Here is a 288,358-nt window from a genome sequence, read left to right as displayed (position 1 = left end):
ATATAAAAATACGTATATAAACTTAACATAAATCAAATTGAATGTCAATTGAACCATTAACTATCAATTAATAACAAGAGTTAGCAATTATTATAAAAAATTGCAATTATGACGCCAGAGGAAGTCAATGACAACAGAATATGTCATACGTAGAAAAACGCGACAAACTTGTACAAACTTGTACAACTTTACTTCAACAGTAGGGGAAGGAAACTTTGTCGATAGTAATAAAACATGTGATGTATTTCAGAGACAATGAATATAATCAAGTATCTCCTTTTGAAAAGCCAATTGATCCCTCAATACTTTTGTAATATGACAAGAAGTCAAAAAAGAAGCTCAAAAATGGTTAAATATGCAGAAGTCGGGAAATTTTATGAACACTTTGAGTGCCAGAGCCAAAACACCTTTTTATAAAAAATTATCTTGTATAAAACTATAATTGCCTTTAAAAGAAAGAGACAAAGACTATTTACTATTCTAAAAATTGGCAGAAATACAAATGAAAATGGCAAAGCTAAAAATTCATTGACTTTTTTACACCTAACATAATGAAAAACCAGAATCTGCAACTTATTCTATTTAACTTTTTTATGTATAACCATCCTAAGAAGCAAATTTTAACCCACAATCCCAAGACCAAGACTAGGTCAAGATGCTACAATTTTACAATGAATACATGCAGAATCAAATTTCAACAAACTGTTCCAAGAGAGCATAGTTGAAGTTACTAAAAACATGAGATATCAATAATATGACTGTTCAAATACGTCACTTTTAACATCAACAGGGCCTCATTTATGTGCTAATTTGCAAAAAAGAACACATAAAACAAACCGCAAGCAATGACCAGTTAAAAATTTTAAAATAGTTTCCGAGAAGACATGAAGTAAACGTCATGCAACCATTTGCTGCAACAGAAAAACATTAAAAAATAATCTTTTGCTGCGCAGAGAAGTGAATGGGACATGTTATCAATGAGACTAAGTTCCAAGTTACAAGATGAACAAAAAGGAGTCACAGTTGGAAAGGCCAAACAAAATTCTGTCAGTAATTGCAGAAATGTTTTCCTTCTCTTGAAGCAAAGAATCCTACGACGCCAGCTTAACAATAGGGTCGAGCAAATGCCTTTCAAGAGAAAAATTTTTTATTTAAGATTTTCAATATTTTTTGCACAAATAAATCGATTAGTCAAGCAATTTATATTGTCCTTCAGTGCCTTTTAATTTTAATTGATTGCCATTTTTCACAATAAACAGTACCATAGGAATTATGAGATAATAATTTTTTTATCTATAGGAACGAATGTTGGAGCGACGAAATTGTTTAAGATCGTTTAACCCGTCCCAATTGCGTTTCACAAAAAGAAATTAACACTCTGACTGTTGATGTGAGTTGAGCCATTGTCTTTCTGGAATTAATCGGTACCAATTAAGGTGGCTTCGTTTTGTCATCCAACTGTGGTGACCCAACAACTCCCATGCATTTTTCTTTTCTATTTTTTGAGTAAAGAGTGCTATTTCCAAAAAATATTTAGTATACACGATCAAGCACTTGTCTACTCGTGAGAAATTTTCAAGAATAAAGAGATGATGCATGCTCTCTGTCTTTATACAAAAGTTTGGGAACAGGCAGAAAATTACTGGCTTTGGTGGTTTGTGCATTGTAAAATGGCATTCACTCATTGGATAAGTAGATTTAAAGAGCGTCAAGAACACAAAAATGGGTCATTCATAAAAACGGATAGTCAGAGAGCAGCCACCAAGAAGTTTAATCTGAAAACAATTTCCAATGCCACAGTGGATACTACTAAACTAATGCAAAGAGCGTCGCTTTCAAATAGAGACTATTCGTTTCACACACAGCAGCGGCGTCAATGACGGGATTGATATTGCTCTCAGCACTAAAGAAACAAATGAAAAGGCAATCAAAAAAGGTTGGACTCCTATAAATGATCCAACAAATAGCAAATGGAAGTTTATACAAAAAGCGACACTGCAAATCCGAACATTGCAGATACTGAGTCTGGGACCGTTTTTGTAAAGTATTTGAATCTGCGACTAGATGCAAATAATTTGAAAAGTAGTTTTGCCATGCCGACAAAAGGAGAACTCGAATCCAATGAACAAGAAGAGACTCTGCCAAAATCTCAGCGAATGCCTGTAAGCAACGTCCGGAACTCGACTGCCGGATCGAGCAAACTTCCCACCAATGTTCTCCAAGAATGGTCTGGGCCGTGTAGCATCTTATTAACAATGGTGCCAGTGCAAATGGAATATTCGATAAGGAAAGTTTTGTAAATTTTTACTTTTCTAATTTCTTTCAAAAATGAACAGTTATTTTTCAATAGTTTACGGAGTTTTGCAATGGCCAAAGTGCGACAGGTAGATGACGAACTAGTTTAAGTTTAGCTGCCAGCATCTAGGCTAAAACTGGTTGAAGATTCCTACCACCAGAGAGAAAAGCTTCCCTGTTAGAGAGAGAAACCATAGTAATGACAACGCCTTCAGAGTACTTGCCTCTATTAAACAAGCAGTAGGCATCGCTACACGGCGGGAAAAACGATGTCAATCCCGAGAACTTTGTGTTTCAACACCAGACATCATACAGCTACTCGAGTTTTGGGGAGAAGCTATTAGCCAAGTAAGTTTTTCTTAACTATTCTTTTCAACCGTTTTCAACTGTTTTTTCAACCAATTTTTAAGACGGTTATGAATAACTAATTAATTATCGCTAGCGACGAGTGCTGAACGTGAGCCTAAATTATAACTCGATTTAAATTGAAAAAAGTGTCAACTTCTTAGGGTGAAAAGTACCACCCTTTAAGTCAAAAAGTACCATCCCCTCTTAGCCAGAAATTATCACACTATTATCACACTATTTCGGACAGGAGGGTAGTATTTTTCTGGCCCTAAATGTTGTTTTTCTCAGAATATAAAGGTATTATTTTTCTGACTTCAGTACCAGTCGCAATCTTACCGCCCAAGAAAATGCGACTAGTGGATAGTAGGTTTCTGGCCACTGAGGTTGGTACTTTTCAGTATTTTAGGCTAATGATTTTCTGATTTCATTACCAGTCAGAAATGCACCTCCCAAAAATATTGAAAAGTACTACCCTCTGTGTGGGGAAAATTTTAGCCTGATATTCCGAAATGCACCACCCCCTGAGTTAGCAAAGTACAATCCAGTTTTGTTGGCAGTGCACCACCCTATAATCAGAAAAATATCATCCTTCCAGTCAGAAAAGTTTTATCGAGTAAATAAGAAAACTAAGACCCATTAAATTCAAAATTTCTTTGTAGCTTCTAATTCATAAGACCTTAAGTGACTTAAAAAACGATATTAACAATTTTAACCATCATGTTTAACATTAAGTACGACATCGACCCCAAAGATACAGAGGAGTCAACGCAAATTTGGGGTTCAGTACTCGACGAGAATTAGGATCTGATTGCAGGCGAGAAAGGTCATTCAGATTTGGTCGTCAGAAATATTAAGTTCATTAAAAAATTCGTATACGTTTGAAATCTTGAAAGTTCATCTACAAGGCGTCCTCGGTGTCTATGCAAACGTTTCAGATAATCGCTAAGACATTGGGGAAAATAGTCGGGCTTTTGGTTCTGAGGTTTATACCAACACTAAAACACAGCAATTGCAAGATTCTGATGTTGAAAGATATAATCATCAGCACTTCAAACTCAATTACTCCCCGCCAAGGAGTTCTCACCAGATGATAATCGTCTTTATTGTCTGTGTTGTTTAATCATTCATCTTTTTACAATTAAATTGTGTGAAAATAATCCTTCTTGAAGTTAATATGAAAGCGCTATGCAATTAGTTAGCTGCTTATAGGATATCATCTACGATTGGAATAATGAGTGTAAGACAGATTTAATAGATTAAGGGATTATGTATTTAGAGTGATATCTCAAGATCTCGTCCAGCTGAAGCAAAAAGTGTTAAACTATTTAAACTGTTTCTTTATTTCGAGATAATACATACAACGGAATTTAATGGGGAACACAAACAGTTGTGGCAAAGTTCTGTATGACAGTCGTGTCCTCCACCGTCACTCTGCATGACTTGCGGGGGTCTGCAAATTACTGACATTAGCGTTAACAGTACACCTCGATTTGCAACACTTGTTTAAATGGTGTGTGAGTGTGAGTGTTTAAAAGCATAAACGTGTTTATGCAACTAGTGTAAACGACTAAAGAACACGCTTATTTTTTCCGTTTAATTTGTTTTATTGAATCCAAATGACGTTCTTATGGTATCTTATAATGTCAAATTGTGGCTTATTATGGGGAACCGCGAAGCTGCGTGATATGGCCTCCCCAAAAACAGCATAGCTCCCCGAAAACAACCTCTAACAGGGCTTGCAATAGTTAGGTTTCTGACGTTTAACTACACCATGCCGTTGTAAGAATCGGTGTTTTCACATGTTTTTTAGAATGTCATAGGAAATTGCTTACACCGAGAACAGATTTTCCTCGCTCATGTTTTGCATAGTAATGTCAATTCATTTGCTATTTTGTCAGCCAATTCTTTTAATTGAAGACAATCTTTAGTTAAGTGCAAAATAAATAAAGAATTTGTTAAGAAACTAGTTCTTGCTTCAAGCCACTCGTTAAATTTTTGACTACTTTTTGAACGTGAAAGTTTTTCTACAATTCATCTGCACATTTAAATCAAAGTTTAAAAGATGAAAATCTTTTTGCTTTAAGATCAGAATAGAGGCCCAGTATTACTTTTCGAAATCAATAGAATACTTAGTGAAACAAAATGGATTTCGATATCAATGAAATAAGTAGTATTAAAAGGACCACTACTTGAAATGAGATTTGAAGCACAAAATAGCCGATGATATCTCCCTTTAAAAAAATACGAGACAAGAAAAACAACAAAACAACAAACACATTAACTAAGGTCAATCTCATAACCTATTTTTATAAAAGAAAAATCCATAACGAAGTCAAGATACCATCACACATGAAAACGTGAAAATCTATATGGGCACATCTTTAATGATATTTGCTTAAAAGTGAAGAGAAAAATTTTAAATGAGAACAATCGTACAAGTCATCAGCTGTCAACTAAAAATACTATGTACAACTTTACGTATCTCCATGGCAGCCATAGCGAGCACTATTTAGTAAAACAAAAAAGCAACTAGTTGAATCTTGAAGAACCAATAGGACCAGCCATTGATAGGACTACAAAATAAGAAACAAAAGAGTTGTGCTGGACTAAAATAAACATTAATTACCACCAAAAGTCAACATCTACTTTATTGCAAACACGTAATAGTGAAGTCAAAATGGCATAAAACAATATCAGACAAAGGTTCAAGTATCATTAGTTAAAGCATAAGATAAAAGTGTAGTCGGCATTTGAGAAAAACATCTGCAGAAAATTTTAGGAAGGGTTGAGACTAGGTAACACGTCAACAATAAGAAAAGAGCATAAAATAAAAATACATTTAAAAAATAAACATAAAAAAGTTGAATGTCAATTGAACCATTTATTATCAGTTGAAAAGGAAAACTAGCAATCATTATAAATAATATCAATTATACCGCCAGAGGAAGCCATTGAGTACAGAGTATTTAATCCGTATATAAAAGCGACGAAATTATACAAAAATCAAAAGTTCATTTAAACCGTAGGGGAAGGACTTTCTGTCGAAAGCGATAAAAGACGTACTGTTCATCAGAGACGTTGTTTATAATCAAGTTTATCCATATTGAAAGCCAATGATTTTGTAGAAAGATACCGTCAATACTTTTGCAAATTGACCAGAAGTCAAAAAAGAATCTCAAAAGAGGTTAATTATACAGAAGCCAGGAGTTTCATGAAAAGTTTACAAAGTTTACGTAAATCAAACTGAAGTTCAATTAAGTATTAATTATCAAACAGAAACGAAAGTCAGCAAATTTTTAAATTAATTTCAATTATACCGCCAGAGGATGCCATTGAGTCCAGAATATGTTATGTGCTGTTTATCAGACATTGAATATAATCAGGTATCTCTATCTTCCAAGCCAATTGAACGTTCAAAGTTTTGCAATTTGACAAGAAGTCAAACGGAAGCTCAATAATGGTCAAAAATACAGAAGTTAGGAAATTTTATGGAAACTTGGAGTATTAGTGCCAAAAAAACCATTATATTAAAAATCGTTCGCTTCAAGAAAAAAAGCAACCTCTATTTACTAAGACTATGCTACAAATTGGCAGAATTTCAATGTAAAAGGGCAAAGTTAAAAATTTGACCAAATTGTTTACACCAAATATATAAGAAAACCAACCATGAAGTTGCCATTTATATTGACTAATTATTTTAACCAGAAACGTCTTAATAAATTAATTTAAACTCACAATAGCAGGACGAGGTACTGTTGCTATATTTTTACAAAGAGTACATGCAGAATCAATGTTAAACAAACCGTTTCATGAGCGCATAAATGAATTCAATAAAAACAAGAGCTATCAATATTATGACTGGTCAATTATGTCTCATTTAACATCAGCAGGGCTTCATTTAAGTGCAAATTTACAAAGAAGGACACATAAGGTAACCACAAGCAATGATCAACTAGTTGCAATTACTCAAAAAAATTATGAGAAGATATGAGGTCACCGTCATGCAGCCATCAGCTGCAACATAAAAACAATAAAAAAGTAGCGTTTGCTCAACAGAGAAATGAAGTAGACTTGTTATCAATGAGACTAAGTTACAAGTTAAAAGATGAACAAAAAGGAGTCACAGTTGAAAAGGCCAAACAAGTTTCTGTCAGAAATTGCAGTAATAATTTCCTTTTTTGAAGCGAAGAATGCCTCGACGTCAGTTTGACAAAAGGGTCGGGCGAACCCCTTTCAAGAGAAATATTTTTGTGTATAAGGTCTTCAAAATTTTTGCACAAATAAAACGATTAGTCAAGCAATTTATATTGTCCTTCAGTACCTTTTAATTTTAATTGATTGCCATTTTTCACAATGAACAGTACCATAAAAATGATGAGATAATATTTTTTTGATCTATAGGAACGAATGTTGGAGCGACGAAATTTTTCATGATAGTTTAACCCGTCCCAATTGTGTTTCACAAAAAGAAATTAACATTCTGACTTCTGATGTGAGTTGAGCCATTGCCTTTCTGAAATTAACCGGTACCAATTAAGGTGGCTTCGTTTTCTCATTCAACTGTTGAGACCCAACAACTCCCATGCACCTTTTTTTTATCGTTTCAGTAAAAATGCTATTTCCAAAAAAATATTGATTATACACGATCAAGCACTTGTCTACTTGTGTAACATTTTGTTTTACTGTTTTTCATTTGTTTCAATCAACATCGATTTGAAATCAATTGAGAGTAAATTGTCTCCAACAGCAATTTTCAAGAATGAGGAGACGATGCATGCTCTCTGTCTTGAAACAGAAGTTTGGGAAAAGGCAAAAAGTTACTGGCTTTGGTGGTTCATGGATTGTAAATGCGGCCTTCACTCATTAGAAAGGTAAATTTAAAGAGCGCCAATAGCCGCGAAAAGGGGTTATTCGGAAACCGATAGTCAGTGAGCTGCCACGAAAAACTGTTAGCAGAAAGCAATTTCCAATGCCACAACCGATACAATTGAAACTCTTGCAAAGAGCGTCGCTATCAATAAGAGACGATTGTTTTAATACAGAGCAGCGGACATATCTCTCAGCATTGATGACAAAAATGAAAAGGCTATCAAAAAAGATCGGATTCCTATAAACTATCCTTTTTAAAGCAAATGAAAGTTTATACAAAATGCGACACTGCAAACCCAAATATTGCAGATACTGAGTTGGGGACCATTATTGTAAGCTATTTGCATCTCCGAACAGACGCAAAAGATTTCAAATGTAGTATTGCCATGCCGACAAAAAAGAGAGCTCTGTCAAAACTTCAGCGATTGCCTGTAAGCAACGTCTGTAACACGAATGTTGGATCAAGGAAACTTCCCACAAAAAGAATATTAGAGAAAGGAAGTGTTGTCAATTTTAACTTTTCTAATTTCTTTCAAAATTGAACAGTTTTTTTTTCAATGGTTTACGGCGTTTAGTCGGAAAAGGGGTTATTCGGAAACCGATAGTCAGTGAGCTGCCACGAAAAACTGTTAACAGAAAGCAATTTCCAATGCCACAACCGATACAATTGAAACTCTTGCAAAGAGCGTCGCTATCAATAAGAGACGATTGTTTTAATACAGAGCAGCGGACATATCTCTCAGCATTGATGACAAAAATGAAAAGGCTATCAAAAAAGATCGGATTCCTATAAACTATCCTTTTTAAAGCAAATGAAAGTTTATACAAAATGCGACACTGCAAACCCAAATATTGCAGATACTGAGTTGGGGACCATTATTGTAAGCTATTTGCATCTCCGAACAGACGCAAAAGATTTCAAATGTAGTATTGCCATGCCGACAAAAAAGAGAGCTCAAATTCAATGATCAAGAAGAACCTCTGTCAAAACTTCAGCGATTGCCTGTAAGCTACCACCATACAAAAACACTTCCCCGTGAGACAGAAACCATAGTATTGACAACGCCTTCAGAAAAATTGCCTCTATTAAACAAGCAGTAGGCATGATTACACGGCGGGAAAATGACGGCAATTCCGAGAACTTTGTGTCTCAACACCAGACATCATACAGCTACTCGGGTTTCGGGGAGTAGCTAAAAGCTCAGTAAATTTTTCTTATTTTTTTTCAACCGCTTTCGATGTTTTTTCAACCAATTTTAAAGGCGGTTCTGAAAAACTAATTAACTGTCGATAGCGACGAGTGCTGAAAGTGTGCTTAAATTAAACTCCCTTTGAATAAGGAAATTGTCACCCTTTTAGCGTGAGAATTATCACCCTCTAATTAAAAAATGTACCATCTTCTCAAAAGCACCATCCCCCAGAAAATATCACACACTAATAATTCCGTCTGGAGGGTAGTAGTTTTCTGGCCCTGATGGTGTCACTTTTCAGTATATTAGTATATTAGAGTAATACTTTTCTGATAGCAGTACCAGTCAGAAATGTACCTTTCCAAAAAATTTAATACTACTGACCTCTGTTTTGGGAAAAGTATTAGCCTGCTGTTCGAAAACTACCACCCGCGTTTGCGAAACACCACCCCTTTATGTTGGCAATGTACAACCCTATAATCAAAAAAATATTAGCCTTCAAGTCAGAAAAAATTTAACCTCTAATTTAAAAAACTAAGACACATTAAAATCAAAATTTCTTTGGACCTTCCAAATCAGATAACTGGAAACCTTAAATAACCTGAAAACTGATTTTACAAACTTTGACAATCTTTTTTCAGGTTTAGCACAACATCAACCCCAAAGCCATAGAGAATTCAGCACAAATTTGAAATTTAGTACTCGGAGAGATTCGGATTTGATTGAAGGCGAAGAAGGTCATTCAAATTTCGTCATCAGAAAAATGAAATTCACTCAAAATAATTCGTATACGTTTGTATTCATAAAATTTCATCTACAAGGCGTCCTCTTTGTCTATGCAAACGTTCCAAATAATCGCCAAACCATTGGGGAAAATAGTAACGCTTCTGGTTTTGAGGATTTTACGAATACTAAAACTCAGCAGTCTCAAGATTCTGATATTGAAGAGATTAAATCATCAGTATTTCAAACTCAATTAGTCCCGCCAAGGAGTTGTCACTGATAGTCGTCTTTATCGTCTTTGTCGTATTACCATTCATCTATTTATAATTAGAACGGTTGAAGGTAATCATTTTTAGAGTTAATATGAAGGCACTACTAGTTTGATGCTTATAGAAAATCATCAACGATGTAAGTAAATTGAGTGTTAGGCAGATTTAACAAATTGAATGCTTACCTAAACAGTGTGATATCTATAGAGCATGCTCAGTTGAAACGAAGTTCGTTTAAACTGTTTCTTTTTTTTCCGATATCATACATACAACATAATTTAAAGAGCAACACAAACAGTTTTGGTAAAGTTCTGTATGACAGACGTGTCCTCCATCGTCATTCTGCATGACTTAGATGGTGTCCGCAAATTACCGACATTAGGGTCAACAGCACACCTGATTTTGCAGCATGTGTTTTAAAGATATTTCTGCGTGTGTTTAAAAGCATAAACGTTTTTTTGTAATTAGTGTAAACAAGTGAAAAAAGAACACACATTAAACATTCGTTTGATTTGTCATATTGAATGCAAATGACGGTCATATTGTATCCTAAACAGTCAGATTGTGGCTGATCTAGGGAAACCGCGAGACTGCGTCATATAGCCTCCACAAAAACATCATAAAACAGCCTCTAGCAGGTCTGGCGATGGTTGAATTTCTGCCTTTGAGGAAACCCCATGACATTGTAGGAATTGTCTTTTTGTCTTTATATTTGTTTTATAATTTTCATAGGAAATCACCTACAACGAGTGCAGATTTACCCTCGCTCGAGTTATGCCATACCTTTGCGTAATAATGACATAACAGTAGCTACTCTTTCAACGCATTTTTTGAAATACTGGCAGCTGTTAATATGGTGCGAAACTATTAAACAGTTTATTAATAAACTACTTCTTGCTTCGAGCCACTAAAAAAAGTTTGCCTACTTTTTGAACGTGATTTTTGAACAAAAACACATAGTGCTCCAACCACGCCCATCCACGTTGGTGGCTCTATAGTCTACCAAACGAGGAGATGAAAGAAAATTTTCAAGACAATTCCTTTCGAAATCAATTGGATAACTAAAAAAACATTTTAAACACAAGCCACTAGGTGAAGTGAGAACTGCATCACAAGATAGCCGATGGTATCTGCCTGTGAAAAACATCAACAAAACAAACACTATGACTAAGGTCGATCTCATTTTATTTTTTTAAATTAATAAAGAAGTCAAGATGCCATCAAATATGAAAAAGTAAAAATTTATTCAAAGGTTAAATTAAACGAATCAACTTCATGCAGATGTGCAATTCCTACATTTCAATTCAATGCAGATAGGCAAATCCTAAATGATATTTGGTTAGAGGTCAAGGGATAGATTTTAGATGAGCGAAATCATAAAGACTATCAGCTGTCAACTAAAAAACTGTATAGAATAATATATAACTCCTTGGGAGCCACAGCGAACATTCATTAGTAGGAAAGAGAACAAACTAGTTTAACCTCGGAGAACCTATAGGACCTTTCATTGATAAGATTACAAAATAGGATATAAAAGAGTTGTGTTTGACTAAAATAAACGTTAATTACCACCAAAAGTCAACATCTACTTTATTACAAACACGTAATAGCCAAGTCAAAATCGCATAATACAATATCAGACAAAGGTTCAAGTATCATTAGTTAAAGCATCAGATACAAGTGTAGTCGGCATTTGAGAAAAACATCTGCAGAAAACGTTGGGAAGGGTTGAGACTGAGTAACACGTCAACAATAAGAAAAGAGCATAAAATAAAAATACATTTAAAAAATAAACATAAAAAAGTTGAATGTCAATTGAACCATTTATTATCAGTTGAAAAGGAAATTTAGCAATCATTATAAATAATTTCAGTTATACCGCCAGAGGAAGCCATTGAGTACAGAGTATTTAATCCGTATATAAAAGCGAGGAAATTATACAAAAATCAAAAGTTCACTTAAACCGTAGGGGAAGGACCTTCGGTCGAAAGCGATAAAACACGTGCTGGTCATCAGATACGTTGATTATAATCAAGTAAATCCATATTGAAAGCCAATGATTTTGAAGAAAGAAACCGTCAATACTTTTGCAAATTGACCAGAAGTCAAAAAAGAATCTCAAAAAGGTTAAGTATAAAGAAGTCAGGAATTTCATGAAAACTTGGAGTACCAGAGCCAAAAAACAAACCATTACCTAAAAAAATTATGTAAATTTTTCTTTGATTTTGAAAGGAAGAGGAAAACTGTCTTTACCAAGACTATGCTACAAATTGACAGAAATACATTTAAAAAACGGCAAAATTCAAAAATTCATGGAATTTTTTTACACCAAATAGTTTCAAGGCAAACCATATTAATTCTACTTTTATTAAAAAATATTTTAACTAGCTTTTTCTTAGGAATGGAATTGTAACTCTCATAGCGAGACGAGGTCGTATTGCTACAATATAACATATAATACATGTAGAATCAAATTTCAACAAAAAGTTTTACGAGAGCGTAGTTGAAATCATTGAGATAACAATCGTATGACTGTTCAATAAATTCGACTTTAACATCAACAGGGCTTCATTTAAAAGCGAATATGCGAAAAAGGAACACAAAATATAACCACAAGCAATGACCAGTGCCAGAAAAACAAAAAGCTTTACGAGAAGACATGGTGTCAAAGTCAAGCAACCATCAGCTGCAACATAAAACAAAAAAAAACAGCATTTGCTCCACAGAGATGTTGAGGGGACTTTTTGTTGTCAATGAGACTAAGTTGCAATTAAAATATGAACAAAACTGGGTTACAGTTGAAAAAGCCGACCAATTTTTTCGAAAAACAATTTTATTGAAAGTAATTAATCTCAACTGAAATAGGAGAATCTTTTATGTTTTCATGTGAAGCTTTTGACGCCTGTCATCGGGTAAAGTATTTGATTTGACTTAACGAAAACGCTAAACGGAATTCAAAATTCTATTATTTTAAACGATTTTGAAGACGTTTAAAACATACGCAATTCACTACAATAGGAAGATTTTATACATTCAAGTGCACTTTGCCTTGGAGCTATTGGAATTGTTTTTTTCCGAAAAAATTGATTTTGCGGCAAGACAACAAAAAACAACCTGGAAAGTGGGCAAATTTCTCGAACTCAAAAATTTTTTGAAGACACTAATGAAAAAGTTTAACCTCTAGAGAGCTAAAACTTTCAACCTATAATAGGTAGGAGCCCCTGTTTTTACTGAGACTATAAGATTAAACAAGGAGGCTCGGTAATAAGCGTGTTCACACAAATTTCCGACCCCACTCATCCGCATTTTTGGCAAAAACGTCTTCCAAATAAGGAACAGGTAGAAAACCCCCAAAAAAATCAAGTTTTTTTTTCAAAAAATAAAAAATGTTTACGAACAAAAAGATTGCCTCCTACGCAAATAACTCAATTGAGTGTAAATTTTTGCGATAGTTTGATGAGATCAGCCATTAATTTGAACGCAAGTCAAGACGAACAACAAAATCAAACAACAATAACAAGAAACATTAGCTAATTTCAAATCTTTATGTCAATTTCTTTTGGAAAAACTGATTATCAAGGTAAAAATAGCGTCAAATAAAACAATAAGAAACAAAATAATTTATAATTCACTAAAAAAGATATAGGACCACTCCATATTAAGGCTCGGTAACAATTAGACGATGAGAACAAAAAAAGCAAAGTTAAAAAATTGCTCAAATTTTTGAAAACAATTTTTTTTAAAATAATGAACAAACTTAGATAGAATTGAGCACACCCAACATCTTAATGGTCACATACGTCTCTACAGGAGGGCATTAAAACCCGTCATTATTTAATTTTTAAGCTGCTACAAAAATAAGACAACAAATAGAGACAACAAGCTAAAATTCATTTAAAATTTGCGAGAAAACGCTGTCGAGGCCCCAAAGCTATCTTTTGCACCTCAAAATTAAAAATTTTTGATTGAACTTTAATCGAACGCCAATTTTTTGTTATGCAACCTCTCGTTTGAGATTATTTAATGCGGAGCAAAATTAAGTAATAGTTTTTTTTCAAAAACAATTGTTTTCAATGTCATGAAAGCCATCAGATGGAAAAATGAAATAATTAAATAGGTTCATTTATTAAATAGGTTCGAAAGAACGTCAAATAAGGACAAAAATAAAGAAATGATTTTCTTTTCATTGTGAAAAACCTGTGTCGAAGCCATTAATTTCATAACAAGTTCTTAAAAAATATTAAATTTTAAACACTTGCATCTTCCTTCGCCAACTTTTTTGTCACATGTGACCAATAGTTAAAAACATTAGGTTAAAAATATACAAAAAGTAGAAAAATGCCTTTAAAATGTCAATTTTATGGGCATTTAAAAATGTCAATTAAAATGTCTTTTTTTTTCTTTTTTGAAGTCAATTGTTTTCAAAGGTATGAAAGCCATCAGCTGTCTACCGAAATCAGAAAAAGAGCTCACTTATTCCTCCATTGAAAAGCAATGAGTTCTGTTCTTATACAGCAATTTTCATAAGACTAAAATTACAAACTAAAAAGGACAGTTAAAGACAAATGTAAAAAGAAAATTATTTTCTTCGAAAAGTTGTGGCGAAGCCGTTAAAAACATAATCTATGCCTTTAAAGAATTGAAGAATGTTTAATTGTGCCTTATTTTGAACGCCAAAAAGTTAATATGTGAACTGAAATTAATGTGCTTATGTGAGAAAACGGGAAAAAAACGTGAAAGTTGGCTAATGCCTAAAAAATTTTTTAAAAAGTGGTGAAATCTAGTAGTGTCAGAGCCAGAAAACCTTAGTTCAACGCGTAAAAAGGCCAAAAACATTAATCTTAAATTCAGTAGAAAAAAAGGATGAAGAAATTTCCTTTCTTTTTTGACGTTAAACCACATGTTTACCAAATTATGAAAAAATAGTGGCAAAATTCATTAGGCCCTTGTTTAATTAAAAAACAAAATTTTTAATAGTCAAATCGACCATAATGTTTCAAGCAGAGAAACTAGATACATTGATTTGGAACTGTTTATGAACCCAATTGGACCTATCAACATTCATCTTTGATACGAAGTGTTCTTCCAATAATTAAAACAAAAAATTCGACATATTTTTAAAAAGACCGAGTGATTTCAATCCAAAATTTCGGACCATAACAGTCCAAGACTGGATAAAAAGCAACTTTTCTATTGCTGTTGTTCCATTAAGAACTCTCAATTGTTTCGATTGTTATAGATCTGGATAATTTGTTACCTAAAGGATCAAAAATAAATGCTGCTTTTTGATAAATGTAGAGTAAAGTTAGCAGAAAACGACAAAATTTTCATCTCCAGACTACTCTCAATGGAAGTGGAAGTAGGACTAGCTCCCTTTGTAGTTTACAAAGATTCTGTTAGGTGTTTGTGGGGGTGTTTTTCTGGCAAATTGAATTAAACGGTACTAAAGAAATTTATTTCGGGCAATTTTTGAAGAAAAAAGAGGAATTTTGAAATATATAGCGAAAAGCTTTAGCCAAAAAATTTTAATGAAAATAGTCAACAAAACTTTTTTGTCTTTAGAAACAAAATCTTTGCAATATTGTTAATAATTTTTACATATTTTAGCAAAATTGACAAAACTTTAGGCAAAAATTCCGGATAATGTGAATAAAATAACGCAAATCGTTCTAATATTCACAAAAATCTGGAGGACGATAGAAAACAAGAATCTAGACGACGCTCTAGAAAACTAAATTCGAAAAAATTATTTGAATTCCATATTTTAAACTGGACGGGCTTTTTAATGATACCACTCACATTTCTTTAAAATGAATACATCGATCGGTCAAATTTGACTGAACAAAAAAACCCATTTGATTGTATAGTTCTTCCCCCCTCAAGAAAGGTCTGAACAAAGAACATAAGGGCCACTAAGTATCAATTGAAAGCAGTATATGGACTCAGTAATACCATTTACGGAAGCCAACGTTTGTGTTTTTTTCGAAAATTCGGCAAATTTTGAGCTATAACTGTCCGATCAAAAGAAAAACAACATTGTTTACCAATTTTATAATTTTCAGTAAAATTGACAAAATTTGAGGAAAAAATCCAAAAAACGTGAACAAAAACAACGGATATCAGTCTAATGTTCGTAAAGTTTAAACCTTGATAACTACCTCAAAAAAAAGAAGTTCAAAATAATCTTTTGAATTTTATGTTCTACGCTGTACAGCCTCTCTAATGATACCACACACAACTCTCTACGTTCAATATATCAATCGGCCGATTTTGACTAAAGAAAATAATTGAGTTAAGCATATTGTTCGTCAACTAAACTGAGTGGGAACATCGGTCTTTGGTTTGTTCAGCCTCTAGAATTTTATTTTGGCTGGAATGTTTCCCCAGGTTTAGGTGCGTGACCTTAAATTGCTCTGGTCAGACTATTTACCAAATCTTGCCCTTTTATCAGATCATCGTGCGACCCAAAGCCCTCTGGTCAGACCGTAGGGCGACCCAAGAAATTGCGAGACCACAGTGCGACCCAAAAGACCTCTAAGCAGACTATCGTGCGACTCAAATAATTCGTTCGACTCTGGTGGGACCCCAAATTTTGTGCGACTTTAGTGAAACCAACGCTCCCTCGGGTCAGACCATTTCTGAATACATGATATAATCCGTTGTTGTTTGTTTAAATTATTCAATTCAAACCTCTGTACTACTCAACTTAAAGTTCAATAAATTAGTATATCTTGTTAAGGTTAGGACAAAACTAATTGATAAAAATTTAAACAGAGAGTCGTTTTGAAGTGCCGATAACTTTTCTTTCGAGTCATCAAAAACAGCGATGAAAAACTACAGTCAAATAAATATCGTCAGTTAATGCTCTCTGGTCAGATTTTCTTGCAACTTGTGTCCAGACTTTGGTCTCTGATCAGACGGTAGTGCGACCATTGTCCAGATTTTTGTGCGACCAATGATCAGACTATAGCGCGACTTCGCCTTCTAATCAGTCCGTAGTGCTACCATTGTCCAGACTTTCGTGAGACCTATGATCAGACTATAGTGCGACATTGCCTTCTGATCAGACCGTAGCTCGACCATTGTCCGGACCATTTCCCAGACTTTGCCCTCTGCTCAGACCGTAGTGCAACCATTGTCCAGACCATCGTGCGACTCTAGCGTTTCCCAGACCATGTATTTGGGGTCGCACCACGCCACCATTGTGCGACCCAAATGGTCTGATCAGAGCAATCTTTGGTCGCCCACCTAAACCTGGGTTAGTATAGACCATAAACACAGCGAGAGAACGAAAGCCCAATTAATAATTAGGTATTTTTTCTGACATAAGTTAGCGCCTCCGAGACTTAGTGCCATGAAACGAGGGCGCTTGTCACTTATGCTGTGCTGTATAAGACCTGAGTTTGTTAACTTATTTAGAGAACCAAAGTCTAAAAATGTATCAAATTTTTAATTAAATTTTTAGTTTTGGAAAACTGAAATTCTTTTCGGGTGCTATTAAAGTGGAGGCAATGCAAATAAAAACTACCGCCACTTCTATATAGTTCTTTATGTATAATGCGTATTGCGTCCCAGGATGTGGTGCGCGACCCAAGCCAGCCCTGATCAGACCGACTTGGGTCGCGCATGGGGGGTAAAGCACGACCACTCTACAGAGTCTGGCATCACTGTCTACGGTCTGGGTACTCTGATAAGGGGCCCCATACAGAGTCTGCACGGTCATATCAGGGCACTACTTACGGTCTGGACAGTCTGATCAGAGCCCCAACCAGAGACTGGATAGTCTGATCAGAGCGTGGTCTAGGGTCTGGATAATTCTTGTGGTATGGTCTGGATAGTCTGAACAGAACTCTTTCCGGTGTCAGCACGGTCTGATCATAAACCTTTCCAGAGTTTGGAAAACCTGATCAGAACCAAGAGTTCCGGCCGAAAAAAAAGGCCAGTCCCCAAAAATGGAGATATAGTTAACCACCTTGGGATTCATTTTTGAAAAGCACTTCACAATTTTACTTGATGAATATCAAAGACCACGTCAAAGACAAAGTTTTGATAATAGTTGTTGAGCTGAAAACATTTTTTATTTCAAAATAATATTTTTTACTGAAAAACTCAAAAACCATATCCCTAAAATGACGTTTAAATTTCTGAAAAAAATATATTATACCAATGATTACTGCTACTTCAACAGTTGAAAGTGTCAGTCAGGGTACCGCCAATGCGCAACCGAAGTGGGTCTGGCACCTTGTGTGCGCAACTCAAGACGGTGTAGAACCCTCAGTTCGCGTATGAAAACAGTCTGTACCAGAGCTGATCAGAGTCTATTTTGGTTTGGAAAGTCTGACTAGATTTGGGTTGGGTCGCGCATCTCATCCTGAGTAGTAATCATATTTAAAGATCACGTGACTCCAATGAAGTCACCCCAAAGATTCTGGGATTTTTGTTGTGTAAGATCTGATAATATGCTGAACAAAAATCTTTATCTTGTAAGATCTTATCTGGTCTCATAAGATAAAAATTCTGCCCTACGTGAATTGTAATTGTGTAGGATCTGATAAAATACTTATCAGATCTTATAAGATAATAATTTAAATTCGCTGATACTAGTAAATATCTTATCAGATCTTACACGATAAAAGTTCACGTAAGGCAGAATTTTTATCATGTAAATTCTGATAAGAAATGTTTTATTGAGTCTCGAATAGGAACTATGGCTCAACTTAGCAGTTCAAGATTGTTTTGGTTTTGGAAAAAATTTCAGCTTAGTTTGCTGATCAAAGCTTCAAAAAAACTCCCTTATACTCGAATAATCGAATAATCTTTTTCACAATATCTTAAAAGTCTCAAATGACAATGCAAGATAATTTTTTTTGTTGCTCTGACACTTAAGTGTTGCCTGCTGTAGCTTTTTGGGGCTACTGCTTGAAAGCAACTCTAAATTGTCTTCAGTTTGAAGAACATGCCATACTGCGAGATTTTTATCGTATAATATCTGCTAAAAATTTTATCAAAAAGATGAGTCATAGATTTCCGAATGTTTATCTTAAAAGATTTTATAAGATTCTAATGAAATCTTACACAATAAGCATTTTTGTCAGGCAGTATTTTTGTCGTATAAGATCATTTAGGGCAGAATTTTAATCGTGTAAGATCTGACAAAGTGAACATTTATCGTGTAAGATCTTATCAGATCTGATAAACAAATTTTTATCGTGTAAGAACTGATAATTAATCTTCAAAAGTCTTAGTCAGGCGGCGCATAGTCTTATAAGTACTTGTAAGACAATTTGCAAAATATTTGTAAGATCTTACACAATAAAAGTTTTCAGATGTCTAGGACACTGATAAAATCTGGCATTAAGTTTGGAACTGCATGGTTTAACCTGAACGAGGAACACAGCTTTCCCAAAAGGTCATAGTTGTCTATCAGTTGAAATTGAATTGATTCCCATTCGCCCCCTTTGCATATACACGGCGACACTTAAAACAGACATTAACAAACTAAGGAAAAATTACTTATGAAATGTCCTGTGTCTAGTTGTCTTAGAATAATTATAATTTAAATTTACAACTATATATAAATATATAGTAATCAGGAGCTCAGAGTAAAGCTTGACGATTGTGTTTTCAAAAGGTAACAAAATTACATAACAGGCAACATATTCTCAGAAATTTTGCCCAATTGAACAGACGGAAATAATCTATTCCGCGAATTAAATTGAATTGACCAAATAGAGACCCGGGCCGAGGTTTCACCCCTAATCCACCCCTAATTAGCGGGGATTAGGGTGTAGTGCGTATTCCACTGCTATTTATAGGGGAAAAGAGGGTAAGAGTGTAATTTTAAAAAAATTACACTTTATTTACACTCTTTACAAAGAGTGTAATTTAGGGTAGATTGATAAAAAATTACACTCTTACACAATTACTAATATAACCAGATTGAAACATCTGATCCTAGTGTCAGTTGGTGCAATGATCAATGCAGACAATTGAAGTAACATGTTCGACAGGGGGAAGATGGGGGATCAATCCTCATTACCTCCTTCCACCTTTATTTTTTAAAGTTACACTCCTATAATTACACTCTTCCACCTTTAATTAAGCGGAGAAATAGGAGGGTAATTTTTTTATTTATACACTCTTTACACTCTTTTCCCCGTTATTTTTGGGGAAAATCCTCGGCCCGGGGACTCACTCTATTCTCTATTCGGTAATAAAAAGCTAATACTCAATATTAGTATTTCTTGTCTGACTTCGGAAAATTAGTTTGGTGTCGTTTTTATAATTAAAGTTATAGGCTGCAGTGCATAATTTGCCCCTCACCTACCGCGCATTGGAAATACAGCGCTAAAAATAGCCAAAACAGCATGTCTTTTGTGCGTAGCATTATTCTGATCAGGTCCCACTTCAAACTTTATAAAAATTAACGTAAATTTACCTGAAAAAAAAACACCTTAGCTTTCCTGAAACGTTAAAAGAACTTACCGAGGAGAGTCGATATTATTTTAAAATACTGCTGCCACAACATCTGACTGAGCTCGTTAAGGTTTTCTCCGAATATGAAGGATCAATAAGTAATTATAGTTTATTTAGAAAAATGTTCTGAAATGAAATTTGCTTTATGACATAATTAATACTTCATTTCATTAAAATAATCTTAAACTCAAACCAAAACTTCGAAGTATTATTGCTCAAATAATGTAATAAACTTGAACTTTCATGGACTATATGTTAGCAAACACAGTAATTAAGTCGAGTAAACAAAACCTTCGAACTTTAGTAGGAAAGATTCAGTGTATTGAGACATAAATGAACTTTTGCAAATTAGGATAGGTAATTTAGGATAATCTTTAAGAGATTTTTTCTACTATTATAGATCAACTGAGAGTAGATCGAGATAGGATAGACATCAGACCCACTTGAACGTTAACCTGGGCTTTCTACACTTGAAGTTAGGGGGTCTGGGCGATTGACCACTTCGGTCTTAGTTAACTGAGCCTGGGCTACTACCCCAGTCACTAACCGACCATTTTCATGCAAGATCATGCAATATTCTTGCAGGAATATGGCAACGTTATGCATCCTCTTGCAAGATTCTGGTAAGATCATGCAAGATAGCCGTCCATCTTGCAAGACTCGCAATAAGGCCCCTGTCGTCTTGTAGGAAACACCGTAAACATTCCTTGGCTGACGTGTGAGCCTCACTATCTTATCTGACGACTAGAATAGAATTGCACCTCTGTCTTCAGCCGACATAGAAAAACTGAGAGACAATAAAATATTGAAAGCTGGCATTTAACTGGGAACATCAGGAAAATGCGCAAAAAACGGGATAAAAAACGCGCAGCAGAGGGACTATAAGGTCATTTAATCAGGTACAAAATTTCAGGCATTTTCGAGTGTTGCTATTTACTTGAGATCTGATTAAGCATATGGAATATGGAACAAATAACAATAATTGAAGTAATTGGTCGTGCCGTAATTGAGGATTGTTGCTCATTTTTCTCTCAAACCGGTTTTCAGGTTTATTGGTATTATTTTCTATTTGGTATTATTTCAGAACTTTCAATCCTTACGCAACAAATAAAAAATTGCCCGTAATGTTGCCCCCCCCCCCCCCGAAAAGATGCCTCTTCAGAAACTTCGATTTCTATACAGTTTTCTAAATCTATAAATAAAATCAAGAAGAGAATTTTAAGCTAAATAATTGTTCACTGCTGTCAACCAAATGCTTCAAATGTACGTGTGCCGCAGAAGTGTGATTGTTGTTTTTAATGCGTAATAAAAGAAAACGGAAGCTAATTTTTTGAAGCAAAAGATTATTTCATAGTTTATAATTTGGTTGCTTCTCGGAACAATTATTAAATAGTATAGCAAATTTTAAAATAAAGCAGTGACATAAGAATAATTGAAAAAAATATTTATCCGGCGAACTATTGAATTAATAATCTTGGAAATCTTTGAAAATCTAAAATTATCAATTATGAACCCATTTGTTGTAACAAAGGCTCTGAAGTTGTTATGATATATCTGACAGTTATGATGTATTGATGACTTCCGTAATTTAACTCAATGATGTTATACCTCTATCTGAAAGGAGTTTATTCAACCTGTTCACATCACCCACTTTCATCACTTTTACTTAATTTCTTTCTTGTTTCATCAATCAAACTCAGTTGTTCTTCTAACAATCTAGTTTTGAGTCCAAAATATTTTACTAGCGAAACCCAGCAGCTTTCCAGGTTAGATTATCAGAGTGAAATTGTGTCAGATTTCTACTTCTCTGAAAATAATCTAATAACACAAGCCATATTTGACTAAAGATTTGTACCGCGATTCCAACTTAGGATTTCAGAAACGCATTCGCAACAGGATTGCTAGTTTATCGAGTGAGATATCACATGGCGCGCAGTCAGCACCTAATGAACCCGCTCTACTTGGAATTGAATTCTTCTGGAAGCGACCCACCTTGGAAACTCCATTAAGATACGAATGGTGGAGAATCTTTTTAAAATTAGCATTCGGGCAAAAGAGATATTTTCGATAGAAATTCTGCGCAAAGCACCTCCCGACAAAAAAAAACTTACTCCGGAACCAATCTACCAGAAAAACGTCGACAAAAGCACTGCTCTGAGCGAACGCGATCGTAGAATCACCACAATTAAAGTGAACAATTAAAGAATGCATGGCTCGACAAATTTTAAAATATTGAGGCTGCAGGAAATCTATATGGTGACAGAACTTGTAAATTCTGTGACAGCAAAACCGTCTCTCCTAACTATCTCAGTCTAGGCAGGGAAGACCGACAAATTTTTGGCTCACAAGAACCTACACGAACCTACCGATCATCAACTCCTCTGTGGAAAACATTCAGAAATCGTGGAACAATACATGGACAAAAACAAATAACTAGAAACCATCCCTCTGCCCAATCTGTGGTTGTACTTGTTCCACTAGCCATCGTCAAAACTACCAGCAAGAAGAAAAAAATGTAAGGAATGTGGTATAAATAATCATTTTGCAAAGGTTTGCTGTAAATCAAAGAACCTCAAGAAGCCAAAACCTAGAGTCAAAACTCTAGAAGACGTAACATTTGAAGCTGCTACAGTTGGGACATCATCGACAGTTGCTAAACAAGTTAACCAAATAGACAGCATGATGAATAAGCGTAAGTTTTACGACGCTAACTCCGACTCCAGCTGCGACGAGCTTGAAGATAACTGCGTTACAGTCATCACAAGCGATCAGATTTTTAGAGAGGTAGAGTCAGTCAATATGCAAGTACACTTCGGCAACATAGAGGCTAAGGCACTGGTGGAACCCCGCAGCGTCTGTTCAATCAAACACAAAAACCTACCAAGAGTCTTGAATGATTTAATCGAGAAAATTGGCGTCCTTTTTACTACAGAAAAATGCAATGAATAGTGAGCTAAAGATTTTAAAGTGACAGTCGTAAATGGTGGATACCGATCAATTATTGGACGTCATCTGTTGCCCTATCTCCGATTTTTTTAAACTCAATCGAGGCAAGTACTAAATGCTAAAATGCAGAGAAGAAGTAATTGTCAATTAACTCTTAAATTGATTAATAGAAACAAACATTATCGAACATTGCGTTCATTGTCAGGTTTAAAAATTAAATGAAGTCATTTACAAAGTATATAAACTCGTCCTTAACCTAATTCTAAAAAATAAGTTAAAATAACATTGAACTTTTGAATTTATTTACAGTTAAAATTACATTTACAACAAATTTCGAATTAACATATCAGAACAATTTTTGAAATTCAAAAGTCCAATTTTTTGTATATGAACAGATACTTCAAAGTCAATTCCCCCCATCGGTACTCATCGCGCGTATTTAATTTCGGAATCTAGTTTTTGATGTAGATTGCTTCTATCGTCATTATTTTTTCAACCCCGAGACATGCATCAAGAATCTCTCATTCAATATTATGCGCTTTACCAAAACATTCAACGAGGTGTTGCCCCACAGGGGAATCCTTCTTTTGATGCTCCGAAATATTTGTGGTAACATGTCGGCTGGTTTGACCAACATAGAAGGAGTTGCATCCATTACATGTAACTTTAAATACCACATGGGATTTCAGATTCTTATGAAAAGATGATTTCAGTGTGGGAAAGCAAGTTCTTAGCTTTCTTGTTGTGAAAATGATTTGAATATCACACAATTTTTTTAAGTCTACTTGCACAATTTTGAGTAATATTTCCTCTGCATTGAACAAAAAACCTAGGTTTAGGCTCCTTACTGTTAAGACATTTAACTATTTTAAGATGTCAGTCAAGATCTCTTGGTTTTTCTTAAGAGCTACATCATGGATCGCCAGTCACTGGTTGCTATAAAAATCCTGTGCACAGTCCTTTGAATCACATTTATCTTATGTTGTAACGGTGCACAGCTACGTAAATTTAGGATTATACCTGTATCTAAAGATTTTTGATATCAACGACAGCTAATTTTCCTATCTTCGTTTACGTTTATGTTTAGATCTAGGAAAGCCAGGTCTCTACTACCTTTTGGTGTATCAAAATCCAAGTATAACTTCTTGTGAAATGAATTTGCATACTCAAGGTAATCTAGAGGGTTCTCCTTGAAAGTGCACAGTATGTCATCCACATAGCTCTTGAAAAATTTTAATTCCTGTGTGTCCTCTTTTGTACCTTTTTCCGCACAATAGGAAAAGATCCAATTCATTTCCTGTATGGTTTTATACTGTGTGTCATTGATGCCTTCGCATTTGCATGAAACCAGTTTTTGCATGATTTACACTCAACCCCTTTCCCTCGGTAAGTAACGCATCGGTTAGAGTCAATGCATATCACCTTTGTGTCAAGAGTTTTGTCCTCCCTTCCCTCTTTTGTTTCTACAAAGAGTTTTAAAAGATTTCATTCAAAAATTTTCCAAAAAAAAACCTGCGAAGCACCTATTGCTAAACCGTCCGATTGAGTGTACCACATTTTATAACACTTAAAGTTAACATTAGTTAAGGCTAGTCTCAAAAGGTTCTTCATAGCTGACCTCGGAATCTCAGGTACATGAAACTTAAATTGATTAAAAAAACGAACATTGTCGAATCATGCGTTCAACCTCAGATTTAAAAATTAAATGAAATCGTTTACAAAGTAAATGAACTTGGCTTTGGCACTTATTTCAAGAAATGAATTAAAATAACCTGGAATTTTTGAAATTTTTTACAGTTAAAATCACATTTATAGCATTTTGTTTACAACTACTACACTAAAATCAATTCATTTTTTCCGGAGTTTTTGAAAATCCCCGGTATAAAGTTTTCTATCCCTGAAAAGGGATTTTTACTTTTATTCCTATCTGTCAACTTTTTCAGTCTACATGCAAGATTCTGAGTGATATTTTTACTCTGTATTAAACAAAGAACCTCGGTTTAGGCTCCTTATTGATAAGACTTTTTAAGATGTCAATCCAGATCTCTTGATTTTTCTTAAGAGCCGCATCAAAGAATTGCCAGTCAATGGTCGCAATAAAAATCCTATGCACAGTCCTTTAAATCACAATTATCTTATGTTGTGACGGTGCACAGCTACGGAAAATGAAGATTATGCGGGTATCTTTTGCTTTTTGATACCAACGACATCCAATTTTCCTATATTCGTTTATGTTTGAGTTTAATTCTGTGAAATCCAGGTCTCTACTACCGTTTGGTGTCTCAAGAGTGAATTGTAAGTTCTTGTGACGAGAATTTGCATACTCAAGGTAATCTAGAGGGTTCCCCATGAAAGTGCACAGTATGTCATCCATATAGCTCTTGAAAAATTTCAATCCCTGTGTGTCCTCTTTTGCACCTTTTTCCGCACAAAAGGAATAGATCCAGATTATTTCCTGCGTGGTCGTATACTCCGTGTCAGTGATACCGCGTCACTGAAGTACAAATAACTGTATAATCAACAGTTGATAAAAGTTTCACTCCAACTCATCTGAAAGGAAGACGAGTACCATTCAACCTTCAACAATTAGTAAATGCAGAAATTCAAAACTTAATAGATTGAAAACATATTATAAAAATGAATATTTGTCCAGATTAAGTTTCTATATCTCCTTCGTAATTACAGTTAAACGATATCCCAGTGCGTCGGATCCCGGAAATCTTATTACGATCCCGGTTTTTTTCCCGACAAGATCCGGGAAATACACGGGGAAGATCCGGGGATCTTACCGGGAAAATTACCGGGAATTTCAAGATGTGCCAAGATAGAACAAGATCCCGCATTTCCCGCCGGGAAATCCGGGACATTTAAGAACCCTGACAGGAAAACCGGGAAAAAATTAAATCTCGGCGGGATTTCCGGGATTCACCAGTGGGATCTTACCGGGAAACTCGGGAACTTTAAGATTCCCGCCAATTTTTCCGGGATTTCTCCGCCGGGATCTTACCGGGAAAATCGGGAAATTTAAGATTCCCGCCAGTATTTCCGGGATTTACCGGCCGGGATTTTACCGGGGAAACTGGGAAACTTAAAATTCCCGCAAGTATTTCCGGGAATGAGATGCTGGTCTTACCGGGAAAACCGGTAAAATAATGATTGTTCTGAGTGAAATCAAAAACGGTCGCCAAGTTTTTTTCTTGGAGACAGATAAGAAACGTTTTTTTCTCCGCAAAACAGACAAAACTGCTTTTGATATTCGACGAGCGCAGTATTTGATCACCCAAAATTGGAGCACAACACATACGGCACAAACAAAACAGACACACACAAAATTGAGGCAAAAATTATGGCCTTCACATAAATTCATTTTTTAGACAAGTTATTCCAAATCTGGGCAAAAATTTTTATTAGCGCAAAATAACGATCTAGATAGCCCTTTGTTTGTAGGTGTCAAAAAAAAGGCGGGCATTAGGGTACATCTCCTCAAAATCCAAATTCCAATGTTTGCAAACATGCAAACATTGAAATTTGGATTTTGAGCAGATGTACCCCATGGCCCGCCGTGTTTTTTATCTCAAATAGTTACGATATTCCTAACCAAAAGCACAAGAAAAATTATTCAGGGAAACTGTTTTTGTCACCGGGTCACCTAACCAACCGACTTTGTCGCACTTAACATCTTACGACCCGAAAAACCAAAGTAAGAAGTATCGAAAACTTTTTTCTTTAAAAATTTTATTTTTTTTCTGGACTTAATTAAACGTTCAATACTGTCATAAAGCATTAGCAGACGCTAAATTGTAGGGAAAACTAGCACAACTAACACACAACTGCATAACTTATTGCCGAGCACGTTAGAATGACACTAGGTTTCCTCGGAAGAGCACCAGAACGCTTGTACGAAATCACCCCACCAACACAAGTTGAACGAATTTTTCTCCGTTAATAAAACGCGGACGTAAAAAAAAGCTGCCTTAATTCATCTGTCACAACAGAGGGTCCTTAGCTAAACTCTACTCAGTGTCTGAGTTAAAAAAGAACATTGTTCTGAGTGAAATCAAAAACGGTCGCCAAGTTTTTTTCTTGGAGACAGATATGAAACGTTTTTTTTCTCCGCAAAACAGACAAAACTGCTTTTGATTTTCGACGAGCGCAGTATTTGATCACCCAAAATTGGAGCACAACACATACGGCACAAACAAAACAGACACACACAAAATTGAGGCAAAAATTATGGCCTTCACATAAATTCATTTTTTAGACAAGTTATTCCAAATCTGGGCAAAAATTTTTATTAGCGCAAAATAACGATCTAGATAGCCCTTTGTTTGTAGGTGTCAAAAAAAAGGCGGGCATTAGGGTACATCTCCTCAAAATCCAAATTCCAATGTTTGCAAACATGCAAACATTGAAATTTGGATTTTGAGCAGATGTACCCCATGGCCCGCCGTGTTTTTTTTATCTCAAACAGTTACGATATTCCTAACCAAAAGCACAAGAAAAATTATTCAGGAAAACTGTTTTTGTCACCGGGTCACCTAACCAACCGACTTCGTCGCACTTAACATCTTACGACCCGAAAAACCAAAGTAAGAAGTATCGAAAACTTTTTTCATTAAAAATTTCATTTTTTTCTGAACTTAATTAAACGTTCAATACTGTCATAAAGCATTAGCAGACGCTAAATTGTAGGGAAAACTAGCACAACTAACACACAACTGCATAACTTATTGCCGAGCACGTTAGAATGACACTAGGTTTCCTCGGAAGAGCACCAGAACGCTTGTACGAAATCACCCCACCAACACAAGTTGAACGGAATTTTCTCCAATAATAAAACGCACACGTAAAAAAAAGCTGTCTTAATTCATCTGTCACAGCAGAGGATCCTTAGCTAAACTCTACTCAGTGTCTGAGTTAAAAAAGAACATTGTTCTGAGTGAAATCAAAAACGGTCGCAAAGTTTTTTTCTTGGAGACAGATAAGAAACGTTTTTTTTCTCCGCAAAACAGACAAAACTGCTTTTGATATTCGACGAGCGCAGTATTTGATCACCCAAAATTGGAGCACAACACATACGGCACAAACAAAACAGACACACACAAAATTGAGGCAAAAATTATGGCCTTCACATAAATTCATTTTTTAGACAAGTTATTCCAAATCTGGGCAAAAATTTTTATTAGCGCAAAATAACGATCTAGATAGCCCTTTGTTTGTAGGTGTCAAAAAAAATGCGGGCATTAGGGTACATCTCATCAAAATCCAAATTCCAATGTTTGCAAACATGCAAACATTGAAATTTGGATTTTGAGCAGATGTACCCCATAGCCCGCCGTGTTTTTTTATCTCAAATAGTTACGATATTCCTAACCAAAAGCACAAGAAAAATTATTCAGGGAAACTGTTTTTGTCACCGGGTCACCTAACCAACCGACTTCGTCGCACTTAACATCTTACGACCCGAAAAACCAAAGTAAGAAGTATCGAAAACTTTTTTCTTTAAAAATTTTATTTTTTTTCTGGACTTAATTAAACGTTCAATACTGTCATAAAGCATTAGCAGACGCTAAATTGTAGGGAAAACTAGCACAACTAACACACAACTGCATAACTTATTGCCGAGCACGTTAGAATGACACTAGGTTTCCTCGGAAGAGCACCAGAACGCTTGTACGAAATCACCCCACCAACACAAGTTGAACGGATTTTTCTCCATTAATAAAACTCGCACTTAAAAAAAAGCTGCCTTAATTCATCTGTCACAACAGAGGGTCCTTAGCTAAACTCTACTCAGTGTCTGAGTTAAAAAAGAACATTGTTCTGAGTGAAATCAAAAACGGTCGCCAAGTTTTTTTCTTGGAGACAGATAAGAAACGTTTTTTTTCTCCGCAAAACAGACAAAACTGCTTTTGATATTCGACGAGCGCAGTATTTGATCACCCAAAATTGGAGCACAACACACACGGCACAAACAAAACAGACACACACAAAATTGAGGCAAAAATTATGGCCTTCACATAAATTCATTTTTTAGACAAGTTATTCCAAATCTGGGCAAAAATTTTTATTAGCGCAAAATAACGATCTAGATAGCCCTTTGTTTGTAGGTGTCAAAAAAAGGCGGGCATTAGGGTACATCTCCTCAAAATCCAAATTCCAATGTTTGCAAACATGCAAACATTGAAATTTGGATTTTGAGCAGATGTACCCCATGGCCCGCCGTGTTTTTTTTTATCTCAAACAGTTACGATATTCCTAACCAAAAGCACAAGGAAAATTATTCAGGAAAACTGTTTTTGTCACCGGGTCACCTAACCAACCGACTTCGTCGTACTTAACATCTTACGACCCGAAAAACCAAAGTAAGAAGTATCGAAAACTTTTTTCATTAAAAATTTCATTTTTTTCTGGACTTAATTAAACGTTCAATACTGTCATAAAGCATTAGCAGACGCTAAATTGTAGGGAAAACTAGCAAAACTAACACACAACTGCATAACTTATTGCCGAGCACGTTAGAATGACACTAGGTTTCCTCGGAAGAGCACCAGAACGCTTGTACGAAATCACCCCACCAACACAAGTTGAACGGAATTTTCTCCAATAATAAAACGCACACGTAAAAAAAGCTGTCTTAATTCATCTGTCACAGCAGAGGATCCTTAGCTAAACTCTACTCAGTGTCTGAGTTAAAAAAGAACATTGTTCTGAGTGAAATCAAAAACGGTCGCCAAGTTTTTTTCTTGGAGACAGATAAGAAACGTTTTTTTTTCTCCACAAAACAGACAAAACTGCTTTTGATATTCGACGAGCGCAGTATTTGATCACCCAAAATTGGAGCACAACACATACGGCACAAACAAAACAGACACACACAAAATTGAGGCAAAAATTATGGCCTTCACATAAATTCATTTTTTAGACAAGTTATTCCAAATCTGGGCAAAAATTTTTATTAGCGCAAAATAACGATCTAAATAGCCCTTTGTTTGTAGGTGTCAAAAAAAAAAATGCGGGCATTAGGGTACATCTCCTCAAAATCCAAATTCTAATGTTTGCAAACATGCAAACATTGAAATTTGGATTTTGAGCAGATGTACCCCATGGCCCGCCGTGTTTTTTTTATCTCAAACAGTTACGATATTCCTAACCAAAAGCACAAGAAAAATTATTCAGGGAAACCGTTTTTGTCACCGGGTCACCTAACCAACCGACTTCGTCGCACTTAACATCTTACGACCCGAAAAACCAAAGTAAGAAGTATCGAAAACTTTTTCTTTAAAAATTTCATTTTTTTTCTTGACTTAATTAAACGTTCAATACTGTCCTAAAGCATTAGCAGACGCTAAATTGTAGGGAAAACTAGCACAACTAACACACAACTGCATAACTTATTGCCGAGCACGTTAGAATGACACTAGGTTTCCTCGGAAGAGCACCAGAACGCTTGTACGAAATCACCCCACCAACACAAGTTGAACGGAATTTTCTCCAATAATAAAACGCGCACGTAAAAAAATCTGTCTTAATTCATCTGTCACAACAGAGGATCCTTAGCTAAACTCTACTCAGTGTCTGAGTTAAAAAAGAACATTGTTCTGAGTGAAATCAAAAACGGTCGCCAAGTTTTTTTCTTGGAGACAGATAAGAAACGTTTTTTTTTCTCCGCAAAACAGACAAAACTGCTTTCGATATTCGACGAGCGCAGTATTTGATCACCCAAAATTGGAGCACAACACATACGGCACAAACAAAACAGACACACACAAAATTGAGGCAAAAATTATGGCCTTCACATAAATTCATTTTTTAGACAAGTTATTCCAAATCTGGGCAAAAATTTTTATTAGCGCAAAATAACGATCTAGATAGCCCTTTGTTTGTAGGTGTCAAAAAAAGGCGGGCATTAGGGTACATCTCCTCAAAATCCAAATTCCAATGTTTGCAAACATGCAAACATTGAAATTTGGATTTTGAGCAGATGTACCCCATGGCCCGCCGTGTTTTTTTTATCTCAAACAGTTACGATATTCCTAATCAAAAGCACAAGGAAAATTATTCAGGGAAACTGTTTTGTCACCGGGTCACCTAACCAACCGACTTCGTCGCACTTAACATCTTACGACCCGAAAAACTAAAGTAAGAAGTATCGAAAACTTTTTTCTTTAAAAATTTCATTTTTTTTCTGGACTTAATTAAACGTTCAATACTGTCATAAAGCATTAGCAGACGCTAAATTGTATGGAAAACTAGCACAACTAACACACAACTGCATAACTTATTGCCGAGCACGTTTGAATGACACTAGGTTTCCTCGGAAGAGCACCAGAACGCTTGTACGAAATCACCCCACCAACACAATTTGAACGGAATTTTCTCCAATAATAAAACGCACACGTAAAAAAAAGCTGTCATAATTCAGCTGTCACAGCAGATGATCCTTAGCTAAACTCTACTCAGTGTCTGAGTTAAAAAAGAACATTGTTCTGAGTGAAATCAAAAACGGTCGCCAAGTTTTTTTCTTGGAGACAGATAAGAAACGTTTTTTTTTCTCCGCAAAACAGACAAAACTGCTTTTGATATTCGACGAGCGCAGTATTTGATCACCCAAAATTGGAGCACAACACATACGGCACAAACAAAACAGACACACACAAAATTGAGGAAAAAATTATGGCCTTCACATAAATTCATTTTTTAGACAAGTTATTCCAAATCTGGGCAAAAATTTTTATTAGCGCAAAATAACGATCTAGATAGCCCTTTGTTTGTAGGTGTCAAAAAAAAATGCGGGCATTAGGGTACATCTCCTCAAAATCCAAATTCCAATGTTTGCAAACATGCAAACATTGAAATTTGGATTTTGAGCAGATGTACCCCATGGCCCGCCGTGTTTTTTTTTATCTCAAACAGTTACGATATTCCTAACCAAAAGCACAAGAAAAATTATTCAGGGAAACTGTTTTTGTCACCGGGTCACCTAACCAACCGACTTCGTCGCACTTAACATCTTACGACCCGAAAAACCAAAGTAAGAAGTATCGAAAACTTTTTTCTTTAAAAATTTCATTTTTTTTCTGGACTTAATTAAACGTTCAATACTGTCATAAAGCATTAGCAGACGCTAAATTGTAGGGAAAACTAGCACAACTAACACACAACTGCATAACTTATTGCCGAGCACGTTAGAATGACACTAGGTTTCCTCGGAAGAGCACCAGAACGCTTGTACGAAATCACCCCACCAACACAAGTTGAACGGAATTTTCTCCAATAATAAAACGCACACGTAAAAAGAGCTGTCTTAATTCGTCTGTCACAGCAGAGGATCCTTAGCTAAACTCTACTCAGTGTCTGAGTTAAAAAAGAACATTGTTCTGAGTGAAATCAAAAACGGTCGCCAAGTTTTTTTCTTGGAGACAGATAAGAAACGTTTTTTTTCTCCGCAAAACAGACAAAACTGCTTTTGATATTCGACGAGCGCAGTATTTGATCAGCCAAAATTGGAGCACAACACATACGGCACAAACAAAACAGACACACACAAAATTGAGGCAAAAATTATGGCCTTCACATAAATTCATTTTTTAGACAAGTTATTCTAAATCTGGGCAAAAATTTTTATTAGCGCAAAATAACGATCTAGATAGCCCTTTGTTTGTAGGTGTCAAAAAAAGGCGGGCATTAGGGTACATCTCCTCAAAATCCAAATTCCAATGTTTGCAAACATGCAAACATTGAAATTTGGATTTTGAGCAGATGTACCCCATGGCCCGCCGTGTTTTTTTTATCTCAAACAGTTACGATATTCCTAACCAAAAGCACAAGAAAAATTATTCAGGGAAACTGTTTTTGTCACCGGGTCACCTAACCAACCGACTTCGTCGCACTTAACATCTTACGACCCGAAAAACCAAAGTAAGAAGTATCGAAAACTTTTTTCTTTAAAAATTTCATTTTTTTTCTGGACTTAATTAAACGTTCAATACTGTCATAAAGCATTAGCAGACGCTAAATTGTAGGGAAAACTAGCACAACTAACACACAACTGCATAACTTATTGCCGAGCACGTTAGAATGACACTAGGTTTCCTCGGAAGAGCACCAGAACGCTTGTACGAAATCACCGCACCAACACAAGTTGAACGGAATTTTCTCCAATAATAAAAAGCGCACGTAAAAAAAGCTGTCTTATTTCATCTGTCACAACAGAGGATCCTTAGCTAAACTCTACTCAGTGTCTGAGTTAAAAAAGAACATTGTTCTGAGTGAAATCAAAAACGGTCGCCAAGTTTTTTTCTTGGAGACAGATATGAAACGTTTTTTTTTCTCCGCAAAACAGACAAAATGCTTTTGATATTCGACGAGCGCAGTATTTGATCACCCAAAATTGGAGCACAACACATACGGCACAAACAAAACAGACACACACAAAATTGAGGCAAAAATTATGGCCTTCACATAAATTCATTTTTTAGACAAGTTATTCCAAATCTGGGCAAAAATTTTTATTAGCGCAAAATAACGATCTAGATAGCCCTTTGTTTGTAGGTGTCAAAAAAAGGCGGGCATTAGGGTACATCTCCTCAAAATCCAAATTCCAATGTTTGCAAACATGCAAACATTGAAATTTGGATTTTGAGCAGATGTACCCCATGGCCCGCCGTGTTTTTTTATCTCAAACAGTTACGATATTCCTAACCAAAAGCACAAGAAAAATTATTCAGGGAAACTGTTTTTGTCACCGGGTCACCTAACCAACCGACTTCGTGGCACTTAACATCTTACGACCCGAAAAACCAAAGTAAGAAGTATCAAAAACTTTTTTCTTTAAAAATTTCATTTTTTTCTGGACTTAATTAAACGTTCAATACTGTCATAAAGCATTAGCAGACGCTAAATTGTAGGGAAAACTAGCACAACTAACACACAACTGCATAACTTATTGCCGAGCTCGTTAGAATGACACTAGGTTTCCTCGGAAGAGCACCAGAACGCTTGTACGAAATCACCCCACCAACACAAGTTGAACGGAATTTTCTCCAACAATAAAACGCGCACGTAAAAAAGCTGTCTTAATTCATCTGTCACAACAGATGATCCTTAGCTAAACTCTACTCAGTGTCTGAGTTAAAAAAGAAAATTGTTCTGAGTGAAATCAAAAACGGTCGCCAAGTTTTTTTCTTGGAGACAGATATGAAACGTTTTTTTTTCTCCGCAAAACAGACAAAACTGCTTTTGATATTCGACGAGCGCAGTATTTGATCACCCAAAATTGGAGCACAACACATACGGCACAAACAAAACAGACACACACAAAATTGAGGCAAAAATTATGGCCTTCACATAAATTCATTTTTTAGACAAGTTATTCCAAATCTGGGCAAAAATTTTTATTAGCGCAAAATAACGATCTAGATAGCCCTTTGTTTGTAGGTGTCAAAAAAAAGGCGGGCATTAGGGTACATCTCCTCAAAATCCAAATTCCAATGTTTGCAAACATGCAAACATTGAAATTTGGATTTTGAGCAGATGTACCCCATGGCCCGCCGTGTTTTTTTATCCCAAACAGTTACGATATTCCTAACCAAAAGCACAAGAAAAATTATTCAGGGAAACTGTTTTTGTCCCGGGTCACCTAACCAATCGACTTCGTCGCACTTAACATCTTACGACCCGAAAAACCAAAGTAAGAAGTATCGAAAATTTTTTTCTTTAAAAATTTCATTTTTTTTCTGGACTTAATTAAACGTTCAATACTGTCATAAAGCAATAGCAGACGCTAAATTGTAGGGAAAACTAGCACAACTAACACACAACTGCATAACTTATTGCCGAGCACGTTAGAATGACACTAGGTCTCCTCGGAAGAGCACCAGAACGCTTGTACGAAATCACCCCACCAACACAAGTTGAACGGAATTTTCTCCAATATTAAAACGCGCACGTAAAAAAAGCTGTCTTAATTCATCTGTCACAACAGAGGATCCTTAGCTAAACTCTACTCAGTGTCTGAGTTAAAAAAGAACATTGTTCTGAGTGAAATCAAAAACGGTCGCCAAGTTTTTTCCTTGGAGACAGATATGAAACGTTTTTTTTCTAGGCAAAACAGACAAAACTGCTTTTGATATTCGACGAGCGCAGTATTTGATCACCCAAAATTGGAGCACAACACATACGGCACAAACAAAACAGACACACACAAAATTGAGGCAAAAATTATGGCCTTCACATAAATTCATTTTTTAGACAAGTTATTCCAAATCTGGGCAAAAATTTTTATTAGCGCAAAATAACGATCTAGATAGCCCTTTGTTTGTAGGTGTCAAAAAAAAGGCGGGCATTAGGGTACATCTCCTCAAAATCCAAATTCGAATGTTTGCAAACATGCAAACATTGAAATTTGGATTTTGAGCAGATGTACCCCATGGCCCGCCGTGTTTTTTTTATCTCAAACAGTTACGATATTCCTAACCAAAAGCACAAGAAAAATTATTCAGGGAAACTGTTTTTGTCACCGGGTCACCTAACCAACCGACTTCGTCGCACCTAACATCTTACGACCCGAAAAACCAAAGTAAGAAGTATCGAAAACTTTTTTCTTTAAAAATTTCATTTTTTTTCTGGACTTAATTAAACGTTCAATACTGTCATAAAGCATTAGCAGACGCTAAATTGTAGTGAAAACTAGCACAACTAACACACAACTGCATAACTTATTGCCGAGCACGTTAGAATGACACTAGGTTTCCTCGGAAGAGCACCAGAACGCTTGTACGAAATCACCCCACCAACACAAGTTGAACGGAATTCTCTCCAATAATAAAACGCGCACGTAAAAAAGCTGTCTTAATTCATCTGTCACAACAGAGGATCCTTAGCTAAACTCTACTCAGTGTCTGAGTTAAAAAAGAACATTGTTCTGAGTGAAATCAAAAACGGTCGCCAAGTTTTTTTCTTGGAGACAGATATGAGACGTTTTTTTTCTCCGCAAAACAGACAAAACTGCTTTTGATATTCGACGAGCGCAGTATTTGATCACCCAAAATTGGAGCACAACACATACGGCACAAACAAAACAGACACAGACAAAATTGAGGCAAAAATTATGGCCTTCACATAAATTCATTTTTTAGACAAGTTATTCCAAATCTGGGCAAAAAATTTTATTAGCGCAAAATAACGATCTAGATAGCCCTTTGTTTGTAGGTGTCAAAAAAAAGGCGGGCATTAGGGTACATCTCCTCGAAATCCAAATTCCAATGTTTGCAAACATGCAAACATTGAAATTTGGATTTTGAGCAGATGTACCCCATGGCCCGCCGTGTTTTTTTTAATCTCAAACAGTTACGATATTCCTAACCAAAAGCACAAGAAAAATTATTCAGGGAAACTGTTTTTGTCACAGGGTCACCTAACCAACCGACTTCGTCGCACTTAACATCTTACGACCCGAAAAACCAAAGTAAGAAGTATCGAAAACTTTTTTCATTAAAAATTTCATTTTTTTCTGAACTTAATTAAACGTTCAATACTGTCATAAAGCATTAGCAGACGCTAAATTGTAGGGAAAACTAGCAAAACTAACACACAACTGCATAACTTATTGCCGAGCACGTTAGAATGACACTAGGTTTCCTCGGAAGAGCACCAGAACGCTTGTACGAAATCACCCCACCAACACAAGTTGAACGGAATTTTCTCCAATAATAAAACGCGCACGTAAAAAAAGCTGTCTTAATTCATCTGTCACAACAGAGGATCCTTAGCTAAACTCTACTCAGTGTCTGAGTTAAAAAAGAACATTGTTCTGAGTGAAATCAAAAACGGTCGCCAAGTTTTTTTCTTGGAGACAGATAAGAAACGTTTTTTTTCTCCGCAAAACAGACAAAAATGCTTTTGATGTTCGACGAGCGCAGTATTTGATCAGCCAAAATTGGAGCACAACACATACGGCACAAACAAAACAGACACACACAAAATTGAGGCAAAAATTATGGCCTTCACATAAATTCATTTTTTAGACAAGTTATTCCAAATCTGGGCAAAAACTTTTATTGGCGCAAAATAACGATCTAGATAGCCCTTTGTTTGTAGGTGTCAAAAAAAAGGCGGGCATTAGGGTACATCTCCTCAAAATCCAAATTCCAATGTTTGCAAACATGCAAACATTGAAATTTGGATTTTGAGCAGATGTACCCCATGGCCCGCCGTGTTTTTTTTATCTCAAACAGTTACGATATTCCTAACCAAAAGCACAAGAAAAATTATTCAGGGAAACTGTTTTTGTCACCGGGTCACCTAACCAACCGACTTCGTCGCACTTAACATCTTACGACCCGAAAAACCAAAGTAAGAAGTATCGAAAACTTTTTTCATTAAAAATTTCATTTTTTTCTGGACTTAATTAAACGTTCAATACTGTCATAAAGCATTAGCAGACGCTAAATTGTAGGTAAAACTAGCACAACTAACACACAACTGCATAACTTATTGCCGAGCACGTTAGAATGACACTAGGTTTCCTCGGAAGAGCACCAGAACGCTTGTACGAAATCACCCCACCAACACAAGTTGAACGGAATTTTCTCCAATAATAAAACGCGCACGTAAAAAAAGCTGTCTTAATTCATCTGTCGCAACAGAGGATCCTTAGCTAAACTCTACTCAGTGTCTGAGTTAAAAAAGAACATTGTTCTGAGTGAAATCAAAAACGGTTGCCAAGTTTTTTTCTTGGAGACAGATAAGAAACGTTTTTTTTTCTCCGCAAAACAGACAAAACTGCTTTTGATATTCGACGAGCGCAGTATTTGATCACCCAAAATTGGAGCACAACACATACGGCACAAACAAAACAGACACACACAAAATTGAGGCAAAAATTATGGCCTTCACATAAATTCATTTTTTAGACAAGTTATTCCAAATCTGGGCAAAAATTTTTATTAGCGCAAAATAACGATCTAGATAGCCCTTTGTTTGTAGGTGTCAAAAAAAAGGCGGGCATTAGGGTACATCTCCTCAAAATCCAAATTCCAATGTTTGCAAACATGCAAACATTGAAATTTGGATTTTGAGCAGATGTACCCCATGGCCCGCCGTGTTTTTTTTATCTCAAACAGTTACGATATTCCTAACCAAAAGCACAAGAAAAAATATTCAGGGAAACTGTTTTTGTCACCGGATCACCTAACCAACCGACTTCGTCGCACTTAACATCTTACGACCCGAAAAACCAAAGTAAGAAGTATCGAAAACTTTTTTCATTAAAAATTTGATTTTTTTCTGGACTTAATTAAACGTTCAATACTGTCATAAAGCATTAGCAGACGCTAAATTGTAGGTAAAACTAGCACAACTAACACACAACTGCATAACTTATTGCCGAGCACGTTAGAATGACACTAGGTTTCCTCGGAAGAGCACCAGAACGCTTGTACGAAATCACCCCACCAACATAAGTTGAACGGAATTTTCTCCAATAATAAAACGCGCACGTAAAAAAAGCTGTCTTAATTCATCTCTCACAACAGAGGATCCTTAGCTAAACTCTACTCAGTGTCTGAGTTAAAAAAGAACATTGTTGTGAGTGAAATCAAAAACGGTCGCCAAGTTCTTTTCTTGGAGACAGATAAGAAACGTTTTTTTTTCTCCGCAAAACAGACAAAACTGCTTTTGATATTCGATGAGCGCAGTATTTGATCACCCAAAATTGGAGCACAACAAATACGGCACAAACAAAACAGACACACACAAAATTGAGGCAAAAATTATGGCCTTCACATAAATTCATTTTTTAGACAAGTTATTCCAAATCTGGGCAAAAATTTTTATTAGCGCAAAATAACGATCTAGATAGCCCTTTGTTTGTAGGTGTCAAAAAAAGGCGGGAATTAGGGTACATCTCCTCAAAATCCAAATTCCAATGTTTGCAAACATGCAAACATTGAAATTTGGATTTTGAGCAGATGTACCCCATGGCCCGCCGTGTTTTTTTTTATCTCAAACGGTTACGATATTCCTAACCAAAAGTACAGGGAAATTTATTCAGGAAAACTGTTTTTGTCACCGGGTCACCTAACCAACCGACTTCGTCGCACTTAACATCTTACGACCCGAAAAACCAAAGTAAGAAGTATCGAAAATTTTTTTCATTAAAAATTTCATTTTTTTCTGGACTTAATTAAACGTTCAATACTGTCATAAAGCATTAGCAGACGCTAAATTGTAGGGAAAACTAGCACAACTAACACACAACTGCATAACTTATTGCCGAGCACGTTAGAATGACACTAGGTTTCCTCGGAAGAGCACCAGAACGCTTGTACGAAATCACCCCACCAACACAAGTTGAACGGAATTTTCTCCAATAATAAAACGCGCACGTAAAAAAAGCTGTCTTAATTCATCTCTCACAACAGAGGATCCTTAGCTAAACTCTACTCAGTGTCTGAGTTAAAAAAGAACATTGTTGTGAGTGAAATCAAAAACGGTCGCCAAGTTCTTTTCTTGGAGACAGATAAGAAACGTTTTTTTTCTCCGCAAAACAGACAAAACTGCTTTTGATATTCGATGAGCGCAGTATTTGATCACCCAAAATTGGAGCACAACAAATACGGCACAAACAAAACAGACACACACAAAATTGAGGCAAAAATTATGGCCTTCACATAAATTCATTTTTTAGACAAGTTATTCCAAATCTGGGCAAAAATTTTTATTAGCGCAAAATAACGATCTAGATAGCCCTTTGTTTGTAGGTGTCAAAAAAAGGCGGGAATTAGGGTACATCTCCTCAAAATCCAAATTCCAATGTTTGCAAACATGCAAACATTGAAATTTGGATTTTGAGCAGATGTACCCCATGGCCCGCCGTGTTTTTTTTATCTCAAACGGTTACGATATTCCTAACCAAAAGTACAGGGAAATTTATTCAGGAAAACTGTTTTTGTCACCGGGTCACCTAACCAACCGACTTCGTCGCACTTAACATCTTACGACCCGAAAAACCAAAGTAAGAAGTATCGAAAATTTTTTTCATTAAAAATTTCATTTTTTTCTGGACTTAATTAAACGTTCAATACTGTCATAAAGCATTAGCAGACGCTAAATTGTAGGGAAAACTAGCACAACTAACACACAACTGCATAACTTATTGCCGAGCACGTTAGAATGACACTAGGTTTCCTCGGAAGAGCACCAGAACGCTTGTACGAAATCACCCCACCAACACAAGTTGAACGGAATTTTCTCCAATAATAAAACGCGCAAGTAAAAAAGCTGTCTTAGTTCATCTGTCACAACAGAGGATCTTTAGCTATACTCTACTCAGTGTCTGAGTTAAAAAAGAACATTGTTCTGAGTGAAATCAAAAACGGTCGCCAAGTTTTTTTTTCTTGGAGACAGATAAGAAACGTTTTTTTCCTCCGCAAAACAGAGAAAATTGCTTTTGATATTCGACGAGCGCAGTATTTGATCACCCAAAATTGGAGCAAAACACATACGGCACAAACAAAACAGACACACACAAAATTGAGGCAAAAATTATGACCTTCACATAAATTCACTTTTTAGACAAGTTATTCCAAATCTGGGCAAAAATTTTTATTAGCGCAAAATAACGATCTAGATAGCCCTTTGTTTGTAGGTGTCAAAAAAAGGCGGGCATTAGGGTACATCTCCTCAAAATCCAAATTCCAATGTTTGCAAACATGCAAACATTGAAATTTGGATTTTGAGCAGATGTACCCCATGGCCCGCCGTGTTTTTTTTATCTCAAACAGTTACGATATTCCTAACCTAAAGTACAGGGAAATTTATTCAGGAAAACTGTTTTTGTCACCGGGTCACCTAACCAACCGACTTCGTCGCACTTAACATCTTACGACCCGAAAAACCAAAGTAAGAAGTATCGAAAACTTTTTTCATTAAAAATTTCATTTTTTTCTGGACTTAATTAAACGTTCAATACTGTCATAAAGCATTAGCAGACGCTGAATTGTAGGGAAAACTAGCACAACTAACACACAACTGCATAACTTATTGCCGAGCACGTTAGAATGACACTAGGTTTCCTCGGAAGAGCACCAGAACGCTTGTACGAAATCACCCCACCAACACAAGTTGAACGGAATTTTCTCCAATAATAAAACGCGCACGTAAAAAAGCTGTCTTAGTTCATCTGTCACAACAGAGGATCTTTAGCTATACTCTACTCAGTGTCTGAGTTAAAAAAGAACATTGTTCTGAGTGAAATCAAAAACGGTCGCCAAGTTTTTTTTTCTTGGAGACAGATAAGAAACGTTTTTTTCCTCCGCAAAACAGAGAAAATTGCTTTTGATATTCGACGAGCGCAGTATTTGATCACCCGAAATTGGAGCAAAACACATACGGCACAAACAAAACAGACACACACAAAATTGAGGCAAAAATTATGACCTTCACATAAATTCACTTTTTAGACAAGTTATTCCAAATCTGGGCAAAAATTTTTATTAGCGCAAAATACCGATCTAGATAGCCCTTTGTTTGAAGGTGTCAAAAAAAAGGCGGGCATTAGGGTACATCTCCTCAAAATCCAAATTCCAATGTTTGCAAACATGCAAACATTGAAATTTGGATTTTGAGCAGATGTACCCCATGGCCCGCCGTGTTTTTTTATCTCAAACAGTTACGGTATTCATAACCAAAAGTACAAGGAAAATTATTCAGGAAAACTGTTTTTGTCACCGGGTCACCTAACCAACCGACTTCGTCGCACTTAACATCTTACGACCCGAAAAACCAAAGTAAGAATTATCGAAAACTTTTTTCATTAAAAATTTCATTTTTTTCTGGACTTAATTAAACGTTCAATACGGTCATAAAGCATTAGCAGACGCTAAATTGTAGGGAAAACTAGCACAACTAACACACAACTGCATAACTTATTGCCGAGCACGTTAGAATGACACTAGGTTTCCTCGGAAGAGCACCAGAACGCTTGTACGAAATCACCCCACCAACACAAGTTGAACGGAATTTTCTCCAATAATAAAACGCGCACGTAAAAAAAGCTGTCTTAATTCATCTGTCACAACAGAGGATCCTTAGCTATACTCTACTCAGTGTCTGAGTTAAAAAAGAACATTGTTCTGAGTGAAATCAAAAACGGTCGCCAAGTTTTTTTTCTTGGAGACAGATAAGAAACGTTTTTTTTTCTCCGCAAAACAGAGAAAACTGCTTCTGATATTCGACGAGCGCAGTATTTGATCACCCGAAATCGGAGCAAAACACATACGGCACACACAAAACAGACACACACAAAATTGAGGCAAAAATTATGACCTTCACATAAATTCACTTTTTAGACAAGTTATTCCAAATCTGGGCAAAAATTTTTATTAGCGCAAAATAACGATCTAGATAGCCCTTTGTTTGTAGTTGTCAAAAAAAAGGCGGGCATTAGGGTACATCTTCTCAAAATCCAAATTCCAATGTTTGCAAACATGCAAACATTGAAATTTGGATTTTGAGCAGATGTACCCTATGGCCCGCCGTGTTTTTTTTATCTCAAACAGTTACGATATTCCTAACCAAAAGCACAAGAAAAATTATTCAAGGAAACTGTTTTTGTCACCGGGTCACCTAACCAACCGACTTCGTCGCACTTAACATCTCACGACCCGAAAAACCAAAGTAAGAAGTATCGAAAACTTTTTTCATTAAAAATTTCATTTTTTTTCTGGACTTAATTAAACGTTCAATACTGTCATAAAGCATTAGCAGACGCTAAATTGTAGGGAAAACTAGCACAACTAACACACAACTGCATAACTTATTGCCGAGCACGTTAGAATGACACTAGGTTTCCTCGGAAGAGCACCAGAACGCTTGTACGAAATCACCCCACCAACACAAGTTGAACGGAATTTTCTCCAATAATAAAACGCGCACGTAAAAAAGCTGCCTTAATTCATCTGTCACAACAAAGGATCCTTAGCTATACTCTAATCAGTGTCTGAGTTAAAAAAGAACATTGTTCTGAGTGAAATCAAGAACGGTCGCCAAGTTTTTTTTCTTGGAGACAGATAAGAAACGTTTTTTTTCTCCGCAAAACAGACAAAACTGCTTTTGATATTCGAAGAGCGCAGTATTTGATCACCCAAAATTGGAGCAAAACACATACGGCACAAACAAAACAGACACACACAAAATTAAAGCAAAAATTATTCACAAATTCATTTTTGAGACAAGTTATTCCAAATCTTAAATTTTCAAATATAAAATTGCGTACGAAGAGGCGTCAAATTTCATTTCTCACAACAGAAGGTATCTAAACACGCGCTGCTATGTGCCTGGCCGACTCATCTTGCTCAAAAACAAAAAACACATTTACCTATTTATTGACTGAAAGATGGAATCAGTGAACAAATTTGATAGGGTCTTCTGCGAATTAAACTGCGGCTTACGAAATTTTAGATATACACTGGGAGCAAGCCAAGTCTTCTCCGAAACAAATACTGCAGTTCCAGATCGAGCAATGTAGACACAAGAAGAAGTCGATGGAGAGTGGATTCCTCCCACAAGCACACTCACCGACAGGTGCAATTATTTGATCGGGAAGCCAGCTCGGCTTTTTGTCCGAAAGCAGCACATTCTTCCGTTTACGGAAACCAGAAAGCCAATCTTTCGATGCTTTGCCGTTTTTCTTCCAACTTTCGGGCACGCTATTCCTTCCCTTTATGACATAAATGAGTTGCAACAACTTCTCCCGTGCCACCTTCCAAGAATTTACAATTTCTACCTCCTGTATTTTAGAAAAAAATTTGCATAGGTCTTTCTCCGTCTGCTCGTCGAGGATATGCATCCGTGACCTGTCACGCTTCTTTTTTAAGTTGTCGTACAACGTTTGTCTGGGTATGCCGATATGCTTTGCAACATCAGCAACAGGATAACCATCTCGGACTAACGACAGAGCAACCTCCATGTCCTTCTCAGAATAATTGCGCTTCACTTTCCTCACGTAATTTCGAGGCATTTACAAACAATCTAAAAAACGAATAACTCGCTTAAACTTTTTCAGCTTTTTATGATGTGCTCCACCTCATAAAAAAAAATTGAAAACAAACATTAATGACAAAACAATAGCGTAAACAGTGCAAGAACATATAAGAAAACTTCAATCTCTTTCAAACACAGAGCAAATCTCGGAAATTACAACAAGGTCCCCAATTGATCGAACAATACACGGAGCTAGTAGTTTTGTTATATCTATTTCAAAAATTTCGCTGGTTAAAGATTCTACAACAAAATGCCTTTCTGCCGTAGAGTTTAGTAGCTCCAAGCTCTCATCTAAGTCAGAATCCATATCTATATTGTCGATGCTTGAAGCCTCGAGCTGTTGAAAACGTTCGCTGAGTAGTTCACGAAACGACTTGAATTCCTCAAAAAATTTTACATGTGCAACGCCGCAGCAATTTTCGATGTCAACATATATAGCCAAGAGTTGTCCAAAAGAAACGCATTTATCCTCGCGCTCAAATTTAACAATGTGCACGCAGGAACCATTCTCGAGGTAACGACATTTCGAATTGTGACAATAAAAATTTTTCTCGAGAAAAGAAAAAGCGGAAGAGCTTCGGAAGACAGCAAGCTCGTCCCCAACGTTAACTGCAACTTCATGACTGTTCCTCAAAACAACAGAGCCAATTGCCATTACATTTGTATGGAAGTCGCGCTTTCGACCAGCAAGCCGATTGTGTCGTTTGATCGCTAATCGCGTGAAAACAGATGTGGAAGTAGTTTCACTGATTCGTCTTTTCAACTGAAAGTGAGCGGCTTCGAAAGCAATGCTGGAACTTGTTGAAAGAGGACCACACCGCTTAACTTGGTCAGCCAAGTGACTCAAGGAATGAGCGTTATATGTTTCGGACTTGTCACCGTAGAACCTCACTAGTTGCTTGCGGAAAGTAGCAAGAGACTTTGCGGCAACATCAATGTCTTTTTCAGTATCAGGATCTAACAATAATCGAATAGAAGCGCTCAATAAAAAGAAATGCGTAAACATTTGATCAGAAAGGAGACCATAGAAAGAAATAAAGCCATACAGTAGAAAAAGTTTCAGCTCTGAGGCTTTCCACAACTTCACCGAATCAACGCCCCTTAACTGTCGATTGTAATCATTGCTAGGAAGCTTGCAATTCAGAAGACGCTTAGACGCTATTTCTTTGAGTATTTTGTTAAATCCTTTTTGGCACACAATACTGTATAATGATCGCTTCACAACACCGAGGAGAACCTGATGCATGTAGTCAATGACAACATCCTCAGGAATTGACACTAACTGCTCGATACACGAGATACCCTTCAATCCAAATCTTGGGGCCTTTTGCGAAGGATTGAAGGATAGGTCATTCTGACGTTCAGTATGAGTTCGAATATCTGATGGCGTCGGCTCATACTTATACAGCCAAGGTTTACCAGAAGGGTGACTGGCACCGGGTATATAGCAATTACTGCATCCGTACAAACCATTGAACTGAGTTTGATTTAAGAGTGGCGCTTTCATGATCGCATCAACTGCCACCAAACGGATGTTTACTAAAACGTTGTATGTATTTTTGCCAACAGTAAGCAGACGCCGTTTGTTGAATGCTTTCACAAATCCGACCAAATTCTTGACCAAAGAAGTACAATCAGGCTTTTTATCACCTCCGAATAGTGAAACAAGAATTAAGTTCCTGTAAGAGACACGTCGCTTCCGCGGCAAATTGAGCAGCATCAACCAGACAGGATAAAGGCTAAACCTCTTCGATTTCGCCGGCGAGACGCCGTCAGTGCTCATTACAAAGTGAAGCACTTCGCAATCGCTCTTTGTCTCTAATCTCACATCATTGTTTAGCTGCCAGTTTGGAGCCCTCAGTAAATCTAAATTCCGCTCAATCAAACCAACCAGCTGAGACTCAACGTTCAAATGGCAGATAACGCCACCGGGAACTTTTTCTTCCTCACAAGTGAAAGACGTGTTCTCAATTTGTTGAAGACGATAAAATGTCGGCAAATTGTTTTTCATTGGCAAACACTTATCCATCAGTGAAATCAGAGACTTCGCAAAGCGGTCACTAATGGCAAATTCATCAGACAGGCTTAAAAAAGTATCGGTAAATTCTGACACAGACATTTTCGAATTATCACAAATGAGACTATCAGAGTCACTGAGAGTTTCGTCGGTCTGAGTTTCGGATTCGCTCAAACTGGAAGAGTCGATCATGTTATCTACTCTACCCAGTGCACGCGGGGTTGATGACTCTACCGGAAAAGGATTCGCTAACACCGAACTTTCTGAAACTTGCTGAAGCGAATCTGTATTCTCTGGTACCTGACTAAGAGAGGGTTGCTCAATAAAACCGTTGCAACTGCTTGATTCGCTTTTTTCCGACTCCGAATCTGATATCAAAGTTTTAGCCTTTTTGCTAAGGTAACGGCGCTTTCGAATGCGTCTTGAATTATAACTAGAATTTGACCTTAGTTTGAATTGACGTTTCGATTGAGAATAAGGCGTGCTCGAAAGTGACGGAAACACAACGAGAGAAGACGCTGTTTCGTCAATTAACGATGAGGAGGTGGGAATTGCAACAACGGGCTTCACTCGTCCCGATCTCGTCCACGAATTTGTGACTGGTTGGTGACCGTGTAGGGATGCGTGGGGACACTCGCAGAACATACGGTTTGGTCCGAAATACTCTCCGCCATAATTGACAGTTATTTCTTCTCCCTTCTGAACACCTAGCACAGCAGTCACTCGAATCTGTATCATTGTCTTGCTTTTATTTGGCACGTAGATGCAGTTTTCCTTGCAACTGGAGTTAATGAAGGAAGCTCCGCCTAACATAAGCTTAGGACCAGATGCATGCTGTATAATGGAAACGTCGTTTAAACCGGGAACAATAGATGACTGAGGCATTGGTGCAAGAAAGCCAGTTAGGCCCTTCAAAATTTCGTTTTTCTTCAGGTTGATTTTAGAGAAAACGCCTAAGCTTGAATGCTGACTGTCTTTAGAAAAAGAATCAGTAAGGGGTCTCAGCTCAAAGAACTCGCTGAAAGATAAATAATCGGCTCGCATTTTATTTTCCCACTGTTTCTCTAACCCACTTGAATGATCAGTGTCATCTTCGATTGGAACTTTGTGAGTTCTTATCAATTCACCATCAAAAAATTCTGCTGTAAGTTTGGCATCAATTTGCGCTAAATCTTTCCAAGATAATTTATTACACATTCTCATCTGGAGAAAAAGTTTGGATTGAAACCCGAAACAAGCTGTTATCAGAAACTCGCCAGATTTCCTATCTTTTGTGGAAAAAGACTCGCATGACTTTAAAAAGCAGTGCTTAAAACTCAACACGCCGGTTGAAAAAAAAACAAGTTTGAAAGCAAGCTTTGTTTTTACTTAAAACAACTGGATAACTTCAAGTGTGAAAAATGAAATCGGACAAACAGATTTCACTTTCTTTTCACACAAAACAAAATAGGTGTAAGATGAGATAAACAAAGCAATATTTTATAAATTTGCATACGTAGATTGGCAATCAAATATATGCACAGGAACAGGAACATAAAAGAATTGCTCTCAAACGACTAACGGCTCCGCAAGGCGGTTACTATATGGAGGGGGGACTGGCGGGTGCCAGGGGGGTGTCAGACAAAAGAAACGGTCTAGCAAAAAATCGCACAAGGTAAGACCAGCAGCATTAATATAGTCGCTAGAAACTCCGTTTGAGAGCAATTAATAATTAAAGAACAGAGCATCAAATTAGCTTAAGAAAGAAACATAACTGAGACCTCATTAGGCAATATAAAGGCAATAACAGTCACATAAATATCACAAACAGACGTTTTAAATTCCCAGCTCAAATCATCAAGCTCATTCAGTGGACGATGTATCTTGCGACAACTCTGTTTGCGTTTTGGCAGTATCAGAATTTTTTTGCTGTCGAACCATCTTTTTCTTAATGTCCCTTCCGAGATCGTCAATGGCCTCATAAGCATCAGCCCATTGTCCAGGAAACCTTCCTTCAACTAAAACCCTTATCACCTCCAAATCATTGGGATCAAGGGAAGGTAGAGAGGTGCTCTTGCGGGGGTTCGATCGCTGATTTAGAATCTCTTCTTCGGTAAAAAATTTTCGTGCCAGATTTCTACCATACTTCTTTGGCGTTTTTCCCTGAACTTTAGTCATGTCTTCCCCATTTCTCAAAACAGGTGCTAACGAATTTCCAGTAACAGCTACAGAATGAGAAACACTTGGACATTCTTTTAGTTGACTTTCAAGAAACAAACGCAGTTGACGAGTTTCTCTACGTTGAGCATCCATCACTTTCTTCACACTTCTTACTGCCTTACAAACACTTTTCAAGATACCACTTGATCTGTCACTGTTCTGATCACCAAGATCACCGACCTCATTATCATCATATATATATATATTTATATATATATATATATATATATATATATATACATATACATACATACATATATATATATATATATATATATATATATATATATATATATATATATATATATATATATATATATATATATTGTTTAAGACACACAATCGGCTTTTCAGTCAGCCACACAATCGGCTGTTCAAACTATTTATTTACCTATTGTTTAAGCCACTCTTTCGGCTTTTCAACCAGCCACACAATCGGCTGTTCAAACACTATTTATCTATTTATTGTTTAAGCCACCCAATCGGCTTTTCGCTCAGCCACACAATCGGCTGTTCAAACTCTTTAATTACCTATTGTTTAAGCCAGGCTATCGGTTTTTCAACCAGCCACACAATCGGCTGATCAAACACTATTTATCTATTTATTGTTTAAGCCACCCAATCGGCTTTTCGGTCAGCCACACAATCGGCTGTTCAAACTATTTAATTACCTATTGTTTAAGCCAGGCTATCGGTTTTTCAACCAGCCACACAATCGGCTGATCAAATGCTATTAATCTACTTATTGTTTAAGACACACAATCGGCTTTTCAGTCAGCCACACAATCGGCTCTTCAAACTATATAATTACCTATTGTTTAAGCCACTCAATCGGCTTTTCAACCAGCCACACAATCAGCTGTTCAAATTTTATTTATCTACTTATTGTTTAAGCCACTCGATCGGCTTTTCAGTCAGCCATACAATCGGCTGTTCATACTATTGAATCACCAATTGTTTAAGCCACGCTATCGGCTTTTCAAGCAGCCACACAATCAGCTGTTCAAATTTTATTTATCTACTTGTTTAAGCCACACAATCGGCTTTTCATTCAGCCACACAATCGGCTGTTCATACTATTGAATTACCTATTGTTTAAGCCACGCTATCGGCTTTTCAACCAGCCACACAATCAACTGTTCAAATTCTATTTATCTACCTATTATTTAAGCCACACAATCGGCTTTTCAGTCAGCGACGCAATCGGCTCTTCAAACTATATAATTACCTATTGTTTAAGCCACTCAATCGACTTTTCAACCAGCCACACTATCAGCTGTTCAAATTTTATTTATCTACTTATTGTTTAAGCCACACGATCGGCTTTTCAGTCAGCCACACAATCGGCTGTTCATATTATTGAATCACCTATTGTTTAAGCCACGCTATCGGCTTTTCAAGCAGCCACAAAATCAGCTGTTCAAATTTTATTTATCTACTTGTTTAAGCCACACAATCGGCTTTTCAGTCAGCCACACAATCGGCTGTTCATACTATTGAATTACCTATTGTTTAAGCCACGCTATCGGCTTTTCAACCAGCCACACAATCAGCTGTTCAAATTCTATTTATCTACCTATTGTTTCAGCCACACAATCGGTTTTTCAGTCAGCCACACAATCGGCTGTTCATACTATTGAATTACCTATTGTTTAAGCCACTCAATCGGCTTTTCAACCAGCCACACAATCGGCTGTTCAAATTCTATTTATCTACTTATTGTTTAAGCCACACAATCGGCTTTTCAGTCAGCCACACAATCGGCTGTTCAAACTATCGAATTACCTATTGTTTAAGCCACACCGTCGGCTTTTCAGCCAGCCACGCGATCGGCTGTTCAAATGCTAGTTCTTTTTTAATGCTATTATTTAATGCTATTTCTTTATGTTTAAGCCAGTTTATTTATTGTTTAGGTTCATGCTATTCTTCCACCAGATACACAGAATACTCAAATGAGCAAAAATTCAAAAGTGTAATATAACAGCTCAGTCAAAACTATGTTCACGGAGAGAGTTTTTAATTACTTTGAATCAGACAAAAATGGCATAACAAAAGCAAGTGTCAAAAAACTCAAACTACAGCTCAAAACTTCAAAATTACGTAATTCACAAAACTGTGCAACAACAAAAGCACACGCGACAAAGTTACAAATTTCAGGCGAGTAAACCTTTAATTCACATTCTCAGCGAGTAGCTTGATCTTCTTTATAAGATATTGGCTCAGAAACTCATAAGAACTGAGGTGAACCCCATCAGAGAAATCGCGACCAATGGCTTCCGCTAATTCTATATGTTTTTTCTTGTATTTGTTCAGCAGCCTACTATTCATTTTGCGGATTCCGTCAGGATTGTTCAACCGCGGAATAATATCTGCCGTCAACACTACAGTATTGTTCTGCTGGCAGTAACTGAACAAATCGCGGATTTCCGCTGTTAACTCTTTCAGGGACATATCAGCGGGTGTAAAGATATCCCTGGGGCAAATATCATTTCCCCCAATCATGATGACTAATACATCGTAACCTCTCAGCTCATTTGTGTAATTCCTCCAATTGCGGGCTCTCTCTCCGCCTTTGCCCAGGGCAACAACATTTTCGGGTAATTGGAGCCTTTGAACATGGCTGCCCCCGAAAATTCCAATCTTTTTCTCTGTAAAAGTGCTCATTTTTAGCTGAAACAGAATTGAACTTTTTTCTAAATTTGTTTATGCCCAGCTTTTCTATATACATAATATCAAAACCTAAGACAAGACAAGATTGAATATCATGGAGCTTTCGATACAAACAACCTTTCAAACAACATGAGTTGAAAATTGAAAAGTTTGGGTGACCTGTAAAAATGGTCAATAAATTAGCCCTCTTAAAAAACGTAGCCCACTCGTACCCACTTTTTATTTATACATACACACATAATATCAACACCTAAGACAAGACAAGATTGAATGTCATGGAGCTTTCGATACAAACAACCTTTCAAACAACATGAGTTGAAAATTGAAAAGTTTGGGTGACCTGTAAAAATGGTCAATAAATTAGCCCTCTTAAAAAACGTAGCCCACTCGTACCCACTTTTTATTTATACATACACACATAATATCAAGACCTAAGACAAGACAAGATTGAATGTCATGGAGCTTTCGATACAAACAAAACAACCTTTCAAACAACAACAGTTGAAAATTAAAAAGTTTGGGTGACATGTAAAAATGGTCAATAAATAAGCCCTCTTAAAAAACGTAGCCCACTCGTACCCACTTTTTATTTATACATACACACATAATATCAACACCTAAGACGACAAGATTGAATATCATGGAGCTTTCGATACAAACAACCTTTCAAACAACATGAGTTGAAAATTAAAAAGTTTGGGTGACCTGTGAAGATGGTCAATAAATTAACCCTCTCGAAAAACGTAGCCCACTCGTACCCAGCTTTTATATGTACAAACACATATAGTATACATGCATACAGACATACATAACTTCGAGCCCGATAAATGACCTGATAAAAAACCTATTTTTAAAAATAGTTGTTCGCAAACTTGAATATGAAAACCCAACTTTTTGCCCAGCCCAGCTATACCACAAATCCTCAAGCAAAAAAAGTCCTTGACTAGGATGAACAATTCAATTGAACAAGTCTTTGACTGCAATGAAATTCACTTTTTATGAAAACGCACAAAAATAATTTTTGAGCTCGAAATCTGACAACGTATTAAGTACTTTTTACTCAGACCAGCAAGATCAACAATTAATCCTCTATCAGAAGCTACTAAGACTTTGACACTCCTACGTAGACCCTCAGTTCCATTGAATAAGTCTTTGACTGCAATGAAATTCACTTTTCATGAAAACGCACAAAAATAATTTTTGAGCTCGAAATCTCACAACGTATTAAGTACTTTTTACTCTGACCAGCTAGATCAACAATTGGCCCTGTATCAGAACCTACTAGGACTATGACACTCCTACGTAGACCCTCAGTTCAATTGAACAAGTCCTTGACTGCACTGAAATTCACTTTTCATGAAAACGCAAAATAATTTTTGAGTTCGAAATCTGACAATGTATTAAGTACTTTTTACTCAGAACAGCTAGATCAACAATTAGTCCTCTATCACAACCTACGAGGACTTTGACACTCCTACGTAGACCCTCAGTTCCATTGAACAAGTCTTTGACTGCAATGAAATTCACTTTTCATGAAAACGCACAAAAATAATTTTTGAGCTCGAAATCTGACAACGTATTAAGTACTTTTTACTCAGAACAGCTAGACCAACAATTAGACCTGTATCAGAACCTACTAGGACTATGACACTCCTACGTAGACCCTCAGTTCCATTGAATAAGTCTTTGACTGCAATGAAATTCACTTTTCATGAAAACGCACAAAAATATTTTTTGAGCTCGAAATCTCACAACGTATTAAGTACTTGTTACTCAGACCAGCTAGATCAACAATTGGCCCTGTATCAGAACCTACTAGGACTATGACACTCCTACGTAGACCCTCAGTTCCATTGAACAAGTCTTTGACTGCAATGAAATTCACTTTTCATGAAAACGCACAAAAATAATTTTTGAGCTCGAAATCTGACAACGTATTAAGTACTTTTTACTCAGAACAGCTAGATCAACAATTAGCCCTCTATCAGAACCTACTAGGACTATGACACTCCTAGGTAGACCCTCAGTTCAATTGAACAAGTCCTTGACTGCACTGAAATTCACTTTTTAAGAAAACGCACAAAAATAATTTTTGAACTCGAAATCTGACAACGTATGAAGAACTTTTTACTCAGACCAGCTAGATCAACAATTAGCCCTCTATCAGAACCTACTAGGACTGTGAAACTCCTAAGTAGACCCTCAATTCAATTGAACAAGTCCTTGACTGCACTGAAATTCACTTTTTATGAAAACGTACAAAAATAATTTTTGAGCTCGAAATCTGACAACGTATTAAGTACTTTTTACTCAGACCAGCTAGATCAACAATTAGCCCTCTATCAGAACCTACAAGGACTATGACACTCTTACGTATAACCTCAATTGAATTGAACAAGTCCTTGACTGCACTGAAATTCACTTTTTATGAAATCGCACAAAAATAATTTTTGAGCTCAAAATCTGACAACGTATTAAGTACTTTTTACTCAGACCAGCTAGATCAACAATTAGCCCACTATCAGAACCTACTAGGACCATGACACTCCTAGGTAGACCCTCATTTCAATTGAACAAGTCCTTGACTGCACTGAAATTCAGTTTTCATGAAAACGCACAAAAATAATTTTTCAGCTCGAAATCTGACAACGTATCAATCACTTTTTTCTCAGACCAGCTAGACCAGCAATTAGCTCTTTTTCAGAAACTACTAGGACTATAACACTCTTAGGTAGAATGTCAAATTTTTAGAATAAGTCCTTAGCTGTAAAAACTGAAACTGTGCGCTGCACAGAAAACCAGACCAAAAAAAGCGGAAGCAAACAAAAAAAAGCGCAAAATTGAAAAACCAAGAAGAGCGCAAAGCTTCGGCGAACCTTCTTGCTTTGCAAGAACACATTCCCGCGATGTGGGAACACGGACCAAAAAACCGGTCCGAAAACCGCAGCTCTGCGGTGCAGAGCAAACCAGACCGAAAGAAAGCGACAGCTAGCCAAGCTAGCAAGCAAAGAAGCGGGAAGAACTCACCTGGCAGCAGAGACGACAGCAGAGAGAAGAGAAGACAAGACAAGCAAACAAACTCTGAAAAAATACTTTGTTAATATACATAAAAGAACATCAAAGACAACACACGAGACGCACGGCTACCCCACGCACCGACCACCCCCCCCCCCGGCGCCAAACCGCCACCCCCCCCAAAGGACCCCCCAAAACACAAACCGACCAACGCCAAATTTTGGCATGAGTTCTGGATCAATGCCATGGAACTCGGACAACTCTAAAAGTGAGATCTACATGTCAGTAAAATGGTCATCAATGTAGTGTTTCCCCTCCTCAGGGGTCAATTTGGGGTCAACTTTCCCGGTCAATTTCTCAAAAACGGCTGAACAAAAACAAACGCCCTTAATACTGTTTGTAGCACGGCTTGAGATACGCATCATATTAAAAAATGAGCCCAATTGGTGCACTCTAGAAGAAGTTATAGCAAAAAGAAGGTACCGTACCAAACAACCTTGGAGGAGAGGTACACCACCTCCAGAGCTAAAATTGAACATCTAAACATCATAAAACGCTATATAAAGTATACATATTCAGAATCTACGTTAGACGGGCTATTCAAAACAGTATTTTTTTCAATACAGTTCAAAGCTTCAAGGTGTCAACGGTGTCAACGGTGTCAACCGCTGGTGTCAAACGCTTCTAGAGGTAAAATCGAGGGCAAGTTCACTGGCCAATTTCTCTAAAACGGCCAAACAAAAATAAACGCCCTTAGTACAGTTTGTAGCACTGCTTGAGATACGCATCATATTAAAAAATGAGCCCGATCGGTACATTCTTCGAGGAGTTATAGCAATTATAAGGTACCGTACCAAATGACCGAAAAGCGTGGTGACCTGACTGCAGAGCTAAAATTTGACATGAAAATGTGTCAAACAAATTACAAATAATAGCTAGAAAGCTTTGTCATAATATAAGGAAGCTAACGAACCAATAAACAAGCTTTAAATTGATTTGTGACAGAGCTTCAAGGTGGTGTCGGATGGTGTCAACCGCTTCTGGGGCTAAAATCGAGGTCAAGTTTACTGGCCAATTTCTCTAAAACGGCCGAACAAAAACAAACCCCCTTAGTACAGTTTGTAGCACTGCTTGAGATACGCATCATATTAAAAAATGAGCCCAATCGGTGCACTCTAGTAGAAGTTATAGCAAAAATTAGGTACCCTGACAAATGACCAAAAAAGCGAGGTGACCTGCTTTCAGAGCCAAATTTGACTATCACCATTCAGTAAAACGCTATGGAAAATATATATGGGGATACTCCCCACTAACTGAGGATTCTAAAACACTAACATTTGTTGGGTAAATCGCGCGTTTTGTTGTACCGAAATTTGGGTCACCCAGAATAGCCCGAAAATTCGGCCTATTTCAAATTTGAACATTTATAACTTTTTGATTAGGCCGATTTGGGAAACCAACCAAACACTGCAACCAAGAGGGGTTCAGTGCCAAACAAATGGGACCACTCCCGTTGAATTTGGTTCAGTACTTTAGCAGATATTAACAAAATACTGTTCTGTACCCCAGTTTTTGGGCTAAAATCGAAGCCCAAGATCTCCGGAACCGACGTAAAACAACGTGCAACAGCGTTCCCGGCGTATTTGTGGGTGTAATTCTGGTCAACTTCCACGTTCTAGGTCACGGCAAACCTTCATGGTGAGGTGGGAAAAAATTTCCCACCTCACCATGAAGGTTATGATGTTTTGTGTGTTTTGACATAAAACAACATCAACAAAAATTTGATGAAATCGTGAAAAAAGAAAAATTGTTGAATTAATGCCATTGTTTGATACAATTAGCTTCAGCAACCTAAACAGTGCCTAGAAAACACAAAACGCACGCCCAAAAACTTGTTCAATTGCAAACAACACCACTTCACTCATTCATTTGGTCAAATGACCTATTTTGACTACCAAATATCAAGTTTCGCTAAAATAAACCTTCAAAACTAGTAAAAAAAGATACAATCTGTTTATAGTGATACTCCCCATTAACTGAGCAATCTAAAACACTATAATTTGTAATCTTGAATCAAAAAAATTCAACATTATGTCACCGCCGAATTGGCCGAAATTGGCCGAAAGTCGAGGTTCGGCGCCTACAGAGCAAAAAATGACCCACTCAACTCCATAAAACCAGATAAAAATGTGTATGAGGTTACTCCCCACTACAATACAAATCCAACAAACCAATACATGTAGGAATACTATGGTATTTTGAGGTACGCATATTTGGTGAACACCAATATCACCTGAAATGGTGACTTTTTTTTCAAATTTAGCAATCAATAATTTTTTTACCAGGCCGAATTAGGGTAGTACAATATAGGACCAATCAGACGATTACAATGCCAATACAATTAGACTATGTTGGTAGAATTCTGCTAAGCACTTGACTACTTATCATTAAAACAACAAATTGTACCTCTATAAATCTAAATCTGCAAGACTTCAAGAAATGGAAGCTACTTGAGGACCGTATGTCGTTACCGCTTCTATATTACTGTAATCCAAATTTCCAGTGATCTATTTTTTTGGTAGAGTACTTTGGGTGTTATTAGCAAATTGCTGAATTACACCCAACTTTTTTAGCTATTTTAAAAGCCCAAAATTGTCGAAAAACACGCTTGACGGCGTTTAATGGCACAACTGTCGTGTTTCTGGGGCTAATTCCAGTCTATCTTTGCGTTCCTGGTTGAGTCAAACCTTCTTGATGAGGTGGGAAAAAAATTCGCACCTCGCCATGAAGGCTATGATGTTTTGTGTGTTTGACACAAAACAACAGTCTCCGAAATTTGCCGAAATCATGAAAAAAGTAAATTGTTGAATTAACAGCAATCACTGGTATAGTTTGTTTCATGGACTAGAATATTGTATGAAAAACGCAAATAGCACGCAGAAGATCCTTTTCATTTACCAAAACACAACACAATTTGAACAAATTTGAACAAATTTGAAGATAGACATGTTATTCAGGAATCAACCTTAAATAACCGTTCGACAACAAATTTTCAGGACAAACACATTACACTACATGCATCAACAGCTTGCATGCTCTGTGAGGAGCGGTTTAGTTGTTTCTGATCTATCTAGAAAAGAAAACAATCTTCTCCTTGTATATAAAGACGTTTCGGAAGGAGAAATTGTGTTTCAAATAAAAAAAAATCGCTCATGGACGGGTACGTTTTTCTACGATGCCCATTGGAAAAGATAGAGACGTTTCCAAAAATTATTGTGGAGATACTCATCACTGAATGGGGAAAAATTTATTACTTTATCTGAAGCATAGACTTGACAACTCTACTATATCACCTCCATCACGGACAAAATCGTGTAAGTCTGGAATTCGGGAATTGAATTATCATTCCTTAAAAATATTCTCCTCATCACAAATTGAGGAAATGTAAAGATTGGAAGCCTGCCAATCAGAAATGAAAGGCAGCTAGGTTGTTAGTTCAACTCGGGCTCCGTAGGTTACAACTCGGGCTTCGTATGTTGGTCAGACATGAACTCAATCATAATTATTTTTTTCGGCCTTAAAGCCTTTTTTTCGTTATCGTCAAACAAAAACTTTTTTCTCTGAGTTAAACTGGCACTGATAGGGCATCGTTATGACAAAAATAAGACAAATCGAAATCTTGAGAAATCACGCAAAATCTCGTCAAGATCCTGTCAAGATCTTGGAAATGCTGCTGTGAGCTCGAAAAAAAAATGTTTTTTTTTTCTAAGTTTTGACTGTTATGCAGGGCAATCGAACCAAAATTTTGTCTTTCTGAAAATTTCTGGGATGTAAAAGAAGCATTTGTAAACAAAAGTAAAACTTGGAAAACCACGAAAGTTCCTGCCAATTTCCTGGAAACCCTCGTGTGGTTATTGAAGAATCCAAGATCTTGCGTGGACTTGGAAATGGTATCGTGGAAATCCAAGATCTTGCGTGGACTTGGCGTGGATGTCGTGGGTTCGAGCACTGGGTTACCTCAGAAAGTCAAAGGGTCTAAGATTAGGGTTCAAGTAGCATTTTTGTGCGAAACCATATACGGTGCATAGTGTTGAATTTTTAAGAAAACTGTAGGAGTGTTTACGAGATAATGTTTCTTGTCTATTGGTTTTTGTTACTAATTGAATTGACAATCTCATGCTTGGCCGGAAAACGTCAACGTTAACGGGTTAAAACTAATTCATATTGTGTTGGTGGTAGACATTATAGTGGTACTAATGTAATAAGAGGAGCTATTACTTCAAAAGGTACTAAAATGTTAAAGGGTAATTGTGTTGAGTGTAAGAGGAATAAGTCAATGACAGTATCTGATGCGACAATAGAAGCCGAGGGATTGAAAGATTTCTTTAAAAGTGTTGGTAAAGTTACGGTCAACTTCGGAAAGAAAAATGCTAATAATCCGGTAAGAGCATTAGAAAGAGCAATTAAAATAGGAGGTGCGGCTGCAAGTAGAAACCCTAGAGCTGCTTTATCAGCCACACCTGATTTATTTAAATTTGCAACTACTGGTGAAGATATAAAAATAGTACAAAAAGGAAGAGGGCTATACTTAGGTACAAAGATAAGATAGTTTTATTATATTAGAGTTTAAAAATAATTACATTATAGTTTAATTATTAGAGTTTAAATATAACTATGGGTATAACTATGACTATGATTATGACTAGATATATATCTAGTGGTAAATATTAATACTAATATTAATATTACTAAAGACATTATTTTAACTAAACACCAATAACTTCAGTTTAAAAAGGCAGGCAGGGCAATCGAACCAAATTTTTGTCTTTCTGAAAATTTCTGGGATGTAAAAGAAGCATTTGTAAACAAAAGTAAAACTTGGAAAACCACGAAAGTTCCTGCCAATTTCCTGGAAACCCTCGTGTGGTTATTGAAGAATCCAAGATCTTGCGTGGACTTGGAAATGGTATCGTGGAAATCCAAGATCTTGCGTGGACTTGGCGTGGATGTCGTGGGTTCGAGCACTGGGTGAAAGTCAAAGGGCCTAAGGTTAGGGTTCAAGTAGCATTTTTGTGCGAAACCATATACGGTGCATAGTGTTGAATTTTTGTGTTGCATAGTGTAGAAAACTGTAGGAGCATAGTGGTGCATAGTGTTGCATAGTGTAGAAAACTGTAGGAGTGTTTACGAGATAATGTTTCTTGTCTATTGGTTTTTGTTACTAATTGAATCGACAATCTCATGCTTGGCCAGAAAACGTCAACGTTAACGGGTTTCCAGCTCAACTAATTAAAAAACTTACTATTCTCTTTCTTCCGGCTGAGATCATTGGAAAAGTTGACACTCCCCAGTTTCCTACCAAGATTACCGGGAAAAAAAGTTCCCGGGTTTCCCACAAAGAAAACCGGTCAAAAATTAAATCCCGGGTTTCCCACCAAGATTACAGAGAAATTATGGTATTCCCGGGTTTCCCGCCAAGATTACCGAGAAATTATAAGATTCCCGGGTTTCCCACCAAGATTGCCGAGAAATTATAAGATTCCCGGCTTTCCCCGCAGGGTTTCCGGGAATGGGATCACTGGGATATCATAAAAAAACTGGCGTCAGATTCTAAGATACTAAAAAAATAAACTCATAAAAATAAATATCAGTTGCTTGATACTGATAAATTATCAGATCAACAAAATGTTAACGAAACTGCATCAGATGAGACAGCATATCTTTCCCAACGGGATTCAATATACGCTTAAAGTCAATTAAACGTAGACCTGAAAACGGCGCGCCATTGCAATTTTAATATTATTAGTGGCGAATGCACAGGCACATGTGGCTTCAATACTGGGTTTCATGGCCTTACTGACATGCCAGCTTTATTCAAAAAAAGATGGACTAAACCCAAGTTAGACTTTAAACACATATTGTCTGAGAAAAAAAATATTGTCAGTCGAGGATTGCAACAGGATCATTTAAAACTAGTCCAACGAGTCTTGAAAAAACTCAATGACTAAAACGGTAGGATTAACTTAAGTAAATGTCACTTTGCCAAAACCGAAACAAAAATGTTGGCGTACAAAATCAGCCAATCCGGTATTTCCCACTAAAAGTCAAAAACGTCAAAAGCAATTCTAAATCTTCCAGCATCAAAAAATTTAATATAACTTCGTTCTTTCTTAGGATCAGTGCACTATTTTAGAGAAATCATATCAAATCTGTCACAATTATCCACTCTGCCCTATCTTTTAAAAGATCACAAATTTTGCTTGGAGGAATGAATGAAAAAACATTTCCAACACATTAAAACCGTTTAAATCGTTCCAACTCATTATAGTCCGCTCTTGGAAACCCGTATTAATTGCGATGCATCTCGCGCAGGTTTAGATGCTGCATTTGAACTATGATCACCAACAGGCTGATATAAAATAACGTACGCATCTCGTTTCAATAACACTAACGAGAGACGATATAGCGTCAACAATTCAGAAGTGATAGAAGTAATTTGATCTGCCGAATACTTTAATTATTATCTATTCTGAAAATCTTTCCATGTCATTAGTGATCAGAGAGCATTACTATCCATTATGAAAGAACGCAGATCTGATAAATTATATATTAGTCGTCTCACACGTTGGGTATATCGATTTTAACCTTTCGATTTTAACAATGAAGCCATACCAGGTGCTTAAATTTTACTGGTATATTACATTTCTCGCCAACCAAATCAAATAGCAAAACTTACAAATTGAAATTATTAGGAATTTGCGGTTGCAACAAATATCCTGATTCGTGACGCACTTGCAGCTATTTATATAAGTTACGCACAAACATTTTTCAATTAAAGCACAATAACGCGGTAAACACTACACATTCTATGCGTACCACTAATACCCAGCAAACACACAATTCCAAAATGCCTTACACTGTCGCACTACTCAGTTGCTCAATTCTCACTCTGCAAACGCATCCCGCAATTGCATCAGCCCGAACTCCATGTGGAAATGTAGGAGAGTGACTTTCCAATCTACACCGAAATCTGAAGTCAAAACAACCAGATCATCCAATTAAGGACCAGCGACACCTAATGTGGAACTGTTCTATAAAAAATAACCTCACGAAGCTGTTCAAAAAAGTTTTCTGGTAGTCCTTACAGCCGAGGACGCTGTACTAAAAGAGGTTCGAGACTCCATATTGCAGAATGACGGACAATAACGTAAGGACGTCAATGCTTAAATGCATTTGTACTGGCGCGATCTCCACGTTCGGCCAGGGTTAGTCTGTATTGACGAATGAGTGGCGATTCCAAACGCAATTCAAGATGCTGTACTGGAGTCCCCCGACCTCAGAAATCCTGGGAGTTGAGTTGAATCTCCCTTGGCCAATACGCCTTTTGGCCGTATATGCACAGAGAAATTCTCAAAAAATCGGCCAATTGAAAACCTTGTAATGATATAGGCAGCAACCTGAAATCAGTAATACAGGCATCTAAATGGGAAACTCAAAAGAGTTGTTCCAAACCAAATGGAGAAAACCAAATAGATTTTGACGGACCAATTACAACAGAAAAAGATCAAAATCGACCGCTTAGAATTACAGTAGAATTATTCTATAAAACAAACGGACCGAACGTTGTAATCTTTTTATATTAATATATCCAAACCCATAGGAAATAACGTTAAAAATATTTGCGACCAAAATGAATTTAACATAATAATAATAATATCTGCAAATGATCACCGAGCCATCGGATTAGTAGAGCGTTTCATACAAATTAATATCAGACGCTTAAGTTGTAAGAAAGCAGGTAGAAACAACAGACTTACTATAAAAGAATCAGTAAATAGAAAATCAATAGCGTATCAACTACGCTATTGTAAACAAAAGACAACAAACGTAACACCTTTCCAGGCACATTTCGGTAGAAAGCCAAAGAGACCACTTTTTATTGTAAATACAAATTCAAACTCAACAAATCTAACATTTGAACAAATATTAAATCACTACTTAGACGCCATCACTTTTCCAGTTGAAGACTACATAGACGATAACGGTTGGTGTTCGGGTGAAGGAAAAGACATAATGACCGAAAAAGCAAAGAAAAAAGCGCAGATTGATGCGGTCGACGATACAACAGCGACCAAATTAAATCAGTGTCACGATTCATCCTCACCCCAATTTTACGAATCTTATCCCTCTGTCCGAAAACTCACTTGAACTCAGATTTGCTAAAAAGGTGACCAAGCGCTCGAAGAAGGATCTTAGAGGTTTCTGAGACAGTATCGCAACCGACAGTTTAATACTCCGCACATCTCTCACTACAAAAGGGATACAAGGGCCCGGTGTTCCTAAAGATCACGTTAGCAACTACAATATTGCAATATTCGGCCTCAAAACCGAACGCAATCCACCACAACAGAAATTTGCATAACGTCGACCTCTTCCATATAAAAAGACTGCGGAAGAGAAAATTGCGGATCAATCAACAGAACTAAAGGTAAGGTATAGGGGGACAAAAAAGCCAGGCATCGAAACAATGACAAAATTTTGACCATGTCGTCAACAAAGAGCAACATTTCCAAAGCGATGACGTCAAAAACGCACACAGAATCGCACCCACTCGTCACCCGAGTGAGAAGTACAACAACTTCAAGTACATCTGCAGTTTCTTCGATCATTACACCGTCAATATGAACGGACAAACGAAAGAGAAGAGCAACAATCTACTATGTCGGTTTCATCGGTAAGCGGGTCAGATCAGTTCCAGCCCCAAAGAGACCACGCACCAAAAATCCGGTGATTGCGACAATAATACAAGATGAATCTACGCAACCATCACCCCAACAGTCTAACTTCGAACATCAAGTAGTTAGCCCACCTGACCCAGGAATACGCCCTCAACCAAATTCACCTCCGGAATAAGATTATTCGGAGTATGAGCGTAAAATCAGCATGTCCGTGTTTGATGCGGAAAATCAAATTTAATGAAACTCATATCCCACAAACAAATAAACGTTAAAATTAGTTCTTTAAGTAATCTTTCATTTCTGATGATACAATTTCAATTCATTTGTTATTTGTTGAAATTGTCACTCATTTCTGACACCTTTCCTGTCATTCGCTGTTCAAAAATTTTTTCAAGTTACACATGCGCTACTTGCCAACATAAACTAAGTATTTTGAAAACGGACTGCTGTTGAACACTACAACTGATTGTTTTCGTTTCTCGCGTTTGTTACCGTTTAATCAATTTCTCAACAATGTAATATCTTACCACAAGTTATATATGATAACCAGCAAAAATTTTGTTTAATATATAACATCTAGCTAAATTGTTTATATAGTTCTAATTTGAACTCAGCTCTTGCACTCAGTTTTGTCGAGGCAGTGGATATGTGATTTATATCAATTGAAATATGTACTGAGTCTATTGACTTCCATCTTGCAGTTATAATATATTGATGACTTCCATTATTTCGCTCAATGATATTTCACATCCGTCTAAAAGAAGTTTGTTCAACTTGTTCATCTCACCCACTTCCATCACTCTTAATTAATTTTGTTTTTATCATTTCATTATTCGAATTTAGTTGTTCTTTCAACCAGGTAGTTTTGATTTCGAAGTAATTTTACTAGTGGAAACCCAGCTGTTTTTCCATGCTATAAACTCAGATTGGAATTGTGTCAGACTGCCACTTCTCTTAATATAATCTAATAACTCAAGCCTCAGACTTAACTACGGATTTGTGCTGCGAATCCAACTTACTAATTCCAACAAGCATTTGCAATACAAGTGCTAATCTATCGAAAGATATATCACAAAGTGTTTTGCTACTCCACCTCATTGCTGTCGAAAAGGAAGCCAACGGAGATCCAACGTCAAAACATATTTATCAACTTCAGTGCTGTTACCCTTAAATTTTTATTGTTTTTATGAACAATGATCTGCTTCTTCTACATTTCTGTGGATATGAAGATACCGCGTATGCGAGAAGAGTTCTTATCTTTTTTTTCAATAACCTATTTACTAACCTAAATTTGCAAATCACGGAAAAATATTTGGACTGAGTAATGGAGAAATAAGTATGAAAAGATTAAGCTGTGTACGAAAATGTTCTTTGCTGTTACCAACCACACGTAATCGCTTTTCCTAAATATCTCCTATACAAAATGAGAGGGTATTTTCTTTTCCCTCAACCTTTCATCGTGTTCCCTCTCCAACGTGCGTTTCGGGGTGTAAAGTTATATTCCCGCGAAGCTGGGAGAGGGGAGCCTCAATAAAATCGATTTTTGTAATGAAACGCATCAGCTCTATAGCCAGTGTTGCAACGTCTTTCTTAACAAAAAAACATAGCAGCACAAATCTTGAATTACAATTCAAAGAACTGAGTGACAAACTTGAAAACATCTCAATTGACTAACGGGAGAATAGGAGAACACAAGCCAAACAAAAATTTAAATATTTTGAGAATGATCAAAACAAATTTGAATTTTAATTACTCTGGATGTTAAAATAATGAGAACCAATAATTAATTTACAGATAATCGAAAAACAAAACGTAAAAGTTTATTTCACAGTTGTTTTTCCGGACACAAACTACATACATAAACGAAAATATAAGCATGAGCAAAACAGGACAGAAACTCATCCGATCAGAGAAAAATCATGCAAAATTACAAAAAAGTTAGAAAAATCTTAGAATATTTTTTCAAAATAGTTTCTGTAAAGCTGACTGACCGCTATTCAGACTACAGCTTTAAACAATCCAAGTTTAACAAAGTTTTGTTGCCCCCTTAAACTAAAAGAAACTTAAAAAGAACAAAAATTTCCCAAAAATTTTGGTAAAATGTGTTAAGAAGTTGAAAATTGTGATGCTGGTATCCTTTAAAATGTCATCAAAAAGTTGTTCACAAGCCCAAAGTTTACCATAAAAAACTATTTACTTTTTCATTAACATTGGCAAAAAAAATTTTGTGTTGATAAAATTAATCCAGTAACCCCTTTTCAGACCTTAAAAATGTTTTTTTTTGCATATACAATTGAAAGCAAAGAAAAAAATGATTTAAAAAATGTTAGAAAAATTGTTTGACTCTCGTTCTAAAGTTGGCATGAACAGCAAACAGAAGCCAAAAACCTTAGCAAAAAATACATATCCTTTTATATAATAGCCATAGAAACTGTTATCGGCCTTTGAAATAACGAAATTATCAGCAGAAAAACAAATTTAATGTTCTTGATAAACAAATTATCTTTAAGAGCAAAACGGCCCTTTTCACCGCGAACAAAGACGTCACCAGCAACTTCCATACATCAAGCACCTAAAAGGCTACTATAGCTAGCTGAGGTCCTCTTTTGTAACCTAATGCCCGTCGAGTTTTACCTGTTTATCCTGTTTCAAAAGCTCATGAAAATGGTGGGAAAACATTGTCCAAGAGAAAGACAATGCAGCAATATAATCCAAATTCTTTGGGTTGTAGAAAAGAAAGAACACCAAAACAATCCAAATTTTTTAGATTGTATGAAACGGGCTAAATCAACATGAATAAACTAGCGCTAATGAAAGAATACCCCAGATTAAAACTAATGAATAAAATTATTATAACTAATGCAGAAGTGACAGAAAATGATGCATTTATAATTTGAAATTTATGTTTTTCAATTCAAACGACAAATTATCCATTATTTTGTTATTGGGGTAATCTTAAGCACATTGTGTTAAAGTGTGCCAATAGAAGGTGTTTTTCAGCTTTCAATTGCTGAAATTTTTTTACAACCTTCCGGAGCTGTCTTTGGACTAACACTGTACTCCGAGAGTCACAAATTTATTTTAAAAAATGTGATGACTTTATGAATTTAATGGAACTGCTGAATTTGATTAAGAAAGAAAATTTTTATTTATAAGATTTTTGCATAAAAACCCATTTCTTATTATAAAAACTGTCATTGCAACACTATGGTATTAGAGAGATGAGATCCCAAAAAATTCGGAGTGCATGTTTGATGAACTCGGACTTTCAATTATAGAAATTTATTCCCAAAGTAAACAGCAGGGAGTGAAAGCAGCACGTACTTATTATTATATTATTTTGTTTGAATGATTTGAATTATTTTTTGTTTCAGGTATATTTAACCGTATGGTTATAATTTTAATTTACTTGTTGCAAAAAAAAGAAGAAACTTTTTTGAATAAAAAGAATAGCTTCCTTTCTATTGCAAGGCTTCATTTTGATTTGATCTTGATGTCACAAGTATTCGTTTTATTTCAACAAGTTATGCGGATTCTTTACCCCCCCCCCCCCCCCCAATAAGTACGTCAAGCCCTGGTAGAGAATATATTCGCCCCTATATAGCAAATCGGATCTTTTGCGTTCTATTTTAAACCCCAGCTACAGAAGTATGGGCTACTTTGCTATGACGGTAGTCGTAGACGGCATCTAGTTGTATAAAACACTATTGAGGGGGGGGGGGATACAACAAAGGTATGCAACAAAACTGATGTTTTCCGCCTTCACAAATGGAGAGAAATTATACAAAACTTTCTCAAAGAAGTCACTTCATGCAAGACTCAGCGTGAAATAATTTCACGCCGAAAGTCACATTTTCCCAATTTTAAGCTGCGTGACTTTTGAATTTGTTCATCATTAACTTCTTTTTCAAGCAATATATCGGCAGCGAAAAGACAAGTGCTGTTGTCATTAGGAATAACTTCAATCTAACAGAACTACTTCAAGATGGTTAGTTTACAAATCTATCGGTGTTCAGATCTCCCTCCCGGCTCAAAAGTCGCGAGCTATTTGCCCCCCCCCCCAAAAAAAAAGGTGGTGAAGTTCGCAAAAAAGAATAGGGTCAACTTCTTTTTGACTCTTTTGAGGCATTGATCAAAAACAGTCCTTCCCATTACCGTTATACGACATGTTATAGGTGGGGGTAAAAATTAAAAGACCACCAATTAAGCTTTGGAGGGGGGAGGGGGTGGTGCTAAATGGGAAAGGACCAACGGATGGGTATAAGAGGAGTTTTGTGTTCAGCGTGAGTGTATTTCGATTCACATTGGGCAAGCCGGATGTCAGATTGGAAATGCATGCTGGGAACTGTACTGTCTGGAACACGGGATCCAACCAGATGGCCAGATGCCAAGTGACAAGACCATTGGGGGAGGGGACGATTCCTTCAACACCTTCTTCAGTGAGACAGGTGCTGGCAAGCATGTCCCTAGAGCTGTCTTCATCGATTTGGAGCCAACTGTGATAGGTATGCAAAACCTAATCAAAGATAGCAAGGTTTGTTACCTCCCGTAAATGAAATAAACATTTCCCCGACATTTGAACCAAATTTATTCCGAGTTTTTGTAAAAGTCAATAATTTTGGCGAACGTCTTGGGAGGACTTGTCAATACGACGCAGAGGTATACCCCAAAACTTCCGCCTTAGTAAAATTGGCTCGAAAATTAGATACATACAATGAACGAAATTAGGAGACACCCTTTGAATCTTACTTTTCGAAAAAAGGGTTCCGCCAATTTTGCGAAATAAAAGAACATTCGGTGCAAAAAGTAGGTAACAAATCTTGTAGCACGTTTCCGCTCAATTTAGGTATCTATTATTCGCGCGCATTTTAGGCATGCAATAGGCACTTTAATAAAGATTTAATTGAAGCTTTCAAAGCTTTAAAGTGCTTTAAATACATGCAACCACAAAAACTGATTTTTTTTCCCGAAAAATTCCTCGCACATCAAAGGCTTTGTATATCAATGTGTGACTGGCCAATTTTAATAAGTAGTAATAAATAGTACTAATAAGTAGTAATAAAGTACTATAAGTAGTAATAAAGTAGTAATAAAGTACTACTAGTAGTAATAAGTTAGGCTTAATTAAATAAGTAGTAATTAAGTTAGGCTTAATTGCGGATTATATGCGAAATCGAGCTACATTGCGTGCGAAAAATCGATACATAAATGGAGCAGATGCGTGATACAAGCCGTGCGAAAAATACGTTATAAAGTTTGTACTTGTACTTCGCGGCTAGGATTAGGACACTTTTGCGAACACGGGATTCTAATTTCCCTTCCATTTTGCCGGTTTCTTCTATAGTAGCTGTTTTCCGCAATATTGTTCCACTTTCAATGTATTAACATAGTAAAAACGAACACGAGATACACGCATCGGGCATATCCGCCCGTGATGATTTGGGTATACCTCTGCGTCGTAATGGTTGGGCAAACAAAAACAATAATGGAATTGCCCTTTTAATCTTGAGGCTCTTTTTCAACAATACCCGTAATTCAAACGTGCTCTAAACCAAAGTAGTTCCAAATTTTAAAAATATCCTATTGAGTGTTTGGGTCTTTCCAATATAGACACCCCATGAAATTTTAGCCCACCATGATGGTATGTTTATCATGATTGGGGAGAGGGGGCTTTTTGTTATCTGACCACTAAGCCTGGGTCTATAATCGGAAAGACCCGAGTGTTTTCGATAACAATGTTTATGTTTTATCGAGGAAATGTCTCAGAACCAGTTAGACTATACCTTTGTCACAAAAAGTCTGGTTCAAATTAGAAAAATGGGAAACGGCGAAAAGGATTCTTGCACCTCTACTTCTGTGATGAACTCGGTGTTACCCTCGCACTTCAGGGGCAACAGAATAGATCTCATTGTTAAATGAAAATATTTGTGCACCATCAAAAACTGTTAGACTGAAATACCCTGTCGGTGTAGCGTTTTTAATGCCCCAATTACAAATTGTGTTGTGATATAGCAAATTACTATGTAAAAAATAGCGCGTGCGCTTGCGGGCGGAAAAATTATATGCCCAATAACAGAATGAATCGGGACAGAAGAATAGATCTGGACTATAAACGTTAATTTTCCCATCTCTAACTTTAAGTTTAATAATTTCGGACAGAAAGCCCAACCCTAGCCTAAAAAGAGTGGCATTCAAAGGAAGAACTGATTGGAATGTGATAATCAGTTTTTGCACAAAAATTTTTCGCAAAAAAATTTGAAAAACCATCATTTTGGAAGTTTTTGATTGCTTTCGGGGGTCTTTCTCATTATAGCACCCCCCCATGAAATTATAGCCCCCCATTATGGTATAATTACCATGTTTTTTTTGGGGGGGGGCTATAGGTTATCTGACCACTAAGCTGGGGGGGCTATAATGGGAAAGACCCGCTTTCGGTAACCAATTATCATGTGAAAAATTATTGCTCGGGAAAATTACGCTAAAAAAAGAATGATTACTTAGATTCGTCAGGAAAAATGATTAGATTTGATAGAGTCACAAAGAAAGCTTTCCTTAGGTATTTAAATTTGGTATAACTTCTCTATTTTTTTTTTGGGGGGGGGGTGTCCAAGCGTCCAAGCATATAAGCTCATAAGTAATGTCTCAAAAATCGGACTGATCAAGTTGATTGACCTCCTCAACCAGCCGACCTAAGGTAGTGCTCACATTCTCAAGCTGGATGTATAAGCTGCTTTACTGACTTGCACTTGAAGAAGGAGATATACAGAGGACTGACATTTCCTGTGGAGAAAAAACAAATATGGAAAATTATTTTTGCAAAGAATTCAAAATGGAATTACTCAAATGCAAGCATGATTAGTCTAAGCTTGGAGTTATGAGTACCGTAGATCGATCAAATCACTTGACCAGTCATGAACATCCGTCTGATGCTGCTAAAAGGGCATGTCTGCTGAGTTTCTCTTTTCAAGCAGATTTCTGAAGGGGTCCTTTTTAATTGCTCTTGAACGAAGTTCATAGCAATTATTGTAAACGTGTGTGTTTTTTTTATGCAAATTTTTTGCTCGACAATTTTGCGCTTTTCTTCTAGAGCATTCTTTGACTTCTCAAGTGACTTTTTCACGCTTTCGTTCTTCATTTTTGAGTGATCTCTATTGCTCCGAAGTAAAGCGTGTTGCTAATATTAAATCGGTTGCAGAATAGCAGAATAGCAGCGTTAAGTGATGCGTAGCAGAGTTGTTAGTGCGTTTGGTTGTGTTTGCACTCATAAAGAAAAATTGTACCCATTGTTTGCACCGATAAAAAAAATTTTTGGATCTTTTCCGTTTGTGCCCCCCCAGTACGTTATGCTCCTCCCAGTTACAGAGCACGTGTCATTACATAGTAAATCATTATGTAAAAATATTGCACGTGCCTCTGGGGGTTGCAAATAATATGCACCCACTAAGCTGGGGGGGGGGCACAAACGGAAAAGATCCAAATTTTTCTTATAAAAAAATTGATCTAGGCTGTGATGCGTAGCGCAGAAAAGTAGAGTTGAGTTATCCAAAGCGCAGTGGTTCGAATCCCGTCAGTGGTTCGAATCCCGGCGGGGGGAAAGTTTGGTTGTGGTTCGAATCCCGGCGTTGGTTTTGGTTTGAATCCCTGCGGGGGAAAGGTTTTTTGCACCCATAGAGAAAAATTATTCTAGACTACAGCCTCTGAATTAAAATGCCCCACCTGTCGTTCAAGAGCAATTCTTCCGACATTTGGCTTATCTTTCAACTAAAACTGACGTCACCGACAATACCAAAATTGTAAACAATACCAAATCCGAAGACGATAACGTACTGTAGTTAGCATCTGCATACAAGTCAAGTTAGCATCTGCAAACAAGTCACGTCAAAAACCAAGTCTGATCCTATTCATTATTATAAACATAGTTCTTATCAGAGAATTTTGTTGATATTCGGATCTTTTCCGTTTGTGCCCCCCCCCCAGTACGTTATGCCCCCCCCCCGTTACAGAGCAATTGCCATTACAAAGTTACAAAGTATATCATTATGTAAAAAATATTGGCACCTGAGTCTGGGGGTTGCAAATAATATGCGCCCACTAAGCTGGGGGGGGGGGGGGCAGAAACGGAAAAGATCCGTGATATTCAATCTGCAATTTTTTTGTCTCATACTAGCTTATATAGCACTTATTGCAGCATTACTGATTTTTACGAGCTTCAAGAGGCCCAGCGTCTTCAAACAATTTTTTTGTACAGCCTTTCTGTGCCTAAAGGCAGAACCTTTTTAATAGCCACCGTCAGCCTCTCAGCGGCTATTATTTAGGCGCGTTCCTTTTCATAAATTCGCTTTGCTTTTGATCACGTTTTTGTTTTGGCAAAAATCTCGGTTTTTATGGTTATTTTGATCTACTTTACCTAATGTTTCGACTAAATAGATTTAAAATTTTTTCACGTATTGATTTACGTAATGTAGTAAATACGTCAAAGTCAAATGAGCAAAATTAAAAGAAACTCGATAAACATATGAAACCTGATCATTAAGTCTTAAATGCATTAAGTTATCAAAACTCATTGAAGCGATTGCTAGCTGGCATTAGTATATGCTTGAAGGCCTTCAGTTTAGAAGCTGAATTAATTGTAATTTTAGAATCTAAACAAGTACACAGAATTTACACACCTAACAAGAACACTTTGATACTTGGAAAAATAAGGTCAATTTCAATCTCTTATTTTTATTCATTTCTGTTTCAATTCTAATGTGCGTCAAGCGTGTCAACGGCAGCTATTTTCCCGCAATTTGACGGCTATGCTTAACAAATAACGGGTTGAAGAGAGCAATCGAATCGATCAAATAGTTGATGGAGGCAGCGTTTGGTGTTCGGTATCTTATTGTTCTGCATTGTATAACGAACCAGAGAGAGAGAGAGAGAGAGAGAGAGAGAGAGGGAGGGAGAGAGAGAGATAGATAGATAGATAGATAGATAGATAGATATATATAGAGAGAGAGAAAGAGAGAGAGAAAGAAAGAGAAAGAAAGAAATGGGCATCATCATCAACCAATTGTTTGTGTTGGAAGTGTACCGTTCGTGGACTGAAAGATTTTTAAATAGCCGCACAGCGATAGCTGGGGCTATTATTGGCCATCTCTTGTTTTTTTTACAATTCAAAGAATTTGAAATTGCATTGGGGCGCTGCCTTTTTTCAAAGATATGTTCACACATTTTCATAATTTTTTTGAAGTCAGATTAGAGTAGCCATTTTGGTCACGCCAAAACAAGAAGTGGAGCGACAAAGCGAGTGGTTTTGCAGTAAGAAATTTTTTCACTCTAATTTTTAAGTAGAGTGAGAAAACGGTGTTTGAACAAAAGTTCGCCTTCTCGCTAGTGGTTTTTTGTTCACATGCGGCAATTTGACTTAATTTTCACTATTTTTTTTTTCAATTTTTCGAATCGGATTTTTAAATGGTTTTCCCAATCCATTCATAGTCCATTCTAGGTCTAGTTTTCTGTTTATTCAATGAAATTTTTTGAATTGTACGTCAGGACTTGTTCCGCTATGTTTTTTTTATTTCGTCGACGCGATTTTTGTTACGACCATATGACGTCACAACCACTTCAGACCTGCTTTGTGTTCATTCATTCATGCAATTTCAACTAAAGTGCGTGCGTGACGTCATTTTTCGCTCTTAGTGGAGCGAGTTTTTTGTTCATTTGCGTGATTAAATTTTTGGTCACACTTGACTTACCTCACTCACAAAAATGACTTCCTCACTTTGAAATTGACTTTTATTTACTTTAGTTCAAGGAGACAAGGTAAAGTGGGTGTGTGTCACTCTAAATAAACTAAATAAAGGTTATTAGAGAGCAGCTAGTAGGAGCAGCAAAAACTTATACAGATTTTTAATCAAAATATAACATATCAGCCTTCAATAAAAAGACTGAGTTTTTGGGTCTTTCCCATTATAGCCGCCCCATGAAATTATACCCCCAATTTTTGTATAATTAGCATGTTTGGGTGGGGGGGGGGTGGGCTATAGGTTATCTGACCACTAAGCTGGGGAGGGAGGCTATAATCGGAAAGATCCGAATTTTTTGGTCTGTCTTTTTTTATTTTTTTGAGACTGCAGATCTACGAGGCTATTGCGGCTATTTTCTGGCAATCTGCCTGCTATGTTTAATGATATGGTTACTGTTTGTTTCCTGAGCTGGTTCTTCTGCCATGATCTGGTCAGGAAATGGTACAGAAATTGTTGGAGTAGAGAAGGAACTTCGTGGGACCATTAATATTCGACTAAATTTTTTAAAGCAGCTTAAACTTAACTAAATAAAAAAATACTAGGTAAACGCTCGACAAGACAAGTATGCCTCCAAAAGGGAGTAGATGGTGCGTAGGGTTAAGTTGTCTGATGTACAAGAAACCTGGTACAGGTCACTTTTTTGATATGTTGAATACTTTCTGTCTCGTGGAGTATGCGTTGCTTGTAAATTTTGATTCAACTCATTGTTTAAGGTAGTCACTACTGGTACTCTTTCAATTATTGACATGGACGAACTTGATCGTTGCAAGCTATCCGGCTATGCTGCATCAAGAATTATGAATCTAGGTGGAATATTACAGCAAAATGTTAATTGATTTCTGTGCAGAATTTTACACTTTCAATTCTATTTGGATTGCTGAAGAACTCTTATCAGCGATCGCAAAATGTAGCTACGGATGCGATAGGATTGCAAATTCACAAGTCGCTGCCGGTATAGCTCTTCGGTATTCCATCACCTCTCAGAATTCGATCTTCTATGCTCAATAACTTCATAATCCAGGCGCCATAATATTACCTTCCGTAAAAACAAAACATTTTGAACTCACTTTATTCACGTATATCCCAGTTTTCGGTAAATGTTAAGTACTTGATACCCTTTCGGCGAGACTTGCTGATTTTTTAGTTGTTTCTCTTCTTTCAATCCCAATCTTGGTTATGGCAATCAACGGAGGCTATTTTCCGGCAATCTGCCGGGTATTTTTTAACTGTTGATGTTTTGAGTAAGCCTGTTGCATTTTTCCTGTATTCCGTAGTGGCATTTAAAAATTCCGCCCTTGGTCTCGACAGCTCTTGGAGTACCTTTGCGCAATAACCAAAAACAAGGCGGCTCAGCAGTGTGCGATGGCACATAAGGTTCCGACCCCGCCCATCCAGAATTTTGGCATAATTGTCTACCAAATGAGGAACAGATAGAAAACCCAAAAATTATTTTTGGGAATCCCAAAAAACCCAGAAGAGCCCAAGTATTTTTCAAAAAAACTGTGTATGAACGATAAGATAGCCTCCAAAACAAATATCTTAGTGGAGTAAAAATTGAAGCATTAAATTGCTGTGATATGCCAATATTAAGAAAGCGAGTCAAGACGAACAGCAAAATCAAACAACAACAACAACAAACAATAATTACATCTAAAACTTTTTTTCTTTTTTAGAAAACAAAATTTAATAACAAAGTCAACATACCGTCAGATGAACCTATAAGTAAACAAAATACTTTATAAATCACCAGAAAAGATATGGACCAGTCCATAAAATTGTTTGGTAACAATTAGTCAAAAAAGAATAAAAACAGTAAAGATAAAAAAATTCGCCTTTTTTTTCAAAACAATTAACATCAAAGTAATTAAAACCATTAGAAATCAAGTAAAATATCCCAAAGGTTTACGATTACCAATAATTCTATAGAAGGGCATTAGGACCTGTCCCTATTCATTTCTTTAAGCGGCTAAAAAGAACAAACAAAAAACAACAAACAAAAATTCAATTGAAACTTGCCAGAAAACGCTGTCAAAACCGTCAATCCATATTTCGGTCCTCAGAATATATTCGTTTGCGCCTTATTCAACACCAATAATGTAGTATTTGGCCGTTTATTATTGAGACTAGGTAACAAGTAGGCAAAAAAGAAAGAAGAGCAAAACTATTAATAGTTTTGATTTTTTTCGAAATTCGTCCAAAGGAATTCTTTGAGGCCTGCAATTATCCAGAATAATTCATGCGTCTACAAAAAGAACGTCAAACATGACAAAAATGAAATTAATTTACTTTTGAAAAACCGGTGTCGAAGTCAGTAAGGTCATAACGCATTCTTTAAAATAATAGAATTTGGGACATCAATCCTATTTGACGACTTGCGAAGTTAAAAAGTTTTTTATTTTTTGTTTTGGAGAACGATTGTTTTCAAAGACATGAAAGCCATCAGCTATCTACTAATATCAGAATATCGGCTCGTCTATTTTTCCATAAAAAGTCAGTGAAACCAATCACTATACAGGAAATTTCATACAACTGAAATGACAAAGTAAAAATGACAGTTAAAGACAAAACTAAAAAATTCAATTAATTTCTTGAAGAAAGAAGTGTCGAGGCCGTTAAAACGATAATCTATATCTTTAAGGATTTCAATATGTTTAATTGTGTTTAATTTTGAACGCTAATAATGTGATATGAGAACTGTCAGTACTGTGATGATGTGACTAGAAACGTGAAAAACTGGCAAACTTCTAAAAACAAAGAAATCTGAAATCTAGTAGAATCAAAGCCAGAAAACAACACCTTCAGGCTAAAAAACGCAATCGAGACTAAATTTCAAATCAGTAGAATGAAGAAGCATTCTTTCTTTGCTGACACTAAGCTGCAAGTTGACCAAATTAAGAAAAAAAGGAGGAAAATTCTTTATGCCATTGTTTATTTAAAAATCAATTATTTTTAAAAGTCGGAACGATCATAAATTTTCAAGTAAAAAAACTAAATGCATTAACTTGGAGCTGCTTAGGAAGCCAATTGGACCTATCACTCCTGACCTTTCATTTGATATGTTCTGTTCTTTATTATTAAAAAAAGGTCTTTATTCAAAAAAAAGACCGACTGATTGCAATCCAAATTCTTTTTGATCGTAACAGTTCAAGATTGTAACAGTCCAAGATTGGCCCAAAACTAGCTTTGCTATTGCTTATTGTCCGTTACGAGCTATTGATTTTTCGAATATTGTAGATAAAGATAATTTGTTAGTTGAAAACTCAAAAAAAAATTCTGCATTTTTGATAAAAAACGAGTAAAGCTCGCAAAAAACGGCAAAGTTTTAATTTTTTAATACAGAGCACTCTCCGCTGAAGTTGATGTAGGAATAGCCCCCTCTGAGTCTACAAAAATTGTAATAGTGTTGTTTGGGGGTGTAGTGCCGGCAAATTTTATCAAGGTGGACTAAAGTAGCGTATTTCGTGCTGTTTTTGATGAAAAAAGCTGAATTTTGAAATATTTATCCAGAGTTTTTGACCAAAAAAGTTAAATCAGAGTAATCAATAAGGCTTGTTTGTCCTTAAAATAAAATCAACGACACTATTCTTAAAAATTTCAACAAATTTTAGCAAAATTGACAAAAAATTAGGCAAATATTTCGGAAAATGTGAATAAAACAATGTGAATTCACTCCTCTTTTTTCAGAAGTTTAAACCTCGATAACTCCCTATAGAAAACGAAAATTAAAAAATCTTTAAAAATTAAAAAATAATTCCATATTCTGCGCTGAACGAGCTTTCTAATGATACCAGTCTCAACTCTCTACGATGAATATATCGATCGGCGAAAATTGACTGAACAAAAAAAAACCATTTGAGTATATAGTTCCTCCCCCCTCTATTTTCAAATTGGGTGGATTAAAGATATGGTGTTTGCTTTTATAAACGTTTACAATGTGCTAGAAAGCGACAATCTGTATCCAGGGTGTGCTGGACTTCAAATTTATAGTGTTTTTCCGAAATGCGGTTCCTGAACTCGATAAACATGATCGAATCAATACATTTTAACTTTGAGAAAAGCACGTTTGTCCAACTTCGCGAACTGGAACAGGTTGAAATCTGCGATCTCTGGTTAAGTAATTTTCTGCAGACGTCATTTTACACATATCAATATAATCCTTCTGGATACTTGGGACCTTAATTTTACTGTCAGAAATAACTGGCTATTTTTGATTAAAAGGATTATTGGCAAATTTTTAGTATTCCTCTTTCTCTAATGATAGCCTATTCTTCGACAAATGTGCTAAATTTTATGATCCTCTTTTTCCTGTCAAGATCTTTTCCATGCTTCAGTAGTTTGAAGCTTTTGCGACAAAGTTTAACGTTGTAAATAGCGTGGTAATAAATTTTAGTGCATTTGCAAATTTTTGCCTCTCATCGCCTCCTGTCATAACCTAAACAAAAAAGCAGGTTCTAAGCCTGGGCAAACTGAAAAGAAGTCCACAGTCACGCGTTGTTTGTCCCTTCCAACTGTAAAAATTGTTGATTTTGCCAGTGTACTGTTAATATGTATGAGATGGATAAATAAATCTTCTTGGTTTTCTTCTTCTTTTTCTTGTTCTTCTTCTTCTTTTTTACCAATTTATGTGTATCTGTTTGAACGGAGCTACTGTAGCTTTGTTGATTGCATAATGAATTGATATTGTGTTGTCTTTTTTGGGCTAATAACGATAACTGTTGCTTTTGCAGCGCTTGAAGCATTGCAAAAAATGAGAATCAATTGCTTACTAACCGTTGAGAAAAGAAAGCTCTTTTATTAATAGCCGCACAGCGAAAGCTGGGGCTATTATTGGCCTTCTCTTGGTTTTTACTTTTCAAAAAATTTGAATTGTATCGGGGCGCTCTCTTTTGTTATTATTTTAAGATCTGTTCACACTTTTTCAAAATTCTTGAAGTCCCCAATTGGAGGAATGATTTTGGTCACGCCGAAACAGGAAGTGGCGCGAAAAAGCGAGTGGTTTCGCGGCGTGAAATTTTTTCGAGCTAATTTTAAAGTAGAGCGAGAAAACGGTGTTTGAACAAAAGTTCGCTTTCTTGTTCGTTGTTTTTTGTTCACATGCGGCAATTTCAATTTGTTTTTACTGTTTTATTTTTTTGAGCGCGATTTATCTAAATGGTTTTTCCAATCCAATCATAGTTCATTGTAGGCCTAATTTTTGTTTGAACCAAATTTCTCTTTCTCGCGAGTGGGTTTTTTTCACGTGACATCGATTTTGAAAGTTTGACATCGATCTTCATTTTTTTTTTCAAATGTTTTTTGATCTAATTTTTTTGAAATGGTTTTCCCATTTCACTCTTAGTCCGTTCAAGGTCAAGCTTTTCTTTATTCAATGAAAATTCTTTGAATTGTACGTCATGACTTGTCCTGCTGTGCTTTTTTAATTTCTTCGTCAAAATTTTGTTGCGACCATATGACGTCACAACCACTCCAAATATGCTTTTTGTTCATTAGTTCATGTAGTTACAACTGAAATTCGTGCTTTGCGTCATTTTTCGCTCTTAGTGGAGCGAGGTTTTTTTTGTTCATTGGCGTGATTAATTTTTTGGTCACAATATCAAAAATGACTTTTTTTTGGAAAATTACTTTTATTGACTTTAATTCAAAGAGATAAGGTAAAATGAGAGGGTGTCACTCTATGAAGGTTATTTGAGAGCAGCTAATAGAGGCAGCAAAAAGTTATAAGATTTTTAATCAAAATATGACATATCAGCCTTCAATGAAAAGACGATTTTTTGGTCTGTCTTTTGGTCTGTTTATGACTGCAGATCTACAAAGCTATTGCGGCTATTTTCTGGCAATGAGCGAGCTATGTGTTAATTGCTCTCAAACAAAGTTTGTAGCAATTTTTTTAGTCCTGTTGTCATTCGTTCATGCAATATTTTGTTTGACAGATTTTTCGTCTAATCTATTTGACTTTTTATTCTGAATAACTGGATAAACAGGTAGCGGGCGTTAGGTTCTCTTAGAGTTTTTCAGCCCATTAATCCCCAATTATGCGATTCACGGAAACTGTTTTGGAGACATGTTCTTATGGTGCCAAGGACGATTCTTGGAGGTTAATCCCAAACCCCCCCCCCCCCGCACACACACACAGACATACACATAACATACACATACACATACACACAAACACCACAACAACCACTTAAGTTTTTAATTGATGATGGTAAAGTGCTAGGTTGCAAACATTTGCGTTGAGAAAATCAAAGACAGTACCGCCACAAAACTCATGTTACTGAATACGCTAAAATATTGAACCTTAAAACGGTTACGTTTCATATTGGTAGTTTACACATTTAGGCACCTTTTTGTTGGTTTTTAGATGAATTTGCTGTCATTTGCTAAACAAATATATTTCACACATTTTTGAGTTTGACTGGTATTAAATAGATTGGTAAAGGCAAGGGCTCAATTTTTTTTGGCAATTTAAAGACGTGAGTTGTAAGCTGAGCCAATGTTTATCATTTTACTCTTTCAATTAGCCTTTCTGCTTGCTATTTCTTCTGCTATCTTGTTAACTGCTTTCTTTTTTATGTGAACCGGAAATCTTTAAATTTAGCTCACTGATTTCTGGAGTGGAATCCCTTGCATAATGAATGTTTTCCGCTTGTTGAATTTTTCTGCCTTGATCAGTGACAACTTTTGAAGAAAAGAAAAACGTATAACTCACTTAAGACTGGCATTCGATCAACAAAAACTTTAAGAGGTTCTAGTGCTTTTGGTGAAAAAAAATTCAGAAAATCTTGCGATTTTTGCTAGGCGGGCTGAGGGTTTGGATGAAATAATGTTAAAAGCAAAACTTTGTCACTGCTTGAATGGTGTTATTCAGTAGATTATCGCAATACTGATTTTCCATGTGCTGCTCTGGAATGCGAGTTGTGTCTGTTTTGAATTGTCTCCGGTAGAAAAGTTTGTTTTTCTGCAACAATTCTGCAGAAGTTAAACACAGTTTCTTCTTTCAGTTATCATAAAAATGCAAATCGTAATTAATAGCCGGTCCAGCTTCTCAACCGGCTATTATAGCGCGTCTAAATTTACAATTCAATTGATTTTAATTGTATTGGGGCGCTGTCTTTGGCTCGAAGAGGAGTATTGGAAAACTTTTTTTTACTCCAATTAATTTTATTGGAGTGAAATTTGAAGCAGGAAATGAACCACGTGAAAAAACGGAGTGATTTTGTTGCTGAACAAAATGAAGACTGCTGTGAAGAAAGAGTAATTTCTTGTTCATATGAATGTTTTGAGAAATTGAGGTGTGAAAAAAAGATTCTGTAAGAGCGAAATTTTTTGTTCTCGCGCGGCATTTTATTAAACAGTATTTTTTCAGTTTTTTGATTAAGTGGTTTATTTATGATTTTGACTTAATCTTAGGTTGGTTTTGGTAATGGTTTGAATGTTTCTGGAAATTCATAGGATTTTTCTGCTAATTGGAGGTTTTTCATTTTGATGATTTTTGGGTTAATTTTTACGATGTTTTGACGATTGTTTTGTTTTATTGACTCAAACGGGTATTAAAATGAACCCTATTAATTCAACGATTTTTCGATATCAAGTGGTTACAATTTTTGTATAAGAAGCATTTTTGTTGAGAAATATGACAAAAAACGTCAAAAATTGGAACTATTATTTTTCCTAAGTTTTTTTGCAATTTTATTGTTTATTTTCTGTTTTTTAGGCAACTTGCTTAGCCTATTATGACTTGCTTATTATTTTGGGAGCCTGTGGATACTTTATTGGCTGAAATGAACTTTTCTTTGGATTTGTGTTCTTTTGTAATATCAAAAGATTTATTAAGGTTTCCATTTTTTTAGTCCAGGTTGTTTGGTTTCAAGTGTTTATAAATACTCATAAGTTGTTTTCGTAGGTACTAGATGTTTTGATGAAGTACTTTTGACAGAACTAGTTATTTCGGGATCCCGATTTATGTCAAAATTTGATCAGATTTTTTATATTTCAAGACTTGATTTTCTTGTTTTTATTTTATTGTTTTATGGTTTTGTTTCAACATAATCATAAACTAGGGGAGGCACGTTTTGGCTGATGAGTAGTTTTATGGTGGTTATGAGGATTTCCACTTTGGAATTGTTTTCCGAATTCTTCCGTCTATGTCTTTTTAAGATCTGTTCACACATATTCGTGATTTTTGAATTCCCAAATCGGAGTAGTGATTTTGGACACGCCGAAACAGGAAGTGGAACAAAAAAGAAAAAAAGCGAGTGGTTTTGCGGCGGGAATATTTTTTGCTCTAATTTAAAAATAGAATGAGAAAGTGGTGTTTAAACAAAAATTCCTTTTCTCGCTTGTGGTTTTTTTGTTCTCATGCGGCAATTTCACTTTGATTTTTACTATTTTTTTTACTATTTTTCCCAATCGATTCATAGTTCATTCCACGCCTAGTTTTTTGTTTGAGTCCTTTCCTCGCTAGTTTCTGTTCATATGTACCATTATTCATTGCTCTCAAACGAAGTTTGTAGCAATTATATTAGTCCTCCTGGTCTTTTTTAATGCGATTTTTCGCTTGACCAACTTTTCGTCAGACGCTTTTGTCCTCAAAAACGCAATAAACAGATTGCACCCAGCGGGCATTAATTGTTTTTAGAGTTTTTCAGCTTTGTTTCAGCTCAAACTGTTTTGGAGATTTATTCTTATACTTACGGTGTGAAGGGCGGTTCTTAGAGGTTGAAGACACCCTCACTGTTGACCCCCCTCACTATTGTCCCCCAAACCCCCCCGCGCGCTATTGCCCCCACCCCATTGTTTTATATTGAGAATTTACACCTTTAGGCAGCTTTTTGTTGGGTTTTAGATGAAACAGCTGTCTTTTGCTAAATAAATATATTTCACACACTTCTGAGTTTCACTGGTATTAAATAGATTGGTAAAGGTAAGGGCTCATTTTTTTCGGCAATTTAAAAACGTGAGTTGTAAGCTGAGCCGATGTTTATCATTTTACTCTTTCATTTAGCCTTTCTGTTTGCTATTTCTTCTGCTATCTTGTTGACTGCTTTTTTTATGTTAACCGGAAACTTTTAATTTTAGGCCATTGATTTCTGTGAGATTTTTGGAGTGGAATCCCTTGCATAATGAATGTTTTCTCCACTTGTTTAATTTTTCTGCTTTGATCAGTGACAAACTTTGAAAAGAAAACATATAACTCATTTAAGACTGGTATTAGATGCACAAAAAACTTTTAGTGCTTTTGGTGAAACAGGAAATCTTGCGATTATTGCGAAGCGCATTGAAATTCCTTTAGGTTTTAATAATAGGTTACTGCCTTCTTTCTGGTTGTAATGGAATGATTTCATTAATTTAACACAACAAATTTAAGCTTTTTTTGACAAAATGTGCAATTTTTAAATTTTTGGACTTTTTTCCTTATTCAGGTCTTCCTAGTCCCAAGGGCCAGAAAACATCCTATGGGGTTTGACAATAAGTTACTGAAAAGTTTATATTGGCCAGGTAAAAGTTTTTCTTCAACTTTTTAATGTGACAAATCTTAGCAATTTTTTGATGAAAGTCGCTTTTTTCTAGTTTTTTTAAAAAAATTTTGTCGTTTTTTTAATTGGTTCAGCATTAAGAGCCCATTAGAAACCTCCTGCAAGAGCCCAGAAATGTCATGCAAGATTTTTAACATCACGAACATTAACATTTTTTACAAAATTTTTTTTCAAATTTTTGAAGTTTAATGTCATTATTCAGGTTTTTTGAGCCTCAAGAATCAGAAAAACTCCGTTAAGGTTTGGTTAAAAGTTACCGGAAAATTGGTGTTGGTCATGGATTAATTTTCAAATTTTTAATATTACAGTTTTTAGCATTTTCATAAAAATTGCAATTTTCAAGTTTTTGAATTTTTTTTTGTCAATTTCAGGTTTCTCTAGCCTCAAGAATCACGGAACTTCCTCGGGTTTGATAATATGTTACTGCTCAGTTTTTAGATGTAATGGAATGTTCTTCGAGATTTTAATATCAAAAATTTCAACAATGTTTCTAAAACATTTGCAATTTTTTCTTGTTTTTGAATATTTTCCGGGACCTCCTGCAAGGTTTGATAATAAGCTGCTGCATAGTTTCTAGAGTTAATGGGATGTGATCAACTGTTTTTATGACTCCAGTTTTTGTAGTTTTTCGATAAAAGTGAAATTTTTCAAATTTTTGGAAAATTTTTATGTTCCATGTGCATGGATCTTTATGAGCATGTGAAACTTTTTTAGGCTTGGAAAAGGGATACCAAAAAGTCTTTCAAGACAATGATAAGGTTCTTTAGATTTTAATATCCTAATTTTGCTTTTTTCGGGTTTTTTCTCTATGATTTATTTACTAACAAGGCTAGAAAATAAGAAGTTGCCGAGTCGAATCCCATCATGGAAAAAATTCCTGTCTCTGTTTTTCTCTGACAGTTAGGGTTTCTTTCGTTCTCTAACTCGTTCCCTTTTTATCTCTCTCTCTCTCTCTCTCTCTCTCTCTCTCTTTGTTGATGGCACACTTCAGCTGCTGTTATGTTGCATAATGTCAACATCTCTGATCCTCATTAACAGTGAGTTTTAGCAGAACTGGTTTTATCAGAAATGACCTATTAGTCAATGTTACAAAAATCATTATTAATTGCTCTCAAAATCAATTTGTAGTAGATATATTAATCCTGTTTGTCTCTTTTCTGCATTTTTTCGCTGGCCGTTTTTTTCTCTGACCCATTTGACTTTCATCCTCAGAATCGGTATGAAGAAGTAGCACCCAGAGGTCGCTAAACCGTGGATAGCTGCTGACGAAGGCAACCACCTGCTGGTCGTTTGAGAGCAATTCTCCTAACGCTAGTCGTTTATTTTTTTTTTAAATTTATCAGTTGTTTTATAAATGATTTTCCCAATTCATTGATAGTACGTTCTAGATCAAGTTTTTTGTTTAGTTAATGAAAACTTTGAATTGCCGGTCAGTATTTGTCCTGCTATGTTCTTTTTACTTCTTCCAATAAACATTTTTCGTTTTACCTTAGTTCGCAGCTTATTCAACATTTTGCGTGAAATCTGTGACTTCTCTAAGCTAGCTTCCAAAATACTTAGCTCTTTGAAAATTTTTGTGCACAAGACTCATTTTTTCATTAATTTTTTCCCTTCTTTCAATCCCAATCTTGGTTACGGGAATCAACGGAGGCTATTTTCCAGCAATCTGCCGGGTATGTTTTAACTGTTGATGTTATGAGTAAGCCTGTTACAGTTTTCCTGAATTCCTTAGTGGCATTTAAAAATTCCGCCCTTGGTCTCGGCAGCTCTTGAACTCTTGGAGTACCTTTGCGCAATAACCAAAAATTGTTCTTTTTTCAAATTGGGTGGATTAAAGATATGGTGTTTGCTTTTGTAAACGTTTACAATGTGCTAGAAAGCGACAATCTGTATCCAGGGTGTGCCGGACTTCAAATTTATTGCTCGTGTCACGAGGCTTTTGAAGATAAAAATATAGTTTTTTTCCGGATTGATCGAATCAATACATTTTAACTTTGAGAAAAGCACGTTTGTCCAAATTCGCCAACTGGAACAGGTTGAAATCTGCGATCTCTTGTTAAGTAAGCTTCTGCAGAGATCATTTTACACATATGAGTACAATCCTTCTGGAGATAGCTCGCAAAAATTGTTTTGAGCTGTTGACACTTGAGACCTTAGTTTTACTGTCAAAAATAACTGGCTATTTTTGATTAAAAGGATTATTGGCAAGTTTTGGTCTCCTTCTCTAATAATAGCCTTATCTTCGACAAATGTGCTAAATTTTATGATCCTCTTTTTCCAGTCAAGATCATTTCCATGCTTCAGTCGTTTGAAGATTTTGCGACAAGGGTTTAACGTTGTAAATAGAGTGGTAACAATTTTTTAGTCCACTTGCAATTTTTTGCCTCTCATTGCCTCCTGTCAATTAAATCTAACCAAAAAAGCAGATTCTAAGCCTGGGCAAACTGAAAGAAATCCAGTGACGCGTTGTTTGTCCCTTCCAACTGTAAATATTGTTGATTTTGCAAGTGTATCGTTAATATTTATGAAATGGATGAATAAATCTTCTTCTTCTTCTTCTTCTTCTTCCTTTTCTTCTTCTTCTTCTTCTTCTTCTTCTTCTTCTTCTTCTTCTACTACTTCTTCTTCTTCTTCTTCTTCTTCTTCTTCTTCTTCTTCTTTTTGTTTAACAATTTATGTGTATCTGTTTGAACGGGAGCTACTGTAGGTTTGTTGATTACAAATTGAATTGAATTTGTGTTGTCTTTTTTGGGCTAATAACGATAACTGTTGCTTTTACAGCGCTTGAAGGATTGCAAAAAATGAGAATCAATTGCTTACTTACCATTGAGAAAAGAAAGCTCTCTTTTTTTAATAGCCGCACAGCGAAAGCTATTATTGGCCTCCTCTTGGTTTTTACAATTCAAAAAATTTGAACTGTTTTGGGTCACTGTCTTTTGTTTTTAAGATCTGTTCACACATTTTCATGATTTTTGAAGTCAATTTGGGGTAGTGATTTTGGTCACGCCGAAACAGGAAGTGGAGCAAAAAAGCGAGTGCTTTTACGGCGTGAAATTTTTTTGCTCTAATTTTAAAGTAGAAAGAGAATACGGTGTTTGAACAAATATTCTTTTTCTCGCTAGAGATTTTTTGTCACATGCGGCAATTTCATTTGGATTTTTACTTTTTTTTCTAGTTTTTGGATGAGATTTTTTTTCTAATAGTTTTCCCGATCCATTCATAGTTCATTCTAGGCCTAGTTTTTTTGTTTTTACCAATTTTTTATTTCTCGCTAGTGGTTTTTTGTTCACAATCGGCATTTTGACATTGATATTTTTAAAAAAATTTTGATCTGATTTTTTAGAAATGGTTTTTCCAGTTCACTAATAAACCATTCTAGGTCTAATTTTTTGGTAAGTCAATGAAAATTCTTTGACTTGTCAGGACTTGTCCTGCTTTATTACAATTCAAAGAATTTGAATTGTATTGGAGCGGTCTTTTTTAAAGATTGTTCACACATTTTCATGATTTTTGAAGTCAAATTGGAGTAGAGATTTTGGTCACGCCAAAACAGGAAATGGAGCAAAAAAGCGAGTGGTTTTGCGGCGTGAAATTTTTTCGCTCTAATTTAAAGTAGAGTGATAAAACGGTGTTTGAACGAAAAATTCGCTTTCTCGCTAGTGGTTTTTTTGTTCACATGCGGCAATTCAACTTTGATTTTTACTGTTTTTTCGATTTTTTGGATCGGAGTTTTTTCTAAATGGTTTTTCCAATCCTTTCATAGTCCGTTTTAGTTCTAGTTTTTTTTAGTCAATGAAAATTGTTTGAATTGTACGTCAGGACTTGTCCTGCTATGTTTTTATTATTTCGTCGTCGCGATTTTTGTTACGACCATATGACGTCACAACCACTTCAGACCTGCTTTTTGTTCATTCGTTCATGCAATTTCAACTGAAGTGCGTGTGTGACGTCATTTTTTGCTCTTTGTGGAGCGAGTTTTTTTGTTATTTGCGTAATATTGAATTTTTGGTCACTCTTGACTTTCCTCACTCACAAAAAAGATTTGCTCTCTTTGAATTTGACTTTTATTTATTTTAATTCAAAGAGATAAGGTCAAATGGGTGTTTGTCACTCTGAATGAAGGTTATTAGAGAGCAGCTAATAGAGGCAGCAAAAACTTATACAGATTTTTAATCAAATTATAACAGATTTTTTTGGTCTGTCTTTTCTTTTTTTTAGGCTGCAGATCTACGAAACGTTTGCGGCTATTTTCTGGCAATCTGCCAGCTATGTTTTTTGTCATTTTAAATTTCATTAAACTCGTGGATGAATTGTTGTAACTTGGAATAGGACTCTAATGAAAACGGCTTGATTGTTCCGAGAGGTTTGAATAGTGGAGCAATTGTTGAAAGTAAATGACTTCGCTACGTGTTGTTGTTGATTCTCAAGTCCTGATTCCTAGAGGTAAGTTGCCTTCTATAGCGTTCCACGTTTGTTTCAGAATGCTTTGTTCAGTTGAAACAGCTCTTCTTTCGGTATATTTCAAATTTTGCAGGTCTGGTTGCAAAAAATTTTGATCAGAATGAAATCACTTTTTGCTGCGGGGTATTCGGGGCGATTGATACACCTGTTGCAGTTTCAGTTGTTGTCAATCATTGAATTTATCCCAAACAGCTGAATAGGCTCCTGGACTTACTGGATTTATAGTACTTACTGTTTTAAAGAATGTAGATTGCACAATCATATAGGTGAACCATCGTTTGAAGCCATATTCGCAACAAAAAACGCGCACTGCATCGTGGTCCTCTTTGAACCGCAACTTGAATTAACATCGTTTTATTATCATCGTAGACACCAAAATAAAGAAATCAAAAGGCGGGGCAGTTTTGTTTATCGATCATACCATAGGTAGATTTGGCTGCACTTTAGGTTTTTATAACTGGGCTTTTGGGGAATTGTTTGACAATTTAAGGTATGTTTCTCAGGCAAACCGATCTCATTGTGTTGTCCATTACAACGTGTTGCTTTTGTTTGTTCTAATGAACATCAAGAGCTCTCTGACTTCGGTTTTGATTTTATTTGTTTCTGGCTAAATGGTTTTGTGACCTTGTTTTCTGGGTAAAAGGTCATCTGTCTAACTAATTGCTCTCAAACAAAGTTTGTAGCAATTATATTAGTCTTGTCGGTCTTTTTTATGCGATTTTTCTCTTGACCGATTTTCGTCTGACGCATTTGACTTTTCGTCCTCAAAAACGGGATAAACAGGTAGCGCCCAGCGGACATTAAGTGCTCTTAGAGCCTTTCAGCTCTGTTTTAGCTCAAACTCCCTCCCCATCAGCCCCCGGTGCACCCCCCCCCCACGCCTTCCCCCATGGCTACTGACGAACAACCGATTGCTAAAAACCCGCAACTTTATACTAATTTTCACAATTTTTTTCAAGCTTTTAAAATTTTTTGTTTTTTTTGAGATTTTTAGGTTCTAGGTGTCAAGGAACCTCCTCTATAATTTTATAATAGGTCACTGCATAGCTTCTAGTGGTAGTGGAATGGTTTCAGCATTTTAACTTTACGAAATTTAGCATTTTTTTGACAAAAATTGCAAATTTTTTCAATTTTTTGACATTTATTTTTCATTGTTCGTCTTTCCAGACACAGGAGCCAGAAAACGTCCTTAAGGGTTTGATAATGTTATTGAAAAAGTTTTTGTTTGCCAGGTTTTAGTGTTCAATTTATGAATGACAAACTTTAGAAATTTTTTCGATAAAACTTGCATTTTGAAGTTTTTTGGAAAATTTTTGTCAGTTTTTAGATTTCTGTCCTCAAGGGCCGAGAAACCTCTTCTAGGGTTTGACAATTGGTTACTGTATAATTTCTGATTGTAATGGAATGCTTTTCAAGATTTCGACACCTTAAATTTCAGCATTTTTTTAAACAAAATATGCTATTTTTTCGATATTTTGACATTTATTGTCTTTATTCAGGTTTTTCAGCCTCTCAGAAAATCTACGTTTGGTTTCGATAATAAGTGACGGGAAAATCTTTTTTGTTCATGGATGAATTTTCAACTTTTATTATCGCAAATTTTAGAATAATTGCAAGTTGCATTAAAAAATGCTAAAATTTGCGATAATAAAAGTTAAAAACTAATCCATGACCAAAAAGGATTTTCCCGTAACTTATTATCAACTTGCAATTTTTTATGCAACTTGCAATTTTTCTCAAGTTTTTTGAAGTTTTTCGTCATTTTTAGGCTTTTGCAGCCTCAAGAGCCACATAATCTCCTCTAGGAATTGATTATAGGCTCCTTCATGGCTTCTAAATGTAATGGGATGTTTTTCAAGATTTTAATATCAATTTTTAGAAAATGTTTCCAAATTTTTTAAAATTTTTTGTATCTTTTTAAACTTTTGTCATTTCTTCTGGCACCAGGGTCCTAGGGATCTTCTCCAAGGCTTGATAATGAGCTCTCGCATAATTTCTAGAACTAATGGATTGGGAATCAATCTCTTAATGACTCCAGCTTTAGCAGTTTTTTGATAAATTTTATACTTTTTTCAAATTTTCAAAATTATTATCAGGTTCCAAGTTTATGGTTCTTTATGAACCAGTGAAACTATTAAAAGCTTGAAATAGGGATAATGGATAATCTCTTGAGACAATGAAATGGTTTTTAAGATTTTATTATCTTGAATTTTAGCAACATTTTAAAATTTGCAATTGTTTTCAAATTTTTTGACTTGTCCTTTTCCGAGTTCAATGATCATTACTGGCCAACGATGGCTTTTCAAGATTTTCAGATAGGTTACTTGACATAATTCCAGAGACAAAAAAATGTTTTGAACATTTTCACTGCAAAATCTAGAAGCTTTTTTAAAAATTTTTTCAATATTTTGCAAATTTTTAAAATATCAGTTATTTGATTTATTTACTAACAAGGCTAGAAAACTTAAAGTTTCAGAGTTGAATCAAGCTAGAGCCAGCCTCATTGAACCGTGGCTAGCTACTGACAAAGCCAACCGCTCGCCGGTCGTTAGAGAGCAATTCGCCCGACGTTAGTCGGTTATGTTTATGTTGTTTTCCTTGATCATCCAAAACGTTGGAAGCATATCATCCTCTGTGTCTCTGATCTCGTTTAACCCAATTGAAAACTGTCAGATGATTATTCGGTTGGTTCTTCTTGATATTGGCTTGCACTTCCTTGGCATTGGTACTGTCCAATCAAGATGCTTAGGAACGCTGAGTGTTGTTCTCGAAGGACTTGTTTTCAATTTGACTGGTACAGCAGCCTTGAAAGCATCTGCTCCAATCAAACTGTCAAACTGGTTGTTTCATACCCGAAGAAAACTGGTATCCCTAAGATGGTTGTAGCCAGAAAAAATGATCATCTGAACTGGAATTGAGGGAATTAGGAAATCAGTTGCTGAGGTTGCAAAAACTATGCCTATAAACCATGGATCTTGTCAAGTGTTGTCGCTTCTGTTCTTTCGAAGTGCAAATATTCAAACTGATACCTCATGTATGGCTTCAGTAACTGATTAAAGTAACTTGGAATTAAAGTGGCTTGGAGTTGAGCTGGGCTATAATTATTAGTGCGACAAAACTTAGCGTTGCGAAAAACTGAAAAACTGTAGCAGTAAAACCATTTAAAAGTGTCCGCTAAAAGATTTTACGCAATGTTGAGGCCAGGTGCTATCTGTTTCTGTATACATGTTATGTGGTGTGTTCAACTTTGGTTTCTATTGAAATTGTATGTTTAGCGGTTGAATGAAGCTTTGGTTGCTGTTTGTTTATCCTGTCAGACCGTGGTAGCTTCGTGCAACAAGAATTTAGGGGTTTTTTTTTACTGTAGTATCTCCTTTGACTGAAACTGTTTGCAGTTCTTCCATTTTATACAAATAGGCGTCCGGTTGTGAGTTGTTTGTTAATTTGCGTCCGCTTGTGAGTTGTTTGTTAATTTGCTATAGAGTTGCTTTGCTCATCTGGTTTTGGATCAAATTTCTATTGCATTGGATTGTAGCTTTTCATTTTTAACTTGACGAGAACCGACAGATTAACTTTTGTTGAGCGTGATTAAATTCTGTTCTGATACTTTAGATTTGTTTTAGTTGTTAATAGCCGACTCAGCTTTTCAGCCGGCTATTAAAGCACTTCTATGTTTTTTACATTTCAAAGAATTTGAATTGTGTTGGGGCATTGTCTTTTTATTACGATTCGAAGAGGAGTATTGGAGAAGTCCTTTTTTTAATAAATTTTATTCGAGCGAATTTTGAAGCAGGAAATGAAACACGTGAAAAAAATTGGAGTGATTTTGTTGCTGATCAAAATGCAGAGTGAAACGAAAAAAGAGAGGTTTTTTGTTCATATTGCTCTTTTCTAGAGAGCGAGAACTTGAGGTGTGAAAAAAGTTCTGTAAGCGAGCAAAACTTTTTTGTGCCGCATTTTAAAGCAGTTTTTTTCATTTTTTGTGTTAAGAGGTTTTGTGATTCTGTTTTAACTTTAGGCGGGTTGTGTTACTGGTTTGAAAGTTTCTGGAACTTCATATGAACTTTATGCTAATTCGGAGGTTTTTCATGTATTTTGATTATTTTTGGGCTAATTTTTCCGATTTTATGGCAATTTTTAGGTAACACGTCGTTACAGTTTTAAGGATATAAAGCATTTTTTGTTGAGAAAAATGGCGAAAATTGGAACTATTTTTATTAATTTTTTTGCAGTTTTCGTTTTTTTTCTATTCTTTAGACAAGTTCCTTAGCCTTCTTTTATTTGCCCATGTTTTTGCAAGCATCTGGATACCCCATTTGCTAAAAGGCTAAAAGGAACTTTTCTTTGGATTTATGTGCTGTTATTTTTAAAAAATTAATTAACTTTTACCAGTTTTAGGGTCCAAGCTTTTTTTCATGATTTGGCTTCATGTATTTTTGAAACATTTTCATAAAAGGTTTTAGTAGATACTAGTTGTTCTCATGAAGTAATTTTGGCAGAGATAGTTATTCCGGGCTCTCAATTTATGACAAAATTTGATCAGATTTTTTAATCATATTTTAGCAGATTGAATTTTCTTTTATTTGTTTTATGATTTTGTTTCAATATAATCATAAGTAGAAGCACGTTTCGTCTGATGAGTATGTGGATGGCGTTTAAGTGGATTTCCACTTCGAGTAGTTTTCGGAATACATCAGGCTATGTTTTTTATAAGATCTGTTCAAACAATATCATGAGTTAAAAAGCGAGTGGATATTTTGCGGCGCGAAATTTTTCCACTCTAATTTTAAAGTAGAGTGAGAAAACGCTGTTTGAACAAAAATTGGCTGTCTCGATAGTGGTTTTTTGTTCACATGCTTCAATTTCTTTGATTAATTCTAATTTTTTAATGATTGGATTTTTTCTAAATAGTTTTCCCAATCCATTCATATTTCCTTCCAGGCCTAGTGTTTTGTTTGAGCCAAATTTCTTCTCGCTAGTGTTTGTTTTGTTCACAAGACATTTTGACACCGAATTACTGTTTCTTTTTAAAAAATTTTTGATCTGTTTTTTTGGAAATAGTTATACCAATGCACTCATAGGCCGTTTTAGGTCTAGTTTTTTGTTTGTTAAAAATTCTTTGAATTGTACGTCAAAACTTGTCCTGCTATGTTTTTTTAACTCCGTCGAATATTTTTTCGCTTAACCTTAGTTCACAGCTTGTTCAAGATTGCGAGAAGTTTTTTGACTTCTCAATGCTAGTTTCACTCTTCTCTCTTTCTGCTAAAAGTGTTTTCGGACAGCAGTTGCTCAGCAAAGCAATTCAAAATGAACAGAGTCAGTATCAAGAAGTAAAATCAGAATTAGAAAAAGGATAAACCCATAGAGCCCAGATGTAGATGCTCGTTATCGAACTCGGTTCTATAAGTTTTAGTTACCATCTCTAATGCCTATTGGTATTGATACTAGCCCCTGTATTGTCTCACTATGAAACAAAAAAAATGTTCAATTACTTAATGACATCAAAATAATTCGCAATTAAAAATTATTCTGCTACAAATTTTTCATTATTTTCTCCTTTCAATCCCAGTCATGGCTATGGAACTCAACGTCGTCTATTTTCCGGCAACTTTCCGGGTATGTTTGTTAAATACTGCTCGTTAACTCTCTTCTTTAAAGATATAGAAAAGTTCTCCTAATTTGAACACATTGAATGATAAAGTGCGAACGTTTACATCAAAATAATTCGCAATTAAAAATTATTCTGCTACAAATTTTTATTTTTTTTCTTCTTTCAATCCCAGTCATGGCTATGGAACTCAACGTCGTCTATTTTCCGGCAATTTTCCGGGTATGTTTGTTAAATACTGCTCGTTAACTCTCTTCTATAAAGATATAGAAAAGTTCTCTTAATTTGAACACGTTGAATGATAAAGTGCCAACGTTTACTAAGAAAGATTCGTAACCATTTGGTGTCTTCGCAACATCAAAAGGATTCCGAAGGTATCGAGGACTTTCTATAACAGTGGCCCGAACTCAATGCTGCTTCTCGCAATTGCAGAAATAATTCAAGAATTTCACGTTTGGAAAATGTAAGAATATCGATCAAAATATAGCCTTAAACTCAGTGAGAATTAGAAAGCAAGCTTGATTTACAAGATTAGAAAGACAAAAGCCAATTGATTTTGATCAGAGAATTTTTATAAATCAATCGTCAAGAAATGGTGCTTAGAATCAAAAATAATTTTAAATTGTTGAATCCAGATAACTAATATTAGAGTGAGAGTATTTGTTGTAAGCTATTCCCAGCATGTATTGAACGATTATGTTATCACCGGAAATGTGAACGAAGTCATAGAAAAATGTAAATGCATACCCTCTAAGGTACCCCTTTCTGGGAAATTTGCAGAAGCACACCATATTGGGTTACCCTTGCGACCCCCACTGTAAATCATGGTGCTAAGATTAGTTTTGTATTTTGACTTTATCGCACTGATAATGGGTATATATACAGCTGATTTTTGAGCCTTTTTTCATCCCCAAAAGCAAATCACGGTCTTGATCTATTAGTCAGATCTCTCTTGTAAATCTGTAAATTCTACTGTGAAATATCATTCCTGCTCTTCTCTCATTTTGAGAAATTAATTTTTCTCCTTAGTTAAAAACGCAACGCTTTTCATTCTGCTTTCGAAAACTTATAACCCAACGATTATGGGCCAAGCAATTTTCTAAGTAATAAAACAGATTTCAAAAACAAAATTAATTTATTGCTGACAGTCATGATCCTTTTCTGTTTAGTACTTTCTCTTATCACAACTGTTTTGCCTGCTCCAACTACGATGGATCAACAGACAGTGAAGCTGCTTAGCTACACAGGAAAGGCACAGGACTTTCCAATCTGGAGCACAAGATTTGTGGCAATGAGGCAGTGCAGACGAACGAACTCTACAAACCACTACTTTGGACAGAGGAGCAACCCAATGAGCCTGCACCACTAGCCAAGGGCGCGAGCAATGATGAAAAGAAGAACCACAAGGTGCTGAAGGATGCATATGAGAAGGGAGTTGCAGACAGAAGAAACGGAGCAATATGTGATGCCATCTGGCATTTACTCTAGATGAAACAAACCTTATGCTGATGAGAAATGACTGTGTGGAAGATGAGGGCATCGGAGATGGAGCAAAGGCTTGGAAGCTTTTGCAAGAGAGATTTCAGAGTGTGGAGACGCCGACAGTGGTGACTTTGGTGGCGCAGCTTGTTCGACTGCAGCTCGAGGATGCTAAGGATTTGGATAGCTTCTTCATCAGAGGACAGTAGTTGCTCACAGGGCTACAAGAAGCAGGGGAAGCAGTCTCAGAGACCCTCTTCAACGCCTTGGTCCTCAATGGTCTGCCAATGAGGTATGAAGGTTTTGTTATACAGGAAAGCTTTAACCCGGCAACGAACTTCACAGAGTTAAGGAAACGGCAGCAGAACTTCCATGAGAGCACAACACAGAGGGACAAGAAACAAAAAGTTCAGTGCCACTGGCAGTGAAGCATAACTTCAAGAAGGGTCCCCAAGAAAAGAAACTGCTTTGTGTGTGAGATCCCTGGACACTTTGCCAAGGACCACAGGAAGAAGGAGACAGCACAATGCAGCAAGTAAGGTGAGAAAGGTCACCTAAACAGGGCATGCAAGAGACAGATGGAGGCAAACATGAGTCAGTGGCAATGGGTCCAACTTTGGCTTCAGCAGACGAGGAATACCGGGCATCTCTTATCCGGTGGAAGACAGCAGGCATGCTAGTGGACAGAATGTACAGATCACATAGTGACGAATATCGATGCGTTCCTGGACTTTGTGCCAGACTTTGTGGTCAGAAATCACAACGGAGAGGCTTCCGAAGTGGTGGGCAGAGGCTGTGTGAGGATCAGCATATCCTCAAACAAAGGAGAAGAACGAACCTTTCAGAGTAGAGTCACTGTCAGGGTTCCGGTTCTGCATTTGTGTTTGCAGACCAGTACACGAAGTTTTTGTTTGTGGACTTGCCTAAGGCAAAGTGAACTGGCTAGCCTGAAGAAGTTTGTTCACAGTTTGGGGACGCCCAAGAAGCTGAGACAAGACAATGCGAAGGAGTTTCTCTCAGAGCAGTTCAAGATGTACTGTTTAGATGCAGGCATTCTACAGGAGAAGAAAATAACCATAGAGATGCCAAAACAGAGCGGGTTAGCTGAGAGGTGCAACAGGACACTGCTGAATATTTCAAGATGCTTGCTCATTGACTCGGGTCTTCCCAAGATGATATGGGAGCAGCGAGGTATAAAACCTAAGATTTCAAGTAGTAAACTATCTATATTTGGTTGAACAGTCTTCATGAAGAAGCGGGACAGAGATGTCAGTAAACTTGAATCCAAGGCACTGGAAGGAAAGTTTGTGGGTTACACTGAAGGAGACAACGGATACCTAGTTTACGTACCCAACACGCAAGGTTATAGCAGTTCGAGATGTGATCATCAAGGAGTCCGAAGTGGGCTCAATCCCTGACAACACAGAGACGCCCGATCTACTAGATGAGGGGTCACAGTAACTGGGGATCTGTCACCAAGATGATGGTCATCAATGGAGCAGGGCACATCTACTGCAATAAACGAGGAGTGGCATGACGCAGAGAGCGTGAACATTCAAACAAACGACACTGAGACGAGATGCCTCAGTTGTTGAGGAAGCAGCACTGGATGAAGAATCTACTGCAACAAGAGGGAGTCCCAGAGACTCGGAGTCACTGGAAGACAGTGAAACGGAGGACTTCTCACAGTCAGAGACAGTTGGCGTCTTTGAAGATGCACTGGAGCAAGCGGACAGGGCGGAACCCAGACGAGGGAAACGAGCAAGGAATGTTCCGCAATTTTTTGGAGAAGTCTGGACCCATCTGGCTGTGACTAAGGGTGACTATGTAGAACCCAAAACAGTCTACGAAGCCAAACATGGTGACGATTGGGATCAGTGGCACCGGGCAATGAACGACGAGGTCAAGGAACTCCAAGACAACGAGACTTGGAACCTAGTGAGATCACTCGCAGACAGGGACCTCGTACAGGCAAATGGGTCAGTGAAATTGGAACACAGTGGTCAAGTGGACAAATGCAAAGCACGCTATGTGGCGAAAAGCTTCAAACAGGTGGAAGGACTGGACTATTTTGAGACTTTTGTGACTACCTGTAAGCCAGAGACATTCAGGATTCTACAACTATCAGCGAAGCAGGGCCATGTGATACACCAGTTTGATATCAAGACGATCATCTGGAACAGCCACAGGAAGTTGTAAAACAGGGATCAGATGGAGAGAAGTTAGTATGCAGACTCTGTAATTCAATTTATGGTTAGAAACAGGCAGCAAACAACTGGTATAAGGAACTGGCAAACTTCCTACTGAGACAGGGGTTAACCAGAAGCAGGTATGACCATTGTTTGTTCGAAAGAGCAGAGACAGAGGGTCACACCTTCATCTTGGTCTGGGTTGAGGACATCAAAGCGGCATCGAGAAGCATGACTGTTATCTCCGATGTCAAAAAGAAACTCGAAGAAACATTTCACATGGAAGACACAGGGAAAATACATTGGTTTCTGGGTCTAAGAATCAGACGAGAAGAGGGTAATGTCACAGTCAACCAAGAACACTACATAGAAACAATGCTTGAGCGGTTTCAAATGGATCAATGCAATCCCCCAAGAACTCCAGCTGATTTGAGTTTGAAACTTCAGACAGCACAGAACGGAGACGAAGAAGTGGACCAGAGGATCTACAGAAGCTTGGTTGGATCACTTCTGTATCTGGCCAAACAGACGAGGCCAGATCTCATGTTTACAGTCAACATTCTGTCCAGACACATGAATGCACCTACCAATCAACACTGGATGTGCGCAAAAAGACTTCTGCGATATCTTCAAGGTTCAGAAGTTTTAAAACTTAATTACACAAAAGAAGCTAGTTATGATTTAATGGGGGAAAATGATGCAGAATGGTCCGGTGACATGAACGACTTAAACTCAACGGCTGGCTACTATTTCAGGCTCAACGAACGTGGCGCAGCACTCAGCTGGGGTGTCAAGAAGCAGGCCACAGTTGCTCTTTCTTCACCAGAAGCAGAATATCAGGGGATGGCAGCAGCAGTTCAAGAAGCATTGTATCTGAAACGTTTTCTGGATTATTTCGGCATCCAACAGAAACATTCAATAGCAATTGGAGAGGACAACCACAGTTGTATTAAATTGTGCCAAAACCCGGTCATGCACAAGAGGAGCCAACACATTGAGACAAAATTTCAGTTCATTTGGGACAAGAAGGAAGATGGGACTGCTTCAATTCATTACGTTCGTACTGACAAAATGCAGCCGACATTTTCACAAAATGGTTACCCCTATTAAATTTGGAAACATTCAGAACTGTTATGATGCAATTTCACATTGATTTTTTCTGTTTGATCGGATTTTTTCTAAAGGGTTTTCCCAATCCATTCATAATTCATTCTAGGCCTAGTGTTTTGTTTGAGCCAAATTTGTTCAGTGTTTTTTTGTCCGAATGCACTCATAGTCCATTTTGCGGCTAGTTTTTTGTTTGTTAAGAAAGATTCTGCGCATTGTACGTCAGGACTTGTCCTTCTGTTTTTTTAACTTCGTCGAATAAATTTTTTTCGCCTAACCTTAGTTCACAGCTGGTTCAAGATTTTGCGTGAAGTCTTTTTGACTTCTCAATGGTAGTTTCACTCTTCTCTCCTTCTGCTAAAAGTGTTTTTGGACATAAGTTGCTCAGTAAGGCAATTCAAATTGAACAGAGTCAGTATCAAGAAATTAAATCAGTACTAGAAACGGGATAATACCATAGAGCCCAGATTTAGATGCTCGGTACTCGCACTCGGTTCTTAAAAGTCTTAGTTTCCATCTCTAATGCTTATTGGTAATGATAATAGCCCCTGTGTCGTCTCACCATGGAACAAGAAAATGTTCAACTACTTAATGGCATCAAAATAATTCGCAATTAAAAATAATTCTGCTAAAAATTTTTCCTTATTTTTTCTCTTCTTTCAATCCCAATTATGGCTATGGCATTCAATGGCGGCTATTTCCCGGCAATCTGCTGGGTATGTTTGTTAAATGCTCGTTAACTATATTCTTTAAAAAATAAAAAAAAAACGTTCGCTTCATTTGAACAAGATTAGTTTTGTATCTTGACTTTCTCGCACTGATAATGGATATATATACAGCTGATTTTTGAGCCTTTTTTCATGCCCTAAATAAAATTACCATCTTGATCTAATAATCAGAGCTCTCATTTAAATCTCTAAACTCTACTGTATAATATCATTCTTGTTATTCTCTCATTTTCAGAAATTATTTTTTCTACTTAGTTAAAAAGGCTTTTTATTCCGCTTGCGAAAACCCATAACCCAACAGAAAATACAGCAAGTAGTGTCAAATGTTTGATTTTTGTGGCATAAAACTGGCTGATAAGCAATAAAAAAATTTTGTTCCTTTTCCAATATTTTTGTTGCCAGTTTGCTGAACTTATCGCCTATCAAACGATATAGAGTAAGAGAAACGCAGTTGATAGCTGGAAACTGAGTTCTGCGAAGAGAGTTTCGGTTGAGGTCTTGAATATAACCTGGCTTTTTTCGCAAAGTTGTCTTATGCCACAACCGATATTATCCCGACTCTAATAATTCCTCGGTAACAGCCTCTAGTGATGGTGCTACGAAAAACTTCTATAGCAGAACGAAAACCTAAAACATAGTTGATCCTGTAGGATGTCTTGGAAAGTTTGTGTGGCTCTCAAAACACAAGCACTGTAGAATAAGACTGTCGTTTTTGTTAACGTGTTTGATCAAAAACTTTGATGCACTTTGACCCCAGGCTCTCCAGTCATGCTATCCAGAGCGTAGGAGTACCTGAACTCAAAATTAATATTTTCAATTTTTATCCAGTGTTTCTGGAATGCTTCTTGTTCTGCTTCCCTTTTACGAAAGACTTTCATTATCAATCGATCAGGCAATTGTTGCCAATCCATAGCCTAATTGTAGTGAGACGAAGTGATTTCTCTCAATCGTTTTCAGAACTTCCTGTCCGATGGGGTCTTCTATACGTAAAAATTCTTGCAAAAATTGGAATAGTAGAAGGAGCATGCATCAAATACGTTGTCCCGAAATATTGGGCAGCAGTTGACGAACAATGCCATTTGCGACATCCAGTACACCGCTAAAAGACGCATTTTTTACCTTCAGATTTTCAATATGGTGTCCATGTTTGAGCGCTGATGGAATTCACTTCTTCGACAAGTAGCACCTGCAGTTTTGGTTAAAAATGGTTTTCCGATTATTGTCGTGATTCAACCTAACAAGTGTTTTACTCACAAAACAATCTGAATCGAAAGTTTTTGTTAAAATTTTAATTGTACGGTGAATGTGCTCTTCGTAAAACTTACTGCTCTACGCGATGGTAGATAGGTGATATAGGAAAAAAGTCCATTACATAGAGCATGCGCTAAGATAACACCAGATGAACACCAGATAACACCAGATAACACCATTCTTTTACACATATCTGTTTGAGTTCTACTGACAAAATCATCGACTTCTGTTTGTAATTGAGAGTGCGTCTCACAAATGAGAAATACAGGAGAGCCAAAATTGTTTTAGAGTTTTGAACAATTTGGTGAATGCACTGTTTGCAGCGATCAACTTGGCAACGAGAGTTCATACTCCTCCAGGAAGAAATATCAGCTCCGCTAGAACATACTTGCGCAACAAACCATGTACCGCTTTTTCTGCATAGATTTCTCTACAAGTCAGTACGCCAGCATTAACAAAAAACATTCAAGTGAATCAGCAGAGTTAAATAGATCTAGCTCAGTATCAAATCCCCCATGACGAAGCTGAAATGATAGAAGAAATGCAAGGGTATCGCGGGGTGGAATAGATCTGAGCAATATTTCGGGAAAGGGCTCTTTCAATATTCAATGCAAAAACTAATCAATCGGGGTTTTCGATTAAACAACTTTTCACGAAGTGACTGCGCAAATTGTCTTCTTCACTGTGAGAGTGGCAACTAGAATCCAGATATCCAAGAAGAAGATCTAAAACTTTTAGATGGAATCTTACAACGCAGCCCAGGCCAATAACAGATCCATCAGAACTGTACATCTGTACTAGTTCTGAAGCAGTATTTTGATTAGAACTGTGTTGAACCTTTAGCAGTTTTGCTTTGCATGCTTTATACATATCAGATCCGGTGGTCTCAGGCTAAATTGCGACATTTTGTGTCAATAATTCTGTTTGACTCACAAGTGTCCGATACTAGTATTTGCTGGTTTGATGAAAGCTTTCTCCGGGGTTGCAAATTGCTGACAAATAGTCTGAAATTGAAAACTGACAGTTTACTGCTTTGTGGTTTTTTGATATCGGAACCAACCGTTTATCCACAGAAACATTTTGAATATGCTTGAATTTCTTATTTGTCAGAAAATAGGGCTCTCCAAGTATCCAAAATATGGGCTCCGTAAGTGCCAACAATTGGCATATAAAGTTCTCCACTGGACGACTACGTTCCTGTTTATGCTCTAGTGCAAATTTAGCAAAAGCTCGACTTTTATTTTCTATGCTGTCATTGCTCAACCGGAAACATTTACCCGGATTATAGCTCCTTATTGAGCCCTCTGTGTGATCCTCATTTTTTCAAGCGTAGCTGGAAAGGTAGCTGCTGGAGAAAAAAGGAGTGTTGCGTGACATGTTTACACTCGATTTTGTTTGCGCAAAAAATGTAATTGATGTGCGCAGAATCTGTTCCCCTTCAAACAGCAACAACGACCTGGAGTAATGATTATTTCAGTTTTGGTTTTCAATGACACTGCGTTTGTGGGTTTGGCCGTGTTGTGCAAATGACGTTCCTTTCAAACTCTTTTTGCTTTTGAAATGGGAAACCGCATTTCGCATAGCTGTGTGTGTGTGAACTTTATTAATTTTTGAAACATTTAATTTACTTTTGCGGCTTTACGATAGAGGCTTCATTTGCAAATTCCATCTAAGTAACAGGCATACTTGAAATGGCAAATGCAACCTGCCGGACTCAATGATCTGTGTAAATTGTGGTGGACAATAGTGTTCTGCTAAATGGTTTGGTTTTCTCTTCGTACAGTTTTTGTAATTGCAATCCGCTTTGAAAAGTTTTTTGAATATTTGTTAAGTTGCAAATTCACAGCAATTAAGAGAAAATTGAACGTATGAATAATTCGAGGAAGTGAGGAGGGTGATATCCGTTATTCGGGTGCTGAAATGCTCAAGCAATCCAGCAAAAGATTAGCTAGCGCAATTCGAGTCAGTTGAAAACAGAAAATGCGGTAGGGCTCAAGGGGAACTACCATCATCCAATTGCTTGAAAAAACGGAAAAATAGTGCTTCTAATTGCATAGGCGATATTGGCATACGCTTATTACGTGCCACAAGAGATTGCATGAATATTTGCAACCTCAAGTTACCTTTCAATGGTGTTTTGTTCCGTTTAAAGACGCCAAGTTTAAACAGATTGTTCCCAAAACTATTATTCTTTATCGCTGACATAGATGTTTTTATGCGAAAACAGGAAGGCTTTATAATTTTTGAAAAGCAAGCTATCCTATTAATTTGTAAACTCAAGGAAGTCTACTAAAGCAGTCCGTTTGTAATTGAAATTTATCTAGTTTTTTTTCCTCGATCATTCAGTTTTCGGCAATTTAAGATGAAATGCGTTTTTATAAATAATGGTAATAATTGTGAGGAGCGATTGGTGTGTCAAATTGATTTTACAAGTTAGCTCTTTTCGATATTTTAATTGATTCTTACTTACAAAAAATGAGCTAACAGAAAACAATGCAAAGCTGAGTCAAGAAGCTTAGGTACCAAAAATACAGGAAACGATCATTAGCGAATAAAAGACAATAGAAAATCCCCAACTAACAGAGTCAAATTTAAATTCACCTAAAAGAATAAGCAGTGAGCATAGAGAAGTGCAATCATGTAACTTTACGCTAAATTTATGATGATTGAACAATCTGTTTTTGACATGTAGACCAGATATGACAAACGCAACTGATTTATGGAATTCTTTTGTTGAAAAATTTTATGGACGAATTTGGAATGCGGAAAAAAGATGTTCATGTTATGAGGATGTACAACCTTGGATAGAAGGACTTTGAGAAAACGTGTGGACCTAGAAAGGATAATATTTGTGGTCTCAGATTGGGCACACAACAAACGCTACAGAAAATACAGTTGGTTACTGTTTTTAACCTAATGATATCCTATATTAACCTAATAAATTTTACAACGCAGCACTGACCATTAACAAAGGAGTTTATCCATGAGAACTGTACATCTACACTAGTTCGGAAGCAGTATTTTGTTTAGAACTGAGTTGAACCTTTGGCAGTTTTGCTTTGCATGCTTTATACATAGCAGTTCCGGTGGTCTCAGGCTAAATTGCAACATTTTGGATCAACGCTTTCCTTTGACTCACAGGTTTCCAATAATAGAAATTGTTGGTTTGATGCAAATTTTCTCCAGTGTTGCAAATTGATGACAAAAAGTCTGAAACATTTTGAATATGCTTGAATTTCTTATTTGTCAGAACATAGGGCTCTCCAAGTATCCAAACTGAGCTCTTTAATTGCCAAAAAGTGGCATAGAAAGTTCTCCACTGGACGACTACGTTCCTGCTCATGTTCTAGTGCAGATTTTATAAAAGCTAGACTTATTTTCTACGCCATCATTGCTCAACCAACTGGAAACATTTACCCGGATTATAGCTCCTTATTGAGACCTCTGTGTGCTTCTCGTTTTTTCCAGAGTACCTGAAAGTTAGCTGCTGGAGAAATGAAGAGTATTGAGTAACATGTTTACACTCCATTTTGTTTGCGCAAAAAACGTAATTGATGTGCGCCGAATGTGTTCCCCTTCAAACAGCAACAACGACCTGGAGATTTGATTATTTCAGTTTTGGTTTTCAGTGACACTGCGTTTGTGGGTTTGGACGTGTTGTACAAATGACTTTCCTTTAAAAGTCTTTTTGCTTTTGAAATCGGAAACCGTATTTCGCATAGTTGTGTGTGTGTGTGTGAACTTTATCAATTTTTGATACATCTAATTTACTTTTGCGGCTTTACGATAGAGGCTTCATTTGCAAATTTCATCTAAGTAACAGGCATATTTGAAATGACAAATGCAACCTGCCGGACTCACTGATCTGTGTTAATTGTGGTGGACAATAGTGTTCTGCTAAATGGTTTGGTTTTCTCTTCGTACAGTTTTTGTAATTGCAATCCGCTTTGAAAAGTTTTTTGAATATTTGTTGTTAAGTTGCAAATTCACAGCAATTAAGAGAAAATTGAACATATGAATTTTTCGAGGAAGTTAGGAGAGTGATATCCGTTATTCGGGTGCTGAAATGCTCCACCAACCCAGCAAAAGATTAGCTAACGGAATTCGAGTCAGTTGAAAACAGAAAATGCGGTAGGGCTCCAGGGGAACTACCATCATCCAATTGTTTGGAAAAACGGAAAAAGTGCTTCTAATTGCATAAGCGATATTGGAATACGCGTTTGGCATGCCACGAAAGATTGCATGAATCTTTTGAACCTCAGGTTACCTTTCAATGGTGTTTTGGTCCGTTTGAAGACACCGAGCTGAAACAAATGGTCACCAAAACGTGATACTTAATCGTCGATTTAGAGGATGTTTTTATGCAAAAACCAGAAGGCTTTGAAAGATTTGGAGAGCAAGCTATCCTAATAATTTGTAAACTCAGGGAGGTTTAGGTTTCACTAAAGCAGTCCGTTTGAAAATGAAATTTAACAATTAGGTTTTTCATTGATCATTTAGATTTCTCATTGGCAATTCAAGATGAATTCCTCTTCATAACTAATGGTAAAAAATGTGAGGAGCGAATGGTGTGTCAAACTGATTTCACAAACTTAGCTCTTTTGGATATTTTATTTGGTTCTTACTTACAAAAATTGAGTGAAGAGAAAACGATGCAATGCTGAGTCAAGAAGCTTATGTACTGAAACTACAAGAAACGAACAATCATTAGCGAATAAAAGACAATAGAAAAAAATCTAATTAACAGAGTCAAACTTAAATTTACCTAAAGAATCAGCAATGCGCGTAGAGAAGTGCAATCAAGTAACTATACGCCAAGATTATGATGCTTGAACTATCTGATATTGACAGGTAGACCAGATATGACAAATGCAACTAATTTATGGAATTCTTTTGATGAAAATTTTTCAGGACGATTTTGGAATGCGGAAAAAAGATGTTTATGTTATCCGGATGTACAAACTTGTTTAAAATGACTTTTAGAAAACGTGTGAATCTAGAACTGATAGGATTTGTAGACTCAGATGGGGCACACAACAAATGCTACAGAAAATAGAGGTGGTTAATGTTTTTAACCTAGTGATATTCGGTGAAATGATTTGGGCTTGAAAATTGCAATTTTGTTTATCTACTTCAGCAACTGAGCTGGACAATAGTGTTCTGCTAAATGGTTTGGTTTTCGTATTGTACAGTTTTTGTTATTGCAATCCGCTTCGAAAATTTTTTTGAACATTTGTTGTTTAGTTGCAAATTCACAGCAATTAACAGCAAATTGAATGTACGAATGGTTCGAGTACGTGAGCAGAGTGTTATCCGTTATTCGGGTGCTGAAATGCTCCAGCAATCCAGCAAATGATTTGCTGGCGCATTTCGATTCAGATGAAAACAGAAAACGCGATAGTGCTCCAGGGGAACTACCATCATCCAGTTGCTTGAGAAAACGGAAAAATAGTGCTTCTAATTGCAAAGGCGATATTGGCACACGCCTATTCCGTTCCACAAGAGATTGCATGAATATATGCAACATCAAATCACCTTTCAATGGTGTTTTGTTCCCTTTAAAGACGCCAAATTTAAACAGATGTTTACCAAAGCTTTATTCTTTATCGCTGACATAGATGTTTTTATGCAAAAACAAGAAGGCTTTATAATTTTTGAAGAGCAAGCTATCCTAATAATTTGTATACTCAAGGAAGTCGACTAAAGCAGTCCGTTTGTAATTGAAATTTATCTAATAATTTTTCCTCGATCATTCAGTTTTCGGCAATTTAAGATGAATGCGTTTTTATAAATAATGGTAATAATTGTGAGGAGCGATTGGTGTGTCAAATTGATGTTACAAGTTAGCTCTTTTCGATATTTTAATATATTCTTACTTACAAAAAATGAGCTAACAGAAAACAACGCAAGGCTGAGTCAAGAAGCTTAGGTACCAAAATTACAGGAAACGATCATTAGCGAATAAAAGACAATAGAAAAAACCCAAATAACAGAGTCAAATTTAAATTCACCTAAAAGAATAAGCAGTGAGCATAGAGAAGTGCAATCATGTAACTATACGCTAAATTTATGATGATTGAACAATCTATTTTTGACAGGTAGACCAGATATGACAAATGCAACTGATTTATGGAATTCTTTTGTTGAAAAATTTTATGGACGAATTTGGAATGCGGAAAAAAGATGTTCATGTTATGGGGATGTACAACCTTGGATAGAAGGACTTTGAGAAAACGTGTGAACCTAGAATGGATAATATTTGTAGACTCAGATTGGGCACACAGCAAACGCTACAGAAAATACAGTTGGTTAATGTTTTTAACCTAATGATATCCTATAATAATGTTAACCTAATAAATCTAACAACGCAGCACTGACCATTAACAAAGGAGTTTATCCATGAGAACTGTACATCTACACTAGTTCAGAAGCAGTATTTAGTTTAGAACTGAGTTGAGCCTTTGGCAGTTTTGCTTTGCATGCTTTATACATAGCAGTTCCGGTGGTCTCAGGCTAAATTGCAACATTTTGGATCAATGATTTCCTTTGACTCACAGGTTTCCATTACTAGAAATTGCTGGTTTGATGCAAGTTTTCTCCGGTGTTGCAAATTGATGACAAAAAGTTTGAAACATTTTGAATATGCTTGAATTTCTTATTTGTCAGAACATAGGACTCTCCAAGTATCCAAAATAAGCTCTCTGTAATTGCCAAAAATTGGCATAGAAATCTCTCCACTGGACAACTACGTTCCTGTTCATGTTCTAGTGCAGATTTTACAAAAGCTAGACTTGTTTTCTACGCCATCATTGCTCAACCAACTGGAAACATTTACCCGGATTATAACTCCTCATTGAGACCTCTGTGTGCTTCTCGTTTTTTCCGGAGCAGATGGAAAGTTAGCTGATGGAGAAATAAAGAGTATTGCGTAACATGTTTACACTCAATGTTTGCGCAAAAGTTTCAGACTTTTGTTTGCGCAAAAAATGTAATTGATGTGCGCAGAATGTGTTCCCCTTCAAACAGCAACAACGACCTGGAGTTTTGATTATTTCAGTTTTGGTTTTCAATGACACTGCGTTTGTGGGTTTGGCCGTGTTGTGCAAATGACGTTCCTTTCAAAGTCTTTTTGCTTTTGAAATTGGAAATCGCAATTCGCATAGCTGTGTGTGTGTGAACTTTATTAATTTTTGATATATCTAATTTACTTTTGCGGCTTTACAATAGAGGCTTCATTTGCAAATTTCATCTAAGTAACAGGCATACTTGAAATGGCAAATGCAACCTGCCGGACTCATTGATCTGTGTAAATTGTGGTGGACAATAGTGTTCTGCTAAATGGTTTGGTTTTCTCTTCGTACAGTTTTTGTAATTGCAATCCGCTTTGAATATTTGTTGTTAAGTTGCAAATTCACAGCAATTAAGAGAAAATTGAACGTATGAATAATTCGAGGAAGTGGTTTTTTATTTGGTTCTTACTTACAAAAACTGAGTGAAAAGAAAACGATGCAATGCTGAGTCAAGAAGCTTATGTACTGAAACTACAAGAAACGAACGATCATTAGCGAATAAAAGATAATAGAAAAAAATCTAATTACAGAGTCAAACTTAAATTTACCTAAAGAATTAGCCATGCGCATAGAGAAGTGCAATCAAGTAACTATACGCCAAGATTATGATGCTTGAACTATCTGAAATTGAGAGGTAGACCAGATATGACAAATGCAACTAATTTATGGAATTATTTTGTTGAAAATTTTTCAGCACGATTTTGGAATGCGGCAAAAGGTGTTTACCTTAATCAGGATGTGCAAACTTGACTAAAAGGACTTTTAGAAAACGTTTGAACCTAGAATTGATAAGATTTGTAGATTCAGATTTGGCACACAAACGCTACAGAAAATACCTGTAGTTAAGGTTTTTTAAACTAATGATGTACGGTGAAATGAGATTGACTTGAAAGTTTTAAAATCGTGTATCTACTTCAGCAACTGAGCTGAGCCTAACGCTGCAGTTGAGTCAAGTAAGGAGGAGATTAATTTTGCGGACCTTTCACAAGAAACTTAGAATTTCAGACCGTAATCTTCTTTTTAGACAATCGAGCTTGTTTTGCTCTTAGCAAAATTCTTTAAACCACGGAAAGACAAAATATTTTGCACTAAAAGTGCACTGCGTTCAGAGTTTAATTAAACTTCGCAAATTAGAGCTTATTTACTTGCCTACTCATCGCATGCCGAAGGACATTCCTAAAAAGCATTAAGATGTACCAGGCATCAATTTTCAGTCGTGTTATTTTCGGATCATTCACTGATCATGAAAGGAGGACTATTGAAAATTAATATTTTGTCGAGTTAATTTTTGTAGCAAAAAATTTATGCGCACCTCAATCCACGTGCTGATTTTTATCTTGGTTAATTGTGAAATGAGTGAATTTTGCAAGATGCCAATACGTGATATTTACACCAATTTTGTCACCCAACTATTCAATTAGTTCTGTCTGAATTGTCGAACGGTTATTTTTTGGGTTATGGAAGTTATCGCTATTAAAGAAGGGAAATCATGTGCAGCTCTGCAAATTGTAAATTAAAGGTGATCGTTATGAATCTAAACGTGCAATACTTAGGTTAAAAAATAAGGGCTGATTTTCATTGTTGTTGCCACTGTTGTCATTTCTCCACAAATTTTGGTCTGACTTCGATTCAAGAAGTGAATTTAATCTTATTGTTATAAAGAAAAAAAACTCCTTTTAGAGAAGAGGCAATGAAAATGTTTGGAAACTTTCTGTTTCGAACCCAAAATATATCAATGTATTATACGGAACTTTTTATAAAAGAAGTTTTCTATGAATTAAAGCAGTCCGTTTGAAAAAGAAATTCAACTTTTAAGATTTTCCCTTATCATTTAGATTTCTCATCGGCAATTCAAGATGAGTACCTCTTTATAACTAATGATAATAATAGTGAGGAGCGAATGGTGTGTCATACTGATGTTACAAATTTAGCTTTTTTGGATATTTTAATTGGTTTTTACTCACACAAAATGAGCGAACAGCTAATGCAATAATGAGTCAAAACCCTAACTAACTAACTAACTAACTAACTAACTAACTAACTAACTAACAGTCAAATTTAAATTCACCTGAAAGATTTAGCAATGCGCATAGAGAAGTGCAATCATTTAACTATACGCTAAGATATGGAATTTATGGAATTCTTTAGATGAAAATTTTCCAGGACGATTTTGAAATGCGGAAAAAAATTGTTTATGTTATCAGGCTGTACAATTTTGGATGAAAGGACTTTTAGAGAACGTGTGAACGTAGAACTGATAGGATTTGTAGACTCAGATGGGGCACACAACAAGTGCTACAGAAAATACAGGTGGTTAATGTTTTTAACCTAATGATGTTCGGTGAAATGATTTGGGCTTGAAAATTGCAATTTTGTTTATCTACTTCAGCAACTGAGCTGGACAATAGTGTTCTGCTAAACGGTTTGGTTTTCGTATTGTACAGTTTTTGTTATAGCAATCCGCCTTGAAAATTTTTTTGAACATTTGTTGTTTAGTTGCAAATTCACAGCAATTAACAGCAAATTGAATGTACGAATGGTTCGAGGACGTGAGGAGAGTGATATCCGTTATTCGGGTGCTGAAATGCTCCAGCAATCCAGCAAAAAATTTGCTGGCGCATTTCGATTCTGATGAAAACAGAGAATGCGGTAGGGCTCCAGGGGAACTACCATCATCCAATTGCTTGAAAAACGGAAAAATAGTGTTTCTAATTGCATAGGCCATATTGCCATAAGCGTAATACGTGCCACAAAAGATTGCATGAATCTTTTCAACCTCAAGTTACCTTTCAATGGTTTTCTGTTACGTTTAAAGACGCCAAGCTTAAACAGATGGTTACCCATTCCTTGTTCTTTATCGCTGACATAGATGTTTTTATGCAAAAACAAGAAGGCTTTATAATTTTTGAAGAGCAAGCTATCCTAGTAATTTGTAAACTCAAGGATTTTTTGTATGGACTAAAGCAGTCCGTTTGAAAGTGAAATTTATTTATTAATTTTTCCTCGATCATTCAGATTTCGGCAATTTAAGATGAATGCTTTTTTATAAATATTGGTAATAATTGTGAGGAGCGATTGGTGTGTCAAATTGATGTTACAAGTTAGCTCTTGTCGATATTTTAATTGATTCTTACTTACAAAAAATGAGCTAACAGAAAACAATGCAAAGCTGAGTCAAGAAGCTTACGTAGTTAAATTACAGGAAACGATCATTAGCGAAAAAAAGACAATAGAAAAACCCAACTAACAGAGTCAAATTTAAATTCATCTAAAAGAATAAGCAGTGACCATAGAGAAGTGCAATCAGGTAACAATACGCTAAATCTATGATGATTGAAATCTGTTTTTGACAAGTAGACCAGATATGACAATTGCAACTGATTTATGGAATTCATTTGTTGAAAAATTTTATGGACGAATTTGAAATGCGGAAAAAAGGTGTTTATGTTATGAGGATGTACAACCTTGGATAGAAGGACTTTTAGAAAACGTGTGAACCTAGAATAAAATTTGTAGGCTCAGATTGGGCACACAACAAACGCTACAGAAAATACAGTTGGATAATGTTTTTAACCTAATGATATCCTATAATAATGTTAACCTAACAAATTTTACAACGCAGCACTGACCATTAACAAAGAATTTTATCCATGAGAACTGTACATCTACACTAGTTCAGAAGCAGTATTTTGTTTAGAACTGAGTTGAACCTTTAGCATTTTTGCTTTGCATGCTTTATACATAGCAGTTCCGGTGGTCTCAGGCTAAATTGCAACATCTTGGATCAATGATTTCCTTTAACTCACAGGTTTCCAATACTAGAAATTGCTGGTTTGATGCAAGTTTTCTCCGGTGTTGCAAATTGATGACAAAATGTCTGAAACATTTTGAATATGCTTGAATTTCTTATTTGTCAGAACATAGGACTCTCCAAGTATCCAAAATAAGCTCTCTGTAATTGCCAAAAATTGGCATAGAAAGTTATCCACTGGACGACTACGTTCCTGTTCATGTTCCAGTGCAGATTTTACAAAAGCTAGACTTGTTTTCTACGCCATCATTGCTCAACCAACTGGAAACATTTACCGGGATTATAGCTCCTTATTGAGACCTCTGTGTGCTTCTCGTTTTTTCCGGAGTAGCTGGAAAGTTAGCTGCTGGAGAAATAAAGAGTATTGCGTAACATGTTTACACTCAATGTTTGCGCAAAAAATTCACACTTTTGTTTGCGCAAAAAATGTAATTGATGTGCGCAGAATGTGTTCCTCTTCAAACAGCAACAACGACCTGGAGTTTTGATTATTTCAGTTTTGGTTTTCAATGACTCTGCGTTTGTGGGTTTGGCCGTGTTGTGCAAATGACGTTCCTTTCAAAGTTTTTTGCTTTTGAAATCGGAAACCGCATTTCGCATAGCTGTGTCTGTGTGAACTTTATTATTAGTTTTTGATACATCTAATTTTCTTTTGCGGCTTTACGATAGAGGCTTCATTTGCAATTTTCATCTAAGTAACAGGCATACTTGAAATGGCAAATGCAACCTGCCGGACTTATTGATCTGTGTAAATTGTGGTGAACAATAGTGTTCTGCTAAATGGTTTCGTTTTCTCTTCGTACAGTTTTTGTAATTGCAATCTGCTTTGAAAAGTTTTTTGAATATTTGCAAATTCACAGCAATTAAGAGAAAATTGAACGTATGAATAATTCGAGGAAGTGAGGAGGGTGATATCCGTTATTCGGGTGCTGAAATGCTCAAGCAATCCATCAAAAGATTAGCTAGCGCAATTCGAGTCATTTGAAAACAGAAAACGCAATAGGGCTCCAGGGGAACTATCATCATCCAATTGTTTGGAAAAACGGAAAAAGTCCTTCTAATCGCATAGGCAATATTGACAAACGCGTGTTGCATGCCACGAAATATTGCATGAATCTTTCGAACCTCAGGTTACCTTTCAATGGTGTTTTGGTCCGTTTGAAGACACCGAGCTGAAACAAATTGTCACCAAAACGTGATACTTAATCGCCGATTTAGAGGATGTTTTTATGCAAAAACCAGAAGGCTTTGAAAGATTTGAAGAGCAAGCTATCCTAATAGGTTGTAAACTCAGGGAGGTTTAGGTTTCACTAAAGTAGTCCATTTGAAAATGAAATTTAACAATTAGGTTTTTCCTCGATCATTTAGATTTCCCATCGACAATTCAAGATGAATTCCTCTTCATAACTAATGGTAAAAATTGTGAGGAGCGAATGGTGTGTCAAACTGATTTCACAAATTTGGCTCAATTGGATATTTTATTCGGTTCTTACTTACAAAAATTGAGTGAAGAGAAAACGATGCAATGCTGAGTCAAGAAGCTTATGTAATGAAACTACAAGAAATGAACGATCAAAGGCGAATAAAAGACAATAGAAAAAAAAATCTAATTAACAGAGTCAAACTTAAAATTACCTAAAGAATTAGCAATGCGCATAGAGAAGTGCAATCACGTAACTATACGCCAAGATTATGATGCTTGAACTATCTGATATTGACAGGTAGACCAGATATGACAAATGCAACTAATTTATGGAATTATTTTGTTGAAAATTTTTCAGCACGATTTTGGAATGCGGCAAAAGGTGTTTACTTTATCCAGGATGTGCAAACTTGAATAGAAGGACTTTTAAAAAACGTCTGAACCTAGAATTGATAAGATTTGTAGATTCAGATTGGGCACACAAAAAATGCTACAGAAAATACATGTAGTTATGGTTTTTTAAACTAATGATATACGGTGAAATGAGTTTGACTTGAAAATTTTAAATTCGTTTATCTACTTCAGCATCTGAGCTGAGCCTAACGCTGCAGTTGAGTCAAGTAACGAAGAGATTTATTTTGCAGACCTCTCACAAAAAATTTAGAATTTCAGACCGGAAACTTCTTCTTAGACAATCAGGCTTGTATTGCTCTTAGTAAAATTCTATAATCCACGGAAAGACAAAATTTTTTGCACTTAAAGTGCTCTGCGTTCAGAGTTTATTTAAACTTTGCATATTAGAGCTTATTTACTTGCCTACTCATCCAATGCCAAAGGACATTCCTAAAAAAGCATTAGAATGTACCAGGCATCATTTTTCAGTCGTGTTATTTTCGGATCATTCACTGATCATGAAAGGAGGACTATCGAAAACAAATATTTTGTCGAGTTAATTTTTGTAGCGTGAAATTTATGCGCAACTCAATCCACGTGCTGATTTATATCTTGGTTAGTTGTGAAATGAGTGAATTTCGCAAGATGCCAATACGTGATATTTATACCAATTTTGTCACCAACTATTCATTTAGTTCTGTCTGAATTGTCGAACGGTTTTTTTTGGGTTATGGAAGTTATCGCTATTAAATATGGGAAATCATATGAAGCTATGCAAATTGTAAATCAAAGGTGATCGTTATGAATCTAAACGTGCAGTACTTAGGTTAAAAAATAAGGGCTGAATTTCGTTGTTGTTGCCACTGTTGTCATTTCTCCACAAATTTTGGTCTGGCTTTGATCCGAGAAGTGAATTTAATCTGATTGTTATAGAGAAAAAAATCTCTTTTAAAGAAGAGGCAATGAAAATGTTTGGAACCTTTCTGTTTCGAACCCAAAATATATTAATGTATTATACGGAATTTATTATAAAAGAAGTTTTCTATGGATTAAAGCAGGCCGTTTGAAAAAGAAATTCAATTGTTAAGATTTTCCCTGATCATTTAGATTTCTCATCGGCAATTCAAGATGAGTACCTCTTTATAACTAATGATAATAATTGTGAGGAGCGAATGGTGTGTCATACTGATGCTACAAACTTCGCTTTTTTGGATATTTTCATTGGTTTTTACTTACAAAAATTGAGCGAACAGATAATGCAATGATGAGTCAAAAGCCTATGTACCAAAACGACAAGAAACGATCATTAGCGAATAAAAGACACTAGAAACAACCCTATCCAGCTAACTAACAGTCAAATTTAAATTCACTTGAAAAAATTAGCATTGCGCATAGAGAAGTGCAATCATGTAACTATACGCTAAGATTATGATGCTTAAACTATCTGTTATTGACAGGTAGACCAGATATGACAAATGCGATTAATTTATGGAATTCTTTTGATGAAAATTTTTCAGGACCATTTTGGAATGCGGAAAAAAGGTGTTTATGTTATCAGGATGTACACACTTGGGTAAAAGGACTTTTAGAAAAGGTGTGAACCTAGAACTGATAGGATTTGTAGACTCAGAAGGGGCACACAACAAATGCTACAGAAAATACAGGTGGTTAATATTTTTAACCTAATGATATTCGGTGAAATGATTTGGCTTGCAATTTGCAAATTTGTTTATCTACTTCAGCAACTGAGCTGGACAATAGTGTTCTGCTAAATGGTTTGCTTTTCGTACTGTACTGTTTTTGTTATTGCAATCCACTTTGAAATTTTTTTGAACATTCGTTGTTTAGTTGCAAATTCACAGCAATTAACAGCAAATTGAATGTGCGAATGGTTCGAGGACGTGAGGAGAGTGATATCCGTTATTCGGGTGCTGAAATGCTCCAGCAATCCAGCAAGAGATTTGCTGGTGCATTTCGATTCTGATGAAAAAAGAAAATGCGGTAGTGCTCCACGGGAACTACCATCATCCAATTGCTTGAAAAACGGAAAAATAGTGTTTCTAATTGCATAGTCGATATTGGCGTACGCGTATTACGTGTCACAAAAGATTGCATGAATCTTTGCAACCTCAATTTACCTTTCATGGGTGTTTTGTTCCGTTTAAAGACGCCAAATTTAAACAGATGTTTACCAAAGCTTTATTCTTTAACGCTGACATAGATGTTTTTATTCAATAACCAGAAGGCTTTATAATTTTTGAAGAGCAAGCTATCCTAGTAATTTGTAAACTCAAGGAAGTTTTGTATGGACTAAAGCAGTCCATTTGAAATTGAAATTTAACTATTAATTTTTCCTCGATCATTCAGATTTCGGCAATTTAAGATGAATGCTTTTTCATAAATAATGGTAATAATGTGAGGAGCGATTGGGGTGTCAAATTGATGCTAAAATTTAGCTCTTTTTGATATTTTAATTGATTCTTACTTACAAAAAATGAGCTAACAGAAAACAATGCAAAGCTGACTCAAGAAGCTTACGTACTAAAACTACAGGAAACGATCATTAGCGAATAAAAGACAATAGAAAAACCCCAACAAACAGAGTCAAATTTAAATTCACCTAAAAGAATAAGCAGTGAGCATAGAGAAGTGCAATCATGTAACTATACGCTAAATTTATGATGATTGAACAATCTGTTTTTGACAGGTAGACCAGATATGACAAATGCAACTGATTTATGGAATTCTTTTGTTGAAAAATTTTATGGACGAATTTGGAATGTGGAAAAAAGGTGTTTATGTTATGAGGATGTACAACCTTGGATAGAAGGACTTTTAGAAAACGTGGGAAACTAGAATGGATAATATTTGTAGACTCAGATTTGGCACACAATAAACGCTACAGAAAATACAGTTGGTTAATGTTTGAAACCTAATGATATCCTATAAAAATGTTAACCCTATAAACTTTACAACGCAGCGCTGACCATTAACAAAGGAGTTTATCCATGAGAACTGTACATCTACACTAGTTCAGAAGCAGTATTTTGTATTAATCAAAGTTTTTTGAATATTTGTTAAGTTGCAAATTCACAGCAATTAAGAGAAAATTGAACGTATGATTAATTCGAGGAATTGAGGAGGGTGATATCCATTTTTCGGGTGCTGAAATGCTCAAGCAATCCAGCAAAAGATTAGCTAGCGCAATTTGAGTCAGTTGAAAACAAAAAATGCGGTAGGGCTCCAGGGGAACTACCATCATCTAATTGTTTGGAAAAACGGAAAAAGTCCTAATTGCATAGGCGATATTGACAAACGCGTGTTGCATGCCACGAAATATTGCATGAATCTTTCGAACCTCAGGTTACCTTTCAATGTTGTTTTGGTCCGTTTGAAGACACCGAGCTGAAACAAATGGTCACCAAAACGTGATACTTAATCGCCGATTTAGAGGATGTTTTTATGCAAAAAACAGAAGGCTTTGAAAGATTTGAAGAGCAAGCTATCCTAATAAGTTGTAAACTCAGGGAGGTTTAGGTTTCATTAAAGTAGTCCGTTTGAAAATGAAATTTAACAATTAGGTTTTTCCTTGATCCTTTAGATTTCCCATCGGCAATTCAAGATGAATTCCTCTTCATAACTAATGGTAAAAATTGTGAGGAGCGAATGGTGTGTCAAACTGATTTCACAATTTTGGCTCTATTGGATATTTTATTTGGTTCTTACCTACAAAAATTGAGTGAAGAGAAAACGATGCAGTCAAGAAGCTTATGTACTGAAACTAAAAGAAACGAACGATCAAAGGCTAATAAAAAACAATAGAAAAAAATCTAATTAACAGAGTCAAACTTAAATTTACCTAAAGAATTAACAATGCGCATAGAGAAGTGCAATCAAGTAAGTATACGCCAAGATTACGATCCTTGAACTATCTGATATTTACAGGTAGACCAGATATGACAAATGCAACTAATTTATGGAATTATTTTGTTGAAAATTTTTGAGTTTCTTTTTAGACAAGCTTGTTTTGCCCTTAGTAAAATTCTATAATCCACGGAAAGACAAAATAATTTGCACCAAAAGTGCGCTGCGTTCTAGAGTTTATTTAAAATTTGCATATTAGAGCTTATTTACTTGCCTACTCATCCCATGCCAAAGGACATTCCTAAAAAAGCATTAGGATGTACCAGGCATCATTTTTCAGTCGTGTTATTTTCGGATCATTCACTGATCATGAAAGGAGGACTATTGAAAATTAATATTTTGTCCAGTTAATTTTTGTAGCGTGAAACTTATGCGCATCTCAACCCACGTGCTGATTTATATCTTGGTTAGTTGTGAAATGAGTGATGCCAATGACTTTGCAAGATGCCAATACATGATATTTATACCAATTTTGTCACCAACTTTTCATTTAGTTCTGTCTGAATTATCGAACGGGTTTTTCTGGGTTATGGAAGTTATCGCTATTAAAGATGGGATATCATATGAAGCTATGCAAATTGTAAATCAAAGGTGATCGTTATCAATCTAAACGTGCAGTACTTAGGTTATAAAATAAGGGCTGAATTCGTTGTTGTTGCCACTGTTGTCATTTCTCCACAAATTTTGGTCTGACTTCGATCCGAGAAGTGAACTTAATCTGATTGTTATGGAGAAAAAAATCTCTTTTAAAGAAGAGTCCATGAAAATGTTTGGAACCTTTCTGTTTCGAACCCAAAATATATTAATATATTATACAGAATTTATTATAAAAGAAGTTTTCTATGGATTAAAGCAGTCCGTTTGATAAAGAAATTCAACTTTTAAGATTTTCCCTTATCATTTATATTTTTCATCGGCAATTCAAGATGAGTACCTCTTTATAACTAATGATAATAATTGTGAGGAGCGAATGGTGTGTCATTCTGATGCTACAAACTTCGCTTTTTTTGGATATTTTCATTGGTTTTCACTTACAAAAAATAAGCGAACAGATAATGCAATGATGAGTCAAAAGCCTATGTTACAAAACTACAAGAAACGATCATTAGCGAATAAAAGACACTAGAAACAACCCTATCCAGCTAACTAACAGTCAAATTTAAATTCACCTGAAAAAATTAGCAATGCGCATAGAGAAGTGCAATCATGTAACTATACGCTAAGATTATGATGCTTGAACTATCTGTTATTGACAGGTAGACAAGATATGACAAATGCAATTAATTTATGGAATTCTTTTGATGAAAACTTTTCAGGACGATTTTGGAATGCGGAAAAAAGGTGTTTATGTTATCAGGATGTACACACTTGGATAAAAGGACTTTTAGAAAAGGTTTGAACCTAGAACTGATAGGATTTGTAGACTCAGATGGGGCACACAACAAATGCTACAGAAAATACAGGTGGTTAATATTTTTAACCTAATGATATTCGGTGAAATGATTTGGGCTTGAAATTTGCAAATTTGTTTATCTACTTCAGCAACTGAGCTGGACAATAGTGTTCTGCTAAATGGTTTGGTTTTCTTACTGTACAGTTTTTGTTATTGCAATCCGCTTTAAAAATTTTTTTGAACATTTGTTGTTTAGTTGCAAATTCACAGCAATTAACAGCAAATTGAATGTACGAATGGTTCGAGGACGTGAGGAGAGTGATATCCGTTATTCGGGTGCTGAAATGCTCCAGCAATCCAGCAAAAGATTTGCTGGCGCATTTCGATTCTGATGAAAACAGAAAATGCGGTAGGGCTCCAGGGGAACTACCATCATCCAATTGCTTGAAAAACGGAAAAATAGTGTTTCTAATTGCATAGGCGATATTGGCGTACGCGTTTTACGTGTCACAAAAGATTGCGTGAATCTTTGCAACCTCAAGTTACCTTTCATGGGTGTTCTGTTCCGTTTAAAGGCGCCAAATTTAAACAGATGGTTACCAAAACTTTATTCTTTATCGCTGACATAGATGTTTTTATGCAAAAACAAGAAGGCTTTATAATTTAGCAAGCTATCCTAGTAATTTGTAAACTCAAGGAAGTTTTGTATGGACTAAAGCAGTCCATTTGAAATTTAAATTTAACTATTAATTTTTCCTCGATCATTCTGATTTCGGCAATTTATGATGAATGCTTTTTTATAAATAATGGTAATAATGTGAGGAGCGATTGGGGTGTCAAATTGATGCTAAAATTTAGCTCTTTTTGATATTTTAATTGATTCTTACTTACAAAAAATGAGCTAACAGAAAACAATGCAAAGCTGATTCAAGAAGCTTACGTACTAAAACTACAGGAAACGATCATTAGCAAATAAAAGACAATAGAAAAACCCCAACTAACAGAGTCAAATTTAAATTCACCTAAAAGAATAAGCAGTGAGCATAGAGAAGTGCAATCATGTAACTATACGCTAAATTTATGATGATTGAACAATCTGTTTTTTACAGGTAGACCAGATATGACAAATGCAACTGATTTATGGAATTCTCTTGTTGAAAATATTTATGGACGAATTTGGAATGCGGAAAAAAGGTCTTTATGTTATGAGGATGTACAACCGTGGATAGAAGAACTTTTAGAAAACGCGTGAACCTAGAATGGATAATATTTGTAGACTCAGATTTGGCACACATCAAACATTACAGAAAAAACAGTTGGTTATTGTTTTTAACCTAATGATAACCTATAATAATGTTAACCTAATAAATCTAACAACGCAGCACTGACCATTAACAAAGGAGTTTATCCATGAGAACTGTACATCTACACTAGTTCAGAAGAAGTATTTTGTTTAGAACTGAGTTGAACCTTTGGCAATTTTGCTTTGCATGCTTTATACATAGCAGTTCCGGTGGTCTCAGGCTAAATTGCAACATTTAGGATCAATGATTTCCTTTGACTCACAGGTTTCCAATACTAGAAATTGCTCTTTTGATGCAAGTTTTCTCCGGTGTTGCAAATTGATGACAAAAAGTCTGAAACATTTTGAATATGCTTGAATTTCTTATTTGTCTGAACATAGAGCTCTCCAAGTATCCAAACTAAGCTCTCTGTAATTGCCATAATTGCCAAAATTTGGCATAAAAAGTTCTCCACTGGACGACTACGTTCCTGTTCGTGTGCTAGTGCAAATTTTACAAAAGCTAGACTTATTTTCTACGCAACAATTGCTCAACTGGAAAAATTTACCCGGATTATAGCTCCTTATTGAGACCTCTTGTGTGCTTCTCGGTTTTTCCAGAGTAGCTGGAAAGTTAGCTGCTGGAGAAATAAAGAGTATTGCGTAACATGTTTACACTCGATTTTGTTTGCGCAAAAAATGTAATTGATGTGCGCAGAATGTGTTCCCCTTCAAACAGCAACAACGAATTGGAGTTTTGATTATTTCAGTTTTGGTTTTCAATGATACTGCGTTTGTGGGTTTGGCCGTGTTGTGCAATTGACGTTCCTTTCAAAGTGTTTTTGCTTTCGAAATGGCAAACCGCATTTCGCATAGCTGTGTCTGTGTGAACTTTATTATTAGTTTTTGATACATCTAATTTACTTTTGCGGCTTTACGATAGAGGCTTCATTTGCAAATTTCATCTAAGTAACAGGCATACTTGAAATGGCAAATGCAACCTGCCGGACTTATTGATCTGTGTAAATTGTGGTGAACAATAGTGTTCTGCTAAATGGTTTCGTTTTCTCTTCGTACAGTTTTTGTAATTGCAATCCGTTTTGAATATTTGTTGTTAAGTTGCAATTTCACAGCAATTAAGAGAAAATTGAACGTATGAATAATTCGGGGAACTGAGGAGGGTGATATTCGTTATTCGGGTGCTGAAATGTTCCAGCAACCCAGCAAAAGATTAGCTAGCGCAATTCGAGTCAGTTGAAAACAGAAAATGCGGTAGGGCTCCAGGGGAACTACCATCATCCAATTGTTTGGAAAAACGGAAAAATTGCTTCTAATTGCATAGGCGATATTGATATACGCGTGTTACATGCCACGAAAGATTGCATGGATCTTTCGAACCTCAGGTTATCTTTCAATGGTATTCTGGTCCGTTTGAAGACACCGAGTTGAAACAAATGTTCACCAAAACGTGATACTTAATCGCCGATTTAGAGGTTGTTTTTTTGCAAAAACCAGAAGGCTTTGAAAGTTTTGAAGAGCAAGCTATCCTAATAATTTGTAAACTCAGGAAGGTTTAGGTTTCACTAAAGTAGTCCGTTTGAAAAAGAAATTTAACAATTAGGTTTTTCCTCGATTATTTAGATTTCCCATCGGCAATTCAAGATGAATTCCTCGTCATAACTAATGGTAAAAATTGTGAGGAGCAAATGGTGAGAAGTCAAACTGATTTCACAAACTTAGCTATTTTGGATATTTTATTTGGTTCTTACTTACAAAAATTGAGTGAAGAGAAAACGATGCAATGCTGAGTCACGATGAAACGAACGATCATTAGCGAATAAAAGACAATAGAAAAAATCTAATTAACAGAATCAGACATAAATTTACCTAAAGTAAAGAATTAGAAATGCGCATAGAGAAGAGCAATCAAGTAACTATAGGCTAAATTATGATGCTTGAACTATCTGTTATTGACAGGTAGACCAGATATGACAAATGCAATTAATTTATGGAATTCTTTTGATGAAAATTTTTCTAGGACGATTTTGGAATGCGGAAAAAATTTGTTAGTTATCAGGATGTACCAACTTGGATAAAAGGACTTTTAGAAATTGTGTGCATCTAGAACTGATAGGATTTGTAGACTCAGATGGGGCACACAACAAATGCCACAGAAAATACAGGTGTTTAATGTTTTTAACCTAATATTGGGTGAAATGGTTTGGGCTTGAAAATTGCAATTTTGTTTATCTACTTCAGCAACTGAGCTGAGCCTAACACTGGAGTTGATTCAAGTAAGGAACAGGCATTTTTTGCAGACCTCTTACAATAAATTTAGAAACTCAGTAGAACGTAAACTTATTTTTAGACCATCAAGCTTAGAATTTCGAACAATTCTAAGCAGAAAAACAATTTAGAATTTCTGTAGACCGTGAGTTTCTTTTTAGACAAGCTTGTTTTGCTCTTAATAGAATTCTATGAACTACGGAATGACAAACAGTTTGCATTAATAGTGCACTGCGTTCAGAATTTAGTCAAACTTTGCCTGTTAGAGCTTATTTACTTGCCTACTCATCGCATACCGGAGGTAATTCCTACAGATCATTAAGACGTACCAGGCATCACTTTTCCGTCAGGTTATTGTCGGATCATTCACTGAAAATGAGAGGAGGACTATTAAATATTAATATTTTGTCAAGTTAATGTTTGCAGCGTGAAAGTTTATGCTCACCTCAGTCCACTCGCTGATTTATATCTTGGTTAATTGTGAAATGAGTGAAAGTAGCAAGATGTCAATACGTGCTATTTATATCAATTTTGTCAACAATTATTCTTTTAGTTCTGTCTGAAATGTCGATCCGTTATTGTTTTGGGTTATGGAAGTTATCGCTATTAAAGATGGGATATCAAGTGAAGCTATGCAATTTTTAAATCAAAAGTGATCTTCATGAATAAAAACGTGCAGTACTTAGGTTAAAAAATAAAGACTGAATTTTGTTGTCGTTGTTGCCACTGTTTTCATTTCTCCACAATCTTGGGTCTGACTTTGATCGGAGAAATGAAATTAATCTGATTGTTATAGAGCAAATAAAACTAATTTAAAGAAGGGGTAATTAAAATATTCGGAGCCTTTTTGTTTCGACCCCACAATGTATTTTTGTTTTTTACGACACCATGTTGGTCATGAACCCCTTCAGTTTAACTCCCCCAAATACAATGAACAAAATACATCAAATGAGCTACTTTAGTCAAAGATGGCTTTGTAGAACTCAACTATAACGAAAAAAATAGACTCAACAGGTTCGAATTTGTTTTTAAAACATACAACCTCAATTACAATTAACACAATTAACCGCCTAACATCACAAAGTGTTCAATTTTTTGTGTTTTTAGTGGATTCCAAAAGAGTTGACCGCATAAAAAAACTTATTTTGTCTCTCTGCAGTCACCACCAAAAACCAATTGTTATGGTAGCACTCAAACATTGTTTGATTTTTGATGCAAAAACATAATTTTGTCAATTTCCGCTACCATCCATCTCCGCTCGATTTTGATCCAAATATACTTTCCGCAAACCATGCAGAGACCTCTCGCATATAATTATTATAGTCCACTGCAGAGCAATGCCTCATACCAAGTTTATTTTTGCAGGAATTAAGAGTCGACATATCTAGTGGCCACGCATAAATAAACACAAGGACCTCAAGGCCCATTTTTGACCCATCTTACCACATTCAAATCCTAATGCCAATATCTTTTCTGCAGCTACGAGTTTTTTTATGGCTAATGGTTCCTCCTGGCTTTGTCAATGACTTCCATAAGTGCTTTTTAGAAGTGCAATCATGTGACAATATGCTATGATTATGATGCTTGAACTATCTGTTATCGACAGGTTGACAAGATACGACAAACGCAACTATTTATGGAGTTTTTTGTTGAAAAACTTTAAAGACAATTTTGGAATGCGGCAAAAAGGTGTTCACCTTATCCAGGATGTACAAACTTGGATAAAAAGACCCTTAGAAAACGTGTGAACTTAAAATTGGATAGAATAGGATTTGTAGACTCAGATTTGGTACACAACAAATGCTACAGAAAATACAGGTGGTTAATGTTTTTAATCTAATGATATACGGTGAAATGAGTTCGACTTGAAAGTTGTAAAATCGTATATCTGCTTCAGCAACTGAGCTGAGCCTAACACAGCAATTGAGTCAAGTAAGGAAGAGGTATATTTTGCAGACCTCTTACAAGAAATTTAGAAACTCCGTAGAACGTAAACTTCTTTTTAGACAAGCTTCTTTTGCTCTTAATAAAAAGTATAAACCACGGAAAGACAGAACAGTTTGCGCCAAAAGTGCACTGAGCTCAAAATTTAGTCAAAATTTGCTTATTAGAGCTTTTTTACTTGCTACTCATCGCATGCCGGCGGACTCTCTTACAAAAACATCAAGTAGTACCAGATATCACTTTTCCGAAATGTTATTGTCGGATCATTCACTGAACATTAGAGGAGGACTATTGAAAGTTATATTGTTGCGTTAATATTTGTAGCGTGAAAGTTTATGCGCATCTCAATCCACGTGCTGATTTAACTTATGGTTAATTGTGAAATGAGTGAATGTAGCAAGATGGTAATACCTGCTATTTATACCAATTTTGTCACCAACTGTTCTTTTGGTTCTGTCTGAATTAACGATCCGTTATTTTCGGGTTATGGAAGTTATTGCTATTGAAGATGGGATATCATGTGAAGCTATGCAAATTGTAAATCAAAAGTGATTTTTGTTAATGCAAACCTGCAGTAGGTTACAAAATAACGGCTGAATTTCGTTGTTGTTGCCACTGTTGTCATTTCTCCACAAATTTGGGACCGACTTTGATCCTCAAAAAGAATTTAACTGATTGTTATAGCGAAAATAAAACTAATTTAAAGAAGGGATAATGAAAATATTCGGAGCCTTTTTGTTTCGACCCCACAATATATTATTGTATTTTACGACCACATGCCGATCATGAACCCCTGCAGTTTAATTCCCCCAAAAACAATGAACAGGATAAATCAAATGAGATACTTTAGTCAAAGATAGCTTTGTAGAATTCAACTATACTGAAAATAATAGATTCAACAGGTTCGAACTTGTTTTATTTTAAACATACAACCTCAATAACATTTAACACATTTAACTGTCTAACATCACTCGCCATACGTTTTTTTATGCGTTTAGCTTCTCCCCGCATATATTCAACAGTCTGAATGTGGGTTCCACCAACAAGTTCAGCAAAGTTGTTATGGTTGACGGTCTTGTCTTCATAATGTTTGTCATCATCTCGAGCTTTGTATCCGTTCCAGCAGTCAGACATTATATCAAAGTGTTCAATTTTGTGTTCTTAGTGGATTCCAAAAGAATGTGGGTTCCATCGTCGATGCCAACAAAGTTGTAATGGTTGGCGGTCTTGCCTTCATATTGTTTGTCAACATCTAGAGCTTTGTATGCATTCCAGCAATCAGGCATTATATCAAATTGTTCAATTTTAAGTGTTTTTAATAAAATCCAAAAGTGTTGACAGTACAAAAAAAAGATTTCTTTTGTCTGTCAGCAGACACCACCAAAGACCTATTGTTGTTGAAGCACTCGACCTTTTTTGATTTTCTGCACAAAAACATAATTTTGTCATTTTCCACTACCATTCAATCTCCGCTCAATTTTGATATATTTTCCGCAAACCATGCACAGAGCTCTCGCATATAATTACTGCAGTCCACTGCAGAGCAAAGCCTCACACCAAGTTTAGTTTTGCAGAAATTAAGAGTCGACATATCTAGTGACCAAGCATAAATAAACATAAGGACCTACCTTCTCAAGGCCCAGTTTTGACCCCTCTAACCACATTCCAATCCTAATGCCAATATCTTTCCTGCAGCCACGAATTTTGTATCGCCAATGAATCTTCTTGGCTTTGTCATCAACTTCCATATACAGCTCATGACCATTGTCTCAAGTTTTACGCTGTGAAATAATGTTCGCCTCCTGCAGTAATTCTGTTTTTCCCAGTTAGATTTGGGTATCTATCGATTTTTTTCAAATTCAATTTCGATAAGGCCATTTTGAAACTTTTCAACAAGAGTTCAAAGGGAGTGCTATTGAGTGGTAAGGTGTAATAAAATAGTGTTTCTGCTTTCTATGCTATGACGTTTTCAACAAAAAAATTGACGACTTATCCATGGGGTCATAGAAGGTCACCAATGTTGTCATTGGGGGTTATAAAAAGCAACGGATGAGCAGTAAGTTTCCGGGGGTCAAAAATGATGTATCCCCACTAAGGTGAGGGGCCCAAACAGAATAGATCCAAATATTCATTCCACGAAGTTAAATTCGAGGAAATGTTTCGTGTTTAGATGAGGTCCGAACCGGGACTTATCGACAATTATTCCACCCAGAACAGCTGATCACCGGAAAAGAGGACGCTGCTAACAACTACGCCAGAGGTCACTACACTGTAGGCAAGGAGATAGTTGATTTAGTTTTGGACAGGATTCGGAAACTGGCCGACCAATGTACCGGACTTCAGGGATTCCTCGCATTCCACTCATTCGGGGGAGGAACCGGATCTGGTTTTGCATCGTTGCTATTGGAGCGTCTGACTGTTGATTACGGGAAGAAATCGAAGCTTGAGTTCTCGGTCTATCCTGCACCGCAGATCTCAACAGCGGTTGTTGAACCGTACAACTCCATATTGACTACTCACACCACCCTTGACCATTCTGATTGCGCATTTATGGTTGATAACGAGGCCATTTACGATATCTGTCGAAGGAATCTAGACATTGAGCGACCCACATACACCAACTTGAACAGGTTGATTGGTCAAATTGTGTCATCAATCACAGCCTCGCTACGGTTCGATGGTGCCTTGAACGTGGACTTGACCGAGTTCCAAACCAACTTGGTGCCCTACCCCAGGATTCACTTCCCATTGGCAACCTACGCACCTGTGATCTCGGCCGAGAAGGCCTACCACGAGCAGTTGACTGTGGCTGAGATCACCAACGCCTGTTTTGAGCCAGCCAATCAAATGGTGAAATGTGACCCTAGAACTGGGAAATACATGGCTTGCTGTCTGCTCTACCGAGGCGACGTTGTTCCCAAAGATGTGAATGCAGCCATTGCGACTATCAAGACCAAGAGGACAATCCAGTTTGTAGACTGGTGTCCAACTGGATTCAAGGTCGGCATCAACTACCAGCCCCCGACTGTGGTGCCCGGAGGAGATCTGGCTAAGGTCCAGAGAGCTGTCTGTATGCTGAACAACACTACGGCAATTGCAGGGATCTGTTTCCTTTGGAGAGTAACTTAAAAGCAAAAACAAAACAACTGGAAAGTTTTTGTCGAATCACGATGTACTCTGGTGTACTTAATTAAGGAGAAGTTACCATCTAAAATTTACGTGAAAAGAGGGTAATGCGATTGAACATGGCAACAAATTATTTAATATTCAAGTTTTCAACACTACTATGTCGGCGGTAGAGTGGGGGGGGGGTCTTTTGACTAAAAAATATTGGCTCTGACAGCTATGAACAGATTAGATTGAATATGATCGAGCATTCTCGGTTAAAAACATTCGGCTAAAAGATCTTTTCCGTTTGTGTCCTCAGCCTAGTGCATATTATTTGCGACACCCAGAAGCACGTGCCATCTTTTTACATAATGGTTTACCATGTAATGGTGCTTAACGTTTGGGGAGCACAAACGGAAAAGATCCCCGATAAATTACACTCACAAACAAACAAACAGAGTTCATCAAATTAACATGCAGTTGAACAAGGAAACAAAATCCCATTGTAGATGCTTGGGCCAGACTTGACCACAAGTTTGACTTAATGTATGCTAAGCGAGCATTCGTCCACTGGTACGTGGGAGAGGGAATGGAAGAGGGGGAGTTCTCCGAGGCCAGGGAAGATTTGGCTGCTCTTGAGAAGGACTACGAGGAAGTGGGAATGGACTCGAACGAACAAGAGGGCGAGGAGGAACAGGAAGAATATTAATAGTCAGCTCTAATTATGGATATGGAAAACCCCTAGAAAATAGCAGCAACCAAAGAAGCTTCAAATTGTAGAATAAAAAACAACTGAATTGAAAAAGAAACAAAATATTTATCTGATTGATACTGTTGTGACCAGAGCGTTTTGGTTTAAAATTTGAATGTATATAGTTTTGCGCAATAAATTTGGATACAATTAGTCTTCCATAAATAGATCTCAAGACAAATTAAGTCTTAGATCCCGAAAAGTTGCGCACCCGATATGTAAATATTGGGATTTTGGGATTTTGTTTGCCCCCCCCCCCCCCCCCACCGTAACATTCCCCAATTACAATTTGTGTTCATGTTGCACGTTTCCATGTAAAAAATAGCGCATGCGGCTTGGTGGCGTAAAAGCTTTATACGTAATCTGGTGGCGTAAGACACGTATAATGTGATGAGTAGTTCTTCGAGTTTGAGCACCCACTTTTCATTCCCTCACTCCACTTAAATCAATCCCCCTACCTTGCTTCGAACCCTTCACACCACCATCTTTATTCGTCTCACCTTCACTCCACCGCCACTTCATACCACTTCACCTCATTCAACCCATAATCCCGTACAGCACTCAACTTCCCAAAAGCCACCCCCTTGCTCCCCCTCCACGCTTGCCAACCCACTCCTATATTAATGGGTTATATTTTCTGTTTTCGGCGCAGTTTTTGAATATTTTATCAGTTTTCTGGTAAAAAGTTGTACTCGAAAGTTTGATGGGGCTGTGTTCATACTAAAGTGCATAAAATGCCTTTTGTTTTCATACAAATTTTGATTTTCCTTGCAATTGTTGTGTTTTTTTTTGTTTTATAGCAGTGTTGTTTGTCACAGCAAATTTAAGCAAGGTCTTTATCAAAAATAATTGTGATTTTCATCAGATTTCAATTATTTCACTACATTTTCTTTTTCCTTGTTTTCCATATTTTGATTTTGTCAATGATTTGGTGAAAAACTGTACTGCGGATCAAATCAGTTTTCGCATTGAGTTGTTTGCAGAATGTGCTGTAAAAGATTTTGTTCCATTATCTGACAATTTTTTCACACCGTCAAAAGAGTTTTTCGATTCCGAGTTCACTGGCTGCTTTTTGTGCTTGATCTCAGTTGTTACTCTTATTTGCATAGTTTTTAGCTAAAAAATGAATAAATGTTTTTCAACCAAAACTGCTTCATCCCTCGCTCTAAATGACTGAAAAGTGTTATTTCAGAGGACTCGAAATCCTTTCAACACGTTCATGTCTCTTCCACGGCGCACTGACGTTATAACTAATTTTAAGACGGTGGTTATGATCTGCGAAAAGTTGTTGAAATCCATCAAAATTCTGAGATAGATTTCTTTATGTATGAGAAGTCTAAAACGACAAAAAGTTTTGGAAGAGTTTGCACGAGAAAAAGTTAGCCTTTTCATTATGTTCATTTAATAATGAACGAATGAACATTTTTCAGGCAGTATGTTCCGATCGGATCAAGAAGTTATTTATATTCAAGCAAAATCAATTGGTGTGTTGATTTCCTTTTGCAAAGGAGTCAAAAACAACAAAGAGTTTTGCGTGTAGATTTTCTGGAATAGATTTCTATGTTTTTGTATTCATATAAGCAAATATTTTTCGAAAATAGTCGAATTTAATATTTTTCAACGCAGGGCAATTCGATATTCAAAGCAATTTTTGCATTATTTTTTTGGACGAAACCCGAACTAAACTATCTAATCATTCTGATTCAGTGAAGGAAAAATCAACTCTGCGAAAGCATCCATCAGACTAAGTATAAAGCTTTTTTGAAGCATATCTTCCCACGAAAATGTTGTCTTTTCTCCTAACACAAAAATCTCACATTTTAGAGAGAGACTGCGAACTGATATTACCGGCAGGTTGAGCTCATTATACTCACTCATAAGAATAAAACGAGACAGATTGTTCTAAAGTTTGAGCATAAAACAAAAATGGTACAGATGATTTCATTAAGCTGTACTCCGACATTAATGGGTTATGTTTTCTGTTTTTGGCGGCACTTTTTGAATATTTTATAACTTTTTTAATAAAAGGTTGTACTCGAAAGTTTGATGGGGCTGTGTTCATACTAAAATGCATAAAACGCCTTTTGTTTTTGTACAAATTTTAGTTTTCCTTGCAATTGTTGTTTTTTTGTTTGTTACTTATGCCGTGCTGTTTGTCACTGTGCAAATTGAAGCAATGTCTTTATCAATGATATTTGTTTTCTATATTTTGTTTTTCAATTTTTTTTTGTCAATGAATCGGTGAAAAACTGAATTAGGTTTGTTTCTGCGGATCAAATCAGTTTTCGCATTGAGTTGTTTGCAGAATGTGCCGTAAAATATTTTGTTCCATTATCTGACCATTTTTTCACACCATCAAAAGAGTATTTTCGATTTCCCGTTCATTGGCTGCTCTTTGTGCTTGATCTCATTTGTTACTCTTGTTTGAGCTAAAAAACGAATGAATATTTTTCAACCATAATTGCTTCTACTTCCCTCTAAATGACTAAAAAGTGTTATTTCAGAGGACTCGAAATCGTTTCAACACGTTCAAGTCTCTTCCACGGCGCATTGACGTTATAATTAATTCAAGACAGTGGTTAAAATCTGCCGAAGAGTTGTTCAAATCCATCCTCTAAGATAGAATTCCCTGTGTATGAGAAGTCTAAAACGCCAAAAAATTTTGGAAGAGTTTGCACGAGAAAAAGTTAGCCTTTTCATTGTGTTCATTTAATAATGAACGAATGAACATTTTTAAGGTAGTATGTTCCGATCGGATCAGGAAGTTATTTATATTCAAGCAAACTCAATTGGTATGTTGATTTCGTTTTGCAAGGGGAGTCTAAAACAACAGAGTTTTGCGTGTAGATTTTCTGGAATAGATTTCCATGTTTTTTATTCATATAAGCGAATATTTTTCGAAAATAGTCGATTTCAATGGGACTATTGAAAATATTTTTCAACGCAGGGGCCTTTCAGTATTCACCGCAATTCTCGCATCAATTTTTGGACGAAACCCGAACTCGGGCTAAATTAATTAACCATTCTGATTCAGCGAGGGAACATTCAACTCTGCGAAAGCATCCATCAGACGAAATCAAAAACTCTTTTGAAGCATATCTTTCCCACGAAAGCGGTTTATTGTCTGCTAACACAATTATCTCACGTTTTGGAGAGAGACTACGAACTGATATTACCGGCAGGCCAGTTGAGTTCATTAAACTCACTCATAATAATAAAACGAGACAAAATATTTTTAAAGTTTGAGCTTAAATTAAAAATGGTACAGATGATTTCAATAATCTGCATAATTTTCTTTTTTATTGTTGGGATATCTCAGCAGGGCAGTTGGGAATGGGGCATGCTACCCGACTGCGAACAATGCCGAACAGAGGTCGACAAGTACAAAGTGTTTTATGCCTTCAAACCAATCGACCAAGCTCAACCCAAAATTGACGAGTACTGTGAGGATCACCTTACGAACAACTCCAGTGGTGTTCATCTGCCACCAGATGAGTTTTTCTGCCATTATTTGAGCAGTCAGAACGAAACAGACGTCAGCGTTATTCAGCACAGATTGCAACAGATAATCACGAGTCATCAAACTTGTTCCGAAATTTGTGCTATTCTGAACAAAGAGTGCTAATTTGCGAAAGTTGCCGGAAATGATTTAATATATTGACACATGAGTCAAAATTTGTTTGTTTTAAATTATATTTGATTTGAATTTTTAGTTTTATTGTCTTATGTCTATGTTTGGGCAAAAAAGGAGACAAAAAAGTGACAATAAGTTTCCGAAGGTGATCATATTTTATGTAGCACGATCATTCAATTCACAATTGAAAAACCTTTCATTACAAACCAGCACCCCTACCAATAGATTTTGATTGACATTGCGCAATATTGTGGAATTTGGAGACTATGGCATTGAAAAGTATATTTTCATTATTTTATATTGAAATGTTTTATTTAGTCTAATTTACAATAATCTATTGTTTAATCGTTTAAATCAATTAGTATCCCACAATTTATGGCCTCTTTTTGCATGTGGTACTAAAAAGAGATAAAATGGACCAAATGGTGCAATTTTTTGGTAGGTGTGCTGGCTCTTGATGGCCACCAAAAAAATTTCACTGAAGCTCTTGCTTATATTATTTCACATGCAAATATCTCGAAGGAATTGAATAAATCGTTCGATGTAGAACTCAATTTGACATGATATTGTAGAACAAACTTTAGTTTAATGGGCTACGAATTAACTTTAGTTTATTGAGTTACCAGTTTCTTTAACCAGATGATGCAGATCAGTCAATATTGCTTGAGAAACTACCAAAATCGAGCTATGTACCTCCCTTCGCTTATGACGCAACCCCGTTCTCATTGCGCATAGGGGGGTAAACAGTTAATTTAAACCATAAACAAATTGTCAACATTTTTTTATAGGAAATTTCATGGCAATTTTACCAAATGTTTTGTGGCTCAACTTCACCGATGACCATTTAATCAACAGTGGCCTTATTTAATTATCCCATTAAAAACAATTTATTTGACCAAATGTTGTGTTACTGATTTTATTAAACAAATAAACAAACAAAAAATCAGAAACAAAGCATCGAGATCTTAATCTTTGTAATGAAACATATATTCTAGACTTTTGGTTGCTCTTATTTGGTTGCGACTTCTTGTCAGATGTTTTCGGGAAAGAGTAACTCTCAGGTTTTTGGCGGTAGTTTTAATCATCAGCAAAAAAGTCATGCTTTTCTTGAGTTTCCAAGGTCATTGGGAACATGCTCCAAGAAGGAGGGCAGGGGTTGAAGATCATCTTGATTGTCGTTTGATTCGATATCCTGAACTTATATAATTGGAAATCTAAATAATGTAAGGGTAATAATATCAAAGGGGGGTGGTTGTAGCTCATTTTGCCTGAGGCCGGAGCAAAAAATTTGAATTAAAAAAATTACGGAGAAAAAAACCCGTGCGAGGCCGGCGACCGGACGCACGAACGAGCCGTAAGCCGTTTTTACTTTGGCAACTCGTACTTCACCGTCTCGCCCAGGGGATGTTTCCACAACACTTCCAAGGGGCCAGATTCCTCTCGGCGTCAAGTCTTTGAGTACCCACACAACATCTCCAATTTTCAGAGGAGGCTAGTTGTTGGCTGTCCGTTTACGTCTCTTGAGTAATGTCGGCAGGTATTCCTTAATGAAGCATCGCCACACGTGGTTCATCAGCTGCTGCACGTGCTTCCAGTTCTTGAAACTAGCTGGCTGTTGGTCTCCAAAGTTTCCGGATGGCAGGGAACTGTACGGGCGTTGAAAGAGGAAATGGTTTGGAGTGAGTGGTTCTTCGTTTTCAGGATGATCAGCAACATTTGTCAAGGGTCTGGAATTCAGAATTGCTTCGACTTCAACCATTATTGTCTCAAAGATGTCGAAGGAGAGACGCTTAGATCCTAGAACGATCAGGAGTGTCCTCATGGCGCTCTGAATCAATCGCTCCCACACGCCACCAAAATGAGGGCCGTAGGGTGGGTTAAATTTCCAGCTAGGGCTTTATAAATCTTGTTTCTGTCTAAAGCTTTAACCGACTTCTTCAGCTCTTTGGAGGCCGACAAGTTTTTTTCCGTTATCGCTGTACAATACAATAGGTTGGCATCTTCGGCAGGTGAACCGTCGATATGCATTGAGGAAGGTGTCTGCATTTAAATCTGGACATGTTTCCAAATGGTCTGCTCGGGTAAAGAGGCATGTAAAAATAAGTCCATATTGTTTCTCGATATTGCCTTGTTTGTCTTCAATATAAAACGGGCCAAAAAAAACCAGTCCTGTGTTGGCAAACGGAAATTTGGTTTCTTCTGTGGGGAAGCGGAATGCAGGAAGTGGGGCCATTATTGATTGAATATTCTGGGTGTCAAAACGGCGACACAAAAAAACATCGGTATTTTATTGAAAGTAGTGTTTTTCGAAGTCCGATGACGTAGTAGCGTTGTTGTACGAATGCTTTGATCGGTTCTATTGCTTGATGAGCACAATTCTGTGCGCATGTTCAAGGTAGAGTCTCGCAATCTTTTCCTTTGCTTCCAATATTATTGGACGTTTCTCGAGCTCCAATTCTGTTGAATGAAATAGGAGACGGCCACTAGATCGTAGGAGTCCATTTCCGTCAATTATTGGATTTAAGTTTCTCAATTTGCTCTTGGCGTCTAACTTTTGTGTTCCTTTTAATGCGTTGATTGTTGATGAGAAAACATTGTTTTGAGCCAACTTTAGCGGACAATTTTGGGATGAACAAGCATCCCCTTTAGTTTATTGACTTTTGTTGGAACGATTCTTCTTAGCTCTGTAAATTAAATTGAAGACAGTTGCGAGGGTTAAAAGTAGCTTATTCCAAGTTGAAAAGCGGTTCAGGTCTAGAACAGGTTTGATTGGTGTTTTTGTATTTCTTGTTACGGCACCCACGGTTGAAATCTTTTTCATATCTTTCCAAGAACTTTCAGTGTCTTGCAAAAATTGTAGTGCTGTAAGCCATCTCGGGTGGATTTCTGATTGCTCAAGGCCACGCGTTCCATGGTCGGCTGGATTAATAATAGTTGGGACATGATTCCACTCATCAGTTTTAGTTGTTTTCTTAATTTCTTCGAGAGTCGATTCGAGACGAAAACGTTTTGTTTCTTAGTTGAGCTGATCCAATCTAAGACAACACGACTATCTGTCCACAAGTAGACTTTTTCAAATTTTAATGTCATTTTGGTTTGTATCAATGTGCGGAGGCGTGTATCTAAAACGGCTGCTTCAAATTCTAATTTTGGCACACTAATTTGTTTTATTGGTGCAACTTTAAATTTTCCAAGCAGAAAATTTGTTTGAAAGATTTCGTCCAGTTTTTTGGTGCGAATGTAAGCAACTGCTGCCAATGCAACAGTTGAGGCGTCAACATTGACATGGAGCTGGTGATTGTTTTCCTGATCCGTTGAAGAGTTACACCATCAGGGGATTTCGATATCAGGCATTGCAAAGTAACTATCGAGCAGTTTTTGTAGGTTGGAATGAAGTTCTATGGGAAGTGGTTCATCCCACTTTTTGATTAGCTTCCAGACTTGTTGTAAAAGCATTTTGATTCTAATTGTGAGCGGGGACAAAATTCCTAAGGGATCGAAAATGGTTGATACTAAACTGAACATTTTCCTTTGTGTATACCCACTTGCATTTCGGTGAAATTGTTCTATTGTCTTCATTAGAAAACAGTCAGTTCTGGTATTCAATTTCTGACCGAGGAATCTATTGATTTCTTTCAGTTCATCTCGATCTTCTTGCTGAATGAACCTTAGGGCTTCATGTTTGTTTGACACAAATTTTGTCAAGCGAAAGCCACCTTTATGAAGGCTACTTTAAGTCTAGTTAATGGTTTCATTTGCTTCTTCTATAGACAGCAAAGAATGGATATAGTCGTCCATACAAAAATGGTTTTTGACTGCAGAAACTGCATTTGGAAATTCAATTGCATTTTCTTCTGCGCAACAGTTCAGCAGAAAAATTGCACAAAAGGGGGAGAAGGGTCCTCCAAAAATTAATCTGGTAAACTGGTATTGGTTAACAATCTCTTCATTGGGCCAGAGAAAGCGTAGTGCAGATTGGTCCTCATGCCTTATTGCTATCTGCATAAACATGCCTTCAATATCAGAGAGAATGGCAACTGGGTTTCCACGAAGCCTCAGAAGGATTCCTACCAAGTCGTTCAGCAAATCTGGTCCTGTGATTAAATTGGAGTTCAAAGATTGGCCTTTAAACTTGGCCGCAGCATTTGTTACTCTGCGCTCTTGTCCGGGCTTGTTTGGATTAACCACCGGGTGATGAGGAAAATATCAAATTTTCTCGGGTTCTGGCTGTGGCATTTCAACTGGCTTGACATAAAATTTTTGAAGATCTGTTGTGAAAGTTGGCTCATACAACTCTTTCAATTGAATGTCATTACTGAGTCGCTTATGAAGACTTTTTGGCTGGCTGAGAGCTGCGAAATATTTGTTTTCTATTCTCAATGGCTTTCTCCAAGGGAGTCCAAGTTCGTACCTCTCACCATTGTAAGTGATTATCTTTTTCAATATGTCAAGGGCTTCCTTGTCAGTGGGATTTGAAGATTCACTCTCGGGTTGAGTTCCTTCGGCTTCAATTTTCCAGAATTGCTCAAGTAATTCATCGAGGGGCTGATCGCCGGAGCTTTGTCGTGATACGTGGTACACGTACTGTTTCTGCTGGTGATATCGTTGTTTGGGTTGCTTTTGCACTCTGTTGTACTCTAGAGCTAGGATTCATCCAAGCCTCGTCTTCACACCGAAAGGCTGGTTTTTAGTTGCTGGGATGACTTCAACAGGATGTGTGAAAGCAAAAAGTGTTTATTCCCAAAAGTGAATCAATTTTGCTTTCAGCTATTTCTGGGAAGTGAATGTGACGCAATTCCTTGAATGCATCGCAAAGCCGGTTGAGTTCAAATGTATTAGCTGGTGCTACATTTAAACAAGGAGTGCTATAAGTTGTTGTAATTTAAAACTTTTGATCCAAATTTTTGTAGGGTGCAACTGTCACTTGTTCAGAAATTTTTAAAAATGGCATATCATGCACTGTGTTAAGATACTGAAGCGTAGTGGCTTCTTGATTTTGGCATGAAAGAGCAAGGAACTCTGCGATTTTTTCAAGTATGAAAGTAAATTGGCTTCCTGGATCGATCAGAGCGTACGTATCGAAAGCTTTCTTGCCGTTTAGAAAAAATACTGGGATAAGTTGAAGTTGTTCAAACCATTTTTTTGGAGTAGACTGTAGATGATTCACGCTAAAATTTTGGTTGGCATTGTTCAAATTAGCGTGCTGAAATTGATTCTGATTTTTGTTTGCAAAAGACTGTCCGTAGCGGCTCTTTTGTGATTTGGATGAGACGCTTGCGTTGTTGTTACTTCCTGGTTCACATTGCTGTTTGACAAGCTGATTTGCTTGGTTGGTAACACTTGTACCTGTGGAATTGCTGGTGGCAAAAGCAGCTGGTGGACGCTTGATAATTTTACCAGGGTCATGCAGTGTTGTGTGGTGGTATCCGCTGCATCTTTGGCAGCGCTTTGTTGATGGGCAGTTTTGATTCTTGTGTTTATTGCTCAAACAGTTCGAGCAAAGATTGCTCATGCTTAGAATGTCATATCGCTGGCTTGGGCTACATTTTTGGTAATCGGGACAGGTGGCTAGTATATGGTTTCCACGACATTTCTCGCAAAAACAATCGCATGTGTTACGTTGTTTAGGGGTTGAAATGGCAGAGCGCTATGTGGTTTTACAGTACCGCTACTGCTTATTGTTGTTGACAGATTTCGGTTAGTCGGAGTTCCCAGAATTATTAAAATTGATTCTACGAAGATTATTTTGATGGTAGTTTTCGCGGTTTATCATATCGTACACATGAGCTTGAACTTCTAACCATTTCTGAAATTCAACTAAATTAGTTGGTTTTTCGGTTGATGTAACAGTGTGCTCTGTCCATTTAAGGAGGATGTTATGCGGGACTTTTTCTTTAGCTTTCTCCATAAGAGTTGGACTCTGTAGGTCCGCTGTGTATCCCAAGTATTGGAAAGCTTGTACTAAACGTTTCAAGAATAACGCAACGGCTACAAAGTTTTGTTTGTTATAGTCATTAGTTGATTTCCAGTTTTCCAATTGATTTATGAAGGCGTTCACCACTGTTGTAGGATCAGCAAAATATGACATGAGTTCGTTTAAAGCTGTGCTATAATAAGCAGGATCACATGAATTTGCTTAGATTACATCTTTTGCTTAGCCATTAACTGCATTTTGCAAGTATGTGATACAATGTGTGTCGGCAATACTGGTGTTGTTATGTACGAGGCAAAAGAACAGAATTGTTTATCCATTCGTTGTTTTTCAATGGGTTGCCATTAATGGTTTGAATCGTAAGAGGTGGTAACTTGATTGAGTGTTTACTTGTTGCATTCTGCCAATATGGAGCTGTGTTTGAGGTCCATGGTAAAAAATTGATTTCAAATGAAGGGTTTTGGGAACTTTCAATTGATATTGGATGTAATACGCTGGAAAACTGATGTGAATGTGGAAATTGTTGTTCGGGTTTTCGCTCTGCTGAAGGCAGCGCTTGTGGGAGAAACGTTTAGATTGACGGAGCAATGGGAATACTATCAGTTAATGGTTTTGAACAGGAGATTTGTTGAACACCAAATGGGTTGAGAAGCTCAATGCCAACGGTTTCGACGTGTGACTGCGGCTGGAATTGAGTAAAGCTTCCAGGCGAAATTTCAATCTCTGTGTTTTTGAATTCCTGTCCATTATGCAATGGTAAAGAAGTTATGCTAGACGTTTGAAAGTTGTTCGCGTTTTGGCAGGAACTTTCATAGAACTGATTAAAATTTGTCAATGTGTTACTCAGTTCAAATGTTTGTTTTGTCCGAGGCAGATCAAAATCTGAGTTCTGTGGGTTTAAATGACTGTAATATTTGACAGAAATGGGATTTATCAGGCGCGGATTATGTGTTCTTTTTTGTTTGGAACACCCCTTGCTCTTGGGTTCAAAAGTTTGCGTCTGAAACCGTTCTTCGGCGATATCTCGCAAAAAATCAGATATTATGTTTTTTGACTTAAATTGATTATTAAGGTTTTCATGAGGAAAATGGTTTTGAAACATATTTTGCGAGCTTACAAAACAAAGCGGCTAGATTGAATCATTGTCTGATTTAAGCTGCTGCTGGTTGACTGTAAAACTATCAACAGCAGATAATGTTGTATCACTGAGAGCAAAACGATCGGGAGTTTTTGCGACGGCGACGGTGGTCTCAGGTTTCGCAAAATTATTATCCGAGTGTTTTACTTCTGTTTTGGATTCAACTGCGTTATCGATGTTAATTGGTCTGAATGAACTAGATGTACTCATTCCAATAGAAAGGGGATTCTCGTTGTTGCCATTTAAAAACTTTGACAACATTGGTTTGGTCTTGTGGCATTCGGACAAAAACAGTGATAGTTTCTCCGGTCTCGGTGGCAAAGGTGGTGCTTTGTTGGAGAATGATGAACGTTCTGGGTTGCTTGCTTCTGGAATCGCGTTCATTGGTGTTCATGGTGAGCAGCTCCGTGGGGTTGGATATCTGGCAGTCGTATGAGTTGTTACACTGACATCATCGTGTATCCTAGTTGAAGATTGGCTGAGTAGTCCATCGTCATCTAAACTGTCAGTTTCGTGTTCAAATTTCTCTAGACGTGACAGAAAGTTTGAATATCGTTCCATGACAGATGAAGTGCTGCTGGAGTTCGGTCTTTCTTTTAACACGGCATCAAGTGTTGTTTTCAGCTCGTCAACATTTGATTTTGCTTTATTGATAAGCAGGTTGAGTGATCTGAAACTCTTTCGCTGATCGATAGCAGATTATAAGAGGTACAGCTTGATTTTCATACTGAGCTCTAAGATTTTGAATTTGTTTAACGCGTACTGACAACTTTGACTGTTCCTCTTTGTCATCTTGCTCTTGTTGGTCTTTTTTGTATTAACAGGTAATAAACGGCTTGCTTCGAAACCGGAGTGATGCAAATTTCAAAGTTGTAAAACAATGTTTATGGTACTGTGAGGCTAATCAACCCCAGGTTTTTTGTTGTTGAAAAATTTGACGCAACTTTTCTGAAAAAATAGAATCCTAGTCTTTTTTTTGTGCTAAATTTAGCTAGTTTTATCTCTGAAAAAGAGAAAAAAACCTTTTGCGCGCGCTTGTTTCGTTATTATAATAAACACGATCAAATAATTGCTCAACTCAAGAAAATCAAAATGTTCTCTTCAGTAGAATAAGTGTATGGCTTATGAATGGTTTTTATTACAAACTTATACAAGGACAAACCCTTTTTTTGAAAAGGAATAAATTTGCTTAGAGATTGCTACTGCTTAGACCCTGTGTTGAAAAGGATCGAAACGTTTTTTTTATGCGATGCGAATAGGCAAGAAGAGCTACAGACAAGCAGACAAGACAACTCGACTTGTGCTGAAGCTAATTTGAAATTCCTTCTCTTAAAGTTGAACTGCCTGCTTCTTGTTTTTTTCAAAACTTTTGAAATCTATACCTTGAAAATTCTTTCTGCTTTTGTAAGTGCTGACACTAAGTTTTGAAGATCATCTACAATGGTAACTAATGACACCAAAAAGCTCTCTTCTTCTATCTGGTGACTACTGAGACCGAAAAAGTGGCAAAGGGACTTCTTTCGGCAACTTCTGAGACCGCGGACAGAAAAGAAGGGACGTTTGAGATTTCCAACTCAAAGGATTGTTTGAGTGAGCGATTTTAAGAGGGGAATTATTTCGAGCTTTTGATTTTCTTGCTTTTGAGCTAAAGAAATGAGAGTTCTTAGCTTTACTTTTTTCCTTTTTCTTGAAGTTGTCTTCAATGCATACTACCCCATTAACTAGGCACGCAGCTAGTAGTATGCAATTAAGGTCTAAGAAAACACAAATTCCTTTATAGTTTTTTTTGAAGAAGCGTTTTAGGGACTTTTCTCTCCATTCTTTACGGTTTTGAAAGAAAACAGTTTAAAATAAAATTTTCGCAGCTTGTTTTGTAATGAAGTGAGGAGGTTGATTCAATAAGTTAAAGTTTTTTTTAACTCGATTGATATTTTAAATAAAAGTTAGAAAAAATGTGTTTTGGTTTCTGTAAGTCAGAGAAGCAATTTTGCCAATCTTAGGTTGCTTCTTTGTAGAATGCAAAATCAATGAAATGATTTTGAAGCGTGTTTTATAACAAACTGAGGGGGCTCAATGATTAGGTTTTCTTGGGTCTACTAAATGTTTATATCAAAACGTCAAGAAAACGTTTTTTGAGTTTTTTTAGTCAAAGATGCATTTTTGCTAAATTCAAGCTGCTTCTTTACTCAAATGAAAAATCGATAATATAATTTCAAGCTTGTCTCTTTATAATTTGAGAGAGCTCAATGGATAGGTTTTCTTAGATCTACCAATTGTTTATATCAAAACGTCAAGAAAACGTTTTTTTTTAGTTTTCAAAATCAAAGATGCAATTTTGCTAAATTCAAGTAGCTTCTTTTCTAAAATGTAAAATAATAAAAAAAACAACTTCAAACTTGTATTATAGCAAACTGAGGGGGCCCAATCAATAGGTTTTCTTGGATCTATTAATTGTTTATATCATAACGTCAAGAAAACGCTTTTTGAATTTTTAAAGTCAAAGATGCAATTTTTGTCAAATTCTAGTTGCCTCTTTGTTAAGTTGCAAACTCCGTAAACTAACTTTGAAACTTGTATTATAGCAAACTGAGGGGGTGGGCCCAATCAATAGGTTTTCCTGGATCTAATAATTGTTTATATCATAACGTCAAGAAAACGTCTTTTGAATTTTAAAAGTCAAAGATGCAATTCTAGTTGTCTCTTTGCTAAAAAGCATAGTCCATAAACTAACGTGAAAAACTGTATTATAGTAAACTGAGGGGGCCAATCAAAAGATGTTTTTGGATTTATTAAAAACTTTTCTTTAAAAGATTGGAATAACGTTTTTTTGATATTTGACGCTCAAAAAAGCACTTTTGCGACATTTTCGTTTTTTGAGCAAAAATTTCACATACACAACTCAACTAAAAAAGTCAATTTAAGGTCCAACTGAAGTGTTCTATTCAACAAGTAATTTTACTGTAATGTAGATTTTTTGCGATAAATCCAAAAAAAAGTTTTTGAATTTTTACGATGCAAAAACGCTATATCGTTTTTTCGTGCAATTTGTGTGTTTTTCTTTTGCTAAGTGCAACATTTAGTTTCTCATGGCTATTTCTTTCATGAATAATCCACAAAAACTCGTTGGGGACAATTTTCTGTTTTTTTAATTTTTTTGTCGCAAAAAACTTCAAGTTTTTTGGATACGTCTAACCGGGGAAGGGAATTCTGAGGTGACGTCTGGAACCTCGGGCAATCATCTCATGGTGACGTCTGCAACCAAAAAAAAGTCAGGTCTTCTTGATTGGGTGACGCCTAGAACCCTTGAAAAAAATCTCCTCGTCTTTGGTGACGTCTGAGACCAAAAAAATCGTCTTGGGGGGCTTTTCTTTGTACTGCTGATTGAGTGGGACTATGAAGTCTGTATATAGTTGTCCTCTCAAGCCAAAAGTTAGATCGCTAATCTGTTGCTGACTGCATCCGTCCAGGGGGAGAGGGGAGGGCAACTTGGCACTGTTTTTTTGTCTTTGGGGGGGTGCGAAAAATCCGTTTCAGAAGGTTGACTATGTTTCTTAATCACGGAGGTAGGTCTCCATTTTATGTAATGAAACATATATTCTAGACTTTTGGTTGCTCTTATTTGGTTGCGACTTCTTGTCAGATGTTTTCGGAAAGAGTAACTATCAGGTTTTTGGCGGTAGTTTTAATCATCAGCAAAAAAGTCATGCTTTTCTTGAGTTTCCAAGGTCATTGGGAAGAATCGTCATTGAGAGAAGTCAGTAATTCAAAGTGATCATCTTCGTCTTTGTTAAAATTTGGATTTTTTTTCAAGTTCAGAACTAATTTGCGTCTCAAAGTGAGCACTCAGTTGTAACTTAAATATATCTTCACTTTTTGTGTGTCTGCGATTTTGTCAAGGTTTCTCTGATGAACTGAACAAAATCTACAAAAAAAAGCTCTTTCTGAACATCACTCTTCAATAAAACAACTAATTAAAATGATTGAAGAACAATAACTTTTAATCAGAGCATTTAATTCATTTTTCACCATAATGCGTCAAAGTATGAGATTTGTTAAACTCGGGAGCAATTATTTACTAAATATCGATACTCAACTGGTTTTAAATTCTGCGTTGTAAGCAAGTTGTGCATCTTGAACTTGAACAAGCTCGAGTATGGATCGCCCGGGCCGGGGAATTTGGCCAAAATTATGTAAGATCAGCGGCAACTAGCGTTGACAAGTCGGAAAATTCACCGCAATTTTCTTACATAATTTTGCGTTGAATGCGTTGAATTTAAAGACAAAAATTCAACGCTTTCAGCGCAAAATTATGTAAGAAATGGCGGTGAATTTTCCGACTTGTCAACGCTAGTTGCCGCTGATCTTACATATTTAGCGTTGAATTTAGCGTAGATCTTACATATTTAGCGTTGATTTTAGCGTAGATCTTACATATTTTTGCGTTGAATTTAGCGTTGATCTTACAAAAAATCAACGCGTAGAACTCTGGGTACAGGACTCGAACCACTGACCTCCTGTTTACTTGTCGCCTCTTCTACCATTGCGCCACCGTACCTTGGTTTCCTTAAGAGCCGAAATCCTTATAAAGCGTAGATCTTACATATTTTGCGTTCAATTTAGCGTAGATCTTACATATTTTGCGTTGATTTTAGCGTAGACCTTACATATTTTGCATTGAATTTAGCGTAGAACTTGCATATATTTCGTTGAATTTAGCCTAGATTTTACATATTTTTCGTTGAATTTAGCCGAGATTTTACATAATTTCAACGTATTCAACGCATTTATCATGTGAGAAACACTGGGAAAAATTTAAAATTTTTTTTAAGTTTTGAAAAAAATTTGAATTCCTAAAATGGTCTGAAATGGTTTTTGCACCGTAAGAGAGCAAATGGTTATTTTTTGCTGACTTCATTTTTCTCAATTGTGCAGTATAGGTGTCGAAACAGTAAAAAAATTAATTTTTCGAAAAAAAAGTGGAAAAATTTGAAATCTTCAAATGGTCTGAATTGGATTTTGCACTATAAAAGAGCACTAAAAAAGATTTTTTCTGACTTCTTTTTACTCACCTTTGGAGTATAGGGTTTGAAATAGTGAAAAAATTAAATTCTCGAAAAAAAACTTGAAAAAGTTTTGAAATCGTAAAATGGACTGAAACGGATTTTGCACTAAAAAAGAGCACTAAAAAGTGATTTTAATCACCTGTGCAGTATAGGGTATTCAAAAAATTCAACCTTAAATCTGTAAGATCTAAGCCAAATTTCTACGCAAAATATGTAAGATTGGTGTTGAAAGCGTTGATTTTATGTAAGATCTACGCTAAATTCAACGCTAAATATGTAAGATCTACGCTAAAATTCAACGCTAAATATGTAAGATCTACGCCAAAATTCAACGCTAATTATGTAAGATCTACGCCAAATTTTAATGCAAAATATGTAAGATTGGCGTCGAATGCGTTGAATTTATGTAGGATCTACGCTAAATTCAACGCTAAATATGTAAGATCTACGCTAAAATTCAACGCTAATTATGTAAGATCTACGCCAAATTTTAATGAAAAATATGTAAGATTGGCGTCGAATGCGTTGAATTTATGTAAGATCTACGCTAAATTCAACGCTAAATACGTAAGATCTTCGCTAAAATTCAACGCTAAATATGTAAGATCTACGCCAAAATTCAACGGAAAATTATGTAAGATTGGCGTTGAATGCGTTGAATTTATGTAAGATCTACGCTAAATTCAACGCTAAATATGTAAGATCTACGCTAAAATTCAACGCAAAATATGTAAGATCTACGCCAAATTTCAACGCAAAATATGTAAGATTGGCGTTGAATGCGTTGAAATTATGTAAGATCTACGCTAAATTCAACGCTAAATATGTAAGATCTACGCTAAAATTCAACGCTAAATATGTAAGGTCTACGCCAAAATTCAACGCAAAATTATGTAAGATTGGCGTTGAATGCGTTGAATTTATGTAAGATCTACGCTCAAGCGTAGATCTTACATAAATTCAACGCATTCAACGCCAATCTTACATATTTTTGCGTTTTTTAGCGTTGACACCTCGGCCCGGGCGGTTTGGTCTTCCGAGGTCTTTTCATAAAATGAACGCGCTGAAGTCTGGATGATATACCATTTTAAGCTAGATAGGTGATTTTTGTTGCTCTGGGACTTCTCAACTGCAGAATTGACCAGGATGTGTTTTTTCATGTCACACTGAACAAGAACCTACACCCGGTTAGGTATTAGGCACTCATTGCGAATATAAATTTTATTTCTGCTCAAATTTTTAGATGCACTGTCCAACAATAGCCGCAAATTTTTAAGTAAAAATTTTGTTTTAACAATGTAAACAAAAAATATTTCCATAACGAAGATTCAACGTGTTAATGTTTTTAATGACGCATGTTAATAAATTGGCATTTAATCAAAAGTGAAGGAACAATATTTTATTGATAAATAAGTACTTCAGCGTACTTCTAAAATAGAAAATAAGCTGCAGTTTAGCTATCTTTTTTTCTGTTGGCGCTTAAAAAAATTTACAAGTAAATTTTTTAAATAGGTATACTACAAATCGAAGAAACATTTTAAAGACAAATTAGTTGTGCATTGAGAAAAATATTGTTGCTGTATTAAATTTTTTGGTAATTACATAGAGCAATGCCATTCTGCGACTTAGTTGAAGGTATTCTGGAAAAAAACTGTGTGATCAATTTCAGTACACCTGGTATTCAGTAAATTTTTCCGCTGTGTAGACTTTTCATTACGAGAAAGAAAAATAGATCAGTGTTCGAAGAATAAAAACAGAAACGCAAAATTTGGAAAGTTACAAAATGATGGATCATAGGGAACAATCAGTTCGATAGTAGCAGCACTGCGACAACTATTTAAAAAACAGGTTGACTTAAAAACAGATTTAATTTATAACTGTTACTATTTTTGAATGGTAAAGCCGGTCAAAAATGTGTTCAAAGAAATCTTTTTCAAACTTTTTGTTCATCTTTATGCTAACAAAAAAGTGTAAAATTGCTGTTAATATATATTTGAAACTAGTGTTTCAAAAAGTTCTTCAAAATATTCATTTTTTTAATAAGAAAAAAAAGAAAATAATTAGACTCTATCTGTTTAAATCTTTTTAAGGCTTTCAAATATCTCCGGCACACATTTTGGGGTTTAATAGAGAGTCACATTTCTGTTCTTAGTGTTATCACTTGGCTAATCATCGAAAACAGATAGCGACTACTCAACAAACATTTAACTAATACAAAAATTAGAACAATAAACCAACTATGTTACAAACAGTTGCACTAAACTGGATTGATGCTTGATTTTATCAATTTTTTCCTTTGATATCTCATCTTTCCAAAATGACTTTTAAACATATTTTTCTTCTCTAGTTCAGGAAAAATTTAACTCTGGGGTACAAGTAATTTTTTTCCACTGTGATCCTTTGTATAGATCGAGGACAACGATAACTATTGTTTTAAATTGAAATTGACATGGCACTCTATAATGCTTTTGAATCATAGTCTTCGATTGATTTTTGAAGCTAAATTTGAAAAAGTTGTCCGTCTTTTGGTGCAATTATTATCTAAATCAATAAGGATAAAATTATTTCTTGAAAGTTTTTTCTCGCAAACAATTGAAGTCACTAGAAAAAGCTTTTAGCCAATACTAGGATTTTTTGCCCCAGAATCCGGCGCATTACTAAAAACAGGTTTTCTAAATTGAACTGCGAGAAATTCTGACAACTATCGGAAGAAAGCAAACCAGATGTTGAACATATTTTGCTTTGCTTTTTAATAGTGAAGGGGTTAGAAAAAATTACGTTCTCAGAGTAGAAAAACATGACTTTTCATACGTATGGTGAAAATTACTCAATGAAATGTTAGAGATGATAAAATGCCTCACCAGTTATGGATCAGAACCATTATTTGTTACTTGACCACCCAATGTAATAAAGAGTATTTTACAATTTTCGTTAATCGGTTAATACAATAGCACTAAGTGCAAAAAAATTGGTCAGTAACACTGATTACTGCTTCAAAAATCCAATAACACTGCTTCCTGTCACTTCAACTGTCCGAAAATAGTTAGTATTATAAGAGGTAAACGAATTAAACAAAAACAATGTAAAATATATTAATCATAATAACTTGCAAAATTAAACGTCCTTATCCATCTATACAAAGCGTGCCTCTTATAAAGTTTTGTCGAAGTTATGTTTTATTCAAAACTATTTTTCGTCTTAGACCACAATTTTTGTCATTTTTAATGAGATCCCGATTGAATCCAGCCTTTTTGAGAACAATGCAAACAAAACGTCCGAATGGCCTAGTAATTTGAAAACTGCTGAATTTGTTTATTGTACTAAAAGTAGCACATTTTTAGATCTTTCTAGCAGCATTAGACTTGCACCACTTCAAAGACTTTAAAAAGTTGAATACAAAGTTTTGCGGTTGCCGGGACAAAGAGAACTCGGATTGTTGAAAAAAAAAATAAAAAAAACACAATGTTGTTTGAATTTTCCAGTTTTCGACGTTAACATAGTATTTATAATTCCTTTTCATCTGAAGTTTTTTAAAGTTAACCATCAAATTTTTGCCAATTATATATATATATATATATATATATATATATATATAAATATATTCCAAAATTTTACAGCTAACACGGGATGGTTGTCTTTTAAGCATTTACAAAATTCGTGCAAAAGATGGTTATTTTATATTTCGCAAATTTTGTGCAAGCGACGGCTACCTAAATGAATCTTGCAATATGATTGGCTACCTTGTGAGATTATCGCAAGTTCATTCGGATCGAGATGCACGCCTATAGGTTCGTTTGTGTGAAGTACTCTTCATTTATTCCATTAAAGACCTTATAGACTGTCGTACACAAACAATATTGTGGGCTTGATATGCCATCCAAATCATTTTTAGATTTTCTGTTGAGCTTTTTTGTGCGGCGAGTGCACTTAACAAAATTTTATCTTTGATTTCGCTTAGCGAAACGTCTATCTTTCTTTTTTCTGATTAACTAGGTAATAAATACGATTATCAGGAAATAAGTTAAATTGAGCAACTGGTCGTCGGGAGATGCAATACAAATTGAGTGAAACTAGTTAAGAAATGGATTCACAAAAATCACAACACATATGGACAATAGTTTCCCGATGAGTGAAACAGGGTAACAGACTAACACATGGAATGATATAAGGTATTTTATGAACTTAACGTGACTTTTTTCACATTTCATTCTGGATTCAGTACAATCAATAAATAAGTACATCATATAAAAATTTAGTGCACTAGATTAAATGATTATGTACAACATAGACAAAGACTCATATCTGGGTAACTTTTAATGCAATTTATTTAATTGAAAATTGATTTTATATTAAAATTGACAAATTAGCAAACTCAAATTTCCTGTCCTGATTACTAAATTTTAATTGATTACTTTGGTCCAGTGCTAGAAAAATCTAGCTCCAAACGCGCGAAACAAATTTCCTGGTTTATTTTTTTTTATTGTGCTGTTCTGCAGAACAGCACAATAAAAAATACAATTTAAACTAGAAAAATTGATTTCACTCGTTTGAAGCTGCATTTTTCTAGCACTGGACCCAAAGTAATCAGCTAAAATTTTGTGCTCAGGATAGGAAATTTAAGTTTGCTATATTGGTCAATTTTACTTTAAAATCAATTTTCAATTAAATAAATTGCGCATGCGCAAAACGATGAATTAAGAGTTTTAAATAAAGCAATTATTTCCTCACTTTTATCATTACTGGGTATTCATTTTTTGTCACCAAAATGGGTAGATTTTTGCTTTCAAGTTCTATGCTATTGATTATCAATCTTGCAAGATTCTTATTAACACGAATTATAAAAATCCTGCAAAGCCAGTGTTTTTTATGTAACAATCTTTTAAGACGAATGCTTGTTCTTTATGATTCTGTTAGAAAATCTTTTAAGACGATGCATGCTCTTGTATGATTCTGACAGAATCTTACAAGATCATAAAAGATAATTATCTTCAGTTTACTTGTAAATAATATCATGGTTTGCGTTTAAATACCATCTAATCATTCGAGTATTGTGGACGTCAACTGTCTACAAGCATCTACCGGTACTGCTTTAAACTCACTCTCAAATAAAGTGGCTACAACATGCAGACCAACTAAAATGTATAAGTAAGTCCTAAATCCACATTTATAACGTATTACAAGATATAAAAGTGATAACGGGCTTCAAAAGTAGTTAATTAACTCAAAATTGTCGTTCCGGTAGACGCTCGTAATGATGGCACTTTTTCAAATGCTCGTCGCAAATACGCTCTATAGCATTGAATTCTCAGATTCAAATGCAATTTAAAATCCAATGAGAGATGAGAAAAATGTCATAATGTGTAGCAATAAATGGGCTGTCACATAATTCTAATGTGAGATTGAATGGCTTCTATGCTTTGTTATATAGCGATATGTGACGTCAGATCAACTTATGATCCTTTTGACCCACCATGTGAAAAGCAAATCCCGATGATACCAGAGGGTTTGAAGAATAAAGAATAAAAGCCTCTCGCCAGCTAGACATTGAAGCAATGCAAATTCAAAATCATTTATTTCCTAGGTCAGTTCTGACAAATTGCCGAACTCGATTTAATTTTATAGAAAACAAATTCTTAAATTTTTATTTTGGACGAGCCAGTTCTACTTTCTAGCTTTGTTCTTGTCTGAATAAAATAGAAATTGAAAATGAGAATCGCCGCGAAAGTTTTGCTGTTAGCTGTTTCAATGCAAATTGCAATCCTTGTTTACGACGAAATAGGAGCCAGCGCAGAAAACAGCCATATTGATCAGCGACCAATTGGAGGTTGGGTTTGGAGTATTAAAAAAGACTGCAAGAAATGTCAAAAAGAAGCGAACGTGTTCAAACCATTTTTCAAACATGGCGTCTCGAAAGCCCAAAAGAAAGTAGATTCACATTGCAAAAATGTGGCGAATAATGTGAAAACTTTAAAAGTCCGAGCTGAAGTCTATTTCTGCAACGTTCTTCGATCTCGTTACGAGAAAGAGAACAAATCGAGCAGAAAACAGCTGCAGAGTCTTTTGAAGTCACGAAAATCAAGCAAAGCAATTTGTAAGAAATTAGGAGGATGTTAGAGGAATCGAAAATTGCGAAACGGAAACAAGAGCGGAATTTTAGAACATGCTCAAAATGAGAAATGAACCTATTATTTTATAATGAAGAATTTATAGGAGGGCAAATTTATACTGACCTATTTGTGTACTCACTATGTACAATTATATTAATAAAAATGTATAGAATACATAAGTAATATTTCGTTTTATTTTTTCAAAAAACAGTCCAATGGACGGCAAGTATGTTAAAGATTTTTTAAAACTTGAATTCAACCCGATTACACTTGTCCTGACGCTCGCATACTGTCTCCACAAATAAAAACGTTGGTTAATTTCTCAGAAGTCTACAAATGACCAAAAGCCAAAAATAATGTAATTTCATGACTGGGAGCCTAACATGATATAAAATGAATTAAGCGAGAAAATAATTACGAATAACATTTGTACATGAATTCCATAGGATTCCATTATGAAAAATGAAAAAAAAACAAACCAATGAAATACGGGATACCGTAGTTTCAGTGAGAACTAAAGTAGTTTCATCGCAAAAAGTTTTCGGAGACGAATCATGATTTTCTGAGTTTTGAATAGATATTGTGTCAAAGTCATTGTGCATGAATTTATGTTAATTGCTTCAGCTGTTTTAATTTAATAAGGATCAAACAAGAAGTATATATTTGGGTAGAAACTGAACTACGGTTTGAATAAAATCTGAGACAGTGACTCAGGCTCATAGATACCATTGGTATGATTGGCGGGGCATGAACTATATTGTAAACTGTTTTTTTTTGGTTCAGTCAACTTTGTCCGATCGATATACTCATCGTAGAGAGTTCTGAGTGTATAATTATAAAGCACGTCTGCCATTGAATATAAAATTGAGACAACTTTTTCGAATTTTGTTTTCCAATGAGTTACCGAGGTTTAAATTTAAATGAGCAATCAACAGATTTCAGTTGTGTATTTTCACGCGTTCCGTAATTTTGACCAATTTTGCTAAGATACGTTGAAGATGTTACCAATGGTGCTATTGGTTTTGGGCTTACCTTTAAAGCTAGAGGAGGGTTGCTGAATTGTTTTCTCCCGGCAAAATTTTTGATGACGTCCTTCAAAATACAACTTTTTTCATCAAAAATGGTGTTAAAAATGCTTCATTAGTCAACGCTTAAAATTGCCTGAAAGACAGATCTAAAAACTGCTTACATTTGCTCCGTAAATTCCATAAATGGCTAGTTTCACTTCCGTTTACTTCCACGAGATGCCCAGGCTATTTCAAGCCTCATTGTGTTTAAGCCAAGGCTAGTTTATTCCTCATCGTGGATTTTTGCCACCCAACATGTTTTTGGATTGTTTTGGGGTGCTGCATTCTTTTAGATAATTTAATACTTTAAGTTTAATAAGACAACAATAGTTTCAAATCTAGGCTCAAACCAGCCCGAAATGGACTGATGTTATCTTTTCAGAGGAACACTCATGGTTTTGACAGCTTCAATAATGTGATTTTGAAAATTTGTATGTGAAATCTTGATTTCAATGTTATCAAGGCCAAGCCCAATTGTCTTCTGAGGTAATTACTGGTTAATCTGTTTAAGTTCACAGGTGAAAATTTATGACTTTTGGACATGTTTTGACTTTATTTACTTTTGAAAATATATGAGCTTGGAAATTTTCTGATCTTATTTCCGTCAACTTGTTGCTCTGTCACACTAAAAACAGTCGCATCTGGTTTCTGAGGATGTAGATCTGAGTCTATTTTATGTTTTTATTTTATATAATAATTTTATGCATTCATACTACTGGTTTCCAAAAAAACACTTTTTGGAGGTTTGCCAAATTTTGAGATTCTTTTTGGTCTTTTCTCATTGCGAGATTGATGACAATTCAAATTGGTGTGGAGAGATGGTGCAATTGAACATCTATAAGCAATTTAGAGTTTAGTTTTAGCGCGGCTTCAAAAACCTTTTTCTGCAACATTTTCATTTTTCAACATTTTTATTCAACATTTTTCCCATTTGATTTTTGCCTTTTTCTCGTATTTCTAGCCATCAGAAATATTCTTGTCAATGGCCGGCTTTCTTGTAGAGGAGCAATTGAACTTCTGATTGTTTTCAATTGACAAGTACCGGTTTTCAAGACTTTGAAGTTATTTTTTTTTTCAAAACTATAAACGTGTTATTTTAATTTGGTGATTTTAGTCAGTTGTGTCGACTTTCTAACCAGTCATTTTCAAAAGAGGTCACATATCTGTTCTAGTGATGTTCTCATTACCTGATGTCCCATACCTGTTCTCAATAATTTCAGTCCTCATTGTTAATTCATTGTAATTTGAGATTGAAGCAAAAAATAAAATTTTAATCAGACACCAAATGTTTTTGAACATTATGATAGTTCTTGAAAGTTTTTTAAGCCTTCCTCAATTGGTAGAAAATTAAGTCTGAAAGGTTGATGAGTGGGACAGTACCTTACATGCAATGGCACATTACCTCGTCTCCTTAGTTAGCTAAGATTTTCAAAAACAATATGGAAAACTGTAAATTCTGTTCGCAAAAAATACAAAAATGAAAAATCTGTAACATATCTCACGATTCCTAAAACAATATCCGATAGTTCCGAAAACAGACAGAAAAAATGGAAAAACTATTAACATTCATTCGCCGTCGATCAATGAAAACGAAACAAAAACTAATTAATATTCTCAAAATTATGAAAAAAGCAGCAAAATTTACATTAACAACGCATTAAAAATTTTTTCTTACTTAAAATGGTCACAACGAACAGAACATAATAACAAAAAAACCAGTTCACTGCTATAGAAATCTCTGTTCATGTCTGGAGAAAAAAAACAATGAGCAAAAAGTTTTCAAGACACTTGATAACAAATTTTGGTGTTTTTTTGGTTTTGATAGAAATATATACGAATCGAAACAATTAAGTTTTAAATTAATTGAAACCACTATGGATTGTGTGCGCTTGAACTGTAAAGAAGACCAAATATACAGAAACTCAAGAAGAAAGCTGACAAATTTAACCAGTAGTAGCCATCGGGAAACAATGTAACTAACGGAAACCATTGACCTGATTAAATCCGGTAAGACTCTTTCTTTCTTCGGATCTACGACTTACTAGCAAATTACGTACAATGTAAAAGTTTAAGGCGTTGAAGTTGACTTAGAGACTGCGGCAAAAACATAGCTCCAAGATTTGACAGTTTTTCCTATTTTGAAATCTTAAGGTTTTCTGTAAACACAACTCAGAAAAAGGTAGAAGGACAGTGCGTGAGATGAATCGTAAAAAATGAACAAAAGAACTGAACAGCACCACATAAAAAAATATGCAGATTTTTTTGATCCGTTAAACCAAATTAGTAAACACTGAAAACATAATAATGTTATAAAAAGAAAATGAGAAAATATCATGAGAAAATATCTCCGAAACCATTTGTTAAGTTAAAAAAAAAGCACCGGCAAAACTTGGAACAAAAGAAGTTATCGATGTTGCTTCAAATGTTATAAAAACATGGAGAATAATTTATTTAAAATTTGGACAAAGGTATCAAATTCACTAATATTTGAGGAAAAATGTTGTCACCCTCACGTCAAATTGGGAGGGCTGTTCGTTACAGGATCACTGAAATGAAAAGATATGATGGGAGAAAGATGTTTCCAGTAATGCTCGATGAAACAATCTAGTCAAACTGTAAAAGTTGGGCTTGCTTACCTAATCCTATATGCGATTTTCAGCTAATGACGGATTTTTCTTAACTCCAAACAAACCAGAGTTATCGTTTTAAAAGACCTGAAACAATCTTACCATCGTAGAAGCAGTATTGCAGGTGAATGCGTTGTTAATTACCATTGTAGCCTCCCGTATTAGTTGGTATAAAACGTATACCACTCTCATCCTAAATAAACTACATTAGGGCTATAATTTTAGGGAAGATAGGTCTCAAATGGGAAAACCCTGAATGCGTTTAATGGTTAAATGCGACAGGTTCTTTGATTTATTAAAAGCAATATTTTTGGACCTACTCTATATACGGTCAGCATCTAACTTGCAGGCTCCCAGGTACATCGGCCATCTTAAACATAGTAAGTGTGGCCTGTTCTTCAACACTATTCTTTTAACCCCCTAGGATTTATAACACTATAATTTTAACCCCAATTTTTCAACCTCTCATTTAACGCCTGCTTTATGCACCTCAATTTTAAGATTTCTATAATTCCAGACAATTAGGTGCCGATCAATTTTCATTGGTCCCATTTAAGGAGATGAACAATCGGGGAGAAATGAATGAGGGATGAATAAAACATTTCCACACGTCAATCATTTCACCCGATTTAAATTTATAAATTAATGGATCATGATTCTCAGAATAATAAAACGAAAGGCTCAATTACTACAATTAAAGTATGAATATTAGCGCAAAAGTTATCTTATCTAGTACCTAAAACAACAATTGAAAGTAATTAAGAAGAAAATCGAACTCGAGAATACTTCTTGTATTATTGCATCTTGAAATGCACATAAAATTTCTCCATTTTTGTGTTTACCAAACAGAATAGCTCTAATGTTTTTTTAACCGTAGGTTTGAATGTTATGTTGTAATTTAGATCGTACCATGTCTGTGGTGGCTGAGCTTACAAACTCAACAACCAAAACGAATTGCACTTCAAGGGCGTTTCAAGCAGTGAAGTTAGAATAGCATTACAAGCAAAGTTTAATGCTACTTTCTACCGAAGTCATATGGATTTGTTCACTATGTTCAAACTTTATATTAGGTAACTAATATTAGTACGCAATCAATATACATGAAGTGAAACTCAGACCCGAACTATTTCAACACCAGCAAAACAGTTTTACGATTTAACAATATTGCATCAGATTCTTTGATATTGGTTTGCGTATCAACCTGTTTTTGATACAGACGATTCCACAAATTTTCTACATGGTTAATAGACTTGACACAACATCAAATTTTTTCTGAAAAAGTGAGGTAATGGAAGTCTGTTCACATTCTGTTGACAATTTTATCTCCAACCAATCAGAGATGCCATTTCGACATGTAAACTCACGTGACCCTAAGCATAAAAGAAGCTGGAAAAACTATCAAAACTCAGCAGAATCTCGCAGTTTTGGTTATTTTAAACTGACCTACATTCCGTAATGAAGCACGCTGCTTGAGCAGTATATTTTTTGTTACTCTGTCGTGTTTCCTTAGGTCAATTTTTGTGATTGTACAGCCTAACTTTACTTCGCCTTATTGAAAATAGAACTCACTTTGAAATTCTCAAAAATTTTCACGTTGCGGCATCAAGTTCTAATAAGTTGAGTTATAGAGCAGATAGACCGTCCGATCTTGTTTCATGCAATTACCAATTGCCTAGGCTGAACTTAGTTTCTTGATTGGTAAAATCTGAGATTTTGATTACAAAGAAAAGCAAAACTTTGTTTTGTACCTATGTTTTAAGATTGGGTATAAAATAAGAAAACCAGGCCCATCAAAAAATTTCAAGTTGTATGCACTATTGATTTATCAAAAAGTGGGCCTACCAAGCGTGTATATGATCACAGATTATTTTGTTCCTAGCATTTGCATTTTAGGTGATAACATTAGAAAATCATAATTTTGCAGCTAATCTGTAATTTGAAATTTTTAGTTATTTGATTGGGTCAAGCGAGATAACTTCTTATACAGCAAAGCTGAATGATTCGTTATTCAGACTAATTGAGCAACAAGTAATGCAACAGTGCAACGGTAACTTACAGTATAGTGGAAAAAGTGGTGCGCAAAAAGTAACTGCAAAAAGACAATATCGGGACAGATTTGAAACCGCTGAAACGAACTGGGCGTTGTAAAGTTTTCCTTGCTTTTGATAGGAGAGCAACCGTTGCATGTGATTCGACGAACATGACAGTGGAAGTTTAACTGCTGTCCAATCTTTTCCTTGCCTTTGATAGGAGAGCAGCCGTTGCTTTTGGTTTGCCCAACCGGACAGTGGAAGGCAAACTGCTGTCCAATCCGAAGACAGCGACCAAATAAAATCAAACAAATCAACAGCAAGAGGAGTGCAATTCAATACGAAAATTTGAAGTGAAAACACTGCTCAAAGGAAATAAGCAAAGCAAAACAAACAGCAACCAGGCAATTCAAGGACAACAAGCAGAGAAGAGCTTCATTCAACAACTCACAGACGCGACAAGAAGCTCCAAGAAAATATGGAAGAAGTTAACACCAAAAACAAGTCTTGGCTGCAAAATAATTGAAGATTCGGATCGACCCAACAAACTAAATATCCTCTACCAATAGACTGTTTTTCTTCTAGAGGGAGAAATACCCAAGCAACTGCAGCGTCAAAACAAGCTTGTGACCTGTCGAGCAAATTTTGTTGAAGAACATCTGACAGAAACAAGGTAGTGCACATCAAATTTGGACTATCAATGGCTTGCATATATGAACAAAAGCACGCAACCAGCAATGAATGCAGAGCAGAGCAACGCAACCCAAGCATTGGTGACAGCGAGAGTAACAAAAACTACCCAACAGAAAACCCAGTTGCTTAAACAGTACAAAATGGAGCAACGGCAAGCGGTCAAGGTACGGAGAATGTTTCGAAAACATTTTCAGCAAAGCAAAAAACGTGAAGAAAAGATGAAGATATTCGTTATCAATTTCGAAACAAAAATGCAACTAGAACAGCCACGGTTCGAACAGAGAAAGCTAGAACTGGAAATGCAGTTGAAAGAACTGGAAACCAAACACCTTCTACTACTGGAAACCAAGCGTGAGCTACCAAAGCAGAAGTTGAATAATTTCGATGGAAACCCTCTGGAAAGGCCGGAGTGGTCTAGTATGTTCATCGTCACAGTGTACCAAAGACCAATACCAGACTCGGAAAAGATGAGCCATCTGAAGATTCTACTGACAGGCAAGGCAAGGTCAGCAATCTCGGGAATAGGCTATTCAAGACAGTTCTATGGCAATGCCTGGAGCATTCTAGAAAGGAACTTTGGAAGGCCTCATGTGATCAATGATGCACAACTTGAGAGTCTTCGCAAAGCAAGTCAGCTGAAACCTCACGACTCATCAATTTTGATCAGTTTCTCAGCTATTGTTGCAAACTTTGTGAATAGGCTCAAGAAGTACAATCAAATTGGAAATCTGCAATCAAGCTCAAGACTGCATTTGGCAGTAGATAAACTACATCGAGTTCTCAAAGAGAAGTGGTGGTTCTACGTTAATGATAAAGATGAAGAATGGCATGATCTGATCTTTCAAAAAATGGCTTAGTAGGATGGCTTTTGTGCTTGAAGGGTTTCAGCTTTCAAGGGAGACTGAAGAGAAAAAGGCCGAAGAAGCACAAACAGAGATAAACGGTTCTCGAAAACATCGATCGTCAGTGCTGGTTCGAATGTGAAAGAGACGAAGCAAATATAAATTGATCACTGGCCGCTATTTGATGACACTTGTAAAATTTAGAATTGACCATTATTCAGGAACATGAGTGTGAATGATCGGTGCGCAGCAGTGAGTAAGCAACGCTTGTGTTTCGAACGTATATGCAAAGGACATGCAATCAAAAATTGCAACGTAAATGCGTGCGGCATCAATGGATGCATCAAGAAGCACAACTGATTGCTACAATCAGAAAACCAAATGGACAATGGCAACCACGCAGTCAACGTAAGCGCAGCAACAAGCAATCAGAGTAACAAAGTTACGAGTTTTCTTCAGTTAGCTCCTGTCTCAATACAGAGCGGTGGCATTAGGCTGAGCAGATTTGCTTTCCTCGATAGTTGATCAACGAATTCATTCATCGATCAAAATGTGCAACAGAAGTTACGAACCCAAGGCACCGATGTGACGCTCAACATAGCTGGCAGACACGGAACAAGGAACAAAGGATCTGAAGACAGAAAAGGTTGCTCTCAAAATAAATGAACTACATTCAAAGGTGCTTTTAATCGAAGCATTTGCCCACCCGTCAATCTTTCTGGGAAACACAAACTACAACTACAACAAACTGAGGCAGAGCATCAATCAATTAAGGGCTTCACCCCACAAAAGCTTCAATTTGATGAAAGTTGGCATCATTCGTGTCAAGATGCTTATGAACTACAACGCCCACTGGACTACAAGATAGGAAAAGGAAGTGAACCTCTTGCCGTTCTAACAGAGCTGGGATGGGTAGTCAGTGGACCGATGATGGGCAAAAGAAGACAATATGTTTGTCATTTCGCCACCACTGAAGATGTGAAAGTGTCTGAGAATATCTAAACATGGTCGGACTTAGAAACCTATGCTTCCAAAATCAACATTGTCTGTCAATCAAATAAGGCACTGCAGGCACAAAAAATGCTTGAATGTACAACAAAATTCAAGGGCGAGCGGTACGAAGTGGGAAATCTGTTGCCTCACTATCCAGTGCTAAACACGAACAAGCCGATCAAAATATGACGTGTTTGCAATGCTGCATGAAAATACAAAGAAGTAGGCTTAAACAATAAGCTATTAGCAGGACCTGATCTGCTACACGGGTTGATTGGAACAATATTCAGATTCCGTGAAGGACCAATAGCCCTGACAGCTGACATCGAATCGATGTCTCTACAAGTGCAAATCCCAAGCAGGATAGAAGTGGCTTGAGGTTTCTATGGCGTTCCAGGAATAACGAACCTGTTCAGATATATCAATATCAACGTCATGGATTTGGAGCTAAGTGTTCTCTAACTTGTGCAAACTATGACCTCAAGCAAGTCGGCCTGGACAACGAAGAAGAGTATCCAATTGCAGCAAATGCAATACAGAGCACGGACGATTTCTTCAAATCGGTAGAAACCCCTGAGGAAGCAATTGAAAACTTCAATCAATCACAGATTCTTTTCTCACAAAATGGAATTGAATTGAAGAAGTGATTAGACAACAACGATGGCGTTACCGGAGTACCCTGGAAGACTTGATATCAATCAGCAACACAAAGCAAGTCAAAATGGAACATCATACAGAAGGATCTTCGTAACTAGGACTGCATGGGACCGTAACTGATGATAGTCTCCAATTGTGCAGAAGTACAAATAAAAAACGTGAAACACCTATAACCCAGAGGAAGATTATGTCTCTGGTTTTTTCAGTATCTGTCCCAATCGAGTTGTTCGCTCCGTTCAATGTTAACGTGAGGCGACATCTGAAAGACCTCTGGGCTATGCTTGGGCAACATTGGGACAAAGAAGTGGAACCTGGTGAGGAAGCCAAATTCTTGAAATAAAAGGAACAAATACCAAGTGCAGCTGAAACAATAATCGATAGGTGAAACTTTAAAACAGCGTGAGATCAAAAAGAATTTCATTTCTTTGCTGACGCTTTTGAAGACACAATTTGTGCCGTAGCCTATCTAGGTTTGCAACCAAATAATACTCAGCTGACTTAGCATCTGTAGATAGAAAATGCAGAGTTGCTCCAATGAGACTTCTATCAAAACTACGATTGGAACTACGAGCGGCAGTAATGGCAGTGAGGTTGAAAGAACAGATAGTCAAGGAACACGAAAAGAACATAAATAGTAGCAGTTTTTGGTCAGACTCAACTACGGCTTTGCAGTGGATACACAGTTCCGATCTTATGCAACAAGTGTTTTTGGCCGATTGAGTAGCTGAGATATTTGATACAACGATTGTCTAACAGTGGAAACATTTGAGCATTCTCAACAACCCAGCGGACAGTGGTACCAGAGCGATCAATATTGAGGAACTCAAGAGAAGCGAGAAGCTCACTGGGACGGCCTGGTTTAGGCAACTAGAAACTGATTGAAGAGAGCAAGGGGTGAACCTAATAGTTCCCTCGGATGAAGAGAATATACCTTCATCAGTCTTCATGATACAAACTGAAGAAAAGAAAGCGGTTTTTCAGCGGGAACGATTCAGTAACTTTAGCTGACTAGTGAATACAATGGCATACGTCCAGCAAGATTTGAGCAAATACAAACCAACTACTTTTGTAGTCAGCTTTGAAGAAAGAGGAAAAGCAAAGCAATCGTATTCAAGTAATTACAGCAAGAACAGTTTGGTGAAGAGTCGAAATCTCTGAAAGCTGAAAAGGAATTTCCACCAGGCAGCAAAATCCTAAAATATATGCAGCCTTCCTAGATGAAGAAAAACTTTTTCGCGCCGAAGGTGAAATAGGCAGAAGTCAATTGAACTTCAATGCAAAGCATCCAATTTCGCTACATTGGAAACATCATGTGTTTGAATCACTCTTGCTAAACGAGCACAAGGACAATCAACACGAAGGCACTGAGCATGTAAGGAACCCTATTCAGCAGAAGATGTGGATCCTAAGCATACGAAATTTTTTGAGATCAATCAAGAAGAAGTTCTCTACCTGCAGAAAAAGCAGAGCTAATCCGATAGCACCAGTAAGGGCCGATCTACGAGAAGAGCGGTTAGATACTTCAACAGCCTTTACAAACGTTGGAGTTAACTACTTTGGCCCTTTCACTGTGAAGATCGGGCGAAAAAAACAAAGCGAAAAGCGAAGGTGTTGTCTTCTCACTTGTCTAACTATGAGAGTGATGCATATAGAATTAGTACCAAAGTTGGTCACCGATAGTTGTCTCAAAGCACTTATGAGATTTTTTGCACTCAGAGGCAAACTGAGTACAATCATCATTGACAACGAGACCCACTTATTTGGAACTGAAAGAGAGTTTGCAGAGTACGTTGCGATATGGAGCAAAGACGGGATCGAAGAGCATCCAATTCAAGGAGGAATCAGATGGAAGTTCAACCCACCCGTAGCACCTGACTTTTGTGGAGTATGAGAAAGGCTGGTCAGAAGTTGCAAGAAAGCAATTTATGCAGTGTTGGGTAACAGATCAGTCACAGAGAACGTTCTTTGGACAACGATGTTTAATGTAGGAGCAGATAGCGACTGCAAGGCCGTTGACTCCATTCAGTTCAGACGTTAATGACTTCAAAGCGTTGACCACCAATCATTTCTTGCTTAGCAGCAAGAACGTTTTCTTACCCGATCTACCATGCGCAGAAGAGTTTGTCGATCATCGAAAACTCTTTCGACAAACTTAAGACTATGCAAATCTCTTTTGGGACAGGTAAAGAACATCCGCCAACGTTGAATAACCGGCAAACAGGGCTATCTACGCGAACGAAACCCTTAAAGTAGGCTATCTTGCTTGGTTGATCGAAGACAGCGATCAGCGTGAATATTATAATCCAAGTAAAGTTACGGAGACCAACGATTGGTCTGAGGGTGTGATTCGATCAGCGATAGTTCGAACGAACAACGGTGTTTCCAAGAGACCACTAGTGAAACTCGCACCAGTACTACCTGGAAGAGAAATTTTCGTGATGGAACACAGGGCCGGCAATGTGGTGGCTGAGCTTACTAACTCAACAACCAAAAGAATAGCGCTTCAAAGCCATTTCAAGCAGTGAAGCTAGCATAACATGACAACCAATTTTTAATGCTAAATTCGATCGAAGTCATATGAAATTGTTCACTTTGCTCAACTTTTATATTCAGTAAGTATTTTTAGTACGCAATCAACGTACATAAACTGAAACTCAGACCCGTACCATCTCAACACCAGCAAAACAATATTACGATTTAACAATATTGCATTAGATTCTTTGTGGTTGGTTTGAGAACCAAACTGTTGTTGATACAGATTTGACAAAACCTCTTCATGATTAACAAACTTCCCATGACCTCAAATTTACACTAAAGAGATGAGCTTATGGAAAACTGCATTCATTCTGTCGACAACTTTATCCACAACCAATCAGATATGCAGTTTTCATATGTAAACCCACGTCACTATCGGCATAAAAGAAGCTTGAAAAGCTACCAACAATCAGTTGAAATCCGCATTTTTGGTTAATTAAAATTGACATACAGTGCGTCTTGAGGCACGCTACTTGAACGCTATATTACTTGTTTTTGTGTCTTGTTTTTTTAGATCAATAATTGTGATTGTAAAGGCTAACTCTACTCACACTTATTGCAAATAGAATTGATCTTGAAATTCTCAAATTGCAGAACGAAGTTCTAATAAATTCGGTTTCAGAGCAGATAGAATATTCGTTCTTGTTTCATTCCTATACCAATTGCATGCGCTGACTCTAGTTTCTTGATTGGTAAATCTGAGATCTTGGTAACCAAGAAACACCAGGCTTTGTATTTTACCCATGTATTAAGATTGGGCATAAAAAACAAAAGCCAGGCCCATTAATATAGTTCAAATTGTGTTCAAATTCTTTTATCATACATTGCCTCTGCAGTTTAAGCGAAAACTTTAAAAACTCATAACTTTGCAACTAATTGTTTTTTAGTTATATGATTACTTCAAGCGAAGTAATTTGTTATACAGCAAAACTGAATGATTTGTTATTGAGACTAATCGAGCAACAAGTAATGCACCGGTAATCTACAGGATTGCGGATAAAACAGTTCTCAAATTTTAACAGCGAAAACACAATAATGAGACAGATTTGAAACCGCTCAAACGAACTGGGCAGTTCAAAGTTTTTCTTGCCTTTGATATGAGAGCAGCCGTTGCAATGTCCAATCTGTTTGATCTATTCTGCTTCGACTCTTCCCAGCTCCCCAGGTGAAGAGCCCTTCACACATAAAAATTGCTTCTCAAAACGAATCGCATTCTTAGAAATTAGAAAAGCCTAAAAACACTTAGACTTCACTCCACAAAACCCCAATTTTTTTACTCCAATTCCTGTGTTTTGATGTGACAAAACTCAATTCAATATTGTAGTATGCCATGCAACAACACAATTTTTGTTAGTTTTGTCTTCTAAAGCACTGGCAGGGATAATGGATCCAACACATTAAAGATGGGGCAAATAATATCCTAATTTTTTCATACAACTCATTACTCAACAAAAATTCTGTTAGTATGCGCAGTCTCATGAGTGTTACGATTATAGATGGTGAGTCATCAAGCTCCAAAAAGTGTGCAAAGTTATGGTATTCTTACCGTCAAAAAAAGAACGGAAATCCCAAGATCGTCAATTTTAACAGACGTTAAAAATAAGAACATCAGCAAAACCTGGGTCGGGAAAAAATCAGAAAAATCAAAAAGATAAGCTGTGAACAGTTGCTTTCTTTTCACCGCAATTTTTGTACATAATTTTGCTGTGAAATATAGTGAAATTTTGTAATTTCACCGCCAGAGTAAGCGATGAACTTACAAAAATTCACCACATTTAATCTCTTTCAAATTAAAGGCCTTACATAGATTCGACCCTCTCACCTCCTGCATGTCAGTCACTTTTTCTTCCACTGCGCCACCCCTCACATACAACAATGACATTTGTTCTGAATTTAAGACAAATTCACTCTACTTTCTGAAAAACACGCGCGTTGATTATTTGTAAGATTAGTGGTGAAACTACAAATTTTAGCGGTGAAATGTGGTGATTTTCTGTAAGTTCACCGCTTACTCTGGTGGTGAAATAACATAAATTCACCACATAAAAAGATTCAGAAAGATGTATGTTTTTTCGTGGGTAAATTTTCCGTTCGTCTTTTGATAAATGTATCTTAACTTCGATGGACAAAAAACAATTCGAAGCATTTTCAAAGTGATGAATTTTTGTAATTTTACCAATACCAGGGGATAATTTTTATTTCACCGCATTCACCGTCTGATTTATGTCATTTCACCGCATTCACCGCTTATCTTACAAAATTCTCCACATTCACCGTTTATCTTACATTATTTTCCGTTAAATGGCAGTAACACTTCGACTCAGGAATGGTTGACAAAGAAAGAGGCCGTTGTTTTTTTCTGTTTCGGCACCAGCAGCTTAGGGGGCATACCACTTTTACGCACCTCTAGCTTTGTTTACCAACATTTATTGTATCTTTTCAGGTTGACCATAGCCTGAACAATGTTGGCTGCAATGATGGTACGACGGTAAAGTTTCAGAAGCAAAAAAGTGGCTATAGTCACCAAAAAAGAGCAATGCTGCTCATAAAAAGATCGGTCTGAAATGTGGGGAATAATAAGGAAAAGGGCAGCTGAGAACAGGCTACTGTAGGCATAGCGCTGTTCCGCTGCGATTACGCAGAAACCACAATTATTATTATTCTTAATTATTTATCTTTTCCTTTTGTGCCCCCGTACGTTATGTCCCCCCCCCCGTTTAGAGCAGGTACCAGTACATATTAAGAATCTATTTTGTTTATTATACCTCCCAGTAATTTTTGTGCGCCCATCTGCAGTTTATGTGTTGTTATATAGCACGTTACCATGTACAAAAATAAAAGGGGACTCAAACGGATGAAATCCCTCATTTTATATAGTAACGCGCTATATAGCAACTTATAATTCAAAACGCTCACGTGCACATTTTAAAATGCCGAAAGTCTACAGTGCCAGAAGTTAAAATGTCAGAAGTTGCTACTTAGCCAGAAGTTGACCTCAGTTGACTTTCGTCGTTTTAAAACATGCGCGTTTCGTGTTTTAAGCATGGTCACGTGACTCTGCAGAAGTCACTTCGAAATTCTGACTTGAAACATTGGGCGACAGAATAGAACAAACATCAATCACCTCGTCTTCAGAGTCAGAAGTCAAAATTTTGCCGAGAAATAAGTTACTTCCAACTTCTTTTTCCATTACCGCATATTTTCTCAAAAAGAATTTTGGCATCCATTCTAGAAATAGATACACTTAGTCAAAGTTGCCGAATTTTTCTCTGCTCTAAAGATGCAAAATATAAAATTCCTACATCTAATAGCATCATTGTTCTGTGCTGTATACTTTGCACAAGCGGAAAAACACAAAAATGGGATCTATTCTGCATCACCCCCCAGCTTGGTGGGCACATAACTTCTAAGCCCCCATGCTAATTTTTAATTCGTAATGTGCTTATTGTGTTATAACAATACAAAATTTATAAGTAGGGGCATTAAAAAAACACTTTGGGGGACCGCAGACAGAATAGATCTAAAAATTGACAAAGCAAAAACTCTTGTCATCAAACGAGATGATGCAGAATACAAGATCCCGTTGATGGAGAAGAACTGTGAGGCATGCACTAAAGAAGCGGCAGAATTCAAGATGTACTACAGACAAGAGGGTGAACCAGACGATGCCATCGTTAAACATTGTACGTAAAACAAAAGGGACTTTCCTAACATAGCCCTCCAATTTAGTTGGCATAAATGTATAACCCCCTAAAAACCTTTACACTCCCAAATACCGTAGTTTCATCGTAAGCGGTTCGAGATGTTAAGTCAGAATTTGAAGTGACTTCTGCAGTGTCACGTAACCAACTTCTGGCACTACAGACTTGCGACATCTTAAAATGTGCACGTGAGTGTTTTAAACACACTGAATATTAGTTCCTCAAAACCGGGACTTCTGTAGAGATTTTGAGCCTTGAGAACTTCTGGTTTTGGATATTGTTATTGGTTATTGAATCAGATTTCCTTTTTTCAACAAAAAAATACTGGTCACGAAATCCCACCACACATTTTGGTCTTTCCCGTTATAGCCTCCTCTCAATTTAATGGTTTTATAACTTATAGGTTATATAAACACGAAGGTGGGGGGGGGGGGGGTGGTGTTTTTGTAGGAAAGGAAAACTGATTCAATAACCAATAACAATAGCCCCGACCAGAAGTTCTTAAGGATCAAAATCTCTACAGGAAAGTCCCGGTCTTGTGGCACTAATTTTTAACTGTGTAAAACAACCGATTAGAGTTAAAACTACGAACAAATTTTGGTTTTAGAACATTACTGTTAAGCATTACGTGGCCAATTGTCGAAAAATTAAGTTTATATACTCAACTTTGTCGGGCTTTTCCATGGCCTAAGATTAAAGGGATCTATTCTGTTTTCCCCCCAGCTTAGTGAGTATATATCTATTATGACCCCCCCCCTAGTGTTATCTTCTTACAAAGTAACGTGCTTTATAACAACATAAAATTTGGGGTCTTTCCCATTATAGCCCCCCCCCCCCCCCCCCAGAAAATTATAGCCCCCCCCCCCAAAAAAAAATCAAGTTATAGTTAGGGCAATGCTTCACTTGAGGGATTATATTATACTCTTGAAAGAGCGCTATTGTTTCCCAATTATGTTTGCAGGTTTCTACAATTTTCATTAAGTTCATAGGAGCCATTTCGTATTATCTCTGTAGCAGCTGAAATGCGGTTACGAGAAGTCAACTAAAATCAATTATAATGGGCAAGCCCATGTCATCATCCGGCGGCTCGCCTACAATGATTTCTCATTTTGTGTTAAAGAAGTGGTTATTAATTTCAGTGGCTCGCCTACATCGATTTCCGATTTTGTGTTAAAGAGGTGGTTATGAATTTTCATCTGGGGAGGGGGGGCTATAGGTTACATGCCCACTAAGCTGGGGGGGGGGGGCTATAATGGGAAAGACCCAAAATTTGGGATCTTTTCCGTTTGTGCCCCCCCCCAGTACGTTATGCTCCCCCCAGTTACAGAGCACGTGCCATTACATAGTAAATCACTATGTGAAAATATGGCACGTGCGTCTGGGGGGTGCAAATAATATGCGCCCACTAAGCTGGGGGGGCACAAACGGAAAAGATCCAAAAATTTGTAACGGGGGGTCATAAAAAACACAAGGGAGGGGGGACAGATTAGATCCGATTAAAGTTGTAAGCTTGTGTGATAAGATGAGTGATAGTAATCTAATTTAATTCAAATTTGCCTTATTTTAACCATTTCACCTGGATGCACACTAAGATTCCCTCACACACGAATCTTTCTCCTTTAATAAATTTTCACGCAATAGTTCGTTTGAAAAAAAGCATCTCGTGTGATTTCATCTCGTGTGATTTCGTGTGTTCTCTGTAACTGGGGGGCGCATAACGTACTGGGGGGGGGGGGGGGGGGGGCACAAACGGAAAAGATCCAAGATTTGTATGCCTGTTGTGATTAGCAATTACACCAATTTTCGTATGATAGAGCGTATGGGGTAATTACTCGTTCTGAAGTTTCGGTCTGCATCTTGTGTTCTCTAGTTACACTTATGAAAAGTCATGACATCGAAGAGAATGTAAAACCTCTATTGAACTCTCAGCTTGGTTTAAGTTGTGAAACATGATTTTCTCGCTTGTATCAGATTTTCTGGGTTTTTTGGGGTCTTTTTTTCGCCCCAACAGTGCTTTTTATGACCTCGTTTACAAATTATGTGTTGTTATATAGCACCTAACTATATAAAAATAAAGCACTTGCGCCTGGGGGTCATAAAAATATGTTTTCCCAATAAACTTAGGGGGGACAGAATAGATCTTGTTTTTGTTTAGAAAACCAATTCTAATACAAATAAGAATCGCATAAAACTTTATTGTAGACACGCTCCGAAACAGATAAAGACCCAGAAAAAATTGTCTCAGTTCTTATAATGCTAGCAAATTTTTTTATAGGCTACCTAGAAAAAACTTGATGTTCGACGCTTCAAATACACCTCATGTGATGGCAGTTAGTTTGCTACCGCTCTATTCATTTGAAGATAAATGACAATGCAGATAAACACTCACAAAATAAGAATCAAGCAAAAATGATTAGAAGTTGAACGGAGAACATCTGCAAAGTATATGTAAGGCAATCGAGAATATTTAGAGCTCGAGTTGCTTTGTCATGATCCCGATCTATGCGTTAAATCTTAAGATTATTTAAGTGTTTCAGCTTAGTCTCAAGAATGTACTGAACAAATTTTGGGCAATATATTTCGGGGCAAATTACATTCTCAAAACATTAAAAAACGTGTTTTTCAAAACGTAAAACTTATTGAAACATTTTTTCGAACGTTGACCACAAAATGCTGAGCAAATGACCTTACGAGTAGTACAAGGTGAGCACGAGAGGGGGATTAAAGTATGTACGTATGTATTAACAATAGGTATAGCCTTTTTTCATCCAATTCAAAAGATGTAACTAAAAAAAGTGAGAACAATAGACCCGTCATCTTATCATAAATATTCTGGGCTAATTATTGTAAGTACCCGAGGGGAAATGCAGTTGTGATTTTGAGTTCTAATGCACTTCAGATAGTCTTATCTAATTATTGAAATGTAGCTGCAGAATTTTTACTTTCATACATTTCATTCGCGCAAAGGTTTCACCATTATAATTTATTCGAATTTACTCAATTTTGTGCTGATATAAGTAAATTTTGCCAATATTGCCATTTTTTGTCTAAAATACTCAATTCCTCTAAAAAAACAATTATTGTCAAAAATGCCAAATTCATGGCCAAATATTGCCAAAAATACCAATTATTGCTCATTTCTTGGCAAAAAAGCCCAATTCTTGGCAAAGAATAGCCAATTATTGCTAAAATTACCCAATTATTGCCAAAATACCCAACTATGTCAAAAAATACGCAATTTCTGCAGAATATTCCCAAGTATTGCCAAAAATACTCTATTATTGCAATTCATGGCAAAAAATAAGCAACTCTGACCAAACAATACCCCATTTTGCTAAAAAAAAACAATTTTTGCCAAAAAAACCCATTTACCATCAAAAAATAACCAATTATTGCCGAAAATGCCCAATTAATGCCAAAATACACAATTATTGCCAAAAACTACCCAGTTCTTGCCAAAAAATACCCAATTCTTTGCAAAAATTTCTCAATAATTGCATTGAAATGCAGAATTCTTGGCAAAAACCCAATTTTTGCAGAAAAATACCCAAATCATGCCCAAAAATGATCAATTTGAGCGTACAATACCCAGTTTTATAAACATAATCTGACAAATTAGCCAAAATTGAAAAAAAACTCAATTTTTTCCTGAACTGTTCTGATTTTCTGCCATTATTCCTACGATACCCTAGATTTCTGCATCAAAAACCGCAACCGTACACATTCTGAAGTCTTTATTGTTACGAAAAAATCTCACGTAATCCCATTAATGTCAAAGGTGGTAAAAGACCTCTGCTTTGTGAGGTTTCCACTCTCATGCACTTCAGCTAATCTTATATACTTAATAAATTATGTCTGCAGAAATTTGTTTGCATTCACTTCATAATATAAAAGATTTTGAACAAAAAATATCAATTTTTATGTTTTTGTTTTTGCATTTGTCAATTTTTGTATGGAAAATTTTTAATTTAAGTTTTTGAAAATATCTCGATTTAATTGTTCATAAGTTTTGATAACTTTTCCATTTGTGCCCCCCAGCTTAGTGGGCGCATATTATTTGCACCCCCACACGCACGTGCAAAATTTTTACATAGTAATTTACCATGTAATGGCACGTGCTCTGTAACTTGGGGGCGCATAACGTACTGGGGGGCACAAACGGAAAAGATCCAAGATTTGTATGCCTATTGTGATGAGCAATTACACCAATTTTTGTATGATTGAGCGTATGGGGAAATTACTCGTTCTGAAGTTTCGGTCTGCATCTTGTGTTTTCTACTTACACTTGTGAAAATTCATGACATCGAAGAGAATGTAAAACCTATAACGAACTCTCAGCTTGGTTTAAGTTGTGAAACATGATTTTCTCGCTTGTATCAGATTTTCTGGGTTTTTTTTGGGTTCTCTTTTATTCGCCCCCACAGTGTTTTTTATGACCTCGTTTACAAATTATGTGTTGTTATATAGCACCTTACTATATAAAAATAAATCACTTGCGCCTGGGGGGTCATAAAAATATGTTCCCAATAAGCTTGGGGGACAGAATAGATCCTGTTTTTGTTTACAAAACTAATTCTAATACAAATAAGAATCGCAGAAAACTTTATTGTAGACACGCTCCGAAACAGATAAAGAAACAGAAAAAATTGTCTCAGTTCTTATAATGCTAGCAAATTTTTTTATAGGCTACCTAGAAAAAACTTGATGTTCGACGCTTCAAATACACCTCATGTGATGGCAGTTAGTTTGCTACCGCTCTATTCATTTGAAGATAAATGACAATGCAGATAAACACTCACAAAATAAGAATCAAGCAAAAATGATTAGAAGTTGAACGGAGAACATCTGCAAAGTATATGTAAGGCAATCGAGAATATTTAGCTCGAGTTGCTTTGTCATGATCCCGATCTATGCGTTAAATCTTAAGATTATTTAAGTGTTTCAGTTTAGTCTCAAGAATGTACTGAACAAATTTGGGCAATATATTTCGGGGCAAATTACATTCTCAAAACATTAAAAAACGTGTTTTTCAAAACGTAAAACTTATTGAAACATTTTTTTGAACGTTGACCACAAAATGCTGAGCAAATGACCTTACGAGTAGTACAAGGTGAGCACGAGAGGGGGATTAAAGTATGTACATATGTATTAACATTAGGTATAGCCTTTTTTCATCCAATTCACAAGATGTAACTAAAAAAAGTGAGAACAATAGACCTGTCATCTTATCATAATTATCCTATCGTAAGTACCCGAGGGTAAATTCAGTTGTGATTTTGAGTTCTAATGCACTTCAGATAGTCTTATCTAAATAATGAAAGGTAGCTGCAGAATTTTTACTTTCATACATTTCATTCGCGCAAATGTTTCGCCATTATAACATATTCGAATTTACTCAATTTTGTGCTGATATAAGTAAATTTTGCCAATATTGCCATTCTTTGCCTAAAATACCCAATTCCTCTAAAAAAACAATTGTCAAAAATGCCAAATTCTTGGCCAAATATTGCAAAAAATACCAATTCTTGCTCATTTCTTGGCAAAAAACCCAATTCTTGGCAAAGAATAGCCAATTATTGCCAAATTACCCAATTATTGCCAAAATACCCAACTATGTCAAAAAATAAGCAATTTTGGCAGAAAATACCAAAATATTGCCTAAAATACTCCATTATTGCAATTCATGGCAAAAAATAAGCAACTCTGGCCGAAAAATATCCCATTTTTCTCGAAAAAAATACACAATTCTTGCCAAAAATACCCATTTTCCGTCAAAAACGCCCAATTATTGCCAAAATACACAATTTTTGCCAAAAACTACCCAGTTCTTGCCAAAAAAATACCCAATTCTTTGCAAAAATTACTCAGTAATTGCATTGAAATGCACAATTTTCGGCAAAAAAACCCAATTTTTGAAAAATACCCAAATCTTGCCCAAAAATGATTAATTTGAGCGTACAATACCCAGTTTTATAAACATAATCTGACAAATTAGCCAAAATTGAAAAAAAAAACTCAATTTTTTCCTGAACTGTTCTGATTTTCTGCCATTATTCCTACGATACCCTAGATTTCTGCATCAAAAACCGCAACCGTACACATTCTGAAGTCTTTATTGTTACGAAAAAATCTCACGTAATCCCATTAATGTCAAAGGTGGTAAAAGACCTCTGCTTTGTGAGGTTTCCACTCTCATGCACTTCAGCTAATCTTATATACTTAATAAATTATGTCTGCAGTAATTTGTTTTCATTCACTTCATTATATAAAAGATTTTGAACAAAAAATATCAATATTTATGTTTTTGTTTTTGCATTTGTCAGTTTTTGTATGGAAAATTTTTAATTTAAGTTTTTGAAAATATCTCGATTTAATTGTTCATAAGTTTTGATAACTTTTAACGCAGTTCATAAGTTTTGATAACTTTTCCGTTTGTGCCTCCCAGCTTAGTGGGCGCATATTATTTGCACCCCCCAGACGCACGTGCAATATTTTTACATAGTAATTTACTATGTAATGGCACGTGCTCTGTAACTGGGAGGCGCATAACGTACTGGGGGCACCAACGGAAAAGATCCAAGCTTTTTATGCCTGTTGTGATGAGCAATTACACCAATTTTCGTATGATAGAGCGTATGGGGAAATTACTCGTTCTGAGGTTTCGGTCTGCATCTTGTGTTTTCTAGTTACACTTATGAAAAGTCATGACGTCGACGAGAATGTAAAACTTCTAATGAATGCTCAGCTTGCTTTAAATTGGGAAACAAGATTTTCTCTTTTGTGTCAAGTTTTCTGGGATTTTAGGATCTATTCTTCTGAGCCCCCAAATTTTTTATGGCCCTTATTACAAATTATTGGTCATATAGCTCCTTACTATTTAAAAACAATGCACTTGCCCAAGGGGATGATTAAAAAATGTTCCCAAAGGCTGGGGGACATCTTAGATCCGATTTTTGCTTAAAAAGCGAATTCTGATGCAAAAAGGAATCACAAAAAATTTCATTGTACACATGCTTTGAAACAGATAAACTCCCAGAAAAAATTGTGTGAGTTTTTATAATGATTGCAATTTTTTTAAAAAGCTACCTAGAGAAAACTTGATTTTCGACACTTGAAATACATCTATTGTGATGCCAGTTATTTTGCTACCATTCTATCTATTCCAAATAAATGACAATGCAGATAAAACACTCACAAAATAAGAATCAAACAAAAAAGGATTAGAAATTTTACGGAGAACATCTGCAAAGTATTTGTAAGGCAACCGAAAATTTTTTGCTCGAGTTGCTTTATCAAGATCCTGATCTATACGTTAATTGTCAAGATTGTTTAAGTGTTTTAACTTTGGTCTCATGAATTTATTAATCAAATTTTGGGCAATAAATTTTTGAGCTAATTACATGCTCAAACGTTAATTTAAAAATTGTTTTTTTCATCAAAACGTTTATTGAAATATATTTTCAAACGTTTTCCACAAAATTCTGAGCAAGTGATTTATGAGTAGTACAGGATGAGCACAAAAGGGGGATTAAAGGATGAAATTATGTATTATACATATGGTATAATCTTTTTTCCTGCAATTCCCAAAGATGTACCTAGAAAAATGAGAACACTAGATCTGTCATCTTATCATTATTACCGTGGAAAGTTATCGTAATTACCCGAGGCGAAACGCAGTTGTGATTTTCGGCTCTAATGCACTAGAGATAAATTTATCTAGTTAGTGAAATGTAACTGCAGAGTTTTTACTTTCATACATTTCATTCGCGCAGATGTTTCACAATTATAACATTCATTCATTCATTCATTTACGTAAAGAAAGTAATATTTTTCATGGAAATTCAATCAACTTTTTAAAAGAATTTACTCTATTATTTGCTGATATAAGTAAATTTTGGTATTTTTGCCACTTTTTGCGAATATACCCTATTCCTGTAAAAAAAATACCCTTTTTGCCAAAACTACCAATTTCCTGGTAAAAATGCCCAATACCTGGAAACAAAAAACCCAACTTTTTGCAAAAAATGCCCAATTATTGCCAAAAATACCCAATTCTTCGCAAAAAATATTTAATTCTAACCAAAAAATACCCCATTTTAGCTAAAAAATGCACCCACCATTATTGCCAAAAATGCTCAATTAATGCCAAAAAAACAATTATTGCCATTTTTTAGCAAAAGACAGCCAACTCTAACCAAGAATTACCCCACTTTGCTCAAAAGAATACCCAATTCAAAAAATACACAATTATTGCCAAAAATACACAATTTTTGAGAAAAAAAATTCCAGTATTGCCAAAAAATATCCAATTCTTGGCAGAAAAGATCCAATTGCCAAAAATACCCAATTATTGCCAAAAAATACCCAACTCTTGGCAAAAAATAGTCAACTCTAAACCAAAAATAACTCAATTTTGCTTAAAAAAATGTCCAATTTTTGCCAAAAATATCCAATACCGCCAAAAAATACCCAATTATTGCTTAAAATACCACATTATTGCCAACAATACACATTTCTTTTTGCAAAAAAATCCCCAGTTCCCTCCAATAAATACCCAATTCTAGGCAAAAAATGACCAACTTGGGCAGACAATACCCAGCTTCATCAACATATTCTGAACAATTAGCCAAAATTGAAAAAATTTACTCAATTCTAATTTTCTGCCATTATTCTTAGGATAACGTATTTTTCCGTATCAAAAACCGTAGCCATACACGTTCTGAAATCTCTATGGTAATGAAGAAATCTCTCAATGGATCCTATAAATTTTATTTGGGGGGGAAATGACCTCTGCTTTGTGAAGTTTCCGCTCTAATGCTTTTCAGCTAATCTTATATGCCTAATTAAATATATCTACAGAACTTCTGCTTTCATTCACTTCATCATATATAAGTTTTTGAACAAAAAAATTAAATTTGATGTACCTATTTTTTTTTCATTGGTGAGTTGGTCAGTTTTTGTGTGTAAAATTTTCAATTTAACCTTTCGAAAAATCTCAATTTTTAACTAAAATATATTTCAAAAATTGAATTTTACAGAAGGTTTGTAAGTAATGATGAAGTGACTTTGCTTGAAGTCAGTGAGATTTTCTGGAGTTTATCGAGAATCGCGAAGCAGAGTCACTAAACCATGCTTAAAACACAAAACACGCAAGTTTTATAATGACGAAAGTCAGCGAAATTCATCTTCTGGCTAAGTAGCAACTTCTGGCATTTTAACATCTGGCACTGCAGACTTTCGGCATTTTGGGCACGTTTTCTACTTTGTTTTCCACTTTTTTGTTTTTCTATTTTTCAGTTTTTGAATTTTCTATTTTTGAAAAAAAATGTTTTAATATATGTTTTTTTTTCAAAAAATTCTTCTACTATTTCAAAAAGCAATATTCCTGTTTTTAAGGCAAACATATACTTTGTATGATCTATTTTGAAATGAGTTGGGACCGAGAAACTCTGATCACTTTGTGTTTTAGTTATGCTAAGTGGTCTGAATAAATGCAAGGCACTCCGACTATTCCTTTGATTCCTTCATTGTCACTTCTTTCAACACTTCATTCTCATTTAGATTACGTTCCTAACAACAAAGAATTGAAGCTTAAATTAGTAATTACCGATAACAACATCGAATTATCCTTTGAGATGGATTGTACTAGGGTAACAATAAAAATACAGTCTACTAGCTTAACACTTGTAAATATTGGTGGAGAACTTTAGAGGCGCCTATACAACACAACCTCAATTTAGCTGAAAAAAGTTAACAATTCAGTGCTTTCTCTGACAACTTAACTTCAAACCATTGAAAGAATTCGAAAAAACAAGGGTTTCAACCTCTGAAAGACAAAAAATCTCTTCTAATCCCCAAATCTTGTGACATAATTCACTACGGTGAAGACATTTTCTCCAAACATGCAGATGTATTTCTTAAAAAATCAAAGACCTTCGATCTGCCTGATTTCCACGTCCTTATTTTTCCTCCTAAACAGAAAATTAACAATGATGAGAACCAATCAAATGTTCCTTTCTCGAACTACACGTGCTATAAGTCACATGTGCAATATAAGTCATAACAGTGATGTATCACCTTGTTTTCAATGATAAATTGTCTCTCATGTGACTAAACATTGAAAACTCATCTTTGACATCCCGTGATGTTAAAAATAGAAATGACACAATTAGTACGTCATGGTTCACACTCAATTTTCAATGATTACAAATTCTTTTATAAAATCTCGTTGATTACAAAATTTGTTTTTTGCAGTTGGTCTCGCTCTTACTTATATTTCATTCATTTATGTTCCACTTTCAATATACATTTACCCTTATCTACCCAAATTTTCGTATCTCTGTTTTAAAAACTCTCAATTAATTTACTTTCTCCCGCCACAGATGGATTGAAATTCAGACTCAGCTGACAGCAAAAACCCTACTCCTCCCATTCCGCAAACGGAGTCATAAAGTAGCCTCTCCAGTTAACTCTTTGGATGGAGTTTTTCAGTCCCTTTATTGTACTCCCGTTGTGTATAAGCTCCTGCTATGGAAAAAGGTTAAAGTTGAATTGCTTCAAAGCCCACTATAAATTTGCATACATTTTTGCACACTCGGATCTTTGTTTCACGAACTTCTGCATAACGTGTAAAAACAATTGAGGGATTGAGGGTCCCCCTGTTGGCCACTTGATTGTAGTTGTCGTAGTCTTGGCAGTATATGTTGAGGGAGGGACAAATCAGTGGCTAAATTCGGAAATGTGTAACCCAATTTTAACATGTCTACTCGTTTTGATTGGTAAAATTAATCATTTTTTTCAAAAACTCAAGTTAATAAACATCATTGTTAATATACCACCTGACGAAGACGCAAAACGTCTGAATTCTTTCTCCAAAATGTTTTGCAAAATTGCTCTTTCAAAATCTTCAAAATCGCTTCTTCGAATCCACTGTTTTTTTAATTGCATGAACTTGTCTGAGTCAACTGCAAGTACGTTGAGGTTGTTCAGCTTGCCCCAGATACTATCAATAAGAAGTAGTTGGGGTACAATCAGTTTTTCACTACTGTCAGACCATTCATTGCGAAGTCTCCTTCTTCGCACGCTTAATAAGCTTTGAGGAATTTTTTGCAGAGTTGTAAGTTCCTCCCAGGAAGCTTAGAATGTCCAGAAATTGCAAAACAAGAAAATTCATTCCAATGTACTTGTTACTCATTCCAATCACTTTGGGAGCAATGTCTTTCGATTAGCAGACGATGGAGAAGATACTCTTCTATCAGGTTTAAACAATCCCGAGAGCTTTTGTATCCAAACATTGTACTAGAATAGTTCTCTGTCATGTTTAAAACTTGATAAAAACTTGAGCTCGTTTCTTAGTCTATGCCTTTCAAAATATTCATCCTGCTTGTCGTAGGGCTATGCTTCGTTCTCGAATGCATTTACCATGTTGATGAGTCTTTGATTATTTCTCACTGGAACCAATTTTTGAACAGCTGAATATTTCTCTTCCAATTTCAGTACGAAAGCATTCAGTTTTTCTCTCATTAATAACGCGCTCTTTTCTGCTAAAATAATCTGGCTAGATACAAAATCACGAATTAATTGAGAGATTGTCGTTGTAAATGAATACTGGGTCATCAAGTAGGTTGGAAGCTATTGGCATGCTAATGGAAACGTCTGGTCCAATCAACGTAGTCAATTCTGTGTTTCTAACTGTGTTGGTGGGAGCAATTTTTGACTCAAAATCGAATACAATAAGATGAGAAAAGAGCCTCAGCTCTTTTGGAACATTAATTTTAACGTCATGCAAAGGATCAAAAAATATTTTCCATTAGTATGCTCTTGTTGGATGTTTGTGGTTTGTATTTTTGTAGCAGTTTTGCATGTGTCTCATAAGATTGAAGGATCTGTTGAAATCCTGATCGCATACATGGCGCGAGAATTTTTTCAGAAACTTATTTACATCCACTGTCCAACAGATGTAGTCCTCACATCTCATAAACGATGTTGTATTTGAGTTTTTTATCGAGGAGCGATGAGTATGTTCAGCAACCATTTTCGATTGTTCGTCGCAAAAAAATGGAATAAATCTGAGTAATCTGTTAGTCAACTCTTCAAGTATAGCTTTTAATTATCATAATGTATGACTGGAAAGCTTTATTCATCTCTCCTTGTCGCTGAGAGAAATGTCTACACCGATTTCATTGTACTTTGCTGTAGCTCATTGCTGCCATGTATTTCGTAAGTCAGTGCACGGAGCGTAAACAAGTTGTATTTTGTAGGGTTTCTATTCGCAGTCAGAAACAAAACATTAACTTATGGTTTTTTTAGTAAAGTTGATAAAATTGGTTGTTTTATGCATCCAAGCGGAACACAACTCAGGAGAAATACGATGAAAGTGACATATGTAACGCAAAAACAAACTTCCGTTTCGTATCTGGAAGCTGAATGATAAAATTTGGTGGAAAATAATTACTTCACAGTTTTAATAGAATTGAGATTTGAGTCAGAGAGAACAATGGGATTTAAGAATACGGGGATTCTCGTCAGAGTTATGCACACTTTGAAGTACAAAACCAAATGATGTGTTAAATTTAGCTGCACAGAGTAATTCGTTGTAAACAAAATCCAATTTCTTGATCACTGTTTTATGGCTGAGACCAATTAACTTGATGTTATGCCCTTTCTTTCCAGACAATTCAAACACCGAGTCTTGTAAAAAGTGCTTGACTGTTTCTGGGCACTGTGACGAGTAGTAGAGTCTCCCTAGATAGATAAGTCAACGTCATCTTAGGCTACTGGAACAGAACTCTGGTGATTTTGTCGCTTGTGATGAAGTTGATAATAAATTGAAAACGATAAATTGCAGCTGCTGCATATAAATATGTCTTGAGAATCAATCGCGGTGCATGCGAGGAAGCAATATGATGCTGCAGTTTCTTATCGTTGCGGAAAAGATGAGAGCAAATTAAGCAGTTTCTTGCGTGACGTTTCGGCTGTCTGCTCATATTAGGTCTCAATGTAGTTTTTTTGCATGAAGGACCCTGTTCCTTTGGATTAGAAGTTCTTTCTGAAAAGTTTACAATTAAAAACTAATTTGAGAAGTGAGATAGGAACAGAGTGTAGAATTAAACAGACGGTACAATTAAAAGTTGCAACAGAAAAAATCTGATTGTTAGAAATCGAGGTGAATATTTTACTCAACTGCACTGAAATTTAAAAATCAGCTAATGAAATTTGTGTAAAGATGAACTTCGTGATTGGATATGACGTAGTTATGACGACACTATAAAGTTATTACGACGAAATCATTACGTTTTTGTGTCATTTCTGTGACTAAATGACAAATCACGTGAAAAATTTGGGATCATTAATAGTTAACCCAGTAGAATTGTTATTGAGTATTTATCAGACTTCATGAAGAAGAAATCATTTCCCCCCAATTAAACCAATTACAGTTAATGGGATCACGTGAGAAGTTTTTGTGTTACAGAAAAGATTTTGATGCGTGTATGGTTGTAAAGTTGCGGTATCGTAGGAATAATAGCAGGAACTTAGAACAATTTAGGAAAAAATTGAGAAAGTTTCTTTCAATTTCAGCTTATTTTTCAGAATAAGTTGATAAATGAATTCGCTATTATTTGGCATTAATTGCATGTTTTTGGCAATAATTGGGTGTTTTTTGCCTAGAGTTTGGTATTTTTGGCAAGAATTGGGTGTTTTTGACAATAACTGGGTATTTTAGCCATAAATGGTTGTTTTTGCCAAGATTTGGGTATTTTTGGCAATTATTAGATATTTTGGCAATAATTGTATAATTTTTAGCAAAAATAGGGTATTATGGTTATTTTTGCCAAGAATTTGGTTTTTTGCAGAATAAGTTGATAATACTGGGTATTTTCAGCTCAAATTGGTCATTTTTCGGGGCAAAGTTTGGGTATTTTTTGTCAAGAATTGGGTTTTTTCCAAGAATTGGGTGTTTTTGGCAAAATTTAGGTTTTTTGGCAATAATTGGGTTTTTTTGCCAAGATTTTTTTGACAGTAATTGGGATTTTGGCACAAATTGGGTATTTTTTGGCAAGAATTGGTATTTTTGGCAACAATTGGTTATTATTTGGCAAGAATTGTGTATTTATGGCAATAATTGGGTTTTTTGCAATAATTGCGTGTTTTTTTGTCAAGAATGGGGTATTTTTGGCGATAATGGAATTTTTTGGGTAATGATTGGGTTTTTTGACAGGAATTGGGCATGTGTGGCAAAAAAATTGTAAAATAGCAAAAATTATTTATGTCAGCACAAAATCGAGTAAATTCTAGTGAAAATTATCTGAATTTCAATGAAAAATTATGAAATAGTATTTACGTAAATGAATGATTGAAAGTTACAATTGTGAAAATTATGCGTGAACGAAATGTATGAAACTAAAATTTCTGCAGTTATATTTCATTAAATAGATAAGATTATCTGAAGTGAATTTGAGCGGAAAATCACAACTGCATTTCACCCCGGGTAATTACGATAAATACCCCAGGGTAATTATGATAAGATGGCAGATCTATTGTTCTCACTCTTTTCAGGTAGATCTTTAGGAATCGGATGAAAAAGGGCTATACTTAATGTTAATACATAGGTTCATCCTTTTACCAGCCCCCACTCTTGCTCACCCTACTACTCTTACGCATTAAATCCGTATTTAAAAACATGGCTTAAAAGGAAACGATATAATGGATATCTGGATAGAAAGGATATAATGACAAGCCGAAACAACCTATTTTCAGGTTCTGATTCACACCGATCACTGTATCGATCGGAAAGGGTGCTGTCTGCTCATGATTGGTTCTGCGAGATCATGGGCACTCCATACGATAAAGGGGTTCTAGCGGAGAGGAAACGAATTCGAATGCAGTTGGACGATCAACGACCAGCAGAGCGTATATGCGCAACTATCAAAGAATCGGGTTGCATCAAAAAGACGGTCATTTACAGAGCAACAAATATATATTAGAGCAAACCACGAATAAAAGAAAAGCTGACAACTCTTTTCATCACAAATAAAATGAGTGTTAAATTTTATCAGCCAAAAACGCCGAAAACTTTTTTGTTTACGTCTGTATCTTACCCGGTAACCAAAACGAAAAAGATGAATTTATCTTTGTAACGGCTATAATGAGAAAGATCCGGGAGATCATCTATGCTCGGGTGTTTCCAATTTTAGCCCCCAGTAGAGGTCATAACCTATAAACCCGATCACCGTAAACATGCCATAATGGGAAGTAAAGACCCTAATGCTCATTTGTTTAATAGCCGCGTCCTCAATTCCAGGCGGCTATTATTGCGCTCCTAATTTTTTTAATCGTCCAACAGATTTTTGTTTCGTCTTACCCTGACTTCTTGGAATTAACTTTTTCAAAGACATTTGTGACCTCTACTGCTTTGCAATTAAAATTTGTGTTCGTGACGTCATTTCTGCTTTTAGGTCAATTGCGTGACCTACCTCACTCAAAACAATGACTTCTGAACTCACTTATGGAACTTTAATTTTTATGAACAATTACCAATTAAAGTTCAATAGTGTGCATCTAAGAAGTGCCAAACTTACATGTCCTAACTCCTGAGTAATAGAGTCTTGAGTTTTAATATCGAACATTAATTTTGAAAAAGCTCCATTAGGGCTTTTTCCTTGTAGAGCAATTGTGTCTCATAAAAATGAAAGTCCAAATCCAACCCAAAAAGTCTAGTGATCTAATAAAAAGCTGGTGGTCGATCTGTCAATTTATTTCTTTAGTTGTTTCAATTCATGGTAGGCCACAAGAGTTTATCGCGGCTATTTTCCGGCAATCTGCCGGCTATATTTTTTTCAGTCGAGTCGACTGCTTGAATTCGAGCTAATACTTAATATTTTGCTGTCTGTTTGAGCTATGTTATTAATTACTCTCAAACGAAGTTTGTAGCATTTATATTAGTCCTGACGGTCTTTTTTTAAGGCAATTTTTCGCTTGACCGATTTTTCGTCTGACGCTTTTGACATTTCGTCCTCAAAAACGGGATAAACAGGTAGCGCCCAGCGGGCATTAAGTGCTCTTGGAGCCTTACCGCTCTGTTTCAGCTCAAACTGTTTTGGAGACCTATACTTATACTTATGGTATGAAGGGCTGTTCTTAGAGGTTGAGACACCTCCCCCCCCCCCTGTTGACCCCCACCCCCACCATTGCCTCCACCCCCCCCCCCCCCACCGCGCTGTTGCCCCTCAACCCAGTGTTGCCCCACCATCAGTCCGGTGCACCACCCTTGGCTAGCTACTGACGAAGCCAACCGCTCGCCGGTCGTTTGAGAGCAATTCGCCCAACGTTAGTCGGTTATGTTTCAAGTTTTGGGACTTTCCCATTATAGCCCTCCAGCTCAGTAGTCTTATAACGGGCTAATGGGAAAGTCCCAAAACTTGAAAAAAAATAGTTGAAACAGACAGCAAAATGTTAATGAACAAACTTTAATGGGTGCACAATAGTGAACACACTTTAATGGGGGCAATCATTTCATGGGTGAGGGGGCGGACGTTATATTTATATAACCACTAAGCTGGGGCTGTAATGGGAAAAACCAGATTGAGTTAATAATAAAATTTATAAAAAATACTATATTACGTAATCATTTTTCTTAACTCGATCTGTCCCAATTTTTTCAAGCCGTAAGTATTTTTTGGGGAGTACTATTTTGGCTTTCAAAATCTGTTCAATTGATATGGAATTTCGAATTCTAATTTATAAAATTTTCTAGCAATTTGTTTTGTATAGTATAGTTTTCCTTTTTCGTATGATGCAACAGCTGTTTCAGCCCTCATGACGCTCAACAATCGCAAATAGCAGTAAACAGTAATAGTTTTGAAAATGTAAACGAAATCTGAAAAAAAAAATTCGACTTCAAGTTAAATCGGATCTTTCCCATTCTTTTAGTCCCTAATTACCATAGTAACACCATAATCGGGTCATAAGTTTGTGGGTGACCATATTGGAAAAGAATCTTTAGATAAAGATTTCAACTGCTTCTTTCAGGCGAAAAGATGTACGTTAAAAGTCATAGAAAAATAAAGGTATAGGTTGATTGGTTTCACAAGGTTTCATCGTTTTCATAAATTTTATTTGAAATGATAACCTTAAGTCCAAATCACTTGTCAAAAATCAACATTTTGTCAATTTTGCTTGTTTCCATCCTTTCGATGAGTTAAGAGAAGTACAAAAGTAACAAAACAATATTGAAAAAGTTAACAATGTTTATTCATTTACAAAAAAAAAGAATCTATTGAATACCAATGTACAACACATAAACGCGGTCAAAATAAACATTTACTTTTTCGATTAGATATTCCACGAGGAAAAAGTTTCACAGTAATTTTAAACAGCAACTATAAAGCGAAGGGAATTTTGAAAAATTTTCTCTTTTAAATTTTCAAGTCTTCTAGCTTTACTATTGTGTTTTTTACGGAAAAAGTGAGAGAAAAGTCAAACTAATTTCAAAAAAATCATCCATAAAAAATATTAAATGGGTATAATTACATTAGATTTTTTTTGTATCAAAGTGAAAGAACATTTGCGACACTGTAGAACAACATAGATGTTTATACAGCGCAAAAATTTTTGCAGTGGAAAAACTGGGCAATTTTTTTTTTTGAAAAAGGAAAACGAGAACTGTATCAAGAACTGTATGTCTGTTCAGATAGTCATATATGAGCAGCTTTAGAACAACAACGGCTGAAAGTTTTTCCATTCCTAGGTTCCTCAAGATTTAAAAAAAATGTGACCATATATTGAGGTTACAACTTAATAATTTATTCTTAGATTGAAACTAACTCTGATATTCAATCAAAAAATTGTTTATTTTATACAAATGTTTGTCAAATGTGTACCTACCATTCGCTTTTTATCTATAATTCAACGGTTCATTTAAAAAGTTCCCGGAAAGAATGACAGAATCTAGCGTTTAGAAGTGTTAACAAACACATGAAATACTATGCACTTGATGAGTTTCTCATTTTATTTTGCTGATTTTTGACTCATGCATTGTATGTTCTAGAAAAAAAAACTCGCCAAAATAAATTACTTCTAGCGGAGGCAAAAGAGACAGTTTCAACACGCCGTGCTGAAAAATACCAAATAGCAGAAGATGAAGGCTAAAATTGTTCTTATTTATATTGAAATCTATTTATTTTCTCTGCTGGCACTCAATAGGTTTCGCCGTTAATTGCGGGTTTCATGAAATATCAGATTTTTTATGGTCCCTAGTTCTATGCAGTTGCCTACAAACATCTAAGGAAAAGAAATAGCATTATTTCTGGTATCAGGACAATCATCATGTCTTTAGAGAAGTGAATTTCCGGAAAAAAGAGACATTTTTATTCTGCTTAGAGATTAAGGTGCATTTTTCAGTAAAAAATGGGCTGTCACACATTTTTCTGTGCAATCAGAGTTTAAATATTCGAGTGTTGTTTTTGCAAAAGTGCAATTTTATTGACACTTTTTATACAAGCTCTGCCTCAAAAGTGGACAAATTGAGACTGTTTTGACTTGAATTAGTTTTGATTTTTTTTACAAAAAAAAGGATTATTCTTTTCACAATTTTAAAGGAAATTGAAAACAAAAAAGATAAATCTTTTGTCAGGAAATCCACAATTTGACAATTTTTTTTCCTGTTGTCTTGCGTCCGATGAAATAGGAAAAGTTTAAAAATGACAAACCAGTTTCAATAATACAAAAAATGTTGTTTCTTCTGTCCAACAGAAAGATTCTAATGAAAATCACTCTACAACACAAGAATGCGGTCAAAACATAGATACCGCAAGATATTTTCCACTGAAAAAAAACTAAGTTTAAGTTTTAAAAAGTTGAGTTTTATAGAGAGCTTCGTATCTAATTTTCACAAGATCGCATATCAGCAGTTGTTGAAAAAACGGCAATGCATTTTTGGTATGCCCAGTTTTCACTTGACAAAAATTTTGGCATAAAAATGAGGAAAGATGTTATTTTTTCATTCTTTTTTTTGAAACTAACTCTGATATCCCTGGCATTCAAAAGGTTTTGCCGTTTTTTGCGGGTTTCAAAAAACATCAAATTTATTATCCAGATTTCTAAGCAGTTGCCTACAAACATCTAAGAAAAATATATAGCATTATCTCTGGTATTGGGCTGTGACACATTTTTCTGTACAATCAGATATTTGTTTTTCGAGTGTTCTTTTTTCGAGAGTGTGATTTTATTTACATTTTCTATACAAACTCGGCCTCAAAAGTTGACAAATTTCGACTGTTTTGATTTGAATTGGTTGTGACTAGTTTCACAAAGACTGATTACTGTTTCTATACATTTAAATAAAAATGAAAACAAAAAAATCAAATCTCTTGTCAGCAAATCATTATTTTGACAATTTTGTTCCTATTGTCATCCGTTCGATGAAATAGGAGAAGTTTAAAAGTTACAAAACAGCTCTGAAAAATTGAAAATCAAATGAAAACCACTCTACAACACATGAATTCGGTCAAAGTAATTGTTCAATTTTTCTCCATTAGGCATTCCATTGGCGGGGGGAATTCACTGTAATTTTCTACAGCAGCGATAAAAAAAGAAATTGGGAAAAATTATGTCTCTTTTATCGCAATTCTTCTAGCTTCAAGCATGTATGTATTACAGAGAAATTGAGAAACACGTCAAACTAAATAAGAAATCTGGTTAGGAAAAGTTTAACTCAGTGATTTTTAAATGGAATTTTTCTGGATCAAATTGAAAAATCGACCCGTGTAACAGTGTTGAAAAACATAAAAACATAGGCACCGCAAGATATTTTGCACTGGAAAAAAACTAAGTTTAGTTTTTAAAAAGAAAAGAGGGCTGAGTTCTATCAAGAGCGTCATATCTAATATTAACAAGATCGCATATCAGAGGCTGTTGAACTGTTTTGGCTGTTTTGGCTGTTTTGGCTGTTTTGGCCTTCAATTGAGGGAAAATGTTAATTTCTGATTTTTATATGGAAACTAACTCTGATATTCCATCAAAACATTTGTTCCTTTTATACCAAACGTTTCATAAATGTACCGTTGTCTATCATTCGTCTTCTTTCTATAAATTAAAGGTATATTAAAAGTTCTCGGGATGAGTGCAGGAACCTAATAGTTAAAAGTGGTAAGAAAAACACCAGAAAAATTGTGTTTGTTGTGTTTAAGTTATCTATTTTGTTTCGTCGACTTTCGGCTCATGCATTTTATGTTCTAGCTTTAAGAAAGCTTTCTCTGATTTTTTGTTTAAAGTGTTTGGTCGTTAATCACTGGGTTGAGCAAACTTCAGATATAAGTTTACTATTTTTATCCAGTTTCTTAAAAACGTCTAACAAGAGATAGCGTTATATATAATGTCCCGACATTCAATTTAGACAGAAATGTTTTTCAGGTTAAAAATTAGACATTTTTGTTTAAATATTTAGCAGTGGGTGCGTTCCATAAAAATTGGGCATCAGAATATTTTTGCGCAATCAGCCTCTAGGTTTGATTTAGTGTTTTAGTGTATTTTGCATAAGTTTGTTTTTAGTGACCAATTGTATGCACGCTGTGCTTGTGCTTTAAAAATTGAAGTTTAGAGACCGTTTTAACCTGAAAATGATTAGTTTCATGAGGTTTCTTTGTTTTACCACAATTTAATTTAAAATGATAACATGTAACCCAAATCCCTTGTTAAAAAATCAATATTATGACAAATTTGTACTTTTTTTGTCACTTCAAAGAATCCAGAGAAGTCTAAAAAAGACAAAAACAAACTTGAAAAATAAAACAAGGTTTATTCCTTCTATCCAACGAAAACAATCTAATGAAAACCACTGAACAACACGTGAACGCGATCAAATTAAGTGTTCAATACTTGTACATTAAGAATTCCATGTGGAAGACATTTCAAGGTAGTTCTATACAGCACCAATAAAGACAATGAAATTTTGAAATAATTTGTCTGTTTTTGTTTAGCTTCAATTCTTGTCGCTTTAATAATGTATGCATTACAGAAAATTTTAGAAATACGTCGAACTAATTTGGTTCATAATTTGCTTCATAAAAAATGCGGTCCATATTTAATCAACTGAATGATTTTTCAATGGAATTTGTCTGGATCAAATTGAAAAATCGCTTCTTATGACAATGTAGAACAACATGGATTTATAGGCTGCGCAAGAGATTTTGCACTGGGATAACTAGGTTAAATTTTTTTTTTGAAAAAGGTGAATTTTATCAAGAGCTGTATATCTAATTTTCACATTATTGCAGGTCAGCAGCTGTTGAAAAAACAGCATGACATTTTTGCTATTCTCGGTTTCCACTGGACAAAAATTTTTGACTTAACTTAAGGAAAACTGTTAATTTTTCATTTCCATATTGAAACTAACTCTGATACTGCATCAAACTTTTCGTTCATTTTATACAAAAGTTACAAAAGTGCGTTGTATACCATTCGACTGTTTTCTATAGGTAAACGATTCTTGAATGACGATTCAAAAATTCTGGAATGAGTGTTAAAACCTAATTTTCAAAAGTGTTGAAAAACAAGAAGAATTATTTATCTGTTGGTTTAAGCTCTTTATTTTGTTTTGCTGATTTTTGACTCATTCATTGAATTTTTTTAACAAGAAAAACAGGCTCAAATAGTTCAATTGTTCAATTTTGGTGAACAGAGAAACTCTTCAGAGAACAGAGAAAAAAAATAGAGACTTCTAAAAAGCTCAAGACGAAGATTCAAGCTGTTCAATTTTTTTTGAAAATTATTCTATTTCTGCTTTTTCAAAATGTTTGGTCGTTAATCGCTGGGTTCAGCACACTTCAAACTTTTGTTCCCTATTTTTATCCATTTTCCGAAAATCATGTCCGAATATCATGTTTTATGGAGAAATGATTTTCAGGGAAACAAGGAGGCTCGTTAATGTGCGTTCGCACATGATTTTCCGACCCGCGCTCATCTACATTTTTCACTTAGCTGTCAACCAAATGAAAAACAAATCATAAATAGATGTTAACACAGAACTTAAGAAAATCTTTACACGAACTACTAATTGAATTAAATAATTTAAATAATGCCATGCCTCGTTACATAAGATCGGCCATTAATAAGACTACAGGAGAACAAAAAACAATTTACGCAATGAATTGTTGCCGTACAAAAAGATTTTGTACGGCAAAAATTCAACATTCAAACTTAAAAGCACCTAGTAGCAACGTCAAAATACAATCTGATAACACCTTTGCTACACAAATTTACTTTTTTGTTGCCACAAATCAGATAAGACATGGCAACAAGTCGACAAAAAGAACAAATAATAAAGTGAAATTCTAAAATCGACCAAGAAATTTTTACACAAAATATTTTCTTAAAACTTTTTCTAAAACATCAAATGTCTCAAACCTATTGGCTATTGAAGAAAATGTACTTGATGAATCTACTAAGATATCAATAACCAGAAAATTTTGAAGCTTTTAAAATCTTTCACTGTTATCTGAACTTTGTTTTTTATTTCAAATATTTAAAATAATTCAATTGAAATTATGCTGAAAGATTAACTGTGTTCACTTGGACTTCATTTGAAAATCATTGGGATCTATTATTACGCGAACGTGCATAAAGAAGACAAAAAGAACACAAAAATTGACCACTATCAAAACTTTGTTAAAACGCGTGCTGTCCAACAAATAAAATATTAGTTACGACATAGTCTTAATTAACACAATAATATTCAAAATACAAGGAAGTGGATGGGGCCTCTCCATTCTGAGAAATAGGTACACGTTGACAAATATAACAACAAAAACTAAAAGATTTTTTCAAATTATTTGAAAAAAATGTTTAAAAAAGTTAAGGCAATTTGCTTTAAACCTGCTGCCTTGAATAACTTCAATTTTCAACCCTCGGTTAGAAACTTTTGAGAACTTTCAGCAATTTATGACAACATGAAGAGTGAAAACAGGCAAAAATAGCTAAATAAAAGAAAACAATTGAGAGACAAATGTGTCGAAGCCGTTAAAAAATGAACTATTCAGTAAAAACTTCTTCCTTTTCGAATCATTTTTTAACCCTAATGGAATTCTTTTTTTGTAACATTATTTGTTGGAGTTCAAAAAACCAACAAATATGAACAAATATTTTAGAACCACGAATTTTTTTTGTGAAAAGCCCTAATATCAAAACCATAAAATTCAATAGCTTCTAACAGTAGTCAAGAAATAATAAGTTATAATAAATTATGCCTTAAGGAGAAGGCATTTGTGTCATTTTTAGGTCAATAAAATGTCTTCAAATTAATTCGTATGACTCTGAGAACGACCACAAACACATGCAAAAACCAAAATATCAGTCGAAAGGTGCAGGAAGACAGCGTCGAAGCCATTAAAAGCACAAGTTTTCCTCCAAAAATTTTATCTATGATCAATTGAACGTCTTTTCTAAGACAATGGGAACTTTCAAAAACAGAATAATGTGATAAGATTCCAAAGAGAAGCAAGTCTATGAAAATACAACCAAAAAATTTTTAGAAATATATTGAAAGTCTTAACATCGAAGTCACAAAGACAATAGTTAGAAGATAACACCGCTAAACATATTAATTTTGGCTGCCGTAGAAAGGAGATCTGCCCTGTCAATAGTAAGTCTATTGAAATTTTATGTTCACAGAAACAAGTTTAACATCTGTTAATGTTCAAAAAAAATTTGGAAAATAGCTGTGCATTCAAATTACTACATAGGTTCACTTACCGCTCCTCAGGAAGCCTTTTGCACTTTAAGTAAACAAGTCGATGCCATGGGACTACAACGTTTTACTAAATTCTCGAAAAGAGAATCCAAGTTTATATAAAAATTAAGAAAACTCATAGTCGGAGCCATAAAAATTATTAGCGGTTCCTAGTAAAAAAGTTTATTTTCTCATTGGGCATCCTGTAACTGTAGCAAATAGGGTTTGTCATCAAGTGACTTGAAAAGCGATCAGCCTCTAAGTGACTTAAAAAAATAAGAAATGGTATTAAAATAACAGCTCTCAAATAGAAATCAAATTATTTTATAGTAAACTTCCCCATGGGACAAAAACTAGCATTTTTATAGCCTTTGGTCTGTTAACAACACAAAAATGTTTCATCTGTATTATAAAATGTTTTCTTGATTTAATATTTTTATAGAAGAATTCTTAATTTATACAAAAATGACGCTGAATCACGCTAAAATAATGCCAGACATCAGATGTTAACAGAAAATTTTAAACCTCGATAACTCGTCGAAAAAAAAAACAAAATTCAAAGAAATATTTTCAATTCTGAAATCTACGCTGGACGAGCTTTTAAGTGATACCACTCACATTTCTCTACGATGAATATATCGATCGGCCAAATTTGTCTGAACAAAAAAAAACCCATTTGAGTATATAGTTCCATCCCCCACAAGTGGGGTCGGAACAAAAAATGAAATTGTAACAGATCCATGAAACAGCTGGTAGAGGCCCCTTACAATTCTCTATGACAGATCAAAGTCGAGATGTCAAACCCAAATGATTTGTTGTACATTACTATTTCGATCACGCACTAGGAGTTGAGTGCATCAACCCAAAAATTAGATGGTCTATAAAAAGTCGTACCCTAGAAAGTTAGAGCAATGGTTAAGGGGTAAGGAAGTATATTAGGGAGTATAATATTTTAACACAGTTTTGAATTACCCAATGTGTTCCTTGAGTAGTGCCCTTCTGAGCATGGCCTCAGCCCACGCAGTCAGTCCATCTGTTTTGCCCTTCTCAAAGTGGGGGAAGACAGCCGAGTGGTACTGCTGAATCATCTGTTCCTCTGTCAACACTACAACACACCAGACAAAAAACGTAAATAGACGTTTTTTGTCTGCTTAGAGGTTTAGCGGCCGCTTTTTTCAGTTAATATTGCGTTTTGAAACAATTTTTTGTACAATCAGCGCAAGTGTATAGGTTTTCGAGTGTTTCTTTTTACAAAGGTGCAATTTTATCGACGAATTTTATACAAGCTGTTCTTCAAAATGCGATGACTAGAGACCTAAAAGTAACATGTGTTGTTGAGGATGATCCATCAACTTATGATGGTTGATAACTCCAATAATATCAAACTTGAAACCGCTACGACCACAAAAACTGTGAACATGACTTTTCTCCTATTCTTTTATATAAACCACCAGCTCTGCGTTGAAACTTATCAAGATGAATTTATATGGTTTCTTCTTTAAGGAATAAGTTTGTTTACATTGAGAACATGCGGAATGGCTCGCATTACTTTTAATTTGGTTCAAAACAGTAAATTGAATTATCTACTACTTCAGTTGTTTTGAGGTCAGATATGTGATGCGACCTTAGCAAAATTTGCAAATTAGGGAACCTTGGAAAATGCAAATGGTTGACACGCTTACAAAGTTCAAGTTGCGGGGAATATTGGTTAAAAAATGGAGCCCGTGGTTAGACACCGCCCTAAACAGATGCCTTTTTAGAATATCTCAAGCAACGCTTCTTAATGACACAATTTGATTCAGTTTAGATTTATATTTATTTAGCGAGAACTGCAAGAATGTCATTCTTGTATACTTTATTTCATTGATCCACTAAGACTGTTTTGTTTTCGCAAAAAATTGAGTAAAAATCAAAAACTAAAATTCCACAAAAAATGATATCACTTTTAGTTTTTGGTGAGTACTTTTTGTGATATTTTTGTAGCATTCAATAACTTATGGTATAGCTTGCGTAAGTTGCCTCCAACGACCAACTCAGTGATAATACGTAATATTTGTTCACACGATTGTCAACCATGGTTGGCGTGATTGGTTTATTTAATTTAATTATATAGTCGGCTAAATAGTCGTTCTGGTAAATTTAGCAATAGGGTAAATTGGGTAGTTGGCATTGGGTAAAATGGCAGGTTGGGTAAAATGGCATTGGGTATAATGGCATTGGGTAAAATGGAATTGGGTAAATTGACCTCACACCCCACTATCGTACCCAGACAAAAATTAGTAATGATAACACAGTACCGGACGTTCAAATCGCCCTCCCCTCATTCAACTATGGGCATTATCAGACATTGACTCGTTCATTAAAAGTCGCCTCATTTCTTGTCTAGATCATAATGCTGTCCCTGTTTTTGCCTCATTCTATCAAGATTCTCTGATTTTTTTGACCGATACAAATTAATAATTATCAACCAGTTATCAACTTATCGCATGCAGTATTAATCCAAATTGGATATAACGCTTTCATCTCCGAACTATCTGTAATTTTTTTGTTAAAAATTATTTGCTATCAGTTTCTTTGTCAAGTTTTGAGAACTGAACTTCTGACTAAAATTGGCTCTTTTTGGGTCGACATGCAACAGCAGTGTAGCAAAAATTCTGCTTAAGACTATTTTGCGAGTTCATATATATACAAAGGTCAAGTGATCTGAACATTACGGTACAGAGGTATACCCAAATCGTCACTGGCAGATATGCCCGATGCGTGTATCTCGTGTTCGTTTTTACTATGCTAATACAATGAAAGTGGAACAATATTGCGGAAAATAGCTATTTTAGCAGAAACCGGCAAAATGGAAGGGCATATCGTATCCCGTGTTCGCAAAAGTGTCCTAATTTTAGCCGCGAAATACAAGTACAACCAAGTACAAATTTAATTACCTATTTTTCGCGAGAGTTGTATCACGAATCCGCTCCATTTATGTATCAATTTTTCGCACACAATGTAGCTCGATTTCGCATATAATCCGCAATTAAGCCTAACTTAATTACTTCTTATTTAATTAAGCCTAACTTATTACTACTAGTAGTACTTTATTACTACTTATAGCACTTTATTACTAGTTAGTTCTACTTATTAGTACTATTTTTTACTACTTATTAAAATTGGTCAATCCCAGATTGATATACAAAGTCTTTGATGTGCGAGGGATTTTTCGCAAAAACATCAGTTTTTGTGGTTGCATGTATTTAAAGCACTTTTAAGCTTTGAAGGCTTCAATTAAATCTTTATTAAAGTGCTTATTGCATGCTCAAAATGTGCGCGAATAATAGATACCTAAATTGGGTGGAAACGTGCTACAATATTTGTTACCTAATTTTCGCACCGAATGTTCTTTTATTTCGCAAAATTGGCGGAACCCCTTTTGCGAAAACTAAGATACAAAGGATGTCACCTATTTTCGTTCATTGTATGTAACTATTTTTCGAGCCAATTTTACTAACGTCAAAATTTTGGATATATACCTCTGCATCGTAATGAATGCGTAAACTGCGTTGTTTTTGTTTGGTGCCCAGTATTAAGTTTTTTTTGGTAACAAAGCATTACATCAGATTATCAGTAAGTTAAAACTTTTAAAGGTTCATCTATTGTTTCAGCTATTTTCTCAACTTTGACAAGATCAGCACACATTTCTGATAGAGGTAAGTGATAAACTATCACCCCATACGCATGGTTTTTTAAACTGGTGGACGCCGAATTGACTGAGAATGGGCTTAGCCGCCAACTAAAACTTGAATGAGAAATTTCGGTAACAGTTTACGGATCATGAGCTAAAGAAGTTCTTAAACTCGTTCACACACACACGCCACATTCGACAAAAAATTACTAGTGTAGGAAAGGTCGATCTGCAGCTGCACCCATTTTAGCAGCCAGTTTTTTTAGCAAATTGAAATTATGGATTATGGGTTTTCCTCAGGATAAATTAAAGTTTTGTGATATCTTCATTACTATTCAATTTAATTATCACAAAAGTCACTCTTTGACCATTTTTTCGATCTTTTTGTCAACCTGAAGTATACTTTGCTCTTCTGTAAATATTGTCATACGAACAAGAAAACTTCTAGCATGAAAATGTCATTCTATCAAAACTCCCAAAGGATCTTATTGGTGATTCTTCTTGTCATTATCGGCTGGTTTCTCGACTTGTTCCGAAATCATTCATTTACTTGATTTCACCAGTAATAACTAAAACTTCATCGAATAAAATTAAACAATCACCCAATGCGAACAGAAACTTGATGGACCTTCCCATAACTTGTAAGACCTTGATAATAAGACATGATGTTCTGGCTGTTCATGATGTTCTGCTATAATGTTTACAATCCTGTACAATTTAAGTATAACAGACATGTTATGATTGCTAAGAATCATCAATGACCTACTGTGAATTCTGGGAATGTTGTGAATGATCTGTGACCCATGGATGTGTGATATTTTTGTTGATGATTTCAGAACATGTGGAGTGCGATCATGTAAAGCCAGGAACATTTGACGAAACCCACTACAGGTGTTTGGATGGTAAATGCCTGAGACTGTACTGGGTATGCGATACCAATCGCGACAATTGCAAGGAAGGGGATGACGACGAGATCCACTGTGAGTATTGCTTGAGAGCAATTTGGCAAAGCCAACTCAAATCAATTTGGTATTGCGCTTTTGCACATCCTATTTGAGAAGACCGAACAAGACAGCAAAAAATTTTATTAAATAATTGGTTCCAAAACCAAAAAGTTTACGAATGTTTGGTTTTCTTTTGTATCAACGGTTTCATGCGTACGAAATTTTTACTATATTCGGATTAACAATGAATAAAATCTTGGGTATGCTTAGTTGGAAACATCTTACAAAAAAGGAAATGTAATATATTTGTTTATACTGTCCCCAGGTTCAGATGCGCGACAAAATCCAGCTCTGAAAAGACTCACTTGGTACGCGCTCAGGTGTATCACACTGTCCAGTCTAAAGTCTACTCACATCAGATCAATTTGAGTCGCGCACGGGGAAGGGGGGGGGGTGGTTGACAGACAGTCTTGGGTTGCACAGTGGGGTTATCGAGTCTCAAACTTTTAAACATTGAAGTAATACTCTCAGTTAGTAAAATACATGCATTTCAGAAACAGAGACCTACATTAATTTGAATACGCGTTTAGAGTTTATCGAAAAAGAATATTTCGCAACAAAAAAATTGAATTCAAAAACAAAAAACATATGTTAGTATTCATTGGCAGTGTAATAGTCTGGCCATTAGCTGTGTATTAAAATAAGCAGTCTTGTCAGTGGTTGATTGACATTCATTTTCACGGGATCCGATATTGACTTAGGCTGGACCTTTTGGCTCTGATCAGACTCTTAGGCAATTCAATAGTATCTGAGCACTTATTGCTCCAAGCTAGTTTTCAACTGTTACAGAATATATACGCGAGGCAGGGTTTTCTTATTACAATCAAATTTTTCATTGATTGATGAGAGTAAAGTTCCAATTGTTCAAAAAAAATGAAAACTGCGAGTACTTAAGAGAATGTAAGATAAATTTTGAAACGAAAAAAAAATCGACCGGGAAATGGTACAATGGGAGAAGTATTAGGATTTGAATGACTTTTTAAAAAACTTACGCGATTTATATTGCCTGTGAAGTGTCTAAATGTGGTAACTGGAAACCAGATACATGACCAAAAACTTACAAAAGCAACAACAGTTGTGTGTTTTTATTGAAAAAAAATCAATACAAACGGCTGACGGAACATTTTTTCTGTTACCGTATATAGAAACTTCAAATTTTTTAATTTCTCATTATTAAATTTAATTTAAAGGCTTTTTAAATTAAAGGTTTTCAAAAATTATTAAAACTTTATATTATGTTAGAAGGTTGAGAGAGAACAAACTAATGTAAAATTTGCAAAAGATAAGCTTGACATAGCTTGACAAGAAGCTATACTTGTACAAAGCATACCTTGAGGAACAAGCAAAAACGTGAGAACTGGTAATAAGAGATGCCCTAGTTCGAGAACTTAAGACCAGTTGGTGTAATTGGGTGGCACACTAGGTTTGCAAGTAAAAGATGCTGGTTCAATTCCAGTACTGGTCAGTTTTCAGTTGTTGCGATGCCTACACCCCCTAACACATTATTTGAAAAATAATAATTCAACGGAATAATTGTTTCCATGGAGCGGAAATGCAAGCCGCATAACAGTTTCATCGATTGGCAAAAATTTATAAACAAAATTGTCTTCAAAAACAAACAACAGCTTTTTCGTACTCTATGGGATTATTTTTGTTAGGCTGTTCCACAAACCATTTTCTTAGTATACAAAAAACAGAACAGTTAACTGAAAAGGTAAGTAGTTTAGAGACCACGTGATTCCAGAAACAATTCTATTAAGGAAAAAAAGCTCGAAATTTTTTATCAATTTTTCATGCTCAGTATGCCTGAGTTTGCATAACATATCCAAGTCTAAAAGGTTTTTTAAATTTCTAAATCCCCTAAGTTAGAAGTTTTCTGTGGAATTCTATTCCCAAGAGAGGAACGGTTTGTTAGAACTGGAAAAATTGGGAAAAAGGAGGATTCATTGAAGGCACTCTTCAATTAATAATTGTAAATTTTCGAAGTCAGTCTACTTTTTGCACAATCACTGTCACAGAAAAATTTTATTGAAAACCTAAAATTTTTTAAAAAAAAACTCACTCGAGACCTAATATTTTTTAAGATCATAGTGTAGCTCTCAAATCAACAATATAAGTCCTTCATCAATTAAGTTTGTCTGGTTTGTCGCCAAAAAATTTACAATATCTTGAAAAGTTTATTAATGTTTCCTTGAATTTTTAGCATGAATTTTGTTCGTTTTTTTCACATATAAAATCACAAAGAGAGGTACGTTAAAGTTTTTTGGCCTTTTTAATCGGTCCCGAAAAGAGTAGAAAGGAAAAACTAATTAAAAAAACAAATCTATATTCAATTCCTTGCGCAAAATTATTATAAAATAGCAGCTTCATTTTGATAGACTAGCACACGAATTAAAAAAATGTGTATTAAATGAAATCCCAAATTCTTTTTTTGACTTGCATTTCCAGTTAAATCAGTATTGAAAATTTGTGCTTTTGTTTGTTATCTTTTTCTTTTATTATGTTTTACTCTTCTTTGTTTCGCTATGATCAAATTTTTAGTATCAAAAACAAAACAAACAAGTTGATACAAAATTTGCCTTGAATGTTAATGGACTGGCAATTATGGATTGTGAACACACAGAGATTTGTCGAAACTGTTGTGTCTGTTCTCTGAAAAAATTGGTTTCCAGTTCCAGCCTAAGACTGATACACACAAAAAGGTAGCTCGCTGAATTAGTTTTATCTTCACTTTTCATATTACTTAGAACTTTTTCGTTATTGAAGATTCGAAAAGAAAAATTTTTAGGCTGTTCTTGGCATACAATGTTCTCTCGTCCGAACGTCTTCTTCCAAGCAGAAACATTGCATCAAATTTGAAGACTACTCAAACATTGGGTGGGGACAAAATGGGGGGGGGGGGGGCAAAATACCAAATTCAACACGTGCAAAATAGCATAACACGTTTTAACAACAACACGATTATGACTGAGCAAACTGATGACAAAAAATAAAGCAGAAAACAACTTTGTCCGGGTATTCCAGGTATCCAGTTGCGTTGATCTGAATCAATCTTGTGTTGAGCTGAATCAATCTCTTGATGAATTAGAAACAAGCCCGAATTTTTATTGAACTCAACCAATGAGAGGGGAGTCTTTTCGTAAGCAATGTCATCCAACAGTAGGGTACTTGAGCCCAGTTCATTAACGCGAGGAAATTTAAAAACGAAAGTTAAAAGGCTGAGGGAGAGAGGAAGAAACGTCATTAAGATCGGAGAAAACATTAAGATTGGCAATAAGAAATAATCAGCAAACAGTTAAATTTTAGATCAATATAAACCAAGATAATTTGATAATGGAGACCACGCAGATTGAAAGAATTCAAAATTTTCACTATTCCAGGTATCCATTAATAATAACATTTGCTAGTTGAACTTTTAGATACATGCTTCCGTTGAGTGGCCGAATGCTGAAAGCAGCGTCTTTGACCGATATTGGGTATAAAATCAGTCCATCGAAAAAAGAAACTAATTGGATTGAAGGTAACAATTCTCAACCTTAGTTACATCGTCAGTGGTATAGTCCAACTAAACCGATGTTCAACTTCCAAGATTCTTCCAAGACTCTCGCAAGATTACAAAAAATTTGCCATAGACTTGCAGCATGCTACAAGTCTATGGCAAATTTTTTGTAATCTTGCGAGAGTCTTAAAAGAATCTTGGAAAATAATCCAAGATAATTCTTTTTCCCAAGACCCCTACATGAGATCCGTCATTATTGCAAGAATCTTCGGAATCCTTCCCATCATAGCCCCAACCCCCAAAGTTTTAGCGTCCTCATTTTGGTATATTACTGGTAATTAAGATGGAGGAGGCTATACGTTATATGACCGGCAATCACGGAGCTATAATGGGAATGAACCCAAAATTTTTTGCAAATCACGCTTATCTCGCAAAAAAATTGGTTGTAATATTGAAAGGTCTTGCAAGATTATTCCCGACATCGGTCAAAAAAGCTACTTTCATCAGTCAGCCTCTAAAATATGACATGTATCATAAAGTGCATCTTATCAATTCGGATATCACAATTTCTGAATAACATTTAATTGTGAAGACAACCGATTTCTCCATTATTTCCTCTTGCGCGTTTTAGGTTGCTCATTGAAGAGAAACGAAAGGAATGGAACTCATATCGGCTGTGGATACACCATCTGCTTCCCAGACTCAGCCATCTGCGATGGGAACCGTGATTGCTTCAGTGGAGTTGACGAAGAAAATTGTGAAAACCAAGTCTAAGTAAAGCCATTGTGATTTCATTAAAAATCAATCCAAAAACAGACATTAACGACTAAAAGGGTGATTTGGAAATCTGTGTGCTGTAACTATTCTGAATATTTCCAATTTATACGATTAATGGAATTATTTAAAAAAGACTATCATTTTTTTACTGCTACGAGGACCGGGTTTCACCCTTAATCTGAAATCTGTAATGTTAATCAACCTCTAACGCTTAATGACGATTACACGTGCCGAGGTTTCACCTATAATTCACCTATATTTATCAAGCATTACGATTCTTATTTCACTAAATATTGAAAAGAGGTAATAATTAGAAAATGCACTATATTTGCACCCTGTATCTACACCCCATTTACACTCTTTGCAAGATATACTAGTGGTGCAGTTCCACGCTTCAATTTAACCTCATTTTTGTTAATATCAGCGTCAAGAATTGCGCTCATTTCATCACCAAAAATTGCAAAGATGTGTAAGACTGTACACTCTTACATATCTTTACAATTTTTGGTGATGAAATGAGCGCAATTTTAATGCGCAATCAATTTTTTATGGCCTTAAGCTCACTCATCGAGTTTGATAAACCAATTAAAAAAAACTTTCCAAGTCCTTATAAATTTATTTAGATTCTCAGCTGCTAAGCTTATAATGCAAAATTCCAATTAAATTCCAAATTCCAGCTTATGATGCAAAACTTCAATTAAATTCCAAATTCCAGCTTATAATGCAAAATTCCAATTAAGCTGACCTGTTACCTTCCCAGATTTTTCCGAGACTCTCACAGGACTACAAAAAATTTAGAAAGGTAAATTTTAGCTAACTATCCTAGTTTGATAAGCAATTCTAAAAAACCATTCCAAGTCCTTAACAATTTGTTTAAATTCGCAGCTGCTAAGCTTATATTGCAAATTTCCGAAAAATTCCAATTCCAGCTTATGATGCAAACTTCCAATTAAAACCCAAGTTCCAGCTTACAACGCAAAATTCCAATTAAATTCTAAATTCAAGCTTATAATGCAAAATTCCAATTAAGCTGACCGGTTATATTCCAAGAGTTTTCCAACATTCTCCTAGGACTACAAAAATTTTGGAAAATTAAATTTGAGCTAAATATCCCAGTTTGATAAACCATTTTAAAAAACTTTCCAAGTCCTCAAAAATTTGTTTAGATTCTCAGCTGCAAAACTTATAATGCAAAAATCCAATTAAATTTCAAATTCCAGCTTATGATGCAAAATTTCAAGTAAATTCCAAATTCCAGCCTATAATGCAAAATACCAGATAAGCTGACCCGTTATACTCCAAGATTTTTCCAAGATTCTCACAGGACTACAAACAATTTGAAAAACTAAATTTAAGCTAACTATCCCAGTTTGATTAACCATTTTAAAAAACTTTTCAAGTCCTTAAAAATGTGTTTAGATTCGCAGCTGCTAAGCTTGTAATGCAAATCTCCAAACAAATTCAAATTCCAGCAAATAATTCAAAATTCCAATACATTCAAAATTCCAGTTTACAATGCAAAAGTTGAATAAAATTCCAAATTCAGCTGATCGGTTATCTTCCAAGAGTTTTCCAAGACTCTCTCAGGACTACAAAAAATTTGGCATAATTTTGTAACATAAAATCAATTCAATAGTTTATTATAGGCAGATGCTTTTTTTTCTGACACATCTCAGCTATCTCACTCTGCTGGTTAATCTCTCAACGTTTTTTTCAAAGAGTACCCGATCAGTAAGTGTGCAGTGTCAGTTTGTTCATTTTCTCAAAACCTCACAAAACAATTTCATATTTGGGAGCTTGTTTTTAGAACAATTTAGTTTATGGTAACCTTATTTTTCATCCAAAATTCAATTCAGTTTGTGTTCAACAGAAGTGCGACAGGTACTTTAGAATTCTGTTTCTTTCAATGACGCAGTTAATATAAGATGCATTAATTCGAAAAAGTGTTTATTTTTGCAAATTTATTGGTATTTTTGGAATTTTTTTGCAAATTTTGAAGTTGTTTAAAGAGCAGCAGTACACTAAGATGAAACAGATGTTTGAGAGAAATTGACTGATCAGACTAATTGTCCGTGCCTATATTAATTAACCAAGGCTATTTTCAACCATCTGTAGAAATAGCCTTGACCCTTTTTGTTCCTACCCCTCATGAGGGGGAGGAACTATATTCTCAAATGGGATTTTTTGTTCAGACAATTCTGGCCAATCGATATATTCATCACAGAGAGATGAGACTGGTGTCATTAGAAAGCTGGTCCAGCGTAGACTATGGAATTATAAGATTTTTTTATTTTCATTTTTTACAGGCAGTTATCGAGGTCTAAGCTTTTGAGAAAATAGAGTGAATTCTGTTGATTTCATTGACACTTTCCGGAGTTTCTGTCTAATATTTTGCTTATTTTGCTAAAATTTGTTCAAATTTTCAAAAAAGTTATAAATTTTGATCTGAAATACCAAAAAGTTTGTCGGTTATTATTATTTATTTTTTTTGTCAAAAATTCTGGCTAATTATTAAAATTCAGATTTTTTCAACAAAAACAGCACGAAATAATTTCTTTGGTCCATTTTGATAAAATTTGCAGGAAGTACACACCCAAACACCACTAACACAATCTTTGTAGACTAAAAAGGAGGTTTATTCCTTTTCAACTTCGGTTGAGAGTGCTCTGTAAATAAAACTTTGCCGTTTTTTGCTAACTTTATTCGTTGATCATCAAAAACGTAGCATTTATTTTTGATTTTTTAACAAAATATCTATATCAATGACATTCCAAAAATTAAATATTCCTAATGAAAAATCAACTTTAACAGGAATAGTTCTGTACCAATCTTGGCCCTTACAATCCACCAAAAATTTGGATTATCGTCAGTCGGTTTTTTATTAAAAAAAATTCGATCTTTTTTGTATTAATTAAATAACAGAACATTTCAAATCAAAGCTTTCTGGTGATAGGTCCTATTGGCTTCCTAATGAACTCAAAATTAATTTATCTAGGTGATTGCTTGAAAGCTTATGGTCGTTTTCACTTTTAAAATATTTGATTTTAAAATAAAAAATGGCTTATTGAACTTTGCCTCCATTTTTCTCTTATTTTGGTCAACTTGAGCTTTGTGTCACCAATCAAAGAGTGCTCCTTCTTTCGGCTGAAATCAAATTTAGTCTTTATTGTGGTTTTGCGCCTTAAGTTATGGTGTTCTGGCTTTGATACTACTAGATTTCACAATTTTTTTTTAGCTTTTAGGTTTTTGCCAATTTTTCTTGTTTTCTATTTTTGACAAATTATCACGTTATTGTCAGTTCATATATCACAATTTTCGCGTTAAAAATAACGCAAAATTCATAATATTTAAATCTTTAAAGATATAGATTGTGGTTCTTGACCTCTTCGACAGTACTTTGTCGAAGAATTTAATTGAATTTTTTAATTTTGTCTTCAAGTGTCGTTTTTACTTTGTCTTTTTAGTGGTATTTGATTTCCTGTACAAGGACCCAGTTTGATTGGTTTTTCCTGGAGGAGTAGATGAGCCGATGTTCTGATATTAGAAGATAGATAACGGCTTTCATGATTTTGAAAACAATTGTTTTCCAAAATGAAAAAAAAACATTTCAACTTCTCATTATTGTTGGTTTTATTGTCTGTTTGTTACCTGGTCTCGTTAATTAAAGGTTAAAGATGACATATTTTTGATTTTTAACTAGCAAAAAACCTATACCTTTAACATTCAAAAAAATAAGTGTTCTCAATGGGCAAACTAAATTATATAGCTAGTTTTGGACAATCTTGGACTGTTACCATCCATAAATAATTCGGATTGTAGTCAGTTGGTCTTTTTCATAAAAACTTTTTTTATATTTTAATTAAATAACAGAACATTTCAATTGATTGCACACTAAGTGATAGGTTCAATTCACTTGCTAATAAACTCCAAATTTTTGTATCTAAGTGATTACTTGAAAGCTTTTGTCGCTTTGACTGTTAAAATTTTTTGATTTTTAAATAAATAACGGCTTTTTGAACTTAGTCTCCATTTTTCTCTTAGTTTGGTCAATTCTTAGCTTAATTTATGCAATGAAAGAATGCTTCTTTTTTCTACCGAATTGCAATTTCATCTTTATTACGGTCTTACTCCTCAAGTTATGGTTTCTGCTTTTGATACTACTAGATTTCCCATTTTTTTTAAACTTCAGGTATTTGCCCAGTTTTCTGGTTTTGTCACATTATCACGTTATTGACAGTTCGCATGTTAGGTTAGTGGCGTTCAAAACCAAGCAAAATCGATAATATTACAATCTTTAGGATATGGACTCTGGTTTTAATGGCTTCGACTAATCTTTCTCGAAGAGTTCAATCGAAATTTTTATTATTGTCTTTAACTGTCGTTTTTACTTTGTCTTTTTAGTCGTATGAAAATTCCTGTTTGACCCGGTTTCACTGGCTTTTTGTGGTTAAAAATTGGTCGATATTCTGATATTAGTAGATAGCTGACGGCTTCCGTGACTTTGAAAGCAATTATTTTCCAAAATGAATAATATAAACAAATAATAAATTGTTGTCAAGGGAAGGTCTCAAAGGAATCAGTGTCACAAAATCTAACGCTTTCAAAGATTTCATTATGACTCTACTGGCTTCGACACGGTTTTTTGTTACAAAAAAAATAACTTTTCAAATTGTATCATTTTTTACGTTCGTTTTGTAGTCGTATAATATACTCTGGAAAATTGCAGGTCTCAACGGCTTCTTTTGGAAGACTAAACGAACCTTTTTAACTACCTCATCTTGTAATTAATGGCTTTCATGTCTTTGGAAATAATTTTTTTTTCCGAAAAAAACAAGAACTACATAATTTTGCCTTCTTGTTTCTTTTTTCTCTACTTGTTACCTGGTTTCATTATTGAGAGGTCACATTATACACTAATAGTGTTTGCAGAAGATGCAATCGAACATATTTTGAAGAATGGCTTTACGGCATCGAAAGCGTTTTCTGGCGAAAATAAACTGATTTTTTTATTTGCTGTCTATTGGTTGTTCGTGGTTTTTTAAACCTATGGGATATTTTACTTGATATCTGTTGGTTTCCATTACTTTGAAATTAATTGTTCATGAAAATTATAAGTGAATTTTTCAAATTTACTGTTTTTATTGTTTATTGTCTAATTGTTACCAAGCCTTATTATGGTCTTGTGCCACATCTTTTCTGGTGAATTACAATTTATATTGTTTAGTGTGTTTTTTCTTACGATATTTTGACTTTGTTAATAATCTTTGTCTTTTAAAACGGACAAATTTTTTGATGTAATTAATGTTTGTTGTTGTTGTTGGATTTCGCTGTTCATCTTGACTCGCTTTCTTAAAATTGGAAAATCTCATCAATCTAATACATTATATTTTACTCCACTTAGTTTTCGTTCATACACCATCCTTTTATTTAAAAAACTTGAATTTTTCTATCTGCTCCTCATTTGGTAGTCAATAATGCCAACATTGTGGATGAGCGGGGTCGGAACTTTATGTGTGATTGCACATTACCGAGCCTCCTTGTTGCACATATATCGTCATTGGCAAAACTGTTGATTTCATCTTATACAGAATTTCATAAATTTTTTTTAACCAAATGTGGATACCTTTGTACAAGTTTATGTGATATCCCTAATGGTTGAACCCGAGTTCTGATATTAATATAAAACAATTATCTGTTCAATTACCAGATTTCTACATCTGCTTGAGGGCAAGTCATTTATTTATGTATCATGCTTTTCATCGTCTTAATTTCATTCTTCCGATAGTAATCTAATTATTCAGTTCTTTCCATAGTCTCTTTTTTGAGCCCCATTGACTGCAAGGTGGAATTGTACGGGGTTTCCCTATAATTTGATTTGTATAGGGGAATTGTGACAGAAAAATAAACAGAATTCAAAATTTTTATAAGCTTGCTTTTAATTTTGGAATAATATCGCCGAACAAGTGCTGATCCACTTAAAAGGAACGCATTCGTCTCGCAATCATTGTATTGTACAAACCGAGTATCACATCGTGCCTTCAGCATATAAAGAACGAGCGTTACTTGTATAGACATGCATTGGGAAAAACCAACCCTGGAAACCCCCTCAGGTGGGAAAGATGGCGTGTTAATCTAAAACTGGCAGTTCTAGCTAGGGAGGGATTCTCAATAAATTTCCCTCACGAGGAAGCTCCAATTAAAGTAACCTTGCCACCAGAATCTGTCTACGATAAAAACCATGAAAACTGTGAAAGTGGTGTTGCTCCATTTGAATGATGAATGAGAATGTAGAATGAGCAACGAACCACTAAAGAACTCCTAATTTAATAAATTCCAAAAGATCGAGGCCGGTTGATTTTTTGTGGAGATTGACCAGGGAAGTTCTGCGATAGGAAAGCCGTTTTATTGTTCCGACCCCTCTTGAGGGGGGGGAGGAACTATATACTCTAATGGGTTTTTTTTGTTCAGTCAATTTTGGCCGATCGATATATTCATCGTAGAGAGTTGAGGCTGTTATCATTAGAAAGCTTGTCCAGCGTAGAATATGGAATTAAAACGATTTTTTTTATTTTCGTTTTTGACAGGGAGATATCGAGGTTTAAACTTTCGAGAAAATAGAGTGAATTCCATTGATTTCATTCACTTTTTTCGGAATTTTTTGACTAAAATTTCGCCAATTTTGATAAACTTTAATGAAATTTTTCAAAAAATTTTGATGATTTTACGTTTAAAGACAAAATATATTGTCGGCTATTTTCATTGATTTTTTTTTGCCACAAATTCCGGCTAAATATTTTACAAAATTCAGACTTCTTCATCAAAAACAGCACGAAATAAGTTTCTTTAGTCCACACTGATCAAATTTGCAGAAGGTACACACCCAAACACCACTAACACAATCTTTGTAGACTAAAAAGGAGGTTTATTCCTTTTCAACTTCGGTTGAGAGTGCTCTGTAAATAAAACTTTGCCGTTTTTTGCTAACTTTATTCGTTGATCATCAAAAACGTAGCATTTATTTTTGATTTTTTAACAAAATATCTATATCAATGACATTCCAAAAATTAAATATTCCTAATGAAAAATCAACTTTAACAGGAATAGTTCTGTACCAATCTTGGCCCTTACAATCCACCAAAAATTTGGATTATCGTCAGTCGGTTTTTTATTAAAAAAAATTCGATCTTTTTTGTATTAATTAAATAACAGAACATTTCAAATCAAAGCTTTCTGGTGATAGGTCCTATTGGCTTCCTAATGAACTCAAAATTAATTTATCTAGGTGATTGCTTGAAAGCTTATGGTCGTTTTCACTTTTAAAATATTTGATTTTAAAATAAAAAATGGCTTATTGAACTTTGCCTCCATTTTTCTCTTATTTTGGTCAACTTGAGCTTTGTGTCACCAATCAAAGAGTGCTCCTTCTTTCGGCTGAAATCAAATTTAGTCTTTATTGTGGTTTTGCGCCTTAAGTTATGGTGTTCTGGCTTTGATACTACTAGATTTCACAATTTTTTTTTAGCTTTTAGGTTTTTGCCAATTTTTCTTGTTTTCTATTTTTGACAAATTATCACGTTATTGTCAGTTCATATATCACAATTTTCGCGTTAAAAATAACGCAAAATTCATAATATTTAAATCTTTAAAGATATAGATTGTGGTTCTTGACCTCTTCGACAGTACTTTCTCGAAGAATTTAATTGAATTTTTTAATTTTGTCTTCAAGTGTCGTTTTTACTTTGTCTTTTTAGTGGTATTTGATTTCCTGTACAAGGACCCAGTTTGATTGGTTTTTCCTGGAGGAGTAGATGAGCCGATGTTCTGATATTAGAAGATAGATAACGGCTTTCATGATTTTGAAAACAATTGTTTTCCAAAATGAAAAAAAAACATTTCAACTTCTCATTATTGTTGGTTTTATTGTCTGTTTGTTACCTGGTCTCGTTAATTAAAGGTTAAAGATGACATATTTTTGTCGCGGGAAGGTGTCAAAAGGGATTGGTGTCACAAAATCTAATGTTTTTAAAGAATTCGGTATGACTTTACTGGCTTCGACATGGGTTTTTCACAAAAAAAATAAATTAATTTTCGATTTTTGTCATATTTGACGTTCTTTTCTTAGACGCAAGACTTCTTGTGCTGGACAATTGCAGGTCTTGAGGGCTTCCTTGGGAAAAATAAACGAACCTTTTCAATCCTTTCATTTGTATTTAATGGCTTTCATGTCTTTGGAAATAAATTTTTTTCGAGAAAAACAAGTATTACATAATCTTGCTTTTTTTCTTTTTGGTCTAATTGTTACCTAGTTTCATTAATGAAAGGTCACATAATACATTTCAAGGGGAGATGTCAAAATGGATTGGTGTCGCAAAATCAAAAGTTTTAAGAGAATTCGTTGTGACATTACTGGCTTCCACACGGGTTTTTCACAAAAAAAGTAAATGAATTTTCGATTTTTGTCATATTTGATGTTCTTTTTGCAGACGTTAGACATATTCTGGATATTTGCATGTCTCAGGGCTTCCTTAGGAAGAATGGACGAACCCATTCAAATTTTTCATTTTGTAATTAATGGTTTTTGGAAATAATTTTTTTTCGAAAAAAAAACAAGTATTACGTAATTTTGTTTTTTTTTCTTTTTTGTCTAATTTTTGCTTATTTTCTTTATTGAGCGGCCATATAATACATTATCGGTGTTCAACGAAGGTGCAACCGAACATATTTGGGGGGCCAAAGAATGGCTTTACGGCATCCAAATCGTTTTCTGGCAAGTTTTAATTGATTTTCAGTTTGTTGTCTATTTGTTGTTCTTTTAGTAACTGCATAAAAAATTGAATACCAAGAGTTCTTAATTCCCTTTTATAGAAACATTGGTAGTTGTAAACATATGGGATATTTTAGTTGATTCCCAGTGGTTTTCATTATTTTGAAATTATATTCTAAAAAATATTTCAGCGAATTTTCTAACTTTAAAGTTTCTGTTCTTTTTTGTCTAATTGTTACCAAGTTTTATTATGAACTGGTGAATAACCATTTTTTCTGGTGAATTACATGTTATTTAGTTTATTTTCAGTTTTATCTGACGCGCTTTTGACTTTTTATTAAGTTTTGTTTTTTAAAACTGACATAAATTTTTTGATGTAATTAATGTTTGTTGTTGTTGTTTGATTTTGCCGTTCGTCTTCGCTCGCTTTCTTAATATCGGCATATCTCACAATCTAATGCATCATTTTTTACTCCACTGAGTTATTTGCTTTGGAGGCTATCTTTTCGTTCATACACCAGTTTTTTTTGAAAAGTACTTGAATTTTTTGTGTTTTTCGATCTGTTCCTCATTTGGTAGACAATTATGCCAAAATTGTGGATGAGCGGGGTCGGAACCTTATGTGCGATCGCCCATTACCGAGCCGCCTTGTTGTCATAAATGCTCATTGGATCAGAGGTACGTAGGGCCTTTTGTTTACAAGAATCGAAATATGAAATAGACAAAAATATCCGATTTCATAATTCGATCATAAAAATTTAGACAGTTTCTTCAACCAACAGCACAACATAGCATATGACAAGTACACTATGGTACCAAAAAGCTACGTACAACATAGCATATGACAAGTCTTTCTAACATTAAAACAAGTAAACGCAGAAGCTATAAAACTTTCTATGGTTCCTTGCGTGAGTGGTACCTGAATTTTAACCCTGGTAGTCGTTAGAAATCTATAATACGAAATTTCTTCAATGGGAATATGCTTGATGGTGATATACAACAGAAAATGCGAAAACAAATGAAACGAGCTATGGAACTAGCAATTAGAAATGAAATTTGAAGACAACAACAATTCGGAATCGTTTCACATTGGCCTATACAGTCAGTACTTCAGACAACGCGAATCCAGTTGAAAGAATCTGCAAGCCTTTTCCTAGAAATAATCAACAAAGGAGACAAAACAAGAGACCGAAACCAACTAGTTTTACCAATTCTAAAAATTTGTAGTCACAAGGCAATCGTCATTCCTGCCCAACTTTCTCAAGGAAAAAATTGCAACAACTGTGGAATAAAAACCACTTTTCATAAATTTTGCAGTAAACAAAAAAAGAGCAAAATGGAAATCCAAACCAAGATCCAGCAACGTGGATGATACTTTGTCAGATGCAGCAATTAATGTCACAAATACAGTGTACAAAATTATTTAAATAGACTCCCTAATGCAAACCCATATCATTATCGGGGGGAAACAAGACAATTACTGCAATGGTGTCAAAGTAAACTTTGTTGCAAGATTGAAAAATTGAGAGAACGGGAACCAGTGAGCCAAGCTCGAGTTGGTAAGCTGTCCACAAAAGGTGTAATGGATTCGGGGTACATTTGTTCAATTATTCGAAAAAATTGCCAAACTCCTCACGAAAGCACACAAACAATTCTACTGGTCAAATGAGCCAGTATTGAACGATATGAAACTTTTTTCTTTTGATGAAATCAAAACTATTGTCCAAAAGTACCATCGTCTTCTATGACCGCTAAACGTGCAAAGAACATTGTAGTTGAAGACGTTCAACGTCTTTGTAGGGGCATGAAACAATTTTTTGTAGAGAGCTGTCACTTAATCAATTAAGTGAACTTAAAAGTTATATTAATCAAAATCAATACATACCCAATAGAGAAAATAACACACGACTACACACCACCAAAAATTGTCAATCTGAAACTCACACAGTTAAATAATAGTCTCAAAATAATAGCTCTATCAAAAATAGCACGGAGTACCATTAGTTTACAACAATTAGTAGCAAATAACTTGAAAAACACATTTAAGAACAGCACATAGATAAGTCATATAATTTCTTTGATAAAATATATCATATAACCAATCGTCATTATTGTAAAATTAGATTAACCAGTCAAACTTTCACTTGACTGTAAAGTTATCAGTAAATCAATTCATGAAAATGATTACCAAATGCCTAATATTTAAAACATTATAGACAGAATGCAACAAAATTTACATGATAAATCACGGAACGAAATTGCAACAGGCGCATGAAAAAATAACGTGATATAAAAGAAAATGTCTCGTTTCAATTGGCGCACTTGTTTACTGCTTTCTTCATTAACTATTGGAGTCAATTGGTTGCCATTGAAATTCGTGGAACCAATACTGTACCGGTGGTTTTTGTTTACTCTATTGTGTTTTGAGATTTCTATGAAATTGATTCTGGTTCTGGTGAAATGTAAACTTGTTGATAAACGATGGAGCGAGCCACTACGCGTGATTGAAAAGCTATTGGAAAAGAGCAAACTTTTGGAATCAATACTGAAACGTGGGCTCTATATTTCGAAATAACCACGTTCTTGCACACCGCCCATGCATTCGAATGTATGAAGATGGCCTTGGTTGTCGATTGAACTGCTGAAAATATTTTGAAAAATTTTGCTGTCTGTATCGTGCAAATACTATCAAAAGCTACACCGTTTACATTTTCTTTGTCGTTTTTTAGATGATTTTCTGAACAATATATATTTTTACTGATTCTAAATTTCTAGTCGTTTTTGATTGCTACCTTATGCAGACTATTGCTCAAGGTTTTTAATCGCTTTGTTTATATATCGATTTACCTCTGGGAAATTTTCCGATAACAAAGACATCTTTTCGCTAGTGGTACCGGGCCGTTGGCTAAAAAGCTGAGTTCTTCGGCGATTACGTCTGGTCTGGTCTGGTCACCTCTTCAGAGGAGGTCAAGAAATCTTCGGACAAATTTTGTCCACCAATGAACAACACAATTATATCGTAGAAGCCAGTGGGGGGTTTGAACGGGGATAGGTGTTGACTTTTTGCGCCAAGCAACGATAGAAAATAAGTTTCGGAAAATCAGATTTTTGGTTTGTGGGTCTTTCGTACTTTATTAGATTTCGATAGGCACTTGCGATGCGTGTTAGCTTAAAACTTTTAGAATTGTGATTCGCAGATCGAAATCTGTGTTTAATTCTTTTGTGCTTACTTGCAGTGCGATTTTGCAAAGCGAAAAGAGCTACTGATTTTGAATAAAGAAAATGAAAGTACTCGTAAACAAGCATGAATGTGTGATAAGAACGGTGAAATGCAGGAAACCAAGGTAAGATGAAATGAAGGTAACTCGAGACATCAGGTATGAAGAAAAATGAACTAGGAATTGGCAAAAAATTTAACTAAATAAATACATCGTATGGAATTTTACTGCACCAAATAAAAAAATGAACTGACAAATGTACACAGATATCACATAAATCTTGTTGTGACAAACGCAAAAATTGTACTTATTGTACATTTTTTTCATTGTGAATAATAATAGTAACGATATTTACAAATTAATACTTCGTCTCCGGTTAAATAAATAATACCAATATATGTGCTGGTTATCATATCCAATAATAGATTAATACTAAGTAATGAGTTCAACAGTTTTTTCAGTTTTCTGATCTTAAAGTGAATCACTCATCCATCTCTCGATTCTCAGCTCTGAAATCTGTCATTGACCTCACAACGTCATCTAAGGTCGGGGTCTGCTGGTTGATTAAGAGGCGAACCCGAGGATCAGGAGGTCGGGTTGTTGCGTAGCAATTTTTTGTACGGTCTTCACAACCGATGCAGGTGGGGGTTGGAAGTTTTCAACATCTCGAGCTCGGCGTGGGCGTTTTTTTAGAGCTGTGAGGGCCGAGTCAGACGATATTCAGAGTCAAAGCCGTAGTATGAAGGGCTAAGTCGGTTCCTGCCTGATGTACATTTGCCCTGTGAAATGGAGGCTGCTGGTACAACTTGTTGCAAGGCAGACGATGATGCTGACTCTTGAAGAAGTATCAATTCGCTAGTGGAAGCTGCCTGTTTCTCATTTTGTTGATTTCGAATACCTAGGAAATTGGGTTTCTTTGGAATGCGCCCTCGCATAGCGCGTGAAATTTTCGAGCGAGAAGATGAATCCCCACTAACAGGATCCCGCCTGCGGTGCTGCCTTTTTTGTCACACTTGGTCTTGAGGATGAGTTGTTTGATATGGCCATGGATTTGTTCCTCCACAAGCTTCCTAAAAGCCCGTGGCCCCATTGATTGGCGTAAACTTTTAATGGAGTTTGTCGCTCCTGAAGAGTTCCGAATTTGGCTACGTCACTATTTCGCACAGTGGTTATGGTTTTTCCAGGCATTTTCATCGTCGACATTGTAGGGCTCATATTTAAAACATTGGAGCTTGAGGCAAGCACTTCGTACAAGCCCTCTGGATTCTTTTTTGAACGTCGTTTGCCATAGATCTTTCGGGCCAATTTGTGTTTTACGGCATTTTCTGTGAGAAGGATTGGCCTGCAGACACACGTGCACAAAATTGAGACTCGCCGTCCATGTTTTCTCTTTCTCTTTCACTGGCCTCCCGTGTAGCCATAATCATTCCTAGCGCTACTTTAACGTAACTTCTGTATCCACTGAGCCACTTATCGTCCGGTAGAATGTCCTCGGGTTTGACTGTGTCTTCATCTAAATAGTGGTTTACAATATTCTCGTATGAGAAATTAGATAATTTAAGATTAGTGGAAATTACGCTCAGGGGGGTATTAGGTTTTTGGCCAAACTGTGAAACTCTGCTTCAAAGATCTTTGATGTTTTTTGTTCACTTATTCGCAATTGGCGAAAAATGATCTTCAATGTATGCTTTAAATGAAATGCGTTATTAGCCAACTTTTTTCTTTGATACATGCCAGTCTATTCTTAAAAGTTTGAATTAGTCTTTTTACCGAACCAATAGCAGGATGGTCGTTAATAGGGGCTTCAAAAATTTCAATAATATTCTTATTGCAGAAGGTATTTACTTGATTTCCAACCAAACATTTTGCTTGATACAGTCCAATGGAACGAGGAATCCCGTGATTTTCAAGGTACATGTCCAAAAATTTTAAAGCATTTGGTCCATTTGCTCTTTCATATATAATTGCAGTAGGGTATTTAGAGAAACGATCTATAACGGCTAAGAAATAGACTTCATTACCCTTTTCGTCAAAAATTCGTCCTTCAAAGTCAATTTGGATTTCATGATTCTGTTCTACGCACGGTATATGAGTTTAAAATTGTTTAGCTGGGATTAGAGGCTTAAGATTTTTACCAATTGCTGTACAAGATTTGCACTTCGTCGCTTTGACTATGAATTCCTGGTTCAATTATGGCCAGAAGCATTGCGTGGCCATGCATTTCCCCCAGGTACCTGGGTGGCTCGCTTGTATATCATCAATCGGGGCTTCGCGCGGGACGTTCGGAATAGCAATTTTCTTCGCCATACGCACGCAGCCGGAAGCAACATGGAGATTTCTCCAATAGGAGTGAATGTAGAGGTTAAACTCCTTTAGACGAACTTCGTTGTTTGTGAGGTTACAATTGGGAACCTCTTTTAGAATGGCGTCGTTGCTAGTGAGGGCTGCGATCAACGATTTACTGAAAATCTTAATTACAATATTGTCGAATGGAATGTAGGAATTTGGGGCTGGGTGTTAAGGGAGTGCTAATGTTTGATGACAGTGCTGGGGAAGTTGGGGTTGTAATGAGCAAAGGATTCGGGCTGCGAGTAGCACTTGGAGAATTTAGGGGCTGCCTTGCGGTGCGAGATGAACTTGGGGAAGTAGACAGTGGATTCGCGGGGCGTGAGGCGCCGGTTTTTCGAATTCTTGTAATTTGTTTCTTAGAAGGCAATTTATTCATTAAGAATTGATATGATTTATTTCAGAGTAGTTCTCAAAATATGATGTAATTTTTGAAGAGAATTTATGCATCTTAACTCGAGAGTGATTTTGGGCAAAAAGCACCGATCCTTTTTTTCGTAGTGATTTTGAGAAAGATTTTTGGAATGTCTCCTAATTGGCGGGACTTATCGAAATGATTATAGAGCCTCGCGAAAAACTTTTCATTCCGGTTTTTGAGATGTTGCTTAAATTGAATTGAATTTCGCATAACGAGTGAAGTGTTAAGTCGTAATTGCGACGCGGGTACTTATCTTTCAAATTGTTGTAACTAAAGTTTGTTTTTGTAACTAGATTTTGCCGCGCGTGGGACGAGTAATAATCATGCTTATGTACACGCGTTGAAGGTGTGCTAAGTAAATTAATCCCTTTAGCTGTAGATTCAAATTTAGGTGTGATTTGAGGTGCGGGATTGTGTTTTTGTAATAAATTGTGTAAATGACGTAGAGATTCAATGGATTTTAAATATAATAAATCCACTGGTGCAGAAATAGGTTTTAATTTGGCAACGATGAATTCCTCATCATATGTGGACACTTTTTTAGCTTTTTGGATAGGATGTCATGGGAAGTAGTCCACCAAACCCGTTTTCGCCCCAAGTAAATGTTTGATATCAAGTTGAAAAGGTAGAAGTCGATCAATCCAGCGAGTTAAGCGACTGTTATAAGAATTATTAGAACAATTTTCTTTAAATATAGAACGGAGGGCTCTGTGATCGGTAATTACTGTAATATGTCTGCCATACAAGTATTTTTTAAAGTAATTATTCAACCAAGCTACGGCGAGGAGTTCAAGTTTATTAACAATATGTCTTTCTTCACACGAATTTAAAAATCGAGATGTAAACGCAATTGGTTTCCAACCATCAACTGTTAATTGTTCAAGTGCCGCTCCAAGACTGGATCGGTTGGCGTCATATTTGACCCGTGAATCGAGTTGCGGGTTGAAGTGACTATACTCAATGGCATTCTCAATACGATTCTGTATTTCATTGAAGCAGTTTTCATGTACATCAGTCCAGATAAATTTAGATCATTTTTTCAATGAAGAAAGAAATGGGTAGCTGAATTGTGCCAGGTTTGGAATAAATTTACTGATATAGTGTACTGAAACCAAAAAAAAGAGTTTCTTCAATGTCATTGATGCTTCAAGAGCCAAAATAGCTTAAGTCTTGCTCTCGATGGGCGAAATAGCCAACTGTGAAATGTGGTGTCTGGGCCAATCAATTTCTACTTTGAAAAAAGATATTTTAGAAGGTTTATTCTAATATTTTCGTCATCCAACCGCTCGAGACAATTTAGAACGATTCGTTTATGTTCTGCCTCCAACCCTTACATACAATCAAGATGTCATCGAGAAAACAATAAGTATTCTTTTGAACTATAAATGTGTAATCCATTGCTTTTGGACATTCTGCTAGCATATCTCTTAAACCTTAAAATCCAGTTTGAAATCTATAAGTGCCTGTCATATCGCCGCTAATTATATTAAAATTACAGTACTTGGCTTTTTTAGGGTCTAGTTTTAATTGACTGTACGCGTTCTTTAAGTCTAGTGTAGAAATATAAGTCGTGTTTTGCGATGCGAGAGCACTAATTTATTGAGACTTCGATTCGATATGCGTATCAATATTAGGCATTTGGTATTTGTTTTTGTGAATAGCTTTGTTTAACAATTTTCAGTCCATTGCAAGTGTGATTGTCTGATCATGTTTGACAGTGACTCCAATGGGAGAAATAAAATATTTATCAGGAGAATTAGTGAGTTTTTTATGTGTTTTTCACCTAACAACTTTTTGAGTTGGTTATTAACTTTAACCTGAAGGTTAATAGGTATCCATCTAACCTTTTGATGTCTAAGTTGGAAATTTTTGTAAAAAGTTGGTTTTGCCACGTGCTTTTTTTCATCTTCCGATGCGCAACATTGAGTTAGGAAATGTTTTTGCAATTTGCTGTTTGAATTCAGAAGATGCTGAAATTGTGTTGACTTGATTACCTGGAGAAAAAAAGGATTGCGTTACACCTAGTCCCAATTGATCGAAAAAATCTCAACCGATTAGAGATTTTAGGCCATCAATAACGACCGTGAATTAGGGCGAATGAGAGGTCCAACCATTGCTCGACATTGGAACCTGTATTTTTCCTTCACAACGAATCGGTTAATTCGAAAATGTCCTGAGTTAAGGCTTGCATTCTCGTGGGTCGAGATAGCGTGTGGACTGTTTGTCACTACTTGCGTCGCGAGAGAAAAATTGAAAATGCTACACGCGCTCCCGGATTCCACGAGTAGTGTACTTGATATATTACTGATTTTGATTGGCATGCTTAGGGGTTCTATTTTTGCAATGTCGTTTTGGGTCAGGGCGACCGTATTGTCCTACCCATTAAAAAAGCTGAGTAAAAAAGTTTTGCCGAATCTTTGGCATGCGGTTCTTTATCTGCTGTATATAGTGTTTTTTCTCGGGGTATTGGGAATTCGCATTCTTTTGTTTCATGCAGACTTTGGCAAAAGGATTCTTTAACACGCAATTGATACAGGTATTGCCTTTGGCGATGCAATGATTGCGAATGTTCTGGGGCCAGTTTCCGCTGCAACTTGAGCAATAAAGGGATGTGCGGTTTCCTTGTTTTTGGAAATTGTTTGAGAATGACCAATTTGATGATCGCGAGCGACCTGCAAATTGAATTGCGATCACGCTGATCGGGATGAGGGTCTTATTATATTGTTGAATTTGACGCTGGTATCGCATCCCGATTTGCATATTGATTGCCAATTCCAACGCTTGTCGCGGTCCTGCAGTTTGTTAAATGAGTTATTTCGGAATCTCAGGGTCAATCAAGTTGGTGATGAATATGTCACTTATTAGGGTTTCCTTATTTTCAAAATTTCATTTTTCAGCTATTTCTTTTAGCTCACCGTAGAAATGCTCGACAGTCTCACCTCGAAATTGTTTTGTGATCAAGAAGACATGACAATCGAAAGTGATGTTTCGGGGTCGTATGAATGCAGCTTCTACAATATTCCAAAGTTCCGCAGTGGACAATATATCGATCATTATTTGCGGGTTTTTAAAATTCAGGATCCGTCATTCTTTACCCTGGTGTTGAAGTAAAAAAGTGAGACCGTTATTCAATCCGCGTGTGGCCATGTATTATCTCCACACATTATACCGATTTCAATCAGTCGTTGGCACTTGTTCTGCCAATTCGTTTTTTGCTCAGCATTGAGGGCATTTCTTTCTCTCTCAGATTGTGCCGACAAACCAACTATTATCTCTTCATATAGGGGTTCCAAAGGAACATTCATCATCTCAGGTTTTGGTCCAAGTAGAGTGTCGAGAATGATATTCTCCATTGCGAGTAGTGCCAGTTTGTATTGTACTCTCCTTTTTCCCAACGAAGGGGAGGATCGGGTGTTAGCTTGTACCAAAATGCATCTATCTGAACTGGTGTACGCTTGTTTGCTCTATTTTGTACTCTAGTAGATTTCGATAGGCACTTGCAAAGCGTGTTAGCATAATACTTTTAGAATTGTGATTTGCGGAGCGAAATCTGGACTTAATTCTTTTGTGCTTACTCGCGGTGCGATTTTGCAAAGAGAGAAGAGCAACCGATTTTGAATTGAGAAAATGAAAGTCTAACTCAAGTACTTGTAAACAAGCATGAATGTGTGATCAGACATGTCTGATCACAAAGCGGGAAACCAAAGTAAGATGAAAAGAAAGTAACTCGAACATCAGGTATGAACATAAATGAACTAGGAAATGAGGGGCAAAAAAAAGATTTAAATAAAAACATCGCAGGGAATTTTACTGCACCAAATAAATAAATGAACTGTAAAATGTACACAGGTATCGCAGGGTCTGTCAGAATCAGATTTTTCGTTTGCGATAATTTGAACGGGTGGAAACAAATTGGATCTTCACCCGTCAAAGCTACGAAGTGGCAGGGTTTTGAATATAAATATGGATCCAATTCTGGTACCGGTGGTTGATGACAATTCTTTCCTAGCTGAAATAATCTGAAAATAGACAGTTTGCATCCCAAAACTTTTTAAGATGTTAAACACAACAATTGCCAATCAGTTTTTAGCATTCCCAATTCTTCTCGTTCAGCTGAGCGTTCGTGGGGCTCTAATAATCTGCGCGTTGGAGGAAGCTCTTAGAACATATTGGGACCAGAGCTGCGTGCAAAAGAATAATAAATACAGCCGACAATTTCCTCGGGCTCTTAGAAGTCGGTTTTTGTCGCTACTGAAAAAAAATCAGCAGTTAATTCTAAATTGCCTCAATACTAAAACAGAGAAATCGACGAGCTTTGTTTTGCTACAGCATTCAATACAAATTGATACCAGTTTGCGTCCACAAAAATTAACAATAAGGAGAAAAATGACTTTGACTTTTCTGAGGCCGCAGAAAAAGCTTAAAAGTTGTTTAAAAAACAAACAAGCTTTTTAATAAATATTTAATATCCGACTCAAATCAACTTTAATGAAGATTACTGAGAACCAAATTTTTATTCAAATTAAAAATGGGTTTTTAATTTTTTGAGTTTAGAAGCAGAGGGAAAAATTAAAAGTCGCTAATTATCTGTTTTGAAAGTTTGATTGCAAAAATTTGTATTTTTAAGCTCAAAACTTATTCTGATATTTAAAATTTTGTCAACCCCGACAAGTAAAGGAAAACAACAGATAGGAATGAATGCAAATGAATAAAAAAATCCCTTTTCGGGAATTGAAAACAAAATAAGCAGGAATTTCAAAAACTGAGGAATAATAATTCGAAAAAAATTGTAAACGTGATTTTTTTTTGTAACTACATTCAAAATTTGTTTTTATTTCAACTCATTTCTTAGGATTCAAAAGCTAGAGTCAATGACAAATTTATATATTTGTAAATCATTTTTTTTCGATTGTGTTTTAATTACACCTGATGATGAAGGCAGTACTTGAAAACGTTCCTTCTTCAATCACTTTTTTTGACTGACAATTCCGTCTACTCTGCAGCTTTAAACTTTGAAAATTCGATGTTTAACGGGCCCTAAGAAGGGGTGGACGAAAGCTGAAATTCAGCAAGTTTGTTTAATATTCTGGCGGCTGGCTCACTCCAACACCAGTATTGACAAAGTTTCATGGCATGATCTTTTTGACATTTGCATCTAAAGCCACAAATCGCAAAGCTACAGACCAAGTAATGTAAAAAATCTGACAATCTACTTGAACACGAAAAACAACAAGTTTAAAGCACTTGTATAATGACAGCTTACTGGGACTCCTGATGTTTTCATTGATTTGTTTAACACTGGTATATTCGTTTTGAGATTGTCATAGCACCTGACATCAAAGCGGAAGCACAGCTGAAAGACAATAGTGTGCTCCAACAGGAACCAAGAGATCAAGTCACTAGAAATTGTTCTGAACCAACAAGCAACCTGAAAGCCATGACCAATAACGGTTAAAAAAGATTCCTGGTAAAGAGCAGAGGAAGGCGAGAGCAAAAGTAGGATTGATAGAAAGAGCACCGGACGAGAGTATAGCTCCTGAGCGATGGGTATTCGTTGTCTCCTGTTCATGAGCGAGCTTCCGTGATTTGCGAACTTCTACCACAACCATGGCTGAAGTACATTCTCAGGCTAACAACTGCTTGAAACAATAATTAAATTTTGTCAAATCTTCAAATAAACAAGTAAAGTATAAAGATGGAATAGTTTCCTTAAAAGCCTGTAATAATGACATCATTGCGAATTTTTCGAAGTTTCGGGATCCCAAAAAACAAGTTTTTTCAGAACAAGTGATGCAGTTTTCAACTTAAGCTCCTAGGGAAAGAAATAGGTCGTGCAGAACAAAGCCTAGACGATTGATTGATGAAAAAAATAGAGGAGGAGAAGTTTATTCTCAGAAAAGAAGTGAATAAAGAACTTTTACCATCCATTGTGTACAATATTGGAAAGGAAAGGAGATGCCATTCTAATAGGTAAGAGACGTAAAAACAAGTTGACGAAGCTGTCTGATAGACAGGACAGCCTTTTGCGAAATGAATCTCATAACATTGTTGTTAAGTTGGACCGTGATGAACTGCTAAATTTTGTCTTTGTCATCTAATCATTAAGTCTCAAGCATCTTATCAGAGACAAATTTGATGAAATGCAATTTCTTGCGGACGTAGATGGATTAGCTCGTGAGTTACATGAGAATTGAACCGACGGTGAAAAGTTATGTGAATTAGAATTGTCGGAAAAATTGTACGTCCAATTTTTACTTGAGACAGCAATGAATAGGGGTCTTTAAAAAATTCATGACTGGTTGAAGTTTCAAAAACTGTTAGCTGTGCTATTTGATGAGGGGTGTGGTTTTTGTTTGATGAAAGAAATAAAATACTCTGGTAAACTGAATGAAATCGTTAGTGACAGTCAATTTGAGGATCACAACGGAGAAATTGACGACCTAAACGTGAAACGGAGAAACAGATAAATATCAGTCTTCATCAACTAATTAAACAGGGAAACATAAGCGGGAAGATTCATCACATGCTCAGGACAACTGGATTGCAACCCTCCAGACTTTTTGGAATTGCTAAAATACAAATAACTGTAGTCCCTTTCGGCCTGTTCTGTCAATACTGGTAGCAATTACGAGGACCTTGATAAACTTCTGTCTCCTTTTTTCCAGAGGCTACCAGGGGAAAACATCGAAACTAACTCGAAATATGCCAGGGCCGTTTTAGAGGCTACCAATCCGCAGTCTGCTGAGGTAATAATGTTTATGATGTTAAAAGCTTGTACACCAATTTCCCGGTTGAGGAAGAAATTGAAGATGGGTCTAGAGAACTGTCCTCCAGTGACGAGTTTGCCTAGATTCTGAGTTTAACTATGAAGAGCATTTTGAGACTAGTCGTAACGGATGTTCATTTTAAGTGTGAAAAAAGTTGCTATGCTCAATCGGAGAGGCTTTGCCATTGGTGTTTCACTGGCGGTAATTTTGGAAAGTTTTTCGATGAAATTTTTGTGAAATCTCTACAAAAGTCAAATTAGGGAAAAGATTACAAAACTCCTGACATGAAGCGAATTGATTTTAGCCGGCGCGGAGTTTGGTTTCCGAGGAAAAGAGTTTGGTTTCCGAGTCAGCTTTCCAAGGGCTGACAGCTGCGAGAAATCTCAGGTGCTACGCTCGCTTGTAGTTGTGACTAGCATCACCATCACTGTAAAAATTTGGCGTGTTGCTGATTCAATGAATGGTTTTTTTTTCAGACTGCAATGCTTACAAATAAAAGTGGAGAGAAGCAAAATGCCCATTATCGGTCCAAAGATCCAATTGGCAATTTGAAGTTCAAGTAAGCTTGACTCGCTCTATTTCTAGATACGGCTTAGAAAGTTAGATACTTCTCTTACGTAAAGTGGAGAACAACTCTCAATTTGACAATGAAAATTGAGTGACAGAAACTGGTGTGCTTGAATTCATTGTTTTAAGATAATTTCAAGCTCTGATGCTTGAATGGCACTCGATGCCATGTCAATAGATGCAGTGATAAATTATTTTCTTTATACAGGATTACGTTGAAAAAGCTAACAGCAGCATCAGTTTTTCCGGCGTCAGATGGAGCTGAATCAGAAAGTGATGTCACCTCGGCTAAGCTATCAGCAAAAGAGAAGTTTCTTGAGCTTCAAAAAGGTTAAAAATAAAATCTGGAAAACATCTTGACTTAAAAATCCCCTGGACTTGACCCTAAATAATTTATTGTTATTATATCCGTATCAAGACTTAATTAACTTTTGATCGAATATAAATATTTCAGCTTTAGACTATTCAACTGTTTTTCAGGAGCAAAATCGGAAACTGAAGAGCTTACTGTGAATTTCTGCGAAAAGAAGTTTAATCATGTAAGGAGTTGGAGAATTTTTTGGCATTGTTTTTGGAATTACTCACTACTTGGCCTTACTATCGCTTTGCATTTTTAGCGTGAAATTTTGCAGTATTCAGCTAGAGGAGAGGATGAAGGAGCAAGCGAACACTTTGAGAAAATGAAAAATTTGTCTGCAGAGTTTGAAGGCGATCCTGAAAAACGACCTAATAAAAAGCTGTTCACATATGTTCCTGGGGACAAATTTGTTGAAACCTTTGTAAGTGAAAGATTTTTTTTCGGAAAATCAGAATGAAATAACTCTTCAAGTTTCTAATATTTGTTTAATTGCAACACGTCAATGCTGCAGTTGCCGTCAGACGTGGTATCTTTACTATGCTCTTAAAATTACTTCAATAGTTGTAATTATTACGTGAAACGAAAACAAATCATTTGTCAAAGGCAATGAGTTCGGATTGTTCCTTCTGTCAATACATATTAAGTTATGGGAAAGTTAGATGGGAAATGAACCCCACGAAACAAAAACACGGAAGTCAACCCCCATTTTAAAATTGAATTTCGGTCGTGATAATTTGTTCGGTTGTGATAGTTTCAGCAAGTCCCTCGGGCCGCTGAGGTATGGCCATGGCCCGCGAGTCATGGCAAAACATGCTAAATGAGCAGCTCGTTAAAAGGGGGTTTATTTCCTATTTGAAATGAAGTGGTTTTTTTCGTCGACTTTTCTCGGCAACCGGTCTGATCTGTTCTTTTTGTGATTGAAGGAAATTAGCGCAATGACGACTGATGAGAATGAGGAACCTTCCTACTTGTCGAAGAAAATGGCCGATTTGAGATTGGCAGAATTGAAACAGAACGAAGAACAGGAGACTACAGACCAAGCTATCAATAGAGCTACGTCGCCCGGAAAACCCTCATCAACGGCATTTACGTTAGTTCATTTAACACCTGTGATTTTGTCCGTAATTATGAATATATTGTACTTACTAAACTCTCTATCTAGGCAATTGAGCTATTCCCTCTACTAATTATCAACACCGAATCCGTTAGATTTGGGGACGATTTTTAGATACAGACAGAGTTTAAAATCGTAATGTGGGCACTGTTTGTCCGGATTTTTGCTTTCCCTTACGTTTTAACTCTTAACCACTTAACTCTTTTCAGTGGGGGTCGCAAAGTGGTGGAGGACCCAAGTGAGACGCAGAAAGAGCAAACTCATTACCTGAAGCAGTCTGGCACCACATTCCACATCATGGCAGACCTCACTCGACCAGGCATGGAACACGTTCCAGAGAATGAGTTCGTCCTATGCACTGTTAACGTGAGTCAACATGTGGACACTTTTGTCTGCTTTATCTCGAATTCTATCCGGATGTTGAAAGTTGTTGTGATTAATAGCCGCACAGCGATAGCTGGGGCTATTATTGGCCTTCTCTTGGTTTTTTACAATTCAAAGAATTTGAATTGTATTGGGGCGCTGTCTTTTTTTTACAATCCAAGAATTGGATTGTATTGGTGCTCTGTCTTTTTTACAATTCAAAAAATTTGAACTGTATTGGTGCGCTGTGCTTTTTTTTAAAGATGTGTTCACACATTTTTCAATGACTTTGATCTTTCAAAACGGGATAAACAGGTAAAGCCCAGCGGGCATTAATTTTCATTAGAGGCCCAAAGTGGGCTTTAGTAGTCCTTCAAGTGCTTATAGTGGTGCAGCTGCTAGGATGGCCTTAATTTAAGGTTGAAAGGTCATTTTTAGGAGTTTTTGGGCTCAAAATGGTGCAATTTTTTATGTTGTTTGGGTTTTTTTGTTTGATTAGTCTTAGGTTGAAATTTTTAAAAATTGATGAAAGCTTTTTGCGAGACAAAATTGCTTGTTATGACCACTTTATGAGCTATATGTTTTGGTACTACAAACACAAACACGCAAAATAACCCTAATTTTTGCAATTTTCGCCTGCTGATTTGAACTTAGCCTTTTTGTCTGTTTCTTGCAGGGCAAGTTCTTAAATTGGGAAAGAAGCTGTAACATTTTTAAGTGGGATCCTGAGCCCCGACAGTTAAACGAAACGAAGAGAGCCATTATTTCAACATAAACATATTATTGGAGATGTTATAAGATGTAATTGATGAAGTCTTGCTCAGTTTCCTTAGTTTTTTCATTTATATTCTTAGCCAGTTTACTAGATTTCCGCAGAACCTTGTATCTGCTAGGAGCCTCTTTTGGTGAGATGTGGTTGTTGTCTCTTTTTGCCGCTGGTCTCTCGGTCCTCGCTTGCTTCCAAAACTCCGATTCAGGAGTGCTGAAAGCTTCACTTTTGTCAATTGTGAGGGGATCGAAGATATTATGAGGGGATTCTTCGCGCGGGTTCGATTCCCGGCTTGGTGATCTCTGCTCGCGCGGTTTTGATTCTCGGCTTGGTAATCTTTGTTCGCTTGTTGTACTTTGTTGGTTCAATTCTCGCCTTGGCAAGTTTCGTTCATTTGGTTTTACGCGTTGGTTCGGCTCTTGGTTAACCGCTTTTGGTTTTGTTCAGTCTGCACCAAGCTATATGACCTATGTGCGGTTTGTTCTCCGCTTTACAAAAAGTACAGCTATGCAGCGCTGGCTTGTGAGCGTTGGACGGTATCTAACCATTCAAACTGCCTTTCTCCGCTAGCGGACTTGAATGGCCATTCGCGTAATTCGTTCTCGCTTGTTTTGCTCTGTTTATTTAACAGCATTGATGCTTTGCCAGTATAGAAATCGCCTTCTGGCAGTTTCTCTTTTTCTCGCGTAATAGGTTTGATAGGCTCGACGTCTGGAGGTAATTCGAGCTTCTCGATTAAAGTATCGTCGTCAAGCAGATACGGCACGTTACTCATTCCCATGATAACACGTTAAGGGAAACCGTTATAGTCCGTACGTCATAATTCGTCTGCCGTCGGAAACATAGAACGGTTGATTATTTTCAGTCCGTTTTTTTTCAGTCTGTCCATGTTTTCGGCGGCTTCAATCGGCCCTATGACCAGGACTGTGAGGTCGCTTTTCGTTGATGGCAGTGAAGGTTTTTGAGAGAGTAATCTTTTGGCGGTTTACTGGATCGATGGCCAATAGAATGCTACTCGGAGCTTCATTAGATGCTTTTTGAAAAATTTTTTGCGTTGTTAAAGTGCTCTCGCTTGAAGGGTGGAATAATCTTCATTTTCAAGATGCTTTTAACTTTAGTCTGCCTTTTAACCGTCCCAGAGGCTAAAACCTCCGAGAACGTGCTCGGTTGCTGCTCCATTCAGGCGCTTGAAAATGGAAACGGCAGAGCGTAAGAACTCAGAATTGACGCTTTTTTAAAGAAAACTAATGAAGATTTCATGAAAGGCTGATTATTAATTAAACAAAAATTATCGAATGACTATCAAATTTCACCAGCAAAAGCCAAGAATTTAGCAAAAAACAAGAGCTTAGACTTTCATTCAGTGCTGGGGCTACTGAATTTACCGTTCATACACCCAACAAAGCTACTGATCTATGCTCGATTTATTTTACTAGAATCACAAAAGTTAGGCTAGCTAATCCTAGCCGTAGGCTAGCTAATACTAAAGCCAACTCTTCGCCTGTTTGAAGAGAAATCCGTCTTGCGTCGTCCGCTGTTTCGACATTTATGCAAAACTTTTTAAAAACTCTCGTTGCTTAATTTACGCAGAAATAGCTTGTTGGAGCGCGATGAATTTTACAGAAATCTGAATCTGTGCTTGGGATTAGATCTTTTTTTCCGTTACTGTGGCCAGATGAGAAGTGGTGAGAAAAGAGTATAGGAAAAAGATAGTCTAATCAACTGCAGTGTAGCCTAAGTTATGCAACTGTTGCAATCGCAACTAGAGATGATTATGAAATACCACACGGATGTATATACTCTCGACGTTATGCAACAACTCAGCTTCGCCTCGGTGGTTTGATAGCTTCTCGATGGCGGTAAAAGCCGCGTGGCGATATTTGTCAACATATTCTACCAGTGTTTTTTTCTCAACAGCAACAGTAGTGAGAGGGTTTAGTTGTAACTTTTTATCTGTATATTTGAACCAAAATTCTTAATTTCTGTCTCTTGTGTTCTATTATATAGTCTGTTATAATTGCGGTGCGGAAATTGCAGAAAAATGTTAGATTTAGGGTCTACAGTTGCCTTTTTAGATATCTTCACAATTTCTTCAATTTATTATTACTTTGATGTTTTTCAGCTGTCCAGCACTGGGGTTATTTCGGTGTCTCCCGATTTCAACCGACACAGACCTTCCTACACTTTGGTATCCGATTTAGAGCGAAGAGGTTTGTCCGTAATCTTCCCTACAAACTTCCCTAATAAAAACTATATCCGAGTTTGTTTATTCTTTATTCTTCTATTTGTGTTAATATCAATCAAATCCGATTTTTATCATCTGCATGTTGATATGCTATTATCTGTCGAATGCTTATTTTGACAGAAAAAAAAACTGGGCTCGAAAATACTAAAAGGAGCTCAGTGAAATCGATTGGTGGTTTTACATTCAAGCTGATCATTTGCAAATTTATCTAATGTGAATTCTCTCATTGTGTTCAAAGATTTCTCGCAACCTAGACGTGGTAAGTTTCGTAGATTTTGGCAATTGTCTTAGATTGTGATTGTAGCTGACGAAAAAGAAAAACGAAAATCAATGCAATAGGTGGATTACCTACATGGACATTAAGGCCATTGCATTAACTGCATATAGCTCGAAAGCACATAGCTTGAATGAGCTGTTGAGCAGTTAGATCGCACCATAGAGCAAGAACGGTTCTCGAGTTTCCAATAGATTAGCTTAGGAACACGTGTTCTTGGTATAGAAAACAGATACTTGTTGGTAAAATTTCGATTATTTCTGCAGAATTAACAACAATTCAGTTGGCGACTGCTTATGAATATTTTTTTTATGTGTGCTTCAGAAGTGTTCGAGTACACGATAGAGCATGCCTCGAAGCAGATCACTTCTAAGGAGAAATTGAGAGAACAAAAGGTTAGTTAGTACTTGCCAAAATTGCAAATCATTCTCGCCAATGATTAAATGAGAGGTTTTTGAAGTCAAGCCTGATACAGCTTTCTCTGTTGAATTCGCTTGTAGAATACACTTTGGAAGTCGAAAAAGAAACAAATTTTGAAAGGTTGGTGGCCTAAATATTTCAGTTCGTTCGTCTAGTTATACTAAACGATTGTGTATATATTAGATCGTTTGGGCTTCAAATACTAGTAATTGTCCAATACGGGTCGTGTTTCATACTTAATTGGGAAAACTTCAGCTCAAAAACTTTTGGAAAGATCTAGAAATGCAAAAACTTGAATGGAGTGAAATAATGAGACGAATTTTAAAACATGAACCTGTAGGAGACATGTCGTTTATTTATGGATAACTGATGTCATTCGAACTAATTGTGGTTGTAGGTGATAAATGATATCTACCAAAGACACCAGGAGTACAAGACCAAGTCAATTGGCAACCAGTTTGAGCTGCCCCAGCCAGGAGTGCTGAGGGTCAACTGTTTCGGAGAGATCGTGTCTGCACAGAACTTCGAGTACGACGGACTTTACATTCAGTACTACCTTGATATTCCCACCTGTTAGTTGCAGTTTTAAATAAATTCTAACAAAAGGAGTACAAATTCTAAATGAATTGTAAGCAAATTTTGTCGCAGTCCTTTTTTACTTTTTTATTGCTCTCAAACGAAGTTTGTAGCAATTATTAATAGCCGCCATCAGCCTCTCAAACGACCATTATTTAGGCACTCTCCTTTTCACAATTCAAAGAATTTGAATTGTATTGGTGTGCTGTTTTTTTAAAGATCTGTTCAAAGCTTTTTTGGCTTTTTCGCGTCAGTGAGAAGTCAAATTAGAGTGGTGATTTTGGTCACACTGAAATAGTAAATAGAGCGAAAATCGAGTAGTTTTGAGGCATGACTTTCTCAAAATACCTTTAAAGTGGAGTGAGAAATTGGTGTTTGAACAATTTGGCGGTTTTTGAGATGTTTTTTTTTTCAGGTGCGTCAATTTGACTTCTGTTTTTATAGTTTCCTCTTCTTCAGTGCTTTTAAGACGATACATATGTGTTCTATTTGTGCCTATCTGCTTTTGCTTGAATTCATTAAGGGTCAGCTAGAACTTTTTATGACTTGGCCACTATTTGTTGCCAGAAAATATTAGTGAATTTTAGATTTTGTCCCCTTTTTTTAAATTATCTGTTGTCTTATCACTTAGTATCATCAATGACAGGTGTGATTGGTTGCTAATGAGGCATAAAAGAACCTAAATTATGGCTAAAAGCTAGTGGTTTTCATGACTCTGACACTACTTTTTCTCAAAAATATTGAGTGAATTTTTGAGTTCTGCAAGTATTTATTATAACAATTTTCTCAAAAATGTTGAGTGAATTTTTGACTTCTGCAAGTATTTATTTTATTTTTTGATGTCTTATTATTATAATCTCATTGGGGACAGGTCTCTGATTGTATTAATACCGGTTAAGTTTATTGATTTAATCGTTTTTGTTCAAAGCTAAGGCTTTCTATGACTTTGACACTAAATCGTTTCAATAATTATTATTGAGTTTTTTGAATTTTGCGCGTTTTTCTTTTCAATTTTGTCGTCTTAGCTTTGTTTCATTATCGACAGGTCTCATTGGTTGCTAAAAAGGCTTCAATTAAAGCGAGTTTTTTCGTTTTATAGCTATTGTTTTTTTGTGACTTTTACTCTTGTTCTTTTTTTTAAAAAAATCTTGGTGATTTTTTTAGTTTTGCTAATGTTTGTTGTACTTGTTGCTGTCTGGGATAAACAAGTAGCGCCCGAAGAGCTTTAAGTGGATGAGCAGCTCTCTTAGAGCCTTACGCCTTGCTAGTCTCTAAGTATGCAGTGGACTGAAACTGTTTTTAAAGAGAATTTCATCGTGAGAAGTGTGGTTTCTAATCTTGAAAGTTGAAGCCTCCTCCACGGTTACCCCGCTCAGTTGAATTCCTATTTCACTAGTTAATAGCCGCCCTCATCTTCTCAGCCGGCTATTATGGCGCTCCTATTTTTTTACTTCGTCGAATAAAAAATGTTTCGCTTTACCTCATTTTGCCGCTTTTTCAACATTTTGCGTGATATCTTTTATACTTCTCTAGGCTAGTTTCTCTCTTCTCTCATTCCGCTGAAAGTGATTTTGAACATCAATTGCTCAGCAAAGCAATTCAAAATGAACTGAGTCAGTATAAAAAATTGAAGTCAGAAATAGAAACGGGATAAACCCATAAAGCCCAATTTTAAATGCCCGCTATTTGAACATCGTTCCTATAAGTCTTAGTTACCATCTCTAATGCTTATTGGCATTGATAGTAGCCCCTGTAGAAACAGAAGAAACTGTCTCTCTAAGAAACAGAAGTACGTTTTGTTCAACTACGAAATGCCATCAAAATAAATCGGACTTAAAAAATGTTTTTGTACAAAAATCTTTTTTTTTCAATATCTTCTATTCTTTCAATCCCAATCATGCTTATTGGAATCAACGGCGGCTATTTTTCGGCAATCTGCTGGGTATGTTTATTTTTGTACTGCAGTTTACGGACGATGTTTATTTTTTTGAAATCTTTCTTCGTTTGTACGCTTATTTTATACTAACTCGAGTTTAATTGAGGACGAAAGCTAAACTCGCTTATTTATAAGTGAACCTGAAGCATCTAAGCAATTTTTGTTTCAGTTAAGAATTTTTTTTCCATTCTGAACCTAAATTTATTGGCGAACTCGTGGTCGGCAATCCTTCAATCTACCCACTATGCTCTACTAGTTGAAAGCTTGGTTTTTGTAGTGGGGTCTATAATGGGAATGATAGGTTTTATCAAAAAGGTCTGTTCAACCGTATCGTTATATTAATAATTAAAAAGACATAATAATTAAGATATTTTTAAAATCCTTGTCGCTTTGTATATCGTTGAAAAGTGGAAATTATTTGTTCAGTTTTTTTCACTTGTGCATGACTTTTATAACACTTGTTGTAGGCTGGTGGGCTGATCCCAACTCTTGTCAGATCACAGGTGTCACCCAACGATGCAACATTCGTGTGGCTCCCAATGGAAAGGTGAGAGTTCGTACCGTGTAATATTTACAATTTGGTGTTTGGTTGGTCATTGGAGCTTTTGATCGGCGTCAAATTGCGTCCATTGCGGTGTTCAAAGCAATCCGTTCAAGTTGTTTTCCTGGGTGCCTTAATTTAGCAATGATATAGATGATTTTTTAGCTTGTCTTTCCGCAACTCTGTGTTTTAGGACGAGGTGTGCAACTTTGGATTTCCCTTCGAATTTGAGCTCTTCTTCCGCAAAGAGGCCGAAGATGATGGTAAGCGTCTATTAGGAATCAGCGACTTATTATAGATGTAAGCACTGGGTAGATATATTGTGGCACCAATGGTTTTTATAATAAAAAATGGATTTTATTGGTGCTCTGTTTTTTCGCGATTCGAGGAGTGCTGGTGATCTGTTTTTATTGCAATAAGAAGGGGAGCTACAGTGACTTTTTTTTACCGTTCGAGTAGTTGTAATACAGGGTGTTAAAGTCAATGCCCTGCTTTAAGGTTTAATTTATTGCTACTGAACAAAGTTTGAAGCAGTCGGCAGCGTGTAAACCTTGAAACTACATTGAAAGAAATTTGTTTGACGTAGTTCTGCATACTTAAAATGTATACTGAACACCATTATCTGAACAAGATGCAGCCGTGAAAATGAAAGATACAGATGATAGTTGCATGAAAAAATTTAAACCACACCGTGTAGCCATCTGCAAAATTTCACCTGTCAAAGACTATTGTTAATTGCTCTTGACCGAAGTTCATAGCAATTATTTTAAACGTGTGTGTCTTTTTGCGACTCGAAGAGGAGTATTGAAATTATACAGGTTTTTTTTAGCAGAAAGCAAGTTTGTTCATGACTTGTATTTTGACTTCTTTCTGTTCGAGCATTTACCTCCGTTTTTGGTTGTTGACTTCTGTTTTCGAACATTGGACTTTAACAGTAGCTTCGTTTGTAATGTATAGTAATTAGGAACTGCTGGTAATGTTCAAGGTGAAGAGGTCATTTTGAGATTTTTCGTTCCTATATAAGTCACCCCTAATTATCTAAACTACACCGCACAAACCCACCCCCCACCACCTATCTACCCCCCCCCCCCCCCCCCGTTTCGCGTGATCTGAAATTCTCTCTCAATCACAATTTCAAGCAGCTGAACTCAATTGGTGGCAATTTAATACTAAAAGTCAAATGAAAAGTGCGGCGAAACTGGTGTCATTTTATACTTTAAATCTTAATAGTGGTATATGTTAACCTCTAATGTTGTTATTTGAAGCCCACTATTGAACTTTGTCCCATTTAGGCTCCCCCTCCCCCCCCCCCCCCCCCCCGACTGAAGCAGGCTGCAAGCGATTAGAGCTCCCACTAGTCGTTCGAGAGCAATTCTTGAGACGTTTAGTCGGTTATGTTTATGGTAGAAAAAGTATTAAGAGGCAATTACAAAGATTAACGAGCAACCGAAAATGATATGCCTGGAACTAGATAGTCGGTATCCGTGGTCAAAATTTGAATGCATTGAAAATTCTCTCTTGGATAATGGTATCTCCTATGACATTTTTCATCCAAATATTCGCCAAAAACATTGTGGATAACCAGCCCAACCTTGCAAAGATCCCAAATGTCTAATTATTGCTTGAGTTGAATACTTGTCATGTCTATAAAAATAACCGCTATTTACAGATGACAGTAGTTCCGAGTGGCCAACGTTATTTATTGAGGTCCTCTCAATTGACCAGTGGTTGAGATTCAGAACAGAAGGCTATGGCTGGATCAAACTGCCAGCTGCACCAGGTACACATTGAAACATTCACGGACTCAACGATGTCACCAAAAAAGTATTGTTTTGGAAAACTATGAGAAAGAAAGTGAGCTTGACCCGTCATAATTTGTCAAAAAAAGAATTGCTTGAATTTCGAGAACATGATTCAATTAAGCTATACTCCTATCATCGTCGATATTTTATCTTTAAGGTAGGACTCATCTAAAGCAGCCTCAAGTTTATCATAGCATTTGTGCAGGTATTTACGAGACAGAGGTGTCCTGTTGGCGGCCTCTGGGTAACGGATCAATCAGTACTCAGTTGAGACGGTTTTTTGTCGGCGGATCTCCAGAATTAGAGGACATAGCGTATGCAGCTAAACCTACAACCCACGTACGTTTCTAATGTATTTGTGTATTGTGTAGCATAGGAACGCAAGACCTGATTTAACTAAAGGCAAGAGGAATGCTCTCAAAGGACCGGCGAGAAGATGGCTTCTGTAGTAGCTAGCTGGGGCTTAGGGATGCATTGGGTAGGGGTGAGCGCCTTACTAGTCACTGAAATATGCGATTCATTAAAACTGTTTTGAGGAGACAATTTTATGGCGTGAAGGATGGTTTTTAATCCCCCCCCCCCCCGCCATTACTCCGCCGTCCGCCCTCCTTCACCAGGCGATTTGAACCCCTCCCGTCCAGCCCATCGCTTAATGATTTTTGAAGTCAAATTGGAGTAGTGATTTTGGTCACAGGAAATGGAGCGAAAAGCGAGTGGTTTTGCGGCGTGAATTTTAGAGTTCAGAGTTTATTCTAAATCCGTTCAGAGTTTATTCTAGGCCTAGTTTTTTTGTTTGAATCAAATTTACATTTCTCGCTAGTGGTTTCTTGTTTTCGCTAGCGGCATTTTGACATTGATTTTCTGCTTTTGTTTTTTTCTGTTTTTTTGTTTTTTAATCTGATTTTTTTTAGAAATGGTTTTCCTAATTCACTCATAGTCCGTTCTAGGTCTAGTTTTTTTGTTCAGTCAATGAAAATTCTTTGAATTGTACGTCAGGACTTTTCCTGCTATGTTTTTTTTGTTTCGTCGTCTGACGCTCTTTTTCGTTTTACATTTGTTCACACAGCAAAGCTGAAGATGTCAAATTTTCTGAATGACTCCTTCCTCTCACTACCGGCTTTTGCGCGCGTGACGTCATTTCTATAAGGATTTTATTTCGTATTATTAGTAACTGATGTCGTCAGTCTACCAGGCTGTTATTTAGGTACTCTCCTTATTTGGATTTTCGTTGTTACCCTTTTTCGTTTAACAATGGTCACCCTTTCACGTTTGAGATTAGACTTAGTCTCTCACTTTTTCAGCAGTATGAAATTCAGAATTATTTCAACATTTTACACAACGTTCAAGGTCAAAAGGCGAAATTAATAGAAACGGAATAAACCAATAAAGCCCCAAGACTTAATGTTTGAAAACATTGTGTATTAGTTATCTTTCTATAAGATCTTTAGAGTATACTGCAAATTGGTTTTTGTACTATGCGTGTAGTCCTTCGATGTTTTGCACGAATTCTGCATATTTAGCGAATCTACTAAAGCTGAGGACCAAATTAGAACGCGTTTTGACATATCGAAATTATAGACTGTTATCAATATTTCAACGCTGTTTCATTAATATTTCATTTCCAACGTTGGCAGTGGCGTCAACGGAGGATTTCCTGGCCATTTTGTGACTTTTTGTCAAAACAATTGTATTCTTTTGTGGTTAAGTGTTTGAAATTCAATGAAATTTCTTTCTTAATGGCAGTTTGGGCAAAGCTTTTCTGTGTTTCAACTTTTTGAGTTTAGTTTTCATTGTTTTAATTTGACAGGAAGATAGCGAACTAGATTCACTGAACATCCAAAGTTAAACAATGGAATATTTGTTTCTCTACTTATTTTTTAAAAAAAGTCGCCTCATCCTCTCGGAAGCTATTATTTAGGCGCTCGCTTCTTAAATTTGCTGTGTCTTTTCTCTTTTTCGTTTTGCAGAAATCTTTCAATGTTTCAACTGAATGGAATTTTTCTTTGAATTTCGCAATGTAGTGAATATGGTCAATCTAGTCAAAAGATCAAAATCGATAATCATCAATATAAACCATTAAAGCCTGGGCATAAAGACCTAACGTTAGAGACGGAGTGCGTTAAGTTATCATAGATGTTTAGAATATGCTGTTAGCTGGTTTTAGTATTACGCTTTTTCATGAATTAAGAGTCCATTCAAATAAACTTAAATAATTTAGTGAATGCAGCCAACGGCAAAATCAAACGAAAGGGGATACATACTTCATTAAAACATTTCGTAGCTGGCCTGAGTATTAAGCTTAATAGGCCTCAATTAAGAAGCTGACGAAAATTATAGATGGTTGATCGAACCTAAGCTGCTCACCAATTTGAAAAACTTATGACACTTCTAAAAAGTCTGGCACTCTGGATCTTTGTCTTTTCATCTTCTACCATTCTCACATTCTTCGCTACGGTTATCAAAAGGTCAACAACTGCTACTTACCGACAATCTGTCGACTGTTATTTCACTGTCAATTGTCAAAATTATGATGATTCCCTCAATGTGTCCATTGCTTTCTAGTATATATATTACCTTTGTTTGTCGCAAATGTCTTTGAGAAGTTGTTGCCTTCGTCGTAATCTGACTGTGAAATCTTAGTCTGTAAATCTTTGTAAAAATTATAGATTTTAGCCTTGTTTTGGGGGATCTTCAATTTTGTTTGCTGTTCATTTAATTTCTGCAGTTTTGAAATTATCTTCGAAGCACTATTCTTTTATTATTGTCTGGTCTTTATGATTAAAAGTACTGATATTTGTTTTCTGAGAAATTCACGGGCTCTTGATTTTAATAAACAAGTTTTGCTTTTGATTTTCAATCTGTTTCCTTTGTCCTTTTCCTAATACTTATTGGTTTTAAAATAGATTGAAGTCATTTTTCAAAGATATTGTCAAGAGAATTAACTTAAATCTTTTTTGCTGTGACGCCTAATATTTGGGACCTTAGTTTATTAATTGCTCTCAAACGAAGTTTCTAGCAATTATATTAGTCCTATCGGTCTTTTTTTAATAGCCGCACAGCGATAGCTGGGGCTATTATTGGCCTTCTCTTGGTTTTTTTATTTCGTCGTCATGATTTTTGTTACAACCATATGACGTCACAGCCACTTTTTGTTCATTCGTTCATGCAATTTCAACTGAATTGCATGTGTGACGTCATTTTTCGCTCTTAGTGGAGCGAGTTTTTTTGTTCATGGTGCGTGATTAAATTTTCGGTCACACTTGACTTACCTCACTCTCAAAAATGACTTCCTCACTTTGAAATTGACTTTTATTTACTTTAATTCAAAGAGATAAGGTCAAATGGGCGTGTGTCACTCTAAATGAAGGTTATTTGAGATCAACTAATAGAGGCAGCAAAAACTTATACAGATTTTTAATCAAAGTATAACAGATCAGCCTTCAATGAAAAGACGAATTTTTTTTGGTCTGTCTTTTTTACTGTTTTTTTAGACTGCCGATCTACGAATCCATTGCGGCTATTTTCTGGCAATCTGCCAGCTATGTTATGCGATTTTTCGCTTGACCAATTTTTCGTCTGACGCATTGACTTTTCGTCCTGAAAAACGGGATAAACAGGAAGTGCCGAGCGGGCATTAAGTGCTGTTAGAGCCTTTCAGCTCACTACTAGCCTTCAAGTATGCGATTCACAGAATCTGGCTTGGAGACTTATTTTAATGGTGCGAATCGTGGTTCTTAGAGATTGACCCCCAACTGTTGTCACCCCCATCAGCCCCCTCCCGCGCTGCGCTCACCTACCCACTTACGCGCCTTCAATTAAGCTAAAGCTAGCCTCACTAAACCGTGCCTAGGTACTGATGAAGCCAACCGCTCGCCGGTCGTTTGAGAGCAATTCGCCAGACGTTAATTGGTTGTTATTTTGATTTTTTATAGCTGCGAAGCTGTAAGCTGAGCGTAGCTATATTGCGGTGCGCTTGGTTTTTTTTTGTTTCGTCGTCTGACGCTCTTTTTTCGTTTTACATTTGTTCACACAGCAAAGCTGAAAAAGTCAAATTTTCTGAATGACTTCTTCCTCTCACTAACGGCATTTACGCGCGTGACGTCATTTCTCACTCGCTTTAGCAAAAGTTTTTGGGTTATTTGCGTGATTAGATTTTGATCATACGTGACTTACCTCACTCAATAAAATGACTTTTGCACTTTAAAACTTAAGTTTAATTTGAATTAGTTTAAGGTCAAAGGAACTCATATGTGCAGTAAAGGTCCCTAATAAGAGGCTTCTGTGGAATGAATTTTTAAAACCTTTATTGATTTATCGCTGAATGTTTTTTAGCCTAGTTTTTTGAGCGGCGTCGATTTTTTTTTCAATTTAGATCTGTATCTGTTTCTATCTCTATTATATGGCACGCAGGTCTATTCTTTCGCAGCTATTCCGGCAATCTGTTTCGAAATATGTGTCTACTCTTTTACATTGTGTTTTCTGGGTAGCAAAATTATTGAGAGTTAATTTTAGAAGTTCTTGCTATATTATTACAGATATGCTTCCATTAGTGCAAAATTTTGCTTTTTTACTGTGCTTTTCTCTAATTCATGGGCTGTAGAATTTCGACTTAGGTTTATTTCTGTTTGTCATTTTATATGCTTTTTGAATGATTTCGTAATTGTTCTCATTATTGATTCCTTCAGTGTTGAAGATTTGTTTCGTTATGACAAGGTTTAAATTTGCCATATTTTAGTTAACTTAGTTGAGGCAACGAATAATTCTTTCAACACAGAATATTGGTTTTTGTTGTTCGAGAAAGGCTGACGCTTCATGGCGCTTCCGGAATTCTTCCGTTTAAGTTACAGTTCATCGTCAAAATTTTGATGTTTTCGTGCATAGCTTTATTCACATTTGTTTTAATTTTTTGCTCAGAGGTTGCATTTCCCCCTTTGTTCAGTAGTATTAATTTTCTGACTGCTTTTCGTGGCAATAGTTAATAAGGAGGGTTTGGTATGAGAATGAGATTTAACTTTGAATTAAAGTGTTTTTTAAGAAAAAATTTTTGGTCGCTTTAAATTTGTTCCGGCCGATTATATTATTTAAATATATTTATTTAATTCACCTCTCTATTTAAAATTGTTTTTGTGATTGATCGCTCATTACACACTGTCTTCGCCAATCGTTTTCAGGTCATCTGCTTTAATTAATAGCCACCTTCAGTGACTTGATGCAATTGAATGGATTTTAAGTTCTCTCACGCATTCAGTTACGCAATGTGGTGGATAATGTCAAAATCAAAAGGTTAAAAGAGACGGGATAAATCGATGAAGTGCGGTCATTAAGTGATTGAGAATTAGGTTATCGAAGTTCATTAGAGTGTTTGCTAGCTGAGACTGGTATTAAGCTCATTAGCTTTCAGTTAGAAGCTGCAATAATTATAGTTTCAGAATAACTGAAACTGCAGGCCCAATTAGAACAGTTTTTCACACTGAAAATAAAGTAGAAAAAATTTCGGTCAATTTTTTTTTTACAAACCTTAAATTTTTTTCACAGACCTTAAATTAACTTGGTTAACATAACGGTGGTTATCAATACAACAGATCAACAATTTATGAATCTCATTGCATCGGCATTTTTTAGTTTTCCACATTTAAAATGTTTGTTTTTTTTCTCCCCACTTTGGTCAGGTAAGAATAAAAAATAGTAGAACTGCACATTAATAAGGTTCCCTTTTGCTACAATCGTTTTGGTGGCTCATCATAAAAGGACCAATTGGGACTCCTGTTATTCTGAATTGGTTAATAAATCGGGCCAAAAAGAGCGAGTCAAAATCATTGAGGCAGACCCCTTGATCATATCTGTCGACAATGGTTGCGACAGTAATTGATCAACCATCTCCCCTCCGATCGGTCGAGCACCCAAAAAGCAAAATAGTCAACTAGGGAGCCCGTGCCAACAACATTGCCGCTGATCCCCGAATAGCGGTGATTGACGATTGCATCAGTTTACAGAAAGCTACAGACAACTCCTGCGCTTGGAAAGAACGAATGTCACTTAACACAGCCAACCGCTTGAGTGTTTTCTTGAAGGTTGCCGATATTCCGCCAAGGACTTCATTTGCAAGGGGAACAAATGTGATTCCGTTTTGGCGCAGTTATCGTCGTGGAGTCAATATTTTCTTTCATCTGCCGCATCAAGCGCGTATCCTGCCTTTTTTGCCGCATTAGTGAGAGAGTTGAATTGCAGCGACGAAGTAACACTTACATCAAATGCAGCAGGTTTCCCCGCTTTCCAAGTCGGGACAAAGATGTCTCCGGGCGTGATTGGCTTTCTGAAATGGGTTCTTTTTTTCCACTACTGGTGAGAGATTCGCAGATCAGCAAGCAGACACTATTTTATCTTGAATCCGGTCATGTCTTGCAATTGCGTCTCCTCGACCATGACACGCAATGGCACAATCCCCATAGATATCAAGAACTCCTGCTTTACAAAACGGGCACTTCCTTTCGGCGCCATTTTATCAAGATCATGTTGGATCTTCTTTTGCGAAAGGTTTGAAATGTCCAGTTTTGCGATACTGGAATAAAGATCTTGAAAAACTTGGCAGTTTTTTGGGCTTTCACCGGTTATTTTTGAAACAAGATCTTCAGATGAGAGAACAGAACCAACGTATGATGCTTTATACTGCTCTTGGCATTGGTGTACACCCAACCCTGAAAGGGTTATGGGCAGTGTTGCTTGAGTCCAGAATTCTTCTGGAAGAATAGTTCCAAGGATATTCTCAAGTTCTTCGCGCTGTTGGGCATTAAATTCTATTAGGGATTTAATAACTGGACTTTTGGGGGTTTGACAACGCAAAGAATACACCATTTTGGGGCCCCCAATGCAGTGGCGTAGGATACCTAGGGCGCACTGAGGGTCATCAAGGTAGTCCAACTTTTCAAATAGTATCCTTATTTTCCCTATCCTGTCGTTAAGTTTCATGCAGAAAAACTCTGGGGATCCTAACGCAGCTCCAAGAACCTCTAGGCCCCAAATATAGTTTCGTTTTATACTTATATCCAGTCTGTTTAAATCTACCGTGGACCACAGTTCGCACATATCGACCCTGACGTGGAGGCCGCGATCAGGTCCGAGCTGGCATAGAAGATCCAAAGATCTAATGAGATCGTCCTCTGAGCCCACCAATACATCATCATCTAGATACCAGGAATGTTGTTGAAGCTCTGGCGAAGATTCTTAAATTTTCTCTATAATGGACCAGAGTGTCAGAGAAAAGCAAAGGTCCCAATGGGTCGCCTTGTTTGTTACCGCTTTCACTGCTAACAACAAATTTGTCATAGAATAAGTGGCTGTGTTGTGATTAACAGAAATTGGTAAAGGCAGTAATGCCAGGTTTTGAACTGGCTACGGCTCTTAGCATTTCACTGCGTTTTATCGAATTGAATGCATTACAAAAGTCAATTTGCAAAATACCCGAGGAACCGGACGAGGTGAGTATTTTTTTCATACGATAGCTATTTGTCTCCTCAAGACTTCTCCGACTGCAATATGGCGATTACCGCCTTTCTTTTTCAACAAGGCTGATAACGATAAACTACAAAGAGCTTTTGAAATAAATTCAGGAAGTTCCCCACGGCAGCTTATGTTTACCAGCTTAGTCAGTACTCTCAAAGCAATTTGTGACTGATCTGAAACGGTACACTGTACAGCATGCAAAAGATGTTCGGGAAACATTTTTGTTGGACCAGCAGCTGTAAATCTAGAAAACGAGTTCAGCTGTTCCGAAACATTTTCCTCACTGAATTGATAGGCTTGTGATGAAAAACTTTGGACTACAATAGGCTTTTCTTCAGTGGGATGCAATTTTTCAAACTATCGAGAGTTGCCTTGTTGACTGGTGCAAAACCATCAGAAGCCAAAACTTTTGCTGCTCTGCCATTTTCGCCCTGGAAACACAATTTTTTGCACGTTTGATATTCTCTTCAGAGCTTGTATCGTTTGAACGCTTTGATTGTTTCAAAGAGCAAGCTTCGTTCCATAGCCCTCAAAGTCTCCGCTGTTCCAGCGATTAATTCTTTCCAGACTGCTTTGGTCGTTATTCCGCCGTGTTTTTGCCCTCCTCTGTTACTGGCACGTAAAATGCATTTAGATAATCCGAAGACTTTTCTCCAGTTTAGTTCTGTATTGGGATCTTCAATGCAATCAGTAATGACATCAGAGAAAAGCTCTGACCATTTGTACCGTACGTTGATTGGGACATAGCTGATAGTCGGGACTTTAGTGTGCAGCAGAGTTTTTAAATCTGGAGGGTTACCGTCTGTTCTGATTCTTTCGGAGCTCAAACCAGCTAATGCCTCGTCTACTTAGAGTGCGCTCTCAGCATTAATTAGCAGATCTTCGACTTGGTCTGATATTTCCTTGGAGATTCTTTTCAATTTACTCAAAGGTTTTTTGAAACACCAGTAGTACCATATTGATTTAGAGTTGATCCATGAGTCGTAATCAGGGCCCCATCCAATGTATCTAACTTTGGTTTCTTCCAAAAGATCTAATACCTGATCTTATATAATTTGTCGGCTGTGTCAGGAATAAATAAAATAGAGCCAGGTGAAATGTGAAACTTATTTTCTTTTGTAAAGTTGGACATCTGCTGAGTTAGACCACTGCTTGTGCTGGGATTTACCTCAATCTGGGAACAAATGTCTGTCTGAGGTGAATTTTCAATTGTCAAAGCTTCTTTTGTTCTTAAATTGTACTTCATTTTTGAGCGTGCGAAAAACTGTTTATCAGAAAACAATATACCGCTTCTCTTTATGGACTGCCACAGTACTAAAAACTGGAATTATCTCACCGGGGAATCTGCAACTTGAGACTGAAAGAGTTGTTCCACCAGGGTGGGACTTCGCCCCTCCCCCCTCCCCCCTCCCCCCACAGCAACACTGCTGAGTCGACTGCTTGTAGAAGATCCGAATTATAGGATAACAGGCACTGATAAAAAAAATGGGGGGGGGGTGGTTCAATTTTTGGTGCTACGGATTCAAATGTAAATTTTTCTCAGTTCTTGTTTTCCTGGTTGAGTTTGAGAGATCAACCGGACGCACGTGCTTCAAATCCAACCTTGGTTGGTCAATTTATCTCTTTATTTTTCTGTTTCAATCCCAATGTGCACTCAAGCGCGTCAACGGCGGCTATTTTCCGGCAATCTGCTGGCTGTTTTTATGTTTTCATATCTGACACCACAACAGCTGAATGAAATTTAATTTAAGCTCAAAGGAACTCTTTGATGTATTGGCAGTCCAAAATGAAAAAAGGTTTTTCAACTCTTTATTGTATGTGTACGTTCATATTGTGCATTACGCAAGTATTTTTCAGTGTAACATTGGGCACTCGTATTGTCGGTAATGTTTGAAAATCTAGGGCTACTTCAAGATAACAATTTCCAAAAAAATAATTACTTTGGCTTTTTTCTCTCTTTCTAAGAAGGGCTTTTTGTCTGGGTTTCTAGGTATCTGTGAGAATTTTTTTCTTGCTTCTAGAATTACTCCTTTACAGCTTTTTTGATAAGTTTTTGACTTTGAGGACAGCGGGCATTTACACAAAATTGTTAGTCTCAGACGAGTAAGTTAGATGCAATTTTTCAATTTGCTTTGTAGGGGCTCCTTGTATGTAGTTTTAGGCTGCGGGTAATTGGTTTCCATGATAGCCGTTTTCAACATTTTCACTTTGGTTTTCATTATTCTCTGTTCGAGTACTGGCCGTTGGAGATCCTAAAACAACTTTTATTCAACAAATTCTTGGAGACATTTATTACAATGTTAGTCTGCAAAGTTAGACGGATAGGTTACGAGACTCTGCTTCAAGTTATTTTAAACTTATTGCTTTTATCGAGAACCGCGGAGTGGTTCCAGATGTTATGCCAGAGTTTCGAAGTGACTTCTGTAGAGTCATGTAACCTCGATTAAAACTTTCAATTTTGAAAAAGGCGAAGTGATGGGGATTCAACTTCTGGCTATGTATATAGCAGTGTGTAACGCTTTCAGCATTTTAAAACTCGTGTATTTTATGTATAGATACTATTTTACCGACAGTTATAAAATTTAATTGTTTTCCTTTTTTTGTTAACCGTGCTCAGAAGTTGAACTTCCCTCTTGATTTAATAGTTTTTGCCTTTCATTTTTTTCGAATAGTATTTTTTTCATGGTAGAGAGTGATTTGGAGAGATTGGTACGGGAGACAAAATTTGGGTCCAAAGTGTTTCATGAAACATTTTTGGTGGTTTTCGATATATAGTGTGAGAAGAAACTCAAAGAGCCAAAATTCTTTCGTGACAGGTAATTGTGTCCCACTCTTTTCTACTATCCCCCCGCGCCTTCCTCTACTACCACCGCCACTTTTTTGCTACCCCGCCCCCTCCCTGCGCTTTTGTGCCAGCCCTCCTCAACCCACTGGTTGGGCCTAAATCTCCATTTTTTCTTTCCCCGCGCCTCAAACGCACTGCAGCGGGGTCTGAAAAAATGTTAAGCTAGCTAAAAACCAAGCAAGCGGACCCCGCGCCTGTCGTACGAGATCAATTCTTTTAAAATTGGAAAGAAAGAATTCTGAATATCAATTACCTTGGAGGGTCAATAAAGTTAAATTTGAGGTAATTTGATTTTTTATGCTGAACAGGAAGGAGTGGTGCTGAGCAAATATGGCTTCCTCACAGAGTCCACTGGTTCTGTCAGGCTCAGATTCAACACCATCATGCAAAGCCAGTTAGTCATTCCCAACATTCAATATGAATCATTTTAATTCAATATGATTTTTAATGATCAGACCAAGCAGCATAATTTGTAACTTTATACGGATCCTAGAAAGGGCTGCTATAAACTCAACTTCGTAACTAAAGTCAATTCAATTTATGATTACACTCATAAATACCGGAAAGAGGAAATCGTTTTGGATCCGTTTCTGTTCAGACATGCAGAGCTTTGATTTCGCTAATTATTTTAATGCCCTAAATGCTTTTTCGGCGTTGTTTTCTCACGGCTTATTTTTTTCGTAATAATGCTCGCTTTACGAAAGAAGAAAAGAAGTTATTTGAGCTGCTGACATTACCAGGCATCTTATAAGAGCATCAAAAGTTCGCTGTTTAGGTTATTTTTGGAGAAGGGTTTCCAAGACAAGAAGAAAAAGAGTGCAGTGTCTATGATAGACAGGCTAGGTGGACACAGTATGCAGGCAACAGTGCAGAATGTTCTAGAAACCTTTATTAGAACCAGAAACAAACTCAGAGCCGCCAGAGAGGGCGTATTGAAGTAACTTTCACCAAAAATTGTTTGCCTCTTAGAGATAAATGTAATTCTGTTGTGCAAATACAATGAAATTGTAAATATGTGAATTTGTATATGACATAAAAATTGCAATAACACAAATGTGTAATGAAATCTTGTAAAGGAATAAAGAGGAGGTTTTCATTCAAATTTTATAGCCATATGAAGACAAAAAGGCATTTCTCAAAGAAAAACAACCATTATTTACGAAATGTTGAACGATATATTAAATATTTCTAATTAAAATAGAAAATAGTAGGAAAAACATTTTATGAGCAGCTTTAATAAAAAGTAGAAAAATAAAAACGGTTTATTTTTTTTAATTGGTCTCAAACAAACTTTGTTGCAATTATATTAATCCTGTTGGTTTCCTTATGCCATTTTTTGGTCTACCAACTTTTGTCTGAGTTTTAGCGTCCCGAAGAACGGGAGAAACAGGTAAAGCCCAAATTGCATAAAAGCCTGAGCACTCATCTTTGCAATCTCTTTTATGCTCGCTTTTGTACACTCTTAATTGTACAAGTTGCCGAGAAGACAGAAAGTCACTGTATGGGGGACAGTTATTTGGCAGGCCAGCTAACCTTTTTCCGCCTCTAGCCTCACAAGCAAGCTCGGCTTGCTTGAGACCGCGGCTCCTTCCCCCTCTCAATTAAGGCGCACTGTTTCATTTGATACACCACTTTTTCTACGATTTTCCCTTCTCTCTGAGTTGAGCAATTGTGTAAGCTCTCATCTCATCTCAGCTAATTCTTAAAGTTTCCTTTCATACAATTCCAAATTATATTGGTGAACTGTCTTTTTTGAGATCTGTTGACAAATTTTGCCGATTATTGGAGTCAAAATGATGTGAGGATTCTGGCCACGCCAAAAAGAAGTGGAGCGCAAAAGCGAGTGGTTTCTGGCCTGAATTTTTTTTAACTCTAAATTTGAATTTGAGTAAGTCACATGCGGCAATTTACTCATGATTTTTGCAGTTTTATTGGGAAAGATTTTTATCTAGATTGTTTTCCGAGCCTATTGCTAGTCAATTTTAGGTCTAGTTTTAGGTTCAGTTTGTTTAGTTTTACCTTAGTTCACAGTTTTATCAACATTTAGTGTTAGTGCGAAATCTTGACTTCTCTGGGCTAGTTTCACTGTTTTCGTTCTGACCAAAGTGTTTTTAACCATCAGATGCTCAGCAAAAACAATCTAGTATTAGCAGAGTCAATATCAGAAAACTGAATCCAAAAACAGGATCAGGACACCCGGTTGATTTTACATTTTTATCTTTTACATCTTATCATCTCTGATGCTTATTAATATTGATACTAGCCTCTGTAGCCGCTTATTAAGAATAATGAATGGACTTATAAAAAATAAAGAAGTGGGATAAAGCTATTAAGCCTAATTTTTCATGCTGGCTAATTGGACTTGGGTCTTATAAGTCTTAAAAACAGCAAAATAGTTCTTATTAATAGCCGCCCTCATCTTCTCAGCCGGCTATTATAGCGCTCCTATTTTTTTTTACTTCGTCGAATAAAAAAATGTTTCGCTTTACCTCATTTTGCCGCCTTTTCAACATTTTGCGTGAAATCTTTTTGACTTCTCTAGGCTAGTTTCTCTCTTCTCTCATTCTGCCTAAAGTGATTTTGAACATCAGTTGCTCAGCAAAGCAATTCAAAATGAACAGTCAGTATAAAAAATTGAAGTCAGAAATAGAAACGGGATAAACCCATAAAGCCCAATTTTAGATGCGCGCTATTTGAACGTCGGTCCTATAAGTATTAGTTACCTCTCTGTAATGCTGATTGTGATTGATAGTAGCCCCTGTAGCCTCTCTCTAAGAAACAGAAGTATGTTCAACTACGAAATGCCATCAAAATAAATCGGACTTAAAAAAATGTTTTTGTACGAAAATCTTTTTTTTTCAATATCTTCTGTTATTTCAATCCCAGTCATGCTTATTGGAATCAACGGCGGCTATTTTCCGGCAATCTGCCGGGTATGTTATTAAAAATGTTAAAAAAATCTTTAATTTTTCCATTCATTCAATTTTAAAAATGTTGAAAAAATTTTTTGATTTTTCCAATCGTTCAATCACAATTTGGGTTATCACATTCAATGGCAGCTATTTTCAGCAATCTGTTGCTGTATTGTGTTATTAAAGTTGAAATTTTAATGCTCTTCCTTGGATCTTCAATAAATCATGCAATATGCACATCCTATTTGTATTCCAGGATAAAAGTTAGCTTTTTTATTTTTAAGATCAATTAATAATATTTTGTTTAATAGCCGCCCTCATCTTCTCAGCCGGCTATTATAGCGCTCCTATTGTTTTTTACTTCGTTGAATAAAAAAATGTTTCGCTTTACCTCATTTTGCCGCCTTTTCAGCATTTTGCGTGAAATCTTTTTGACTTCTCTAGGCTAGTTTCTCTCTTCTCTCATTCTGCTAAAAGTGATTTCGAACATCAGTTGCTCAGCAAAGCAATTCAAATTGAACAGAGTTAGTACAAAAATGGATGTCAGAAATAGAAACGGGATAAACCCATAAAGCCCAATTTTAGATGCCCGCTATTTGAACGTCGTTCCTGTAAGTTTTATTTACCAGCTCTAATGCTTATTGTTATTGATAGTAGCCCCTGTAGCCTCTCTCTAAGAAACAGAAGTATGTTCAACTACGAAATGCCATCAAAATAAATCGGACTTAAAAAAATGTTTTTGTACAAAAGTCTTTTTTTTTCAATATCTTCTGTTATTTCAATCCCAACCATGCTCATTGGAATCAACGGCGGCTATTTTCCGGCAATCTGCCGGGTATGTTTTTTCGATTTGCTCTCGAACGAATTTGGTAGTAATTATATTATTCTTGCTGGTACTTTATGCGAGTTTTTGTATTACAATTTTTTGGTCGTTAGTGTTTTTTCTTTTCGTCTGAGCATGTCATTTCGTCAACCGGAATTGGAGAAAGGTAAAATTGGAAGGCTCCAAGTCGATGCGCAGTGCTCTTAGTCTGCTACGCCTTATTAATCTCTAATTATTCGGTTCTCGAAACCGTTCGTGAAATGAACTCATGGTGTGAAGGGCAGTTCTTAGAGTTGGACCCCCCCCCCTTCATTCTCACTCCTATAATAATAATAATAATAATAATAATAATAATAATAATAATAATATTGAATTCAACCAAACATGGTTACAACCAGCTTGGTAGTCCCCAGATTAGGGGAGAAATCAAGTTTCAATAACTAAATTTTCTCGAAAACTTTCCATCCTGAAGGGTAACTTTTATATTTGAATCTTTTCAATGCCTCCCCTTCCAAAAAGTTCTTCACTTCTCTTCGAAACTGACATGGATTTTTGTGTGGTGAATAGTTAGCGAAACTGTTAAGTTGAGACAAAGAATTATTGAATCGCGCTACTCTATTAAAGTAATTATTTTCAGAACGTTTCCGAAATGTTTTTCTCGCTTCAATAAAAATCTTTTCGCTTGATCTGGTCTTTGGACAACCGAAAGTTATTGACCAGTGGTCTGACGCATTCATCGAAGTTAAGCCCAATAAAATCTTGTTAAGCAGAATTAGGTCGTTAAGAACTAGAAAATAACTGACTGGCAATAGGCGATTTCGAATTAGGCTCTCAACGTATTCTTTGTCACCCAGAACGGAACGGCAAGTTATCCATTTTAAACATAATCTCTGCAGTCTTTCCAAGCGTTGAAGATACTGTGGTCCTGGGTTCCAGACATTTGACGCATAAAAGACCGCAGAGAATATATATGTTTTCACCAACGTGCATTTGACAGTTTCTTTTGTGGTGCGGGGTATAACTCTTCTTAAATGATTCAGTTTTTGAAAACCTTTCTTTACCGCCATTTCGAGGTGACAATTCCAAGTCATGCTGGCCGTAAAAATTAATCCGAGATCTTTAATTTGTTTTTCATTTTTGATGGAAATTCCTTTTGCAAATAACTCTGTAGACGAATTATATGTATTTTTGTATGAGAACTCGAGAATGCTGAATTTGTCAAAATTGAAATTTAGTTTGTTTGAACCAGACCATTCGATGGCTCTATTTATATCAAACTGAAGTTCTTCACGTTCTGAAATCTGTCCTATTATTTTCGTATCATCGGCATAAAGAAATGTTTTATTATTAAGTTGATCAGGTAGGTCATTTATGTACACGGAGAACAAAAACACAGCAAATATTGATCTCTGGGGACCCCCGCTTGAGATTTTTAAGAAAGCCGAGTAACTGTCTGCAATTTTTACTCTCTGCTGCCGATCAACCAGATAAGAAGCAAAAAATTTCAAAAACTTTTCATCAAACCCAAAACGAGCGAGCTTTTGAAGCACAATGTTAAAATTAATCGTATCAAAAGCTTTAACAATGTCCAAGTAAACTGTTATCGGGGATGAATTTTCGTCTAAAGCTTGATATAAGTTATCACAATATAGTAACAATTGGGTAACTGTTGAATGTTTTTGCCGAAAACCATGTTGAGCAGTGCAAAGCTTCCTTTCGAATGTCTTCTTAATTTGTTTGTACACTATTCTTTCAAAAACTATAGAAATTGCACAGAGCATTGCAATCGGTCTGTAGTTTTTAATTTCCATTTTGCTACCATTTTTGTGATGAGGACGCACGTGTGTGTTTTTCCAGACTTTGGGAAATTGGCAAGCGTTAATAATGCAGCTAAATATTTACAAGATACTATTTATAACGTACGGCGCAGAAGTTTTAAGGAGTGATGGTGTTATTTGATCATAAGAGTTGGCACCACATTTAGTTTGTGATATTTCATCTAGCACATCTTTTGCGTTGAATGTGATATCGTCTAGAAAGATCTCCTGTTGAGCTGTTTCAGGCACAACAATGTCAGAATTATCTTCGATAAATACTGAAGAAAACTGCTCGTTGAAACTTTCCGCAATTTGCTGAGAACCCATTATATCTTGGCCTCTGTATTTCATTTTCTCGGGGAAAGTTTGTTCTTGGTTTAGTTTTCGCAAAAATTTGTATGCATCATTTTTTGTTGAAATACAGAAACCCTCAATAAAATATTGTTTGTCCTTAAGCAAGGATAAATTTAACTCCATCTCTAAATTTCTAATTTCCTCTGCTCTTTTGTTTGTTTTCCTTAGCGTCTTCAGCTTGTTTTCTATGTGTACACTATGGGAAGACATATACGATGGTGCGTCAAGCCGGCGTTTTGTTATACGAGGTATTGACTTTTCACAAGCATTGTAGAAACTCTGATAAAAGCAATGTAGCAAGTCATTGGGACATCTGTTTGACATAGTGGGGATTTCAAAATGAGAGATGAATAAGTGCCAATCAGCCTTGTTGATGTTGAATTTCTGGAAGAGAGGCTTTTGTTCTTTTCTTGTGAGTCTGACAGAAATTTCTGCTATGAACAATTTGTGATCTGAGAAGGAATTAGCCTCAACCACGAGATTACATTGCTCCAGATTATTGCATAAAAAGATGTCGGGACAACAGCTGGAGTTGAGGATTGAGCAAAGGTTCAGAGCATCTATTTCTTTCAAGAAAGCTTTTTCATATTCATTACTACTAGAAAGTGTATTCCAGTCAGCATGTGAAAAATTAATATCACCATTCATAATTATCAGTTTTTTCTGAGTACTGGAGTCAAAAAGCTACTGCAATTTAAATAATGCTATACTTATTGAACTTCGTAAATCTGTATCAGAAACCCGGTATTTGCTGATTTGTGGAGGGTTATACAAGGTGATGATTATTAATACAATGTCGTTCAGAAAATAAACAGAACATGACAAAAAATCAAAGTTTGTTTCAATTTCTGCTGCTTTATTGAAACAAAGATTTGTTTTGTGAGCTATAAGAGTACCACCGTGAGTTCCAACTTTTCTATCTTTTCTGGACTGCACGAAATATTGCCGATTTAGGAAAATTTCTGAATTTCTTACTTCATCTGTAAGCCATGTTTCAGTTAAGCAAAGTATGTCAATATCATGTTCCCTTAGTAAAATATCGAGATTCATTCTGCGATCAATTGTTAAAATTGACCGGCAGTTCAATAAACCTATCTTCAGTACTTGGTTTTCCTCTAGTCATGATCGTGAATTTGTTTGATGGCCTATCTTCTGACATGTCTCTTCTACTGAGAGAGTTATGTCTACGAGCTTGTTTTCGACGAACAACGCTCCTGATCTAATTTTGATTTCTGATCTGTTAATGTTCAGTTTTTGAGCAAGTTTAAAACGATAGTCAAGTAGCTTCTTTTCTTTCTCCCAATCATCTTTGGATAAGAAAGCTTTCACAAAAATGTTTTGAGCCTTCAATTTTTGATTCGACATCAAGAGCAGTCGATAGTTCCAAGGATTAGTCAACTTAACTACAATTGGACGTGTTCTGTGTGCTGCTTCATCAAACTTCCCCAGCCGGAAAACATCTTCAACCATGATTTTGTCAATTCCACAAGACTGTGCAATCTCTTCTACTTTTTTCTTGTCGTAGCTGATCAGCTCTACAAAAGAAGTTGTTCCCGTACCATCTTTGGGTTTCTCAGCTACTCCAAAAAGAATCAATTTGTTTAGGTTTTCACTTTTTTGAATTTGATTTTTGTCACTTGTTGTTTTTGAAGAGAGCTGTTTATCTGTTTCGGAAATTTTTGAATTCATATTTGTGTGAACATTTCTTATGCAATCGCGAATTTCAGTTTTGAATGATTCTATTTCCGATTTCAAGTTGCCTTTGATATCCTCAATTTTTTGAGATATTTCGTCTTTAATGTTTGACTGATCTTGGGGAATCACGACTTGATTTCGACAATGTACACATGCCCAAAAACATCCATTAATGTTCCCCAGTATCCTAAAATTTTCCTCTGACAGGTCTGTGCAGTTAACATGGAACCACTTGAGACACTTGAAGAATTGTATGCTAAATGCACTACAGTTGTTACTACATATACCGCATGGAAAATCTTCAGAAGACGCTTGTTTTATTTTATAGCCTTTTTTGTGAGGCATGTTTTTTAAACTGCCCAGTGGCACCTCACGGAACCTGGGGACAGCTTAAAACTACTTCTTTAGGGATGCCTCAATGCTACAAAACCTTTTGGGGGAACAGTTCTTCTTTTTAAAATCAATAAAAAAACCAAATAAATGGAACGATCTAACCGGATATTTTGAGTCCTTTTTCTAGCTTCAGAGTGTTTTTCCACCCCAAAATAACATTCAGGACGCAAAAAAAATAAAGCTTTCTCGTTCTGAAATTTATGATAATTCTTTGATATATCAGATCTTTTCTCAACGCTATTCTTTAAGGCAAAGCTAACGCACGTGCTCATATCCGTGTATACATGGAGTGCTCATTTTTTGCGACATTGAAGAATTCTGGTTTATGGGCTTGGACTCTGTGATCACACATAGATTACGTCAATCTCAAATTATTTTTTGTTTCAAAAGGTTAAGATAAAGATTAGTTGTGGTTTTGTTACTCTAAATGAGGTTCTATCTTCTATCATTTTTTCGATTTTTGGAAAATGATTAATTCCTGTGACAAGATATTACAGCGAAAGTTTTTTAAGAATCCATTTTGTTTTGCTAATTGGCTTTAACACTAGCGTTTTCAATTCCCATTTTTGTATACTGGAGGCGTACATTTTCATCGCAACTATTTATTGGCAAACTCTCATCTTTGTTTAGGTATATTTTCCACAAAAATTATATAAGATTCATCATTAATACTCGAGCAGGTTGTACATTATGCAGTGTAAGATTTTTTGTACCTCGTTGAATGTAGGAGTGAATTGATTGAGTTTGACAGTCCCAATTTTATTACTGGCATTTGTAATCAGTATTTTAACCTATTTTTTTTTATCGCTTTGCCCATTGAAAAATTTTCACAAATTATTTGGTTTTCGTTTTTTTTTCTTTTTTTTGTTTTGAATTAACAGTCCAAGAAAACTAAAGCTGAAAGCTGCGTTGAATTCAATCTACAAGAAAGTACAAATATTTTTTAGCGTTTATCTCGAAATTGGTCTCAATTGGCTAAATTTGGCATAACATGTATGGTCCAGTTTTGAGAGACAAACGCTGGTCTGACTACGTTTGGTAGTTGTGAGTCATTGGGGTCCTTTTTGGGGCTTCTGGTAGCTCGATTAAGAGGTCCTTCAGTGACCACAAAGTAAAGGCTAAACTCTCCTAAATAGGTTGCCAGAATGGTGAAGTTCTCCGGCTCAGCTGTTGGTTCTCGAGTGCCAAAGGTCAATCGCCTTACCTAAATGAAGGCTTGACTTAAATATAAACGTCAGTTTCTCGAGAGCCCCTCCGCCTTTCTTCACTAGCTCGTTCGATTTTTCTTAGTTGTCGAAAACTTTGACCAAATATCCAACATGTTGTTGATACGAGTATCGATGATATAAAACCACTATAGCATTGCTTCAATGTTGCCCCTGTTTACCATTATTAGTTAAACCGGTTCAAATTTTGTGACATTTTGATGCTCAATTCAAATTTCACTATCCAAATTTTACTTTTGTTTACCATATCTGAGTGAGGTTCAATTTAGTGTTCTGGATATGCAGATGGTGAAACTAAATGCATGAACAACTATTTGTCGAAAGCAATTTGTATAGATGGTCAAAATTAAGAATTCACGTTGATCGGGTGACAAATTGCTGAAGTATTTCGGCAGCAATAATTATCGAAGTCAAGCTTTTCCGATGAAAACTATGGTGTGAATTACCATCAACCGTTCATGGAAATTGGTTAGCTCTGATTCAAAGGAACAATTTTTGAGTCGAGGGGCATTGTAATTCAGCCCCTAATTACGTAATAAAAGAATTGAAGCCCCTGAAAATTGTACGAATGTGCACATTTCTTCATTTACTTCTCCAATCCTCCCGATTGATACGAGCCCAGCTTTTTGACAGTTTTTTTCTTCTTTTGATGTTTTTTTCGTAAAGTTAAATAACGGGTGCTGTTCAAAAAGCCCTTGAAAAACTAAATCGATTCTTGAAGAAACCTTTGCAAATTTTTGTTTTCTCGAGGAAAAAGGTTTACGCTTTCGCAAGTTTTTATTTTTTCTTGTCTCTTCATCTCATAAAATTGCTTAAACTGGTTTCAATTTAATATAAAATAGTCGATCAGCCTTCCATAAATTTAGAACCTGTTATTTCACGAATTTGGTTGAGCAACAATTTTAAGTTTAACGTCAACTGTTTAAAAAGTCTTTGAACATTTCCTTAAACTTTGAAAAAAAAATTCCTATCATATTATCAATTCCAATACACTATGTCATACTTTCTCAACGCAGCTACGAGTTCTTTCTCGTTACATGAAAATTTGACGTTAAGAGTAACAAGGATGCTCGTTAATGTGCGTTCGCACATGATGTTCCGACCCGAGCTCATCTACACTTTTGACTTAATTGTCAACCAAATGAAGACATAATAAAAATAGATGTTTGAGTTTTAAAATACGTTTAAAAACCTAACTACTTATTGAATTACGTAATGCCATGCCTCACTACAGCGCTGACGAGATCTTTCATTGACAAAACTACGAAAAAAAATTAACAACAAAAGAAGCAAAAACAAAAATTTCAAGGCAAAAACTACGTATCTGAATTTGAACGCACCTAGTCACAATGCCAAAATGCAATCGTATAAAACCTTAACTGCACGACTTTACTTTGTCCATACTATACAGCAGATGGCAATTTTCTTTAAGCAGACTAGGTAACAAAGGCGAAAAAAGGAAACAATAAGGCAAAATTAGAAAATCAATCAAATTTTTTGAAACCAAATAATTTCTAAAGTCTTAAAAATCATTAGCTTTTAACAAAATAATTCTTATTAAGTTTACTAAACCGTCATTATGAAACCAATAGGACCTGTCATTGGTTAATTTAGGCCATAGGAACGGAATAAAGAAGCAGAAAAAAAAGCAAAATTTGCCAAAACACAAATTATTGAAGCCATTAAAATCATTAGCTATTATCTGAATACTTTTTTTTCTTTCTTTCATTTTCATTCACATTAATGCAACTAAAATTCTACTGAAAGATTAAATAAGTGCATGGGGCCCACATTTGAAAATCATTGAGATCTGTTATTACGCGAATGTGCTAAAGGAACAGAAAAAGAAACACAAGTACACGAACAACACATCAGTTACGATTTGACATTACTGGACAATCAAATTTTTCAAATATAAAAAATTGAATTAGACCTCTCAATGATAAGAATAAGCTACAAGTTGGCAAAAAAACAAAAATCGAAAAGTTTAAAAATTCATTGAAAATGTATAATATCATAAACTTTGAGACTATTCGCTATGAAATGACTGCCTCGGTAGCATCAATACTTGAATACTCAAAAACATGCTTTTGAGACCGGTCAGGATTTTACGCCTACGTAAAAATTTAAAAAATAGACAAAAGCCGCTTATTCAAAAAAAAAAAATTGAGCTAGAAAAGTGTCGAAGCCATCAAAAAATAACTTTTCGGAAATAATTTTTCTATCTTCCATTATTTATTCAACAACATGAGATTCTTTTTTTTTCAAAATGACTTCAATAAATATCAATACATACGAAGAAATTCTTTAAAACCACGAAATTTCTGAGAAAACAGTTAGTATCAACGCCATTATATTCAATTGCTTTCAGCGAAAGGCAAAAAAAGCGATCGATGGGAGCATAAGAGTTATGCCTCGATGGGATGACACGAATGTTTGTCATTGACAAGTAATTGATCTGTAAGACATTACAATAAGTCATTGACTAAGAAAACAGCAACAAATACAGGCAAAAACCAAAAATTCAGTAGAAAAAGCGTGAAGAAAGTGTCGAAGCCATTTAAACCATAATTTTATCTTTGAAAATTTGATCTATGATCCATTGAACATGCTTTCTAAGCCAATTGCAACTAACACTTATAGGCTAATGTGATGAGATTTCAGAAGAACCACAAGCAAATCCAAAGTTTTCCAAATATCCAAAAAATTTATGAAAACTCCCGCATCGATTTTATCAAACCAATAGCCAGAAGATAAAACCGCAAATTGTATTATTTTTGTTGACGTACGAAAAAAGGAGTTCCGGTAATTTTTTAGGCGTTCGTACAGTTCACGAAGATAAGTCTACGATTGGTTAATGTTAAAAAATTTTTTCGAAAAATTATTTCTGAAGTCTTAACAGCCATTAAAATCAATAGCTTTCAACAGAAGTCAACAAATACGCTCAGTCAAGACTCAATAGAAGGACAAAGATGTTTTTCATGCGTGGGTAATCAATGAGATATCACAATAAGTCTTATGACTATGGAACAAAAACAAATACAGAAACCAATAATTCATTAGAAAAGTGCGAGAAGAGAGTGTCTCAGCCATTTAAACCATATCATTTTATCTGACAACTTTATCTATGCGAGATCTAACTTCTTCTCAAAACCAATGGGAGCTATTAATAGTAGGATAATGTGATAATTTTTCAACAAGAGCTAAAAATACAAAAATATCCGAAAATATAAAATTTTTGAAATCTTGTGGTATCGAAGCCATAAAACCAGGAGTTAGAAAAATATGGAAACCAAAATAATTTAGATTGCTATAGAAAAATTGAAGTGGTTCTGGTATTTACTGAGATTTTCTAATAAATTATGAAAATAAGTTTAAAATTGGTTAATGTTCAATAGCTTTCAAGAGAAGTCAATAAGTACGCTAAGTCATGACTCCATAGAACAACAAAAATGTTTGTCATGCATGGGTAATCAATAAGATATCACAATAAGTCTTATGACTATGAAGACAACAACAAATACAGACAAAAACCAAAAAAATCAGTAGAAAAGTTCGAGAAGAAAGTGTCGAAGCCGTTTAAACAATAAGCTTTTCTCTGAAAACTTTATCTGTGAACCACTGAACGTCTTCCTTAAACCAACGGGAGCTATCCAAATTAGAGTAATGTGATAAAAAATCAAAATAATTGAAAAATACGAAAGAATCCGAAAATTTTAAAAAATTTTTGGAAATATTATGGCATCGAAGTCGTAAAACCAATAGCTACAAGATAAAAACCGGTAAACAGAAGAAAGGAAGGGGATGCAGTAGAAAGGAAGGGGATGCAGTAGAAAGGAAGGGGATCCTGTCAGTACTGAGACTGACGTACAGCTTACAAAAATAGGTTTTTGATTGGTTAATATTAAAAAAAAATTCGAAAAATTTTATATAAAGTCTTAACAGTCATTAGCTGTCAAATCAAAGCACTGAAAAGAACCATTAATGCTCATTACGAAACCCATCGCACCTTTAGTAAACGATTCTATGCCATAGGGCTCCAAAAGTTCAGTAGAACCTCAAAAAGAAAATCAAAATTTCATTAAAAATTTTACAAGCTCAGAGTCGAAGCCATAAAAAACATGTGCGATTCCTTGAAAACGTTTTTTGTTCAATAGGCGTCATTTTACTGTAAATCAGGTTTATCATTAACCAAGCATCGACATGAAAAGTGACCGGTCTCTAGGTGACCCAAAAATATGAAGTTTTCTAAAACAAAAACAGCTCTCAAATAGATTTCGAGCTTTTTTTTATAGTAAACTTCCCTATGAGACCAGAACTACTCTTTTTATCACCTTTTGTTTATTAGGAATACGAAATTGATTCCTTTTTGAATTGGCGTGAAAAGCTAATTTAGAATGAAAAAATTTTAAAGAAAAGATCATAATTTGAAGAAAAATTACACTAAAAGTGAACGAAATCATACCAAATATGACGTGTTCACACAAAACTTCAATCCTCGATAACTCCTTCAAAAATACGAAATTCAAAAAAATCTTTTTAATTTCAAATTCTAGGCTGGACGACTTTTTTAATGATACCACTCACATTTCTCTACGATGAATATTTTGATCGGCCAAAATTGACTGAACAAAAAAATATTTGATTATATAGTTCCTTCCCACACAAGTGGGGTCGGAACAAAAAGAGCGAATAATTTGAAAAAGCAAATAAATCAGTATAAATTTCTGCCAAACACTATCTATTTTCCAGTATAATGCTCTGGTGTAATTTTCAGTTGACGGACACCTCAACAAACGGTTAAGGTGAACGTGGTGAATTGTTCGCAATGCTTGTGCTCATCTGTAAAAAAATTGGGACTCGGAGCTTGAAATAAATTAAAATTTTTTCGTATTCTCCAGTGTTGTGCGCTATCCATACTGAACATGTCGCTTTTTCATCACTATCATTTGTCTTCGGTTGCACACAGAGCCCTCTGTTCACAGCAATTATTGATAAATTGAGGATTTGCAATGAAGAAAAAATAGTTTTTCACTTAAAATAAAAGTACGAAATCTAACTTGAAAAATTTGCAGTTAAATTAATATTGTTTACAGTTTCGACAAATAACTTACAAAGCATAAAATGTTTGCCAGTGGTGGTCGAATGATCATTTTGATGCCTCTTTTAATTTAATTATATGGTAAAAATGCAATTTAGAAATTTTTCAATGCAAAAGTAATTTGAAGTGATTTTTTTTGTTTATTGCATTTGTTTTTATGTTAACTTATGATCTATGTAGAGTTGCTTATTCTTTCATGTCGGTTGCGTTCTACGTGAGAGTTTGTTACCAATTGTGTTCTTTATTCTCTGTGGTTAATTTATATCAATCAGCAGGTCTTAAAATTGACCCCTGACGCCTTCTCAGGTATTGCTTCAATCAGCAGACTCGACTAATTGCAATGCTTGTTGTCTAACCGCTCGTACTAGGTACAACGATTGGGGCATGATCTACCTCACTGCTATTCAAACGGGTATTCCCGTCTGAAACATTGAACACCGAACACCGAAATTCTAGAAAGTGGTCTTTGTAGTTATGTTTAGCCCGATTGCTTTGATTGCGAAATCCATGCGCAACCATCTTGGTCGTCGCCACCGAGTTGTTCAGGAGTTGGTCACTATTGGTGAACCTCTCAGTACATTGCTTGCTTTGCTTCTGCACTGTGCCTGCCACGTTCTTGTCACTCTCAACAATGTATTCTTGTTCTTCACTGGCCAATCTGTTGATACCGAATCTTTCTTCTGAACTCAGCTCTTGGCTTAGTCCGTTTTTCCAACTGAGTCCGCCAGTGTATTGTGTCTGATCTCTTCTTGTATACACACTTCATTACCTAACGAGTTTTGTGGGTTTACTATCAAGTTTGGCTTATTTTTGTTGCCCTGTCAATCGAGGACAACGATTGTTCGAACTGTTTTATTGCTGACACGGGCTTTGAGAAAAGTGAAGAAGAGAAAAAAGTGATCAGCAAAGAGAATTAAACTCGGAAGTTGGTATTCTGTTTCTGATTTTGATAATTTATACCTACGGAAACTATTTGTAGTCAATTTAAATCTGTTACGCGACCCTTCAACCAATCATATCAAAGTGTTGCATGATTATTGCCTTTGATTTGAGTGAAACTTTAAAATTTAATAATTCTATAGTTTTGAGAATCTGATAGTTTCCAGCATTCTTTTACTCAAAACATTATTTTTTTTTGTCTCATCACCCCACTCTTGTTCACTGCATCAATAACAGGTAAAGATTTATGTCAGCTGATAAAAGAAATCTTCAAAAAATTTCAAGCGTTTTTTCTTCACTGAACCAATCTCAAAATTCACTGAAAATGTACCTCTGTTCACAACCAAAATGAGTTTTGAAACAAAATAGTATAGTTTAACGCGGTACCTTCTAAAATTTTGAATAATCTCAGACCTATTTTTTCTATAAGAAGATCCAAAATTTCTGTTCCGATCCCCACTTTAGTGTGGAGGGAGGAACTATATACTCAATTGGGTTTCTTGTTCAGACAATTTTGGCCGATCGATATATTCATCGTAGGTAATTGTTAGTGGTATCATTAGAAAGCACGTACATCCTAGACAATGGAATTAAAAAGATTTTTCCGAATTTCGTTTTTTATAGGGATTTATCGCAGTTTCTAATTTTGTGATTATTCGACAATTTTCATTCACATTTTGTGTATTTTTCGCTAAAATTGGGCTCAACTATGCTAATAATATAATTAAAAATACGTTGAAAGTTTTAAAGATATAGTCTTATTGTTTTCATTGAAGAGAGACCAGCGTTGCTGAATGGTTTGATTGATGTTTTTATGCCTAAAATGCTTGCCAAAAGTTTAAAAATTCGAACTTTTTTAAAATCAAAAATGGCCCTAAATTTGCTTTTTCTGGCCCACTTTGTGTAAGTTTGCCAAAAGTAGAGACTTAGAAACCGCTGACAAAATCTCCGAAAAACTCCAAAAAAGAGCTACTTGACTTTCAGAGCATCTCCAAAGAAGAGCTCTATAAAAAGTCTCCTAGAATTAAAAATTTTGCCGTTTTTTGCAAATTTAACTAAATAATTATAAAAAATTCATCATTGTTTATTTTTTAAGTTTGTAAACTATATTTTAACAAGTGATCTAAATCACAAATATTGGGAACAATTCAGTGGTTCGTTGGGCGCGCGGGAAAATCAGGGATAGGTTTGATTTCATTCTTACAATGATAAAATTTTTAATTTTTATTTTGGGGCTTCCCTTTTTTTCGGAAGTTTATCTTTTTTGTTGTTTATGTTAAAAATTATTTATGTTATGATAAAATCCTCAATTCACGGCTCAAATAGTGACAGCTCCCATTTGCGTGAAAATGAGACCAAAAGTAGATAAAGTTTATTTTCTGAGAAAACCTAATGTTTTTATGGCCTGGACGAAGTGTTTTAGTAAACTTTAACAGAACTCGTGTGTTTTGCCTGCTTTTTTAAATTTGTTTTGCAATCTGATTGTTAATTGTAACTGACCAAAGGTCACAATTGCAGAAAGTGTAAATGAACCTATACAATGCATTCGGGTGTTATCTAATGTCTATTAAGACATTGATTATAATTGTTTTGAGAAATTTTTTTATGTGTTTTTGAACTTATCAGTTTTATCTCTTTTATCAGAAACTATCTCAATTCTTTCGAATCTTAGCTTAATCTCAGTAAAAACAGTTCAAACTTTATCTCGTTTGAGATACAAACTAATCTTTTTGGATGTTTTTTAAATAACGGCTTCTTGGTTCCGGTGCCACGAGTTTTCATACAAAATTTTGTGATTTTTTCGCATGATTGACCTTTTTGCTGTTGTTTTCTGTTTCTGTGGTTAATTGTCACAATAACCGCAAAATCCAACCAAAAAAACGCCTAAAATACGCAATTCAACACATTCATTGGTTTTCTAACTTATGAATTTAAGGGCTGCAAAACCTTGCATCATTTGGTAGATTTTTATTTTCATCCTGTATTTGTTGTAGTTTTTCTGTATTAGGCAATATATTGGGTAATAGAACGTCTCAATATCCAACTATATATATATATATATATATATATATATATATATATATATATATATATACACATATATATATATATATATATATATATATATATATATATATATAAACTCAATAACTGATTTCTGTATATAGTTAATGGTTTTACTGATTTTGAAATTAATTTTATTCAAAAAAAGTAAAAGTCTAAAAAAAGTAAAAGTTCGGCAACTTTTCCCTTTTTTCTGGTTTTTGTCATTTTTATGTTTTAAGGGCCGTATCATAGTAGCAAGTTAGCCTCATTATTGTGAGATCTCATAAACTGTTTCTTGAACTGAGCTAAAATTTCTCTGTTCTTGAAACGTTTTGAGTGATGTTTTTAGAGATTAATCAATAATTTTCAGAATTTTGTGACATTTGGATACTTATCAATAATTGTGGTTCTTCTTGTTTACATTTTGAGTTGGTCCTTTCCTAAAAAGACATTATGATGTTCAAAGGAGAAGCAACTGAAGATATAATTTTCTTGCGGTTAATATCTTATAAATTTAATGGATTCAACACTGTGATTTCGTAAAAGTGCTTGAAATTTTTTAGTTCGGCTTGTAATTGTTGTTGTTTTGTAGTCTTATGACTTAGTCTCTATGATAACAGGAATAGGCAGTTTTCTAACACGTTGCAAGATAATTTTTTCATTCTTTTAGTTGTAAGCTTATGTTTGTTATGAAATTTGAAAATGTTGGTTTTTTTTTAAAAAAAACAATAGACTCCCGGGCTTTGACTATGTTAAAGCTGTCAATTCGTCGCTTAATTTCTCTATAGAAAAGTCACATCCATTATTTAGTGGATTACTTGGTGCTCTTAATAATTGTATGATTTTATTCAAATTATCTTTTTTCTTGATTATACGAGTTTTCAAAAAGTCTTTGGGATTCTTGCATGTTTGCCATTTTTTGAGGTTTTTTCTTTTCGCAGTATCGAACTTTTGAGCACTCCTGTTGCCATATAAAAAATGCAATTAACATATATTGGGTTGAACCCGACTTTTCTTGTAGAGGTACCCCCACCTTTAAGATCCTCATGTTTAATCTTAAACATTTTAAGAAATTTGTGGTGGAGGAAAAGCGCAAGAAAGCTTTCAAACCTGCGACGGTAAAATTGTTATAACTATAGTTATAACAATTTTACCGTGGCAGGTTTGAAAGCTTTCTTGCGCTTTTCCTCCACCACAAATTTCTTAAAGTGTAACTCTTTCAGTTATTTTAAGAACGCTTCATGTTTCACAAATTTCTGAACCTCTAAATTTTTCCGTTTTAAGTCCTTCTCGATAAAAGCCAACACAAAAGCAAGACTTTTTAACGCATTTATTGATATAATTTACAGAAAGTTTCTTACGTCGGGGCTTAATATATTGAAAATTCAAACTATTGAATTTCGGTTGATAGACCCCCATCCCCCTCACCTCAAGCAACCACCCCATGTGTACAGTGCACTTCCCTATTAACCGATTAATTTCATTGTAGTCCTAGAAAAATCTTTCCTACCGGTGTTGCTCTGAGTATTCTGGTGTCTGTGCCGAGTACCACTGCGAAGTTAGTCCCCTCTGCCTCCTGGTGGAAACAGGGCTGTCTCTCACACTGATCTCCCACCACACACTGCAAGTAGAGTTCACCAGAAGCGGGACTGGTGCTACTACTGCTACTCCCCCTTACCAACAGTTTGCTTTGAGAAGGGAGCAGGTTCATGATTGACACTTTGAACTCTGCGGTTGTAGCCTGTTTCATCTGTTACAAGAGCAATTAGACTATTATCATTATTCAGGTTAATAAGTAAAATTTAACCAAATAGTCTTCATAGCTTGCAATGAGTTCAGGGAATCAATCGCCAATAAGGTCATTCTCTCAAAATGTGTGATTCTAGTATGTCGCAATTTTGGCAAAAAAGTTGTCTATGGGTAAAAAGTTGTTTGGGTAAAACAAATTTTGGGTAAAAATGTGGAATTTTAGTACTGCTCATGTTTATGTGGATAAAACTGCTTGTACGTTTCATCAACAATATCTAGTTCCAATAGAGAATATGATGATCTACTATTAGTTTTACGGCAACCAGTCGAACAGGCGATTAGTTTGATAGAATTTAACATCGCACACTTTGGGTTTGTTAATCAGTTTGGTAAACGTAGCAGTGTTCACTTATGTATGGAACCGCAAAATTATGGATTCTAGGGAAACGGTATATTCATTGTATAAAATTGATTCAACCCTTTTTAAGGCATAGAACAATTTTTGTATTTTTTTTTACAAACAATAGCACTTCGAACTATGCATTCCAGCGAGACTTTTACAGCGAATCCATTGAGATATCAATCATATGATTTTGAGACCATTTCAGAGATTAGACCTCATAATCATGACCATAAAAATAAGGATTATTAGCCTATTATTGGTTGAAAAATGAGAGAAATTAAAGTGATGCCTTTATAATGCTGTTGGTCACTGGTAGAAAATCAGGGTCACTTTTAGTAGCGGGAGTAGTTTTACTGGTCCTCCGAAGCAGGTGGAACTTCATAGGTGGAATCCTCATCACCTTCCGCCACCACTCCACCCTGGCTACGAAGTCGGGGTCACTGTTCACGCTGCCCTTCCTGTTCTGGTATGACCATGTCAAATTCAACTTGCTCTTCACGAAGTCCAACCAGTCACTGCTAAGGTCCTACAGTAAATTTTGAATCATCTGTAAATAGTTGAGAGGATCAAAGTTGCAATGCTTTCGAAAAAAAAATTATAGGAAAACATGAAGACATACACAAACTTTTTGTCCATACTTGCTGAAAAACATTTTGAGATCGGAAAAGTTTTATATACCACTAAAACGAAACTTTTTATGGCATGAAAAGACTTGTATATCTAAAAAAATTGGTAGATTACAAGATTAAGTTTGGTAGATTACCAAGAAGCCTCATGCGATCAAAATCTTCATGACAATGTTGATATAATTTCGTAAAAGACTTCATTTCCTGAAACACAATCACTTAGCCCAAAAAACGTGCAAATATCATTCTACAAATACGCGCAAAGATAATGCATGTATTTCAAAATTGCATGTGCTTGAAGTGTATTTTATCAAGATCATATCAAACTCATAAATTTGATATCAATTTGATGTGAACAAAATGTATCATTGCCTGTTGCCTATGTTACGAACCAGCCAGAAGTTGTCAACGCTATATGTTAATTACGTTCCAGTAAAAGCTAAAAGTACGACGCAAATGGTCGATGGGTCGCACTGATACACTCACTGATTGTCTTGATGACCGTGAAGTGAAACAGATCAGAAAAAAACCTGCAATTACAAAATGATTTCTCAGAATCAACAAGAGACTGATACAAAAATAGGCAAAAAACATACAAAAATAACTGCTTAAAATAAAACGTTGGATCAGGGGAGATTTTGGGGAGTGAGATTGTAAGGGCGCCTTGGAAAGAATCATGAACTATCGAAAGAATTGATTTTGAAGTCCTCGGACTGCGTGCGAAAACTTTTTTCAACTGGCGGCGTGGAGGTGCAGCAAAAATTATGGCATTCAAGGAGCGAGGATAGTTCGGAAAGCAACTTTCGATGCTTTTAACAGATTACATTCGTGCAAAAGCATTTATAACATTTGGGGTTATCAATCTTGAAGGAAAGCGGCTTGTCTCCGTTTCGACAGTTCCCAACTTTGGTCATCAGTAGAGTCCAGCAGCTCTGACAAAAGATAAATCAAAATCTCGTTGCTTGTTTACAGGATTCTGAAAAAATCATCCTGAGCTCAAAAATGTCGCAAATACTATCATCATGTTGTGGGACAGAATATCTGTTATATTGAGAAAAGATGGCTACCTCTACAACCCATAATGCTTTTCTGTCGAACTTCTTCATTGTCCAAGTGCACCAAAAGTCTTTCAGACGTTTCGATGCCGTGCTTTTGCAGAACTTACTAAATACATTAAGGAAAATCAGTGATGAAAAACAATGATATCTTGGGCAACATTCATGGCTTCAGGCAACCTTGCTTAAATTGTTTTATCAGGATTACGAGTTTGGCAGACACAAGATCAGTGTCAACCAGATCTTACTGGCACTGTACTGTCAGCTGACGAACTGTTTCAAGTGTAGTCAAAGACCAAAAACACGACTAAATTTTCCTTAACCTACCCACAATACCGTCTTGCCAGCTTAATTGCAAAAAAGATTCAGGAGGCTGTTGGCAAGAAAACTAGATTAACTAAAATTGAACAAACGTCTCTGAGTGAATGGGTGAGACTTATATCTTTGAATTGATACAACTTGAGCAATTAGCTATCACTACGAACCATACCCTCTCCTGTTCCCCCTTTGAAGGCAGATTAACTGAAAACAATTTAAAAAAACGGCAAGGTCTTAATGTCTATCATACAGATTGAAAATCAGCGTATTGCATAGCAAAGGTTTCGAAAATCTCTAACAATTAAACTTTTTCCTGCCATGAGAGATTTATTTTCCAGCTTGGAAGCAGATTCAGCAGCTACCTTTGACAAAAGTTTGACTTCATTGCTGCAACCTAACTCAAGCGCAGAAGCGGTTTTGAAGGCTGGTCAAGCTCTTGAAGCAGCAGGCTAGTGGAAATACAACGGGCATGAGAACATCTGTTCCAAATGACGTGTTAAACAATTCGTCTGCTCAAGATCTGCCAGAATTTAACAGATCGTTGCGTGTGATCCCGGCAATAAATTTTTTACTAAAATCCTATAGAAAGACACACCAATATTTTCCATGAAAACTTAACAAAATGCAGCAAAAACGGTTCTTTTTGGCACGAAAATGAAGATCTTGCTTGCCATTGACAAGAACCATCAGTTTTTGTTGTCCGAAGACTGTTAATGTGCTTCAAAGGTGCCGTGGAACAAACTCATATGAAATTAGAGACTAAATGGAAACTGTTTCCTCTTCATCACGAGCTAAATTTTTGTCCTCGAAACCATGTGTGAACAAACTAATGTTTGTTTTCCACTGATAATTTTTACATGCTGTCTGTGTGAGGATGAGCTCTTAATTAACCATAGCTTTGTTGACCATAACCTGACCAATCTTGGCGGCAATAATGGTACCACGTTAAAGTTTCATACGCTGAAAAGTGGCCCTAGTTACCAAAAAAAGATTAGTCATGCTCAAAGAATGAACGGTCTGAGATGTGTGGAATAATAGAAAATGGTCAGCTGAAAATAGGCTACTGTTAATGAACTACAGATTAAAAGCCTACTGCTGCTCCGTTGCAATTATGCACAAACAAGTTATTATCTTTGTTATACATAGCCTACTGAGAGGTGGGCCTAGCAGTGAGAGGTGGAAAAAGAGAAGAGCAGTTCAACTAGGTGTGACCTATTATGCGGAGCCAAAAACATAACTAACTGTAGTTGGGAAGTCATTGGATCTGGTACATGTAATAAGATTACGAGAGACAGTGTACTGCCTCATTGTGAACGAATCTCCCCCTCCACTGCTCTCCACCTGAACACAAGTGAACATTTTAGCTACCTCTTCTTGTATTAAACTACCTTTTAATTACTTTAATCATTTTATTGGTGGAAAATTAGAGGAACCGACTCTTCTCACCATAAAAATGATCCTGGTAGTGAGATTTCGAGCTATGCTCTATACTGTGACACGTTCCATTATTAAGTGTTTATAATGTGATCTATTGGTTGTTTTTCTGGACTCTACGACCTCAATCAGTGGTTATTGATAAAAACTGTGAATGTTCTTGTTGGTTTTGTGGGTACGCCCGCCCTATTTGAGGGGTATCGCCCTATTCGAAGGGTCGATCATATGAAAAGATGAATAAAATCAAGGTGGGTGGGGGGTGGGGTAATTACCCTGACTTTATTACATGATCGAGCATACTACTAAAGTGGACCCAAAGTCTTCATATGTCGACCTTTCCACTAGGGTGCAAGTAAGATAGGCAGATTATTTGCTAGTGTCATCGGCTGTGTATTAATATTGCGCCCCTCTTTTCGTAGAAAATGAAATGGAATACTAACCTTGACTGCGTGTGGGGATCCATTGAGGAGTAGTAGACGTATGTTGAATTTGTTGACATCCAGGTGAGGGGTGATGCGGACATCCCTAAGACAGAGGAGGGGGAAGTAGAATATGCGGATGTCTATATCCTGCTGTCTGTAGTAGGTACTCCCACTCGTCGCTTGATACTACAGAACAAGTACAGTTGGTTACACGACAGAACAAACGACAACTGCTGCTACAAATATAGCAAAATAAGCCATGCAGATTCGAAATCATCTTTCAGTGGTAATATGAACTGATCATGTTCTTCTTTTCCAAAACGCGTCAGCAAACTTATGCATTGTACAGGCTGAAATGAATAAAGGAATCTTCTCCAATCTTATTCCCCAACAGTGCCGTTTATGACGCCAGTTAAAAACTATGAGTTGTTAATATTAGGACAGGTGCCTATGTGAAAAAAGGCTTATACTCATGAGAGCATGAAAGTTTTAGTTAGATTTCCACTAAGCTGGGGGTCCGGGCCAAAAGTTTGCCACCATAAATTGCAACGATGAGTAAAAAATGAGTTGACCGCAGTAAAAAGAATAAATTCGCTGCTTGAGATACTGGTGTGATGATCTTGAAAAATTCGCCGCTAGATTTAGCTGTAATTTACACCCATTTCTGCCACTGGGAAAAAGTCGGCAAAATGGTTTTTCTGAAAATACGACAGAATTAGTACATGCGACTGAAAACAAAAATTAACGCTGGCTAGTTGTAATTCTAAAATTAGTTAACTTTACGGACATCTAAATTGCTTTTTTCATGGAGAAATTTGCCAAAGTAGAAAATGCGTCAAATGTGAAAAGAAGAACTCTCTATCTGTTATCAGTGATTACAATTGCATGATGTAGAGGAGATCTTGCTTATTTTTGCCGCTTTAAAGAATTTGTAAAAACTATATAGGAAATTTAGCGAATCTCATGAAAACCAATAACTGACAAGTTTGTTCTGGCTTGGAAGAATTTCACGATCGGTTGAAAAAATAATAAGCGGAATCGGTGAAAACAAGCGGTGAAGAATTTAACGCTTGTTATTTGTGCTCTCGTATAAAACGAACACTTCAAAAATTGAAAAGTTTAAAGAATCAATTTTGCTTCAACCCTTTAGTTTAGTTTAGGCTGAAACAATTTTTCTGACTGATAATCTTAAATTTCTCAAAAGGTTAATTTTAATCACCTTCAAAGTGAACAGTTGCAGAGAATTTAAAGAGCGATCGATCTCAATAATTTCAAAAGAGAATTTAAAGCGATCGATCTCAATAATTTCAAAAGAGAATTTAAAGAGCGATCGATCTCAATAATTTCAAAAGAGAATTTAAAGCAATCGATCTCAATAATTTCAAAAGAGAATTTAAAGAGCGATCGATCTCAATAATAGATCAAGATGGTGTTTTAGATTTGTGAGAAGAAAAGGCCTCGAAATTTGCCCCCGTATTTACCCGTTATCAATGAGAAAAACAAAAACAGATGTCTAATCCTAGCACCTTTATTTTGTTGGGGGTCCTAAGTCTGTCCTTGTTATGGTTAGCTTATTAAAAATCCCCGGAAATGAAAATTTTCCGGAGGTAAATTGACCAATAAGGTACATGAAGATAGAAATAAGAAAACTCAACATCACATAACTTACAGATAAAGATGTTTATCTAAATTAGAGCATATGAACAGGTTTTTGATCTTCACTGCTAAACTCAGCTTGACTCCTTCCAAAATTTGTTATTTTGAGTCAACATTGCCTGACGTCACCTTGGAAAGAAGGTTAAGGTTACAATTTCTGTAAGTCAAAGTTAAAATTGGAACTCGATTTAAACGACTCAATTTAAATGTGAGCTAATTGCGGTAATTGCGGTAAATATGGGGTAAATTGACCAATAAAGTACTTTATGATAGGGATAAGAAAACTCAACATCACATAACTTACAGACAAAGATGTTTATCTAAACTAGAGCATACGAACAAGTTTTTGATCTTCACTGCTAAACTCAGCTTGAATCATTCAAGAAACTTTGTTAATTTGAGTCAATTCTGCCTGTCGTCACCTTGGAAAGAAGGTTAGGGTTACATTTTTTGTATGTCAATGACAAACTTGGAACTCGATTTAAATGCTTCTACTTAAATGTGAGCTAATTGCGTATAATCTGCGTAAAGTATCATCGAAAACTTGTTTTAGAAAATTGCTTCCTAAACTGCTGCCGCCATGTCTTGATGCTCTGCTTCTGATGAACAGAGAGCAATAGTGGCCGGCTTCTTGTCACCCCAGCTGTGCGATACGCCTAGCATTTGCAGCTGGAATTATTAAACCTTCATTGATTTCCTGTTATTTAATCTCTCTCGAAGACCACATCTCAAACCAACATCAGTTTCCGTGACTTAGAATTTTACAACAGGTGTTTGTTGTCCCCAGTATAATAATAACCAAAATTCGTTGCAGTTCCTTGAGTTCAAGTTTGTTGACGCCCCTATCTCTTTCGTATGAATACTGTACATCCTAAACAATTATTTATTTGTTGAAAATGTAGGATTGGAACCTCTTCTCAGCCCTACTGGAGTTTTTTCTGCTCTTATAATTGGGTTTACGGATTTGGCTGCACTGTGAAATGCTGCTACCCACATTATTGTTAGAGGTTCCGAGTCGATGAGCATTTCTGACAAATCTATCAGTTTTCTATTGAACCTCTCAGCTAAAACAATTTGGTGTGGCGTTTCCAGTGTGGTGTCTCCTGTCGAATGTCTACAACTCAACGTCTTGAACTGCTCTGACATACTTTTCATTGCATTGCTATGTCTTTTTTTAATGTCTCCAAAATAAGAACCAAAAACAACATATTGGCAAAAACTTCACCCTTTGACTTTTGTAGCGAAACAAAAAAATCCAAACGTGTTAAATCTGCGTAATATATCTTCTAGACATTGTTAAAGACAATGCTTTCTGAATTGCTGCCGTCATGTCTTGGTATTTTGCTTCTGATGATCATAAAGCAATACTGACCTGCATATTGATACCCCAACTGTGTGATATGCCAAGCACTTGCATCTGGAGATACACCAATTGATCTGTGATACGCTAAGCACTTGTAGCTAAACAAAGATATAGAGACTGCGTGTATTCTGCGTAAAATATCATCTAGAACACCCCAGCTGTGTGATACACCAAGAAGTTGCAGTTGGATATAGTAGACCGTCATTGTCTTCCTGTCGTTTCATCTTCTTTGAAGACCACATCTCGAACGAGCATCATTTTGCGGGGCTGGATTTTTAAACCAAGTATTTGTTGTCTCCAATATGCTAATAACCACAATTCTTTACAATTCCTTGAGTTCAATCTTGTTGACGTCCCTAACTATCTTTCTTATGAACACTTTAAATACCAAACAATTAACTTGTCTGTTCGAATTGTAAGTTTGGAACATCTCGTCAGCTCTACTAGAATTTTTTCTGCTCTTATAATTAAATTTACGGATTTCGCCGCATTGTGAAATGCTGCTAACCACATCAATTTACGAGGTCTTGAGTCAATGAGCATTCCTGATATCTCTATCAGTTTTCCATTGCAGCTCTCGATTAAACCAGTCTCTTGTGGAGTTTCTGGTGTGATGTCCTTTGTGGAATGCTTACAACTCAACGCCTTGAACTGCTCAGTCATTCGTTTCATTGCATTGAAGAACGAAAAACTACAAAACCGGCAAATATTTCACTCTCTGCTTTTATCAGTTAAACAAAGATATGCAAACTGCGTATAATTTGTGTAAAATATCATCTAGAGCACACCATCTGTGTGTTACAACAAGCAATTGCAGCTAGATTTAGTAAGCCGTCATTGGTTTCCTGTCGTTTTATCTCCTTTGAAGACCAGACCAGACCTCGAACCAACATCCGTCTCGTGAGTTAGAACTTTACACCAGGTGTTTGTTATCCCCAGGATGCCATTTACCCAAATTCCTTCTTGGAACCTCTTAACAGCTGTACTGAAACCTTCGCTGCTTTTATAATTGAGTTTATGATTTTGGCTGCATCGTGAAATACTGCTACCCACATCATCTTAGAGTGCCTGAGTCAATGAGCATTCCTGACATCCCTATCAGTTTTCTGTTGCATCTCTCAGCTAAAACACTGTTGCGGCGTTTCTGGCGTGATGTCTCCAGTATAAGGCCTGCATTTCAGAGTCCTGAACTGCTCTGGCACAGGCTCCATTGTATTGCTATGTCTCCTTTTCTTTGTTGTCTCCTAAATAAGAACGAAAAACAACAAACTGGCGAATACTTTACTCTACGGCTTTAATAGCTAAACAAAAAACAACAAAATGCTTAAAATCAGCCAAGGAGCAACAGTGGCCGGCTTCCTGACACTCCAGCTGTGTGATATGCAGTGCACTTGCAGCTGGAATGAGTAAACGTTCATTGGTTTCCTGTCGTTTCATCTCTCTTGAAGACCACATCTCGAACATCTCCCTCAATTTTCTATTTCACCTCTCAACTAAACCACTCTGTTGTAGCGTTTCTGCTGTGGTGTCTCCTGTAGAATGCCTGCAACTCAACGACTTGAACTGCTTTGACATACGTTCCATTGCACTGCTATGTCTCTTCATTTTTATTGTCTCCGAAATAGAAAGAAAAAACAACAAACTGGCGAGTACTTCACTCTCTGCCTTTATTAGCTAAACTTAGACATACAAAATGTTTATAATCTGCGGGAAGCGTCATCTAGACATTGCATTGGATATATTGCCGCCTGAACTGCTGCGTAATGTCTTGAAGCTCTGCTTCTGATGAATGTACATCAACAGTGGCCCGCTTCCTGACACCCCAGCTGTGTGATATGCCTAGCATTTGCAGCTGGAATTATTAAACCTTCATTGATTTCCTGTTATTTAATCTCTCTCGAAGACCACATCTCAAACCAACATCAGTTTCCGTGACTTAGAATTTTACAACAGGTGTTTGTTGTCCCCAGTATAATAATAACCAAAATTCGTTGCAGTTCCTTGAGTTCAAGTTTGTTGACGCCCCTATCTCTTTCGTATGAATACTGTACATCCTAAACAATTTTTTATTTGTTGAAAATGTAGGATTGGAACCTCTTCTCAGCCCTACTGGAGTTTTTTCTGCTCTTATAATTGGGTTTACGGATTTGGCTGCACTGTGAAATGCTGCTACCCACATTATTGTTAGAGGTTCCGAGTCGATGAGCATTTCTGACAAATCTATCAGTTTTCTATTGAACCTCTCAGCTAAAACAATTTGGTGTGGCGTTTCCAGTGTGGTGTCTCCTGTCGAATGTCTACAACTCAACGTCTTGAACTGCTCTGACATACTTTTCATTGCATTGCTATGTCTTTTTTTTAATGTCTCCAAAATAAGAACCAAAAACAACATATTGGCAAAAACTTCACCCTTTGACTTTTGTAGCGAAACAAAAAAATCCAAACGTGTTAAATCTGCGTAATATATCTTCTAGACATTGTTAAAGACAATGCTTTCTGAATTGCTGCCGTCATGTCTTGGTATTTTGCTTCTGATGATCATAAAGCAATACTGACCTGCATATTGATACCCCAACTGTGTGATATGCCAAGCACTTGCATCTGGAGATACACCAATTGATCTGTGATACGCTAAGCACTTGTAGCTAAACAAAGATATAGAGACTGCGTGTATTCTGCGTAAAATATCATCTAGAACACCCCAGCTGTGTGATACACCAAGAAGTTGCAGTTGGATATAGTAGACCGTCATTGTCTTCCTGTCGTTTCATCTTCTTTGAAGACCACATCTCGAACGAGCATCATTTTGCGGGGCTGGATTTTTAAACCAAGTACTTGTTGTCTCCAATATGCTAATAACCACAATTCTTTACAATTCCTTGAGTTCAATCTTGTTGACGTCCCTAACTATCTTTCTTATGAACACTTTAAATACCAAAAAATTAACTTGTCTGTTCGAATTGTAAGTTTGGAACATCTCGTCAGCTCTACTAGAATTTTTTCTGCTCTTATAATTAAATTTACGGATTTCGCCGCATTGTGAAATGCTGCTAACCACATCAATTTACGAGGTCTTGAGTCAATGAGCATTCCTGATATCTCTATCAGTTTTCCATTGCAGCTCTCGATTAAACCAGTCTCTTGTGGAGTTTCTGGTGTGATGTCCTTTGTGGAATGCTTACAACTCAACGCCTTGAACTGCTCAGTCATTCGTTTCATTGCATTGAAGAACGAAAAACTACAAAACCGGCAAATATTTCACTCTCTGCTTTTATCAGTTAAACAAAGAAATGCAAACTGCGTATAATTTGTGTAAAATATCATCTAGAGCACACCATCGGTGTGTTACAACAAGCAATTGCAGCTAGATTTAGTAAGCCGTCATTGGTTTCCTGTCGTTTTATCTCCTTTGAAGACCAGACCAGACCTCGAACCAACATCCGTCTCGTGAGTTAGAACTTTACACCAGGTGTTTGTTATCCCCAGGATGCCATTTACCCAAATTCCTTCTTGGAACCTCTTAACAGCTGTACTGAAACCTTCGCTGCTTTTATAATTGAGTTTATGATTTTGGCTGCATCGTGAAATACTGCTACCCACATCATCTTAGAGTGCCTGAGTCAATGAGCATTCCTGACATCCCTATCAGTTTTCTGTTGCATCTCTCAGCTAAAACACTGTTGCGGCGTTTCTGGCGTGATGTCTCCAGTATAAGGCCTGCATTTCAGAGTCCTGAACTGCTCTGGCACAGGCTCCATTGTATTGCTATGTCTCCTTTTCTTTGTTGTCTCCTAAATAAGAACGAAAAACAACAAACTGGCGAATACTTTACTCTACGGCTTTAATAGCTAAACAAAAAACAACAAAATGCTTAAAATCAGCCAAGGAGCAACAGTGGCCGGCTTCCTGACACTCCAGCTGTGTGATATGCAGTGCACTTGCAGCTGGAATGAGTAAACGTTCATTGGTTTCCTGTCGTTTCATCTCTCTTGAAGACCACATCTCGAACATCTCCCTCAATTTTCTATTTCACCTCTCAACTAAACCACTCTGTTGTAGCGTTTCTGCTGTGGTGTCTCCTGTAGAATGCCTGCAACTCAACGACTTGAACTGCTTTGACATACGTTCCATTGCACTGCTATGTCTCTTCATTTTTATTGTCTCCGAAATAGAAAGAAAAAACAACAAACTGGCGAGTACTTCACTCTCTGCCTTTATTAGCTAAACTTAGACATACAAAATGTTTATAATCTGCGGGAAGCGTCATCTAGACATTGCATTGGATATATTGCCGCCTGAACTGCTGCGTAATGTCTTGAAGCTCTGCTTCTGATGAATGTACATCAACAGTGGCCCGCTTCCTGACACCCCAGCTGTGTGATATGCCTAGCATTTGCAGCTGGAATTATTAAACCTTCATTGGTTTCCTGTTATTTAATCTCTCTCGAAGACCACATCTCAAACCAACATCAGTTTCCGTGACTTAGAATTTTACAACAGGTGTTTGTTGTCCCCAGTATAATAATAACCAAAATTCGTTGCAGTTCCTTGAGTTCAAGTTTGTTGACGCCCCTATCTCTTTCGTATGAATACTGTACATCCTAAACAATTTTTTATTTGTTGAAAATGTAGGATTGGAACCTCTTCTCAGCCCTACTGGAGTTTTTTCTGCTCTTATAATTGGGTTTACGGATTTGGCTGCACTGTGAAATGCTGCTACCCACATTATTGTTAGAGGTTCCGAGTCGATGAGCATTTCTGACAAATCTATCAGTTTTCTATTGAACCTCTCAGCTAAAACAATTTGGTGCGGCGTTTCCAGTGTGGTGTCTCCTGTCGAATGTCTACAACTCAACGTCTTGAACTGCTCTGACATACTTTTCATTGCATTGCTATGTCTTTTTTTAATGTCTCCAAAATAAGAACCAAAAACAACATATTGGCAAAAACTTCACCCTTTGACTTTTGTAGCGAAACAAAAAAATCCAAACGTGTTAAATCTGCGTAATATATCTTCTAGACATTGTTAAAGACAATGCTTTCTGAATTGCTGCCGTCATGTCTTGGTATTTTGCTTCTGATGATCATAAAGCAATACTGACCTGCATATTGATACCCCAACTGTGTGATATGCCAAGCACTTGCATCTGGAGATACACCAATTGATCTGTGATACGCTAAGCACTTGTAGCTAAACAAAGATATAGAGACTGCGTGTATTCTGCGTAAAATATCATCTAGAACACCCCAGCTGTGTGATACACCAAGAAGTTGCAGTTGGATATAGTAGACCGTCATTGTCTTCCTGTCGTTTCATCTTCTTTGAAGACCACATCTCGAACGAGCATCATTTTGCGGGGCTGGATTTTTAAACCAAGTACTTGTTGTCTCCAATATGCTAATAACCACAATTCTTTACAATTCCTTGAGTTCAATCTTGTTGACGTCCCTAACTATCTTTCTTATGAACACTTTAAATACCAAACAATTAACTTGTCTGTTCGAATTGTAAGTTTGGAACATCTCGTCAGCTCTACTAGAATTTTTTCTGCTCTTATAATTAAATTTACGGATTTCGCCGCATTGTGAAATGCTGCTAACCACATCAATTTACGAGGTCTTGAGTCAATGAGCATTCCTGATATCTCTATCAGTTTTCCATTGCAGCTCTCGATTAAACCAGTCTCTTGTGGAGTTTCTGGTGTGATGTCCTTTGTGGAATGCTTACAACTCAACGCCTTGAACTGCTCAGTCATTCGTTTCATTGCATTGAAGAACGAAAAACTACAAAACCGGCAAATATTTCACTCTCTGCTTTTATCAGTTAAACAAAGAAATGCAAACTGCGTATAATTTGTGTAAAATATCATCTAGAGCACACCATCGGTGTGTTACAACAAGCAATTGCAGCTAGATTTAGTAAGCCGTCATTGGTTTCCTGTCGTTTTATCTCCTTTGAAGACCAGACCAGACCTCGAACCAACATCCGTCTCGTGAGTTAGAACTTTACACCAGGTGTTTGTTATCCCCAGGATGCCATTTACCCAAATTCCTTCTTGGAACCTCTTAACAGCTGTACTGAAACCTTCGCTGCTTTTATAATTGAGTTTATGATTTTGGCTGCATCGTGAAATACTGCTACCCACATCATCTTAGAGTGCCTGAGTCAATGAGCATTCCTGACATCCCTATCAGTTTTCTGTTGCATCTCTCAGCTAAAACACTGTTGCGGCGTTTCTGGCGTGATGTCTCCAGTATAAGGCCTGCATTTCAGAGTCCTGAACTGCTCTGGCACAGGCTCCATTGTATTGCTATGTCTCCTTTTCTTTGTTGTCTCCTAAATAAGAACGAAAAACAACAAACTGGCGAATACTTTACTCTACGGCTTTAATAGCTAAACAAAAAACAACAAAATGCTTAAAATCAGCCAAGGAGCAACAGTGGCCGGCTTCCTGACACTCCAGCTGTGCGATATGCAGTGCACTTGCAGCTGGAATGAGTAAACGTTCATTGGTTTCCTGTCGTTTCATCTCTCTTGAAGACCACATCTCGAACATCTCCCTCAATTTTCTATTTCACCTCTCAACTAAACCACTCTGTTGTAGCGTTTCTGCTGTGGTGTCTCCTGTAGAATGCCTGCAACTCAACGACTTGAACTGCTTTGACATACGTTCCATTGCACTGCTATGTCTCTTCATTTTTATTGTCTCCGAAATAGAAAGAAAAAACAACAAACTGGCGAGTACTTCACTCTCTGCCTTTATTAGCTAAACTTAGACATACAAAATGTTTATAATCTGCGGGAAGCGTCATCTAGACATTGCATTGGATATATTGCCGCCTGAACTGCTGCGTAATGTCTTGAAGCTCTGCTTCTGATGAATGTACATCAACAGTGGCCCGCTTCCTGACACCCCAGCTGTGTGATATGCCAATCACATGCGGCTGCAATTAGTAAACCTTCATTGATTTGCTGTCGTTTCATCTCCTTTGATGACCAGATCTCGAACCAACATCAGTCTCGTGAGTTCAAATTTTACACCAGGTGTTCGTTGTCACCAGTATGCTAATAAATAAAATTCGTTACAGTTCTTTGAATTCAAGTTTATTGAAGCCCCTAACTCTTTTCTTTATGAATAATGTACATCCCAAACAGTTAATTTATAAGTTGAAATTGTTGGATTGGAACCTCTCGTCAGCTCGAATGGAAGTTTTTTGCTCTTATTTTTGAGTTTAAGGATTTGGCTTCATTGTGAAATGATGTTAGTCACAGTAGTTTAGGAGGTCCTGAGCCACTGAGCATTTCTGACATCTCTATAAATCTTCTATAGCACCTCCCATTTAAACCACTCTGCTGTCTGCTGTGGTGTTCCTTATGTGGTGTCTTCTGTAGATTTCCTACAACTCAACGTCTTGAACTGCTCTGACATACGTTCCATTGCATTGCTATGTCTCTTCATTTTTATTGTCTCCGAAATAGAAAGAAAAAACAACAAACTGGCGAGTAATTCACTCTCTGCCTTTATTAGCTAAACAAAGACATACAAAATGTTTACAATCTGCGGGAAGCGTCATCTAGACATTGTATTAGACATATTGCTTATTGATTTGCTGCCGTCATGTCAGGGGCCGGCTTCCTGAATCCCCAACGGTGTGACACGCCAAGTTCTTGCTGCTGCAAAGAGTAGACCGCCATTGGTTTCCTCTCATTTCATCTACATTGAAGACCAAATCTCGAATCATCATCAGTTTGCGTGAGTTGGATTTTTTCGTGTTGTTTGTTGTCCCCAGTGTGCTAATATCCGAAATGCTTTACAGCTCAAGTTTGTGGACGCACCAAGCTTTTTTCCTTATGAATACTGTACATCCCAAACAATTAATTTATCCGGTGAAAGTGTAGGATTGGAACTTCCCGTCAGCTCTACTGGATTTTTTCTGCTCTTATAATTGTGCTTTTGGATATTAATGGATTGTGAAATGCTGCCTGCCAAATCAGTTTAGGAGTTATAGAGTCAATGAGCATTCTTGATATGTTTGAGTTAAACCAGTTTCGTGTAGCGTTTCTGGTGTTTTGTCTCCTGTAGAATTCCTGCAACTCATCGTCCTGAACTGCTATGGCATACGTTCCATAGCATTGCTATGTCTCTTCATTTTTTCTGTCCCCGAAATAAAAAGTAAAAACAACAAACTGGCGAATACGTCACTCTCTGCTTTTTTTAAGCTAAACAAAGATATACAAAATGGATATAATGTGCACAAAGTGACAACTAGAAATTGTTTTATGTATAGTGCTTCCTGAACAGCTGCCGCATATCTCGATGCTCTGCTCCTAATGATCATAGAGCAACAATTTCTGGCTTCCTGACACCCCACTTGAGTGATACGAAGAATACTTGCAGCTGGAAATAGTAAACCATCATTGGTTTCCTTTCATTTCAAATCTGCTTTGAAGACCACATCTCGAACCAACATCAGTTGTCGTGAGTTAGAATTTTACACCAAGTGTTTGTTGTCCCCAGTATGCTGATAACCAAAACTCCTTACAGTTCCTTGAGTTCAAGGTTGTTGACGACACTAACTCTCTTCCTTATGAAAACTGTTCATCCCAAACAATTATTTATCTGTTGAAAATGTTGATTTGGAACCTCTCGTCAGCTCATTCGGATTTTTTCTGTTCTTGTAATTTATTTTAGTGATTTTAATGTATTATGAAAAGCTGTAACCCATATCATCTTAAAAACCGCTGAGTTGTTGAGTATTCCTGACATCTCTATCAGTTTTCTGTTGCACCAATCAGCTAAACCCATCTGTTGTGGCGTTTCTGGTGTGATGTCTCTTGTAGACTGCCTTAATGTAAACTTAATGTCTTGAACTTCTCTGACATACGCTCCATTGCCTTGCTATATCTCTTTTTCTTTAATGTGTCCAAAACATGAACGAAAAACAACAAATTGACAAACACTTCACTCTCGGCTTTTAGTAGCTAAACAAAGGATATACAAAATGTATATATTCTGCGTAAAATATCATCTAGAAATTGTTAAAGGTATATTGCTTACTAAATTCCTGCTATCATCGCGTGGTATTCTGCTTCTAATGAACATAAGGCAACACTGACTGACTTTTTGATACCCCAGCTGTCTGATACGTGAAACACTTGGAGCTGGAATTCGTAAATCGTCATTGGTTGCCTATCGGTTTAACGCCCTTGAAAAGCAAATCTTGAGGCAACTTCAGTTGCGTGAGTTGGAATTTCTCACCAGTGTTTTCACAGTGCTAAAAACCAAAATTCTTTCCAGCTCTTTGAGTTGAAGTTTGTTGACGCCCCTAACTCTCTTCCTTATGAATAATGTACATCCCAAACAATTAAATTATGTGTTGAAAGCGTAGATTTGGAACTTCTCGTCAACTCTACTGGAATTGTCTCTGCTCTTAAAATTGAGTTCATGGATTTTAAAGGATTGCGAAATACTGCTACCCAAATCATTTTAGGAGGTGTTGAGTCAATGAGGATTCTTGACATCTCTCTCAGTTTTCTGTTGCTTCTCTCAGCTAAAGCACCCTATTGAGGGGTTTCTGGTGTGGTGTCTCTTGTATAGTGCCTGCATCCTAACGTCTTGAACAGCTCTGACATACGCTCCATTGCAATGCTATGGCTCTCTTTCTTTAATGTCTCCGAAGAAAAAGAACGAGAAACAATAAATTGGCGGATACTTCTCTCTATGCTTTTATTAGCTAAGCAAAAACAAACAAAATGTGTATCAACTGCGTACAAGACCATCTAGCAATTGTTTGAGGTCTATTGCTTCCTGAAGTGCTGCCTTCATGTCTTAATATTCTGATGCACATGGAGCAACACTGTTTGGCTTTTTAATACCCCAGCTCTCTGTTACCCCAAGCACGTGCAGCTAGAATTAGTGAACCGTCAATGGTTTCCTGTCGTTTCATCACACTGGAAGACCACATCTCGAAAAAACATCTGTTTGCGTGGGTTCGAATTGAACACCACGTGTTTGTTGTCCGCGGTATGCTAATAACAAAAATTTCTTCGCTGTTCTTTTCCTTGATTTCATGTTTTTTGACGTCCCTCACGCTATTGTGTATCCCAAACACTCTCTTGTGTATCTCTCTTGTGTATCTCACTGTGTATCCCAAACAATTAATTTATCTGTTAAAACTGTAGGTTTCGGAACCTCTCGTTAGCTCTTTTGGGATTTTTCGTGCCTTATAATTGAATTATAACGAGTTAGCTGCATGGTGATGGGGTCATCTTAGGGTCATGATAGGTCATGAGTCAGTGAGTTTTTCAAACGTTTCTATCAAATTTCTGTTGCACTTCTCAGTTAAACCACTCTTGGTGGCGTCTCGGTAGGTCGGGTGTTTCCTGTTGAACGCGTGAAACTGAACCCTTTGAACTGCTTTTACATACACCCCATTTCATTGCCATGTCTCACATTTTTCGATTTCTCTCAAATGAGAACAAAAAATTATGGCTACTTCACTCTTTCCTTTTAATAGTTAAGCAAAGTTTTACAATCTGTACTGGTATGAAATTACGAAAAAAATTTGGAAGTGTGTCAGCAACTTTATTGCAGAAGGTCTCTTAACGGCTCAGACTACTCGCCCAAGCTTCCCTGTGCTTGGGTCTATCTAACTGGTGGATTTAAAGTTTTTGTATCTGAATCAATGCCCATATATGAATTGATTATTTGAGCCCGCATTGGTCCTGCTACTTACATTTCCAATAATAAACTATTGGTTTCAATTAACAACTCTTATCTGGATATTCCTTGCTTCGTCACTTATTACGCTATTAGAAATCGTCTTGAACTCTAGAACACTGCAGTTCAATTCAAATAGGCTAGTGTTTTGTATTAGATTTAGCCGAGATCCCCTATGGAGTATCATATGAATGATATTATGATAGTGAATCTATTTGCCCACTTTGCACTAACGAGACTGAACAATGAAACGATAAAAAATCAAACGCACAAAAAAGTTTTTTGAGAACTTATTTCATCTCTTGTCTGCTCGAGGGTATTTCACTGCCCACAAAATTCGAAGTTTCACCGTCTGGGTTTCTGGTCACTGGTTAAATGTTCGGGTAGCCCAAGGACGCTCCAATGTTCGCCAATATGTGATTTCCGCAGCCACTGTCCATTTCAATGCCTGCTCTCTTCCGTGGTGTAAAAACCGCCGGATACTTTTGTTTGGTGTAGTCAATATTGAATCTATTAACGGAAAGGCTTCGGTTTCTTGCTCTATATTCTAGGCATGGCCCTTCTTGTGTCCTTTTTCACTACAGTTGCCGCATTGTCTTCTGGTTCTCAACTCCGTAAAGTTTGTTTTCAGTTTAAAACTGTCCTATTTGAAAAAACTTTCCTTCTTCAATGGCAAGTCATTGAGGACCAGAGCGTTGATGCAGGTCTTTTAGACGGCTTGTGGTATCTTTTTGAGCAGCTCCTGACTTCGGGTGAACAAGTTGTTCAAATCATCAGGTTTCTCAAGTTGCATTCAAGCCAACTCTGGGAACCAAGATCACATTTTTCTGCCTCTTCACCCTCTGAAAAATGATTTCAATCCTTTGAATCAACTCCAGTACACAAGTATTCCACGCAATGACATCAAGCAGCCATAAGGGTTGTTGCAAGCAGAGTAACTGTCAGATGGCACTACACAATTGCTATTCTTGTCCATGATCTCAGCAACTGTCTCCTCATTTGCAATCTTGCTCACTCACCTCGTGGGTTTTCCTCCGTTGCTGGCTCCAACGGGCAACGGCTAGGGCTGAATAATTGCTTTTCTGTACCCTGTAGTTATTTGTAGAGCCAATTTTGTCTAAATTTCAACAAGATTTTTGTGCTCCTCAATTGGAAGTCCTGTGGATACTCTGTAAAGTTCCAAATCTTCACTGTCTGCTGCTCATTGTAAATTCACCAAGCATAACATTCTTTGAAAAAAACGAATTGCAGATAATGATTGACAGTCAAAAACAGAAAAAACGAGTTTCTCACAAATGAGAGAAAAACAATTTGATTTTTACAGATTAGAGACAAGACTTACAAGAGTGATCTGATTATTAGATCAAGAAGAGGATAATTTGGATTTTTGAGAGCAAAATTTGTGAGCTCAAACAAGTAGTGGATAAAACAAGGAAATCAACCACCAGCAAAATTTGGCCTGTTCTCCATACGCTAATCGCGCTTGTCGAATAGGGCCAAATTTTACTACTTGTTGATTTTCTTGTTTTATCCACTACTACATATTACCTTTATATTCATTCAAAATCTATCATTTCTTGTCTCACTTGGTGCAAACCACTAGTGTCGAGTTAAGCTGGTAGTTCATCGTTATCAGACGGATAGTTTGGGTTCTATCCCCACTGACTCCTATGGACGTCCCCAGATACTAGTATAAAACTAGTGAGACCGTGTAACAAGCACGTAAAAAACTTGAACAAAAAAGAAAACTTGAACAAAAATTGAATGAAATATTAAGATAAAAAAAATTTTCAAATATCCCCTAATCAATATTTAATCAATCTAAAACTAAAACTTTCTGCCTCACTTGGCGTAGTGGTTAAATCATCGAGTCTAGTTAAGTTGCTTTAGCAAACGGAAGGTTTGGGGTTCCTTCCTCACTAACTCCAATGAACGTCCCCCGAGATCTATATAATGATATATGTTTATAAACATTACACATACTACATGTGAGGTATTGATCAGGATCAGAATGATATCCCAAATGTTCTATATAATCTTTCACTTTAACCATATTTTTAAATACATAACAAGAATTTTCTAATTCTTTACAATTATTACAACATTCTTTCCAAGGTTTATTCATACAATTATTGCATTTCATTTTCATTTTTCGAAAAATAATTTCTTGATTATTTCCCTAAATAAATACATCATGTCTCAATCAACTAATACTAGTGTCATAAACTTTTGCGATGTCTGTAATCTATCCTTTGAATCAAAGAAGGGTTTATACAGGCATCAATCATACGATCTCAAACATAAGGAACTATTGAAAAAAATGTTTGAGTCTGAAGAAGAAGAAATCTCGGAGAAGGTGTATAATTCGGATGAAGATGATTATATTATTAAAACTAAAACCAAAACCGAAAACAACATCTACTCTAAAATTAGATCGGCGAAACCATTTCACGGATATGAATGTAAAGAATGTCATGAAGAACTTAGTAATGAATTACCTCTAACTACTCACTCATATAGTCATAATCGTAAGTATCTAGAAAACACAGAAGACTTCGATATAAACTCCAGACAGAACATGAGAGAGTTTTATATTACAGATAAAGGTGGGAATTACATTGAAGATATAGATGAAGCAACTAATTACTCTTTAGAAGCAATTAAAAACTGTTGCCAGTTCAGAAAAGTTAAGATCACAGCCAAGTGTGATTGTAAAAAGAGAACCAAAGAAGAAGTTAAAACTACTAAAATTTTTTTCAATACTGACTATATTATTAATAACGCAATTTATGAAAATGGAGACTTAACACAATGGTTAAACTTTGGAAAGGAAATATATGAAGGTTATGGTTATGATTTCGAGTTTCTTGGAATAAGAAGTTTTCAGTTAAACATTGAACCAACTAAAGCATCTATTGGTACCCACATAGATTTACCAGCTGATCTGAAAAACTCTAAATCGATATTAAATATATGAAGTTATAAATACAACTGTTTGCAACTAACTATCACCGCATGGTTACCTCCAATCATAGGTAATGCAACTCGAAAAAATAAATATGTAGATAAACTAATTGAACCAAGACAACAACATGAAGATGACTTCGGCTATATATTAAGAATACAGAAATTATACAATATTAAAATTGGGTTATACACCAACTGTGGTGGAGGTGAAGTAGAATTGTTTAAACAAGTGGATGATTTTCATAAAGGTAGAAAAGATGTAAGACTACTAGTTTGGAGTAATGGTCAAATAGAACACTGTGCCCTAAAAAAATACAGAAACCCCTTTGGTTCGCTCAAATAATAAAACATTAAATATTATTATTGCGATAGGTGTACCTATTGGTTTAACTCACAAATTAAATATGATAAACACGAATGCAACAACTCATTCAAACCAGAGATTGTTAGTCCTAAGAAAAAACATATCACATTTATAAATGAACACAAACGTCAGAAAATAAAAAATATTGTAACTGCCGATATAGAATGTTGCGTTGTTGAAGTCTCAACTAATTTTTTTAAATATGTAATAGCCGAACATATTCCAATAGTTGTGGGTTACACCTGGCAAAGTAGCTTCAAGCACTACTTCGGTCTAGGCTGCATCAAAAGATTTGCTAGAGATCTATTAGAAATAGAAACTCAGAATAATTTCAAACATAATGAAAAGATGATATTCACAGAAGAAGATAAATTATATCATGAAACTAATAACACTTGTCATATCTGCAGAAAAACATGTATTAATAAAGTTAGAGATCATTGTCATGAAACTGGTAAATATAGAGGACCAGCATGTAAAATATGTAATCTAAGATACAAACAACAAAACTTCATTCCAGTAATATTCCATAATGGCTCTGGCTATGACTTCAACCTACTATACAGCGAACTCTTCAAACAGAATAACGATAAAAGAAAAGTGGATAACATACCACTAGCTGCTGGTAAGTCTAAGATGTTTATCATTGGTTGTCTCAAATTCTTAGATAGTTATAACTTCTTAGCTATGCCTCTAGATCAAATGGCAAAAATATACGGATAAAAAACTAAAACATTATATCCATATGAATACTTTGGTTTGTATAAGTATGATGAAGCTATAGGTAATCTAAAAGTAGAAGACTTCAAATCCTCACTACATAAAAAATTACCAACACAAGAAGAAGTAGATAACTCTAATAATGAAAACAGTCATAAAACAGGTAAAGAACTAACTATAGAGTATTTACAGAATGATGTCGAAATATTAGATTATTGCATGAATGAATATATTAAATTAAGTATGAAAGAATTCAAGCTCAATTCACTACATTACGTTAGTCTCCATTACGAGTTATAGTTTTGATTGTTGGTTAATGTCAAGCGGTGTTACATTGGATACATTGCAAGATAAACAAATGCTAGATAATTTTGTTGGATCAAAGAGAGGTGGTATATGTAGAATAATGTGTGATAGATATGTTAGTCGGCAAAGCCGCTTCACGGATAACACTGATGGTAAGTCCATCAGAGAACCTGCTTCGCAGATGGCAGAGCATGACCGAAGGTCCATATGGTACATAGACGCAAACAACCTATATGGTAATGCAATGATGCAAAAATTACCTTATAAGGACTTCCAATTGACTACTACTACTCTAGATGCAAAATTGAGTACTCCAGATGATAGTGATCATGGTTACTATATAGTTTGTGATATTGATTATACTAATGAATGTAAAGAGAGAACAGAACAGTTAGCACTAATGCCTAATAAGAGAAAGATAAATGATAATGAATTAGGTTACAGAGAAAGAGATGGAGGCAAGGCTTGATCAGAGAAATTAATCTTAGACCAAAGCAACAAAACAGAATATATGGTTCATTATAGGATGTTAAAGTTCTATGTTAAGATGGGAGAAAAAGTAACAAAAATACATAGAGTAATTAAACTTAAACAAGATTATATATGTAGAGATTATATATAAAACAATACAAATAAAAGAGCAACAGCTAAAACTGAAGCAGAAAAGGATGTAAGGAAATTAATGAATAAATCCCTATATCGAAGAATATGCATGAATCCTCTACACTTCTTTCAAAGCAAGTTCTTGCATGATGAAGAAAAGAAAATGAAAAGTGTAAGTAAATCAACATTTAAGAATATAACTAGATATAGAGATTATAGCCAAATAGAATATATAAGGAAAAAAAGAATATAGCTCACCTGTATGTGTAGGAGTAACAATACTCGAACTTAGCAAATTACATATGTTTGATGTATTCTATAATGTTCTACTACCATCCCTCAAAGATCTAACACTTCACTATATGGATACGAACAGTTTCGTATTAGGTTATAGTGAAGATAAAGTTATTGATGAGCATATTGACTTAAGTAATCTAGACTTACCTATAAAAAACTAATAAAGTCCCCGGCAAGTTTAAGCACGAGCTGGGGAGTAGGATTATTGGGGAATATATAGCATTGTCCCCCAAAACATATAGCTTCAAAAATTATCCTAAAAACACTAAAGAAAAAGGAATAAAGAAGCATAATAATGCTAGGCACAAAGATTATTATAATGCATTAATGAATAATACACAGAGAACAGTAGATGAAAGCAGAATACAAAAAGTTGGGGATAGAATCACAACAACAAAAACGATTAGACAACAAGATTAGTTTAATCATATTTGATGATTAAAGGTTTTATGTAAACAATATAAAAAGTTATCCACATGATAAGGATCTATACTTATTTAAAAGGGATTTGATAAATAGGATCCGAGAAGCGGCTTCACCGAGTAAGAAACCATATAAGGATTAGGATAAGGATAAGGATAAGTATAAGGCTAACGATAAGGATAAGGATAAGGATAAGTATAAGGCTAACGATAAGGATAAGGATAAGGATAAGGATAAGGATAAGGATAAGTATAAGGATAAGGATAAGGATAAGGATAAGGATAAGGATAAGGATAAGGATAAGGATAAGGATAAGGATAAGGATAAGGATAAGGATAAGGATAAGGATAAGGATAAGGATAAGGATAAGGATAAGGATAAGGATAAGGATGTAGATAAACTGATCTGAGAAGCAGGTTCCATGATTAATGATATTAAAGAATTAACTATAGATACTAATAGAAAATTAATAGACGCAGCTATTATATTATATAATGAGTCATTATAATTAGTTATTTTAATTATAATTATAGATCTAATTCTAACTTAGTATAATATTTTTACATAAAAAAAGACTAAGCTAGATGAACTTATAGATTTAAACTATCTAGAAAAACAAAACAGAAAGAATAGATTAGAAGATAAATTAAAACTACAAGAAAATTATGCTGAAATAGAAGAGTTTTTGATCTTTTAACTAAAACGCTAAATACAAACAGTGAAGCATTACTATCCAATCTGCAAAGCAGTTTCTCTGATAATGAAGCAATGCAAGCTCTTCAAAACCAAACATTAGGAGCACTCGAGGACAATACTAATGCTTTAAAGTGGTTGGAGCACCAAAGACAAAGTAGCTTTCTTGAACAAGCCTCTCTTTTATCACCAACACTTGATCCACACGTAACAATAAAAGATGATAGAGGTAAAACATTTACTGTAGACAATGATATGATTGAGGCTTTATTACTAATGGGTAAGCAAACAAATAAACAATTAGAATTAAAATCAGTTGATCTAAATTCAAACAAATTTAAAATAAATGATGTAGATGTATATCTAGCACCTAATGGCATAAAAGGGAAAAGTAGAGTCTATGATTTTTCTAGGGGTTTCACTTTGTTTGTTACTAATAAAGATGTAACCGAAAAAGATATTAGAGGCGAAGGAAATAAAATAAGATTGTTTTTAAGCGATATCAACTACAATAGAGAAAGCGGGGATATTAAAAGTAATAGGGTGAAACTTATTAGAAGAATAGAAACCAGTTTTGCACTACCAAGAAGAAATCCACGCCACCACACAGTTGATTCTAGTAGTGAGGAAACTGTATGAGAGAGTTGTTAAGAAGTTGAAGCTAGTGGTCTTAGCAAAGCCAACCCAAATAGTTTAGAAGAAAGATTAGAATTATTAATACTAGAAACAAAAACTGGTCATGATTGAATATATGATGAAATGCTAGATATATCTAAACAACTATTATCTATGAATTTTATTAATCAAGAGCAACTAGATAATTTTGTTTTTAACTATGGTTTTAACAACTTCATTGATCAGGGAACCTGCTTTGCAGATAGGTGAAACCATGACTACGTCCATAAAAAATGTGGGAAAACAACAACAACAACAACAACAACAACAAAAACAACAACTAATAGCTAAAGAAGTATTCAGTCCTCAAATAACAACGTTTAGAAGAGAAAGAATAATACCATTATATAAAGATGAAACATGGTCAGCTGATTTAATTGATAAGTCATCTCTAAGTAAATACCATAATGATTATGAGTTTATATTGACTGTTATAGATATATTCACAAAATATGCATGGGCTATTCCATTAAAGAATAAATCTGGTTTATCTATAACTATTGGTTTTAAAATACTACTAAAAAAAATCCACATGGTGGCTCTGAAAGTCCACAAGGTGGCTTCGAAGTTCGAAAACCAGAAAAGTTATGGGTAGATAGAGGTAGTGAATTTTACAATGAAACATTTAAATCTTTACTTAAAGAATATGAAACAAAAATATATTCTACATATAGTTATTTAAAGGCTGTGTTTATAGAGAGATTCAATAGAACATTATTACATATAATTGATAAACCAATGTTCATCAATGGTGATGGTAATTGGGTAAATATACTACACGATGCAGTCATATTATATAACAATAAAAGTCATTCAACGATTAATATGACACCAGTTGATGCTTCTAATAATCCTGATAAAGTTAAATACTATGTTAATTCTATCAAAGCAAAAATAAAATTCAAAGTTGGTGATTATGTTAGAAAAGCAGATAAACGCAATATCTTCTCTAAAGGTTACACTTCTAATTGGAATAGAAAATTGTTTAAAGTTAATGAAGTTCTTAAAACACAACCACCGACATATAAAATAGAAGACATGAATGGAGAGATAATAGAAGGTAAATATTACGAGCAGGAATTATTAAAATCCGAGTTTGACTTTGAATCTAATAATAAGGTTTTGGAAACATTAGGTATAGACCTCCGGTCATCTGCGAAGCAGGTTCCCTGATCTTCGAAGAAGTTACACTTATAAGCCAGCAAGCTGGATAGACCTATGAGGAATGGAAACAATATGGGGAATGGAAACAATTTAACACTAAGTAAGGTTCGTGGGTTATTCCTAGAAGATAATGATAATATTGATATGAGGGATACCTATAAAATTACGAAAGTACATACTCCCACAGATCAAAAATAATAATAATAAAAAAAGACATTTTAAGTAAAAACATAACTGACCTAGGAAGTCACAAATACTGTTAAGTTTTGTATTAAAGTTGCTGCTGATACTATCTCTAAATATAATCAATTAAAACAAGAAATTGATAATAATCAGTTTAATCAGAATATCACTATAATACAACTAGATGATATGTTTAGTACGGGTCTAAAAGAATTTAAAGATAATAATAAAAAGACTAATTCTGTCGTTGATGAAGCACTTATAAAGAATAAAAGGACAATAGTACAATATATAATTGCTATACTTTTACGAAGTACGTTAGTTGATAATAAAGAGCAAGCAAGATTTGAGATGCATTATGGATTTAAACAAAAAGATATAATGAAAAAAATAGAAACTTTTTTTACTAATGAAAAAAAATAAGCAAAACTATGACGGAGTCCGTGACCAATCCAACAGCACCGAGTGAGAGATTACTATATCCCAACTTGTCAACCGTTAATGAACAATACATAAATGAAAAGATTCAAACCAATAATAAATTTAACAGCAAAATTAACACTATAAAAGATATTAGAAAATATTATGAAACTGAAACTAATAACTATAATAAGAAGTTAAGTAGATATAAAAATCATATTAACATAGCTGAGATAAAAGAAATAGTATTATCATCAATAGAAACAACGGCAACAACAACATCAGGTGCATTAACAGGTTAGGATTACCTTATTCTATACCTACAGCTTTTGCTACAGCAACTGTTTGTGTTTCATTGTCAAAAACAATTATTACTAAAATAAGAAATAAAATTATAAAGTATTCACAGATGTATATTTTAAGTAAACAGTTTAGTTGAAAGTTTAATAGTTTATATACAAATCAATGAATGATAAAAAAATAGATAATGACGAGTATAATGAATTAGTTAATTTTTATGAAGAATTTTAGAAGAACAAGAAAAACAAGCTGAGTATTTTATTAAACTAAAGTTAATAGTGTTTAGTAATAATAGTGTGTTTAGTAATAATAATATTTGTATTTATATTTAATGATAATCATAAACATAATATAAATATAACCATAATCATATTCATAATCATAATCATAAATATAATATAATCATAATCATAAACATAATCATAAACATAATATAATCTTAATCATTATCAAACAATTATCTCTTCTTAGTACCTAAATATAACCCTCTTCCTTTTTGTACTACCTTTATACCTTCACCAGTAGTTGCAATTTTAATTAAATCAGGTGTGGCTGATAAAGCAGCTCTAGGGCTTCTACTTGCAGCTGCACTTCCTATTTTACTTGCTATTTCTAATGCTCTTACTGGATTATTAGCAACTTTCTTTCCAAAGTTAACCGTAGCTTTATCAACACTTTTGAAGAATTCTTTCAATCCCTCAGCTTCTATTGTTGAATCAGATACTTTCATTGGTTTATTCCTTCTACATTTAGTGCAGGATCCCCTGAACATTTTAGTACCTTTTGAAGTAATAGCTCCACTTATAATATTAGTACCACTATAATGTTTACCTCCAACACAATAAGATTTAGTTTTGAACGTATTTAAAAGACTAATTTCTATATATAAAAATAATGGAAGTTAAAAAGTATAATCCGTTTGTTGTTATTAAGCCTAAGCCTAAGCCCAGGGTTAAACCTAAAGCCAAACCCAAACCCCAAACTAAACTTGAAGCTGGAGGCTTAGCTCTAGAGAATAAAAAGAAATAAGATATTATTTATGCTAAGGGTTTTGTTAAGAATAGTAGGAAATAGTTTAGAGATATGGGGCTTCGCACATGTTTCACCATAACTATGACTATAACAATGACTAAAACTATAGCTATGATACTATGTCAACCATCTTATTACCATCAGTATGAACACTTATAACCTTTCTAGTTAATACCAATGCATGACATATAACATCGGCAACTGTAGCACTAAATTTAAAATTAAGTTCTATTGGTTGTGGTTCTATATGATCACTTTGATATCTAGTATCGAATACATGTATTCTATAACTACTTTTGAATGTTCTATGATTTATATATGTTTTTTTATTATGTGGTAGCCCATTATAATCTTTATTAAAGCTAACAATCTCATTAAACGCATCATTATAATTATTAGAACCATAATTAATATTCATTCTATCCTCGGGTCAAAACTCGCTACCAATCTTACAATAACATTCAGTAACATTCATTATATGAAATATACTTGCATCATGAGTTTGTTCATTAACATTATTATTCTCAAAAGCATTTATTATATATTGCGGTCTTTCCATACCTTTTTCCATGCCTGGATCAAATAAGAAATCAGTGGCATTGGGTACATTCTTATAAAATGTCTTTCTTTCATAATAGCTAAAGTCTACATTATTCTTTTTATTTAAAACCTTTTACACAATAATTTTATTGTCATTACTAGGATCAATACTAGGTACACACCATGATATATCTCTAATTTCTATATTAGCGTCATTAGCAACAGCACCAGGATTAGCATTAATTCTATATAGAGCTCTATCATTATTATTTCTTTTTAAAATTAGTATAAATCCTAAACCATATATAATCTTTTCTAAATCATTTACAAAACCAAATAGATCTCTCATTTTTAATCATCATATACATATGACCTCTTTCTGCAACAACATGATCACCTTTGAGTTTACTATTCCTATTATCTATATTTCTAACAAAACCACTCTCATATTCATCATCAGTACTAGTTAATAAATTATACTTCAATAGATTAGGATGGCAATGATCTATACATTCAACAGTCCTATAACCACTAGTTTCAAGCTTAATTGAACTAAACAATGCCATCATACCATAATTAACTAATCTGACATTAGCATCATTAGCAAATACACCACCAGCATCATCTGATGCAACAAACTCTATCTCTAGATATGAATCACACAAATTTAAGTGATTCTCTTCTCTATTGAGTATGATATTAATATTGGTATTAACCGTATTCATTGTTACCAGATTATTTGGTTTATATTTTATAATCTTACTTTTGTGTATATCATTATTATAACCATAAGTTGTATCCAAATTAAAATCCATTTTTATAAGATAAAAAATGACTGATCCACGAAGCGGCTTCTCCGATAGTTTAATCTTAAGAGAACAGCAAAATATACACGAAGCTTTAACTAAAACTAATGAAGAGCATACACTTAACTTTAGAATGATAAAGCCAACTGAAAAGTTTAACTTTAGTGAACCTATACTTAGTACAACAAAATTCGGTTTAATTAGATTATCTGTTTATAATTCTGTGTTTAATATAACTGAAAGAAATAACCAGTTTATATTTACTAATCCACAATCTTTCCATCAAACAGATGCATCCAAAATATTTACTATACCACCAGGGTCATATGAGTTAACCGATATGGCAGATATAATAAAACAAGAAACAAATAATAATGTTATAATACAAGTAGATAAAAATACAATGAAAAGTAAAATGGAAGTGAAACAAGTTGTTATCAATTTCGATGTAGAAAACTCGGTAGCATCATTACTAGGATTTGATAAACAAATATATTCAAGAGGTAAGTTTACTACAAATAAAATTATTGATATAATGGGTTCCAATACTTTTAACATTCATTTCAATTTTATATCTGGAGCTAAAGATAATGGTAAAGATACAGACAAACTATATACTTTTAATCTAACTGAACCACCAGGTTACTTGATAAATATTATACCAACTAATATCTTGTATCAAAATGTAACTAAAGATAGAATAGAATATATAGAGTTTCATATTAAAGATGAGCATGGAAAACCTATAGACTTTAATGGTGATGTATTAAATTTTACTTTACATTTGATATAAATATAAATATAAATATAAATATAAATATAAATTTAAATATAAATATAAATATAAATATAAATATAAATATAAATATAAATATAAATATAAATATAAATATAAATATAAATATAAATATAAATATAAATATAAATATAAATATAAATATAAATATAAATATAAATATAAAT

At 35.8% G+C, this 288,358-nt stretch overlaps 6 protein-coding genes across 7 annotated transcripts in view; 4 read left to right on the top strand and 2 right to left on the bottom strand.

Annotated features, from left to right (window-relative positions):
* LOC142336935 (uncharacterized) overlaps nt 1–20,350 on the bottom strand; it is a 50,063-nt gene extending 29,713 nt beyond the window's left edge. Inside the window, exons 1-2 of the mRNA XM_075385924.1 lie at nt 20,180–20,350; nt 19,075–19,171 (exon numbers count right to left, since the gene is read on the bottom strand). Coding sequence (XP_075242039.1) covers nt 19,075–19,171; nt 20,180–20,222 — 140 coding nt within the window. The 5' untranslated portion in view covers nt 20,223–20,350. The remainder of the gene's footprint in view (nt 1–19,074; nt 19,172–20,179) is intronic.
* A 46,283-nt stretch (nt 20,351–66,633) lies between these two features.
* Nucleotides 66,634–126,485, top strand: LOC142336043 (tubulin alpha-1A chain-like). The gene is made up of 4 exons (XM_075384537.1): nt 66,634–66,788; nt 67,083–67,305; nt 124,644–125,579; nt 126,091–126,485. The coding sequence occupies exons 1-4, from the start codon at nt 66,786–66,788 to the stop codon at nt 126,288–126,290; spliced, it is 1,362 nt and encodes a 453-aa protein (XP_075240652.1). The 5' UTR covers nt 66,634–66,785; the 3' UTR covers nt 126,291–126,485.
* Nucleotides 126,486–137,211: 10,726 nt separating this feature from the next.
* Nucleotides 137,212–178,385, top strand: LOC142336564 (uncharacterized). Its single transcript, XM_075385473.1, has 4 exons — nt 137,212–137,431; nt 157,322–157,429; nt 163,160–163,333; nt 178,109–178,385. Exons 1-4 carry the CDS (start codon nt 137,212–137,214, stop codon nt 178,333–178,335), a joined length of 729 nt encoding a protein of 242 aa, XP_075241588.1. The 3' UTR covers nt 178,336–178,385.
* A 10,502-nt stretch (nt 178,386–188,887) lies between these two features.
* Nucleotides 188,888–196,140, top strand: LOC142336933 (CD320 antigen-like). Of its 2 annotated transcripts, XM_075385922.1 has the most exons (4): nt 188,888–189,028; nt 190,727–190,771; nt 191,583–191,726; nt 195,881–196,140. In XM_075385922.1, exons 1-4 carry the CDS (start codon nt 189,007–189,009, stop codon nt 196,021–196,023), a joined length of 354 nt encoding a protein of 117 aa, XP_075242037.1. In that variant the 5' UTR covers nt 188,888–189,006; the 3' UTR covers nt 196,024–196,140. The 2 variants fall into 2 exon arrangements, with proteins under 2 accessions (XP_075242037.1, XP_075242038.1); XM_075385923.1 differs by lacking the exon at nt 190,727–190,771.
* A 21,848-nt stretch (nt 196,141–217,988) lies between these two features.
* LOC142336042 (tectonic-like complex member MKS1) lies at nt 217,989–239,951 on the top strand. The gene is made up of 15 exons (XM_075384536.1): nt 217,989–218,098; nt 218,315–218,436; nt 218,587–218,645; nt 218,724–218,885; nt 219,388–219,554; nt 219,788–219,944; nt 222,833–222,920; nt 223,554–223,624; nt 224,047–224,221; nt 226,629–226,708; nt 226,896–226,965; nt 228,372–228,482; nt 228,710–228,843; nt 239,158–239,243; nt 239,625–239,951. The coding sequence occupies exons 1-15, from the start codon at nt 218,022–218,024 to the stop codon at nt 239,788–239,790; spliced, it is 1,725 nt and encodes a 574-aa protein (XP_075240651.1). The 5' UTR covers nt 217,989–218,021; the 3' UTR covers nt 239,791–239,951.
* A 7,801-nt stretch (nt 239,952–247,752) lies between these two features.
* LOC142336563 (trafficking protein particle complex subunit 9-like) overlaps nt 247,753–288,358 on the bottom strand; it is a 113,066-nt gene continuing 72,460 nt past the window's right edge. The window contains exons 21-25 of the mRNA XM_075385472.1: nt 262,181–262,348; nt 261,549–261,647; nt 258,597–258,833; nt 257,666–257,905; nt 247,753–248,047 (exon numbers count right to left, since the gene is read on the bottom strand). Coding sequence (XP_075241587.1) covers nt 247,811–248,047; nt 257,666–257,905; nt 258,597–258,833; nt 261,549–261,647; nt 262,181–262,348 — 981 coding nt within the window. The 3' untranslated portion in view covers nt 247,753–247,810. The remainder of the gene's footprint in view (nt 248,048–257,665; nt 257,906–258,596; nt 258,834–261,548; nt 261,648–262,180; nt 262,349–288,358) is intronic.

Source organism: Convolutriloba macropyga, chromosome 3, assembly GCF_964194025.1.
Source record: "Convolutriloba macropyga chromosome 3, txConMacr16.3, whole genome shotgun sequence".
Lineage (NCBI taxonomy): Eukaryota > Metazoa > Xenacoelomorpha > Acoela > Convolutidae > Convolutriloba > Convolutriloba macropyga.
This window is presented reverse-complemented; position numbering and strand designations above follow the sequence as displayed.

Coding starts and splice junctions, on each gene's coding strand:
- LOC142336564 (XM_075385473.1), top strand. CDS start 137,212: ATGTTAATTGGTCTGAATGAACTAGATGTACTCATTCCAATAGAAAGG. Junction 157,430..163,159: donor GGACAAAGAAGTGGAACCTG/GTGAGGAAGCCA, acceptor GGGGGACCGCAG/ACAGAATAGATCTAAAAATT. Junction 163,334..178,108: donor CGATGCCATCGTTAAACATT/GTACGTAAAACA, acceptor ACCTATTTTCAG/GTTCTGATTCACACCGATCA.
- LOC142336933 (XM_075385922.1), top strand. CDS start 189,007: ATGATATCACTTTTAGTTTTTG. Junction 189,029..190,726: donor GATATCACTTTTAGTTTTTG/GTGAGTACTTTT, acceptor CTATTGTTTCAG/CTATTTTCTCAACTTTGACA. Junction 191,727..195,880: donor GGATGACGACGAGATCCACT/GTGAGTATTGCT, acceptor TGCGCGTTTTAG/GTTGCTCATTGAAGAGAAAC.
- LOC142336043 (XM_075384537.1), top strand. Junction 67,306..124,643: donor TTTGGAGCCAACTGTGATAG/GTATGCAAAACC, acceptor TTTCGTGTTTAG/ATGAGGTCCGAACCGGGACT. Junction 125,580..126,090: donor TACGGCAATTGCAGGGATCT/GTTTCCTTTGGA, acceptor ATCCCATTGTAG/ATGCTTGGGCCAGACTTGAC.
- LOC142336042 (XM_075384536.1), top strand. CDS start 218,022: ATGCTTACAAATAAAAGTGGAGAGAAGCAAAATGCCCATTATCGGTCC. Junction 222,921..223,553: donor ATCCGATTTAGAGCGAAGAG/GTTTGTCCGTAA, acceptor TGTGTGCTTCAG/AAGTGTTCGAGTACACGATA. Junction 223,625..224,046: donor AGAAATTGAGAGAACAAAAG/GTTAGTTAGTAC, acceptor TTGTGGTTGTAG/GTGATAAATGATATCTACCA.